At 42.5% G+C, this 270,233-nt stretch overlaps 2 protein-coding genes across 2 annotated transcripts; both read left to right on the top strand.

Moving 5' to 3' along the window:
* The first annotated feature begins 113,588 nt into the window (after positions 1-113,588).
* MUC2 (mucin 2, oligomeric mucus/gel-forming) lies at positions 113,589-172,266 on the top strand. The gene is made up of 48 exons (XM_039536606.1): positions 113,589-113,667; positions 116,529-116,793; positions 120,583-120,697; positions 121,345-121,435; positions 122,061-122,170; positions 122,541-122,757; positions 123,190-123,315; positions 124,149-124,266; positions 124,591-124,729; positions 126,406-126,516; positions 127,658-127,727; positions 131,212-131,349; positions 132,088-132,252; positions 133,377-133,471; positions 134,451-134,577; positions 135,433-135,688; positions 136,908-136,960; positions 137,229-137,329; positions 137,840-137,991; positions 138,568-138,706; positions 139,248-139,355; positions 139,617-139,796; positions 142,235-142,474; positions 144,545-144,701; positions 145,860-145,988; positions 146,670-146,820; positions 148,053-148,096; positions 148,764-148,946; positions 151,256-152,308; positions 153,423-155,375; positions 156,005-156,117; positions 157,735-157,903; positions 159,022-159,269; positions 161,614-161,797; positions 161,959-162,160; positions 162,814-162,992; positions 163,719-163,788; positions 164,084-164,184; positions 164,322-164,353; positions 164,861-165,041; positions 165,237-165,341; positions 165,971-166,011; positions 166,640-166,759; positions 167,253-167,351; positions 168,000-168,128; positions 169,040-169,079; positions 170,168-170,297; positions 171,788-172,266. Exons 1-48 carry the CDS (start codon positions 113,598-113,600, stop codon positions 172,035-172,037), a joined length of 9,249 nt encoding a protein of 3,082 aa, XP_039392540.1. The 5' UTR covers positions 113,589-113,597; the 3' UTR covers positions 172,038-172,266.
* A 10,438-nt stretch (positions 172,267-182,704) lies between these two features.
* On the top strand, positions 182,705-252,566 carry LOC120403968 (mucin-5B-like). Its single transcript, XM_039535990.1, has 48 exons — positions 182,705-182,786; positions 184,436-184,691; positions 186,786-186,900; positions 188,323-188,410; positions 191,700-191,842; positions 192,322-192,550; positions 193,112-193,237; positions 194,255-194,372; positions 197,646-197,784; positions 198,379-198,480; positions 199,941-200,010; positions 200,287-200,424; positions 202,316-202,480; positions 206,106-206,200; positions 213,410-213,536; positions 217,720-217,969; positions 219,217-219,269; positions 221,383-221,483; positions 221,921-222,072; positions 227,633-227,771; positions 229,606-229,716; positions 230,429-230,608; positions 231,335-231,571; positions 232,313-232,469; positions 232,653-232,781; positions 233,465-233,549; positions 233,768-233,805; positions 234,613-234,783; positions 235,702-235,767; positions 236,014-236,115; positions 236,521-236,780; positions 237,217-237,394; positions 238,265-238,515; positions 239,778-239,961; positions 240,579-240,783; positions 241,841-242,019; positions 242,984-243,053; positions 243,245-243,357; positions 243,838-243,869; positions 244,366-244,543; positions 246,035-246,139; positions 246,763-246,803; positions 247,684-247,806; positions 249,413-249,508; positions 250,445-250,573; positions 250,749-250,788; positions 251,506-251,629; positions 252,242-252,566. Exons 1-48 carry the CDS (start codon positions 182,705-182,707, stop codon positions 252,414-252,416), a joined length of 6,447 nt encoding a protein of 2,148 aa, XP_039391924.1. The 3' UTR covers positions 252,417-252,566.
* The last annotated feature ends 17,667 nt before the right edge of the window (positions 252,567-270,233 follow it).

Below are 270,233 nucleotides of genomic sequence, written 5' to 3'. Positions count from 1 at the left end.
ATCCTCTTTGTACAGCCCATCACATGCCTGGGTTTCTGTCACTCTGCCCTTCCTAGCTTTTCCTCCTAGCTAAATGAGTACACCTTCAGTGGCTCCTCATATTGTTCCCAACCCCATCTCTGTTGCTGAGCAGACTGGTGGGCACAAGCAGTGCAAGCATTATTTTTAGTGGAATATTGTTGCTCAGATTGTCTCCACATCTCCCCTCCATTCCTTACATTCGTGCACCAGTCACGTTGAGTGATATTTTGTTAACATTTAAAAAAGAGAGAGTAGGTATCCTGGCCTTGAAATCTGTTTAAGCTGTTTTTCATGTTGCTGTTCATTCACAAATGCACACACCTGCTGGCATCTTCAATGAAGGCTCTTGTCTTTTGGCTGAGCACAGGGTTACACTCCCTGATAAAGTATGGAGTATGTGTAGGTCCACTTGAGATGCATCCACACTGATATGCTTACTATGGGTAGTTCAGGAGCACAGATAACCTACATTTTGTGCTTTAAGCATAATATCAGAAGTTCTGTTTCACTTTCCTCTGAACCATGGGATATAGGTGCCAGGATAATCAGGGTATATCTCTCTAAATGAAGTATCTGCCATTACAGGGTCCTTAGGCATTGGTGCACCTCAGTCCCTCCTGTTCTCTGCCTGTGGCATACAATAGTTTAGTCGCCTGAGGGTCATAATACCTTGATCTAATTCTGGTTCTTGGGCTTGGTGTTGAGGTGGCTGGATATATAGGAGGTCAGACTAGCAGATCTGATAGGGCCTTCTGACCTTAAATTCTGTGACAAAGTTGTGCCTTCCTAAACCTTGGAGACACTGTTCCCTATCCTTCACTAGCAGGTACCTATGGTTACTCATTTTCAGTGTGTCTGGACCCAAGCAAATCTGGGCAGATTTATAGTATTGATGCAAAACCAAGTGTTTTCTGGTGATTTGGTTTTTTACATTTATTTTTTCATGAATAAGAAAGACATAAACTAAAATAAAAGTCAATAGGAAGAAAATTTTAAAATACGTCAGTAAGAAAATAAATATTTAAGTGAGGGGGTGAAATTCCTGAAGCCTGATCTTATAGAGATACTGCTAGAAGTGGTTGGAAATCGTTTTAGCAAAAAATTTTACCTTTTAATTGAAAAACTGATTTGTTTATTTCAGCAACTGAAAACCAAAACATTTCTGGCCAAAAATCTAAAATTTTCAGCTGAAAATTTTCTGGGTGCGGGTTTCCAACAAAAAAATCAAACTTTCTGCAGAAATTTCCTTTAAGTCAAAAATCTGATTTTCCGTAGAATTTTTTTTGGATAGAAAGTTGTTGATCAGTCGCTAATACTGATGACTAGCAACTCACATGGCTTCAGTTAGAGTTATGAGTACTCAGCACATTTAAAAATCTGACCCGTGATTCTTTAGTGACAAAATCTGAATGATGTTTTTCCTTTATGGGTGTCTTTAAATTCTGACTATCATTGACTGTTCTTAATGTTAGACATTGTATGCCAACATAATAAATATTAAACTGCATATAAGATCTCTCTTTTCTGAGCTATCTAGCTGTTTCATAAATCTTCCTTTAAATATTCCAGAATTTTTTGAACTTTTATTCCAGTATGTTTATCTTTTAATCCTTCCTGTAGTCCTAAAAGCTTGTAATTTAATCAGTTCTCCCCTGCCTTTTTTTTTTAAAGTTTAAATGAGAGAATATAAATTTAGGCCATGATTTTCAAAAAGTAATTCATAATGTTGAGTGTTTCTATTTTTGGGTCCTAAACTTGAGATACATTAAAGGGACCTGATTTCAAAAAGTGAGTGCTCAGTACTCTCTGAAAAAGTTGGGTCTTTTTAAGGGGTGTCAAATTGAACACCCAAAATCACAAGTCACTCTTGAAATATTGGCCATAGTGGTAAAATATTAAGTCCTCAGAACAACTTGAACTACAAAAAAAAAAAAGTTAATTAAGCCAATACTACATTTCTATTACAATGCTTCATGCTAGCATATAATACACTAAATATTATAAAGAATTAGTTCCTAAATTCTTATTAATGCAACAAAATCTAGAAAGTTCATTTTCTCTTCTTTTAGAATTTAATCACTCAATCACTCAATTACATTCTCTATTAACTTATCTACTGAATTATTGATATTTTCCAAATATGAGTCTTCCTTCTCCTTGACTGAGTTAATGACAACACCTAGTATCATTGTTGTCAAATAGGTATTTCTTCTTTCAGTGATTGCACATGTCCATTCCACCCAGTGCACAATTGTCAGAGACTTTTCCATCAGTGTTCCTAAGAATGGCACATATGCCCTCTGTTGCCTCATGCTGCTGCACCATGGTATGAAGAACGGAGTCGCCCATAATGGTAAATTTCTTTTTACCACCCATGACAGTTGTTGGAGCATATGTTCTTGCTAGTGCAAGATTTGCCTTCTATTTGTATATGGTTTGCACCCATTTTAGTAGTTTTTAGTGTTGGTTAGTTATAAATTTTCTTTTTAAGAGTTTTCAGACACTTTAATTCTCATTCCTGGGTACTGACATTGGTGCTGGGGAATGCCTCAGTCACCAGAGTTTAAACTGTATCACTTCTGCAAGAAGCCAGGGCCACTGAGTGACCCACACTGCCTGAAGTGTCTTGCGGATACTTATGTCAGGGATCAGTGTCAAATTTGCAGAAACTTTTAAGTCTAGAACCAAGAAAGACAGGCAAGGAGGGGTCTGGTTGACTCTGCTTTGCTAGGAGGTGATAAGGCTGTTGGATTTCTGCATCGCTATTTTTATCCACCTCAAAGCCTCTCAACTTCCTGGAGTTCACAATACTCTGGCAAACTGGTAAAGCAGATCATTCATGAGTCACTATGAGTGAGGCTTAGGCTTCTGCTGATGGTGGCAGCCCTGCACCCAACTTTGGAGCCTCTCCGCTTGGAGTGGGCAGCATGTGAATCTGTGTCCATTACAAGTGCTTCTCCTGCTTTGACTGAGCCTTCAGGCCAATCACCCTCGCTGATACTGAGGAAGAGGCACCAGAAAGTATCTAAAGACTCAGCATCTGAGAGATCGAGATCCTCAGCACTGAAGCCCAGTAAGGACAAGGGCAGTGGGGTGCACTTGAAGAAGATGACCTCTTTGAGGCAGTCATCAGTCCAAGGGGGTCCATTGATTCCAGTACCAACCACGGTCCCATTGAGACTGGCCCCTGAAGTGGCATCTACTTCAACAGTACAGCCCTTGATGTCTCAACAGCAAGGATTATTCCGGAACTGTCTACGAAGGCTTTTACAGTGGCACGGGAACTGCTAAATCTCTTTGTGCCAGTTTCCTTGGTGGCCCAGGAGTCTTCGCACCCTGTACCAGCACCTATTTTGCTTGTGCCAACCCATAGTCTGGTTCTCGGGGCACCTCCAGCCTCTCAAGTACCTCTCCAAGTGGTGACATCTAGAGGAAAGTAGGCCGTGATCTCCCACCCCCCCCACCCCAGTGAGGTGAAGTGGATTCCTTGTTGGACTCAGAGGTTTGCTCTTACATCTCATGGCCACATCACATACAGCAATATCCCTTGCTGGGCACCTTTTGACCCAACATATGGCCAGTTTGGACACTGCAGGCTAGGCAGCTTGGGCCAAAGCATTGGTCATTACGATTTGTAGATGTTCCTGGCTTCAGTCATCTGGTCTCCCTCAAGAAGTCCAACAGACCATACAGGACCTGCCCTTTGAGGGTCCATCACTTTTTTCTGTGCACACCGATAAGAAGCAGCAAATCTTAAACACTTGAGGGTAATGCTCAAATGTTGGGCATCTTTTTCTGAAGAGGAAGCAGTTTTGTCCTCAGCAGCCTCACCAGTATCCTACTTTCATGCCTTGCATCCAGGATCTAATCAGAAAAAAGGCAGAAGTTACAGGAGAAGACCACTCCCTCCTTCTTCTGCTGCAGCTACTAGTTTACCCAGGCAGCCTGAGAGTTCCAAGCAAGCATTCTGCTGTGTTGATTGAGGACAACCTACCAGTTTCCAGAGTGCCAGCCACTCCTACCCTGCTTGTTGCCAACTGACTATCTCAGGGGTCGGCAACCACTGGCGTGCCATGGTAAGCACCCTGGTGGGCCGGGCCAGTTTGTTTACCTGCCGTGTTGGCAGGTTTGGCGGACTGCGGCTCCCACTGGCCGCGGTTCGCCGTTCCAGGCCAATGGGGGTGGCGGGAAGCTGCGGCCAGCATATCCCTCGCCTGCGCCACTTCCCACCACTGTGCTTACCCTGGTGAGCCGTGTGCCAGAGGTTGCCGACCCCTGGACTATCTCTTTATCCAAGTGCTTGGTTGTACATCACTACTCAGGAATGTTCTGTAGGAGGTAAGTCTGTCCTCCAAGTGGAAGCCATAGAGGAAGTTTCTGTTTCTCAGAGTGAAGGGATTTTACTCTCACTACTTCCTAATCTTGAAAGCAAGAGCGGGGTCTCAGGCCTATTTGAGACCTAAGAAAGGTCAACAAATTCCTGAAGGAAATAAATTTCCAGATGGTCACTCTGGCTTCTATTATCCCATCCATGGACCTTGAGGTTTGGTATGCTCCCCTCAACATAGAAGATGTGCATTTCCATGTGGCAATACATCAGAGCCACAGGAAATTCTTCAGGTTCGTGGTCAACAAATCCCACTGCAGTTTATATTATTACTATTTGGACTGTCTGCAGGCCCTCATATATTCCAGATCTGGCTATTACTGGGCAAAGAGAGTACTCAGCTCCTCATGAATGACCTGCTTCACTAGTCTGCCAGAGTACTGTGAACTCTGGGAAGATGAGAGGCTTTGAGGTGGATAGAAATAGCTATACAGAAATCCCACAGCCTCATCACCTCCTGGCATAGAAGAGTCAACCAGGTCCCTCCTTGCCTGTTCACATAGGACACGGCTGCTGTATTGTCTGTTAGTACTAGCAGATCTTACTCCTTGATAAGGGGAAGGAAGGCCAGACAAGATAGATGGATGTCCCCCATTTTTCTGTCATTTATATGTAGAGTCAAATCATGGGCAAACCAGAAACCTTGAGTCTGCAGGGATCCAAGGTAAGCTCCCCAACGAGGATAGAAACATCTGTAACTAAGGGGAAAGCTGGTTGAGGAGGAGCAAACGGAACTCTCCCACAAGCATTTGAAGGGTCTTTCTGCCAATCTAGAGAGGTCAAGACTTGTGTGGACATCCAAACTTGTTTAAGGGATTATGGATCAGTGAGTACCCCAATGCTAACCACCATTGTAGTTTCCTGAGATGGAGCCTGGCATGCTGAACTGTGTAAGTGCATGAGGCCACATGTCCTAGAAGCAGAGGCAGTTTTGAACTGTCCTGGTAGGATGGGCCTTCAGGTCCAAAGCAGTGTTAGTATTGTCTGGAATCTTAGCTGTAGAATCAGGGACCTAGTGTCCACAGAGTTCAAGACCACCTATACTTTATCCTTTTTACAGGTGACAGGATTGACTTCTCTCTGTTGATGAGCAACCCTAGTGCATCGACGGTAGATTGGATGACCATCACACTGGAGAGTACCTGAGCCTTGAACTCGCATCTCATCAACCAGTCATCAGATAAGGAAACACATGAACGCCTATCTTTCTCATGAAGACTGTCACCACTGCCATGGCAGCCCCACATAGATATGTTTGCAACAAAAGTAAACAGGAAATGTCATTGGCTTTGTTCTTGAGCAGGTCACAGCTCAAGGTCTTTCATGGACAATTTCCCATTGCCCTGGACAGACAAACTCCTGTACACATTTCCTTCAGTTCCACTCCTACCTGGATGTTGTTCAAAATCAAACAGCACCAGGCTCAAGTCATACTTGTTGCCCCACAGTGTGACCTCGACAACATTAGTTTTTGACTTTGCTGACCTTTTGGACAAAGATCCTCTGATACTTCCACCAGATTCAGACCTGATCTCTCAGGACAATGGGCATCTCCTTAACCCCACCATACAGACCCTACACATGACACCTTGGATGCTCCGTGGCTGGCTCCCCTGGGGAAAATTTGCTCAAAGGAGGTTCAAGATGTGCTTTTAAATGTTAGAAAGCCTTCTATTAGGTATACTTACCTGGCAAAATGGAAGAAATTCTCCATCTGATCCCAGCAGAAAGGTGTTTCCCCACTCCCAGCTTCCATCCATCAGGTATTGGACTAGCTCGTATACCTGAAACAACAAGATCTTGCTATTAGTTCCATCAAAATCCATCTTGCACTTATCTTGGCTTTCCACTCACCAACTGATAACTGCTCCCTTTTTTCCAAGCCTATGGCAATAAGATTTCAAAAGGGTTTGGATAGGTTATTTTCCCAAGTAGAACTCATATTCTCCCTTGGGACTTAATCCTAGTGTTAACAAAGTTAATGGGTTCCACCTATGAACCAAGGCTATCTCCTCCTTACTTCATCTTTCCATGAAGGTAGCCTTTTTGTCTGCAATCACCTCAACCAGGAGAGTGGGTGAGTTATGAGCTCTGGTTTCAGAACCTCCTTATGTTATCTTTTATAAGGACAAGATTTACCTCTGCCCTCATCCAAAGTTCCTCACTAAAGTGATGTCCAACTTCCACTTTAATTGGGCAATTTATTTACCAATTTTCTACCTGAAGCTTCATAATCATAAAGATGAAGAAAAAGCTCACACCTTGGACATTAGAAGAGCTTTAGCATTTTACTTGGACCACACTAAGTTGTTTAGGTCATTGTCATAGCTATTTGTGGCAATTGCAAACAGACTTCTCTCAAAGGATTTCCTTGTGGATCTCCTCTCATATTCATTTGTGCTACAAGCTGGTTAATGTGACAACCCCAGGAAAAGTGTTGGTGCATTCAACTAGATCATATGCAGCCTCTGCAACCTTTCGGGCCCAATTGCATATAATGGACATTTGCAAAGCGGCAAGCTGGTCATCAGTGCATACTTTTGCCTCGCATTGTGCCACTTCTCAACAATCTAGACATGGTGCCAGGTTTGAACATGTGGTCCTTCAATATCTGTTTAGGTAGACTGTGATCCCACCTCCAGACCGAACTGCTTGTGAATCACCTTAAGTGGAATGGACATGTGCAATCACTCAAAGAAAAGAATGGTTATTAACCTGTACAGTAACTTCAAGCTGTGTTACACATGTTCATTCCACAACCCACCCTCTTTCCCCCTGTCTATCAGAGTCTATCTGGTAAGAAGGAACTGAGGGGGAGGAGTCTGGATGGCTCTGCCCTTTATACCATCTGCACTAGCTCAAAGCAGCAGAGGTGCATGTGCCACCCTGACAGGTACTGCTGAGGAAAAAATCTTTGACAGTTGCGCACTAGGGTGCACACACTTGAAGTGGAATGAACATGTGCAACACATCTCAGAACAACAGTTAAGGAATGGGTTAGTAACCCTTTCTTCTTACCGTTTATCATAAAACCTTCTTTATCAAGAAAGGATGATGAAGCCAGGTTGATTTCAATGAGAGCTCCACAAGTGGAGCATTTGCAGGGCTGGACATTCAACAATAAATTTAGTGCTGATGTAAAAGTATCAGACTGACAACTCTCGGAAACAAAGTCCTTCATTTATCCACAGGAGAGGTATAACATGGTGATCCATGTTGTTACTGGCCATACACTGGTCAACCAATGTGTCTTAACTCTGACTTGCCAGGGCCACCTTAGGCAAGATTATTTCAGTCCCTGAAGATGTAAGTGAAGGCATCAAACCCGTTCACTTGAAACTGGAATAAGACTACTATTTCATTTCATACAGGGCACCAAACAGCCATCAGACATTAACAGCTCTGTCTCTGTGGACTTGGCTGGATTCAAACCAGTGATCTAGAGATAAAAAGTTTCATATCCCATTACCATTCCCCTAAACCTGCTGTCTTCCTTTGTAGTTAAATTTTTACAATTTTTTTATATTGCATTCATACTCACACTGTGAGAAAATGATTGTAAAGTACATATGCTGGTAAATACTAATAAAAATATTTCCATTAAAGGATTGCTATTTTTAGCTTCTCAGATTTATTGCAGTGTTCTTAGCTGCCAATCATTCTATTAGAGAAAATGCAGTAAGTTCAGCTATCTTAGAAAAGATTGCCATTAAATCAGTCTTAGTACTTATGACTCAAAAATCTGCGTCATATTGTATGAAGACATCTAAATGTCATAATGCTCTAGATAAAAATTAACTAAAAGGAGTACCCAGGAACATATTTAATTTATGGGGACAGATCAAGATTGAACATCAACAATGAAACATTTATTGGTGGTTAGAGGAAGTTCACAGGGTTTCATTGGTTTTGGTTACAGAGCTCTGTGAAAAGTTAACATATCTGGTTGTATATGTGGAAATTGCCATTCTCACTGTAATAATCTGTCCAGTTTTTGTCCAACTCCATTGATTAATATTTGGATTTTTCTGTTTTTGCATGGCATCATTATGATTTTTTGGCTGTCACCATAGCTTTTAGGAATCAGAACAGGTCATATGAGCCAAGATAATTCAATGCTAATACACTTTTTAGTCAAAAGCTCTCAATATTGAGTTGTATTTCAGTTTCCAGAAAACACATTGCTTGAGTGTTTTGCAATGACAGAGAAACTTAGGGAAACCTCTGAGGCTGTCTATATGGAGACAGTTAAAACAGTTTAATTTGGTGACAGTCTATTATTGTACAATATGTTTTAGGTAGGATTTTCATTAAGGTATGTCTAGTCTTAGGGAACACTTGCTTTCTAAGCATTCTCTAAGAAGCTGTTCCATTTCAAGTGTTACATGTATTTCTCCGATCATGTTCTGGCTAGTGGGGCTGGGGAAGTTTGGATACAGATATAGATTTTGTGGCTGAGGGCCTATCTCCATTGTGGGCCAAACCAAAACCCAGCATTTGTTCATTCCTTCCTCTCCTTTATCTTTGGAAAAATTCACATTAAGATCCAAATTTTATAGCTTTGGACCAATTCTAGTTTTGAAGACTCTCCAGGCCAGTGATACTCAGACTGCAGTGGTTCAGGAGCCAAATTAGTGATCAACATTACCCAAAAGAGCCACAGTAGTGTGAATTCATATCTATCTATCTATCTATCTATCTATCTGATTCTTGCAGCAAATAAATTAATAACTTAGTGCAAGTTGATAATTTAATTGGTTAATAACATAGTAAAACATCCTGATTGGTTAAGAACTTAGATTGGTTAATATCTAAATAACAGTATTTTAATATCAGATGCTGCAAAGAGCTTCAGAAGATTCATTAAAGAGTCACTTGCAGCTCGTGAGCCTGAGTCTGAGTATCACTGCTGTTAGGGTTACTTTGTTCATTCCTGAATTTATTGATATCAGCTGCAACATGACAAGAACCAGCAGTTGGGTTGATATTTTGAAGAGTCAAAACACTTTTATGTATAACTCAGTTTAAGACATAGATTTTACTGTACTTCCACATTTGATTGGCAAGCAGAAACTTGTGTTTTCTAGACCAGTGGTTCTCGACCAGGGGTCTGAGGCCCCCTGGGGGGCTGTGAGCAGGTTTCAGGGGGTCTGCCAAGCAGGGCTGACATTAGACTCACTGAAGCCCAGAGCAGAAAGCCGAAGTCCTGCTGCCCCAAGCTCTGCTACCCAGGGCTGAAGCAGAAATCTCGGCAACTTAGCTTTGCAGGGCCCGCTGTGGCGTGGGGCCCCAGGCAGTTGCCCTGCTTGCTACCCTCTAATGCCATGGCTTTTATACAGGGGTGCTGGAAAAATGTGTTTAGTGGAGGTGCTGAGAGCCATTGAATCAATCTGTAAACCCTGTATATGATGGAAACCACTTCAAGACAGGGGATGCGACTGCACCCCTAGTTCTGGCACCTATGCTTTTGTATGCAGAAAAGTAGCTGTTGTGGCACAGGTGGGCCATGGAGTTTTTACAGCATGTTAGGGGGGGCCTCAGAAAGAAAAATTTTGAGACCCCTCTGTTCTAGATGATCTTAAGTGGCTGGCCTTCAGACAAATCTTTCAACGAATTGATGCCCATGCTTAATCATTTATGCTAGATAATTAAAACCTTCCATATCTCAAGCATATTAAGCCTGAATGAGGCTTTTGAGAACCAGTATGGATGGTGATGTAAGGATTTTAATGCCAGAGTCTATACTAGTTGCAGTTTCTAGTCATTTGGAGTTATCTTTATTTTTCATGACTGAGATGCTTATTACATTTGCCATAGTCATTCCAGGTTCTACCTGCTGTCAAGTAGACTACGAATCTTCATTGTGATGTTTGCCATTTCAGGCAGAGGTTTAATATCTACAGCATTTTGTAGCTAGTATGACAAACTATTCTACTTTGTGGCAGGTAGATTAGAGGAATGTGGGTTGTTACGATAACATCTTGATTTCTTTAGTACAGACTGTTTCAAAGAAATATTTTTAATTTTCTCTTCATGTACTTGAACTGAATACACACTTGAGAAAAAGTGGCTTAGATACCATTTTTTAAAGAAAATTAAAATTTTTGGCAGTTCCTATGTTCCTATTTCATGGTCCATATTGGAGTGGTCCCAAGGTCCATCTCATTCAATATACTGTCTCCAGCAGTGGCCAAAACCAGATTCCTCAGAGGAAGGTGCAAGAACCCCACAGTAGACAGATGTGATATAATCTGCCCCCCCCGCCCCCAAATCTCAATCTCATCCCTAAAAATTGGAGATTACTTTAAATGCTGAACCATGGGTATTTTTATCCTTTCGAAAGCTCCTTGTTTCCATTAACTGTTATAACTTTGGATAGTCTTGTTATTTATGTTAACATCTGATCCCTCTTTGAATTTTACTAAATTCTTATTGTGACAACTAAAATGATGCTGAACGATTCTCCAACACAAAATTCTCCAGTGTTAATAAGAACAGAATTTGACCCCTGTGTGGATAAGACTTTCAAATTGTATATGAGAATTTTGGCCTCAGCACAAACTTAAAACTCAGGAATAAGTTCTTTTTTTGCAAACATTTTGCATAGGGATATTTAGTATAATGCCAAGATCCAGAGAAAGTTCTCAAGAGACAATCTTAATCTGCATACACATTGTACATTTCATATCCAGTTTCTGGAATTAGGCTCTGTCCCTGACTTCTGTTCTCACACTAACACCTTAAGTGAGGAATAAAAAGAAAGAAAGTGTTCAGTCAGAGTCCAGTGATTTGGATGAATGCTCTGGAGAAGAGCCAACAACCTCAGCAACACCAATGCTTGGTGGGGATTGAAAAAAGGAGTGAAATCTAGACAAAAGACTAGGTTAAAATAGAGTTAAACTTGTAACTATGTCTTCTATCTACCTTATATAAAAACAACCTAAGAAGAACACTATTTCAAAATAAACTAAAACATCAATAAGTCTAGCATTATTCAACAAATATAGAAAGAACAATTTTAACGTTGCCGCCTTGCTTCTCACCAGCATTGTCTGTGTAACTTAGCTAGGTAGTTGCATGCTTCATTGCTTAAGTAAGGCCGAGTTCATTGCACACCCCAGGGGCTCCTGTTGGTTGGCTGGCAAGAATGCAGGCAGGTAGGTAAGCTGGCCAGTTGGTCAACTTGCCTAGTATCAACAAAAACATTTCCATGGAATGTGTCAATTTTGATGAATTAGCATTTTCCAAAGGAAAAAAGTTCTAGCCAGGGAGCCTGGCGCACAGAGGGGCATGAGGATATGAGGCACTTGAACTATAGTGCCCATGAAGGCACTATGAAGGCATTTATAAATCAAATTTTGGGTTTTAAACCAAAAGTGGTGGGCTGGAAACTTTCAGGGTTTTGGTTTTTTTTGCCTCTTCATTTAACAGTCATCGTTTAATGCAGGGAAACAAAAACTTTCCTGATCAGCTTAATTTGAGTTTTTCTATGGTCATGTAAAATTTATCCTGACAAGTCAAACATATGTGTCTTCATTACATTTCTCCATCGTTCCTTCAATTATGCTGTGCTTGGTTGCTCTCATACCTGCGCACCTCAAAAATGTACACTGACTGACTTGAATTTATATAAGAAAATCTATTACATAAGAGGGGACGATTCTTGAATCTCTTGATTCTAGGAGTTAAGAGCTGGGGGTCTAAGCAATACACCAAAAATCATGAGACTCAGAATAAAATAATGAGACTTGGCAACACCTGGATGGTTGGTGGGTGGTCGGTTGGGTCAAGTGGATAAAAGCCTGGCTACTGGACAAAGGACATTCAGGATGCACCAGGCTCAGCACTGCAGGCATCCAGGAGCCCTGCTTCAAAAGAGGCTGGATCTGATGAGGAGCAAGAGTCTTTGTGAAGTTGAAGCTGGTTGGTGCCCAATTAACCCCCCCTCCCCTACTTTCAGCTAAGCCTTTGGCTCATGTTCAACCATAATCCAGATAAGAATTAACAGGAACTTCGAACTTATAAAACAAGTGAAAACAACTCAGACATACTCACCAAAATAGATAAAAACAGACATTATTTATGACTCAAAGAATTGTTTCCTGTCATTTGAATAAAGTGAAGGATATAAGTAATAATCATGGTGGCTTAACTGTGTTTCTTTTCAATAACTATCTAAAATCCTGCAGTGTTTAAAGAGGATGTTATAGTTGGATGTTTTGGGCTTCCTTAGACATTTATTTTATGGTAGAGACTGGAAATACTTAAATCAAGACCTAAAATAAATGTGCGCAAAAAGGAGAAATTTACATATGGTAACTCAAATATCAATTTTTTAAGAAAGTGGCACGTGAACTAATATCATTTGGGAAATATAGATAAGAGTGTTTCTTATCTTTCAAGTAAGTAAAGGAAAATGTAGTAGAGGGTTAGTGTTATCAAGTTTAACTTCTATGCTATTTTGTTTGTATGCTATGAATGAGTTTTGCCAAGGCTTGGTAAATATACATTGCACATCCTGTTGCTCCACTGGAAAAACTGTGCTTGTTTCTGAAAGGTCATGTCTTAAATCAGCTTTGGAGATCTGTGTACCCTGAAGGCACAGGAAGAGCGTAATCTTAGTGTGCTCCCAAAAGCAAGGACTGCAGTTGTGCCTGTACTTTATGAGAGCTTCACTGGATATGACTCTTTGCATACAACCTATAAACACCCTGTACACCTACATAAGGACCATGCATAACCTGACCTAAACTGAGTACATCAAAGTTTCAGGCTCTAAGAGTCTAATAATGGCCCAATTTCATTTACATAGACTCATAGAATCATAGACTTTAAGGTCAGAAGGGACCATTATGATCATCTAGTCTGACCTCCTGCACAATGCAGGCCACAGAATCTGGGTATGAAATTTGTATGGCAGGCCTTGAATGCTCACAAAATTGGGGGCTGGGGTGCAGGAGGGGGTGAGGGCTCTGACTGGGGGTGCGGGCTCTGGGGTGGGCCAGAAATGAGGAGTTCAGGGTGGAGGAGGGGGCACCAGGCTGGGGCAGGAGGGTGGGGTATGGAGGGGGTGAGGGCTCCAGCTGGGGGTGCGGGCTCTGGGGTGGCTTGGGAGGAGGGGTTGGAGGTGCAGGAGAGTGTTCTGGGCTGGGACCAAGGGGTTTGGAGGGCGGGAGGGGATCAGGGCTGGGGTGGGGGGTTGGGGTGCAGGTGGGGGTCAGGGGTGCAGGCTCCGGGTGGTGCTTACCTCAAGCAGCTCCTACAAACAGTGGCATGTCCCCCCTATAGCTCCTATGCAGAGGTGTGGCCAGGCGGCTCTGTGCACTGCCCTGTCCGCAGGCACCACCCCTGCAGCTCCCATTGGCTGTGGTTCCTGGCCAATGGGAGCTGCGGGGGTGGGGGCAGTGTGCAGGGGCCTTTGGCTGCCTCATGCATTAGATGGTGGACATGCCACTGCTTCTAGGAGCTGCGCAGAGTGGGGCAAGCCCCTGACCCTGCTCCCAGGCAGAAGCTTGAGGGCCAGATTAAAATGTCTGGAGGGCTGGATGCAGCCCCCGGGCCATAGTTTGCCCACCTTTGCTCTAGACAGTTACCACAAACAGTACCAGTTTATGTAATCCCCAGAGCACTACCTATCTTAGGCCTGGTCCACACTAAAAAGGGGGTTCGAATTAGGGTACGCAAATTCAGCTACGGGAATAGCGTAGCTGAATTTGAAGTACCCTAATTCGAACTACTCACCCGTCCAGACGCGGTGGGGTCGAACTCCGCGGCTCCCCCGTCGACTCCACCACCGCCGTTTGCAGTGGTGGAGTACCGGAGTCGACCGCGGCGCTTCCGGAGTTCGAACTGTCTAGATCAGACGCGATAGTTCGAACTCCGTGAAGTCGAACTCACCGCGTCGACCCGTGCAGTGAGTATGGACCTGCCCTTATTTTTACTATCTCCCCCTCCCCTGCCCAACTTTCGTTCTCAGTTGGTCAAGTTATGTAGCTCGGTATTTAGTACTGTTAAGCTTTCCTCAAATTGCAGTCTCTCCAACATTTTGATGATGATGTTTATCCTTTCTCTATACTCTCTAATTCCTTGACAGCATTTATAGTATGTGAGGTAGAAGGGGGCAGAATGTACTCTTTTTTTCTAAATGCTATTTCACCAGTCATATAAAGAGAGACTATTAGGTAATAGTTTGCTTTCAGTGTTCCTACAAATAACCTATCAAGTGTTAATAATATATTTAAAACATTATCAGAATGGTATCCAGTAATGTATCCATGCCTTCCTTACTGTTTATCAGGAAGTATTAATTCCATGACATTGTTAGTATACAAAAATATAGATATGCTTTATTGATTTAATAATATGTTTTAGAAATATTAAAAATGAAATTTAAAAATGGTAAAATCAAGGCAATTTGCAGTTATGCCTGACAAATTCTAGCCAGCTGAACTAGAATTTCGTTAAGCTTAACTTCTCTTAGGCCTGGTCCACACTAGGACTTTAATTCGAATTTAGCAGCGTTAATTCGAATTAACCGTGCACCCGTCCACACCAGGAAGCCATTTAATTCGACCTACAGGGCTCTTTAGTTCGAATTCGGTACTCCACCCCGACGAGGGGAGTAGCGCTAAATTCGACATGGCTATGTCGAATTAGGCTAGGTGTGGATGCAAATCAAACTTACTAGCTCTGGGAGCTATCCCACACTGCACCACTCTGTTGACGCTCTGGACAGCAGTCCGAGCTCAGATGTTCTGATCAGCCATACAGGAAAAGCCCCGGGAAAATTTGAATTCCTTTTCCTGTCTGGCCAGTTTGAATCTCATTTCCTGTGTGGATGTCGTGGCGAGCTCAGCAGCACTGGCAGCGATGCAGAGCTCTCCAGCAGAGGAGTCCATGCAATCTCAGAGTAGAAAGAGGGCCCCAGCATGGACTGACCGGGAAGTCTTGGATCTGATCGCTGTGTGGGGCGATGAGTCTGTGCTTTCGGAGCTGCGCTCCAAAAAACCGAATGCAAAGACCTACGAGAAGGTCTCCAAAGCCATGGCACTCAGAGGATACAGCCGGGATGCAACGCAGTGCCGCGTGAAAATCAAGGAGCTGAGACAAGGCTACCAAAAAATCAAAGCGGCAAACGGACGCTCCGGAGCCCAGCCCCAGACATGCCGCTTCTACGAGGCACTGCATGCCATTCTCGGTGGGTCTGCCACCACTGCCCCACCAGTGACCGTGGACTCTGAGGATGGGATAGTGTCGACGGGCAGTTCCTCGGCGATGTTCGCCAATGGGGAAGATGAGGAAGGGTTTGTGGAGGACGAGGCAGGCGACAGCGCTTACAATACTGCTTTCCCCGACAGCCAGGATCTCTTCATCACCCTCACAGAGATCCCCTACCAACCCTCCCCGGCCGTTAACCCAGACTCCGAATCAGGGGAAGGATCAGTCGGTAAGTGCTATAAACATGTAAACATTTATTTTTTAACAAAACAGGAATAAAAACTATATAAAAAGAAGGTCAATGCATATAGGGATCGAACAGTAATCCTCCTGGGAAAGTTCTACAAAGCTCTCTGACAGGTACTCAAAAAGCCTCCACAGGAGGTTCCTGGGGAGAGGTGCCTTGTTGGGTGCTCCGTGGAAGCACACTCTTCCGCGCCAGGCCATCAGGAGGTATAATGGGAGCATCGCCTCGACCAGCATGGCAGCATAGGGCCCTGATCTGTGCAGGGATTCACGCAGCATTCGCTCTCTGTTTCTCCTGGAGACCCGCGTCAGGGTGATCTCGCTCGGCGACTGCTGCATCTAATTAGGGGAATTACTTTAATGTTACTATTGTGAATGCTTGACTTTTCCTTTGCATAACAATGACCGTCGTTTAACAGCCACGTGTTGTAGGCTGCAGAGGAAAAGCATACAGGGATCTTTCCCGGGGACAGCCGCGAGGGACTGGAACAGGGTCAGACTTTATGCTTTCCAGATTGCCTGCAGCAGGAGGGCACTGCTATCCATTAACTGTTAAGCAGCCTAAAGTTTACGGCTTACGAGGCCTGGCTGCTACACGGATTCTGCTGTCCTGCCCCGCTTGTCCGATCTCCAGTGCAAGACCCCAGGCAATGAAAGCGAATGCCGAAAATTCGAACTTGTCCTGAGAGCACATGAGATTAGGTGCCCTGTATGGTCTTGTTCTCAGAAACTGAGTAGACTGTGTTCAGTGTTCGCAAACATGTATCTTTGGAAGGAAATCACTTCCTTTTTCCCATCACACAGCTGCGGCTGTTTCCCGAACTGCCCCGGCATCCCCCTCACAGAGGCTGGCGCAGATTAGGCGGCGAAAGAAAAAGACTCGGGACGAGATGTTCGCTGAACTGATGGCCTGCTCCAGAGCCGAGGCGGCCCAGCAGAGCCAGTGGAGGGAGACCCTCTCTCAGCAGCAGCGCTCACACAGCGAACGGGAGGACAGGTGGCGGCAGGAAGACCAGCAGGCGACTCAAACGCTGCTTGGCCTAATGAGGGAGCAAACGGACACGCTCTGGCGCCTTGTGGATGTTCTGCAGGACCGCAGGCAGGAGCAGAGAGCCCCCCTGAACTGTATCTGCAACCGCCCTCCCCCGCCACAAAGTCCTGTCCCCCCCTCACCCAAAATCACAAGAAGGAGGGGCGCTAGGGGCCGTGAAAATTGTCACTCCACCCCAGCAGAGTGCTCATGTACCAAACAGCTCTCATTCCCTAAAGTATGAGAATTGCTTGCCTTCCTGGCTCACCCGATCCCAAATCCCAGTTTCATCCCCCAACTGTGTAGTTGAGTATTAAAAACAGTTTGCTGTTCATTACTGTTTCCGTCATGTTTCTTTGCAGAAGACTTTGTGTGAAGGGGGGGGAGGGGTTTCTTAATTGCATAGGACAGCCACCATTAACAGGGTACAGACATGGGGGCAGGATCAACAGCAGGTCACACACAGAGTGCAGTCACTAGGCACCCGGGTCACTCTGCGAGGTGTCTGCTGCCCCAGGTCAGTCTGGGAGGTGTATGTTGCCCCAGGGTCCGAGCGCCTGGCATCCACAAATGGCAAGGCAGGCTGCCCTTACCATGCCCTTCCACCCTAGCCATGAACCTCTCCGATGCCCTGAGCCCCAGCCAGAGCCATCATCCCCCCACACCTACTCACCCTTCCCACACACCCCTCACCCCTTCCTGCAAACCCACCCCTTCCTGCACACCCTCCGGTAACCGTCCTCCCCCCCCAAGGACTGCTGTAGGAGCAGGAGCATGTCAGTCCTCGAGTGTAGAAGCGGTCTGTACATCACTGCACACCATACCCACCACAGTCTGCGTCCCTGTTGGAACCCTTGAACGAGAATTCGTTAGTAAAGAAAACTTTGTTAATTAAACATGTACCAATAACTTTATTTTTAAACGTCTGCTGGAAGGGGGGGAACCTGTTGAACGGGGTATGTAACCTCTGAAAAAAGTCAATAGTAACTGAAACAGGGGCAGGTTCAGCTTCTCTGTAAAGAGACTGGACAGTCATAGGTTACCCTGCTCTCTGAGGAACCTAGCTTTCAAAGCCTCCCGGATGCACAGCGCTTCCCGCTGGGCTCTTCTAATGGCACGGGTGTCTGGCTGAGCGTAATCAGCAGCCAGGCGATTTGCCTCAACCTCCCATCCTGCCATAAAGGTCTCCCCCTTGCTCTCACAGAGATTGTGGAGCACACAGCAAGCTGCAATAACAATGGGGATATTGGTTTCGCTGAGATCCGAGCGAGTGAGTAAGCTCCTCCATCTCCCCTTGAGACGTCCGAAAGCACACTCCACGACCATTCTGCACTTGCTCAGCCGGTAGTTGAAGAGCTCCTTGTCACTGTCCAGGGCGCCTGTATAGGGCTTCATGAGCCAGGGCATTAGCGGGTAGGCTGGGTCCCCGAGGATCACTGTAGGCATCTCCACATCCCCAACAGTTATTTTGTGGTCCGGGAAGAAACTACCTTCCTGCAGGCGTCTAAACAGACCAGAGTTCCTGAACACACGCGTGTCATGAACCTTGCCCGGCCACCCAACGTAGATGTTGGTAAAACGTCCCCTATGGTCCACCAGTGCTTGCAGCACCATTGAAAAGTAGCCCTTTCGGTTAATATACTGGCTGGCCTGGTGGGCCGGTCCCAGGATAGGGATGTGAGTGCCATCTATAGCCCCACCGCAGTTTGGGAATCCCATCGCAGCGAAGCCATCTATGACGACCTGGACGTTTCCCAGGATCACCACCTTCGAGAGCAGTAGGTCAACAATTGCGTGGGCTACTTGCATCACAGCAACCCCCACGGTAGATTTGCCCATGCCAAAGTGGTTCGCTACTGACCGGTAGCTGTCTGGCGTTGCAAGTTTCCAGAGGGCTATGGCCACTCGCTTCTGCACACTCAGGGCTGCTCGCATCCGGGTGTCCTGGCGCTTCAGGGCAGGGGACAGCAAGTCACACAGTTCAAGGAAAGTGCCCTTACGCATCCTGAAGTTTCGCAGCCACTGTGATTCATCCCAGACCTGCAGCACTATGCGGTCCCACCAGTCCGTGCTTGTTTCCCGGGCCCAGAATCGCCGTCCCATAGCATGAACGTGACCCATTGCCACCATAATCTCCACGGCGTGGCATACTGTGCTTTGTGAGAGGTCTGTGCCACTCTCACACTTCACGTCCTCACCGCGCTGCCGGAGCCTCCTCACCCGATTTCTCAGCAGCTGACTGTGGAAGAAGTGTTCGATAAGGTGCGAGGAGTTGACAATGGCCATAAGTGCAGCGATGATCGCAGCGGGCTCCATGCTCGCAGTGCTGTGGCGTCCGCGCTGTCACTGACCAGAAAAGTGCGCGAACAGAGTTCCCGCCGGCGCTTTCAAGGAGAGAGGGCGGGAGTGACGGTTGAATGATGACAGTTACCCAAAACCACCCTCGACACATTTTTCCCCCAGAAGGCATTGGGGGCTCTACCCAGCATTCCAATGGGAAGCGGGGACTGCGGGAACTGTGGGTTAGCTGCCCAGAATGCACCGCTTCCAATGTCGACGCTTGCCCCGTTAGTGTAGACTCACAAAGTCGAATTAGTGTCCTTAGTGTGGATACACAAATTCGAATTCATCAGGTCGAATCCACAAATTCGACCTAAGTTAAATCAAACTACTCTTGTAGTGTAGACATACCCTTAGTCATCTGAGTTTTTCAGTCATATTAATAATCATATATGCACACTGGTCTGTACAGGACTTTTAAACTCTATCCTTTGTTTCACCAGAAGAAATAGTAGTTGTCACAGTAACTGGTTGGTAAATAGCATACAGGCTGATTCAGTTCCACCAAACTCAAAGAGCAGAGAGACAGTGCTGGTCTAAATTTTTAGTTTATATTAAGGAAAAACAACAAGAGAGGACCAAAGTAAACAGAAAAGTTCTCAGAGATTTAAATTTCAGTACACAGAAAAAATCATAACAGTTGCACAGCTATATACACAAGGACAAACAATTGTAAGTAAAAGGATGCAAGTTATATCTATCCTGCAATTCCTGAGGTAGGGGATACTTAGCCCTGGTCTACACTGGGGGGAAATCGACTTACCGTGGTGTCTTCACCGTGGTGAGTCAACTGCTGCCGCTTCCCTATCACCTCTGCTTGTGCCTCTCACGGCGCTGGAGTACAGGAGTCAACGGGAGAGGGCTCGGGGGTCAATTTATCGCATCTAGACTAGACGTGATAAATCAATCCCCACTGGATCAATTGCTGCCAGCCGATCTGGTGGGTAGTGTAGACATACCCTTAGTAGCAATGCAAGCCATTCAGGCAGAGCCGGCCTTATGGGCAGGTGACATGAGCAACTGGCCAAGGTGCTGTGGTCAGGAGGAGGGCACCATGGTCAAGAGGATGCAGAAGGCCTGTGCCCACCTGGGGGGTGGGAGGAGGGGATAAAGGGGGCTGTGGGGCAGGAGCCAGGCAGCATGACACCTGCAGCTCTGCTGCTGCTCCACCTGCTGCCACTTTGCCTGCTGGGTGGCCACCAACTGCTGGGTGAGCAGTACTTAAAGGGTGCCAAAGAAAGTTCACCCAGGGCGCCATTTTCCCTAAGGCCGGCCCTGGCTACCGGGGCTGAATTTGCTACCACTATAGTTCTCCTAGGTGCTGTTAGCCTAGGCAGTGAGGGGGGCTGTGCTGTCATCCAACCACCATGCCAGTCAGAAGCCTCTGTTCTTTAAGCTGCATTTGTGAAAGTGCCATCACTAATGTGTTCCCCCACCCACCTTCTTCAACTCTGTCACACTTTTATTATATCCATATGATCGTTTTTATAATCCTAACTTTCCTGAAGGAGGAACGACAGGGGATGAATCTCATTTTCAAGTCTCTTTTCTACCCTCCCCATAAGTCAAGCAGCTTTGAAGAGGAACTGCTGCTTCTTACCCTTACCCAAGTAAACTGATAAATATGGGAATGAAGGAAAAATTAAATGAAGCAATTAAAGGGGGAACAGAAGTGTGCACTTGAAAGTGGTTTCAGTGATTCTTAGCAGGTATTTTTCTAGCATTGAGAGGCGACATCCTATCTATGGTAAAATACACACACATAAAAGGGCAATGTAAACATTTGATTACCACTGACTTCTTGTTGCCAGCTCTTAATATTTGTGTAAATAACCTTTTTAGTTTCCTTTCATAGCAGTATAGGGCTTAGCTTATACTTAATGGATTCCCTATTCACATTACCTGTTTGCTTTTCATTCCACATCCAGTAATAATCAAACCCAGTATGATTATGAAGTTAACAGACCGGTTGTGTCTATGACCCGGTAAATGATAAAAAATTGTTAGGTTTACCTGACTCTAACATGGACATTAATTACAAACCGGAGCTTTGCACAGTGGGCTGGAAAGTATTATGCGGGCTGGCAGTGCATATTAGCAGAAACTTCAGGTGGTTCTTCTTCTGTGACCCAATGAAATGGTTTTGATTAAACCCCCCTTTCAGATATGCTCATGAAAACAACTTATTGAGGGTCTAGAGTTTCTTTTCCCTTTTTCCCACTTGCTGTATGCAGTAGAAATGTGTCAACTGTTTTCCTTGTACACAGTTCAGGGCAGGGGCGGCTCTAGGAATTGCACCGCCCCAAGCACGCCTGCGGATGCTCCACCGAAGCTGCGGGACCAGCGGACCCTCCGCAGGCATGCCTGCGGGAGGTCCACCGGAGCCGCCTGCCACCCTCCCGCGGCATGCCACCCCAAGCACGTGCTTGGCGCGCTGGGGTCTGGAGCCGGCCCTGGTTCAGGGTGATGGCTGGGTTTCCCCATCCCTCCCATCAGGAAGGAAATGGAGAGTGTAGTTTAAGTCCAATTACTGAAGAAACTTGTTTCTGTGAAATCTTGGACCTGTAGTCTATTTATTCCATGCTAACACAACACAGAGAAACCCAAAGTGAGGTGTTGGGGATACTGTGGTGCTAGTTTTCACTTTAGTTCCTATCTCAAGCAAAAAGGGGCACATCCTACTTGGGACTGGTTCAGGATTAAGTCTAGTGTAACTCAGCACTTTGTTTTGAGGTCATAATTGATGCCAAGGGTATAGCAGACAAAAAAGTTCCCTTTTCCTCCCTACTTAAAGCAGATCAAAAGCAAATGATAGAATGAGGAGTGTTGCTGTATGGGCCAAGGCAGCCACTAGAAAATAAATTGGACATCCAGAGCTGTTGTGCTGTTAGTGCTGATTGCTGTGTTTGTGTGTTGGTGAGAGAGAGAGAGAGAGACAAAGAAAGCAGAGGATGGAGGAAGGTTATCTGTAAATGGGAATTCTTGTAGAGATGTGCAGTTTTTCCCTCTCTTCTTCCTCTGTTTACTCTCTCCACCACTTCTATTTCCCGCATAGTACTTCTCCGCCATTTCTACCCTGTGTATGGGTTGCAGCAGCAGCATAATTAAACTGACCTGAGTCCCTTTCACTGAAGCATCTTTTCAGTGCAACCCAGATCACTTCAGAGATCAGTATTCAAGCCAATCAGAGCTTGCTGCAAGTATATATTGAATGCAGTGGTCATCATCATAGCTTGTTGTGCCAAAGCTGCAGCCAAGACCGGGTGTTGTCACTTGTCTCGAATAATTCCTTAAGAGTACAAGTTGCTGACAGATGGCACTGCATCAGGCAATGTTCAAGTGCTTGCCTATGCTCTCCACATTCATGTTTGGGGCCGAGCCTCAACTTCCACTTGGTAACATTGTCACCGGTCTTTAACTGATTTAGAGTACACCAGTATTTTCATTCAAAGTCAGTGCCCGGAGGGAGGTGTTCTGAAAAAACTAGGTGGCAGAGGAACCCAGTGCAGGAGCTAAGAGAAAGGAGTTTAGACCTTTCCCATACTCACAGTCAAGCAGAGGATAACAAGAGCTTAGCATGTCTCTTGACGGCTTGTTCTAAAAGTCTTAAAAGGTTTTGGCTGGGTTCCTGTTTTCAGGCCAGCAGACATGCTCCAGAGCACTATGGGAGTGACAAGTTCTCTCAGTTTCTCTAAGGCTGGCATTAGCAGAATGCCAAGAGTGACTGACACCAACAGAGGTCTCCACACCTGTGGTATCTGAGATTTTGGTCATGGTGAGTGTCACAGGCACAAAGCCAACACAGGGAGGTCTGAGGCCATTGTCCTCAGGTAATTATGATTAAAACCCAGGCACAAAATGGTGATGTCTTTGCCACTTCAGAGAGGCATATTTTTTTAAAAATTAATGTCTCGCTTTTAACAGGTATGAGAAACAGAATTGGATCTAGAGCCACCGCAGCACAAAAGGACAATAACTGTAACAATGAAAAAGTTCTATAGAGTTCAGAGTTTATGTGTGCTCTGAAATAAAAGAAATAAAATCCTGTACAACACTTAGTGCAGTTATTTTTATGTTGTGCAACAAATACTATTAAAAATAAATAAATGAAACCATCGTTAATTATTAAAATCACAAATTGGAAGCATTGCTGTAGCCTGAAGAAAGATGACCGTTATACCAAAAAACAAACTGTGTAGGGTTGTACAGGAGTAACAGGAAAGAAGGAGATGGCCAGGAAATGAAATGAAGATAAAAAATGGCAAAGGAGAGAAGCAGAATAATAGGAGGCAAAGATATTCTGAAAAGGGAGAAAGGTATTTAAGAAGGAATTAAGTACGCAATATGGAGTCTAGTTTTCTAACATGGTGGTGATGTTGAGACATTGTAAAGGACACCCACATCTTCCATTTGGATGGTTAAATCAGAACTTAAACTGTTTGGGTTTGTTAATTACCTGTTGGAAGCACTGATTTGAACTTGCAAATATCAGTAAGGATTAGAGATGGTCAGAAAGCCAATTTTTTTACTCTGAGAAGTTTCAAACAAAAAAAACCTTTGTTCACAATTTTTCAGTTGACATTTTTCCATTTTCAACAAGTTTCAAACCATTTTGATACAAACATTTACATTTTGAACTGACATTTAGAAATGAAACTTAAAATGTCATTTTGACTTTTTTTTCCAAAAAAGAACCAAAATTACATTTTAAGGCAAAATGGACCAAAAGTGCTTTCTTTATGCCAAAATGTTGATTTTCCTGCAAGAAAAATGATTTTTTGTTGGAATTGACATTTTCCCATAAAAATTGTTTCAATAAAATTTCCTGCCACCAAAATGTCAACAAACTCCAGGTGTGAAATATACCTGTTATGTACCCTAAAGTTCACATCAGCAAAGGATCTCAGCTTTCATTTAAAAAATAATAGCTGTTTCTAGCCATTCTGGTTGGTGAGAAAAACTTGAAAATGTGAAGTGAGTGCACCTTAAAAGTTCATAAAGTAGAAGGCAAATTTAAAAAACTCTGATTTTTTAAAAATCTTTTAATTTTTTTTAAATTTTGAAGCCTGACTCATGATTTTTGAATGTTTGAGGTCAGCAATACTATCACCCCCAACTTCCCGATGTCCCTGCAGAGATAAGAAGGATTTTCCTATGTAACCCTTCCTCCCAGCTCTGTAGGAACCATGTTGCAGCCTCTGGATGGCAGGGATTGCAGAGGCAGCTTCAGCTTCTGGTCTGCAGCAGTTTCCCGCTATAGCAGTCCTATGATTTCAGGGCTCCCTGTGCCTGCAGGTTTTGCAGCCACTCTGTGATCCAGAGCTGAATCTGTGTCTTTTTGGATGATAAGAGTTCTGACAGCCTGATATACTTTACAAGTTAGTTTTAACTGTGCAGCACGGCACATCCTGAAGGTTAAGACTAGAAGAAAGTCAGCCAGTTGTGCACAAGATGAGAGTACAGTGCTCAACTTAACAGCAACAGCATATAAAACACTACTAAATAAAACTGCTGTGCTAGCATGGTGGAACAGTGTTATTTCCCATTACAGCTGAAAGTGGCCAGGATAGTGCATTTTGGTTCTTGGGCATTTTCTGGTATGCAGCAGTGTATTCTACAACTGTTCATTTAAAACTGAAAGGTGATTAACTTTTTGAAAGAGTTCTTGGCATACCACTTCCAGCAAGCCCACATACTACAATTTGGGAACCCGGACTCTGAAATATAAAGCACATCCCACTCTTTAAGACCATCCATTTCAAATGGAGGCAAACTCATTACAGGAGAGAGGAAATTTTCAGCTATGAAACTCCTTTGGATCCAATGAGAACCAATGGATGCAAATAATCCTTTCATATTCCATTATTTTCATGGCACACTCTGTAACTCCCAAGCAGAATGTTTAGCATATTGAATGACTACAGTTATATTGTAGCAATCTTGTAAAAAACATTTGAGCAAAACCTCATTAAACTTACGTAAGCATTCTTTTTGTTTCCTTTCCCTTTATCCCCTACACCTACCAGTTCAGAGTATTTTGTGCAGGCAGGTGTTAGGAAAGTGCAGGAGATACTAATGGAGAATGACTCAGACATAGCATATGCTTCTTTCTGCAGCTTTTTTGTAACTAACTTTTTAAGGGTAAGCTAAACTGCCAGTTGTCCTTGACCGTAGAGGCAATAGAGTAACATTATTATTCTTTTGAGTAGAGCAAGGGATAGGCGCTTAGGGTTCTTGGGTCCTACTACTGATTCCATTGCTGATTTGCTGTATGACCATTTGCATTAATGAAAGACCAAATATGTTGCTGGGCATAAAGAAGGATGGACACATGTCAGTAGGTCTGCATACAGTACTCCACTCCCTTCAACAACAGTTCTGCAACTACCTAATTTATTACATCATGCAGACTGCAGAGGCCATAATGATTTATTGGGATGTAATGTGGGCTATATCATGGTTGAAATTCCTGTGTTATACAGGAGGTCAGACTAGATGATCGGATGGTGCTTTCTGGTCTTGAGATCCATGAGTAACTGGATAACCTATATCCCTTACTTCTCAACAAATCTATATTTAGAACACAAAGGAAGCATTTTCCACTGGGTTTTTTTTCTGATGGAAGAATTAAATCTTAGTTATTTCCTTGAAATCCAATCCAAAATCCATGGAAGTCTGAATGGGATGATTTCCACTTACTTCAATAGGCATTGGATCAGTGTCTCAGTGAGTAGTGATTTTCCACCATCTGTCATTACCAAACTTCATTTTTTACTAGGTACATATTTCCCTGCCTGAATTCATTTTTCAGATTTATAGGTTATTGTTGTTTTCAGAGTGAGAACAAGTAAAGAGACAGGGATAACATAATTATGCCATTATGCTTCTTGTCTACAATCTACTACAAACAAAATGCTTGCCAAATGAATTAACTGTCTAAGCTATAATGAAACAATGACACATTTCTAAGAACTCACATCACACATTTCTAAATGAATCTTATATCTTATTTACTTGTAAAGATATGTATTTTCAAATTAGCAAGGCTATTTAAACAAACACAACAGGCTAGACTATTAAGACTTTTTATAATTTTACATTTCTTAAATATAATAGGATCGCCTGTCTGTTTTTTTGAGTTTTTTGAATTCAGAGAACCATATTGGAGTAATCCTGATGTGCTGATATCTCTGCACATTATATTTTTCAGATTTTTCTGTTAATATTTTTCTTATAGAACAGGATACTCCCTTTTTGTTCGTATTTCATTTAAGATATGCTTATAGTGGAGCTGGAGGTGTAATTTTCAGGTTGAGTAGACATACTTGTGCTCACTGCGATCAAGTTAGTGCTCTAAAAATATCAGCATAGCTATGGTTGCACAGAGAGTGGGATGGACTAGCCTCCCCATGTACAATCCTGTCCTAAAACCTGGGTATATATTTAGATGACTAGCCCATCATGCTGCCTGTGCAGCTACAACTATGCTGCTATTTTTAGCATGCTACCTTGACCAGAGCTAGTGTGGATATGTCTACCTGAGCTGGAAATTATACCTTGTGCTCCACTGTAGACATATTCTTAGGTTGTATTTCTCTGAAGATCATAGAAAACTATATTATTGTAGCTGCAACTTTGGTTTAGTTAGCTGATTAACAAACCTGCTCAAGGAGGTTATTGCAGTTCAAGTCCATTTTAAAAGAAAATTCCAGATTCTGCTCTCACTTATAGCAGTGCAATTCTGGAGTAAAGCCAATAACATCACTGGAGTTACTCCACAGTTACTGTAGTGTAACTGACAGCAGAATTTGGCCTAGTAGCCTATTCTAGTTTCTCTTATGGTTTCATGAGATGAGTGTTGCTTCTTGGATGCTGATGTATATGGTAGCCTGAAATTTTCGTAGTTCTGGTAGTGTGAGCTGCTCCTGAGACTACAGTTGTTTCACTGCAACAAAATTAATAGGGCTAGTCACGCTCCTTTTGAAGTCCATGGTAAAACTCCCATTGACTTCAGTGGAAGCAGGACTGGATCCAAAGTCTGTAAAGCACTTGGAGATATATGTATGAAAGACAGGGTAAGTGCAAATACAAATTTAAAAAATGTAACTGAAAGGTCTACTGACATTAAAGTGAACTTCAGCCTTATGTTTTTTGATAGCATCATTATCCATCTTCTGCCCACTTCCTGACAAAGCAAGTCTACCTTGCCCTGCAGTTAAAATACCTTTAGGTCTAGACTGATCAGCAAGAGATGTTGAAGTCTGCTCAGGATTCTCTATGAGCTGGTGTATGTGTCTGTAGTGGCAAAGAAATGCCCCACCTCTTCCTTCCTATTCCTGCTCCCTCTGGGGAAATTTATGCTCCCAAGTTACTAGGAGGGTAGCAGGCCCTGCACTCTCCCCAAATATAGGGACTATTATGTCTGGTCCTTGCAGGACAGAAAGAAAGTGAGCGAAGGCTCCCTGTGCTCTCTTCTCCCTCCCATCCTCAATTGTGGTGCAGCAACACTAAGGTCAGATGATCTGGCCTTTATGGCGATTTCCATTGACTTCAATGGGCTTTGTCTCAGATTGTACTTCTAAGTAGTATATATTGACAATATGGTCACACTAAGGCCTGAATCAGAGGTCTGGAGGACCAACTGATTTAAAATATTGTTTGCCACAATTTTCACTTGTGGCAAACTATTTATCCACAGTGTGAGATGAGAAGCAATTATTTCTGCTCTTAGGTATTTATATTTTATTTAGTAGTACTGTCTTAGGCACCGATCCTGCAAAGGATGGTTGTCCATTTACTTCAGTGGGCTCAAGTTGGTCACAGAGGTTCACATGCACAGTTATTTGCAGGATCAGGGCTAATTCAGTCCCAGATAACACACAAAAACATCAGTTATTTGAAGTATACTGGAAACATTTAAAATGTTTCTGCTGGTTTTGGCAGTTCTTCTGGTATTTTGAGTCTTACTCATAGGGCATGGCACTCATACATAGGCTTGGAAAGATTAGATTTTTATCAGTAAATGTCAATAAATGTTGATTTCACTGCACACACACAAAAATATCTCCATCAATAATAATCAAAATTTACAGATAGTCAAAGTAGGAAAAGTGTTGCTTGAGAATTTTAGAGTCAAAATCCAGTGATTTACACCTTTGAATTAGGCTTGTTACAAATAGTATAGTGAATGAATGATTAAAACAGATATGCTTTGTTGATTTAAGGAAATTTACTTGATATATTTTGACATATGATGTTGACAATTTGTGTTTTAATTATTACAAAGCTTTAACGTTTTGAATCTCAATGTCTAATCTAAATAATTGTCTGAACCTCCCATAATGTCCCACATCTGTGAAAATGTAAATTGACAAAAGTGAAGTACTTAAATATGGATATTTTCTGTTGAAATTATTTAAAAAAACAAAAACAAAGCCTATTTGTTCTTTCAAGCCTATTTATACTGGTAAAATCCTGGCCACTGTAAATCTCTATATTTCATTAAAAACGTATGCTAAAAGGTTAATTAGGTTGCAAAGCCAACCACTAGAAAGTTAAAATATGCCAGATTTACAGTAGCCCGTGAAATCTTAATTCTGACTACTCGTGCGTCCAATGTGTGCACTGAATGATGCAGGAGTACTGTGGAAAAAATAGTATGTGATCATGTAATTAAAGACTATATTAAATGCATATGTACAAGGAGGTTGAATCAAAGTTGCACCTGCAAGTTTAAATTGGCATTTCCTAACTTTCAGGTGCTTGACTTTGCAATTTAAATAATGTTCTTATAACGTAGAAGTTTTGTATGTAATTTCCTAGTTGTTTTTTTAAAGAAAAGTGGTAAAAGCAAAATGTTATTATGTACACCTCCCATCATGTGGCATGATCAAAGTTTGAACCCAGAACCTTCACCATTGACTTCTACTACATGAGCTTCTGGACTAACTTCTTTAGCAAGCAGCAAGGGAAAGCAGTTGTCTCACAGGGTGAATGGGAAGCTGGGGTCATGCACTTGGCCCAATGTGCACTCTGCTCTCTGAGGGTTGGGGGATTTCTGGATTTATGAGGTGCCTCCATGGAGTGGGGGATGGATAAGACACTGGGGCTATGTATTAGGATGGGATGGGTTGAGGAAGGAAGCCCAGTCTGGCTGCACCTTCTACAGCTGCTCTGATAACTCCCAGGTATTCCTAGTGCAGTATTTGCTTCTACCGCTGTTGTTTTGGAGTTGTTATTCAGTTATGATGCCAAAAGAATGAGGAACTCAAGAAAGAGAAGGGACATAATATTTTTAACAGTTTATAACTCAGCTAAACCTGAACAGAACTTCACGGGATGAAGAAAAGGCACCTCTTTGATCAAAGGGTGTTCTCCCTGATGAATTTCCAATATCAGCTGTGAACAATGGAGGTGCTGGAGCATGTAAAAAAAGAGTCGCAATGACCTTTGATAATGGAAGGTGTTATGCAGCTCTCCTTATTTAAAAAAAATACAGCAATTATTAAAGACTTTCTCATTTTGATAATTTGTGAATTCTGCTTCTAAATAAGCCTCAAAAAGAGGAGTCACTAAGTATAAATCATTAATTGTTTTTAGTTGATTTTTCATTTCAATCTGTCCAGCAATAGTCAAAATTAGGAAAAAAGAAAGATTCCATAAACACACTAGGGTTCATTCATATAATGATGTGGAGGCACAATATTAACAAAACTTGGTTGGGGTATAAAAAGGTAGCATCTGCTTTGATATCAGTAAAGTCTTGTTTAATGGGAAAGAGTTCCTTTCTCTTCACTTGAGTTTTTGCACTGGCATCAAGTAATGGAAAGACATAAACCTTTTCTTTATAAAATATTTTTCATTTTATGGGCTATTCACAAATTTTTGTGTCTCTCTCTGAGATTCAAGATAGCAATAATGAATATATTGGTTGCTTTTTGAAGGAATCAATTTACTTGAATTTTTACTGACCTCAAAAAATGGTTGTTATGACACAGAAAGGATCATTTTCAATATTCATTTGTAATGGGTGTAGAATCTGGGATTCTAAGAATGTTAAGTCTCCAACGTCACTGTTATCAGGCACGTCATAAATTGTTTACTCTTGCTTGAGTTTCCAGGACCTAAATTTGGTAATCAATCAGCAGATACAGTACCTTTACACATTGTTAACACTCTGTGAGTCAGATTTTCACACTTATTTTCAAGAGCTTTGAGATTAATATCAGATTCTGAGGTCAGAATCTCCACACCGTCCACATGTTACTTTAAAATAATGACTTGAGAGCCAAATGTATCATATTTTGTATCATTTTCTCTCGAGATATTTTCAGTCCATGTCTACGTAGCTTTTCTTAATTCAGAGGGAGCATACTGAACCCTTCAAAGCATGGCAGGCAGATGTGGAAAACAGCTGGCTGGCATCTCTTGGTTTCAGAGCAGAGTTCAATTTCTCCGTTGTAGCTTTATTTTGGGTGTTTTCTTAAGTTACAGGGAGCTTCTCAAAGTAAATTGAGCGAAAAAGTTGCAAGAGGAAGTTCATAGAATCATAGAATATCAGGGTTGGAAGGGACCTCAGGAGGTCATCTAGTCCAACCCCCTGCTCAAAGCAGGACCAATCCCCAACTAAATAATCCCAGCCAGGGCTTTGTTAAGCCTGACCTTAAAAACCTCTAAGGAAGGAGATTCCACCACCTCCCTAAGTAACCCATTCCAGTGCTTCACCACCCTCCTAGTGAAATAGTTTTATTGTAAGTTGTATTTTAGCATGTTTAATTGGTGTTAAAGGAGCTCAGCTACATTGTATTGATTTTGGATCCAGACAAGCCTAGCGCTCCCTTTTTCCTTTTAATGTTATTTCCTGTTTAGTACAGGTGAAAAAAAAGTATGTCTTATCTTCAGTAAGCATAGTACCTGATATTTGCTGGGCTAAAAAATACTTGCATTAATTGTTTAAGGTCAGTAAATTAACTAGTAAACAATTTCTGTGGTTGAAAGTACACCACTACCTCGATATAACGCGACCCGATATAACACGAATTAAGATATAACGCGTTAAAGCAACGCTCCAGCGTGGGCGGGGCTGTGCACTCTGATGGATCAAAGCAAGTTCAATATAATGCGGTTTCACCTATAACGTGGTAAGATTTTTTTGGCTCCCGAGGACAGCATTATATCGGGGTAGGGGTGTAGCTTGTATAATGTCTGGAAACACAAAAACCTTGTTGTCTACATCAGCGCATTGGCAAACTTATTTTCATTGGCCACTTTCTGTCAAAATTCAGTAATAAATTATACCTTTTGTGACAAAGTTCCTCCTCTGCCTGGTCCTGGTCCCTGGGTTTTTCCTTCCACAGGGACCCCATCTATTTCTGTCACCTCCTTCCTAATGCTGTCATACCTTGAGTCTTCAGCTTGGTCCCGTCCAAAATTTTCTCTCCCAGGGCTAATATACCCGAGTGCTAGGGGGCCAGTCTTTGTTGCCTCTCCTGGTTCAGAGACATTAGGGAGGTGGTCAGGCTCGGGGACTTCCTCCTCCGGGGCAGCCTCCTTTCCAGCTACCCTGATCTGCCTGCCCACAAGGGCGATCCTCTGTCCCTGGGTCAGGATCCGGGTCCCCAAGGCCTTAGCTGCCCTTCTTTCCCTTTTCATCTTTCTACCCTGCCTGGGAGTAGAGAACAAATCTGGGCATATTTCAGAGAAGATTGGGGGTTGACAGTTTACTGTAGATGCCTCACTAACTTCAAAGTTTCCCCCTTTCTCCAATCCCCCTACTGGGAGTAAGTCTCCAAGTCCTAGGAAGTCCCTCCCTATGAGCCCTGGGTATGGGAGATTAGGGACTACACCTGCTGCTACTTCAGTAGTGTTCCCCTGGATGGTGGGGTAGTAACTAACTGTCCCATGGCTGCATGTCATCCCTGTGCACTTTGCCTGTAGCAGCTGACTACGCTTCACAAGCTTCCCTGAAAGAAGCATGATCGCAGTCCCTGAATCAACCAGTGCCATGGTCTCTGCCCCATTTAGTTTTACTTGTCTGGTGTACATATGTGGGGTTAGTGCAACCCCCACCAGGTGGATTAGGGAGCATGGGTCTGCCCAGTTCCCCAGGTTACGCTGCATCAGCTCCTTGGCATTGGGACACTGTGCAGCTATGTGTCCCCACTCCTGGCAGGCGTAACATCTGTATGGGGCCCTAGGCATTCCCCGGTCTCTTGGTTTGGGCAGTCTAATGACATTATCCTCTTTCCCCTCAGTGCTCTGACTCTTTGTGGCCTCCGGTGGGCTGTCATTCAGCCCCTCTCTTTTTCCACTTGGGCCCTCCTGGCAGCCCAGCTGCCTAAGCTCCAGGGCTTGGTGCTGCTAGTTTAACCCGGGGTGTCTTTTCCTTAACTGGTCGGGTCAGCTCCCTTGCCATCCTTCGCCTCTCTACCAGTGTGACAACCTCGTAGGTGGAGGGTTCATTCTGGTTTACCCAGGCGCGAAGGTCTGGCGTTATTCCTCTCATGTACCGGTTGATGACCAGAACCTCTAGTATCTCCTCCAGACTCCGGGACTCGGTTCATAACCACTTTTGTGCGAGATGGATGAGGTCATATAATTGGGACCGAGGGGTTTTGTTTTTCTAGTACCTCCATTCATGATACTGCTGGGCTTGAACTCTCTGCATCTAGGTCAGCTCTCCATCTACATAGCCAGCTTCAGCCTCCTCTGCCAATGCACTGCCAGCCATCTCTAGGGCCAGGGTCAGGATCTCAGGGCCCTCCCCACACAGCCTGCCAAGCCTCTGCCAGAGGCCTCTCCTCATGGCTGCTGCTCTCTCTCTGCCTCCATGTGTGCCTCTACATCATCCACTGATCTCATTTCTGCATGATCTGCACATCATCTTCTGCATTCTCTTATGGGCATGCCTCATTCTGCAGTCTTCTTTACCTGCTTTAGCACCTCCTGCTCCTTAGCATGATCTTGAGCAGCCTGGTCCAGCAGCTCTTGATTGGTCTCTTGTGCTCTCTGCTGCGCCTGCTGTTGCAGCTGCTGCCTGCAGCCAGCTCACATAGCCTCATCAAAAATAGCCACTAAAAAATCCAACCCTCTCAAAAAAAATTTCCCTTCTCCTTTTAAAATTTTTCCCCTCCTTTCTCTTTTTACTTCCCATCCTCCCACCTCTCCTATACTGTGCTGTGGGTCCCTTCCTCCTCTGCCTTGTTCCTCCCCTCCCTTGATTTCAGGCCCCATACTTGCTTGGCACTTTTGCCCAGTTTGCAGTTTGCTCCTCCCATATCTCTGGCACCCATGCCAGGCAACCTCAATGAGGAAGAACTCAACTCATCACCTCTGAAGGAGTACCCCTCCTGCAGGGGGATAGGCCCCTACCTTCCTCTGGGGGGGGGCCAGGGCCAGGGTCTCCCCAGGGTGGGACCTCAGGTCCACCCACCACCTCTTGGTCACAATAGGGAAGGGAGGGGGGAGGGGGGACCCCCCCCAGTGGATTGCAGGGCCACCACTACCCCCTTCTCACAGTCAACAGTGTCACAGCACTCTGGTCTACAACACCCACTCCCTCCCTCCCCCTCCACCCTCCTCTCCTCCTCCCCTCCCCTTTCCTCTCACCACAGGACCCTGACTCTCATGACTGGTTCTCCTTCCTCTTCACAGTCCTCCTCCTCCCTCACACCTCACTCTCACCTCCTCCACACCCCACAACCACACCTCTGACTCAGGTCCCTCCCCAGTGCCCTGTCCTCCCTCCCTTCTTCTATTGATTCTGGTGGCTCCTGGCCTAATATCAGCTGTAATTAATTGGGTTTAGTTCTTTCTGATTGTTTCAGCTTCTTCCTGATTGTAACCAGGGAAAGCCTCTGGCTTTAATCTGGGGCTATATCATCTATCTTCTTTCTATCTCTCTTCTGCTTCTTCTGTCCTCTCTTGTAACTCACTCATTGTTTCTGTATTTTTTTTTATTTAATATTATTTCCTATTTAGATATTACTGTTTCTTCTTATTCTTACTTAATAAATAAAAATAATTAAAAAAAAAAAAAAATTAAAATATTTTTTTTTTTTTTTTAGTAAGTCAGTACATCCTTCTTCCATCTATATTATTGATTATTCTCCCATATATTTCCCATTCTTCTTCCTCCTTTTTTTTCCAATTCTTCATAAATCAACAAATTCCTTAAAATCTTAAAATGGTGGGGGACGGGAAATCTTCTGGACCCCAATTTCTATATCTCTCTGCTTTCTGATTATGTAATGCTGAATGCTGTTGTGTGAAATGTTGCCTGCTGTATTGGCTAATTTTTTTTAAAATTTGTTTTGAATTGGATGTATATACTGTATATTGATTATATATACCGTGCATATATTTGATTAATGCATAAGCTCATTCACCAGTTTGCATGTTAGTTGCCACAGTGTTTTTTGACTCTTTGCTGCTTTTTTTTATTTTTTTTTTTTATTTCTCATAATGAGAAAGTAAATGATTCACACCATGGAGTTTTTATTAAAAATTTCTCTGATCTAATAATGTTTCTTAATGCGCTAATCTACCTATAGATTCTAGTTGTTTTTTTTTTTTTTTTGTTTTTTTTTTTATATTTTTATGATATTATGAACAGTGGGGAAACACACAGTCACAACCATAACAGTATACAAACACATTACAACATACATACACTAGCTACATGGATGGATTTCTGCTTTCTCTGCATCATCTGGTATCATCTCAAACACAGAGAGACAGTGAGACACTAGAATGACTACTAACTTTTAAAAAGAGAGCATGGATGGCAGCTCTCTCTGTTTCAAAAATCAAAATCAATTTACAGTAAAAGTTTGTTATACGGCATGTTGGGGGAGGGATGGCTAAACTAAGTCAAAATTCCTAACTAACTAGTTGGGAATTTGGGGATGTGAGGGGGGACATGTGGGGGTGGGGGGGAGGGGGGGGGGGGGGGGGGCTGGGTCCGGGTGGTGGGTGTGGCTGCTGGTGGCTCCCATGGCGGTCCTCTGTTCCTAGGAGGAGGCATGATGAGGCAGCAGCTCTGCTGCCTGCGCCGCCGCAGGCGCCCCCCGCAGTTCCCAGGGCCCACCCCCCCCCCCCCAGCCAGTGGCTGCAGAGCAGCGGCTCATGGGGGGGGGGGGGGGGGAGCGAGTCAGAGTCCCCATGCCTGTCCAGAGCCAGACAGCAGGAACATGGGAACATGTTAGGGAGCTACCGAGGTACCACCGACCTCACATCCCACCCCCAACCCCCTCCCCCATGTCCTTCTCCCCTTTCTCTTTCTCCCTTCTCTTCCCAAACTCGCTCCCAGCAGAGCACCCCCCCCCCCCCCCCCTCCCCCAAAAACTTTATAGAGGAGATAGAGCTGTAAAGTGCCAGATAACACAGCTTTTACTGTATTATGCAGTTCCTAGATAGGAGACATTATTTATGAAACTGATGGGAATGGATAATACACTTAATACTACCCAGTTCCTATACACCACAGTTTTCATAGTGCCCCACTCTGACAAAGACTCTGTACCAGGTATACACACCCGCCCTATCTGACAGCACTTCTGCTAATCGTTCTGTGGTCGTAGCTGCCTTTGACACCAATGTGCTTTGGGAGATACTGAGTTCCTTATCTGCCCCCCATGCTCTCTGCTTCGATAGATGCACAATCTTCTGGTTTCCTAACCCATGTAGGGGGTCAAAGAGAAAATTAAAACAGGTCAGATGCATTGTACTTTACATAAGCTTTGCAGAAAAATAGAGCCAGTCCTGGGTTGTGGTCAGAAGAAACATCTCCCCTCCAACAAGTAACTCAGCTCAGGGGAAAGTAATCAAACTGGTGCTATCATAACAATTTTGGTCCAATATTGTCTCCTCTGAACCATTATAATGTTACTCAGCTACTTGCTCTGTGTCAAACCAGCACAAAAATGACAGGGAGATCTGATATTGCCAACCAAGGACGTAATTTGAACTTATTTTTCTGCCATTTACTCAGCACAGTCAGTCCATAGAATTTAACAGAGCAGTGACCCATTTTACCACATCTACCATTTTGCCTATCTAATGCACTCTAATAGTATTTGGCCACCGCTAAGTTTACACTTGGGGGCTTCATGTCTGCTGGAAAGGTTCTTCTATGTCTTTTCCTCACCAACCTATCATATGCTGTATCTTAGTGGCATTTCTGAAAATGCTATCCTTAGCACTCCAGACTGGAAATAGTAACATAGATAGACTGACCACATAATTGTAGGCAATTAACAGCTCATTTTCGCTAGTCACATATTCCCAGAATCTGAGGTCAATAATACTAATACAGCCATTAATTTAAAAAAAAAAACCACCTCGCAGTAATTGAAATGGCAAATGTTCTCTTGCCTTGCTATAGGCAAAATTTTCCCATTTAGCTCCTCCTCAGTGTGGGACCGGAAATCCGTTTTATCCCACAGAGAATCCGTGTGCCTTGGCAGATTTGCTGTTTAAACTTGATTGCCCAAATAGAACTCCCCATTGTAATCCTTGAGCAAATTTGGCTGCTTCTGCTTGCACTCTGCTGTCCCCTTAATTGCTTCATTTATAAAGCTTCGTAGGCAGGGGTGACATTTGTATGGTTTTATTTGGACTGTGTTTGAGCTATTACTGAGTACATAATGACTGACGCATTTGACTACACAGTCACTGCAATACCCATATCTTATTTGTAGTTGTACAAAGTGGTTTGGATATGTTGAGTTTGAAAGGCACAACATTCTTCATTGAGCCATTTACCAATCACTTATTTAGTAAATGAGATTTATATGTCCCTACTTCTGATTTAGCAAATAATAGGCAAAAACTTGATCTCAGTTATCTTACTGGTGTATGTTAGGAGAAACTCCATTGTTCACTTTCTGGATTTACACTGGTATATCACAGCAAAATTTGTCCAGCTGTGAGTAAATCTTCATAAATTTGGATATGCAAGCAAAAATTGCCTTCAGCAGCAGAGATAGTTGTTTAATTGCTGAATTATGTAATAATGTTTTGGATACAAGTTTCCTAGAACTAACTTTTCATTAGGTGCTTGGGTGTTTAGTAATATTATAATTAAATCTCCTATGATGCAGGATATGCGATCACATTACCAGATCACTGCATTTACATAGGGAATATTCATACGCCCATTATAAATCAGATGTACAAAAGGAAATAGTTGGTTGGGAAAATAGTAAATAATTTTTCCATCTTGTTTTAATGATTATTTTTTAAAAGTAATTTTTGTCTAAATTGTGTATTTATCTTAAAGCCTGTAGGTATTTTAGCTCTCTAGGATTATCTTCTATTCTTGCTACTTCTACCAACGCTTTCTTGCTACACCATTTCTTTAACTTCTTCTGTTTCAAAAAGCAATATCCAAAGCAATTAACAACTTTGGATTTATAGCTAAAGTCTACTCTCAGATTTGCACCCACGGTTCCTACGGACTTCAGTGGGAATTGCAGCTGTATGTCTGAAAAAGAATAGGTGGCTTGGCTTTCCCAAGTGGAAATGAAGACACCTGGGAAGTGATTCTAGAAGCAGTGAGTGGTGGAATCCAGTACAGCCAATATTTATGTCTCCAGGAGAATCTCACAGCTGGCTGCTTTCAAAATAGATTATGGAGAAAGATGGTGTTGGTGTTGATGATAAAGGATGCAAATTGGGGGAAAAAACCCCAACTTTAAAGGAACAGATATTTTTCAAGTAAATGGTAGGAAAACTTACCCTTTCTCCCATCCATTTTCTCCTCTACCTCCACTACGGGCTATTTTCCACTTAAGAAGGGTATTCCCAAAAATAGTAAAGAAATATTCTTTTTAAAAACTAATATTTAAAAGATAAATTTAAAAGAATGTAAGACTTAAGAAACCAAAGAAGTCAAGCCCCCCGCCCCATGCCCCAAGTAAACAAACCCTTGGACAAGAATTAAACAATAGAAAATCAAAAAGGAATCTAAACTATGAGGAAATAATTCTATTGTTTAATATCTAGCAATATCAAAGACAGTAGTAGAAAGTTTTACTCATGATCAATATAAAACTGAATTTCACAAAAATTCGTATTGCTGATTTTTTTTAGCATTATTGATCTATTCAGATCAGTCAAAATGAGTTGCCAGTGATCTGAATAGCTCACCTTCAATGTCTGACTTACTATTTTCTTTAGTGGTAAGTTGCTTGGAGTGAACAGTTTAGATATTTACAGGGGAAGGTTGAAGTCACCAATAACATTTTAAATAATTGGTCACAGAATGGCTAAAATCCTTCCCTTCATATTCCTTGGGGAAAAAATAAAACAAATAGTAGAGAGGTGTTCTTATATCTCAGACTGCTTATAAAAGAGTGTCTTGGTACTCTGAGCTCTCTTAACATTGGTAGCTATTCAATAAAGCTGCCCACTCTCTGATGTCATCTGTAGGGGAGGGGCCAATGGTAGAGGCCTGCTCATGGTAGTAGTTGGTCCAGTGATGAGGAGAGGAGGCTATAAATTCCACTTACTCCCCAGTGTCACTTCCTGTGGTTGGGAAGGCAGAGCCTTCTTGGTTCAGCAGCTGCTGTACTCTGAGAATGGCTTTAAACCCCCTGCTCTCTTAATTCAGTTCTGGAGGGAATGTGACCAGTAATGGGGTGGCTGCTGTATGCTGGGGAGGTTATAAGCCACCCAATCCTAAATGTGATTTTAGCTGCTGTGGGGCCAGTAGAGAGGGCCCACTCATTACACAGGATGCATCAAACAGAGCAAAAAGTACTATTCACATTGCAGTTAAAATGATGTTATAGACAAGTTATAATAATGTTAAGAGACCTTACTAGAGTCTAAAATGTCTTCAATGTCTTAAATGTTTCATTCTGCAGACAACCAAGAAGGCTACTACAGAACATTGGCGCTTCACAGAAATCCAGTTTGAAAATGGCCATATTATTTATCAAAGTCAGTTGTACACTTAAATAAAGAGTTTCTAATTCAAAACATATCTGTTTCCCTTACTTGGACTGGTAGCCAAGCTGTAATGGTGAATTTGTTAGCTTCTTGGCCACTACTTGACTAGGAGGACATTCGTGTAAAACTATTTTAGATCAAACGAACACTACATCAAACTGTGTTTGGCAATCCAAGGGTGCAATACATAGTTGATCCACTAGCATAACAGGTGATTGTGTGTATGTATTACAAACCAGCTTATGTAATGTTATAGACCACATAGTGCAATTTATAAATCAGATAGCACTTGTATGTTGGAATCCTGTAGGTTACTTAGTTTCTATACAGAAGTTGTCTCTAAGTTATATGGAAACTCTATGTTACACAGTATAAGTTCTGTATAGTGGCACTCTAGGCAATATATAGTTTCTGTGCTCTGATTTTCAAAACATCTGAGCAAACTTTTTCATACCATCTGGCTAGGTCCCAAATCCACTTCTTAAGTCTTTTGTGGGTTTGTAATTGTTTGGAAAATTGAGGCTTTTGCTAAGGGAATGTAAGCTGCATTAAGAATGTCAATAGTGACATTGTTTGGGTTTTACATTAAGGATATGCTGATAGTTTCTTGCGTGTGTCATTCCTTTTCATCATTTCAGGATCTCCTTAAGAACAAAAACGTGTTTATCTCTGATTTCAAATAGTGGTTTAACCTTTTTTTCCATGGGTTGTTTATTTTCACTGGTTAAACTGATAAAAGCGCCTCCCTTCCTTTTTTTACTTGGGCCCACCTTGATAGGATTGCTTTCCTTTCCTTGACCCTGCTAGCCTTTCAGATTGTAAATATTATTATATGTAAAGAAACAAGAAACAAAGAATAACATAGGAAATAAGTTGTTTCTCACAAGTTTTATGGACCAAATTCTCATCTGTGTGGAAAGTCTGAGTGAACAAGCTTTGTGTAGGGGGTTTCTGTGGGAATAGGGGATGGAATTCTCCCTACCAAGTGGTGAAGCAGATGAAAAAAATATACAGTTCATTTCTCAAAGTTGTAGATGTGGGTGGAAAGAATTGTGTGATGTAAGGGTGTAAAAGGGCCATTATATGTGGGTGATTTCGCAGCCCTGCACCATGAAAAGACAGATTGCTGATTGAATTAAGACTTTCGTTGTAGGCCTGCTTGTGCCTGTAAAGTATAAATGGAAGGAAATATTACCTTAAACGTGCAAAGTTCTCCTCATCCTTATTTAGGAACCCTGAAATATAGTATATAATGCCTTTTGAAATGTTGAATTTGGGCCAGCTGGTGAGAACCACACCAGTTTACACTAGTTAAGAATCTGTCCATTTATCTGTACATGAGCTTCAACTATTGTGCTTCATGTGACTTTGATTTTAAATTGCACCTTTAAATAGTAAAAACTGTGATTAATATTTTTAGCATTCTTAAAGTTTTGCTGTCCATTAGGTTCAGTTATCTATATTAGTGCTGCAATTAGTCATCTACAGGGGGTAATGCAATTTTAGATTTGGGTTTTGGTAAGTAGTGACAATATTATAGAAGAGCTTGTCATAAGAAATAATTTTGGATTGAATGATCATGAGTTGATTCAGTTTAAATTAAATGGAAGGGTAATAAAGAACATCAGCATGAAGGTAAAATGGCTGATGGAAATGAGTATATAGAAATGGAAATTACCACATCCAAAGAAGAAGCAAAACTCTAAGGAGATTAATGTGTTCAAATGGGGAGGCTCAGATAATTTCCATCCCAGAATACTGAAAGAATTGGCACATGAAATTTCAAGTCCAGTAGCAAGTTTTTAATAAATCTATCAATTTGGGGGATAGTACCGTATGACTGGAGAATAGTTAACATTGTACTTATATTTAAGAAAGGGAAAAAATTATCTGGGCAACTACAGACTCATTAGTCAGACCTCAGTAGTATGCAAGTCTTTAGAACAAATTTTAAAGGAAAGAATAATTAAATACACCTCTACCCCGCTATAACGCAACCCGATATAACACGGGTTTGCGTATAGCGCGGTAGCAGTGGGGCTCCGGCGGCACTTTAAAGGATCCGGGGCTCCAGCTGCTGCAGGGTTCCCCGGGCCCTTTAAATCCCACTGGAGCCCTGCCGCTGCTATCCCGGGGCTGCAGCAGCGGGGCTCACTGGTGATTTGAAGGGCCTGGGGCTCCCTGCAGTGGCTGTTTAAATCACCGCTGGAGCCCTGCCGCCCCTAACCCAATATAACAGGGTTTCAGCTATAACACGGTAGGGATTTTTGGCTCCCCACAACCGTGTTATAGTGGGGTAGAGGTGTACTTGGAGATAAATGAAAAATGGGATGAAACATAAGTTACCAAAGGCAAATTGTGCTAGTCTAAATATCTTCTTTGAAAAGTAACTGATTTCTTAGGTCAGGGAAATGTGATCTAATATATCAGGACTTCAGTAAGGCACTTGATATAGTACCATATAGGAAATTAGTAGTTAATCTGGAGAAGATAAGAATTGTAAGGTTGGTAAGGGGAGAAGACAACAAGTTTGTGCTGAAAGGAGAATTTTCAGGCTGGAGGGAGGTTATTAGTGGAGTTCCTCAAGGATTAGTGTTTGGAACAGCCTTATTTAACATTTTCATTAATGACCTTGGCATAAAAAGTAAGAATGTGCTAATGAAATGTGTTGATGACATCAAGTTGAGAAGCATCATCAACACAGCGGAGGATTGGAATATTATACAAGAAGAATTGGATGACCTAGAAAACTGGAATAACAAAAATGGGATGAAATTTGATAGTATAAAGTGCAAGGTCATGCATTTAGGGACTAATACAAATTTCTACTATAAACTGACGGCTCAACAATTGAAAATGACCAAGGAAGAGAGAGATCTGGGTGTATTAGTTGATCACAGGATAACTATGAACCACCAATATGATGTGGCTGTGAAAAAGGCAAATGTGATCCCAGGATGTATGAGGTGAGCTATGCCAGTAGGAAAATATTAATATCATTGTGCAAGGCACTGGTAAGATCTCACTGTGTACAATTCTGGTCGCTTATTTTAAAGAGAGATGAATTCAAACTGGCTCATTCCAAGGGTAACTGGGTGGGGTTTAGAGGCCTGTGACATGCAGGAAGTCAGGGTAGATGATCTAGTGTTCCTTTTTGGCCTTAAACTCTAGGAGTCTAAAGTTTCCATGCAGCGCAATCTGGGGAATAAGTAAAAGAAGACAAGGGAGATCAGGGAAGGATGACCTTATTTGCTGATTCCTATAATTATTCCCATAAAATGAACAGAATTAACAGTTCATGATGTCAAGTGATCTGTTTTTCTTGGGCAGGGAATAATGCCCCATCAGGGGTGGTTCCCGGCACCAGCGCAGCAAGCGCGTGCCTGGGGCGGCAAGCTGCGGGAGGGCAGGGGGGGTGGACTTTCGGTCGTAGTCAGGGTGGGAGTCAGGGAGCCTTCGGCGGCGTTTCTGTGGGAGGTCCGCCGGTCCTGCGGCTTCGGCGGCAATTCAGCGGTGGGTACACCGAAGGCGCGGGACCAGCAGATCACCCACAGAACCGTCGCCGAAGGCTCCCTGACTGCTGTGCTTGGGGCAAACAAAACACATAGAGCCGCCCCTGTGTCTCATTATGTTCATTAATAAGAAATAGGACCTTGTACCTGGCATCTGCAACTGCCAGATTATATGCACTGGCATCATGTGACCTCTCAAAACATTTCATAAATATTCTCTGCCCACTGAATGATAATAGTGAAACTGAGGAGCTTCATCACATCTTTACCTATCAGTGGTGGAAGCTGACAATGCGGTTACAGAATATGCCCCACACCTCGGTATATCTGTAAAGGCATGGAGAGTTTACTTCTTAGAATCTTGTGTGAACCACCCCAAGCCAAGATAATGGAGAAATTGCAGTATTTCAATCTACTGTCTCCTCAATAAGTGTGACAATCTCAGCATAAACTTCTTACTAAACCAGTCCCATTAACTTTTAACATTATTACTGCTTCACACTTCTACTGTAGACAATGCAATCCTGCTTAAGCAACATGCTCTGATTGTTTTCACCCACACCTGCCAAATAGGTCCAGGTGCACACACAAAAAGACATTTTCAATCCTGTCTTCCTTGCAGTCCTTTGAAAATATATCCCAAAAAAGAAATCTCCAACACACGTGGATTTAAATCATTAGGCATCAAAAACAACAGTACTGGATCACATTCAATTTGAGTATCGGTTTTACCAACTCTGAGAAAGTCATCCCCTGATTGGTTGTGGGGGTTGCCCACTGCACTATAACCCTTCAACATATTTAGTTTGAATACTTTGGAGGACCAACATAAGTTTAGTATGCCAGTTAATGTAGCTGCTAGATGTCTAGCAGCACAAGAGAAAAGGTCCTGTATCCTTGCTCTATATGCTATCTTGCTCACTTGGAAACATTCTGCTGACTTGGAGCCTGACTAGAAACAAGATCCAATTTGTTCATGTCTTAATATGTCTGTTTCTCATCTGCACTGATCTCAGTGTAACATTCTGGGTTGATATTTCTGATCTCTTAAAAGGTCTATATTTGAGGACTGACCTATGTAATTGAACCCACAGCACAGATCTTTGTGGCCCTTCTGTCACAGGCAGATTTTCTTGAGTGGAGTGAGGACAGGAATCTAATTGAGGGAGTTGTCTGTGATACTATGACCTCACTATTTTAATTAAATAGTCCCGGTTTCCAGCCTGTGACTTCTGCCTCTGGAGAGTCAGGCCTTTTAACAAAGTAAGTGTGGGGCATCGAGATTTAATGTTTTTATCAGCACAGCTGCATCAATTTTCATTTTCAGAACCAGCTTTTTCTTTTATACTCAAGTGGCTCCCATTTTTTTGAGATACTTATTCTCTTTGGCTGGAACATAGCTACTCTATATTTAACTGCTTAAGTTCTGCCTAACGAACCAGGTAGATGAGGCAAATTACACCTGCAATATCAGTTTTTGTCTCATAGAGCTACTAGGTCACCACTAAAGTACCAACATTCTAATGGAATATTATCGCCCATCAGAAACAGCACTTACTTCTACCATTAGTTCTCAGAGAACACCGCTTCATTCTACCACTGCACAGAGAAGTGGTCACATAGTGGGGCTAGCAAAGCTTAGTGCTGGACACTTAAGGAGCCATATTTGGAAGGGAGAAAGTGAATGGGATATATCTTTTATTGCACCGTCTGTTGGTGGAAGGAATACTACAACTCTCATTCTAAGAAACTCTGCTTCCCATAAACCAGCCTTGCCTAGGGACGGCACAATAGAGTAACTTTCAACAGCATACTGTCCGCTGGTGCTTGCAACAGGCTCATTGGTTGTGGCCACAAAACTGTGAACAATGCCTGGAGAGAAGGTTGGTTAATAAGTTACAAAGCCTTCAAGCTAGTTTATTGTGAGTGACCTGGATCGTGGTGCATTGCTTTACAATGCAGTAGTTCGCAATGTCTTATTCTGAGTACTCTCTTTGAAGTACTTTGGAATATATATAGAAACAAATAAGCCAAGGGGAAACCAGCAGCTCATGTACAGTACCATAGAGAAGTGAATGTCAAAGTCTCAAAGGTCACAGATTTGATTTCTTTTTTACTGAATTCCGGAATTTGTGCAGCACACCTGGCTGACAGTAAGGCTGATTATAGCCTCCCCAGAGCATGGTATGGACACTTATCACACGCCTAATGGGAACAGGCTTTGATTGATAGTGTGGCCTTGTCCAGGTTCAGGCGGTGGATGCTGTCATTTGGAGAGAGTGATATAACTTGTCTACAGAAGGAGGCAGAGCCTTTCCTTTCCCCTTTCCTTCTACAATGGTTCTCTACAAGAGTCCCTTTCCCATAGCACATGATTTCATTAAAGTGGGAGAGTTTGTTTTTATTGCTTTTTCTTTTCTATCCACTGTCTGTATTTGCAGAGCACCAAAATTTCTTGGACAGACACGTGAACATTGGGAGAATATGGCTACTTACCATTTATTCCAATCTGTATGTCATCAAAGTACGGCACAGAAGTTGTCGGATGCTCACAACTTCCCAGTGAGCTAGGTAAGCAAGCATCATTATTCCTATTTTGTAGATGGGGAAACTGAGTCAGTGAGCAGTTAAGTGACTTCCCCAAGGTCACAGACAGGGTCAGTATTACAGCTAGAATTAGAACTCAGTACACAAAATCCTGTTGTCTCACATAAATGGTAGTTGTATTAAAGTACTTCATCTTTTTAATGGGAAACTGCTACCTTATAGTCAGCATCACCTGAAAATCCCCATTTAATGTTAGAATTGGGCAGTATAGTCCCCCAAATCAACCATTTCCCCAAGATGTTTGCATCTTCGTGCAGAATGTTATACTGGTGTGACATCATGTTGTGACATGATGTAAAGATATGAGATGACAATTGCCAAAATAAATTGTGTAGTCTTCTATTGTCCTGCCAGCAATACTATTATCCCCATGAATTCAAATATCAGAATACAGTTCCTCTAAATCAACAGATTAATCTAAAACACTTGACACTTATTTTCAACCTGAGATGTATTTCTACTCTGCCGCTTTATGGAAGTGTGAAATAAAATCTCTTCTGTCTTTTGGGATGTGTATTATCTTCTCTTGACTCTGTGCAGATTAATCCAAAGAATAACCAAGGTATCTTAAAAATTTTAAATGTAAATATCAAAGTAGATTCCCAGGTGATTTTAGGCAAATCATTTAACTTCCTAGAACTTCAGTTTGACATCTTCAAATCTTTATCTTTTGCACAGTGCTTTGAGCTCCTTGGATGAAAGCTGCTTTATAAGTGCAAGGTACAGTTGTTCTAAACATTTTAAAGTCTTTCCCTACTGCTCCGAAAATCCATAAATAAAGTGGCTAGTCTTTGTATGTGACTTTAAAGGAAGATCTCTCCTGCTCTTTACTGATGAATGTTCAGAGGAATTCAAAAGTTACAGATATATTGGCCAGTTTTTGATAATTATCAATAAAAAATTAACAAAATCATTAACTTCAACTACCCAAACCTCTGTTGGGAAAATAATACAGCAGGGAACAGATTATCCAACAAGTTCTTGTAATGCATTGGAGACAACTTCTTATTGCAGAAGGTGGAGAAAGCAACTAGGGGAGAGGCTGCTCTAGATTTGATTCTGACCAATAGAGAGAAACTGGTTGAGAATTTGAAGGTAGAAGGCAGATTGGGTGAAAGTGATCATGAAACTATAAGAGTTCATGAGTCTTAGGAATAGCAGGAGGGAAAACAGCAGAATAAATACAATGGACTTCAAGAAGGCAGACTTTAGCAAACTCAGAGAATTGGTATGTAAGAGCTGGTCTTCACTATGGAGAGATTGATGCTGCTGCAATCGATGAAGCAGAGATCAATTTAGCAAGGTCTAGTGAAGACCCGCTAAATGGACGGCAGAATGCTCTCAGGTCGACCCCAGTACTCCAGCTCCCTGAGAAGATTAAGGTAAGTCAATGGGAGAGCGTCTCCCGTAGTGAAGACACCATGGTAAGTCGAACTAAGCAGCGTTGATTCCAGCTACGTTATTCATGTAGCTGGAGTAGTTTAACTTAAGTCAACTTATCCCTGTAGTGAAGACAAGCCCCAAGATACCATGGGAAACAAATCTAAGGAAAAAAAAGATTTCAGAAGAGTTGGCAGTTTTTTAAAGAGATGTTATTAAGGGCACAAGAGAAAACTATCCCAATGCACAGGAAAGATAGTAAGTATGGTAAGAGACCATCCTGGCTTAATCAGATCTTCAACAACCTGTAACTCAAAAGAGTCATGACACAGATCAGGGGTTCTCAAACGTCATTACATCGCAACCCACTTCTGGCAACTAAAATTACTTCATGACTCCAGGAGGGGGGACCGAAGCCTGAGCCTGCCCAAGCCCCAGTGCCCTGGGTTGGGGGACCAAAGCCTGAGTCCCACCACTCCAGGCAATGGGGCCAAAGCTGAAGCTCAAGGGCTTCAGCCCCAGGCCAGGGGCCTGCAGTGTGAGTCCTGCCATCCAGGGCTGAAGCCCTCGAGCTTTGGCTTTGGCCCTGGGTAGTGGGGCTTGGGCTTCAGCAAGTCTAAGCCAGCCCTGGTAACCCCATTCAAAGGGGGGTCGCAATCCACTTTGGGGTCCTGACCCACAGTTTGAGAACCGCTGGCGTAGAGAGTACACTTATAAAACTTGCAGATAACCAGGCTGTGAAGGGTTACAAGCACTTTGGAGGACAGGATTAGAAATGGTCTGAAATAAATAGCATGAAATTCAATAAGGACAAATGCAAGTACACTTAGAAGGAATAATCAATTGCACATATATCAAATGGGAAATTACTGCCTAGGAAAGAGTGCTGCAGAAAAGGGTTTGGGGGCTATAGCTGGATCACAAACTAATATGAGTCTACAATGTACTACTGTTGCAAAAAAAAAGGCAACATTATTTTGTGATATACTAGCAGGAGTGTTATAAGTAAGGCACAAGAAGTAATGCTTCCACTCTATTCAGCACTGATAAAACCTCAGTTGGAGTATTGTGTCCAGTCCTGGGCACCACACTTCGGGAAGGATGTGCACAAATTGGTGAAAGTCCAGAGGAGAGCAATAGACATGATTAAAGGTAGAACGTGTGACCTATAAGGAAAGATTGAAAAAAAACTGATTTATTTAGTCTGGAGAAGAGAAGACTGAGAGGGGACATAATAACAGCGTTCATGTATGTAAAAGGTTGTTATAAAAAGGAGGGTGATAAATTGTTCTTCTTATCCACTGAGGACAGGATAAGAAGTAATTGGCTTAAGTTGCAGCAAGGGAGATTTAGGTTAGTTGGAGTCTCCATCATTGGAGATTTTAACGAACATATTAGACAAACATCTGGTAGGGGAGGTCTAGCTAATACTTAGTTCTGCCTCAGTGCATGAGGCTGGACTGGATGAGCTGTCATGGACCTTTTCAGTCCTACATGTCTATGATTTCTGTAAAGACCAAAGCGTACCAGATTCCAGTTAGCCTTTCTCCATTATTATAGCTACATTCAGTGAAGATGCTCTTATTGCGTGTCCTTAGAGTTGAACTCCAGGAAGGGAGTGGAAGAGCATTCTCTGTTGAGGGCTTTTTTCTCTGAAATTCACTATGGCTTTTTTTCCATTACAGCCCAAATCTGGCCACTTTAAGACACATGTAAAGACATATCTATCTAGTTAAGCTTTTAATTTTTCCAGTGATTTACTGATGGTGAGTGAAGGTAAAGTAAAGTTGCCTGTTTTTTCTGGACAAGATTTATTGGCTATTGTTCAATCTCTCTCTCTCTTTCCCTGTATTATGATGCAGTCTTTAAATTACATAATCACAGGACTCCTGCCTCATTCAGTGAAGGCTAGTTTTTCAATGTTTATTTTTATCTTCCTCAGTCAGTATGTGGCCCCAAACTTTATTTAATGCACACCACTCAAACCCTGCATTAAATACAAAGTTATTAATTTCCTCATGGGCATTTTATGGTCCTCTTTCTCCAATATCTGCCTACTTCACAAATATTAATGAACGCGTCTTTACAATACCCTTTTGAGATCAGGTGGTACCATCCTCATTTTACAGGGATCTCAGGCTTAGAGATATTAAAACCAAACTTGTCCAGAATGTCCACTAATTTTGAGTGCTCAACTTGAGACGCCTAGAGTGTGATATTTTCAGAATACATAGCATTCCTATAGCATTTTATTTGCTCAGCACTTCTGCAAATCTGGGCCCAATGTGTCTAATTGGGCTCCCAGAAAATGAGGAACTCACAGTGAGTAGCTAACTGAAATTTTTTGAGTGACTTGCCCAGGATCATGCAGGAATTCTGTAGCAGAAACAGGAATAGAATCCAGTTCTTCAGGGCAGCATCCAACTTTCGTAATCATGTGGCCATCCTTTCTCTTCTGCAATTCTCTGTCTCTTTCACTACACACCTAAATTCTTCAATAAATGAGGTGAAAGTCCTGCACAAAACTGTCTCATTCACTACATAAGCCTGATTCTTTCCCTGATCACTATTCATCCTTTGCACTGAATGAGATAGGGTCCTGCAAAAAAAAAAAGAAAAAGAAAAAAGTGCATAATGATGTAATTAATGACTATTTCATAAAGCATACACACAAGTGATGGGGGCAAATTAAGGTTGCACAGACAATTGTGATTCTGGCATTTCCTAATTTTTGAGTGCTCGATTCTGCAAATATAAATTCTCCTTATTGTAAGATTTTGTGTACCAAACTAAAAACCAGATGGTTCTGATAGCGAGGGTGGTAGAACTTGGTGATGGAAGGGTTTATAGACGCTGGGGATATAATGCTTTCAGCACAGACCTCCAAGACTGTTAGGCTGGTTTCCATAATTTTTGAGCCTACAGGCCGGCAGGTAATCTCCTTTTCCTAGCACACAGGGTGCAGTGCAGAGATGGCTTCAGATCAGCTGACTTAGGGACTAAATTTGAAGTAGTGCGTCTCCTTTAAAAATGACCTATTTGCAAAGCCAGCCAACCTTGTATTTGCTGTTACTTGTCTTCACTACCCCTGTAGATTTGGAGGCCAGCTAGCACTTATTAAGATGGATAATGTCCTTTTCACTACACCCCAGGGCAGTAGGAGACAGAGAGGAATGAAAAGTATATTATAGCTCCAAGAGACTTAAACTAAATAAAAGATTTATTGTATTACTCAGATTGTCTTTCCACATAGAAAATTTCAAGGCAAGAGGCAGAGAGGAATGAAAACTCTTAGGTTCACCCAGCAATTCTCAAGACATCATCCTTCTAGTGGGAGGAGCTTGTGGGGCCCTGAACTAGGTATGGAGTTAGGTGTCCCAATTCCATAGATGTCCTGGATCCGTGGGGTTCCCCAGGGCCATGTAGGAGAGAGCTGTCATTCATGGAGTGTCTCCTTTCAATGGTCTCAGCTATTATGGTATCCCTTCTGCTGGCAGTGAGGCTCTGGTGGGACCCATGCTGGCACTGGCTGAGTCCCACCCCAGCCATTGGTTAAAGCAGGTCAAATGTGGGAAGAGAGTTCCTCACCCACCACCATAGCTGCTATCTGAGCCGAGGCTCTCCTGAGCAGTTCAACCCCCATTATTGTGTGTGTGGACTGGGTCTGAGCCTGAGCCTCCGGCCAGCCCAAGGACATGGGGAAATGCTGCCTCTGATTTTAGCAGAGATGGTAACCCTTGTTTGCAGTTGCTCAGTAGGTTCAATACACCTCCAGGAAAAACTCTAGATGCTGCAGGAAATGGTGTTTCTGTGGTTCAGTAGGTGGCACTATTTCTCTGACTTGATATTGAACTGGTGATGCAACATGGTACAGAGTAAGGCTGTTAGCCCCTGTCTCCTGGCCAGTCATACTTCTTCTGTAAAAATTAATCATGTACTTTAAATTGAGTAAGATTTCTCTCCTGAATGTTTGTGTATGGTTGCTGTGCATATTTAAATAGCAGCTACACTTCATCTCAGTGAGGTAGCTGCATTTCAGTCATGGGTGACGTTCTCATTATATATGATAAGAATTATTCTCAGCAGGCAAGTGTATTTTGTGGGATTTTTGATATGTTAAGAATGCTTATTTTAAAGGTCCTATTACTTTTCCTAGTGTTTTTAATTATAAATAATGGATGCCTATAAGGTTAATGGAGGACTTCAGGATGTTTAAATGAAAGATGCTATGTAATTGTATTTATTAAAGTCTATGCAAAAGAGAGAATGTTTGTATTAGTAGAAGAAGGTTCTAGGAGCTAGTGTAAAACTAACTTGTGGCGTCTCTTGCATGGCTTATCTCAGTTCAATGGCCCCATCCAGTGGTGCGATATCTTAGCCATTAGTGGCAAAGAAAACCATTTGAGTTGGGTGCAAACAGCTTTGAAAGTGCTTTACCTTAGCTATGTTAATACAGGCTGCTTTTCAGCTGCAGCACTGGAGCTAACATTGTTTCTATGTTGTATACAGGGCCGGCTCTAGGTTTTTTGCCGCCCCAAGCAAAAAGAAAATGTGGCTGCCCCCCGCCCCAGCCCTGGGCTCCCCCCTGCACCCCCCTGCTGCCCCAGCCCTGGGCTCTCCCCCCCCACACCCCCTGCCACCCCAGCGCTGAGCTTCCCCCTTTCCCCCCACCAGTGCCCCCCCACACACATCCTGCTGCCCCAGCCCTGGGCTCCCCTCCCCACCTGCACCTTCCTTCCGCAGCAGCCCTGGGTCACTGGTAACTTGCTCCCAGGGTGGGTCATTCAGCAGGAATTTTGGATGTGCACAAAACACAGACAGGATTGGTTCCCATATGGTTACAGAGCTGCAGTAAAGTGGAACAATTTTCAGCTTGTGTGATTGGAGGATATCTGGATGCATATTATGAGACTGTTCTCCATAAATGAGGAAAAGTCAAGGTGCCTTTATTATTCTTTTGTTCCACTCTTTCTTTCTATGGGGAATTTGCCAATGCAATATCACTGTCTTCCTTTAACAAACAAACAAACAAAAAAAAGGCAATGGCTGTTGAAAATAGCAATTCCAGTACTAATAACTACTGGGAAGCATTTCTTGCTCAATTTTATCCTACTTTTTCTACAGCAAGTTACAGTGGATCAGTATATTTGATTTGGGAGAAACGAAGTAACAGCTGCCCAAACTGAGCTTGAGCACTCCTGAGTTTTGAGGTGTTCAAATCTGGAAGGCAGGTGCTGGGTGTGTGTGTGTGTGGGCTGTGGGCTCCGCAGGGGAGCACGGCAGCATGTATGCAGCAGCATGTCTGGAGCTGCACGGACACGCTGGTCTGAGTGGCACGGTAAGGGGGCTGAGGGGTTGGAGAAGGGGTAGGGGGTTCCGGAGGGGGCAGTCAAGGAACAGGGAGCAGGGGAGGTTGGATGGGGCAGAGGTTCAGGGGGGCAGTCAGGGGCAGGGAGAAGGGGGTTAGATGGATCAGAGGTTCGGGGGGGCAGTCAGGGGACAGGCAGCGGTTGGATAGACATGAGAGTCTCAGGGGTTCATCAGGGGACAGGTGGGGGTGGGGTCCTGGGGGGAAGTTGGTGGGGTCTCAGGAGGGGGTAGTTGGGGACAAGGAGAAGGGAGGCTTAGATAGGGGGTGGGGTCCTGGAGGGCAGTTAGGGGCAGGGGTCCCAGGAGGGGGTGATCAGGGAGGGAAGTTGGATGGGTTGGGGTTTCTGTGGGGGGCAGTCGGAGGAAGTGGATGGTGGCAGGGTGGGGCTTCCCTCCTCCTGGAGTGTCCTGTTTTTTGAATGTTAAAATATGGTCTCCCTACCATTCACAGTGCAACTCTCCACTCACAGCACACTGCTGCATGAGCTCCCCCTCCTTCCTTTCCAGCTGGTAGTGGCCAAGGGAATGCTGGGAAATGTAGTTCTTTCCCTGCTCCAGGGCTGGCTCTATAAGCAAGGAGCTAACCAAGGAACTACAGCTCCCAGAGCCCCCTGTTGGTTCTCAGCTCCCATGCCGCCCCTGCAAATTGGCTGCCCCAAGCAGGTGCTTGCTTTGCTGGTGCTTAGAGCCACCCCTGGTTGTATAGCTAGGAAAACAGAGAAGCACATGCTGTATTGTTAAACATCAAAACTGCATGTAAAATTTGGTACAAATGCACATATGTGTGTTTGTGTGTGGAGGATTAAGGGGTTGATTTGACCCTTCTCTTCTGCGTAGGATTCTGTGTTGGTGTTATTTTTCTGCCACCTTTCAGACAATTTGGCAATCCGAAGGGTTTGTACCTCTTTACTGAGTGGGTTTGAACAGCTTTAGTACTAGACATGTGCTAAGTAGTGATTTTATGTTCATTCCGCCTAATTTAATGGGCACAGTTCCAATAAGTTTTTTGATTCATGTGTTGGAATAGGGAGGTCTAATTTCATTATGAATGAGACAGCTAAAAATGTACTGGCTTTGTTAGAACTACTACACATGAATGTATGGTATGTTAGCTACAATTTATAGCACAGGGTTTGTATTTAAAAAGTGCTGAGGAACTCTTCATGAACAATTCAAACACTAATGTGCTAGTCCCTTGGCAAATGTAAACATTAATCCAATATAAGTGAATATTTGACTTGTCCATTCTGTGTCCTCGTTATTACAATATAAGATAATACATAGCCATTCTAAAGCCTCAGTAAAGAATGTCAATATTTAAGCACAGTGGAGGTGATCTTTGCTGGAAGTTAAATGAGACAGTACAGACACTGGTCTAGAGGGCTAAAACAAAATATTAAGTACTAATAGCTGAGCTAGAAATGAGGCTGCTTCTAGTTCAAACACTGTGAACTATCAAATGGTTTATATGCTTCTTATAAACTGGTCATAAGAGCATAGGAACATAAAAGCATAGGAGCCATACTGGCTCACACCAGTGGTACATCCATCCCAACAGCTTTTCTTCTGACAGTGGCCAGTGCCAGATGCTTCAAAAGGAATGAATAGAACAGGGCAATTTTGAGTGATCCATCCCCTATCATCCAGTCCCAGCTTCTGGTTATTGGAGATTTAGGGATACCCAGAGCATTGGGTTGCACCTCTGACCATCTTGGTTAATAGCCATTGATGGACCTCCATGAACGTATCTAATTCTTTTTGGAACCCAGTTATACTTTTGGCTTTTACAACATCCCCTGTCAATGAGTTCCACAGGTTGACTCTGCGTTGTGCAAAGAATTACTTCCCTTTGTTGTTTTAAACCTGCTGCCTCTTAATTTCATTGGCTGGCACCTAGTTCTTGTGTGATGTGAAGGGGTAAATAATACTTCCCTATTCACTTTCTCCACCTCATTCATGATTTTATAGACCTCTATCATATCCCTCCTTATTTGTCTCTTTTCTAAGCTGAACAACCCACCTCTCTTTATCTTTCCTTGTATGTAATCTGTTCCATACCCCTAATCATTTTGTTGCCCTTCCCTGTACCTTTTCCAGTTCTAATATGTGTTTTCTGAGATGGGATGACCAGAACTGAATGCAGTATTCAAAGTGTGGGCATACCATGGATTTATATTGTGGCATCATTATCTTTTCTTTATTATTATCTATTGCTTTCCTAATGGTTCCTAACATTCCTTTAGCTATGCTGATTGCCCCTACATGTTGAGTGGATATTTTCAGAGAACTATCCATGATGAATCCAAGATCTCTTTCTTGAGTGGTATCAGCTAATTTAGATCCCATCATTTTATATGTATAGTTGGGATTATTTTTTCCAATGTGCATTACTTTGCACTTATTATCATTGAATTTCATCTGCTATTTTGTCACCTAGACACATTATTTTGTGAGATCCCTTTGTAACTGTTTGCACTCAGCTTTGGACATAACTATCTTGAGTAATTTTGTATCATCTGCAAACTTTGCCACCACACTATTCACTCCCCTTTTCAGGTCATTTATGAATTTTTGGAACAGCTTATGTCTCAGTACAGATCTCTGTGGGGCTCAGCTGTTTACCCCAATTCATTATGAAAGCTGTCCATTTATTCCTATGTTTTGTTTCCTACTTTTAACCAGCTACTGATCCATGAGAGGATCTTTCGTCTTATCCCATGGCTGTGTAGTTTGCTTATGAGCCTCTGGTGAAGGACCTTGTCAAAGGCTTTCTGAAAGTCCAGGTATACTATATCCACTGGATCACTCATGTCAACATGTCAACATGTTTGTTGACACCCTCAAAGAATTCTAAGAGATTGGTGAGGCATGATTTCCCTTCACAAAAGCCTTGTTGACTCTTCCTTAACATATCATGTTGATCTATTTGTCTGATAATTCTGTTCCATACTGTAGTTTCATCCAGCTTGCCTGGTACTGAATTTAGGATGTATTCATGTAGTAGTTATTCTCATTGCACAAGACATTTCTAAAGTTTCCTTTGTTCTTTACAATGACAGAAACAGGAAATGTCATACCAATGATTTTGCAACACTGCAAAAATGTGTCCTCACACTATATGCCAACATCATGACTTAGTATCATCATATTGTAATGCATACTGGAAAGCCTGAAATAACTTAGTTTATTTAGTAGGTTTGGACTGCAAATCTACTTGTGCCAAAGCTATATCCTGTTTCCTTAGTACCTGTGTCCTATATTCCAGGCTGCAATTCAGATCAATGAGAAGTTTTGTCATCGCTTGTATTATAATCCTGAGTGCCCCCAAATGCTTCTGCTATTTGTGGCTTCCTGCCAGGGGGACACAGCAACAGTAGCTAGCATGCACTTCATGTTCTGTAGGCTGTACAGCTCTGACTCAACCATTTTGAAATCAACAGTCTTCCCCCAGCAGTTATCACTGACACACTCTTGTCTTATCAGACTTGGTTAATGTTAGCAGGTGACCTCAACACAGCCTCGATCCTGAACTTTTCCAAACGTGTGTGCTCTGCAAGGTCCATCCCTTTCCTGGAACATTCAGAGGAATAATAAAATCCATTTGTCCCTTTAAAAAGACAAAACCCACTAACTTGCCGCATTAACTGGAGTTAACTAATACTTTAATTCAAATACAAGATTGTTGGTTTAGCTTAATAGCAAGACAAGTTTATTAACAAAAGTAGATAGGATTTTAAGTGAATTCAAGTATAAGAGATAAAGTTAGAAATAGTTACAAACATATAAAAGTGAAAATGCATATCTAAAGGTCTAAAACTTAATCTAGCAAGGCTCTGTTCAAGATGGCTTTTCTCATGCACAGTCTTCCAGTACAATGGTGGGTGACCAACACCTCCCCTCTCCCCATCAGGAGTTCCTTCAGAAGCCCCAAAGTGCAGGTTCCTTTTTCTTCTTGGGGTTTTCTGCTCCTTTCTTTTATAGTTCACTTCACCTTTGAAATGGATTCTTCTGAAGGTTACCCTTCAAAGTAAAGTTTGTTCAAGCTGTGAGGGAGGCAACATGGAGTCTGATGGAGAAGGAAGGTCCATGATCTTTCTTCCCCCACTTGTTAGCTTAAATGTAAATTCTTCTCTTTCCTGCCCTCTCTTCCCCCTACTGTCTTGATGGTCCTGATTAGAATTTATATTTAAATTGAGGTAAACCCACATTCCTTTGCTTAGGACAGACCTGTTTACCAAATCCCCCCCGACGTGCCTGGTTAAAACTTATTTTAATCATAATTTCTGCATGTTTCTATAACTCTTCATACACATGGCATACATACATCACACTAGGATAGAAATGATCAATGACTAATTAGTTTTTAAATGATGCCTCAGAAGGTATATTTTGTACAAAGATTATTAAACTAGTGTGTAGGGTCTGAATACCTGGGTGCTCAGGGTCACACTGTGTATAACTCATTTTATTACGCAGTCATTTCTGCTACAAGTGTGAGTCCAAAGATACATTACTACTACACCTATCTTTCTAAAATTTGCTCTGTGGAGAGCTGAATTCAGGCATTTCCCATATACAACAGGGACTGTTGTTTCCCCATTTATTTGCTTGCTCTGTTTAATGGATCTATTCATGGTGATCTGGTTTTCCTATACAAAATGTTTAATGTTATTAATTAGTAGAAAAAGGTGCCCTTTTCCATATTTGGTTATGGAAGAACAAAGAAGAGTGAAACTGGGTTCAAGTATATATGAGATCCACTCATCTGTCACCAGGGGCAGTGACATGAATACCTGATGTGGGCAGAATTATAGTAGTCTATCAGGGGGAAGTTGTTGATATGGTCTCTTCAACACCATCTCTTGGTTAAGCACTGCAGGCAGGCTGGCTTTGGCGGCTTGCCTGCAGGAGGTCCGCCGGTCCTGTGGCTTCAGCGTATCTGCTGCCAAATTGCCGCCGAATCTGCAGGACTGGCGGACCTCCTGCAGGCGCGCCGCCGAAGGCTGCCTGACTGCTGCCCTCGCAGGGACCGGCAGGGCACCCCCCGCGGCTTGCCGCCCCAGGCATGCACTTGGAGCACTGGTGCCTGGAGCCGCCGCTGCTTATGGAGACTTGCAGGCAAAACAGATTTTTACAGCTGGTTCAGTATTATTTCTATTCTTTTGTGTAATTTAGTTCTTTGTTCTGTAAGCTACTATAGGCCTCTATTTTTAGAGATTTAAAAATATAAATCTGAATTGTTAGTAAAAATCTACTGTGGCTAATATTCAGCAATCGTGTCTGCCTTTGGGAAGATGAGGCTGTTTCATTCTTTTTCAAGCTAGGGTAATGTAGTTGCTTATTATACTCACTGGACAGAGATCTTTTGTTTCCAGAGCTGAAGGTAGCAAGTTTCTGTCCCTTTGCAATGGGCTGCTGACCATGCTGTCTGTGTTTGGGTGCAGTTGTGGATTATCCTAAGGCAGATCTTTCCATCACCATTGGAAAGCTAGTGTCTCTTATACATGCAGTTTAAATGTAGAGAGAGAAGAAGTTTAGAAGGTAAATGAATGGATTGTTTGCACGGGGCTATTAACAGTCACATTCTCTTTTTCATATAGATTTGCTATCCAAATCTTAGGTCAGTTTACTTGAATCACGGGTTGTATATGTATTTTGTTTAAAATATCAGCATGGTGTTAAAAAAACACTACCACTTCCTAATTTTTACTTGAACGTGAATGTTTTTGATTTGGCACTCTGCTTAAGCAAGAGAGGGGTCAATGAAAAATCCATTAGAAAAAGTAGAGTAAAAAAGAGTGGAGATCCTTTGAAGTGAAAAACAAACACAGAAAGACTATGGAAAAAGGAGCAGAGAGGTGGAGACAGAAAATTTCCAATTAAAAAAATGTATATACGTACCATGTGTAGGTATATCCATACTATATATGTACATGCTTGAAACAGCCTTGCTTGGGGGATTCTTCTAATACTAATTTTCCATTTAGCTAGAAAACCAAGCTTTTAAAAAAATTGGGGAGGCACAAGGTTTACGTTATATGAAAAAGGAATATATAGAAATGTGTGTAGTGAGGCAGAGTGCTTTCACTCCAGAACACAGTGGGTTAATCCATCTTGCTGGGCTCAGCTAACCCAGCCCTGGCCCCATCCCAGGAAGTATGGGGGTCGAGCAGGAAGTGTAAGAGCAGTGTCCTGCAGCTCAGTTGGGGCCAGACCAGGGAAGGAACCAGACGTCCTTCCCTGGGAACCAAAACACCAACAGAGCCCTCGACTGGCTGGGGCAGCCGATCACTCCCCTGAGCCAGCTTGGAGAGAAGGCCATCTGCTGTCCCGGGAGATGGAGAGACTGACAGAGGAAGCAGAGAATGAGCTGCTCAATGCGGAGACGAGGTACCAGGCCCCAGCAGCTGTGCAGCAGGCCCACCAGGCACTGATAGGAAGTAGCCCAGGGAAGCGAGACATTGACTTGGCTGTGTTGCTGGGACACAAGGCAGTGACCCCCCCCACTTATCTTGTGGCAGGATCACCCATTGCTTCTAGGGCCCTGGGCTGGGACCCGGTGGATCAGGGTCAGTGCAGGTTCCCCTACCCCCAGCCCTGCACTTGGGGCTGAATGAGCCCTAACCCCTAGGCAAGGAGGCCAGAGCCACAGACTGCTTACAGGCTTAGCCCCGTCCAGGAGGCCTGAGCTACCACTTGTCCATTGATCTCCTGAAAACCAGGACACCTGATCGACCCACCTGGCATGAGCACTTATTCCCCACTGCCACCAAAGGGGTTGCCCTGACCCTGAGACCCCAGGAAGCTTACAAAATGGTGGAGAATGTGGGCAACAACCCGCCCCTGAGGTAAGAGGACGGATGAAATGTGAACCCGAGTCACTTGCTGGAGAGAGACAGGGAGTTTTTCCCTCCCACCCTGATGGAGAAAGAGAAGTCGATAAAGTGGCTTGCTGAGAGCCATCAACAGCAACAGGCTGCCCAGCAACAGAAGCTCCTCCAGCAGCTGAGAAACAAACAACTGCAGCTGATTCGAGAACTGGGGAGCCAGCATGAGGAGCAGCAGCAGCACTGCCTGTAACAGATCACTGCCGTGCTGCAGCCGCCACGACACCAGGCCCCAGAGCAGAGGGTCCCTGATATGCCCATGCCCTGATATGCCCAAAATAGGGCTCAATGATGACCTGGAGGCCTTTCTGGTCACATTAAAACAGGTCTCCTTGGCAGCACCATCCTCCTAGCACCATATTTGACAGGCTCAGTGCAAGCTACAGCCCAAGACTACACTCAAGTGAAAAGGGCAATGCTTGACACTCTGGACATTACACAATGGCAGTGGTTCCAGGGAGCGATGTACCCCCTTGGGGGCAGACTGTGAATGGTTGTACAGCAGCTGAAGGATGCCTATTGATGGTGGCTCCAACCCAAGCGGCACACTGGGGTCGAGGTTGCTGAACGGGTAATTCTGGAACAATGTATTCACATCCTACTGACACAAGGAAGGGCATGGGTCCTCCACCATCAGCTGGGGCCCCTGAGAGAGGCAATCACCTTGATGGAGAACTTTATGGCTGCCAAAAGCCCAGTTGGCAAACTGCAACCAAAAGAGGAACAACGGGCAGGGCCATGGCCAGGACCAAGTGAGAGACCCAGAGAAGAAGTGGAGAGTGATCCCGTGTACTGGCAGCAGTTGCCCAGAGCATCAAGGGGGCCACAGAGCCCACTGATCTAATGATGGAAACCCGGGTCCCTGCAAACCCGACCTTCTTGACAAGTCCTAGAGACTGCCCCAAGCGGCCTGAAATCAGCCTGTGTTTCACCTGTGGCCATTATGGCCACCTCTGCTGAAAGTGCCTCACGATGAACTGTGACTTCAGACAAGTCTGGACAAGGAAGGCTCAGGCTTGGAAACAACCCTCTGGTAAGCTGATGATCCCTGTGGAAATTGATGGGGTAAGATTGCTGCTTTCATGGACAGACACTCATGCTGAGGCCGCATCCCCAACTCAAATCCGCAGAAAGAAGTCATCTGTGTACATTGAATCCATGGAGATGTGAAGCCATATCCCAGTGTGCATGTCGCTGTGGCTATGAATGATGAGACCCGAATTATGATGGTAGGCTTGGTCTCAAAGTTCGCCTACCTGGTCATCCTTGACTGTGATTGGACAGGATTTGTGAAGGTTCTACTCACCATAATTCCTGAGCCAGACAACCTGGAACCTGCATTTAAGGGGGAACTCCTCGAGGAAATGAGGGAAACATCTGGTAATACCAGCACTGATGTCAAGGAAACCCGGGACAGCAAGCTCAACCACCTGGACAAGGAGGCAGACCCTGTTCACCAACACAAGGAGGATCTTCCAAACTTGGGAGCTGATTTTGGCCGAGACCAGTGAGAAGACCCTACGCAAGTGGGAGGGTCACGGAGCCCTGACTAGTGATGCAATACCCCCGGGTTAAGCTAAAGAGGGACCACCTATACCAAGTGACTGCGACTCATAGACATAAGAGGCCCAAATTCAGTTTGTAGTCCCCCAGTGCCACAGGTGAGCTGTCATGAGGTTTGCCCATGACATCCCCACTGCCGGACATTTGGATCATGTGAAAATGGCCTGAATTTTGGTGCACTTTTTTCTGGCCAGGAATCCATTGGGAAGTAACAGACTTTTGCAGCTCTTGCCCAGAATGCCAGCTCATCATTCCATGGAGAGCACCAAAGGCATCAAGTCCCACTACCTATTGTGGGGGTACCCTTCTAGAGGATTGCCGTGGACCACATGGGACCCCTTGAGGAGACCATCACCATTTTCAGGTACATTTTGGTGATCATGGACTACACTATCAGCTTCCCTGGATAAATCCCCCTCTGGAACATCACAGCCTGGACTATTGCAGCCAAGATATTAAAGGTCTTTGCTCAAGTAGGCCTCTCCTGAGAAATCGTGACAGACCTGGGGACAAACTTTAATTTGAGGCTGCTCAAAGAAGTCTGTGATCTGCTGGGCATTAAGATGATGCAGAAGGCTGTATATCACTCTCATATTGACAGCTTAGTCTAACATTTCAATAGAACCCTCAAGGTCATGCTCTGGAGGTTTTCCCCAAGGGAGTTCTGCTATTGGGACCAGCTCATCCTCCTTTTTTCTATATGCAATTCAGGAAGTTCTCCAATCATCAACCAAGTGCTCCATTTAAGCTGTTTTATGGGAGGCTGCCATGGGGACTCCTGGACCTGGTGTGTGAGAGCCGAGAGCAGGCACCTTCCCTGTGGCAAGGTCTCCTGCAGTACATCCTCCAACTGTGGGACCATCTGGAGAAGGTGGGTGCCTTACTATGTGACAACCTCTACAATGTTCAGAAGTCACAGGAGCCTGCTTATAACCACAGGGCCTGGGAAAGGGTCTTTGAGCCCAGGGTTAGGGTTCTCCTGTTGCTCCCCTCTGAGGAATCAAAACTGTTTGCCCAAAGGCAGAGGTCCTATGAAGTGATCTGCTGGGTGGGGCACAGTAACTATGAGATCTGGTAGCTGGACAAGAGAAAGAAATGACAAATTTATCACATGAACCTCTTAAAACCCTTGCAGGATCTGGATGGGGTCTGATGATTATTCTGCATAGCCCCAAACCGGAATTTGGTCCACAGGTCTCAGTCCCGACAGACACTGAGGAATCCCAAATCAGAGACACTCTGATTCCTGAACAAAAGAAGCAAGTCAGTAGTCTGCTGAAAGCCTTCCCCAAGACCTTCAGGGCCCAGTCAGGACAAACCACCCTCATGCAGCACACAATCCTGACAGTGTCGGGAAACATAGTCCATGAGAACACTTGGCCTCTACTGCAGCGAATGCAAGAGACAATGGAGAAGGAGGTCCAAGCCATGATAGAGCTTGGGGTAACTGAGGAGTCCCAGAGGGAATGGCACAGCCCCATCATTCTGGTTCTGAAACCTGATGGGACCCTCAGGTTCTGTATAGACTTTAGGAGGACGGGCACCATATCAAAGTTAAAGCAGCAAAAAGTCCTGTGGCACCTTATAGACTAACAGACATTTTGGAGCATGAGCTTTCGTGAGTGAATAGCCACTTTGTCGGATGCATGTAGTGGAAATTTCCAGGGGCAGGTATATATATGCAAGCAAGAAGCAGGCTAGAGATAACGAGGTTAGTTCAATCAGGGAGGATGAGGCCCTCTTCTAGAACTTGGACACAAATCAGATATTAGGAATGGCAATATACAAAAACCTGTAGGAGAACACTTCAACCTCCCTGGCCACACAATAGCAGATATTAAGGTGGCCATCCTGCAGCAAAAAAACTTCAGGACCAGACTTCAGAGAGAAACTGCTGAGCTTCAGTTCATCTGCGAATTTGACACCATCAGCTCAGGATTAAACAAAGACTGTGAATGGCTTGCCAACTACAGAACCAGTTTCTCCTCCCTTGGTTTTCACACCTCAACTGCTAGAAGAGGGCCTCATCCTCCCTGATTGAACTAACCTCATTATCTCTAGCCTGCTTCTTGCTTGCATATATATACCTGCCCCTGGAAATTTCCACTACATGCATCCGACATACATCACCCACGAAAACTCATGCTCCAAAACGTCTGTTAGTCTATAAGGTGCCACAGGACTTTTTGCTGCTTTTACAGATCCAGACTAACACGGCTACCCCTCTGATACTTGATATCAAAGTTAGATGCGTACTCGATGCCCTGAGCTGACGAATTGTTCAGTTGGTTTGGTGATGCTCACTACATTACCACCCTAGACCTCACAAAAGGGTACTGGCAGATTCTGCTGGATGCAGCCTCCAAGGAGAAGATGGTCTTTGTCACTCCATTGGGACTATACCAATTTACAGGATACCATTCAGGCTCTATGGGGTTCCAGTCACCTTTTAGCACTTTGATGGACCACATCCTACCCTCATGGCACTTTTGCTGCCACCTACTTGGATGGTGTGGTCATGTATAGTGGTAACGGAGGAAACCACCTCAACCAAGTGGCAGCTATTCTCCAAGCCCTATGTGCCACCTTGCCCACTGTGAATTCCACCAAATGCAAACTAGGCTGGGAAGAGACCACCTATCTAAAATACACCCTGGAGTGCAGCCAAGTCCATCCCCTTGTTGGTAAAGTCCAGGCCCCTCAGACCTATCCATTGCCATCAACCAAGAAGGCAACAGTTCCTTGGGTTAGCGGGCTATTACTCCTGCTGTCCCCAACTTCTCATCGATTGCAGCCCCCTTTACCGTACTGCTGAAGAAGGACAGTCCCCAAACAAATTTGCTGGTAAGAAGACTGTGACTGAGTCTTCCAGGCACTTAAAGACTACTTGTGCAAGAACTTGGGCTGTTCAACTGCGACTTCTCTTGTGAGTTCATCCTTCAAACTGACACCTCAGAAGTGGGGCTGGGAGTGGTTCTCTCCCAAAAAGTTGAGGGAGAGGAGCTCCCCGTGATTTACATAAGTTGAAAGTTGTTTCCCCACAAGTGGAATTACTCTGTAATAAAAAAGGAGGCCCTCACTGTCAAGTGGGCCATAGAAGCCTTGTGGTATTATCTGCTGGGAGCTCCCTTTATGCCAGTGACCAACCGCTTCCCATTGATGTAGCTGCATATTGCAAAAGAGATCAACCCATGATTAATGAGGTGGTATTTGACCCTCCAGCCATACGCCTTCTCAGTTGGACATGAAACTGGAAATGCACACTCAAGGCATATTTTTTTCTCCAGGTTGGGGAAGATGAATCTGCCACCTCCAGTCGGAGATGGGCATGAGGGGGTGCATGTGCCGCACTCCGAGACAGAGGGGGTTAACTCACCTTGCTTGACTTAGCTAAGCTCACTCTGTCCCCATTGCAGGAAGTACGTGGGAGGGGGCAGGAAATGTAAGAGCAGGGCCTGTAACTCAGCTGGGGACAGAACAGGGAAGGAGTCAGATGTCCTTCCCAGGGAGCTGAAGCACCAGCAGAGCCCTTGACTGTCTGGGGCAGATGATGACTCCCCTGAGCCAGCCTGTGGAGAAGGCCAGCCATTGCCCTGGGAGATGGAGAGATCCAGAGAGGAAGCAGAGAGTGAGTCGCTCAACATGGAGACAAGCAGCCAGGCCCCAGCAGTCACGGGGCAGCCCCACCAGCCTCCCATAGGAAGTAGCCCAGGGAATTGAAACATTGACTTGGCTGTGTTGCCGGGAGAAAAACCAGTGACCCCACGCTTCCCTGCTGACCCTGTGATGGGATCACCCATTGCTTCTAGGACCTTGGGCTGGAACCCGGTGTAGCAGGGTGGGCCCTGGTCTCCCTCCCCCCAGCCCTGCATTTGGGGCTGGATGAGCTAGGGTTGCCAGGCATCTGGTTTTCAAAGGACCTTGGTGACTCCAGTCAGCACTGCTGACCGGGCCGTTGAAAGTTGGGTCGGCAGCACAGCAGGGCTAAAGTAGGCTCCCTGCCTGCCCTGCCTCCATGTGCTCCTGGAAGTGGCCAGCATGTCTGACTCCTAGGCACAGGGGGGACCAGGGAAGCTTAGCTTGCTGCCTCTGCCTTGAGTGCCTTCTTCCCCTCAAAAAATTCCTAGAGCATGCTTTTTAGAAAAAACATCTAATTTTGATTTTAAAATTGACTGTGATGGAGAATCCTTAATATTTCTATCTTGTGCCTCAGACTCCCAGGACTGGTAAGACTGTGTATTGTCTTTTTTTGTTTTTTAACTATAGCTGTCTATTTGAATACAACAAATAACATCTGAGACAGAGGGTTTGGTTTCCAGCCTTTTATAAAAGAAGTTTTCAGAATTCATAAGGAGAGGACATAAGTGTTGCTACTTACATAGATTTTCCTTCTAGTCTTTTGTTTATTACCTTTCCCTAAACAGAAACCATGGTGCCATCTGCTGTCAGAGGAGGTAACCTTTGCTGGAAGTAAGTGGCCTCATAATAAGACTTATAATTAATGTATGATCTGCAGTTGAGTTACAAATGCTTTTAGTCAGGTTTACTACACTGAGATGATTAATTTTGTGTGCAATCCATGGATCATGAAGAATTAAGTTAATAAGGCACACAGGAGGATACATGTCCTGCCAAATACCTACTGGTCATGCTTTAATAAAGACCTTTAATTAAATTGTAATGAGGGTCATATTAATTATTAACATCTTGTTAATCAATAAGACTAATGTTTGTACAATGTGTCCTATGGAAATAGCTGAATACATTTAATCTGTTGCTATTCCTGTCTCTGGCACAGGGTGTCTCTTTCATCCCATTTGGAGGCCTGAGTTTCCTACAAGTTTTAATCTCCACTGTGAAGGCTCGGTTTTGGAGCCATCATCATTTTAGCCAAGATTGACACTCACCTCAGTGCCTGCCTCTTCTTAATTGACTGGCGGGTTTCTGTTGAGTGATGTAACATATTCCACCATAAGGTGTGAACATAATTCAACCTCCAGTCACTGGAGAATGGGAGACTAGAACAGGGTATCAGATCTGTGATTGGTGATATAGTTTTTTTCGCTGGTTTTAGAAATACTTGTTGCTCTGATTCAGTTTGACCAACCACAATGCACTTGAAGGGACTGGCTAATAAGTCATTGTGTGTTTCACTCTTTAATAGTTTGCTCCCACTGTAGCTGCAGGGGTAATACAGAGTTCAGTTCAGACTGACAGAGAAATGAAGTTCATGTTTCATTCCTTATGCCAAGTGATGACCATTATTATTAGTTTCAGGGAGACTCCTCTTGATGTAGACGTCACTAACTAATGTATGAGAGTCACACAGATTCCTAAATGGGGTGTATTTTCCGGCCAGGAATGGATTTTGGCAGCACCTTTGAATGGTATGTGGACAACAGTTCCTAGCACAATGTGAATTTTGAAGCAACATGGTTCAAAATTAATTTTGGGAAATCTCAGTGCTACTCCGATGTTGCAGTTTCATACTTTTCCTAGGTCCCATGTGAGAGCTTACTTCTGCAATCTAATGATAGGAACATCTCTTTAATTGCTCAGAAAGTCTTTGACTTGCCTCTTCATTCTGGGCTTGATTTTTCATTTTATAATCCTATTCCTCCTCCTTCTCCTCAAATACTGACCAACATCACAATAGCAATCCTAAAACTACAGGAAGGCAGGCAACCTCCAAAACAACTGTAGTGCTTAAGTTGCCATCTGAGAACATTTGAAATGTTGTTAATATATAGTATTGCACTCAGAGACACCCAGCTGAAATGTAAGGGAAAATGCCAGAAGGAAATATTTATAAGAACTAAATTTAAAATGTTCAGCAGCATCTAATATTTCATTTGACTTAGTAAACTATCTATTCCCTTTTAGTATTGGATTTGTCAAAATACATTTTCCCTGTAAAATCCCACTTGGGCTCTGGGCTTTGTTAATTTCTAAGCATAAGATAAATGATTCTGTGTTTCCTCTTTTCAGAAAATGGATGATCCTGAGGAGCCAGATTGAGAATATATTTCCTGTTTACATTTTGCTGATTTTACATATTTTATGTAGGTCACACAGGGCTGAGTGATGAAAACACTGGTCCTTTGGAAGCTATGGAAATATTTTTCTATAAATGGCAACACAGGGCCACTAAAGTGGGCTAAATGTTACATCTTTCTCCTCAAAACTAGCAACATTTCTGGTGTCATCATTAATTATCAACCTCTCCAAATTTAGTGGAGTGCTTAGCTTGTCGGTGAAGTGTTATAAGCCTTTCCTCCTAGTTAAGCAAATAGTTAATTTTGTTCTAAGACATTAAAAAGTGATTTGTGCCTGACGTCAGATGCAAAGTACCTGTAAGTGAATATAGTTTCCTTTCATAATAAGCAGGAAACAGACAAATCTATATGGCAGGGTCTTTGTTTTTGTTGCTTTACAGGTCAGTGAATGGTATAACTACACTAGCCACTGGAGTCAATAGATAAAGGTCTCTGTTGTGTGCCAGGAAATAGAGTGTTCTCATACCAGCACTTTTGTGTCACACATTTATTTCAAAGGGGCAATGGTACCTGAAAAGGCTTTGAAGATGAGAGATGTCAACTTGTAGTTTTGATAATTAAAGGCTAGAATATGGCCACAAGGGTGCAGGGAATGGGGGGAAAGGAGGCAAAAACCATCGTCATCACATGCAGCCAATGTTGTCAACTCTCACAATTTAATCAATAGTAATGTGATTTTGACCCCTGCTGGAGATAATTGGGCCAAGACTTAAGAAACTTCAGCCCACACACAATTTTCAGCCTTGCTCTGATTGGCTACTTTCCTTATTTCCCTGCCTGCTAGGGAAGAGATAACATTCTCACTGGAGGGAAAAGGAAATGAGAAAGAGGCCAGCAGCTTGAGGCTGCTCCATTCCCGAACTCCTTCTGCAAAAAATGAGTCAGTCTGCTCTCTGCTCCCCCTTCCCCCTCTGCATCCCTAAAACATAAGGACTGGGAATGGGAGTGGACTGAAGCTTGAGATATCTCTCCCCCCACAACTGAGGCCTGGAAAGGGGGAGAATGGGGATCCTGATGCAAATACTCCCAGACCTGGGAAGGGGTGAAGCTGCAGGAGGAGCAGAGGTGCACTGAGGGGCAAGGGACGATCTAGGGATGGGGGATCTGAGCTGAATTGTGGCTGGGGGGACATACACAATTAGAGTTTTGGGGTTTAGGGAGAATCTGGATGCTCCACACCATCAGGCTACATTTTATACAAATCGTTGTCATTTGATCTTGCCGTGAGAGCTCCTGCAGTGTGGGACAAAATCACCTTACTTTCTATATTTGGGAGAGCTGGCAATATTGTAATTGTTGCACACACATGGGGGGCGGGGAACAGGGGGACTTAAAAAATCCAAAGACAGACTAGAAACAACATACAATGTGAAAAAAAAACCCAAACCCAAACACCCCCAAACAAAACCCTAATGATTTTAGGGTCAATCTCATGATTTTTTGTAGTCTGACTTTTGATTTTTTAACTTTTGTGGATGGCAATACTGTGCACTTGTGCAAGGGGATGCTGCAATCTTGAATCTGGGTTTTCCTCTCATAGTGAACCCGCTGGCTCATTAGTGATACTCTCTCCTCCTAAAGAAAAGGATTGTGTCACAGGCCATTGTGAGGGATAGGGGGACCCAGTCCAATATCTGGCCTGTAAAAAGCAGTGGTTCTCAAACTTCATTGCACTGCGACCCCCTTCTGTCCCCCAAGCCAACAGAAATTACCACATGACACAGGAGGGGGGACTGAAGCCTGAGCCCTCCCAAGTCCTACTGCCTGGGTAGGGTGGACAAAGCTGAAGCATGAGCCCAACTGCCCTGGGTGTGGAGGCAAAGCTGAAGTCTAAGGGCTTGAGACCTGGGCAGTAGAGCTCAGGCTTCTGCTTCAACCCCAGGCCCCAGCAAGTCTAACGCCAGCTCTGGTGACCCCATTAAAACAGGGTCATGACCCACTTTGAGGTCCCAACCCACCGTTTGAGAACCACTGTGGTAGAGGACTCTGTGATTTTGAGTGAACAGTAAGAGGAAAATGACATTGAGGGGGCACTAGGATCAATCACAGGTAGAGCGCATGTGAGCAGCAGGTTGTGGAAAGCAACCTGGAAGATGGCTGCATGTGGAAACCAAGGAGTAGCCTGCAAGCAGGAGGCAACTACTAGGGCCAGAAGATGGAAGTACCACGGAGGGGCTCCTTATGGGACTGCAGACCACAGGATTGAACTCTGGCTGATGGGACACTTGAAACAAGGGTGGGAGTGTGGCACACCAGAAACTAGACCTGAGGAGTATGGTGAGTTACCATTGTGTCACCTTACTGAACTGGCCCTGGGAAATGATTTAGGAAGTACTATATTGCTTTGCTCTTGCAGGTTTTCTCAAGCTTCAGGGCCTAAACTGTTGTCTTACTTCCTTATTTAAACTCTTGAAAATAAGAATGGTTGGCTTGGATTTTATGTAGAGAAGGTTAAAAAAAAGTACAACAATTTTCTGTTGGAAAATGCAGAGTTGTCAAAAGTGAAAAAAATTGCAGAAACATGTCGCTTTTGACAATTTTTGATGTAAGATAGTTAAAATGGTGCATTTCAAATTTATCATTGTGTTTCAATAATGTCATCAGTTTTTCAACTTCTTTCATGTTGATAATGTCAAGATGTTTAATTTAGACTTTATATTATAATATGTTAATGTTATGTTATATTTATATTGATTTAATATTTTATATTAAATGTATTTTGACATTATTGAAACAAAATGCTTTTACCTTATTGAAATGAAACATTTTGACATTGTGGAAAGAAAATGTTTCAGTGGTTCTGAATGGAATTTCTATTCCATGGGAAACTTAGAAATTTCAGTTTTTCATTCCAATTCAGAATGAAAACAAATTTCAAAATGTTGGAACTTCCTGCAGAATGGAAATTTCATTTTCCAACCAGCTCTAATTTTTTGTCAGATTCCATTGTTCCAGCGCCAGCTTCATTTTCTCTCACAGCCAGCAGGGCTGCTGGTACCCAGTGGAGTTTCTCCTTCAGTGATTCTGCCTTGCTACTGGAGGGTGCTGTGGTACCAGCATTGAGAGCAGGAAGACTGTTTCTTTTTCCTCCTCTGCTCTCCACTCCTGTAGGTAATCAGCCAGCCTGGTACTGCTGAGGAAGGAGGAGAAGGCAGCTGGACGCCTCAAGACCTTGCTGGCAGAGAGCTGAAAGGGTCAAACTGAGTAGACTGGGGCATAAGGGTGAAGAGGCTGGAGGCATGAGGGATCCCCTGGAGCTCCCGTTACCTTGTTTTTCCCTACCAGCCACTTCCTACTTGACCCCTGTGAATCTCATGGAAATTTGCAGGTCATTTTCCAGTTTCTGTCTGGGTCACGCTGTCCAATCTGGACACACTTTCTGATAATGGAATAAGCTCTTCCATCTCACTGGAGTGTGTCAGGATAAGTATAGGCTATAATAACTGTATACACCTTAATATTCTCATCTCTCAATCACTGAATATTGTCTTGAGCAAATGGGAAAATGGGGCCTTAACTAATTTGTTGCGATAAAAGCTAAGCTACCTGGTGGTACAAAGTGCTATTGAGACTTCTTTGTGCCTAGGGTATTTGCAACATTTATTTCCTGCCAGCGCCAGTAAAGACACTTCATCTATTCAATACAAGTTTGTGAGTGGCTGGAATGTAGCACCTAGAGCTTGGAACATTTAGAGTTCTTGCCTTTGAGCTTGTAGTATGCATAGCACGCCACCAAATACCTACAAGTAACTGGTGTACCACAACTCTCAGGGTACATCTACAGTTAGAGCTTGGGGTGTAATTCACAGCTTGGGGAGACATACGCTAGCTCTGACTGAGTTGGCGTGCTAAAAATAGAGCGCAGCCTTGGCAGCAGGAGGGGCTAGCTCCCCCAAGTATGTGCCTAGCATCTTGGATGGGCACACAATTGGGATGGCTAGCGCTTTATGCTCTGGCTTTAGCAAGCTGACTTGATCAGAGCTAGTGCAGTTGTGTGTCCTTGAGCTGAGAATTATACCCCCAGCTCAAAGTGTAGACACTCCCTCATGGACATCCTGCACTGGAGTCCATTATGACCTGACTGGTGAATGGTGTGACTCATAGCTGTGAGTTTATGGTACTGCAGTTGTATAGGTGAACCACCCCATGGAGCTGAGCAGAATATTTATTTAGAAGTTTAGCTACAGACTTCTTCTATCAGGCTGTAGAGGGGTTTGGCTGAGGCTCATCCCTCTCCGGGGCAGCAGGGGACCGCACTGCCTCCGTACTTACTTCCAGTTGTTGATGGGGAATTAGCCTAGCCGTGGGAGTCTCTCGCTGTGGTAGCAGTAGAGGCAAACACAGACAGTTATTCACCCCTGTCCTGTGGTCGACGGGCAGTAGTGAGTCCAGGGCTCAGGTCCTCAGGCAGGGGCTGAGCAAACAGCTATATAATTAGAGGGCCCCAGTCCTGGGTTTTGGAGAGGGGGGCAACACAGAGTCAATGGCTCAGGCCCTTGGACAGGGGCTGAGCAAATGCAGGTAAACAACCAGCCCAGCTTTTGGCTCAGAAGGGCCTGGGAGAGAGGGTAACTGCCACCCACAAATTGGGTAGCAGGGGGGCCGCAGACCCACCCACTTCACTGCATCCCAGCCTGGGGCCCTAGCAGTGGCAGAAGGCCTGCTGCTGAGCCAGTGGGGATCCTGGCTGCAACACACTAACATAGGCTCTGGCAGTGCTACAGCCAGACTAGGGTCGACTGCCCCCAGGCTACTTCCTAACTGCCCCTCTAGAGGTACCTGGGTCTGGATGGTGTCCTCTAGGGGAGGGGGTCAAACATCATGGGCTCCGCTGGGTAACTGGTGAGGGGTAGGTTTGGCAGCTTCTCTGGGCTGTGGTCAGCATCAGGCATTGGTCAGGCGGGTCAGTCTTCGGGTCCGCTGCCAGTTGCTGGGGTCTCCCAACCAGGAGGTAGGCTGCAGGCATCTGGCCTCCCTGGCGGCTGCTCCTCCAGTGAGCTTTGGGGTTGGGATTTTATACTTCCTGTCCTGTGTCTTGACCTCTGGGTGACAGGGGCAGGACTCGCTGGCTCCACCCACTTTGGTGTCCGGAGGGGCTTGTCCCTCTTCAGGGTGGCAGAGGACCACACCGCCTCTCTACACACATCCTCCTCAAGTCTGGCTGTCGCTCATCAGGGCCAGACTCTTTCATACCTCCCAGGTGGGACAGAAAGTCTGCATTTACGTGGTCCTTACATGCCCTATGGCGAACAGTAAAAGCATATGGTGCCAGGTACCAGCTCATTTTTCTCGCATTATTATTTTTCATTGTGGTCAGCCACTGGAGCGAGGCGTGGTTGGTGACCAATGTGAACAGGCCCCTGAGGAGGTAGTAATGCAGGGCATCACAAGCCCATTTCACCGCAAGGGCCTCCTTCTCTACCACGGCATAGTTCTTCTCCTGCAGAAACAATTTCCGGCTAATATGCAAGACCAGGTGTTCTTCTCCATCAATCTCCTGGGACAGGACGGCCCCAAGTCCTACCTCCGAGGCATCCATCTGGAGGATGAACTCCCAGTGAAAGTTTGGGCTATATAGGACAGGTTCACATCAGAGACTCTCTTTGAGTGTCTGAAAGGTGTCTTCACACTCCGGGGTCCAAACCACACACTGGGGCTGTCCTTGGTCAAAAGCCTGGTCAAGGGGGCTGCGATGGACATGAATCAGAGAATAAAATGCAGATAGTAGCCAGCAAGTCCCAGGAACTGGAGCACTTGGTGCTTCGTGGTGGGCGGTGGGCAGGCCGCCAGGTCCTGAACCTTTCCCATGAGGGGCTTCACTTGTCTTCTCCTGATGGTGTACCTGAGATATGTGATCTCTTGCCATCCAAGGTGGCATTTTTTTGGATTGGCTATCAACCTGGCTGCCTGCAGGGACCTCAGGACCGCAGCTACCTGCTCTAGGTGGTCCTCCCAATGGTGGCTTTAAATAACCACATCATCTAGGTATCCTGCAGTGTAGTCTTGGTGGGGTTGGAGGATGCGGTCCTTCAGCCATTGAGACGTTGCTGGTGCCCCATGGAAACTGAAGGGCATTCGAGTAAATTGATACAGGCCCGTGGGGGTGGCAAATGCGGTCTTTTCCTTGGAGGCAAGGTCGAGGGCAATTTGCCAGTACCCTTTGCTCAGATCAAGAGTGTGAGGAAGCAGGCCTCCCGTAAATGGCCCAGTACTTCATCTGCACAGGGCATTGGGTATGCACCAAATTTTGAAGTTGTGTTTCTATGTCTAAAGTCAATACAGAAGCACTATGTTCCATTGGGGTTGGGTACTGCGCCATTCACTCTGCAATGGTTCAGTGACTCCCAGGTCCAGCATAGCCTGTACTTCCTCCTCGATGACTTGCTGTATGTGGTGCGGCAAGAGCCTTGTCGGTCCCCAGATCACCACCCCAGGCTTCGTCTGAATGGTATGATGAACTAGGGTCATGTAGCCTGGTTGGACTGTTAAAGTTCATGGGAATGCCTGCAGGAGGCACTGGGTCTGCGTACGTTGCTCCTCGGTAAGTGTCTCCCTGAGCTGGGGTCCAGCAGGGTCTTGTGTCAGGGGTGCACGGGAGCCCAGCTCTGGCTCCAGCAGGCAGGATTAATTACTAGGCCCTCTCGCTCCTGCCAGAGCTTCAGGAGGTTGGCATGGTATCGTTGAGTTTTCTTGCGCTAGTTGAGCTGGTTGATCTCATAGGTGATGGGCTCGACTTTTTGGACCACCTCATAGGGCCCTTGCCAATGGGCCAGTAGCTTTGAGTCGCTTGAGGGCAGGAGGAGCAGGACCTGATCACTGAGTTTGAAGTTTCAGATCTGCGTGTCCCAGTTATAGGCTTGGGCCTGAACTTCCTTCAAGTTTTCCTGAGCTAGGGCTCCTGCCCAAGTGAGGTGTTCCTGAAGCTGGAGGACGTACTTCAGGAGGTCTTGGGTTGGTGATGGGGCTTGCTCCCATGTCTCATGCATTAGGTCCAGCAGTCCCCACAGGCAACATCCATACAATAGCTCAGGGGTGACCAACCTGTTGCTCCGGAGCCACATGCGGCTCTTCAGAAGTTAATATGCAGCTCCTTGTATAGATACTGACTCCGAGGCTGAAGCTACAGGTGCCAACTTTCCAATGTGCCGGAGGGTGATCACTGCTCAGTCCCTGGCTCTGCCACAGGCCCTGCCACCACTCCACCCCTCCCTGCCCCTCCACTGAGCCTGCCATGCCCTCGCTTCTTCCCCTCCCCCCCAGAGCCTCCTGCATGCCACGAAACAGCTTATCGGGAAGTGTAGGGAGGGAGGGGGAGGTGCTGATCGGCAGGGCTGCCGGTGGGTGGGGAGCTAATGGGGAGGGGATGCTGATGTATTAGTGTGGCTCTTTGGCAATGTATATTGGTAAATTTTGGCTCCTTCTCAGGCTCAGGTTGGCCACCCCTGCAATAGCTCAAAGGGGGGGAATTTGGTGAAGGATTGGGGTACCTGACGGATGGCCAGAAGCAAGGACGGGAGTAGCTGATCCCACCGGTGTAGGTTGTCTAGGAGAAACTTGCGCAGCATGTCCTTCAGGGTACGGTTAAACCGTTCAACCAAGCCATCGGTTTGCGGATCGTAGATGGAGGTGCACAGCTGCTTATTAATCCCCAGGAGGCTGCACACCTGCCGCAGCAGCCAGGAGGTGAAGTTGGTGCCCTGGTCGGTGAGGATTTCCCAGGGCAGGCCCACACAGGTGAAGACCTTCACAAGTTCGTCAGCGAATGTTTGGGCAGTGATGCTCCGTAGCAGTACTGTTTCAGGGAAATGGGTGGCATAGTCCATGTTGACCAGCACATACTGAAATCCAGCAATGCTTTTCGGAAGGGGGCCCACTAAGTCCATGGCCACTCACTCAAACAGCATTTCTACAATGGGCATGGGAATCAACAGGGCTTTGGGTGTCCATGGGGGAACAGCTAGCTAACATTCTGGACAGGAACTACAATACTTCCTCACCTCCTGATGCACACTGGGCCAGAAGAACCATGTCAGAATTTGGAAGAGAGTCTTTTTATGGACCAAGTGCCTTGCAGCTGGGATGTTGTGGGCGAGTTTCATTACAGCTGGTCAGTGACATTGAAGCACGAGAAGTTGGGTCTGGAGCTCTCCAGAGTGGGGGGTCCCGTTCCAGCTGATAGAGACAGTCACAGCACAACTCTAAATGGGGGCCACCGCTTTGCCTGGGACTGATCGATCAGGGTCCCATCAACAGCCGCCAGTTGCTCATATGCTCGACTGTGGGTGGGGTCCTCCTTTTGGTCCTGGCAAAAGTCAGTGCTAAGCATGGGTTTGACGTCAGGCCACAGTGTGTGTGTGTGGGGGGGTCCTTGGGCTCGCCTACCTGTCGTTGGGGTCTGGTTCCTCCCTCTCCTTAGAGCGGGTCTCGGGCAGCCCCCTTCCAGCGCTAGGGTGACCCCAGGCCTTTCTCAGCATTTGAGTGAAGGATCTCTGGGAACTCAGGCCAATCGCATCCCAGGATCACTGGCTAGGCTAGTCGAGGAGCGCGGCCAACCATCAGCTGCATGACCCCATCCATGGTTAGCTGGACTCGGGCACTGGGGTAGGGCCATAAATCACAGTGGGTGGATACATTGCAGCCGAATCATTCCCAGGTGTGGGTCAGCTGGGAGGCCCAAGCTTTGGTGGATTAGCATCTAGCCACAGCCTGAATCAACTAGGGCCAGGGTCGGGCAATCCCTGACAACTACTGGCACTGTAATCTTGGTGGGGTGCAGCTGTCGGGCGCAGGTTTCTCCCACGCAAACATGACTGAAGCTGCAGTCCATCTCAGTGTAGTCACGTTGCAGATGTCCGTATTTCCTGCAGGAGAAACAGGGTCTGAGCTGCGGACACCCAGGCCGGGCGGATGTTCCCGGAGGGGGGATTCAGTTGGTCCCCTGACCCCTGGCTCAGGAGTCCCTGGGGCTTGTTGAACTGACACCTCTGGACATCTGGAAGGGTTTTGCAGTTTGGCCCAGGTGCTCCCCTTCTTCTCTAGTTTAGGGTGCTTGGGCCCTGGTGGGTGGGCTCAACTCGCTGGTCCCTCCAGCACTTCAGCCGTGAGGAAATCCTCTATTAGAGTGACGGTGGCGGCCAGCATTACAAGCTGATGGTGGAAGACCCAGGTCCATCCTTGCGGTGGGAGGTTGTGGATGAATTGTTCCATAAAAACTTGCTCAGTGAGTTCATCTGGGGTTCACCTCTCAGGCTGTAGCCACTGCTTGCACGCCTCCCTTAGCTCCTGGGCCACCAACCGAGGTTGGGTGCCCATATGGTAGATCAGAATCCAGAACAGCTGCTGGAAGGTTTCTGGGCTGATGTCCAAGGCATCTAGGATTGCCACCTTTACGCAGGTGTAGTCCCATGCCTCCTCTGTGGATAGCCCATGGTACACGGTTTGGATGGTCCTGGTCAGATACAGGGCCAGGAGGGTGGCCCATTGGTCTCAGCACCACCCCGTGACTAATGCCACCCTCTCAAAGGTCATGAGGAAGGCCTTGGGGTCATCATTGGAGCCCATCTTGGCAGCTGGACCAGTGGGGCTATGCTAGTTGGCCCAGCGGCGTCTCCTGGCTGGGGTTCCACAGGATGGGGGAGCAGAGTCGCCAGCTGCTGCAGGCATTGTTGCTGGTGGTCCCTGTTTTGGCGTCCCAGCTCCAAAATCAGCTGTGGCTGCTGTGCCCCTAACTGCTTGACCAGCTGCTGCTGTTGCAGCTGGGCTGCCTGCTACTGCTGCTGGCTCTCAGCCAGGAACTTAATGAGCTTGTCCTTATCCATGGTCGTCCTGGGCATATTCCTCCTCAGAACCCTTCTCACAGGGATTGGGGGACTGTTTCCCTCATTCTCCACCAAGTGTAGAGGGGTTTGACCATGGCTTGTCCCTCTCCAGGGCAGCAGGGGACCACACCACCTCGATACTTCCTTCTAGTTGTTTACAGGGAATTAGCCTAGCCATAGGAGTCTCTCGCCATGGCAGCAATAGGGACAAACACAGACAGTTATTCGTGCCCGGCCCGTGGTCGACGGGCAATAGTGAATCCAGAGCTAAGGTCCTCAGACAAGGGCTGTGAAAACAGTTATATAATTAGTAGGTCCTGGCCCTGGGTCGGGGCGGGGAATACAGAGTCAATGGCTCAGGCCCTCGGACAGGGGCTGAGCAAATGCAGTTAAACAGAGAGGCCTACGAGAGAGGCCTGCAGATCCACCCACTCCACTGCATCCCAGCCCAGGGCCCTAGCAGAGGCAGAAGGCCTGCTGCTGAGTCAGTGGGGATCCTGGTCGCAACACACTAACATAGGGTCTGACAGTGCTACAGCCAGACTAGGGTCGGCTGCCCCCGGGCTACTTCCTAACTCCCCCTCTAGAGGTACAGTGTCCTCTGGGGAGTCAAGCACCATGGGATCCTCAGGGTAACTGGTGAGGGGTAGGTTTGGCAGGTTTGGCAGCTCCACTGGGTAACTGGTGAGGGGCAGGTTTGACAGTCCTCCGGGCTCTGGTCAACATCACGTGTTGGTTGGGCAGGCCTGTCTTTGGGTCCACCACCGGTTCCCAGGGTCTCCCAACCGGGAGCTAGGCCGAAGGCGTTTGGCCTCTCCAGCGGCTGCTCCTCCAGTGAGCTCTGGGGTTCGGCTTTTATTCTTCCTGTCCTGCACCTTGAACTCTGGGGGGCAGGCGCAGGACTCACTGGCTCCTCCCACTTTGGTGTCCAGAGGGGCTTGTCACTCTCTGAGGTGGCAGGGGATCACACTGCCTCGCTACACAAGCAAACCATTTTTGTTGATACCTTGAGCAGATGCTTAAACATGTTTCACTGTAATGCAATTAAATATAAAAGGGGCACAAGAGGGTGAACTATATTGTCCTACAGTAACCTTCAGAAATAATAAAAAATAAACTAACCCAGGGATGAACATGGCTACAACACTTGCATACAAAAAACAGACTTTGTCAATTTCTATAGCAACCCCACACTGTTTTATAAGTACAATAAAATTCTTTCAAGTGTTTGCATTTGCACTTCTTGGATTGGTGGAAACATTTGATATTCAACCTCATGCAATTCTATACACGAGATTACAACTGTAGGACAATATAGTTCACCCTTTTGTGCCTCTTTTCTATTTAATTGCATTACAGTGAAACCTGCTTAAGTATCTGCTTACAGTATCAACAAAAGTGGTTTGCCTGAAAGATCAATTGTTTGCCTGATTGTTTGTCTGTAGATAAAAGCTGAATTAAATTATTTTGGAAACTTTGGAGCTATTTGAAATTAGATGCTTATGGTTCTTACTGAAGGTTTTTCTGTAGGCATTAAATATTTATTGCTTTATGTTTCTTCCATATTTGTAAAGGTGTAAAGAAAAATATCTTCCCTCATAGATTCCTGGTGCCCTATGTTTCTGATAAGGAGTTATTTGCAAGAGCTCCTCAGACCCAGCCAAACTCTTAATTTTTTTTTCTTATCACATTTGACCTAGGTGTTTTATTATGATCTTTGTCAGCTGTAAATCCTCTTCTTTGCCTTTGGCCACAGCACTGAAACTGGAGGACTGGGGATAAGAGTGTGTGTTTTGGGGTGATTGGTAAATGAAGCATCTAACATATTGTGGAGCAGGTCACTGAAGTGCTGGTAATTGGGAATCAATGCCTGAGATATAATGGTTATCTTTGAAAAGTGCAAAACTCATTCTTGCTAGAATAGGACAATTTCTTGTAACAGATCAAGAATTCACAGATTATATCGATAATCTGTAGAAATGTCTCTGTACTCTTCAGTGGCATCAGCCACTACAAATATGATTAAAAATAAGAGCTATAGAATGAAAATATGTTCTCAACTCTAAGTGTAGTGTCTCTTCTGCAACATTGGATTATAAATTCTTCAAATCAGGAACTGTCATACACTACAAGTTTATACAGTGTTTAGCACAATGGGGCCCAAACTTTGTGGGCCTCTAGAAAAGGTGGGATTTTCAAAAGTTCTTGGTGTTGACCAAGCAGGTCCAGCTAACTTGCATCCAAGAGTTTGAAGTGAGTTGACCGAGGAGTTTGCAGGCCATTTATTTTGAAATTTTGGAATATTGGGAAGCTTCTAGAAGACTGTAAGAACGCTTGTGCTGTGCCAATTTTAACAAAAGGGTAAATGTGGTGAGCTGGGTAATTACTGGGCTGTCCTCCTGATATCAATCCCAGGCAAAATAATGGAACAGCTGACATGGACCTGATCAGTAAAGAATCAAAGTAGGGTGATATCAATAATGCCAATAAACATGGGTTTATGAAAAATAGATCCTATTAAACTAACTTGATATTTTTTGATGAGATTCCAAGTTTAGTTAATAAAGATAATAGTGTTGATATAATATATTTAGATTTTTGTCTTGGTATCGCATAATATTCTGATTTAAAAACTGTAGCAATACAGAATTAGCATGGGACACATTAAACTAGCTAATTGACAGGTCACAAAATGTAACTGTGAATTGGAATCATCACTGAGTGGGAGTGTTTCAAATGGCGTTCTGCAGAGATCGGTTGTATGTCCTACGCTATTTAACATTTTTATCAATGACCTGAAAGAAAACATGAAATCATTACTGAAAAAGTTTGTTGGGGGAATGGTCAATAATAAGGAGGACAGATCACTTATACAGAGAGACCTGGATCGCTTAGTAAGCTAGGTACAAGAAATGTTTTAATATGGCCAAATGTAAAGTAATTACATGTAGGGAAAACTTAGCGTATGGGAGACTAGATCCTGGAAAGCAATGACACTGCCTGTCACTGTGGATCATCAGCTGAACATGAGCTCTAGGTGCTATGCGAACCTTGGATATATAAACAGGAATATCAAATAGGGTATGGGGGTTACATTAACTCTGTATTTGGCACTGGTGCAACCCCTATGATACTGCAGTCATATGTCCAGTTCTGGTGTCCACAATTTGAGAAAGATGCTGATAAACTTGGACAGGGTTCAGGAAAGAGTCCTAAGAATGATTAAAGGATTGGAAACCATGTCTTACAGTGAGACACTCAAGGAGCTCATTCTATTTAGCTTATTAAAGAGAAGGTTAAGGGTTGACTTGATCACAGTTCATAAGTGCCTACACAGGGAGTAAGATTTTGATAATGAGCTCTTCAATCTAGCAGATGAAGGTATAACAAAATCTGATTGCTGGACATGGAGGCTAGACAAATTCAAACTGAAATAAGGTGCAAATGTTTAACAATGAGGATAATAACCATAGCAACAACTTACCCAGTCTTTTGGTGGATTCTCCATCACTGACCATTTTTAAATCAAGACTGGATATTTTTCTGAAAGATATGCTTTGATTTAAACAGGGATTAATTCAGGGAAGTTCTATAGCCTGTGTAGTGCAGGTGGTCAGACTGGATGATCACAGTGGTCCCTTCTGGCTTTATAACCTTGGAGCTTTGTTCCCATTGAAGTTAATGGAAAACCTCCCATGGACTTCCATGGGGATCAAATTAGACTAGTGCTAAACACTTTTGAAATATTGCACATTAAATTTTAATAATTGATAATAATTAATAATAAATAAATGTTATAATACATGTAAAATAGAAATTTAGAGATTACAGAAGTATTTAATAAAACACTAAGAAATATATTGTAGGGATCAAGCCTGCACTTGTAGGAAGAGAAAGGACCTAATTTGTTTTTCCATTTCTAATTTACATGCTTCTATGATTTATTATTATCTCACTGTACCATTTTCATTGTCATTTCATTTTAACTCTATCACAATAAAACATATTGTACAATGGGATGTGGAGCAGCTCAGAACAAAAGCACCATTGTCAGACCTCTGTGACTGGTCTTGATGGATATATGAAGGACAAGGAGTTGCCATGTAACCATGCATGAAAAAGGGTCTATTTCAGATTGAAGTTAAAAATGAGTTACCTTGCATGATGCTCCCTTACATTCATAGAGCTGCAATAAGGAAATGGCTTGCAAACCGGAGCTTAGTTAGTCTACAACAGGAACTCACTATAAATCAAAAAAGCTTAAGGGAAATTAGGTGCAGAACACACCTTTGCCACCTTATAAACATAGCTAGCTTTTATCAGTTCGTGTCAAGCAGCTGTCGTCAACTCCTTCAATGCACGCTGAAACATTTATTGTTTGTTCCTTTAAGAAACTAGGTGGTGACTGGTGCATGATAGATTTCCTTACCCCGCCTGTTATTATTTCAGGTTATAAAACCTTTTTAATAAGACTCCTGTACTTAACTCTATCATAGAAAGACATGCCATTTTCCAGATCTGAGTAGTCTTGGAGACATTTTAAAATATTGAAGCTATTCAGATCCAAGAGTAAACTAATATCACATCTGAGTGATGCGTCAAAAATGTGGATATTTACATGGACCATTTGAGATTTCATGAAATTACAGTTTCTCTGACAATATTCCTTATCAAAGAACTTTCATTCCTTTCTGTGTCCAATCCCAAAACAAGCCATACCTCCGTTGTCTTAGGACACCAGATTTCAAAATTGCTTTCAAGTTCAAGAAGAGGGTCCCCACCACTGTCCTGCCATTTTGTCAAGATCTTTTGAGTGAGGGCTCAGTGTATGGAAATTGTGAACCTGTGATCTAATTATATAATATTTGCTATTGCTTCTAGCTTTCTAAAAAAATCTGTTTAGGTTTAAATTTTGTCATGTTTATTATTCTTAGCTTAAAGGTGAAAATTTTAAGTAAATTTGGTAAATTTCCTTTTTGATTATGTTTGAGAGTATTTAAATAAAAGGGGATACTTATAAGCTGGCATCCCCAGGGGAAGGCAGAGTTAAGGTTGTGGTATGTGGGCTGTGTAGTAGGATAGTTGTAGTAGTGGTAAGTTGTGTGCCTATGAATGGAGGAACTGAAGGTATATACTGCTAGATGGTGCAACTTTTTATTTCTTTGCTTTTGTGGATTTGTATTAGGTATGTTGTGTGTATATTACCCTTAATTGGAGAGAGATCACTTGATCATTGCCTGTTAGGTTCACTCCCTCTGGGGCACCTGGCATTGGCCACTGTCGGTAGACAGATACTGGGCTAGATGGACCTTTGGTCTGACCCAGTATGGCCTTTCTTATGTTCTTATGTTAATTGTTTCACAACAAAAATTTTGTGTATTAATATAGAAATTTTGTTCAGAAATAATGAAGTTAAAATCAGGAATGGAAATCATGAGCTCTGTATGTACAGTATAAAAACAACAAGGAGTCTGGTGGCACCTTGAAGACTAACATTTATTTGGGCATAAGCTTTTGTTGGTAAAAAACCCACTTCTTCAGATGCATGGAGTGTAAGTTACAGATGTAGGCATTGTTATACTGACACATGAAGAGAAAGGAGTTACCTCACAAATGGAGAACCAGTGTTGACAGAGCCAATTCAATCAGGGTGGATGTAGTCCACTCCCAATAATTGATGAGGAGGTGTCAATACCAGGAAAGGAAAAGTTGCTTTTGTAGTGAGCCAGCTACTCCCAGTCCCTATTCAAGCCCAAATTAATGGTGTTAAATTTGAAAATGACTTTTAGTTCTGCAGTTTCTCTTTGAAGTCTATTTTTGAAAGTTTTTTGTTCAAGTATGGCTACTTTTAAATCTGTTATAGAATGTCCAGGGAGACTGAACTGTTCTCCTACTGGGTTTTGTATATTACCATTCCTGATATCTGATTTGTGTCAATTTATTCTTTTACATAGAGACTGTTCAGTTTGGCCAGTGTACATGGCAGAGAGGCATTGCTGTCACATGATGGCATATATCAGATTAGTAGATGTGCAGGTGAATGAGCCCCTGATGATGTGGCTCCTGTGTTTGGATCCTCTGGTGTCCCTAGAGTAGATATGGGGATAGAGTAGACAATGGGGTTTGTTACAGGCATTACTTCCTGGGTTAGTGGTTCTGTGGTGTGGTATTTGCTTCAGGTTGGAGGGCTGTCTGTAAAGGGGGATTGACCTGCCTCCTAAGGTCTGTGAGAGCGAGGGATTGTTTTCCAGAATAGGTTGTAGCTTGTTGATGATGTGCTGGGGAGGTTTTAGCTGGGGGCTGTATGTGATGGCCAGTGGTGTTCTGTTATTTTCCTTGTTGTGACTGTCCTGTAGTAGGTGACTTCTGGGTACCTGTCTCGCTCTGTCAATCTGTATCCTCACTTCCTCAGGTGGGTATTGGAATTTTTAAGAATGCTTGATAAAGATGTTGTAGGTGTTTTTCTCTGTCTGAAGGATTGGAGCAAATTCAGTTGTATCTTAGGTCTTGGCTGTAGACAATGGATCATGTGATGTGTCCTGGATGGAAACTGGAGGCATGTAGGTAAGTATAGCGGTCAGTAGGTTTCCAGTATAGGGTGGTGTTTATGTGACCCTCACTTATTTGCACTGTAGTATCCAGGAAGTGGATCTCTTGTGTGAACTGGTCCAGGCTGAGGTTGATGGTGGGGTGGAAATTGTTGAAATCCAGGTGGAATTCTTCAAGGGCCTTCCAGGAAAATAACAGAACACCACTGGCCATCATGTACAGCCCCCAGCTAAAACCTCTCCAAACCTTGAATAAGGACTGGGTGTGGCTGGCTCACTGCAAAAGCAATTTTACCTCTCCTGGTATTGACACCTCCTCATCAATTATTGGGAGTGGACTACATCCACCCTGATTGAATTGACCCTGTCAACACTGGTTCTCCACTTGTAAGGTAACTCCCTTTTCTTCATGTGTCAATATAATAATGCCTTCATCTGTAATTTTCACTCTGTGCATCCGAAGAAGTGGGTTTTTTACCCACAAAATCTTATGCCCAAATAAATGTATTAATCTTTAAGGTGCCACCAGACTCCTCATTGTTTTTGTGGATACAAACTAACATGGCTACCCCCTGATACTATACAGTATGTGAGTATGTGAGTCTCCACTATTTTTTAACGCTGTTCTGAAAATGATTGTCGTGTTATGTAGGTGCACACATCTACATATATTTGGAGGACTGCATTCTGAAACACAAGATATGATGGAAGCTGTATGTTTGAAGCTCTCATAAATCCACAGAACAGGTAGTGTACAAGCAGTGGCAGTTCAAGCTTCTCCTCACCTCACCATTGAATCTCAGTCCTGACATAGTGGAACCAATTCTGGGATTGAAAGGGCAACCTCAGTTTCCACATCCATTTAATCCTAGACATCTCTACTGAAACTAACACAAGGGTCTCAATTAATGCTAGCTGTGATTATGATTTTACTGAAATAGACATTTGTCTACTAAGAATTGTACTGAAAACTCCCTGTAGATGTCACATAGACCACTAAAACGTCAACATACACTAATGAATTTTGGTCACTGCCATGATCTGGGTTTGATCTGAACGGGTAATCTAGATATAAAAAGTCTCCAGATCACATTAACAGTCCTTTAGAAATCTAGCCCTTCCAGTATAAATGCGTTATAAACTGTTTAATCCACATAGTCCTTATTTGCAACCTTCTCAGCCATCTCTCCTTTTAACCTTTCCTCTTGTCATGCCAAACTTTTATGTACAATCATTAGAAAGACTGACAGATTTACTGAGCTTCTTTCTATGCTTGGTGTATGTGGGTTGATACTTGTTTTCCTGTCTTTTAGATGGCATAACAGTAGGAGGCTTAGCTGCTTTGATATCCTTTTTTTCCTCCACTGCACTCTCTACTCCAACCCTAGTTGCTGTATTCTAATTTTTTATGCCCTGTAGAATACAATGAACGCTAGGGGCTTGTCTACACTATCACATGAATAGCGTAGCTGAAGTACTTAGATCTACTTACCGTGGTGTCTTCACTGCGGTAAGTCGACAGCTGATGCTCTCCTGGTGACTCCACTTGTGCTCCTCGTTCTGGTGGAGTACTGGAGTTGACGGGAGAGCGTTCAGTGGTCGATTCATCGTGTCTATATGAGATGCGATAAATCAAACCCCGCTGGATTGATTGTTGCCTGCCAATCTGGCGGATAATGTAGACAAGCCCTAGGTTATACAATCCAGAGTATATGAAATTTGAACATAATGTACAGTCTGTAGTGCATACATACATAAAAGCAGGTACAGTGGTTGTCAATTTTAAAAATAAAAATGTACCAATAATTAGCACACTATGCCAGGTTTCAGAGTGGTAGCTGTGTTAGTCTGTATCAGCAAAAAGAACAGGAGTACTTGTGGCACCTTAGAGACTAACAAATTTATTTGGGCATAAGCTTTCGTGGGCTAAAACCCACTTCATCAGATGCATGTAGTGGAAAATACAGTAGGAAGATATATATATACATAGAGAACATGAAAAAATGGGTATTGCCATACCAACTGTAATGAGAGCAATTAATTAAGGTGAGCTATTAAGTGAGCCATTATCAGCAGGAGAAAAAAACTTTTGTAGTGATAATCAGGTGGCCCATTTCCAACAGTTGACAAGTAGGTGTGAGTAACAGTAGGGGGAAAAATTAGCATGGGGAAACAGTTTTTACTTTGTATAATGACCCATCCACTCCCATCCACTGTATTTTCCACTGCATGCATCTGATGAAGTGGATTTTAGCCCATGAAAGCTTATCCTCAAATAAATTTGTTAGTCTCTAAGGTGCCACAACTACTCCTTGTTCTTTTTACCACACTATGATATCGCATTCACCACAGTTCTACAGTTTACTGGACAGTACTGTGTTGTCCTGGACAACACAACATATTAACTAATTATACCTGTTGTTTTTCTTAGTGGCAATCACAGTATACTTACTGAATGTGTTTTTTAACTCTCTTCACAATAGAGATCACACTATGAATGTCACCTGTAATTTTGGTCACCTCAAAACAAGAAAGAGATCCATGAAATGGAGGAAATTAAGAGAAGAGAAAAATAATTAAGGTGCTGGAGAGATTAATTAAAAATGTTAAAGAGGTACATCTATGTATCTTAGATAGATGACAACTAAGGCAGATTTGACAATCAGATTATTTCTGGGGTCCAGGAGTAATGGAATGAAATTGCAGAAAGGAAAATTCTGGCTGTATATGTGAATATTCTGTGGAAGAGTCACCTAATGGAAGCTCCATCACTTGAGTCACTTAGAAATAGACTGGGAAAAGTAGAAAATACACTTTAGGAAGAAATCCTGCAATTGCAGAGGGAATAGACAAATGTCTTCTAACTCTGATTTGTTTGAATGCAAACAATTTCTTTGAATCACATTTATTTGTTTATATTCATCACAATCAGTATTCGGATCTCCCTGGGAACAGTTGCATAACTAGTAGCATATTATTTTTTCTTGACGCATTCCAGTGGTCACATTTATTTGCTTTTTCCAATGTGTTGAAATAACTTTTACAACATGAAAACAACATATTGCTAGTTCTATAAAGATACTGTGTACATAGATAGATGAGTTCATAGGAAGGTATGTTTAAAGTAGCAAGGAAATAGAGGTGAAAAGGCAAATCTTTCTCATCAGGAAATGAATTATATAAGGGAAATCATCTGAGTACCTACTAATTACGTAAAGTCCACTCACTATGAAACTGATATGAAGAGATACGGCCACAGTTGTTAAGCTTTCAAATTAATTTACTTAGATAGTGGTCTTATACAAGGCTGGATTAACTCTCAAGTGTGGATGCTAAACATGGGGTGCCTTTCCCTTCTCTCATATAATTGCTAGAAGTGGGACTGGTGATTTTGCCAGCTGGCAGCATTTTCTGCAGAGCAGGAAGAAGGACTGTATTAAATCTAGACACAGACCTGGATCCATTTTTTAGGGATGATGCCATGTCCTGAATTGGGAAATTGGGGATGGAAGGGGTGACAACCTTGTGGGGGAGGCAAGAGGTCAGACGAGAGAGAGAACCAACATGAAGGGGAGTGCGAGGAAAGGAGTGAGACAGACAATATGGTGTAGAAGTGGGAAGAAATGGGAGGGAAGGAGAAATTTAACAAGGAACACTGTGACAATGTGTCCTGGAACACCCAGATTGTCCCCAAAGTTTGTGGTTTGTCTCCATTTTTATATGAACCCTTGAAGACTCGTCACTTGAAAATGTTCCATCAGTCAGCTGAGCTTCTGAAATTAACAGCGGGTTAGGAGTGTATGTGCCTGAAGGACCACCACTCCACCAGGCCTGTCACAGGTAGCAGCCTGCTTTCCCCCCACTGGCCTTCTAGCAGAGCTGATTAAAAAAATCCCATAAAAATTGATGTTTTTGCTAAATCTTTTGCTGAAAAATGAAAATTCCCATGGAAAGAAGACACTTTTTGTGAAAAATTTCAGTTAATCAAACTGCAGTTTTCCTTAAAAAAAACAATTTTGGACAGAAAATATTTGACCACCCTTCTACTGAGTTGACATCTGCTGCATAAGTCCTCAAGCCAAACCCCTTACACAGATACACGGTGCCATGGGGAGGAAGAACATGGGAGAGGGCTGCTTGGCTGCTGAGAGAGAGGAGTGGTCATCCTGTTACTTACATTCCTCCCATGCGTGCTTACCTGATGTCCACACTACATTATTTCAACCTCCCATCCATGGAGCTGACATTCACACTGGCAATGTGACCTTTGTTCATTCTGGCTAATTTAGGACAGTATTGCAACAAAGGGAGTTCTTGAATATTATTTAATATACCATTGACCCATCAAACATTGAATATCATGGTGTACTGTTTAGAAGTCTCTAAAGCAACACTCTTGACTGTGGACACACAGGGAGAAATATTCAGCACAGTCACCATGAATTTCTTGAAGAACTCTTATTCCCATAAAATGAAGTTCTGCATGTGCAAAATACCATGCATCATTGTCAGAACTTCCTTTTTGGAAAATCTTGACCAGAGACCAAAAATCAGGTCACTTAATAAATTATCTTAAAGTCCAGGATCTTGACTGTTGTAAATTGGTGTAGCTCCATTAATTACAGTGAAATTTACGCCAGTTGACGATTTGGCCCCAAATTTCCCTTGGGATGAGCAGATAATTGGTACTCAGACAAATCAGCTTACCAGAAAATGTCTGTCAGAGATCAGAAAAGGTTTTATCTGCAGCACCATGGACAGAGTGTGAAAAAGGGAAAACTACCAAAATAAATAGGAGAAAAACAAACACACATAAAATGGAGTAGTGAGAAAGAAGCACATGTTTCATGACTATATTGTGGGCTCTGTTTTAACTGGATTACCAGTGGCAAATATCTGGCTATGTTTATCTACAACAGAGGTGTTATTATTGACTCTGTTTCTGCATCAGCTATGCTTAGTTTACGAATGGATGTTCTTTCTATCTCAGCCATGCAAATTCAGGTTGGACGCTGAGAATCATGCTTCTTTTCCCCAATTTATGCATCATCATGAGTAATAATGATTTAGACTTTCACCCAAACCTGTACAACCCTATTTTCTTTAGTAGGGTTGCACAAGTATAACTGAGCAGGACCTACTGGACAATTCTATTGATGATTCAGATGACAGAATTCAATCTGCAGTCATTCAGAGTTAGCTGTGTTGGTTGTACATGGCTAATGGAAGTAAAAAAGCAGTAATACCTTAGGCCTGGTCTACACTGGGGGGGGGTCGAACTAAGGTACGCGACTTCATCTATGCGAATAGCGTAGCTGAAGTCGAACTACCTTAGTTCGAACTACTTACCCGCCCAGACGCCGCGGGATCGAAGTCCGCGGCTCCAAGGTCGACTCCGCCACCGCTGTTTGCGGTGGTGGAGTTCCGGAGTCGACGGGAGCGCGTTCGGAGTTCGAACTATCGCGTCTAGATTAGACGCGATAGTTCGAACTCTGAGAAGTCGAACGCTACCCGTCGACCCGGCCGGTAAGTATAGACATACCCTTAGTTTGGCTACACTAGCACTAGAACAAACCTGTTGAGTAAGATCGTTATTAGAATCACCTTTCAGTGCAGAACTATATTTTAAGTCGTTCACCGTGACCTCATTAGCACTTACGGTCATGTTGCATAGTGAAACAAGTCAAGTCCAGAACAGGATTTCCCAAAGCTGAGCACAGCTGACTTCTCAATTTTCAATATGTTAATAGCAGGGTTTCATTCTTGTGGCTATGTTACTAATTATTAATCACATTTTTAGATGTTTGATGTGGGATAATATGCCTCTGTCCCTAAACTTAGTTAGGTATCCTAACAACTCATGTTGGATAGGAGGCTTAAATTTCCTTGAGAAAACAAAACTTTCTCAGGGTATGTCTACACTACAAAATTAGGTCAAATTTATAGAAGTCAATTTTTTAGGAAGCTATTTTATACAGTCAATTGTATGGGTCCCCATTAAGAGCATTAAGTCGGCAGAGTGCTTTCACAGTACCGTGGCTAGCGTCGACTTTCAGAGCGTTGCACTGTGGGTAGCTATCTCACAGCTCCTGCAGTCTTTGCTGCCCACTGGAATTCTGAATTAAGCTCCCAATGCCTGATGGGGCAAAAACATTGTCATGGATGGTTTTGGGTACATGTTGTCAGTCACCCCTCCCTCTGTGAAAACAACGGCAGACAATAATTTCATGTCTTTTTTCTGTGCGGACACCATACTGCTTTCAGCAGACGGTGCAGTAGGACTGCTAACCATCATCATCATCAAACGACTGCTTCCGCTGCAACTGTGCTCTCCTGCTCTCCTGATGCCATGAATCCACTTCGCAGGTCCTCTCATCCAGGGCCAGCTCCAGTCACCAGCTCAACAAGGAAGTGCTTGGGGCGGCCAAGGGGAAGAGGCGGCATGCTGGGTTCTTTGGTGGCAATTCGGTAGTGGGTCCCTCTGTCCCTCTCAGAGGGAAGGACCTGCCACCGAATTGCCGCTGAAGAAGAAAGCGGAGCAGTGGAGCGGCCACCAATTGCGATCACGGCTTTTTTTTTTCCACCGCTTGGGGTGGCAAAAACACTGGAGCCAGCCCTGCTCTCGTCATTCTGAATAAATATCTATTCTCATGGCATCCACTGCAACTCTGCTCTCCTGCTCTCCTGGTGCCATGAATCCACCTCGCAGATCCTCTATATGACCATCGTCATCCACTGCTTCCGCTACAACTCTGCTCTCCTGCTCTTGTCTCGCCATACCACGGCAAGCATGCAGCCCGCTCAGCTCAGCTAACGGACACCGCTGCTGTTGTGTCCTGGTGCTGCTGGCAGCAGATGGTGCAATAGGTCTGCAAAACTGGTCTTCCAACCACCGCTTCCGCTGCCACTCTACTCTCCTGCTCTTGTCTCGATCAATAGCGAATTTCTCCATGTTGGCTGTCATGGGCTCCTGCTTCCACTGAAACTCTGTTCTCCTGCTCTCATGAATCCACCTTGTGGGTCCTCTCGTCATTCACTATAAATATCTATTCTCGTGGCCTCTCTCTATATCTATTCTCATGGCATCTGTCGTTAGCCACAGCTTTCGCTGCAACTCTGCTCTCCTGCTGTCCTGCAGACGCCATACCACGGCAAGCATGGAGCCCGCTCAGATCACTATGGCAGTTATGAGCATTGTAAACACCTTGTGCTGTATCCTGCAGTATGTTCAGAACCAGAACCTGCAAAAGCAGGTGAGGAGGCGATGGCAGCGTGGTGACGAGAGTGATGAGGACATGGACACAGACTTCTCTCAAAGCATGGGCCCTGGCAATTTGGACATCCTGATGACAATGGGGCAGGGTCATGCCATGGAATGCCGATTCTGGGCCCAGGAAACAAGCACCGACTGGTGGGACCGCATAGTGTTGCAGGTCTGGGATGATTCCCAGTGGCTGTGAAACTTTTGCATGTGTAAGGGCACCTTCGTGGAACTTTGTGACTTGCTTTCCCCTGCCCTGAAGTGCAAGAATACCAAGATGAGAGCAGTCCTCACAGTTCACAAGTGAGGGGCAATAGCCCTCTGGAAGCTTGCAACGCCAGACAGCTACTGGTCAGTCGGGAATCAATTCGTAGTGGGCAAATCTACTGTGGGGGCTGCTGTAATCCAAGTAGCCAACACAATCACTGAGCTGCTGCTATCAAGGGTAGTGACTCTGGGGGTACGTCTACACTATGGGATTATTCCGAATTTACATAAACCGGTTTAGCAAAACAGATTGTATAAAATCGAGTGCGTGCGGCCACACTAAACACATTAAATCAGTGGTGTGCGTCCACGGTCCGAGGCTAGCGTCGATTTCTGGAGTGTTGCACTGTGGGTAGCTATTCCGTAGCTATCTCATAGTTCCCGCAGCCTCCCCCACCCCTTGGAATTTCCGGGTTGAGATCCCAGTGCCTGATGGGGCAAAAATCATTGTCGCGGGTGGTTCTGGGTAAATGTCGTCAGTGACTCCTTCCTCTGGGAAAGCAACGGCAGACAAGCATTGCGCACCTTTTTTCCCTGGATTGCCCTGGCAGACGCCATAGCATGGCAATCATTGAGCCTGTTTTGCCTTTTGTGACTGTCACCGTATGTGTACTAGATGCCGCTGACAGAGGCGATTCAGCAGCGCTACACAGCAGCATGCATTTGCTTTTGCATGACAGCAGAGATGGTTATCAGCCATACTGTACCATCTACCATGCCATAAACTGGCAATAAGATGATCATGGTTACCAGTCCTTTTGCACTGCACCATCTGCTACTGTCATAAGTGCCCCTGGCTGAGATCAGCCGGGAGCGCAAAAGCCAAAATTGGGAATGACTCCCTGAGTCAATCCCTCCTTTTTGGTATCTAAAAATAGAATCAGTCCTGCCTAGAATATGGGGCAAGTGTACTAGAGAACCAGTGTATCATAGAACCAGAGAGCACAGCTGATCTGTGTCAGATCCTGCAGAAATTATGAGCTGTATGCTATTCACAGGGGGTCCTCCTGCAACAACCCCACCTGTTGATCCCGTTCTCCCCCAGCCTTCCTGGGCTACCGTGGCAGTGTCCCCCCACTTGTGTGATGAAGTAATAAAGAATGCAGGAATAAGACACAGTGACTTGTTAGTGAGAAATGAGTGGAAGGCAGCCTCCAGCTGCTATGATAGTCCAGACAGGACATTAAGTAGTGTGGGGGAGAGGAGCCCAGCATCCCGCTGCTAGTCCAGGGACAATTGAAACTTTTCTTTACACATGAAGGGTGGGGGCTGATGGAGCTCAGCCCCCTGTTGCTATGAAGACAGTTACTAGCCATACTCCACCATCTACCAGAAAAAATCAGGAGTTTTTTACACAGGCGCCCATGGTCGACCTCACTGGATGCTAGTCGGCATAGTTACCAGTCCTTTTGCACTGCCCCATGTGCCAAAAGGCTGATGATGACGATGGATATCGGCCATATTGCACCATCAGCCACCCATGGTGGGGGGGGGGAGTGAGGATGTTGGTGTTGACTGCTGCAGCATCGCGTCTATCTGCAGCATTCAGTAAAGATAGGGTGACATGTAAAAGAGTCAAGAGAGGATTGTTTTCCCTTTCACTTCTGGGGCTGGGTGGGGGTGGGCGTAAATTGCCCTGAACCACCGCGGACACTGTGTTTGACCCTAGAAGCATTTGGAGCTCAGCCAGGAATGCAAATGCTTTTCGGAGACTGCAGGAACTGTGGGATTGCTTGAGTCCTCCAGTCCCTGCTCCTTCCCTCCATGAGCGTCCATTTGATTCTTTGGCTTTCCGTTACGCTTGTCACGCAGCAGTGCACTGAGTCCCTGCTATGGCGTCTGTGCGGAGAATTTTTAAAAATGATTTTGAATTTCGTCTTCTGTAATGGAGCGCTGATAGAACACATTTGCCTGCCCTTACAGCGATCACATCAGCATGGTCCATGCTGGCGCTCTTTTTTTATTTTTATTTTTAACTGCATCGCCACACGTGCTGATCGGAGCTCCACGCTGGGCAAACAGGAAATATTCAAAAGTTCGTGGGGCTTTTCCTGTCTACCTGGCCACTGCATCCGAGTTCAGATTGCTGTCCAGAGCGGTCAGTGGTGCACTGTGGGATACCACCCGGAGGCCAATACCGTCGATCTGCAGCCACACTAACCCGAATCCGATATGGTAATTCCGATACTAGCGCTACTCCTCTCGTTAGGGAGGAGTACAGAAACTGGTTTAAAGAGCCTTTTATATCGATATAAAGGGCCTCTTAGTGTGGACGGGTGTGGCGTTAAATTGGTTTTACGCTCCTTAAACCGGTTTAAACGCGTAGTGTAGACCAGGCCTGGGAAATGTGCATGTCATAATGGATGGCTTTGCTGCAATGGGATTCCCTAACTGTGAAGGGGAGATAGACAGAACACATTTCCCTATCTTGGGACTGGACCACCTTGGCAGCCAGTACATAAACCATAAGGGGTACTTTTCAATGGTGCTGCAAGCACTGGTGGATCACAATGGATGTTTCACCAACATCAGTGTGAGATGGCTGGGAAAGGTACATGACACTTGCATCTTCAGGAACTCTGGTCTGTTTGAACAGCTGCAGGAAGGGACTTACTTTTCAGACCAGAAAATAACCGCTGGGGATGTTGAAATGCCTATAGTTATCCTTGGGGACCCAGCCTACCCCTTAATGCCATGGCTCATGAAGCCGTACACAGGCACCCTGGACAGTAGTCAGGAGCTGTTCAACTATACGCTGAGCAAGTGCAGAATGGTGGTAGAATGTGCATTTGGACATTTAAAAGCGCGCTGGCACAGTTTACTGACTTGGTTAGATCTCAGTGAAACCAATATTCCCATTGTTATTACTGCTTGCTGTGCGCTCCACAATCTCTATGAGAGTAAGGGGGAGACATTTATGGCGGGTGGGAGGTTGAGGCAAATCGCCTGGCCGCTGATTACGCGCATCCAGACACCAGGGCTATTAGAAGAGCACAGCAGGGCACACTGCACATCAGAGAAGCTTTGAAAACCAGTTTCATGACTGGCCAGGCTTCGGTGTGAAAGTTCTGTTTGTTTCTCCTTGATGAAAACCCACCCCCTTGGTTCACTCTATTTCCCTGTAACCCAACAGACCTCCGCACATTGATCACCACTTTCAGAGGCAAAAAAGTCATTGTTGTTTCAAATTCATGCATTTGTTAATTAATTTATCACACAAATAGGAGGATAATTGCCAAGATAGCCCGGTTGGGGGGGGAGGAGAGAATGCCAAGGCCACACTGCACTTCATAACTTATTGAATGCTAGCCTTCTGTTGCTTGGGCAGTCCTCTGGGGTGGAGTGGTTGGGTGCCCGGAGCTCCCCTCCCTCCCCCGTGTTCTTGGGCTTCTGGGTGAGAAGGCAATGGAACTTGGGGAGGAAGGTGATCGATTACACAGGGGCTGCAGCAGCGGTCTGTGCTCTTGCTGCCTTTCCTGCAGCTCAACCATACGCTGAAGCATATCAGTTTGATCCTCCAGTAGCCTTAGCAGTGCATCCTGCCTCCTCTCATCAAGCTGCCACCACCTATCATCTTGCTTCCGCCACCTGTCCTCTCGTGTGTCCCTCCTGTCCTCGTGTTCATTTTCTGCTTTCCTGGACTCTGATGTTATCTACCTCCTCGCATTTTGCTGAGCTCTTTCAGTGCAGGAGGACTGCATGAGCTCAGAAAACATTTAATTGTGATGTATCAGAGGGGTAGCCGTGTTAGTCTGGATCTGTAAAAGCAACAAAGAATCCTGTGGCACCTTATAGACTAACAGACGTTTTGCAGCATGAGCTTTCATGGGTGAATACCCACTTCTTCGGATGCAAGACATTCACCCACGAAAGCTCATGCTGCAAAACGTCTGTTAGTCTATAAGGTGCCACAGGATTCTTTGTTGCTTTTACAGATCCAGACTAACACGGCTACCCCTCTGATACTTCACAATTAAATGTTTTCTGAGCTCATGCAGTCCTCCTGCACTGAAAGAGCTCAGCAAAATGCGAGGAGGCAGATAACATCAGAGTCCAGGAAAGCACAAAATGAACACGAGGACAGGAGGGACACACGAGAGGACACACGCTGCAAAACGTCTGTTAGTCTATAAGGTGCCACAGGATTCTTTGTTGCATTTAATTGTGAGTGCATTTATTTTGCCTTCTTATCTGTGCTAGCCTCTGGGACGGAGATGATAGGGGAAGCATTTGCAGCTGTGGGAGGAAAAAAAGGGAGAGTAGCATTTAAAAAGACACATTTTAGAGAACAATGGGTAGACTCTTTCATGGTGAACCAAGTTGTTAACATTACATAGCACATGTGCTTTTGGCACAGGGTTGCATTTTGCCTCTTACATCGAGGGCCTACCGGTTTAGTGTGAGAGATCACACATGTAGGGCTGAGCAACAGAATTCGGCTTGCAGGCAGCCATGGTAAGCCACAGTCTTTTGGCTTCTTTAACCTTCATAACATGTAGGAATGAATGTCCCTTTAATAAAATTCACCTATTTCAACCAGGTGACCATGAATGATATCACTCACCTGAGGATAATACAGAAAGATAAAGAACGGATGTTGCTTGAATGCATTCCAGTAGCTATACTGGCCGCAAATGCATCCCAAGTCTTCAGGGCAAATTAATCATTAAACACGCTTGCTTTTAAACCATGTATTATATTTACAAAGGTACACTCACCAGAGGTGCCTTCTCTGCCTTCAAGGTCCAGGAGCCTGCCTTGGGTGGGTTGGGAGGGTATTGTCTCCAGGGTGATAAACAGTTCCTGGCTGTCGGGGAGAATGGTTTCTCTACTTGCCTGCTGTGCGCTACCCTCCTCCTCCTCCTCATCCTCATCCCCCATATCCTCATCCCTGTTGTGTGAGACTCCCCCTTGCAGGAGTCTACAAATAGGGGTGGGGTAGTGGTGGGGACACCCCCTAGAATTGCATGCAGCTCATCATAGAAGCGGCATGTTTGGGGGGTCTGACCCAGAGTGGCTGTTTGCCTCTTTGTTTTTATGGTAGGCTTGCCTGAGCTCCTTAAGTTTCATGCGGCACTGCTGCGGGTCCCTGTTATAGCCTCTGTCCTTCATGCCATTGGAGATTTTTTCAAATATTTTGGCATTTCGTCTTTTGGAACGGAGTTCTGATAGCACGGATTCGTCTCCCCATACAGCGATCAGATCCAGTACCTCCCTTTTGGTCCATGCTGGAGCTCTTTTGTGATTCTGGGACTCCATGGTCACCTCTACTGATGAGCTCTGCACGGTCACTTGTGCTGATCAGTTTGCCATGCTGGCCAAACAGGAAATGAAATTCAAAAGTTCGTGGGGCTTTTCCTTTCTTCCTGGCCAGTGCATCTGAGTTGAGAGTGCTATACAGAGTGGTCACAATGGAGCACTCTGGGATAGCTCCCAGAGGCACTACTGTCAAATTGCATCCAACCTACCCCAAATTCGACCCGGCGATGTCGATTTCAGCGCTAATCCCTTCATCGTGGAGGAGTACAGAAATTGATTTTAAGAGCCCTTTAAGTCAATAAAAATGGCTTCGTTGTGTGGACAGGTGCAGGGTTAAATTGATCTAATGCTGCTAAATTCGACCTAAACTCGTAGTGTAGACCAGGGCTCAGACACATTCAATCTCTCTCACAGGGGGGCCATCAGGGCATGAATAAATATCTTAACACTCCGTACCAGAACTCTTCACCTGTAATTACTGAACCCAAATGTCACTGTGACTAGTGTTTTAAGAGTAGACCTGCAAACTAAGCACTGGTAAAACTGGACTGAGGCAGGGAGAATGGGCTGTCTATTCAGGAAATACATCTGCAGCCAGCATAGGTCATTGTAATTATGTTAATAGATTCTTGCTGGAGTGTAATGAAAGAACAATGTGACAGATTGGGAAATACGTCTATGTCGGTTTATGAATTCCTTTCTGTTTTGCACTGCAGAGCTACAATTCATTTGCAAACTTAACACCATTAATTTGGTGTTGAATAGTGACTGGGAGTGGCTGTCATAGAGTCATGTGTGCCCGAAGAGTTAAACTATAAACCAAGTGCCCATGGAGATGGATCTATGGGGAGAATGCACAAGCAGTTGGGGGTTCTTGGAGGTGCAGCACTGTTTTCAGGAACTAGGGCCATGAGACAGCTGAGTCCCACAAAGCAATTTTCCCTCTCTTGGTATTGACATCTCCTCATCAATTACTGGGAGTGGACCATATCCACCGCTACTGGATTGGCCTTGTCAACACTGGTTCTCCACTTGTAAGGTAACATCCTTCTCTTCATGTGCCAGTATATTTATGCCTGTATCTGTAATTTTCACTCCATGCATCTGAAGAAGTGGGTTTATTACCCATGAAAGCTTATGCCCAAATAAATCTGTTAGTCTTTAAGGTGCCACCGGACTCCTCGTTGTATTTATGATTGTAACTTTCAGTGTGGATTAGAACATCCATTTTGTTAGCAGAAACTGACTGTCTGGGAATCTGAAAAGGGGCTATCAAGGGGCAATCAACATTCAGTAGGCCTATCCTTGTAGCCAAATAGTTCATTTTATCATCTTTCAACAGATGATCATTGATAGAGGGATCGTTCCTCCTGGGATTTCCCATGGAGTTGTCCCTTGGGGTCTTCCCACTTTTACCTTACCAAGGGACCTCTTTTATATTATTGTTCTAACAACACCTAACACCTTATGCATACACTTAAGGTGTTAGGTATGGTCAGACTAACACCTGGTGGGAAGATGGGGTTGGTACTGGTAGAGCCATTGCATTTTAATGGCAGAGGTTGGAGCACAGAAAATTACCAGCAGGAGAAAAGAAACAGAAAATGTGTCAGATGCTGCTTTTAAAAGTGACATGCTCTCTAAACCAGAGAGTCTATTACCAGAAACAGAAGATACAGCTGGGGAAGTAGAGACAGGTGGAGCGTTGCCTTCATTTAATGACACTGACCAAACCAAAAGATTCTCTCAAGAGTGATGTCTCTCATGGGCAGCTTGTGTTCAGGCATTTGTTGTTTTGCTTCGATGTGTAACTCTCCTGGGCTGTTCAGGAATTAAGACGTTTCTTTGCAAAGCCTGTGTACTCTATTTTACTTGTCATGTGTGCCCGAAGAGTTAAACTATAAACCAAGTGCCCATGGAGATGGATCTATGGGGAGAATGCACAAGCAGTTGGGGGTTCTTGGAGGTGCAGCACTGTTTTCAGGAACTAGGGCCATGAGACAGCTGAGTCCCACAAATCAAGGAAGGGAATGAGATAGGAAGTCTGCCCCAGCAGTATGTCTTGGAGGCCAGACCTAGAAACAGTTCCTGGACTCTGCCTAGGTGAAGCTGGCTTGGATACACATGGGATCCAGAGTTGGGTCTGATTATCACAGTCTGGTGATCAACCATTAGAGGAGCTCAGCCAAAGGAGCAGAGACTCATACTAAGGTAGCTTTTTGGCAGGAGACAAAAGAGGAGGAAGTTGGCTTTTGAGTAGAGGGCAGAAGGCCAAATTGCTATACGTACTATGGAAGGAATTACCTTTGACCATATTTCCGTAACTTAATCTAAAATCTAATTAGCAATTGGGATAAATGAATCTTGACATGATGAGACAATAATTTGTTTGTTTAAAGTATTTTTATCTCTTTTTTTAAAAAAATCTTATTTTGCAAGGGAATTTGGTTATAGGTTTGGAATGTCTACATGCTTAAAAAATTTCTGTCAAAATTGTTTTTCACTATCATAGTTCTGCAGAGTGCTCTGACTTTCGATCAAAAGTTGCATAAAAGTTCAAATTGTTTATGGAACATTTTTATGAACAATTGTATTTTGTTATCAGCAACACTTTCCACTGTGGACCGGGAATGGAGAAAGCCATTTTCCAAACACCTCCACTTCAGTTTTGCCGCTGAAGAAAAAACATCCAGATTACCTAAAAATGGGAATTTAAGGGAAGAGTTCTGAAAGCTGGGGCACTCCACTCTTGTCTCAGTCCAAGACCAAGGAAGAAAGGGTCCTTTTCCAGTGAGGGCTGAGTTGCACATGGTACACTCACCAGAGGAGTGAATAAGAGACCAAGCATGAGAAAGAAATAGAGGGAGGGCCCATAGTTAACAGTCATCCTGAAACTGACTTTCACCATGAACATGTCATTCCAGTGACATAGAAAGGCTGCATTTTATTGGGAAGTGCTGCTTCACTTAGTTTTTGAAGAGCTCATGCTTTGAATGGGTATGATACAAAGCCCACTGAAATCAATGAGAACACTCACAGTGATTTCAATGAGCTTTGAATAAGGTCTTGCATGCTTGGTTGCATTTAACAAGCCTGCACATACATATCCGTGGCCGCTGCTTTTGCTGCTAACTAATTATTATTTTTCACAGCTATTATTTACTTAGTCTTATTTATATTCTAGGTGGTTTCAGATGTATATTCCATTTCATGAGATGAGCTTGGTGAACAGATGGATTTGGGGGAACAGGAGTAGGTAGGCATTGTGTTATTTCTGCACCTGAGGAAAATATTTTTTCAATTGCATCCCTGAAATGTTGGTCTTTGCTCTAATACAGTCCACTTGGTCAAAGATTTTATTAATTTTGTACAGGGTAGACAATTTGGAAGCTAGGTCTTCTGTCTTTATTTTCATTACTTTGTATTTTACTCTTCTCCATTTCTGTCCTTGTGTCTTGGTTGAATCTGAGGGAAATACTTGCTTTTAGGCAAATAATCTAGTCCTGTTTGAATTGCCCTGAAGAGATAATAGTTATTTACCATGCATAATATATACAGGATACACCTTCCTAGTAAGTTAGATAAACCCCTTGAGCATATTAAGTAAACCAGTACAAGAGACTAATCTTTTGTCAATATTAAATTCACTCCAGGATACTCTGTTTTATATTTTTTGTAAATTTACTTTGTGCATTGGGTGTCACCTAAGCATACAGTATTGCACAAATGAAAGTATACAGTGTGTGACCGAAGTATACAGCTTTGCTGAAACAAATTGATACCGGCCTTTTAAAGTAATTCCAGTACATCCGTAATAAGTGAGAAGGCATGCTGCTATTGTATAAATCCCTTCCCTGTACATAGGCAAATAACCTTTTGCTATAGTTAAAAACTGGTTCTTTATCTCTTGTTTATATTTGCTATATTCCATATAGTTTTTCTCTGACAATTTTAAGCGGCTTGCATGTAAGGGACCAGGAAATTCATGGGTTATTGTTACCTTGAAAATGATATTTGTCTGGAAAATTTTGACATAGGTTATCAGTAATGTCTAACATTACTAAAAGTGAAAGAAGTTAACAAAAAATGTTCCCCATTATGTTTGCCAGCCAGGTAGGGCCTGATCCAACAGCCATTGAAGTGAATGGGGGTCTTTTCCACTAATTTCAATAGCTTTGAGTAAGTTGTCTTGACAGTTTGTCCCTTGCTGAAAAGATTCTTGTAAAAATTTAAAAAATCAAAATTAAAATATCAGTATATATGATTGAAAAGATGCTGTATCACATTCTGGAATTTGTTGAAACTAGACAATTAAAAAACTATTCAAGTTAGTATCCTTTTACTGCCTGTATTTCAGAGGAAGATTGGCTGAAAAGACACATGTCTATGAATTCACAAATCTGAATTTCCACAAATGTATTGAATGGTGAAATCTTTCCATAAAGATTTAGAAAATTTATGGACAGTAACTTTAGTCGGCTTCCAGGCATTTTTCAGATTACTAATAAATGTCATATAGCACTGCGAGAACATTAGGTAATCTGTTGAGTTACTGTTATTTTATGTATGGGGTTGTACGAAGTAGAACCCATGGTTGAACATGAGACAGCGATTTAACATCTGAGGACTGTGTAAAAGCTCATTTGGTTGCTAGGAGCCACCCTGAAATTTTTGTTCAAATGCCAACATTTGAGTGAGGACTGGTGGAAGGAATAGTTGAGGTGGATTTTACTGGCTGAAGGTGAGTGGATAGACCCTAAAGACACCAAAGACTAGTCTTTTCATGGACTGCATCCAGGCTAGTGGGAATGTGGTTTTGAGACCATATTTGGAGTACATAGGACCCAACAGCTACTGAAAAGGAAATTTGAAATGGGATCAGATAAAACTTTCCTGTGCTTGAGATGGTAAAGAGGGCACATATATCTGAACAGTAACTGAGTTCATTCATGGATTTGCTTGTAATTAATAAAGTAAGAATTTGTTAAAAAAAAGTCCGGAGTAGAGTTATGGTAATTGGATTTTCCTGCAAGCCTTTGAAGAACACCTAATGCATTTATCAGAAACATCCCTGGGTACAGGGTCTTTGGAATAAGACAGCAGAGTGAGGAGTGACACAAGAGAAAATTTCCAAGTCTGAAGGTTGGCAATGGCAGCAGTTACCCAAGCCCAGGGAGTAGGAAACATGGAGTCATGACAAGCACCTTCTTCAAGAACTGATTGTCTTTCTCATTCAATCTTTCCTTTTCCATGTTGTCCAACCTTCAATCACTTGTAATCCTGTATCAGAGCCTGGCCATTTAGCCTAATTTTGTGTGACTGAATGGAATACTTTTTAATGGAGAAAGTGGATACAGTGTAGAAGAAGCCCCTCCCCTTGCCATCTGAACACAAAGTTGTTGGATGAGTGTGAATATCTGGAGTTTAAATGGCTAAGTCATAGAAAATTATCTAAACCCTTGACGCTGGAAGGTACTTGATGCAGGTGGAAACCCATTGAAATGAGTGGGGTTCTGGGCAAGTCAAGAAGTCAGGACCCTGATTCAGGAATGAATTAAAAAAAAATAGCACATAAAGACAGTGCTTAAATTTAAGTATGAACATCTAGGAACAAATAATGGGGGCTCTTCTCTGGGAAGCAGCCACTCTGCTAAACTTGGAGTTCACAGTTGATAGTCAGCTGAACCTGAACTCCCAGTGTGACAGTGTGGTCAAAATGGCTAGTATGAGCCTGTGATTTATAAACAAGGGGAATATTGACCAGAAGTAGGAAGGTTATATCTGGCTGTGTATTCAGCACGGCTCTGACCACTACCAGAATACTGTGTCCATTCTAGTGTCCAAAGTTCAAATTCAAGAAGAATATTGAAAATTGGAGAGGGTTCAGAGAATGATTAAAGGATTGGAAACCATGCCTTTTAGTGGAAGGATTAAGATTAATCTATTTATTTTATCAAAGAGAAGAATAAGGGGTGACTTGTTCACAGTCTATAAATACCTATATGGGGAACAAAAATTTGATAACAGAGCTCTTCAATCTAGCTGACAAAGGTATAACAAGATCCAATGGCTGGAAGTGGAAGTTAGACAAATTCAGATTAGAAATAAGGCACAATTTTTTATCAGTGGGGGCAATTAATCGCTGGAATAATTTACCCAGGTTCTGGTATATTCTCTATCATTGGAAATTTTTAAATCAAGAATGAATGTTTTTCTAAAATTATATGCTTTAGTTCAAACAGGAATTAATTCAGGATAATCCTATGGTTTATGTATGTTATTCAGGAGATCAGCCAAGATTATCAGAATGGTCCCTTGTGACTTTATGATTTATGAATCTATAAAAATATGTGCTTAAATGCTTCCCTATTCAGGGCAATACTTAAGCATGTGCTTAAAATTAAGCACATATTTAAGTGGTGTCCCAAAAAGGGATGTTTTCCAGAACTGGGGTCTCAATGGGGCTAAATCCAAGGAAAGCTAATTTGCTGCCAAAATATTATAATCAATGAGCTTTTATATTACATGGCTGTACTCAGCTGTACTGGATGAAGTCTTAGTTATACAGACAGCCCTTACAGATTTATGAAAAAATACCATTCCCCTGCAATTTTTCTGCCAGTATTTATCAGTATGTTGGCAGCAAGGGTAACTAATGCTTGTGTTAAGCGGAGGATAATTATTATATGCACTTTACTTCTTTCTGCCTGTTCTCTCCACTCCTGTCCAGTTCTACCACTACTTAGTTTGCATATCTACTCTGAAACACAGGTTTAGGCTAAGCAAACACAGGTGAATAGTTCCAGCATTGCATATTAAGAGCTCTATTCACGCCCTGAGGAACCACTCTGTGAGAGGTATTGATTCTGTCTGGGAAAGTTTTGTTTCCTCAAATAAATTGAAGACTCTTGTCCAAAATGAGCTTTTAGCACATACAACTGAGTTTGAGGCAGAAGTAATTACACTCCTACTTCAGTAAATTCTCTCTCTAGCCATTCTTCTGTGAAGAATTTATGACTCTTTCTTCTTGCATATGGATAACATTTCTATTTAACTGATGCAGAACAACAATATTTAGGGTATCAAGTCCTGCATATCTCAGCTATCAACAGAATTACACAAACTCCTTGCGAGAGATCATGAAACCTTGATTGTTATGCATTCACATTTTGGAGAAGAGCATTCCATTTTTCTCTTCCTGCCCCTGAACAGTACTATCTGGATTTACAGTACATAGAGTAGGTTCTTTATCTTTTCAGCCATTGTGTACAGAACCGGATCTATAATTTACAGTACTCACAAAACAGGGTGGGAAGAAAGACGTCAAAGATAGAATTATGCCTATATTGTATCTGAGTCTTCCAGCTGCCGCACACATTTTCCAGGACAGTATTGGCTTATCATTAATCCTTCAATCATCAGAATAATCACAGATAAACACTGAACGAAAACATAACTGTAGCTTTTCTTGTTTTAATAAGCTTTCTATAAAAATAATAGTATGCATATTTGATAAAACATTGGAGAACAAGCATTAGAAAACATACTATAGAAAAGCATCTGGTCCTGACAGGGGAAGGCGAGAATGGATTAAATACCCTAATAAGTCTTTTCCATCTGTCAGTTCTATGGTTTTAATTACGACAGGTATAATGGTATGTCTATCAAAATGCAATATATCCTACTGAAGTATTTGCTCTCAGTTTCCTGTAATCACAGAATTCTCCAGATACTGGAATAGTATTACATACTCTATCAGCTGTAAGATGTAGACAACATGGAAATGGATAAGAGAGAGAGAAGATGAGGAGCTACATTAATATATAGGAGCTGAAAATCTGGCCCTAAAGGCTTAAGGATATCACTGCTAACCATTAATTTTCAGGCATTTGCTAGTTTATTTCATAACCTCAAATTGCAATGGTTTCAGGCCTGAATACAGTCTGGGAGTGGATGGGTTGTTACAAAAACTAATTTCCCCATACTAATTTCCCTCTACTGTTACTCACACCTTCTTGTCAACTGTTTGAAATGGGCCACCCTCATTACCACTACAAAAGTGATTTTTTCTCCCTTGGTATTCTACTGTTGAGAATAGCCCATTTCCACTTTAATTGAATTGTCTTGTTAACACTGACCCTCCACTTTCTAAGGCAACTCCCATCTTTTCATGTACTGTGTAAATATACCTGCCTACCGTATTTTTCATTCCATGCATATGATGAAATGAGTTTTAGCTTGCAAAAGCTTATGCCCAAATACATTTGTTAGTCTCTAAGATGCCACAAGTACTCCTCGATGTTTCTCTAATTTTAATGTAACTTTTGATAGCATAAAGATAAAAATAATAAAATGGAAAATTAAAACACAACTTTCTAGTCTTCCCTAATTTTACCTTTTCCTTCTTCTTCTTAAATGTGTTTTGCACATTAATTTATTTACATTATCGTAGGTCCATAATGATATAGAGAACCCATTGCTTTCAGTGCTATAAAGACACATACTAAAAACATTGTTACCTCTTTGGGAAAAGGAATATCTAAATTCACAATGTAAAGAAGTGAGGAAAATAATTTTTATAACCCTAAATTACAGATAGGGATCTGAGGCACAGAGACACAAAGTGATTTGTCTCAGATGACAGAGGAAGTCTGTTCAGTGCCAGATTCCACCTAATAGGTATATTTGGATTAATATTAAGAAAAAGAAAAACATTTAAATAATAAAACTAGATTCAAATCTATCATGTGTGACAGGGTCAGGCCAGATGGCTACAGGAGAGTGATAGAAGGCAGATATATTAGCCCCAGGTTAAGCAGGTCCCTTTTCCTGGGTAAGGTAACGGAGCAGTTCCAGAACAATCAGGAACTTGTTGGAACACATTAAGGCAGATGGGCTAATTAGGACACCTGGAACCAATTAAGAAGCTGCTACAATCAGTTAAGACAGGCAGGCTAATCAGGGCACCTGGTTTAAAAAGGACCTCACTTCAGTCAGTGAGGGGCATGTGTGAGGAGCTGGGAGTAAGATGTACAAGAAGTTGAGAGTGAGTAGGCTTATTGCTGGAGGACTGCAAAGTACAAGCATTACCAGACATCAGGAGGAAGGTCCTGTGGTGAGGATAAAGAAGGTGTTGGGAGGAGGCCAAGGGGAAGAGGCCAGGGAGATGTAGCTGTCACACAGCTGTTACAGGAGACACTATAGACAGCTGCAATCCACAGGGCCTGGGCTGGAACCCAGAGTAGAGGGCGAGCCCAGGTTCCCCCCCATCACGTCAACTCCCTATTTGATATAAGAGAAGTTGATCTGGACTGTGGGTCCCACCAGGAGGAAGGTCTCTGGCCTGTTCCTTGACCCATTAGGTGGATCAGCAGAGCCTGGGGGGATTGTTCTTCTCCTTTTCCCAATGCTGGCCGGTGATGAGGTTAGCCAAGTGAACAGCAGGTTTGTGCCACTAACAAAAGGAGCCAAACTGAGGACTGTCATGAATCTCTGAGGCGAGCAAATCCGCCAGAAAGCACAGAACCCACCAAGGCAGAGGAGGAAATTTATCACACACGATACCATTATAGCTATCCACAGTGCTTCAGCTGGACAGGTAGAGATAAGAAAATCGTAAAATTGAAAGAAAATAGTTGCATATAATAAATTTTCTCTGCCTAAGTCAAGCACTAGTTACCCTTTTCTGGAAATGTACTGATAATCAATTTCCTAGAAAAATTGCAGTGGAATGGTAAGGTTCAGGAACTCTGCAAGGGATGTTTCTATAACTAAGACTTTGTTCAGAATAGCTGAGTTCTAACACATATGGTGTAAAAACTCAGGTGAAATCTGATTATATTATCTTGGCAGTAAATGGATTGTCTCTGGCACTAGGACCACACTCGAGTCTCCAATTCAGGAAAGCATCCCTATTCAGGACATTTTAAATACATGATCCTTATGCAGGGGAACTCTTTGTCCTGCTCAGATCTCAGTGGCTTCAGTGGGAGTACATCTGCATGGAATCCCTTCCAGGATCAAGGCTTAGGCTTGGAAATAATTTTCTACAAACCACCTGCATGAAGTTTCTTTCAACATCAGGGCTTTAGATAATTTTCTACAAGCCAGACTTCTCACTTTTAGTCATTCAGACCCCACATATTGAAACGACATATTCACTAATCCCATAAGTTTCTGTTCAGATGGCAACAAGAGGGGCTTCTTCTACACTGTATCCATCTTCTCCATTAAAAATTATTGAGCTGACAACACAAAATGAGGTTAAATGGCCAGATTCTGATACAGGATTATCAAAAGGAACTAAAGACTCCTAGGCTGGACAACCATGGAAAGGGAGAGATTGAATGAGAAAAACAAAAACTTTCTTGAAGATGCTATAACAAATTTATTTGTAATCTGAAAATTTTCCATGAGCCAACTAATGTTACTATCTACTAATTTTATAATTCTTTGTGATGAAGTGTTCTTTTCAGTGCAGGATATTGTGGAAATTCAAATGTGTAAATCAATGGATGCATGTATCTTTTCAGCACACAGGTAGTAAAAAGGATACTAAATTGAACAGATTTTTAATTGTCTAGTTTCAACAAATTCCAGAATCAGATACAGCATATTTTCAGTACTATATACTGATATTTTTATTTTTATATTTTTTAATTTTTACAAGCAAGGAACAAACTCTCAGGACACCTTATCCAAAGCATGTTAAAATCTGTGTAGAAGACTCCCATTCACTTCAATGGGTTTTGGATCAGGCCCTAATTCACTGACAACTGTAAAGGGGAACAATGAAACTGAGAACGTACAACATTTTGTCAAACACACAAAACGAACAGACTAACTATATACAGGGCTTGTTTTCTTTTTTGCTAATTTCTTTCAGTTTTAGTCATTTTAGGAGTTACTTGTAAATATTTTAGGCAGAAATTTTTCAGGCAAATGTCATTTTCAAGTTGATAATGACCCTTTAATTTCTAGGTTCCTTATATGAAAGCCACTTGCAATCATCAACCATATGGAATATAGTAATCATGAGCAAGAGGTAAATAAACTGGTTTTTAAACATACAAGAGGCTATTTACTGAGGTATGGGAAGGGGTTTTATACAACAACGGTGTGTACCCTCATTTATTACAGATGTATTGAAGTTATTTTTAAAAGGCCAAGGTCTATTATTGCAGTACTGTATACTTAGGTGACACGCACTGCATACGTGCATTTGTGGAACACTGTTTACTTATGTGACAAGCAATGCACAAAGTAAATTATAAGAAACTATTAACCAGTATATCCTGGAATTAAATGTAATATTGACAAAAGATTAATCTAGATGATGTATTATGTATGTTCCTGGGAAATGGGTGTTATCTTCAGCATGGGGCAAAAATGGAGACGAGTGAAATATAAACCACCGAAAATATAAACAAATCTAAGCAAAGAATACCAGTGAAAAGTGGTAAGTAGTTAGCAGGAAAAGCAGCAGTTGTAAAAGTATACGTTCGGGCTTGGTAAATGCAGCCAAGTACACAAGACCTTATTCAAAGCTCATTGAGTCTTTCTTTCCATTGATTTCAATGGCCTTTGCAGTATGCCCATTCAAAGCATGCACATTTCATCAGTCATGTGGCGCAGCACTGCCCAGTAAAATGCAGCCTGTCTATATATCCCTGGAGTAACACGTTCACGGTGAAAGTCAATTTCAGGATGGCTGTTAATTAGGGGCCCTTCCTCCACCGTTTTCTATTGCTTGGCCTCTTGATGGCTCCTTTTCTTCTCTAGTGAGTGCCTGCTTTTGCCTTGTGGAACTCCGCATCTGTAAATTGGGGATAATAATACTTCCCTACCTCACAGAGATGTTATAGAGAAACCTACATTCAAGGTTTTGCACTGCTCAGATCTAACAATAATGGGGTCGCATAAGTACCTTACATAGGCACTTATTTTCTGTCTTCCTGAGTTCCTTCTCTGTCATTTAGGTTCATAATAATTCTGTTTTCCCACCCTTTTATACTGTGAGTGTAGATAGTCCTTTCTCTGAAAAACTTACAATGTTTTTACTATGTGCCTCTACAGCACTGAATGCAACTGGGCATTGATGCTATTTTGGGCCTCTAATAAGGTAAATAAATTAATCTGCAAAATTGACATTCAATAAAAAATAGGAAAAAAGAAAAATTAGGGAAGCATGTTGCTTTATTTTATTTTTATTTTTGTGTTATGAAAAATGTACATTAAAAATAAAGGTTATGAATTAAACTAGCCAGTTCCTGGATATTAAATGTTAGCAATGCTATCTCTAATCCTTTAGGGCCAGATTCTCAGCTGGTGTCAATCAGTGTCACGTCTCATCTTTTCTCTCCTTTTTCCTATCCATTTCCAACTGCCTATGTCTTGCAGCTGATAAGGTTTGTAGTATTACCCCAATGGAGAATTGTGTGATTCCAGGAAACTGAGGGTAGGTACATCAGTGGGATATAATATACCTTGAATATACACACTTTTATACATTTGGGCCCAGGTCCTCAAAGACATTTAGGCGCCAACGCCTATGGAATATCTTTGAGGATCTGGTCCTTAGGCATTTAAACTATGGAATCACAGAAATGAGGGGTAGAAAATATATTTATTAAGTTAACTGATTTTTTCCTCCTTTCCTTTACCATGGCAGGACTCTTCTCTATGGTAGTGCATGTTCTCCAATGCTTTGTCCAATAGTCACACTGCTACTTTTATAGAATGCTTATGAAAACAAAAAAAACTAAAGTTCTGCTTTGGTTCAGTGTTTATCTGTGATGTATTTTCAGATGATTGAAAGTTTAATGATAAGCTATTGTTGTCCTGGAGAATGTGTAGCAGCTGGAAGACTCACAAAAATATATCTAGCTTGTATCTATTTGATGTTGTCTGTCCCTTCACTCTGTGTGGTGAGCGCTGCAAATTATGGATTTAGTTATGTACACAATGGCTGAAAACATGAAAAGCTTACTGTAAGTACTGTAAATCCAGTACAGGTTCAGGGCTAGGAAGAGAAAAATGGAATGCTTGTCTCCAGAATGTCAATCTATATCCCATCCAAGGTTTCTGTGGTCTCTTGCAAAGACTTTGAATAATTATGTAAATTGCTCAGATGAGCATGATTTAATTATCTAAATATCCATCTTTGACCCTAAACCTGTGAAATGGTGTCAGCTAATTAGAAATGCTATCCACATTCAACAAGTTAGGCTGTAAAATAAGCGTCTCCAGAAAAGTATGAAAGAATCATAATCTTTCAATAGAAGAATGGCTATAGTGAGAATTTTCTGAAGTAGGAGTGTGGACCAAAGTGTACTCTAATGGCCAGGGAGTAGACATGATTGCTGGAGTGTTATCCAAAAGTCATCTGTGTACGACTGCAAAACTGAGGGATGTGCATAGAGAGTAACACTTCTATCTGTCACTTGAGCTGGAGCACTACCATCTAGTTTTTTGGTGACAAGGTATCATTGGGGTTAGAGGTAGAAAGATGAAAGAAAACATTAATATCTCAGAACTTAGAATTATAGACAAGCAGAACACCTTCTGGTTCTGCTGGATACTTCCTCACTTCCCCATCTCAAACATCTTTGATACTGAAAATAGCATCAAAAGTGAAACCCAGCTTGAAAATAAGTGCTTATATGTGCAGACTCTGTTTGCACTTTCCCCAACTCCATACCGAACCATATCACTAAAGTAACTTCTTCAAAGAAGTACGAACTCCTTCTCACCTCTCCAATCCCAAACACACATGATAATATCCTTCCTTCCAATAGTTCACAGAGGATAGAAGATCGGGAAAACCAGATCTAATGGTTCAAAGTATGAATTGGGGCAAAACCAGATCTACTGGGTCAAAATATGAGAAGGCGGAAGAGTGTCTTCAGGCAATGTAGTGACCTATCCTGAAGGATTCACTCTATGTGGTCTCTGTATGCTCAAGCTTCTATGTGATTTAGGTGTGGGAATGGCTGGCTGGCGAATGGGCAGAGGCAAAGGAGAACTGATTTCCACAGAATCATCCTCCTGGAAACCCACAGTTATTGTCCCAAGTACATTGATATTGATGCAGTCATTGGAGCTTTTCACCTGTATAGCACTGAATTCACTTTTAAAAAGTAGTAGTAAGATCCCCCGAGAATGGGTTGGGTGGGGCCTGAGAGTTGGTGTATTTACATGACAGATTTCTGATTGAACTCATTATTTGCTAAACCCACCCATCTACCCATCATCATCATCATGGCAAATCCCGAAGGGTGCAGATTGAGCACCACCAAGATCAAACTCTGGCAAGGAGCTTAAGATGATCTGGCAGTATATTCAGTTTATGTCCATCACTGGGAATCTTGTCACTCCTGTTAACAGTAATTAAAATCCATTTAAAATTTGAAACCTAAACAATGTTGCATCCGAAGAAGTGGGTATTCACCCACGAAAGCTCATGCTGCAAAACGTCTGTTAGTCTATAAGGTGCCACAGGATTCTTTGTTGCTAAACAATGTAATTTCATTACTATGATATAGTCAAAAGCCAAACTGAAGTTTCTCAAAGTACTAAAGATCTATTATGGAACATGTAATGATTTATTTAAAAAACAGCTCAGATCACCCTTCTGCAACCACCTAATAGTATTTTCAGTATCACTAATCTATTGTGAGCTGAGTTGTGGAGGGGAAAGAGAAGGTGCGAAGAGATTGGATGTGATTTTTCTCTTTGACATCAGGGGACAGATCCCTCATCACTCTTGGTTCCCTTCTATTAGGGTGTGACAACACTGCACGCTTTTTTTGGTGGTGAGTAGTGTACATACTGGTAAAGCCCAAGCCCAAGTATAAAATATGTTTTATGCTTAGGTTGCTGAGGAACCAAACAACATGTCTCTGTTAAGGTTATTAAAGTCCTCCAAGAGCCCCAAATGTTTCTTTTCTTAGAGAGTTCATATTTAATGTTGTCTCTGCTGTGAACTTGAGTGAAGGTTTCTTGAACACAGGACAAACACAGGACACTGTTGCCATTTTTGAAGATTTATTATATCTGATGCCAGTCAGGGGAAAGACTAGAAATGGAACACTTATTCTAAGGATCTATATCCTCTTTACTTGAATATTCTATTCCAAAACTGACTCTTGACTTTTTTGGGGGGTATTTATTCCTTCTCTTTTGAGACACTTTTTAAAAGACAGTCTGGTTTCCCCAGCTGTTTTGAAAAGTTTAAAAGTTCTGTTAGAGCAACTAGAAGGGGGCAAAGAATGATCTGCTGAAAGGATTAGAGGTTTATGTAGAAAAACTGCAAGGAGAAACTCTTGCTTGGGACTATAAAGGGAATGGACTAGGAGGAGCCTGTGAGTGCTGAGAAGCAGTAGTGTTAAAGACATACTGAAATGAGAGGGTCTTTTCCCTGCTAAGGAAGGGTGCAGGGAAACTTTTTGTGATGAGGAACAGTAGAGAGAGAGAGAGAGAGAGAGAGAGAGAGAGAGAGAGGAAAATGCATGTAGAAGGCAGTTATTTCCATAGCAATGCTATGAACTAACCTCAGGTTTTGTAACTCACACAAGAATCCCCCTTTTTTTCCTCTCCTGTGTCTGTACTGAGCAGAGCCAGCATGATAGCCTTTTTCAGGCTGCAGTCTTTTGAGACAGCTGGCCTGGGGAATAAGAGGGAGTGACAGGTTACCAGTGTGGAAGTAGGGAAAGAATATGAACAAGGATTTGAAGGGGATCTTAATGCATGTCAGTCAATTAGCAAGAGTCAGGCCACACTGTAACCCTAGTGATGTGAGACTTGCAGAAGCGAGGATGGTGTGAGGCGAGAGGGAAAGAAACTGTGTAAAAAGTTATTACGACCTTGCAACTGATAACCAAATATGCAGACTGGTGTCTTCTAGGAGTGAGAAAAATAAGATAGCAGGATGGCTTATGTATAAACAAAATGCAGCTGTTGCTCATTATTGTCTGTATTATTGCTTGTTATTGTCTGTAACAAAGGTATAAATGCTTGCTGTAATTGTTTACCTGTTGAGAGACCTGTCCGGGACTGGGGCGACCCTGTGTCCTAGGGCACTCTCTCCCTCCATTGTAATTACTGGAGAAATAATAAAGTATTTGATTTTGCTGCACCCAAAGAAAAAGCGAGAACTGAGTTTTTCTCCGACATCAGTAAAGCAGCACATAAGCAATTTATTTATGACAAAAAATAAATGATGCAGGTGGCATTCTGTGTGAAAACCTGCATTGCCTAGGTTTAATGCTGATGGGTGCGGATTGCAACTTCTCCCTTCTTTAATTAAAGCCTGAAATAGTGGTGCTTGCGTTGTGAGACTCTCCATAAACTTTTGGTGGACTTTGTAGCACTGCAGAGATGTTTTGTGGACCCTGTCTTTGGTATGGAGTACTTGAAGGTGCCTGAGATCACCCCCAGAGATTTTAAATACTTTTCAATACAATATACTTTATGGGCTAGATCTTCAGTAGGTGTATTTCAGTGATTTATACCATCTGAGGATATAGCGCTGTATGAGTCCCAGAACAGAAATCTCAAGAGTTAATTGCACTGTAATTTTGCAACAGATAACATATAATAATAACATTTAGCCCATAAGTAGGGCCCTACCAAATTCAAAGCCATGAAAGACACGTCACGGACTTTGAAATCTGGTCTCCCCCTGTGAAATCTGGTCTTTTGTGTGCTTTTACCCTATATTATACAGATTTCATGGGAGAGACCAACATATCTCAAATTGGGGGCCTGAACAGAAAGGGAGCTGCAGGGGGCTTGGTATTGTCACCCTTACTTCTGCGCTGCCTTCAGAGCCGGGTGGCCAGAGAGTGGTGGCTGTTGGCCCGGCACCCAGCTCTGAAGGCAGTGCCCCACCATCAGCAGCGCAGAAGTAAGGGTGGCAATACCGTACCATGCCATTCTTACTTCTGTGCTGCTGCCTTCAGAGCTGGGTGGCCAGAGAGTGGCAGTTACTGACTGAGGACTCAGCTCTGCAGGCAGCAGCCCAGAAGTAAGGGTGACAATACCATACCACTCCATGCCATCCTTCCTTCTGTGCTGCTGCTGATGGTAGCTCTGTCATCAGAGCGTGGCTCCCGGCCAGCAGCCGCTGCTCTCCAGCTGCCCAGCTCTGAAGGCAGTGCCACCGCCAGTAGTAGTGTAGAAGTAAGGGTAGCAGCAGTTCTGCAACTCCCTGTATAATCACCTTGCAACTCCCCCCAGAACTCCTTTTTGGGTCAGGACCCCTACAATTACAACACTATACACTTCAGATTTAAATAACTGGAATCATGAAATGTGCAATTTTTAAAACCCTATGAATGTAAAATTGACCAAAATGGACTGTGAATTTGGTGTGCCCTACCCACAAGTGCCAATATCATCTTCAAGGTGCTTTACAAACATTATTTAATCTGTACATAAATACTTCTGAGCAATAATGCAAAATTAAAAACTCTTGGTTTCAAAGAAGACACTTGAGGATATCCCAGGTTAAGCTTCATTTAAGGGATTCCCTTGTTGTTTGACTGTCCCCAAAATGTTTACTCTCTGTTGCCAAGGGCTTTTGTGGGTTAAGCTTAGATGAGCTAAAAATATAGAAAGACAATAAAATTCCAGTTGCATGATAACTGAATCAATATTGTCCTGCATCCTGTATGCCGGATTCCCAATTTTGCTATGAAAAAAACGATGTCTGTTTACTTTCTTATCTCAGTAAACGTTGCACCCATTTTGTGTTCCTCCTACTCCTCCTTCTCACTTTACATGTCCTCCCCTGCGATGGCATTAATTGTACCAAAGGGCCTTATATAAAGAGAGGTTTTCTGAAGAGGTTTGCAGTGCAGCCAGCTTAGCCACCATGGGGCTAAGACTTGCCGGCCTTTTTGCACTCTGGCTGGCTCTTTCCTGTGCGAACGAAATTAAAAAAGGTAAGATCTAGAAATGGGATGGTGAGGAATTTCCCACTGGAAAAGGGTGGAAAGATTTAACTAGTGCAGTTAAGAAAAAGCTAAACACCCGATGAAATAATGAAAGGGAATATTATGATATCAAATATCCTCCCTTCATTTTTGACATTCAAATGCTGAGACCAAATGTATGAGCTGAAATAGATGTGGATTCTTTTGGAGGAAGATTCTATAGTTTTCTTTCTGAGCTTTGTGGCTGGCTGAATCCATTATATTGATCTCTAGCTTTATGTATGTGATGAAGTAACGATTGCCTAGCATGAAGGTTTGCAGGAGTTTGGCAGGTACCAAGCAATAGCAACAGGGAAAAGGGATGAGTGTCATAAGGAAACCTCTGCATTTGGCTATTCAGAAATAGCAGTATATGCTTTCTTGTCCAAAAGATGTATATATTGTTAACACTTGGACTAGATCATTTTTTAACCTATTACTTCAGCAATCCTAGTCCATAATTTTTTAATCTACCTTTCTAAAATAATGAGTCTCCAATTTAATTAGCTTGAGGTGTTAGGATGAATATGTATTATTGAAAAATAGCAAATATTTTGGTACAACTGGGTGATGCATTCCTGTGCAGGTGATCAGGGGGTTGGATCCTGGGATTGGTCCCTTCTTGAATATACTATGGCTAGGAGAGCCCCTGATAGTAATTGGGAGGAAGGGAACACACTGGATTGCTTTCCAGTCCCACTCTCTAGTGGATGCAAGAATCAGCAGTGATGGGCTTTGGAAGGATGGATGTGAACCCTTCCTTAAATGAAGAGGGCGATGCTGCAACACAGGGATTTGTTTGGATGGAGTAGAAAGTAGAGAAATTAGGAGATTTACAGGATCCCTGAACTTCTCCCAAAGCAAACAATATCTATATGTAGCCCACACACCTCCTGGGTGTGGTGTTCTGTACCATCTAGTGGCACTGAGACCACTTAAAGAGAGAGAGATTGAGCCTACACTACTACCTTAGCTAATAGCCAGTTGACTTTAGTTCATGTGGTAGAGGTTCCTGCAATAAACTCCAAAGGCCCCAGGTTCGATCCTGCCTGACAACAACCGGGTTCTGTCAGTGTTACATATAGATCTCTGGAGAAAGTGAGCATCAAAGTAGACCCATGAACTATAAATATGATGTTCTGCTGTCTGTATTACATACAGTATGTCTTGATGCCTTCAAATATGAATTGTTCAAGGGGACCTATGGTTTTGTTCAATCAATTTAAAAATTGAGAGTGAATCTAGTATTTATGAGTGTGAGGCATGCTAATGCTTGCTTGGCTGCTTCCCTTATCACACATAGCTCTGACAATGAACCTCAAACCTAATCTACAACAATCCCTGCAATTCCAGTTTTGAGAATGTAAATTGTGCTAAATTTGTGTCAGTTACTGTTGTGGACAAATGGTGGTGGAATGAGTTTGAGACCTCCAAACATTTGGTTGCTATTGCTTTCTTCTTACCTTCCTGACATAGTTTAGTTGTTGTCTTATCTTGAGTTCTTATGAATATCGAGGGTACTGAGAGTACTCCAAGTCACTATTTCGAACGGCAATAATGAATTCACACTTGGAATTTGGATTACATAAGGGATTAATTCCTATAAAGAAAGTATCTTGCAAAAAATTGGAAAAGTGACAAAATTATTTAGAATAAATTAATACACTTGCCATCCTGGCCTGAGCCTACATTAATGGTATGGGAGTGTCATATGACAGGAGTGTTAAAGCTCCTCAGTACAGCTGGGAAAATAACAGATTTATTTTATTCACTCGTGGTTCTGAAAAATAAATAAATAACGAAATTGCTTTGGGTCAGACCAAATGTCAAATTCTGAAAAAATTCCGTGAATCAAAAAAGTCAGCCAAAATTTCTTTTAAGTTGAATAGAGCATTCGGTTTCATTTTTGGACATTTTAACAATAACAAATAAGGGAAATTAAGGTGTTAGATTCATAAAAAGGCCAAAGAGGCGCCTCCTTTAGCCCAGTGGTTAGGGCACTTGCCTGGCCTGTGCCCTAACCGCGAGGCCATCAGCTACTCTGGGAGGTGTGTCTCTCAGTTTCTCCTGTTAAAGCTATTCCATTTTGTATAAAATACTTGACTAGTCATTGGGCCAGAGAGAGAGTGTATGACAATGACTCTATAGTCTGGTTATGGCAGACTCTAGCAATGTGGGATACCCAAGTTCAAGTCCCTGCACTACATTAGGCAGAGGGGGGAGATTGAACCCAGGTTTCCTACATCTCAGGGGAGTGCCCTAACCACTATTGGTTCTAAGGTATAAAGGAGCGGCCACCATTTCTTCTTCTGTGAATGGAGCCCAAGTCCCTTTGTGAATAGAACCCTCCTAAATTATTTGAGACAAACCTATCTGGCAACTTTGTTCAAATTCAGAAATAGTTTCGGGCTTACTGAAACTGCATTTTTCAGTGAATAAACTATGTGTAACCAATTGTGCCCATTTCTACTTCTCAGTTTCAACAGGCAAGTGCTCTTATCCATCACACATGCAGTCAGAACTTGAAGAGGTATCCGGGCCCCAGCTGCATGTAAAAATGCATGACTCTCAGCCAGAGAGATGCACATATCATCTGTTTATTATGCAAACACTGGGGATTTGGTTTTTTGTCAAATTGTTGAGTATATATTTTATAAATGGCTTGTTCTGTATGCATAGCAGATTATCTTCTTGTGTAAGCCTAGTAGTATGCCATAGCTGAATCATTTAAGTATCATTCCTTAGCTGTCTTGCTGTGTAATGTTGCTTATTATCAATGGGTGCTAGCTACTTTATTTCACTTTCTTCATCCCTTCTCCATAACTTAACAGGCAGAACCCAAAACCATGGCCACTACGTCTGCAGTACCTGGGGGAACAATCATTTCAAAACTTTTGATGGAGACTTCTACCAGTTCCCTGGACTCTGTGATTACAACTTTGCTTCTGACTGCCGAGAGTCTTACCAGGAGTTCTCAATCCACATCCAGCGTGCTGTGAATGAAAATGGACACCCTGACATCCAATATGTCCTGATCACCATAAAGGATGTTGTAATCTACCTCACCCAAAATGCGGTTGTCGTGGATAAGCAAATGTGAGTTCTTCTAGTATTATAATTCTTCAAAGAAATGTCCAGTAAGATGCTTCCATAGACAAACAGAACTGTACAATATGTAGCATTAAGATATCTATTGTGAGCCTTTCACCAGGCAAAAGAAATTTTGGGGAAGGAACACAATATTTTGAATAGACCCACTGAAGCGAATGAGACACTTGCTAGGTAAGGTACTGGAGTAAGGGTGCCAGAACCTGGATCAGGTTTAACAGATTTTAACATGATCAAATAAATATAGATTCATAGACTCATAGACTTTTAAGGTCAGAAGGGACCATTATGATCATTTAGTCTGACCCCCTGCACAATGCAGGCCACAGAATCTCACCCACCCACTCCTGTAGCAAACCCTTAGCCTATGTCTGAGTTATTGAAGTCCTCAAATTGTAGTTTGAAGACCTCAAGCTGCAGAGTGACCCGTGCCCCATGCTGCAGAGGAAGGCAAAAAACCTCCAGGGCCTCTGCCAATCTGCCCTGGAGGAAAATTCCTTCCCGACCCCTTCTGTTGTCATTGCTGCCTCTAACTAGAGCCCAGGTTTTATGAAAAACTGTCAAACTCACTCCAGTGAATACCTACTAAGGAATAGAAAATAACCTTCTATTTTCCAGGCACCTAACCAGAATATATCCAGAAATATCATGAAGTCTTTTGACATATATTACTGCCAAAAATGAGAGATTGCTTAGTTGTGCACCAAAGTGTTAAAAAGAAATTCACAAGCAGCTTTTTAGGGGTCCTTTAAAGATTGCTTTCCCATGCACTGAACCTATTCTTCTCCTAAGTATTGTTCATAAAACAATAAAACCCTAATAAAAGAAGACTTGTGGAACAGGTTTATACTGTGTATAGGATTCAATGTTCTATAGACTTTCATACTCTTTAAACCATACCTATGGCACATGTCCCAGTGGCATATAAAATATCACTACATGCCAATGCAATGAAAGCTATAGAATTTTAAAAAGTGACTGGGGAAGACCCCATCCATTGACTACCAACACAAAATTAATACTGGATATTATGGTAATCAGATAGCTCTTCAGATGGTGATTTGGTGAGATCTTTTTTTCAAAATTTATCATAATATTGAATGACTTGATGACTATGCTCTGCCTAGGGGAGATGGGCTGGGTCTGAGTTCAACTCTCGGACTTAGTCCTTCACTGCTGGTAATACTTCTGCAGCTTGGAAGGGGTCCTGAGATATCAATCAGCAGAGTGCTGGAAAGAGTGAGTCTCTAAGGGCTGGTCTACACCACACAGTTAGGTCGACATAAGGCAGCTTATGTCAACCTAATTATGTCAGTGTCTGCACTAGAGCGAGAAGCCCTGGCGGCTTCGGACCCTGTTCTTAGCTGAGAGCCACAGCAAGATAGGGTGACCAGACAGCAAGTATGAAAAATCAGGACAGGGGGTGGGGAATAATAGGAGCCTATATAAGAAAAAGACCCAAAAATTGGGACTGCCCCTATAAAATTGGGGCATTTGGTCACCCTACAGCAAGAAGCCCTAGCACCCGTTCAAATTTCAAATTGACAAGGCTGCCTGGCTCCCGGCAGAGAGTGGTGGAGGGTGCCAAGAAGCTGGGGCAACTGGTCCCCGCTCCCTGAGGGCAGGAAGCCCTAGGCATCTTCCCCCAGCTCCCAGTGAGGAAGTGGGAGTTAAGAGGAGGCAGTTCACCAAGAACCTGGGAGCTTGTGGGGCAGCCAGGGTCCCAGCAGGGTGCTCCCAGCAGAGCTGAGAGGGCTCTCCTGGTAGAGCACTCCTGGTAAGGACATGCACTACTGACACAAGGAGGGTAGTGTGGTCATGTACCACCGCAGTAATTACTAGTTTATATTACATTTCTAGTGTCAACATATCCTAAGACTTTCTAGTTCTTCTGTGGATTGCCACAGAATTTTGGGCTCCAGAGAGCAGATAAAGATTTTTGAAATGCATCTCAATGGCATAGCTGATACACACAGGCAAGCCAAACACCATCCCATAGCAGATACTCATAGCCATCCTAGTAAGTGCGGGTCCCCATTGCAAACTCCAGTATCAGCATATAGTTGCATGTTCCACCCAGACAATCTTCAGAATTGGATTTTTACTACTTTACAGGTGCCCTGTATAAGATAAGAAAAGAAACAATTATAAAATCAAAGAATGAAAGAGAGAAAATATACAAAGTTGGACATCAGAATAGACGAAAGAACAGTTATTTATGTCAAGGCTTGGTGCTACAGTGTTGGTTCCATAAATGCTACAAAACTCCTCTGTTCTGATTCCCTAGCTTAGAGTCAGCATTAGAAAAGCTCCATCCCAGAAGACTCCATGCTCTCAAGTAGCTGCCTAACATTTTTAAAAAATGTTCATGCTCCAATGTTCATGATGTGACTCGTAGTTTGTGGTAGGAATGTTAGTTTGTGAGTTTCTATTTGGTGTCTAGACCCTAGCTAAGGTGACTGCATGCATTAGAAATGTGCAAGATGAGTAGTTAGAAAAGTTCTGGCATCAAGAAATTAAGACTTAAAATACCACCGTGAAGGTATTTTAAGGCTAGGAAAGAAATTGTGAGAGGGGATGTATGCCTGGGCACACACCATTAAACTAGCAATAGCATTTGCTCTGAGACCTGTGTAGAGAAGGAAATAGCTATTCATTGATTTGGCTGGATTCCAGTGTAACTAATTCTGTTTGGTCAAGTATTGAGCTGTTTAGGTTTTATTGTAAGAAGCTGTTTGCGGGAATGCTTTTATCACCCAACCAAGTTCTGCATTGTGGCTTGTGTACACAATGAACATAAGGGTGTATATTAAGTGGATCAGCTTCTTATCAGTCAACAGCATTTTTGTTCAATCCTGTTTGAGATACCTGGGTCAAATTAATGACCTCTGCTGATTCTATTAATGATTCATCTCTTATAATTAGATTATTGAATTTTGATGCTTTTAACAAGCTCTTTTCTCCCCACATTTTTCTTCTACTTATGTTGACCATCAGGTCCCATGTCTGCATTGTCCTCATCCCAAATCATTAGGCCATTCTCTCAAAAAATAAAGGTTATTTAAAGGGGATATCCAGTCTCCTAAAACAGTATATGATTTTTGGAAAATGAAAGACACTATTCAGTTTCTTGTGCCCATTTGCCATGTGAACCTCAATCATGGGTAAGCAGTGAATATTCACTCTCCCAGATTCAGGTCCTTTGTTTTTTGCTTTTACTGACTGAATCACATTTCTTTGCTGGCATTTTGCCTTCTTTCCTACCTGAGATAGAGAATCTATCCCTTTAAGGAGCCTGTGGCTCTAAGATTGCCTTGCCTTGTCAAGGTAAATTCCAGACGGCACCAACATGTCAAGTCTAAAATTTTACATGTGCTGGCCACAGGAGATAAGTGTTATCTAATGAAGTCTGTGTAAGCATCAGGCAGAGAAGTCTGCAAAACTGCCTTGAAATAGGAAGAATCTGAACTGGATTTCTGTGACCAACTGGAATGAATGCCGATTAAAGCAATTTAAACCAGGTCAAACAAAATATGACTTACCTCAGCAAGTATCTGAGAGGAAGGGGATTTAATTCCCTGCTAAACAGAGTCTGTCCTGTACAACAGAGAACAGCTGTGTGGGACTCAGAGATGGAGGCCAGAAAAGTGTAATCTGCAGAGCCTGGTTCTTCCATGCACTCTGATGTTCCTCTTGCAACACCTAAGACATTCAGTTTACTCCTTTCTGTTTTCTACATTAGATCTAATACAAAATCTCTGACTATCTTCTTCTCAGTGTAACAACACCATACTATAGTTCCGGTTTGCTGATTGAGAACAGTGAAATCTACACTAAAGTCTATGCAAGAGCGGGCCTGGTTCTAATGTGGAACCGTGAAGATTCACTGATGGTATGTCTGACAATGAACTTTACTTTTGCTACTATTCGGTTTTAACAAATTAGCATAAGCTGAACAGAGTCATTGTGTTAAGCAGCCTCTTCCAGCTGGGAATGGAGATAGTTTATTCCCAGATTAGAAGGTTCCTTTGTCCATCATGTGACTGGAGTTGGGCATAGAAATGAACTTTCCTTCACTCTCAAGAGAAGATGAGACGGGAATGAGAAACAGCTAATATTTTGGTTAAAAAATTCTAACAAATTCTGATCTGCAATCCATTTGATTGTCTCTTGGAGGATTGCTGTGCTCTGTTATTCAGCTTCCCCAGCAAGGAATAAATTCACCCCTTAAGGGAAAAAGTTTGTTATATAAAGCACCCTTTCTTCCTAAGCTTTGACATAATGTTGACAAGAGGCACTGTCCTGGTATAGTAACTTCTCACATTCTTCCATTATATGTTTTTATTTTCCCATGGTGATTGTTTGCATTGGACTGTGTTACTATTATGTTAGATGTACTAAAACCTAATTTACAATGGAGAGGCATTCGCTATCTCTCCTCTATTAACTTCCCCTGCTAGTGAATTTATTCTTGTTGGGAATGTTTTTTTTTTTAGTGCTACAGCTGATTTTCTTTCTGGTTTTGTTTTCATTATTTAGCTGGAGCTGGATCCCAAGTTTAACAACAATACTTGTGGTCTTTGTGGGGATTACAATGGACAGCAGCTCTACAATGAATTTATCTCTAATGGTAAGTGGTCTAACAGTATATATAGATACCACGTAAGGCAGGCATCTAGATATTGTATCAGAGAGGGCAAAGGTAGGATTTATAGTACAGAAACTTAAATTCCATCAGAGATTTTCCAGCGATTGCTAAGAGATACAGATAAATTATTAATGGTGTACTATATTCCAAGTGAATCAGCTGATTCTGTGGAGTCTGTGTTGGTGTAGGCCAGTGGTTCTCAAACTTTTATACAAGTGACCCCTTTCACATAGCAAGCCTCTGAGTGCGACCCTCCCCTTATAAATTAAAAACACTTTTTAATATATTTAACACCATTATAAATGCTGGAGGCAAAGCGGGGTTTGGGGTGGAGGATGACAGCTCGCAATCCCCCATATAATAACTTCGCGACCCCCTGAGGGGTCCCAACTCCCATTTGAGAACTCCTGGTGTAGACTTTCTCACTTGTCGGAATACTAGTGAGCTTTTCATGTCCATCTGAAATTGATTTTCTTAAAAGTATTAAAATAGTCAGTACAGTGCCTGATATATAATAAAGTTTGCTTGATCACTAAAGTGCCAGGAATCAGATGTGTATTGTTAAGTTTGCTGTGTTTATCAAGACTTTTTTACATCTTCCTCGCAGGCATGACCTTCAATCCGATCATGTTTGGAAATATGCAGAAGATTAACAAACCCAACACAGTATGTGAGGACCCTGATGAAACACAGACTGTCACAACCTGTAATCAGCATGTGAGTAATCATAGTGGTCAACTTTACTTAGCTGGCAGGTGGAGACATTCCTGGAACGTGGGGAGACCACTGAGTGTGAAGATGGTTAAGAGCCTGGAACTTTCCAAGGCACATACCATGTCCCTAACTAACTCCAATGGCATTAACATTGTTATGCCTTCTAAAAGGAGGGGTAGAACCGATGAAAGATCTTAGTTGCACATGTGTTGTTTCTGACACAGAATTATCTAGAGATAACCTAAGACTTGGAGTCATCCCTCTTTTGCAACCATTAGTGATGTCCAGAAGCCAAGCACAAAGGAACCTCTCTAGAAACTTGGGTGCCAGGGATGCCTTTTAAACTTTTCTTTTTTTCCCCTCTCCTCCTTAGCGTGATGAGTGTCTGAGTCTGCTGACTTCTTCAGTATTTGCTGACTGTGAGTCCCGTCTGAATCTGGAGATGTATGTTCAAGCCTGTATGCAGGATAAGTGTGCCTGCCAGGGAGCTGAGGATTCCTTCTGCCTCTGTAACACCATCTCTGAGTACTCTCGCCAGTGCTCCCATGCTGGTGGCCGGCCTGGAAACTGGAGGACAGAAAAGTTTTGCCGTAAGCATCTTCTCAAACTTGGCAGAGTAATCAATTCATCCTGGGTGAAATATTTAAAACTGCTCATCTTGTGTATATCCTCTTTCCTCCTCCCTTGCCTTTGTTATTAAGGACATTTATTGGAAGTAGAAATTATGTTCCAACTGAAAGCCATATGGTTTGATCCTGCTTCCTGTGAAAGTAATGGGATTTTTTGCCATTAATTACAGTGGAAGCATGATTAGGATCACTGTCTTCTGTTCAAGAAGCAAGAAAAGAATGTAGAGAAGAAAAAAAGCAATCTAGAAATTAAACACATTAAATACATTTGGCCAAATTGCAGCCAATTGAGTCAATTCCACTGATTTCGTTGGAGCCAATATATGCTCTTTGGTTTCTGTGGAACGCAGAGTTTATATACAAGTCACTGATCTTTTTCTTTCATTATTTTAGTTAAGACGTGCCCTGGAAACATGATCTACCAGGAAAGCAGCTCGCCATGCATAAGCACTTGTTCCCATTTGGAGATCAGCAGCCTTTGTGAGGAACACTTCATGGATGGCTGCTTCTGCCCTGAAGGTAGGTGTCTCAGTTCTATATGAGGCAATAGGTTTGGATTCAAGTCTCTTCATATACTCCAGAATGTATCTGAAAAAGGCTGTATTATCTATACTTTACCTTCACTAAAAAAAACCCACAAGGAGTTCAGGATTTAAATATTCAGTATAAAGCAAGTTACATTTTAGAAATGAATACATTTTACCAGTGGAGTAAATTTGTCCTTGAAAATTAATAAAATTCTAGCATGTTTACAAAAGTAATGCATTAGCTTGGCTTTATTTAACTCACACTAACCCAGTTAGGCCCTTTATTTCTGTCTGTGGCTAGGCACGTGGTGTATGAGACTGTTACCACCTCTGAACTGAGAGTTGGTCCCTTGGGTTAAGCAGTAGACATGCATGTTTTTAGATGTAGAGTTTTAGACCCTGTAGGTAACCCTGAGAAGGGACATAATTACATATATATTATCTACATGGAGATATTATTAATATGTGACAATGAGCTCAAATGTAATATTCAAGACCCTGTTGCCAACCATGGAAAATAACTTCACAGTGATAGCACAACAACAATAGTTTAGGTGAATTTTAAATCCAGCCATTTAGAATGTACAGATTTAAGTTGAGATTTTCAGAGTGACACAGGGGATTTAGCCACACAACTTCCATTAAAAATATTAAATTAAACATTAAAAACAATGGAAGGTCTGTGGCCTAATCCCCTTTTGATATCCTCAGTTACCATTAATTTTGGGTCTGGCTGAGAGTGTGCCTTTTCCAAGAGTTTCTCCTAGGTTGGTTGGTGCTGGTATTTTGACATGAACTATGAGAGGCTATGGTTGTGTTTTGTAGGAACTGTGTATGATGACATCAGTGGGAAAGGCTGTGTGTCTGTTAACCAATGTCACTGCAAACAGCAGGGATCCCTGTATTCACCTGGGCAAAATATCACCAATGAATGTGAAGAATGGTAAGGGTTACAATTCACTCGAAACCGCTCTCAGAATGACCATGCATGGATCTGTCAGCAGAGTTGCTACCTATTTGTATATGTCCTGCTGCAAAAGTCATGGTACCTTTCCATGTGTCGCAATATCAAGATGCTACAGTGAGCCAATTTTATGGCATCTTGAGTCTGTAATATGTGGAAGAGGAGAGTTTTAAATAAATTTTCAAAGCACCTAGGAGTACTTTGTCCTGACCCAATAGTGCTCTGAATACAGATTTTTTCAGTGCTTTCAGTCCCTCTGACACCTAACCCCATTTTTGAGTCCTTATTTATTTGTGTTTATAGCACCTGTGATTCAGGCAGGTGGGTGTGCAAGCATTTACCCTGTCCAGGCTCATGCTTAGTAGAAGGAGGCGCTCACATCACCACCTTTGATGGGAAGAAATACACCTTCCATGGAGACTGCTACTATGTGCTGTCCAAGGTATCATGTATTAAAGTTCTCTTCTCTCAGATAGCAAAAATAGATGTATCTGCCTTCCGATTTAGAGGCTGTAGATCACTGTTTCATTATACTTTTTGAGGCTGGGATGGAGGACGCTGTAGAGTCTATACTAGAGAATTCAAAGTGAGTCATGCTCCCCAGTGTCCACTGATCTGGTAGTGAAGGTTTGTGCTCACCTGCTACACTCTGACAGCCTTAGTCATTTCCAATTTCATGACTATTATGGAACAGGTTTATGGTACGCAACCCAGTCTCACTTGTAAGAGTCCAGAGGAGCACACTGGTGCTAGTGAACAGATGGCTGGACCTGCAACTTGAAGGACTCAGCTCTGCCAAATAGATCTGAAATGAGGGTTGGAAGTGTCCTACCTAATCTGTAATACACCTATGCTTGTGTTCGGGTGATATCAAGTCAATCGGGGATGGGAGAGAGCACAGCGAATTATGTCATCCCTTTGTCCCTGAAGTACCTGGTCCCCATTGCTCCTGAGAACAAGGATTTGACTTAGCAACACTTGAATACTTGCCACTGGGGCTTTGAAAGGAAGTCCTAGTTCTGGTGGTAGTGCTAGAAAGAAATTTCTCAAAAGCAAAGCTCTACAGTGTTTGTTAGTTTAACAGATGATTTCAGTCCTCTGTGATAGAAATCAACTCAGGGTAGGGCTGCCTCTGTGTCATAGACTCACTGTTCCAGAGTGCTCCTGTGTGGCATGAAACAGCATTTCAGCAACTCCACCTAGCTCTCTTCCTTGGGATGTTAGTGGTCTGGTCTGGTGGTGACTTGGCCTTCCAGACAGGTCACACTATAGTTCCATCCCTTCTGAAGTATGAATGTCCCAAACAATGTCTGACAAAATAATAGCAAATATAATGCCTTTCACCTCACCTGGGCTCTTCTTCAGTCTCAGTTTATTTCCAGAGCAGAAGGTCTCAGGGCTTCTTGCTGGAATCCTCCAGTAAAACCCTAAAAACAGACAAAACACAAACTAAGCAACTTCTGCCCATCTCAGACTTTAGTCTATCTTAGGCTTCCCCGAGTTCTCCGCTCTCCTGCGGAACTGTTATCCACATGGTGGTCTCCTTGGAGTCCTGCTCCTTTTTCAAGGCTCAACCAAGGAGTTAATTGTATGCTTGTGGCCTTTGCCTGGTTCTCTTTCTGCCTGGATCCCATCTGGCCCTTCCCACAGAGATGGAAGTCCAGACTACCTCTCTCCTCCTTCCAGCTACACTGAACTCCTTCCTTTTACCCTGGCCCTAGACCAAATGGTGCCCCAGGTGAGGAGCGTCTTTGGCGCCCCCCTTCCATTTGTTAAACTATTGAATACCTTATTTTTGTATTGCATTTGTAGCCCATTTCATGACTTTGATACATGATTTACATGCATGATTTATCCATGTCATATAAGATAATAAATTTGAATGCTAGGATCTGTACAACAAAAACAGCACCCCAAGCCTGGAACCCCAGGCTCTCACCCAGGTAGTCTGCCCCTAAATCCAGCCCTGTTCATCCCTGAGCCTGACACATACTCCAGGTGTAATAATGTGGGGGTAATAGAGCGCTCAGGCTCCAATTAACCCCTTCTCAGCCAGTGTGGGGTTTATACAACCCACCATACTGTACTAATTTATGTTTTTTTCCACTTTGATTGCAGGGAGGTATAAATGACACTCATGCCCTCCTGGCAGAGCTGTCTCCCTGTGGCTCCACAGACAAACAGACCTGTTTGAAGACTGTTGTGCTATTAATAGACCACAAAAAAAATGTAAGTGATATGGGGGGGGGGTGCTGGATGTGTGGATTCTCTCAATGTACTCCCCAATTTCTTTTTCCTTACTTACTTTTGATAATCTTTCTCTGAGGATCCTGAGTAAGGATGGTTGAATACAGAAAAAATAAAAAAACAGTCAAAATGTTTATACAAATCCCAGATCAGATTGGCACTGCCCAGTCTGAACAAGTTCAGAGTTAAAAGTTTTTGCTTGACTTTCTTCCTTCTTTCTTTCTTTATCCTCTTTCTGCTTCTGCCCAGTGCTGGAAGCATTGTGAGTCTGCTCTCATGGGATTTCCAGTCTGACTGCAAATAAGAAGTCCTTGATATTTTATTTTATTGAGATTTAAGTCCAGTTTTGCAGAGCTAAGATGTTCTGGTTAGGATTCAAACTCTTGAATCAAGCCAAGCTTCTCAACTGTCTGAATTTCACTCAGGATTAATAGTGACGGAGGACATTAGAAATTCTCACTCTTATTCAATCTGCCCACTTGTTTAATCTATTTTTTTTCTGTTCTGTCTTTCTAATTTATCTCTAATGTTCCCATCACCATAGTATCTCGACCTCTGTGAGTTTTTTCTCCTCCTTTCCTGCCATATAGTTCTGGTCTTCTTGGCTCTTGACAGTAACATTTGTGAAACTAGTTATGTTCCCAAAAGTACATACTAAAATGTGTAGTAAGAATTTCCTGAAGCACTTCCTTATCATTCTATCAATGCTGTACAATTATGTAAAAAAATAACACATGGCAAGGTGTGGGCTTATAGCAAATCCCCACACATGACTGGTGTCAAGTGCCAAATGTTTTCAGCCACCTGGCAAAGTTGGTATCCAGAATAAATGACTGTTTTGAAGCATTTTTTCTCTAGTAGAAACTGTTTTAGTACACATTAAAATGTTTGTCTAACAAGCCCAAACGTTTGTACAAGTACTGGATGCTAGGGCAGACAGAATCTTCATTAGCTAATTAGATTGCTCCTTTTTTAAACTGTGACTAGAATGTTGAGTTCATCTGCACAAAGTAGCGTGATTCCTTCTTGTCTCCCAAGTTTTAACATTAATGTTCGTGGTGTGCTTCCCTCTGCGTACATGAAGTTGCAGTAATTTAAACATGTTCTCTTTGCTTGCACACAGATCTTGGTTTTCAGATCAGATGGCACTGTGCTGCTGAATGAACTTGAAGTGCACTTGCCCCATGTGACAGGTAAGGAATGTGACCACCTCTCCAATGCACATCTGATGTTAAGGGAAAAACAAGCTCTTTACGTGTTACAGCCTTTGATGAAAGAAAGGCAGAGAGGCATTTCCTGAATGTTTGTGCTGGAATGAACTGGATTGCAATGTAAAGAGCTTGAGAGGAAGGGGATTTGAGAAAATACATGGCGGAATTTGTGACCTAACCACCAGAGGGTGGCTCTGTGTACAGAGGCTAATCAGGAAGGATGGCTTTGTGGTTAAGGCAGTGGCCTGTGCCCCAGTGCTGCACAGGCTTCCCGTATGATGTTGGGCAAATAGCTTAATCTGCATATGCCTCACATCAATAGATAGAAATGAACTTCACTGCCAGCATATATTCTGTCTGGAATGAGGAATGTCTTATTTAACTCCAGGGTAATTTTTAACCCATATATTCTGGTGAGGAGAGAGAAAAAGGTTTTTTATTTATATCTATCACTTAAATTCCAACAAATGGATCTTTTTCTTCTTGTTGCCTTTTCCCCTTTAAGTACTCCTTTCAAGGCTGGTGGTCTTGGGTACTGACCTTAGGTCTCTCTGTGTCTGAACTGACATGGGCAGAAAGCTCAATGGAGGCATCAGCTTACATCTGGGGTATGGAGCTTTAAAGGGGAAGTTACTTTATATTAGTGTCAAACAATGCCCTGCGCTGAAGCACAGAGCAGTGCTGGTGGTGCCTAGAAAGAGTCACATTTAGCCTTCTTCTGCTAGAAAGAAGTTTGCAGTGATGCAGAACCCGTGAGGGTTATTGTGGGAGATCAGTAAACAGAGGATCCTGAAGTAACCTCCCTCAAAATTTGTAAATCCTTTTAGCACTGCTTATTGTGAATGTTTATGCTGCAGAGTCACCAGCTCCATGATCAGTACCACTTCTCAGTCAATGCCACTTCTACCAAAAACTATTCAGTTGCATAGATAGAGGGGAGGGGGGACAGACAGACATGGAAGGAGAAGTTTGTAATTTGCCTGGTAGAAAGGATCCAGATCAAAGTACTCTACAGAATGAGCCATATAATCTACAGGCCACATATTAAATAGCCTCACCTTAGCATATGACTCCTTCTGGGCAACATCACAGAGACACCAGTGGGCATGGCTCTTCCAGTTTATTTATTTTGTAGGGCTGTTCTGTTGATTTTTCTACTCAGGCTTGATAATGCTGTATTGCCTATATATAATACCTCCAAGTGTGTCAGAGCTCAGCTGTTTTTGAGTGTTTTATGAACAGCTGGCACATACTGAGAGCTGGTTTAACATTCACCCAGTTCAGTTCCTGGGAACAAATATCCACAGCCCCAATCAGTAACAGCTATGGTTCTCAAACCTTTTCATATGGTGACACTCTTTTCCATAGTGGGACCCCTCTTCCATTTAGCAATATGGGAAGGGCAGGGTAGTTACGACCCCTGACATCTATTTGTGACTCAGGTTGAGAATCCCAGTTCTGGGGAATATAGGTGACTGGAAAACCCTATGCCAAAAATATATATGGGTAGCTTCAAAAACAACTCTGCTTTTTGTTCTTTGGATGTGACTCAACTCAAGCATCAATTAAGTTCAGCACTTGTATATTAGAAGCAAGGCATGTTTAATAGGGAGTTCAGTTTTGAGATGCTTCTTTTATTAAAGAGCTACTTCTTTTTAATATTTACAATTGAGTAGTGCTTTCCTTTGATATAATATGACATACCATCCATTCTTACAATGATTTATGGATGTAGGATAAAAGGGGGAAAGCAAATCTCAGTCTCCCTACTTAAGGGCATACATTGATCACTGGGTGGTGAGGTCCAGAAGAAATGTCCCCTGCAGTGTAGATTTAACATCTTCCTCTGAGCTATCCACAACTGGCTAATATCAGAGAGAGGACACTGAACTAGATGGACCATTGGTCTATTCTGGAATGGCAATTCCTCTCTCTATTTGGGGGATGTCCAGGGTCTTACCATTAGTTGCTCCAGATATTTTGTGTTAGATTGAACTGGTTTTAAAACAGGAATCTGATTGGAATATATCATCATTACAGTGGCAGGAACTTATGAGTCACCATCATTCTCCTCTCAGAAGGATAGTGGGAATTGCCCCTTTGAATCACTGTCACTGCTGTCCCTTTCATTGTACCCAGCATTCACTGTGACACCTGAGATACAAAACTCTTATGTAAATAGACCATCCCATGGAGGAAGTGGGTAGAACAAGATGATCTTCAAATAGAAACAGGAACAAATGGTAGTTACGCGGTGGCGTAGGGAGGGAGAGGCTTACTTATTGTTATAAGTTACTTATAGTGATTTTTCAAAAAAGCTTTTAATACAGAAGCATATAACTCAGCACTGTGAACTGTCATGCCATAAAGTGGAGATTTGTTTGATTCCTGATCCCACACAGTCATTATAAGTAGCTGGGTTGTTAATATAGCAGGGGCTGGCACTATAGCTAAGTGGTCAGTGTTCTCCAGAGCAAAATAAGAGAGGTTTGTGTCACCGGTCCTGAGTTAACTGTGCCTCTCATGCCCTCTCCCTCTCTGGGAGGGCACCCCACATATGTCTCAGGCATCTAGCCTTCACCTTTCCTGGGGCAGGATCCCCCATGACCATCTCCCTTCAGATGGGGGCTTAGGCTATACTGCAATGCACTGTGATCACTTCAGCAGATCTGACTTCAGTCCAGCACCTGCTGTTCTCTCAGTGACAGTGAGGATAGAGTTAACAGTGACCAGCCAGCCCTCATAAAGCCAAGTACTAGTTATTCAGAACAAAGGCATTTCAGAAAAAAACATATCTTTAAAACTCTGAACAGTTTCTGTGCATGTCTGGCTCAGCAAACAATCAGCGTCTTCCACATGGAATCTCAGGTAGGGTTTAAAGTACTTTGGGCCCTCTCACAAAGCCTGTCTCTGGACACAGACCCATGTGAGTTCTTGGATCGAATGTGAGAGACTATCTCCCAGGTCAGGGCTGTCAATTTGTACAGTTTCAAGTCCTCTGCCTGTTAAGACTTTTTGAACTAGGTCAAACTAGTAGATGTTATTGCCCAGAGGGGTCAAAACTTTACAAGATTTGTTACCTGCATGGTTTCAATATTGGGGATTTGCATTAATTATTATCCAGTGTCTTTAGTTCCTGTGGGAAGCATCCTTTAGCTCACCCATTGAACCAGGAATACAATCACTAACTAGCGCATAATGATACATGTAACATTTATAAAGTTGATACAATAGTCTTTGAATATTCCATGTTTTCATAGCATTGGATCTGTCAGAATCTAATCTTTGGTCCTGTGTCTGTTGCAGTTTTCAGGGCAGATGATGACTCGGGCTGCTCATGTAAAGTGTTGCTTTCAGCAGGCTAGTGTTTTCCTGTCTGTGACATTTCTGGATAATAACAGAAAGAGGTGATACAAAGAAATAAAAAATCAGGGAAACATGACTTTTCTTTCCTTTTGTTTTCCAGCCAGCTTCTCAATTTTCCAGCCAACTTCATACCATATCATTGTGCATACCTATTTTGGTCTCAAGCTACAAATCCAATTGGTTCCAATCATGCAGCTGTTTGTGACTGTGGATCAATCTGCCCAAGGAAAACTGCAAGGTAAGTGCACAATTATGTCTACTGCTAAAGGAGAAATGATGCAGCAAAAATATTTGCAACTGAAGTGCTGTGTGTTCTTAACATTGATGGTGAGATGTGTCTGTGACTGGCATAACACGAAATTACTAGCTAATGAATTATTCCATACTAATTAAGATACTAAGGAAACTGTGTGCCTGTAAGATACTAATATAGACTTAACAAATGAACACTTTTTTCATATTTAGTGATACATATTTTTTAAGAGACAGAAATGCTTAGCTAGTTGAATATAGGAAGAATGAGAGCAGAATCCAAAATTTCATGAGAGAATGGCCCCACAGCTCACACATTTTATAGATGAATTATTGATATTACACATTAAATAAACCCGTCATCCCCATGTCAATGCAGGATTGATCGCTGGAATATATGCCCCACTGCTTTGTTCAGTTTAGTTTTAAATCACTTAAATGGCCAGTCTTGGGAAACTAATCCATAAAAGGATGATAGGGAGAATCCCCCAAAACTCCAAATACCAGTTGAGGATCACCTGCCCCAGAGCTTGGATTTTTAAAGTGAGACCCCCGCAAATGCCTACTTTTGTGATTGCAATTTTAATACTGAGTTGGAGGAGCCCTCTGTTTGACAATCTGACTGCTAGTCATGTGGCAAATCATCCTTTTCCTCTTTTGTTGCTCTTTTAGAAGAAGAATGAATAATAATTATTTTTAAACACCACATTTTTTTTCTCAACAGGTCTTTGTGGGAATTTCAATGGCATAGAATGTGATGATTTTAAAACAGCTGGTGGGCTGGTAGAAGCTACAGGATCTGCCTTTGCTAACACTTGGAAAGCACAAGCCACCTGTAAAGACCAAGTGGATAATTTGGAAGACCCTTGTGCTCTCAGCGTTGAAAGCGGTAAGAATACTACATTTTCATAGAGCCTCTTTCCTCCAAATTCTATACCTCATACACAGTCTGTCAAATAGCAGTCTCAAAATAATAATCTTTATTTAGAAGGCTGATAAATTAATAATGTGTGTGCTTGTCTGATGTACTGTGGGCTTGCACATATTAGCTAACAGGTGCTTCCCTTTGGGAGTAATTCATTGTCCTGTGGTTAAGGCATGCAACTGTGCTATGGAAGACCCGAGTTCAAGTCCTTAATCTGCCTGGTTCAGATGATAATAAATACACAATAAGGATATTATTTCAAAATGCCATTAGTCATCTATGGGACCCTGGAGAATTTACTTAGTAATGTGTCAGATTCTTAATCTGAGGGTCCAGTGTTCAGCTTTCTGTTCAGGCAGTAGGTTTTGATCCAATGGCAGGAAGTTGAAGCTAGACAAATTCATACTGGAAATAAGCATATTTTTTAACAGTGAGAGTAATTAACCATTGGAACAGTTTATCAAGGTTCCTGGTAGATTCTCTATCACTGATGATTTTAAAAGCAATATTGGATGCTTTTCTAAAAGATCTGCTCTAGGAATTATTTTGGGGATGTTTTATGGTATGTGTTATTCAGGAGGTCAGATTAGATTATCATAATGGCCCCTTCTGGCCTTTGAATCTGTGACTCTATAAAAGAGATGGAAAGTTCAGAGGGAAATTGCAGGGTCAACCCTGTGTCGAAAGACACAGAAGAAAAGTCATTAATATATTACAATATATGCCTGGAGTAGTGGTGCACCTTCCTTAGCATTATTGCTTCTTTTTATGTTTAGCTTGGATTTGTGATCCTCTGATCATGAGTTCTCAGACAATTGGAAGCTAGAGGAAGAAAATTCTGTGTAGGCAGACTGCATTAATAGGATATGATTTCCACTATGTGTTTGCCAGTAGGTATTTGAATCAGCGACTGTGGGCCAAATTTATAGCGATTCTGTGCAATCTCTCCACTCCCAGAAAAGTTTAGGGTTCTCATTTTTATCATTTTGTTGCTTGGGTCAGATTATTTTGCATACTGTAATGTGATAATATGGCGCAAGAGGGTATGATGCAAGGAAAATAATGCGTTCTCTCTCCTTTTGTTACAGAAAATTATGCTGAATATTGGTGTTCCTTACTGAAAAAATCAAAATCTCCTTTTGCCAGATGTCACTCAGTCATTGATCCTGTGGAATATTATAAGGTGTGGATTTTATACTATACTGACACCTTCTGGCACTGGTCTAATACGTGTTTTACCATATATATATTTTCAAGGGATTATTTTAACTTGGCCATAAACGTTGGTTCAGATGCTATAGTGTCCAATGGCATTGTGTGCATCCCTGATCTCCTACAACAGGCTTTCTCATAGAATGCTAATTTAGAAGATGGAAATCATTGTGCTTTTTTGGGGGTGGGGCTTGTGAGTGGTGAATGGGGAATATAGAGTCTCATTTTCATATGAGAATTCAAGAGAGGCAGGAATACTGAGCCTTGTCAGTCACATGTTAAGCCAGCCCTTAACCATTAATGTAATCTATTTTGTGGCTTAATAAACAGTAAATTGAGTTTATTTGATCCAGAGATAAACAACAACCCATTTATGTGTCATTTTATTCCTGGTCTGTTTCCCTCTGCTTTGAGTTCTGTTGAGGAGGGATAAACAAACCAATCTGGGGAGAACAGAAAGAACCCCCTAACTTTTACTCATTTCTATAATTCAGTCTGAGTTGAACCTTTGTGAAGATCTTAACCCATTCAGCTAATTTTTTTTTACTTTTATTATGTTTCATTTTTGTGGGCTTGTACATTTCCGGGTTGTGACTGATCAGGAATTAAAAGTATCAAAGTTTCCTTTAAAAAGGCTGCTGTTAGGAAGCTGGCTAAACTTTGGACTTTCAAAAGGTTTGGCTGTTCAGATAAGGTTTGGCGAACTATCCACATTTTTCATGCTTGATCAAACGCACCCTGAGCCTTTTTGGGTTTGGCCCTTACTAATGGGTAGCTCTCTGCTCATCTACTGTGCTCTCTGATTATGGGAGTGAATGAAAGCCACATGGGAAAGAAGGTCCTGGGTGTTCTACAGTTACTGTACTGGAGCCCCAGTTTTCAGTCTTCATTTTATAGTTCTAATCCTCCTCCTGCAAGCTTGTTAACAATTTGCTTCTTATTTGTCTCAGAGATGTAAATATGACACCTGCAACTGTAAGAACAGTGAAGAATGCTTGTGTGGGGCCCTGTCCTCTTACGCAAGAGCCTGTGCCTTCAAAGGAATCATGCTGGGGGGCTGGAGACAAACTGTCTGCAGTAAGTGATGACACTGTAATCCCTTTGAAATCAGTCATCGGAATGGACAGATTGCACCTGACTACAGTTACATTAACCTCAGTGTTAAGAGTTTAGAAGTGCCTTGGAGATGCCTGATACAATTTAAGGAGACAGTGTCAATAATTTTGAATAGTTAAAGCTGTATTCTTTACATGTCCTTCGTTTATAGGACAACTTCATAAACTGGGGAGTAATTATTTTCCCTTTCGTCATCTCCTCTACCACTTCACAAACACTGATCTGTCTCCTTTTTGTCCAGTGGACTATAAACCATCATGGCTCTTCCATTTTATTTATTTTCTTCGTTGTGTACCAGCATTATCAATGGTATCATCAACACTGGGAACTGGGCTTTGTTGAGTTGTGATTCTATTGGAGGATTATAGGGATATGAAGCAACAGAGAAAAAGATATTATTATTATTAGAAAGCAGATTCCAATAGCAAAAGATCAGTTAATTAAAGGGAAAAGAAAAAGAAACAATGCTACATATATATTTAATGAATCTTTTCATTACTTCCTCTACATACTCAACTCCCATTTATAATAAAAGAAATTATGCATGTTCATTAAAGGAAGAACATACCCTTTAGAATAGGAATAGTATTACCTCCTAGATGGTAATTTAAAAGGTAGGACAAAGTTAAGGCAAAACTATTTATTAATTACGATAATTTATTCCACAATACAATGAGAGGGAGTCCGTTTATTTTTACTATTACATACTGCCTGGGCAGAGTGATCAGAAAGAAAGATTTAAAATTTTATAATGCCTGGTCAGGGTTTTTTTTATTTGCCGGTATAGCAACCATTGGTCTTTCCCCCCCTCTCCAGACAAAGAAGTGTCCTCTTGCCCAGCATCCCAGGTCTTCCGTTACAATCTGACCACATGTCAACATACCTGTCGCTCCATTGCTGATGGCGAAAAGCACTGCTTGGAGGGCTTTGTTCCCATTGATGGCTGTGGCTGCCCTGATAACACCTATATGAATGAGAAGAGTAACTGTGTGCCCATCTCCGAGTGTACATGCTACTATAAAGGGTCATACCTGAAACCTGGGGATGTCATCATGAAACAAGAAGAACGCTGGTAGGTTATTTTATGGCTTGTCACTTGTGGATCATGAAGGTGAAATCCCCGATTTCTTGTCTTTGCTTATTAAATATACCATATATAGATATTGATGGTGATACAAGTAGATAAAAGGTATATATTACCCGCCACCACCCTAACAGAACAAAATGTCATACTGCTGTGAGTTAACTTATTAATATGTATGGCATATCTCTTTATTTATAAGGTGTGTGGTGGCCTCTTGTGGTAACCGTGGACCTGATCCTGCACCACTAAAGTCAATGGGAGTTTTGCTAGGCAATGGGGAAAAGAAGCTACATGAGCAATTAGCGGGTTTCTCACTGAAAACATATTATTCCATTTCATTTTGCATTGTAACACGTACTAATTGATACCTATTTAATCAAGATTGTGGAGTTCCAAAACCAGCTTGCAGGCTCCCAGAAGCAATAGTCTTTTGCATGAACTCCAGTGACTCATGCTGTGAATGGTAAAATATTCGCCTTTCAAAGAGGAGAGAACTAGAAGATAAGAGTACAAGCCAATGAGGTTATTGCATTTGACTGGAGTTGGCATAAAATGGTGATATGTATTTATATGTACACCTCTACCCCAATATGAATTTGGATATAATAATAAAAAAGCAGTGTTCGGGGGGCTAGCGCTCCAGCAGATCAAAGCAAGTTTGATATAACATGATTTAACCTAAAACGCAGTAAGATTTTTTGGCTCCCGAGAACAGCATTATATTGGGGTAGAGGTGTATTTATTGGACGCTAAGGACATGCTCTGAAAGGGTATGACCATGTATTCCCTTGATTGCTAAAAAGGACAATTTTGAGGATTTGCAGGATAATTTGTGGCCATTCTTTGAAAATCATGAATTTACCATCTGTTTATAATGTAACATTCAAAAATTCTGCAGAATTTTTCCCCAAGCTCACTATGAAATCTCTGTTGAAATCATGTGGGACTTCCTTCCCAAGGTGCATATTTCACAAAGGCCACTACTAAATATTATTCCACTAATAAATCAATTGGGTTCATTATTACTTTAACACCTAAGAACATACCACAGCAACAGGGAATTTTTGACAGTCCAAAAGAATAATTGTCTGGCAGAAATAATAATCTCATTTGTTCATTTATGCCTCTGCAAATTGTTCTCAGATGTTTATCAATTGAAAATATTAGGCTTACATCCTATGAATTTCTATCTTCTCATCCTTTATAGTGTTTGCCGAAATGGAATTCTCCATTGCACTCAAGTGAAGATAATAGATGACAGTAAGTGAAATGCTTTACAGAGAAACATCTCAGTTTCTCATTTGAATTCTCCGCTTGTTTCTTTTTCCCTTCTGTGAAACAGTCACCACCTTTCACTTTGCTTTTGGCTGAGGATTTTACCTTGTATTAGAAAGGATATTTTCATTTATTATTTTTAAGGGGTACATGCTGCTGTTTCTGTCTCAATATCTATTAACGCCCCATTTATTTTCTGTTCCCTTGATCTTCAAAGTTCACCCATCTAACATGGTATCTTTTTTTTTTACAGAGTGTCCGTCCCCCAAGATTCACTTTGATTGCAGCAGTGTCAAGTCTTGGTCTTCACAAACCCCTCTGCAGCTAAGCTGCCATATGCTGGATACTGACTATGTAAGTTTTCATTTTACCTCTGACTATGGCATGGCTCTTTCTTTCCCTTAATCCCTAAATGAAACAGTGCAAATCTGACCAACATGATCTTTTAGTCTTTTCTCTCTTCTTTCCTTTTATTTCCATCCTTTCTTTTCTTTCATCATTTTTGTTCTAGTCCTCCACTACTTTTTGCCATCCTTTCTTTTTTCACTGATTAGTCTTCTCTTTTCTCAGTAGGAAAACCATGGGTTAGATGGATAGACATTTTGTTTACAATACAGCACTGTAGTTTTCTGTGGAGAACAAAAGTAAGATAATCTGAACTTAACATCTCTGTAAAATATGAAGGAAATTCTCAGGCACTCAGATACTGGAGAGATGAGACCGATAGAATTAAATATATTAAAATGGCTGAGTTATAAACCAGGGAATGAAGCACATGGGATGAATGTTTGTAGAAGAAGTGGGATAACAGAGAAGTCGTGTTTTCTTATAAAATAATATAATGTTTTCTCTTATTTTCTTTAGTTCCAGACAGAGTGTGTCTCAGGGTGCATATGTCCTCATGGACTGATTGATGATGGCAGAGGGGGCTGTGTCAAGGAGAAGGACTGTCCATGTATTCATAACAAGCAGTTTTATGCTCCTGGACACACCGTAGAAGTGGACTGCAACAAATGGTAAGATGCTGAAAGTTCTCCTCTTTCCTTTTGATGTATGTTTCTCGTAATAAATGAATGGTAATTAAATGGTTTAAATACCACTGTGATGAGCAGGATATAGGTATACAAGCCTTGATTCTCAGCTCCACTCTGGCTTCTTTGTGACCTCGGATGACTCCCTTTGTGTAAATTTAGGTAATTCTACAAACATTAAGGTCATTATCTCTGTTTATCTCAGGCAAAATGGACAAGTTTTTAGGGTGATCACTTAACTGAGTTCAGAATCCATCTCTCTACCAGGGGCATCTCTGATTAGGTGATGGTGTAATTTTTGGGTAGTGTTGATGCAGGAACAAAAATGGGAGCTGTGCAGAGCTAACAACCATGCTATAAATTCATCAGTGGGACAATTCCATGTGGAGACTGTTGATGAGATGGTGATTTATAATACTCTGTACCATAATATTATCCATGTGATGGATTCCATGTTGTGTCAGCCAGCTATGTGATTTATCCTGCAGCTTCCAAAGCAGCATACATCAGCATTAGTCTTGACTTTTCAGATTTCATCCAACTCTTTTATTCTTCCCCTAGTACCTGCCAAAAAGGAAAATGGACCTGCACCGATAATGTGTGCTTTGGGACTTGTACTATATATGGAAGTGGCCATTATATCAGCTTTGATGGAAAACACTATGACTTTGATGGACACTGTGAATATGTGGCTGCCCAGGTAATGTCCAATGGGAGCCGTGAGCAGACAGATCTAAAATGAATGAAAAGTTCTACAACAACATAGCTATCAGTTTGGTTCTTGGACCACCTGTCTTAGACCCTTGTTCTTTAAGATCACTGTTTCTGTGGCAACTGCAGCTTCTGCCAAGTTAAATTCCATATTTTCAACAAATCCCAGCTGTGCAAGGAAATTAATGGCACTTGAGTGAACATTTCTTCTGCTAATGTTGTTGCAGATTGTACACAACTGGGCTAGCTCAACAATGAAAGTTGTCAGCTCATTAACACTACTCCAAAACAAATGGCTGATTCTGAAATTGGAAAACAAATATCCATATCTTTTGGGACATAAACTATTGTTCAATTGAATTGTCCCTTTCTTTCCCAGTATTTGGTAAACATAGAGTTAAATGGCACGTGTGTGTGTGTGTGTGTGTAATGGAATTTGAAGAATAATTTTAAATTATTTTAGATTGAAATCAAAATGAATAATATGGTTCCTTTCATTGACTTATGTTTCTTTATTCCACTCTCAACAGGATTATTGTGGCGAGGATCCCAGTGGTTCGTTTAGTATCATCACAGTGAATGTACCATGTGGAACCACTGGAGTCACCTGTTCAAAGGCTATTAAAATATTTCTAGGGGTGAGTGGTGGCCCTGGATGGATTCAGCCCTAGAATGCAGCTGATCAAAACTGCCCTTTGCTTGTAGTCATGTTCCTTGAAATTGAAAGTTGGCATAGCTCCATTAAAGTAAATGGAACTATGTGATTTCCACTTGCTAAGGATTTAGGCAGTGGTTTGGCAGTCTTAGCTTCACAATGAAGTCCATCAGCATCATCATTCCAATAGCTTGCCTTACTATGAAGCCAGTGCTGTTATATCCCTTCTCTTTCTGTCCTTCAGAGAACCGAACTGAAGTTTGAGGACAAGCAATATGTAGAAATTCAGCGAGATGTTGGCCACCATATACAGTATCGGAATCATACAGTGGGGCTCTATCTTGTTATTGAAGCCAGCAATGGTGTGATGCTCATCTGGGATAAGAAGACTACTATTTTCATAAGTCTGGTTCCTCATTATAAGGTGAGCAGCTCCAAGCCTTTTTTCTAAAATATTATGAAATCTGCTGATATGATTATGAATAGTTGAATGCAAGTAAATATGGATGGTGCTTTATTGTTACTCTTAATAGTGTCCCTAAATCTTGTGTATGTTGATGATTCATATATATCTTGCATTACCAATGATGGTGGGTGCCATTGTATGTTGTTTCTTATGGTATGATCCAGTGCAACAATACCAGTGGGTGTATTGTGTACTATTGCAATATGGATGAGCAGTTCCTATGGTTTTCCAGTAGGTGTAAACATTAACGCTCTAATACAAATCCTGCTGAAGTTCATTAAAATATTCTTGTTGACTTGGATCAGACCCCAAAAGAATAAACTCTTGGGACCCCAGACATCATTTTTGACTCATTATAGACCAAAACTTTGCTCTATATTGTAAAGTAAGTGAAAAACAGAACAGGGGCCCTATTTTCCAGACGATCTATAAACATATTGTGAGCTATATTGCTAGGCTTAATCTCTCAAGCAGTGGTAGAGGCCAACTTTTATTTGGAGGCATTTCACCATTAAATCACAATTTATTTATTATATATAATAATATAGTGTATGTCTGTATTTTGTATATGTATGACCCTTAATACCAAAGAAATGGCTAAAACATTGTAATTCCCAAATAGAAGACAAAACAAAAGTTTACAAGATTGCCACAGACTAACCCCAGCTCTCAAATAATAATGCAACATATTTTACCTTGGGGAAATGCAGTTGTGGTTCAAGTAGTGCAAAGTGTGGCAACATCTCACAGCCTGTGTGTAAGGGACCTGTCTGAAAAGAAACTAAAAGTTCTTCATTGATGAAATGCTTCCAACTCGGACATCTTCCCTTATAAAACATTTGATTTGTTTAGCAGGAGACTCAACCAGCCCTTTGAGTGTTGGGGGCTGTGCACACATTTTAGGACCCCATACTTGTGCCCATTTATGACACTGCTTAGTTTGTTTTCCTAAGCAGTAAATGTTTTCATGACACTTTGCTGGAAACCTTGTAGTAGCTTGAGTAGGGTTTAAAAAAAATGGAGGGAGGAGAAAAAGTGAGGCAAAAGATTCCTAGTTTTTATTGCAGCCACATCCTTAACTAGAAGGATGCCAGCCAATCAAAACCCACTGAAGCCACTGTACTGGCTTTTAAGTTTTATTCAAGGATGCTTCATTTTTTCCTTATTCCATCTTACTCTTTGCAAGTGATGGAAATCTGCCTTAAAGATGATTAGCCAACTCTTCAAAGTTAACATTTAGTAGACTTAGGGCTAAAATTTCAATGCATTGTGTACTGGAAAATTTAGTCATGTGACTCCTATTTATATAATAGGACTCATGCAGCTAAGTTGCTGCATTCCACAATGCACTGTAAAGAGATGGCTTGTTGTCAGGTGAGAAGTGTAGCCGCTGTTTGAATCCTAATAAGTTGAATGGGAGGCTGCAAAGAAATATAGATATAGTTCAGAGGTAGGCAAACTATGGCCCGCAGGCCACCTGCAGCCCACGGGACTGTCCTGCCCGGCCCTTGAGCTCCTGGCTGGGGAGGCTAGCCTCTGGCCCCTCCCCCACTGACCCCAATCCCCCACAGTCACGCCACCATGCGGGCAGCACTCTGGGCTGCAGGGCTGCGCGCTCCTGCCATGCAGCACGGCAGCGTGTCTGGCTCTGGCTGGGCAGCGTGGCTGCCAGACATGCTGCTCTGAGTGGCATGGTAAGGGAGCCGGGGCCGGGGGGTTGGATAAGAGGCAGGGAGGTCCCACGGGGGGCACAGGGACAGGGGGGGGGGGGTGGAAGGGCAGGGGGGGGGGGGGGGGGGGGGGGGGGGGGGGGAGGGTTTGATAAAGTGTGGAGTCCCGGGGCCTGTCGGGGTGGGGAACAGGGGGGTTTGGTTAGGGGGTGGAGTACCGAGGGTGGTTAGGGGCGGAGGATCCCAGGGGGGCAGTTAGGGGACAAGGATCAGGCGGGGTTGGATGGGTTGGGAGTTCTGAGGGAGGCAGTCAGGGGGTGGGAAGTGGGAGGAGTCAGATAGGAGTCGGGGACCAGTCTGTTTGGGGAGGCACAGCCTTCCCTACCCGACCCTCCATACAGTTTTGCAACCTCAGTCTGGCCCTCGGGCCAAAAAATTTGTCCACCCTGATATAGTTACTAGATACTGTATGTAGCAAGAAAGTAATACACAGGTTCCTTGCCTGGGCTACCTGGTAGCTTGCTAACCAGGGAGATAAACACATAAAAATAAGTTTAATTTATACACATGATTTTAAAGTAAAGATGAAAACAAGTAAGTTATAGGGAGAAATCGTTCCCTCACTTTGTGTCTTTGTTTTGGTTCTAACTCTACTGGTGCTCACTTACTGGGTAAACTAAAAAAATGATGACATGTTCTGAAATCAAACATCTTTTGCTTTTTCAGGGTAAAATCTGTGGTTTGTGTGGCAACTTTGATGACACGTCCAATAATGACTTCACAACAAGGAACGGGCTGCTGGTGACCAATCCTCTGGAGTTTGGTAATTCTTGGAAACTGTCTAACTCCTGCCCTGATGTGGTGGATGAGATCCTGCCCTGCAATCTGAAACCTCACCGCAAGTCCTGGGCAGAGAATCAGTGCCGCATCATCCGGAGCGATGTCTTTAAAGATTGTCACACCAAGGTTAGTAGAGAGGCTGGTGGCTACTACCTACAGGTGAACCTCTGTGCAAGGACACAGAGGAAGGCTGAATTTGCACATCTGAGTGAGGGAATAGTTAATCATAGTAGCCTCAGAAGTTAGAAACTGGAAAAGACATTTGAGATAATCAAGTCCATCCCCCTGATAAGAACAGGTACTACACTTGAAAGTTAGATGTTCAAGCACCCGCTATTCCTTTGGATACTCAAACCAGGGATTTGGTATGTTTTCATAGATTGGACTGAAGCATCCATTTGTTCTAATTTGGGAGAAATTCCCTGCCATGGTATTGTTTGTGAGCCACACAGAAGTAATACTCTGTTTACATATAGAATGGAGGTTCCTTTCTAGCGTGCAGACTGGGATCCCTATCCAATACATCACTGGGTTTTTATGGATCCTCCCCATCTCCAATCGCAGATAATGGTTCTGACTATGGACAGACTTTAGATGTTTCCATCTGTTGCATTGCATTCTCCTTGTTTTAAGTGATAATTGGTATCAATCAGCTCATAGTTTAAGCATGCTTATATCACCCTATCTCATATTAAAATGCAACCCAATCATAATAAGAAAACACAGTGTTCTAGGCTCAAGGTATACATAGTGTTATGTAATTTATCTAAGCCGTGTCCCTCAATTGAAGTGTAATAATAATTTAATAATAATAACAGTTTGCACATATCAGAGTGCTTCACACACATTATAAGTATAAGAAGAATCACAAAGAGTTGTGATTCCTGCTGTTCTGGGGGCATAAAACCCAGGCTGGGTTCTCCCTCTGATCAGCCAAAGTGGAAAAAAAAGCATTTGCTAATGTATGACAGGAATCACCAACACTAGGCAGGTATAGAACTGTCTCTGCTTCCTCTCTGCAACCAGATGGTACGTCTGGCAGATGTACATTACTTGGCTGATTAACTAACTGAAGAGAAAATTTCATTGACTTCAATCAAATTTTCTTTTAGATCAGCAGTAGTATTAGCAGCCATAAAGTAGAGTAGATTGGAGAAGGTGATAGAGTTAGCAGATTAATTCACTTTAAAGAAGAAGAAGAGAACCTGAATGAGGTTCTTATGGCACCCTGAAGAGTGTCCAAGCTAGGTGCTTGTAAAAGGAGGAAAATTTAAGTGCAGGGATTTTTTTTTGAAGGCTAAAGTATACTATCCTAATAGTAGATAGATTCAGAAGGGAGGGTTAACAAAATTGTTTTCAGAATGTGGTTATGGTTAGAAGAGAAGTTGTAAAAATGACCTTTAATAAGGGGTCTATACTATACTCTACCGGGGTCGTCGGCGCGCGCGATCGAGAGTCGGAGTTCATATCTCATCTCATCGCGATATATCTAACTCTACTCTGAACTCCTCTCTCAGTCGACTCACCACCACCACACCGGCGGCGGGCGGCGGAGCGGGGGAGAGCGAAACGAACGATCAGCGCGCAAGATGGGTGAGGTGAAACTTGAAGGTAGTTTTTTTCAGCTATGCTATTTGCATAGCTGAAGTCGCGTACCTTAGTTCGACGACCCCCCCCAATGTAGACCAGGCCTAATTGTCTTATTTTTATTCTCCCTCAGCAACTTCCATGTCCAAATAGTTCAGTTTGCCAGTGGAACCACATTTTTTCTAATCACCAGCTTTGTAAATTCAATGAAGTGTTTGTTTCTACTTTGTGCATCATATTTATTGATAAAGAGTCTGGCTTCAGAACTCAGCTGACAATTGTGTTGATAATGCAGGATGCAGAATAGAATAAAATTTTGCTTTGACATTGGTACAGTGGTCCTGTGCTGAGAGTAACATTTTTTTTGTCATTAAGCTAAAATGATGCACATCAGAAGATATGGTCAATGCACAAGACACTTCTTTTAGTTACCTTTTTTCCCATAAACACATTTGAAGAAATTAAGAAAAATTAATGGAAATTAACCTAGTTCAGATGTGCTACATGACAGACAGTAAGCAACTTCTGGTCTAAAGGATTTCCATCTGAGATTCCAGATTGGAAACAGAGCTCTGGTATTAACAGCTGCCCCATGTGTTTCCCCAACAGGTGGACCCTGCTCCATTCTATGAAAATTGTGTTCATGATGCCTGCTCCTGTGACAGTGGTGGAGACTGTGAGTGCTTCTGTTCTGCAGTTGCTGCTTATGCCCATGAGTGCAATAAGACTGGAGTTTGTGTCTTCTGGAGAACTCCTAATATATGCCGTGAGTAACTTTTAAATATTTCCCACTGTGTACAACTGGACCTATCAGAATGATATCACAAAGTTTTTAATCATTGCAGCAATCATTGACACAGGGTTGTATCCTATGGCACATAGTAGAAAGGATTCACCATCACAGTATAAGCAGATGCCCATTATTGTATTAATGAGTTCAGTGTATTTAAATTGTCACTATGGGTTGACCCTTAAATGACATTTCAAATGATCCTTCCTATTGTGTGTGCCTACTGGTGTACTGACATTCCCAGCATATTTATCTAATCAGCAAAATCTCCCTAGAATTGTTATTTTTTTTTACATTTTGTATATAGCACAGTAGCCTGTGATTAGTCCCACTAGGCCAAACTGTGTTTAAGTTATACTCATAAAACCCCATTGACTTCATTTTAGGCTGTTGTATGTGCCTCTTGCATATAGCTACTGACACCAAAAGTCAAGTTGGGATGGTGATCATACTAAATTAGTTACGGGAAACACTTCCACCGATCCAACCAGTAGGAGCAGTAACTAAGCTTTTCACAGTGGGGACTTCTTCTTACACACAGTACATCACTTCCCATCTCAGAAATCTTGCAAATTTTATTCTGTAGCCATGTGGCAATTCACACTGGTTCATAGACCATATGGTTTGAGGAATTTGGTTTTGAATGTGTTAAGCTTTCCCCCATTCACATCTTGTTATGCACTCATGAACAAGGTTCAGGTTTGAAGAATTTGTGCATGTCCATGTGGGTTTACTGGAGGAACACCATGTGACTACTCCATATGATATATTTGGGTGAAACTGGTTTCAGCCTATACGCACTATTAGCCCTAAGGGTTTGCAGATGTCCAGAGAAGTTAAAAAAAATAAAAATCACAGCACTCCAACAGATAGCTTGAATTCAAAATTGGTTCTGAGTAGTTGTGTGATTTCAATCAAACATTTGTTTTCTGCAACAGTGGTGTTAAATATGAAATCTGAGTTTCATGTATTCTGTATTCAGGTTCAGTAGGAAGAAAAAACCCAGGTCCCATGTGTCAAGGGAAATATTGCTGCCAGTGCACTGTGTAGGGTCATTTGGCTGGCATGGTCAGAGGTGGGAATGGCATTCTGTTCTGTCAGCTGTTTTTTTGATCAGCTTCTGTTTTCTATCAGCAATATTTTGTGATTACTACAACCAGCGTAATGAGTGCGAATGGCACTATGAGCCTTGTGGCCGTCATATTGTGACCTGCAGGATCATTAACAATGTCATCTCCAACTTCCCATTGCCATATCTGGAAGGTAAGAAACTCCTGATTATTTTTGTATTGCATATCATGAAGATTTGGTTAAAATGTTACTTGATGGAATTGGAGCTATTAGCTAATGAGATGTATTGATTGCCTGGCCATTCCTAAATCTATAATCTTGCACAAGTATTTGGTGTGGTGTAATATACTGTTTATTGACATCAATGGGGATGATACATGTTAAGCACATGCCTGAGTATTTTCCTGAATTGTGGTATAAGATTGATCCACCATCCCCATTGACCAATACCATTTTAAGAGTACCTCAGGGGGGAGAAAAGATTCTTACAGTGGTAAAGAAAAACTAGAATTTTATTGCTTAATTATTTCTTTTAAACTTTTTATTTATTTTTTTCTATGTCAGCTACACATTGCTGTAACTGAGATACTGTAGCATTTCTGCATCCTTGCAAAAAGAAATAACTGATATGTCAGCCATTGTCGTGCTGGTAAATATTGGCTTCTTAATGGATGGATCAATGGGAAATATTCAGAATTTACAATGAATAAGTCACCACTTTTGGAAGTGCTCATTATCCAGGGCCTCATCTAGAATCAGAAGGAGTTTTCATACTTCAGTGAGCCTTAGAACAGGCCTCCAGTGAGAATGTAATCATTAAGTTAACAGTTTATGTTTATTAATATTACAAAATGGACCATTTGTGGTCAACAGGTTGCTACCCCAGATGCTCTGGAGATAAATCCATTTTTGATGAAGACTCCAACACATGTGTATCCGAAGACCAATGTGGCTGTTATATTAGAAATGGCACTCGTTATCACGTTGGCGAAGAAGTACCCACAGACAAAGTTTGTCAGAAATGGTATGTGGAAATTCCAAAAGGGATGGAGCAATGCATATTGAGACCTTGATTCAGGAAATTACTGAAGCACATGCTTACATCCCATCGACCTCAATGGGACTTCAGCACACGCTTAACTGCTGTTGTGAACAGACCATGCTGTCGTGTTTTCCTGAATGAAGGCTGTAATATTACGGATTACCTGCAAGAACCTCGGTATGAATTGGCCCTTCTCCATATAAATGCTGATTTACCACAGATGAAGATCTTGCCTTACAAAAATAGTGGGTGGGGGGAACACCACAATACAGTCGGATTTCAAAGGAACGCCATCTATTTCTACTCACATTTCTCTTTGTGCATTTTTTTTACCTGCAATTGTTAGAAGTAATTCCACAGATTGCTATAACTGGGAAAGACTTGAGAAATAAAAGTACCTATATTTTTTCAACTTACATTGTGAATTTAACAGGACATTATGTATAGTCATTTTCAATTATTCACTAAAGTCAGTTGCACCTATTGTTCATGTATGTTTTACATGCAACAGCAGAGGAGAGATTTTTTTTTTAATAGAAACATGTGGCTGTAAAACTGCAAAAATTGACAGGAAAACTCAAGAGCAGATGTAGTACCTGAAACTATTTTTAACTCATGTTTTGAAATTGATTATATTTCATGTTAATGATGGTCCATTAATCTTTTGATAATGGCATTAAATATTACTTTAAATATGTCGTATCTGGAAATTACACGTAGAGCAGCCCTTACGCTGTTCTAAGTTTTGCCAGATAGAACCAGCTAGGGGGTCACTGAAGCACAGATGTCTCTGGCCATGTTCCCTCACACCCTCAGCCCTCCTCAGTATACCCCTGATCAGTAATTTGTTGAGATATAAGGATGCTGTGCAGCAGAGATGGAGCAAAATGATTTAAGAGAGCAGTGGCTGTTAGTCATATTATATTTTCCCTGCTCTTGATAGAGGGTAATTAATTATCTCAAGGAGAAGTGTTTGAAGGAAGGAAAGCTGGTAGTTATGGCGGGAGAAAATAGCAATTGTCAGTATTGGAGAAAACAACTGCCAAAGAAATATCCAGTCTCATGAGGTGAAGTTTGAGTGATAAAATAGTTTTTAAGTTTTTAGACTCCTAGCCCCTGCTATAAATTAATTGCAGGGATTCGTGGGAAATTACTGCAGGGGCTGCTGTTGGTTTGCAAAAATATTCATTTTGACTGAATTTTGTCTCTTTTAGTATCTGCGTCTCAACAGGAAATATTGTGTGCAGAACTGACCCAGGTAAATTGCATTTTATTCTTTTTGCAAACTGGAAATGGAAAGAAAAGGAATGCCATGTATCTCTTCCATCTGTCTCCACAGGAGATTTAGTAATGATTTTGAATGATTCTTTGCAGCTCTAACCAGGATTGCACAAAAGTAAAATTGGGTAACACTTTGTAACCTCATAGTCATCACTCACACATCCAAGGATATGACAAGAAAATGAATTAGGCTGATTTAAGATCAAAGTGTAACAACTGCCCCTTTCTTTCGGTGTTGTTAAAACAATGCCCCTTCCCCAATATCCTAACTATTAATTTTCAGCTGAAGCCACTTAACCCTCAAGAATATGTGGTATTTTATAACAAGTTCATTATTATGTTAGATCTGCTACTGTGTTAGAAAGTATTTTAGTAACCCTGTTTCTAAATGAAATTTCTATTCTTGCTAATTAGTTTATGTATCTCACCTACATAGGGCTTTATTAGATATGCCTTAGCTTCCTCCTAAATACAAATATAAATTAATGAGGTTTGTATGGTTTAGGTACAGCTATATCTCTTAAGTTGCACCTCTCAAACACTCAAACACTGATATTTACCTTAAGCACTTTCATAAATGTCTTGCCATGTTGTACTTGATCATTTTATAGAAGAATAACTCACAATGAATCTCTTTCTTGCAGCCTGCTCATCAACCACTACACCCCCTTCTACCACACCCACAACCACTACCACCATCACCACAACCACGCCAACAACCACTACACCCCCTACTACCACACCCACAACCACCACCACCACCATCACCACAACCACGCCAACAACCACTACAACTACCACTGTGTCAACTTCAATGACTACACCAGGTAAGAATTTAACAATAACTATATGCTATAGACAGAATTGCCTTAACAGCAGAGATTAGGATTACCACCCCTCCAGGATTGTCCTGGAGTCTCCAGGAATTAAAGATTAATCTGTAATTAAAGATTGTCACATGATGAAACCTCTAGGAATACGGCCAGCCAAAAGTGGCAACTCTAGCAGAGATTGAGTTAATATGTTCTACTTTCTTTAGCCTTCCAGAATATGTCACAAAATTCTATGGAATATGGCATTATCTGAATAAACTCACTCTCTCCCACATGTAAGGCTTGGGCAGGAGGCATGATAACTGCTTCCCTGATATGCATAATATTTATCATATTTGCAAGTATTCCTCGATATCTGCAGTCCTAGAGGGGATTTTCTGTCCTATGGTGTGAATTCCACTGAATAGTACTGATGTTTCTGTAAAAAAGACAAGCAGCAAAAGTGGAATTTTAAAAATCTAGAATGTAGAACATGCAGAGTGGGCTGAGTTGATATTGCTTATTGAGAGGAGTGAAAGGATTGCTATTGTGCCTAACCAAAGCAGGGATGGAGGAGGTTAGTGGGGGCAAGGTGCGGCAAGGATCCTTGTGCTCTTATTTACACTGTGTGGTGCTGCAGTATTGTGGAGAACAAGGAGCTGCCTTCCTCCCTAGATTGTGGTTAGCCCTTCAAAAGGGCACAAAGAGGTATAGGGGTGATGGCACTGAGATCTGCAGTCCCTCGTACATCTGGGCTAAAGAGAACGATGTCACAAAGACAAGAGGTTTCTAATGCTGTCACTGACACTGGGCATGTCCCAAAGTGGGGACTATATGGTTCTGCTGTTCTGCATCCCTCGCACAGTTTAATGGAGCAAGGCTGCACATAAGGAGGAGGTGCTGCACTATTTTGATGGGTTTTATGTCCTCCAGTCTGCCATGTTCTCCTCCAGATGCCCAGTGGCTTTCCAGTTGAATCAGCCAAAATGCATCTGTGAAATCCAGCCAGGTTGCACCCTCACCCTTCTGCAACAATTGCTCTGGCTTTAGTGGTCAGGATAGAATCCTTTGTGTTGTAACGAGGGATGTTCTCTACAGCAGTGGTTCTCAAAGCTGGTCCGCCGCTTGTTCAGGGAAAGCCCCTGGTGGGCCGGGCTGGTTAGTTTACCTGCCACGTCCACAGGTTTGGCCGGTCGTGGCTCCCACTGGCCACGGTTCGCCACTCCAGGCCAATGGGGGCTGCAAGAAGCCGCAGCCAGCACATCCCTCGGCCCTTGCCGCTTCCCACAGCCCCCATTGGCCTGGAGCGGTGAACCGCGGCCAGTGGGAGCCACGATTGGCCGAACCTGTGGACGCAGCAGGTAAACAAACCGGCCCGGCCTGCCAGGGGCTTTCCCTGAACAAGCGGCGGACCGGCTTTGAGAATGGCTGCTCTACAGTCTATATTTTATACAACTTACCAAAATTTGGATTCTCTCAGATAGTTTATTATCACAGGAGGCAATATGTGTGTCAGGTGGCATATGTTTTTACTACTTTTAAATATGTTTTTATAAATTATTTGGATATTTACATCTATTTTCTCGCCCCATCCAGTATCATATCCGTCAGTAACAACCACAAGTTCCATTATAAGAAGTATTGATTCCACACAAGCATGAATGTGTATTTGTTTAACTCTCTGCAGCAGGACTTACTGACTATATTTTCAGTATATGCATGGCACAGCGATTGCATACAGAGGCTCGGGCTTGCAATATCTCATTATCATGGATACCTCTCTATTCTGCTAACATACTACCTCAGCATAGTGTCCCTTTACCTGATGAACCACTGTTGGCCTACTTTGGGCGATGAAACACTGCTTTATGGCTACTTTGTTCTGGGTCTTTATACTATATCAGTTAATTCATTGTAGCAATAACAGAATTTAGATGCGAGTTGCTGGAAAAGCAACTAACAGCAGGGTGTGAGATAAAGTAGGAAGTGCCTACTTGATCTTGTTCCCTCTTCCATTCTACTCTTACATGTAACTGTTCATGCTACATTGTTTTCTGTGCATAAGAAACACCAATACTGCACACTCCCAGCCTGATTCTGCTCTTGCACTATTTTTATGCTAGTTCATTATTGACTTGCAGTGCAGCACTTGTGATTTAAACTGTTGTAGATGAGATCATAATCCTGCTCTCATGTCAGATCTTTGTGTTTGCACTAATGATTTGGTTTGGACCAATGTACATCCAATGAGTCATCCTCAGCACTGCTTACTTCACTACTATGTCATGCATGTTTCTAAATTCTGTGCTCCATTATTGTTGTAGGTTGTTGTTGGTCCGACTGGATTGATGTGAGTTACCCAAAATATGGCATACACGGTGGTGATTATGAAACCTATGAGAAAATCAGAGAATGGAACGCCTCAGCGATATGTGAGAATCCACTAAATATTTCATGCAGAGCACAGCTATTGCCTGGCGTCCCCATTAAAGATTTAGGACAAAAAGTGACATGTAATGTTTCCACTGGGCTTATCTGTAATAATAAAGACCAAGTACCAGGGGGCATGATTCCGATGCCTATGTGCCTCAATTATGAGATCAAGGTTTACTGCTGCGGGCAACCATGCATCACCACTACCCCAACTACAACCACGACAACTACAACCACTACAATCAGCACCACGGAGCCTCCAACCACCACAACGACAACCACTGAGCCTCCAACCACGACAACTACAACCACTGAGCCTCCAACCACCACAACGACAACCACTACAATCAGCACCACTGAGCCTCCAACCACCACAACTACAACTACTGAGCCTCCAACCACCACAACGACAACCACTGAGCCTCCAACCACCACAACTACAACCACTGAGCCTCCAACCACCACAACGACAACCACTACAATCAGCACCACTGAGCCTCCAACCACCACAACTACAACCACCGAGCCTCCAACCACCACAACGACAACCACGGAGCCTCCAACCACGACAACGACAACCACGGAGCCTCCAACTATGACAACTACAACCACTGAGCCTCCAACCACCACCACAACAACCACTACAACCAGCACCACAGAACCTACAACCACCACAACGACAACCACTACAACTACAACCACGGAGCCTCCAACCACCACAACTACAACCACTGAGCCTCCAACCACCACAACGACAACCACTACAACCAGCACCACTGAGCCTCCAACCACCACAACGATAACCACTGAGCCTCCAACCACGACAACTACAACCACTGAGCCTCCAACCACCACAACGACAACCACCACACCAACAACCACTACAACTAGCACTGTGCCACCATCGACTACTACAACAGGAACCACAACCAATATTCCAACAAGTAAGTATTGAGCAATAACTGTCTATACTTAATAATAACAATATTATTACTCTCAGATAGTTTATTATCACAGGAGGCAATATGTGTGTCAGGTGGCATGTGTTTTTACTACTTTTAAATATGTTTTTATAAATTATTTGGATATTTACATCTATTTTCTTGCCCCATCCAGTATCATTTCCCTCAGTAACAACTACAAGTTCCAGTATAAGAAGTATTGATTCCATAAAAGCATGAATGAATATTTGCTTGACTCTCAGCAGCAGGCCTTACTGATTATATTTTAAATATATGCATGGCACAGCGATTGCATACAGAGGCTCGGGCTTGCAATATCTCGTTATCATGGATACCTCTCTATTCTGCTAACATACTACCTCAGCATAAGCAGCAAAGAATCCTGTGGCACCTTATAGACTAACAGACGTTTTGCAGCATGAGTTTTCGTGGGTGAATACCTACATCCGAAGAAGTGGGTTTTCACCCATGAAAGCTCATGCTGCAAAACGTCTGTTAGCCTATAAGGTGCCACAGGATTCTTTGCTGCTTTTACAGATCCAGACTAGCACGGCTATCCCTCTGATACCTCAGCATAGTGTCCCTTTACCTGATGAACCACTGTTGGCCTACTTTTGGGGATGAAACACTGCTTTATGGCAACTTAATTCGGGTTCTTTATGCTATATTAGTTAATTCACTGTAGCAATAACAGAACTTAGATGCAAGTGGCTGGAAAAGCAACTAACAGGAAGATGTGAGATAGAGTAGCGAGGTCGTACATGGTCTTGCTCCCTCTTATCTACTCTTATATGAAACTGTTCATGCTGCATTTTTTTCAGTGCATAAGAAACACCAATTCTGCACACTCCCAGCCTGATTCTGATCTTGCACTAGTTTATTATTGACTTGCAGTTTATTATTGACTTGCAGTGGAGCACTTGTGATTTAAACTGTTGTAGTTGAGATCATAATCCTGCTCTCATGCCAAATCTTTGTAGGTTGCAGTAATTATTTGTTTTGGACCAATGTACATCTAGTGCATCGCTCTCAGCACTGCTTACATCACTACAATGTCATCCATGTTTCTAAATTCTGTGCTCCATTATTGTTGTAGATTGTTGTTGGTCCGACTGGATTGATGTAAGTTACCCAAAACCTGGCATACACGGTGGTGATAATGAAACCTATGCCAAAATCAGAGAATGGAACGCCTCAGCGATATGTGAGCATCCACTAAATATTTCATGCAGAGCTCAGAAATTCCCTGACTACTCTATTGAAGTTTTAGGACAAAAAGTGAAATGTGATGTTTCCACTGGGCTTATCTGTTATAATAAAGACCAAGTACCAGGGGGCATGAATCTGATCCCTGTGTGCCTCAATTATGAGATCAAGGTTTACTGCTGCGGGCAACCGTGCATCACCACTACCCCAACTACAACCACGACAACTACAACCACTGAGCCTCCAACCACCACAACTACAACCACTGAGCCTCCAACGACCACAACGACAACCACTACAATCAGCACCACGGAGCCTCCAACCACCACAACGACAACCACTGAGCCTCCAACCACGACAACTACAACCACTGAGCCTCCAACCACCACAACGACAACCACTACAATCAGCACCACTGAGCCTCCAACCACCACAACTACAACTACTGAGCCTCCAACCACCACAACGACAACCACTACAATCAGCACCACTGAGCCTCCAACCACCACAACTACAACTACTGAGCCTCCAACCACCACAACTACAACTACTGAGCCTCCAACCACCACAACGACAACCACTACAATCAGCACCACGGAGCCTCCAACCACCACAACTACAACTACTGAGCCTCCAACCACCACAACTACAACTACTGAGCCTCCAACCACCACAACGACAACCACTGAGCCTCCAACCACCACAACGACAACCACCGAGCCTCCAACCACCACAACGACAACCACGACAACTACAACCACGGAGCCTCCAACCACGACAACGACAACCACGGAGCCTCCAACCACGACAACTACAACCACAGAGCCTCCAACTACGACAACTACAACCACTGAGCCTCCAACCACCACCACAACAACTACTACAACCAGCACCACTGAGCCTCCAACCACCACAACTACAACCACGGAGCCTCCAACCACCACAACTACAACCACTGAGCCTCCAACCACAACAACGACAACCACTGAGCCTCCAACCACCACAACGACAACCACTGAGCCTCCAACCACGACAACTACAACCACTGAGCCTCCAACCACCACAACGACAACCACTACAATCAGCACCACTGAGCCTCCAACCACCACAACGACAACCACCGAGCCTCCAACCACCACAACGACAACCACCGAGCCTCCAACCACCACAACGACAACCACGACAACGACAACCACGGAGCCTCCAACCACGACAACGACAACCACGGAGCCTCCAACCACGACAACGACAACCACAGAGCCTCCAACCACGACAACTACAACCACTGAGCCTCCAACCACCACCACAACAACTACTACAACCAGCACCACTGAGCCTCCAACCACCACAACTACAACCACGGAGCCTCCAACCACCACAACTACAACCACTGAGCCTCCAACCACCACAACAACAACCACTACAACTAGCACCACTGAGCCTCCAACCACCACAACTACAACCACTGAGCCTCCAACCACCACAACTACAACCACTGAGCCTCCAACCACCACCACAACAACTATTACAACCAGCACCACTGAGCCTCCAACCACCACAACTACAACCACGGAGCCTCCAACCACCACAACTACAACCACGGAGCCTCCAACGACAACAACTACAACCACTGAGCCTCCAACCACCACAACGACAACCACGACAACTACAACCACTGAGTCTCCAACCACAACAACTACAACCACTGAGCCTCCAACCACCACAACTACAACCACTGAGCCTCCAACCACCACAACGACAACCACCACACCAACAACCACTACAACTAGCACTGTGCCACCATCGACTACTACAACAGGAACCACAACCAATATTCCAACAAGTAAGAATTGAGCAATAACTGTCTATACTTAATAATAACAATAATGTTTTTTAAGTGTTGATGTGATTCTCATTAACCGAAGGTAACCACTAGTAAAAATTCAGATATTGCAAGGTGGATATGGAAGCTATAGACAGAACTGTCCTAGCAGCAGAGATTTATTTAATGTGGTCATCTGTGTTTAGCCTTCTAGGATTTCTAACAAAAATCATATGAAATATAGCACTAACTACAAAAAAACTTCCACCTTTTCTGAAAAGTATACATTGAAGCTTAGATATCCTTTCTCCTATTAATTTAAATGAAACTGATATTTTAAAAACATGTATTGCCCTTTGATTTTGAACAAGGGTTTTTTTTTATTTGAGATTTAAGAGTAAAATAATAGTTGTGAATTTATGTGAAACTGAGGTGAATTTAAAGATCCTGGGATGTAGTAATGTTATATAATATAATATACAATCTATATTTATGTCACCTAGCATAGTTTGGATTCAGAGTACCTTATGTCAAAGTGATCATTATCAGAAGAGGCAATATGATAGTGTCAGCATATGTAGTTAACATAGTAATGTTTTTACAAATGACTGACATATTTACATCTGATTTCCCTATCACTACCACCACAGAAACAACTACCCCACAGACGCCTACCACCACCATCACATCGACAACTACCTCAGAGATACCTACAACCCCATTCAAACTCCCATGTATTTCACCTAATAAGACTGTCATTCCAGTAAGTAAATTTCACATTTTTATTATATGTCTGTGAAAGGAGACCATATTGTACCACTATATGTGCAATTTAGAGGATGCTATCTTGTGATATTTTAATTCATTCATTGACATAGTGATCCTCTGTTATGCTGGGTATATAGAGATTTTTTCATCTATTTCATATTAATTTCTTGCCTATCGTCATGGCACTCAGTGACCCTTTCTCTCATTATGGTATCTTAGACACTCATGGCATTCTTTGAATTTAAGCTCTCAAGTGGCATTTCTTCAACGGATTATATCACAGTGCAGAGCTGTGAAGGAGCTTTGGTGAAAGAGTGACAACAAGGTATCTGACCAGGAGCAAATTCCACCTTCCATCCCTTCCTCTTTATCTTTCTAGTGTTTGTCAGAATGATTATGCCAAAGTATTAACTCATCTACCAACCCAAATCAGTCATGAACTGTATCCGATTAGATTTAATGGGCCATATCCTGAATAGCACAGAGAATGTGTTGAAAACCTGGACCTTCCACTGAAGTCAATAGCTGAGCCCCTTTCTGGATTGGCCCAATACCTTCTCAAATCTGTAGCACATGGCTGGTCTCTCCTAATCAGTTGAAAATGTCTGAGTCTAAAACAGTGGTACTCGGCCTTATGGAGACAAAGATCCTCTTCATCACCAAATGCAGTTACAGGGAGACAAAAATAACCATGCTTTGACATACTGACAATGTAACATCAACCTGTATTGTCACGATGCATGGATGTGAACATCTTGGGACATTGCAGCAGAATTACTTTTTGTCTCACTGTGATTCTGTTTTACATGATCAGATCTCCCCTCCATTTTGGCTCTTTGTTCTGGGAAGGGGCATGTTACTCCAATCTTTTTCTGTTTCTAATTCCATCTGGAAAGAAACTTGAGGCACTTCTTGTAGGGCCAAAGAGGGGTCTTGGCAACGCCAGTCCATTTTCTTCTTTGCCACTGTGCTCTGCCTTGCATACATCAGGTTGCATGGGGACCACTCCTCTGATCAGAATGCCTCTGAAGCCAGGGTTAGCAAGAGGAACTCAAATCAAACAAATTTAGGTAGTGCCTCGTGAAGAGCTCTGAAAGGGTGTATTTGCCTCTAGCAGCACAAGGTTGGAATCACTGCACTAATGACTTATTCAAGTGTATAAAGTTTTTACAGGCACAGCATATTCACCTGCACCTTTACTTTTTGCTTGTGAAATGCGACATACAAAATACATTTGGATCCATCTATTGGCTGACTGATGATACTGTTTCCAAAAAGACTACTAGTAATCAATAACTCGGGTGCAGCTGCTGTTTTACACTGCGACCCAGGGAAGGGAAATCAGAATAAAACCTTGGTGACTGGCATTGTGCTCATAATAAATCTTTTACAGTTAATAATTAACAATGCAGCAATCTCATTTTACAGATCTTGATGATGGTACTGAATGTGGTGCTTTATTGTCACTTTCAATATTTGTTTGGGATAAAAATGTTGGCAATATAAAGCTGTGTAAAATATCCACAAATCCATTTTTTCCTTTATTAGTCTGATTGCTTCATTATAGATCTCACCGTTCCCCCTTTACCCCTAACTTCTGTCTTAAATCCAGCCAGGTGAAAGCTACTGGCCATGTAACTGCACTGAGTTAATATGCGTTAACAATGACACATGGACGCTGGTTACGACTGAATGTGAACGTCCTCCTAAGCCCACTTGTATCAATGGGCTGGCTCCTGTGCTCGTGCAGGGTGAATGCTGTTGGCACTGGGAGTGTGACTGTGAGTATATAGCTGGAGGGATATTTTTATCTCTGATGGACCAATAATAATTTTAAGAACTATAATATTTGTAGTGGAGACAAGTGCTGTGCAAGTTTAGCCCCTCGTGTTCCTAGCAATGCAATTCAGTCTTAACTGTAGTACCACTTGCTAGCTTAGTCCTGGGTTTCCCCCCAGTTCTGTCACAGCACTTGCTTTTAACAATGGTTCATGAAATGCTATATTCCTTAATCTTTCATTTTATCTTTTTAGTCTATTAAATTATTTGAATTATTCAATTACAAATTAATGTGTGAACCCTTGATATAAATTAAGGTTAACAGTGAAAACATGTATTCATATTTTGTTCTTCAAATTGTTTGGCTCTGGGAATTTTTTCTTTGATATAATCTACACAGACCTGATTCTGTCACTTAGTTACTCATGTCGACTGGTAGCTCACTACGCAAGTAGTCCCATGTAAATAATTCGGTGTAAGGTACTAATGGCAGGAGAAAAGTGGTGGAATGTGGCCCTATATGATTACATTAAAGATGAGTCCAAGTTGCTAAAGTTTGGATCTTGAGCCAGCTGCTTGAAATTATCTTGAACTCTTTGATCCAGGAAGTGGGCTGGAGCTCTCACAGGCACAGGCCTACCCGTGAGATTAATGGCACTTACTGATTTCAACTTGATAGGAAATAGCAGAACAGCCTTTTTCAGAGAATGTTTGACATCCTGTCTGAAATCTGGAGATCCAGAAAATGGAGAATGGAAAGGAAGGAAGGAAGGAAGGAAGGAAGGAAGGAAGGAAGGAAGGAAGAAAGAAAGAAAGAAAGAAAGAAAGAAAGAAAGAAAGAAAGAAAGAAAGAAAGAAAGAAAGAAAGAAAGAAAGAAAGAAAGAAAAAGTTCAGCTTCTTTAAATATGAAAAAAGTTTCAGTTTGGGTCCAACTGAGGTCTTAGATTAATTCTCTTTACCTTATCTATAGTTAACTTCATTCGGGTTCTCTCATTCCTATTTGACTCCAGTGCTAGTAGGGTAAATTGGTCTTCCACTTACTAAAGACTTTATTCATAGTCCAGCTCTGCTTCTATATGTTACCATACACAGCTAAACTAACTCTGAATCTCTTGGTAGGCTATTGCACTGGCTGGGGAGACCCACATTATGAGACGTTTGATGGACAGTACTATAGCTACCAAGGGAATTGTACGTATGTCCTGGTGGAAGAGATTAACAAAAAGATTGACAACTTTGGGGTCTACATTGACAACTATCACTGCATTGCACAAGACAGAGTGTCCTGTCCACGCACACTCATCGTGAAACACGAGACCCAGGAAGTGCACATAAAGACTATCACAATGATTCCTCTCAAAGTACAGGTATTGCAAAGTGACTAATAAACCAAATGTACATGCTCAGCTACACTTGCCCTCACTTAATCAGATTCACATCTTTATATGCTAGGGGCACTTAAACCTGATAACTTTGGTGGCAGCAATGTTAGGAAAATGGGATAATTGTTCTGTGGGTTGCTTTGAAGGAGTTTTATAGGGACACTACTTCATCTGCATATAGAAAGAGATCATCCCCCTCATCCCATTTCTAAACTCAGATCTTTACAATCCTCTGATCCTTCATAACATGGATTATAGGAAGAATTCATTTTAGCTGACAACATAACATGGAATACTGTATTATGACTTTTAAGGATTTTAATGTAGATAACAGCCCAAAGGAATAAATGTTATACTATATTAAAGGGTTTCCAATGAGCAAGGATCATCCCATTGTCTTTGTAAAGCAGGATTGAGGGAGGGCATTTGATCATTTTGGGGTTTGAACAAGAGGGCACATTTGAATTAGAGATGGGAATCAAAGTGGTAGACCAAAATGTTTCTAAAAGACACCCTCAACAGGCCATAGTGATAGTAGTCATTCCTCAAGATGGGTTAAGATGCTTCCATTTTTTATTTTTCAAGTGAAGGGCTGTCATCAGTTTTATGTCATCGTTTAGCCCTCATGTTCCAAGGATTAGGCTGTGGCATGTAATATAATCTGTTTTCTTCAAAATGTGTTGGAAGTACTTACTTTTAGGATTCTTCACCTCCTTATTTTCCATCAGCAGCTCTCTGCTGACTTTTGGACTATTAAGGTGGGGAATTGTAGAGGCGCAACTACAGGTAAAGTGTTGCAAGACTACAACATAGGTTAAATTCCCCATTGCCTTCTGAGACTGAGCAAAATTTATCAGTCCTAGATGAACTTAAAGGGGATGCACGAGGCCAGTGGTTCTCACACTTATTTGATCCGGCCCAGCTTCTTTGTGTCTGTAGTCATTTATGCACCCGCCCCACAAGTACATGTACTGCCACCCTGCTCTGAAAGTACAGAGGACAGCAGCAGCTGCTGGCCAGGCACCCAGCTTGGAAGGCAACACTGCACCAGCACAGATATCATGGTGGCAATGTGAAAAGTGATTTTTGTCAATATCACTTTTCACAGCAGACTTAGGCCTGGTCTACAATGGGGGGGGGGAGGGGGTCGAACTAAGGTACGCAACTTCAGCTACGCGAATAGCGTAGCTGAAGTCGAACTACCTTAGTTCGAACTACTTACCCGTCCTCACGGCGCACGATCGACGTCCGCAGCTCCCCCGTCGACTCCGCCACTGCTGTTCGTGGTGGTGGAGTTCCGGAGTCGACGGGAGCACGTTCGGAGTTCGATATATTGCATCTAGATGAGACGTGATATATCAAACTCCGAGAAGTCGATTGCTACCCATCGATCTGGGCGGATAGTATGGACGTACCCATAGAAGTAAAGGGTGTAGCAGTGCAGAAGTAAGGGAGGCAATGTGAAAGGTGATATTTGTTATCACTTTTCACTGCAGACTTAGTGCCCCATTGCCAGCCTTACTTCTGAGCTGCTGCTGTCACCCAGGGGGCTGACAGGCACAGCCCTGCTGCCCCAGGGCTGAGAGCCTGAGCCACACTGCTTCCATGTAAGGGATGGGGGGGAGAGACTGAGCATGGGCTCCTTCCCAATGAGGGATTGGTAGGCGGGGAGCCTGAGCCTGGGCAGTCAGGCTTTGGCTGTCCCCTTTATCCCCACCTCCCAGGTGTGCATGGCCCTTCTGCACAAGCCCCAGCAACCCAGGTTTGACAGCCAAAGCTTTTAAAAAACAAACCACAGACCTCCCTTGACATATTCCTGTATCTCCCTTGGGAGGCCCACCCCATAGTTTGAGAACCCCTGCACTAGGCCCACCACCTGTTCTGAACTAGTAAATACGATTTTTTTTCTCCCCACATTTCATTCAATTCCATTTTCGTACAAATGTAGATCAAAGGCTTCCCTTTCTTTGCAGCATTTTGGGGAGAGAAAGAAAATTTCAGCTCAGGTGCAGTGAAAATTTAGCATGCATCTCCTATTACATTTAACAGGAGCTGCATTCTAAATTCTATCCTCATTTCTCCAAAATTCTGCAAATGTATCCCCAGGCTGATGCACCCCTTCATTGCATCTTAGAGAAAGAGTTCAACATTTCAGTCACATACGCAAAAACATACAGCTCATTAGAAATAGAAAGCAAGGAAGCTTTGAGACATAAACACATTACTTTCATTTACATTGTATCTCCAATGTAAGTTAATGATTGATAGATCATTTTTATGAACATCATACAATATGTATGTCTTTTCTCCGTTTTCCTTTAAACAATAGGTGACGGTAAACAGTCAGGAAGTGGCTACACCTTATGAAAAATACGGCGTGAGAGTCTTTAAGTCAGGCATAAATCATGTAGTGGAAATTTCTAGACTTGGGGTAAATGTAACCTATAATGGATTGGCTTTCTCAATTAGATTGCCCTACCAGAAGTTTGGCAACAACACCCAAGGACAGTGCGGTGAGGATCTATTTTTCTACTTTTAGAATGAAATACTAAAAGTTAAATGTAAGCTCTCGCAGTAAGAGAGATGTGCTGCTGGTTCTCTGTGATGGATGGAAATACAATGATTATTTGATAGTGAAGATTTGTGTGTGAATTCTTCCTCTTGTCAATTGTAGGCACTTGTACCAACAACACAGCAGATGACTGCATGTTACCCAATGGAAAGATCATAGATAACTGTGAAACAATGGCAGATCATTGGGTGATTAATGACCCGGAAAAGCCACACTGCTATCCATCCCCAATTCCTACAAAGGTACCTCCTGTCACTCCACCATCCTGCAAACCATCCGATCTCTGCAAGCTCATTAAAGAAGGGTAAATATACTAGACGTGTGTACAGACCTCTAATTTTGGAATTCAGTGGCAATCTGAAATGCAAATTTTTGGTGTTGCTTCATCGTCTCTTGCAGCTGCTTCTGCTCCTTTTCTCTCTTCCATTCCTTCTTTTCCATTCTCTCTAGCTTCCCTCCTAATCTGTTTTAATCTTTGCAACTTGCTCACTGCCTTTCAGCCCTCTTTAATGATTCTTTAGCCCTCTCATACTCTTCTGGGCTCCCTTGGCCTTCTCCAGACTTTTCCACTTTGCTCCTCTTCCATGCTCTCTCAGCAGTAGATGTAGGTCCCCTGAAGATCCCAAAGGGATCTCGTGCTTGAGTTTCAGGAAGTGGCTTCAAAAAGAGGAAATGTCCAACCAAGTCTTATCCACAACTCTAATTCATGGCTACGCTCAATTATATTCCTCCAGCTACTAGGTGGGAAGCAGTATTTTGGAGAGAGAGTAGTGGGTTGATAGTCTAAAGGTTAAGGTCTAAGTGTGTTGGAAGGCTGCACTCCAGCAAAATGTTTATCTATCATTGATGAGTCCTGTTCAAATCTTCCTGTATAGCATCATGCTAAAATATGGCATACAGGATATTAAAGTGAACACAGATCATTCAGTAACTGATGATACATGTTTCTGCTTCTAGCCCGTTCAAAGCATGCCATCCCTTTGTCAAACCTGACCACTACTATGCAGCCTGCGTTTTTGACAGCTGCGCTCTTCCCAACTCTAAATTGGAGTGTGCAACTTTGCAAAACTACGCTGCTCTCTGCGCTGATCAGGGGGTCTGTGTTGATTGGAGAGGCCATACTCGTGATATCTGCCGTAAGTAGAGACATTTTTCTGCCATTTAACTTGAATGATTAGTTGTAGGGTCTATTTCAATTCCCCTTCTGTTAATGGGTTACTTGGCTCTCCAAGTCGCTAATGACTGTAATAAACCCCAAAAGCTTTATTGAAATAATTTTACAGGCCAGATTTCAAAGGTGGGGGAAATAGATGAGCCTGTAAAAATGCATGTGTGCTCATTGTGTGTGAAATGCTCTACATCTGTTTGAGCAAATGCCTATGTGCCCAGTATGTGGATTTTGCAGGCACAATGGGTAAATCTATATATTTAATGGGAGACAAACTTTTTTTTGCTGGTGCAGTATGGGGGCATTCCCATCTTCAAAAATGTGACTCTAAGAAACCCTAGCAAACAAACGTATTTGTATTCAGAAGGTCAAATCCTGTCCTTACCCTGGCACAACAGGATGAGATGTTGCTTTGCATATGTTACTTAGTGTAAAATCACCTACCACCCAGAGACCCTGCAATACCTGTCTACTTGCAGGAGGGGTCATGGATGGATTTTTCCCTCTTAAGTCTGAGTTTCTTGGTTTTTATGGTTCTCAGTCAAACCTTCAATGTTATTGAATGAGTCTGACATATTTTTAAATCTATTTGTTTCCAACGTTCGTTTGAAGATTACAAAAGGTGTACACTTGCTGGGCCTGCTTATGATGGTCTTGCTGAAATATTTCTTTCTCTGTATTTCTTCCATTCAAGCGCTTAAGTGCCCATCACACAAAGTATACAAAGCATGTGGTCCTATTGAAGAGGTGACCTGCAAGTCAAGGTAAATAGTTACTTTCCTGCCAGTCAGGTCCTATGCAACTACCCAGTGATAGATAATCCACAGAGAAGTGAGGAATATCCAGTTTAACAATCTTGATCTGCCCTGGTATCCTCTCATACAGCTGAATCAAACACTGTATAGTAAAATAAGCTAAAATTAGCATCAGGATGATTTAAAATCTGTAAATTTCACATATGCAGTTTCTTTTGCCCATACATTTCTGGATAAAATATATTTGGCCAACCTTCCACTGTGTATCATTGATGATAATGGTGATCTTTTTTGTCTTGTGCAGCCAAGTTGCACAAAACCAAACCAGTCATGTGGAAGGCTGCTTCTGTCCTGCTGGAACAATGCTTTATGGTGATGGTGTGGATGTCTGTGTAAAAACCTGCGGTAGGTTGTGTTACCATATTTAAATGGATGTGCATTTCCTTTTTGTTGTTGCCAGGTCATGTACACAATATAGTTCTGAATCTGGCTACCTGTCATCATATCAGTGGTAATGGAGATTTATTTTGCTCTATTTGCAGGGTGTGTTGGACCAGATGATAAACCAAGAAAGGTATGTTACACATTTGCTTTTCCATTGCAAGTAGGGTGACCAGACAGCAAGTGTGAAAAATAGGGATAGAAGGTGGGGGGTAATAGGAGCCTATATAAGAAAAAGGCCCAAATATCAGGACTGTCCCTATAAAATTGGGACATCTGTTCACCCTAATTGCAAGTATTTTGTGTCTCCTCCATATCAGTCTTGTTTTGTATAGACTCCCAGGTTTTCATCCATGCACTTATTTGGTAGGTGAGTGGAATTTTGAAAATCCTTGATTTATATTTATCTCAGCTTGAGTTATACATTAGTGGGAGATATTGTCTTTAGACAGCTCTGATAATCAGTTTCCAGACTACAAAATAGTTAATTTTATAATTCCACTCTGCTCCATCCTCACACATACATGTCCACATGCTTACACTGAAACACCCAGCACAGCCCATTGAAAACAACATATTTATGTTTTTTCTATTAACTAACTATTCATTTAGTTGCTTTCTTCTCTTTCTTTAATGGCAGTTTGGGGAAATTTTTGAGTTTGACTGTAAGAGATGCATTTGCCTGGAGGGTGGAAATGGCATTAGCTGTGAGCCCCTCAAATGTCCAGAGCAAGAGGATAAACCAAGCTGCAGTGATGAAGGCTTTTACGAGGTCACTGAAGTCAGTCCTGACAACATCTGCTGCAGCATAACTTCCTGCAGTAAGTTCCTCTTTTGCTTCATTGCCCCTCAAACTTTCTTTTGCAATAACAGTTGCATTATTCATTTGTGTTAATTTAATTGAGATTAGTCTGTGAAGCCCCGGCCAGCTAAATGCTTGGACTGAGCCTGGCCAAGTGGCATATTTTTCTCTGTAGCTGTTATTTTACATTTCTCTTGGCTTTTTCCCTTTGCAGGATGCAACGCAAGCTTTTGCACAACCACACCTCCTAAATGTAAAATTGGTTACGAACTTGTTTCCGATATTGCCACTGGCAAGTGCTGTCCTACGTATAAGTGCGGTAAGTCGCTTTTAAATATATGAGAACAATCATTATTGCACTTTACATGCTTGAGCATTAAGGTTGGTAGCCAACACTGTATGCTTCTCTTTTGGAGGAGGTGACAAAACCAGGCTTAGATTCTAGGTTGCCACCGTGGGCGAGCCCAAGTAGTAGCTGAGAAAATGGTGGTGCAAGGTGCATGAGAGAGAGCTCACCCTGGTCAGGTCAAATATTTCTGGTTATACGCCTATGTAAGAATAGTGAGATTGTTGACTGGGACTTCAGTCCTCCCATAAGAAATTGTCCCTATGAACTTTAGCGATAGGAAAGGCAGATGATCATTCGTGGATCATTCCAACTAAACATATCAGGAAACGTTTTGCAACCATCCAGTGGACATCCTGGGATGTAAAACCTGGGATATAGATATTCAGACCAGACAGCCTTTCTCTTTTGTGGGTGCAAATTGTACCTTACAATATTTGTGTCCATGTATTGCACAATTTGCACTGCAAAGAGGGAATCTGGGTGACACTTTTGAACGTTTGTGTTGTGATTATTTGTGGAGGAAATTTGCATGACTGGGATAATAAAATCTGGCACTTTCCTTGCATGTATAACCATACAACTTCTGCCTTATTTCACAGTTCCCAAGAAGGTCTGTGTGCTTCAGAATGCTGAGTACCTGGTAAGTTTCCATTTCTTCATGAGAAGGACTCTTGGATGAAACATTTGAGTCCCAAGAGCATCCTTTAATTGAAGTGCTTTGAGGCAGTTTGCATTTGGTACAATTCATTTTTAGAGATCCCCCTCTCCCCCGCCCCCGTCCCCAAACTGCAGTCAGGGATTTATCTGTTACACAGAGCCTAACGCTTTCCAGAGAAAGTTGCTGCATGTAGGAGAGAATGAAGCACTGGTTCTAAGCAGCACGGATGTAAAGATTTGTTTTTAATACACAATGTACATAGCCTTAAAAAATCAATGTACATTTAACAGCAGCACTTTGCTGCACTATGCTAAAGATTCGCTGTCACAAATAAAAAGGGATGAGTAAGGATCACATTCTGTACTGACTTACACCCCTATAATTCTGTTGGCTCCAGTAATTATTTTATTTATTAATACAGACAGGTATTAAGTTACCCACTTTGTATGCACCATAATGCATGAGAGGAATATTTGTCCTCTGTGTCTATGATATGTTTCCCTAGTGGATGTTTATAGGGGGAAGTACTGGATATTAGAGATATGTCTCGCCTACACATCACACCTTGCTGATACCAGAACTCTTGCTTTTTTTTAAAAAAAAAATCTAGCCTGGTTCCCCAGTCTTTGCTGATAAGTGCCATGATTGTTTCTGCACTGAGAAATCGAACAGTAGTGGTCTGAATGCTATTTCATGCAAGCACATTCCATGCAATGAAAGATGCCAGCCAGTAAGTAACAAACTTAAAAAAAAAATTTCATGTACATTTTCTTGAAAAATAACCATGATTGAGAGAGGTATATTCTAAGCAAAGGAATTCCTAGGTCCTAATTCCAGCTCTGACATTGGCTCACCTTGGGCACTCAGTTTTCTGCATCTTAAAGATAGCAATAATAATACTTATGAGCATCACAGTCGTGTTGTGAGGATTAGCTAATCATGTTTTTAAAAATGCTTTGACGATAAAGTGACATCTAAACACAGTGTAGTTATTATAATGCCTTTGTTGCTTCCTTTTATTTTCTACTTTCATTATCCCTTTTCTCTTCACCTGTGATCTCTGTCTGTTACAAAACACAACAGATCTAGATTATCCTTAAAACCATAATCAGTGCTGCTATTTAGCTGGATTTGTACAGAGAGCCTTAATCTGGTGCTCAGACTATTACATTTTTGTTTGTTTCTCAATGACACTTTTAACCTAGTGCTTTTTTAATTCCTAGGGATATGAACTTAAAGATGTGAAAGGGGAATGCTGTCCAAAATGCGTGCAGACCAAGTGTGTTGTAAATAAGGTTGACAGCACCGTCCTCGTCCTGAGTGTAAGTGTGCTGCTGTTCTTAGGGGTCTACCAAACGTGTAGCATTCCTATTGTATTCTTCAAAGTGTTAACTGGGAGGAAAGACACGGCAATTATTGATGGGGGACAGGAAAAGTTCAGTGGTTAAGTTCAGATGTGCATTTAAAAGTTCAGCTGCTCATCTGAAAGAAAGTCATCTGAAATTTTCTGATCTGGAGGATAGGTTGGAGATCTTATCAGATCAGGCTTTCTCAGGAATACTATGAGAAGAGCCTTTCTTGCAGTTTTTTGACCAAGAAGTGAAAAGGTGCCAGAAAAGTGAAAAGCTTGAACATGATTCAACTGTGTTGCCCTTTTTGAGTAAAGGGCTATTCCTATTTAATATCTGCCAGTTTACTCATCATCCCTAATCAAAATCTCACCCACTTATTTTACCTTAGCTCCAGAATACCCTAAGTCCCACACAGGGATTTTTTCTTTCCCAAGGAAAATTCCTTATGGAGCTCGAAGATCCCCTCCACCCATGGGACCCCACAATACAGTCACTACCCTGCTAACCATGGCAGTTATTTGTCTAGTATTTTTATGCTGAGAAATTAGAAGAATCTTTTTCAGAGGCTAGGAAGATTTCTGTTTAAGCCCATTATGAATCCTTCCTTTTTGTACACAGCCTAATACAAGGGAAAACGATCCAAAAGACAACTGCACCGTTTACAGCTGTGTGTCGCTCAAAGGTCAGCTCATCTCCTCCACCTCAAAGATTACCTGCCCATCGTTCAATGAGGACAATTGTAAAGCTGTAAGTAAATTTGGGACATTCACCCTCATCCCTTATGACAACACATTTTAGTTTGATCCAGCCACCTGACTATCAAAAGACACGATTGGGCTGAGGAGCTGCTATAATTGTTAGTATCGGGGCTCAAATTCAGCTGGCGCAATCTGGCGCGGAACTCTGGTAAATATTTTCAAACCTGTGGGGCGTGCCCTGTGGCTGAAGCCAAAAGCCCCAGCACCTCCTGCAGGGCTGAAGCCCCAAGCCCCAAATGGGGAGGGGCGTGGAGGGGCTCCAGGAAACAGTAGGTAAGAATTTAAGCCCAGGGGGGTTATGATTTTTTTGTTGCACTAATTTATCTGAAGCACGCTTCCATCCAAAAAAGGGACATATGGTGTATATACTACATCTTTATTGATGGGTTCTGAGGTTTATAATAGGTAATTAGTGTCTCATGGCTTAGAAATTGACCAGTAGTGGGCTATAACATCCTATCACACTGTAGTCTGCAGGATCCTCTTTGTATGAGACTGCATATTTTCATGAGTGCCCTGTAGGCACAGTGGTTGCAAGAAATAAGGGTTACCCCACACTTATTTCCTATTGAAAATCTTAGGAAATACTGTGGTATGTCAGATTAAACAGCATGGAATTCGTGGTAAACAGTAATTTGTAAGTGGTGACCATTATATGTCACAAGCCTTTCCTTCAGAGAATTACATATTGCAACAGATTCCATTGTGAATTCATAGATATTAAAGCCAGAAAAGACCATCATGATAATCTAATCTGACCATCTGCATAGTACAGGCCACACAATTTCAACCAGTAATTCCTGCCATGGACCAAATTATTTTTTCCCACTGTGCATGCAGACAATTTCAAAATACAGATAATTTTGATAATGCAGATATTTTTTTCTGATTTGTTTTCAGGGCACTGTTACACTGCTGCCTGATGGTTGCTGTAAAATATGTGAGTATAATTACCCAGTGTTCATATAATCACTACAAAACAAAATGGGGACCGACTTTTCCTATCTAAAAGCTATTGCTAATACATATTAATTTAAATAGATGCAAGTACATTCATGCTAGTTATCTTGTGGAGCACATAAAGTGTGCTCAGAAAAGAGTCAGACACTGACTCTGCCTCAAGCAGCTTTCAGTCTAAGCTGAGAAAAGTAAATTATTACTTTATTACTGTAGGCTGGCAGAAAAAGCCTTGGCTGAGTATGTGGTCACATAGCAGATTTTGTTGTTATTAATAAATCGGTGCTTCCATAGAGGGGCTTTGCAGCAAAAGTGCCTTTTGAGACAGGAAAAGCAGGGGAAGGAAAGGGCGTAACTCAATGGCATCGGAAGACATTCCTAATGTGGCTCATCTACTGTATTTAAATGTTTGGGGAGTTTTCTGCACTTTCCCTTCTGAATTGTTGAGTTCATTGCCTAATGCAGTGAAGTAGGCCATAGAAGTATCTAGATAAGAATTATAAGAGTTTTCTTTTTGGCCTTGGGTTTGAAACTCTGCCCTGTAAGCTGGTATGTTACAATTCCCTCCAGCAGTTTATTTGACACATCTCTCATAACTGGCTACTGCATGTGGCTTGGCAAAACATGCACTTCAGCACTGATTTGGACACTAGTAACACTGATAGCACCAAACAATAATAATTCTGAAATCATTGTTTTGATTTAATCAGCCTTCACTTTTCCCTCCACAGACATCCAAACACTGTCACATAATTTGATTTTGTATAAACCTAAATAATATATGATAAACGAGCCATTCTCTCTCTTCCTCGCTTGTTTCACCATTTCCTTTGCCATTCAGCAGCTCCAATAAGGGACATGTTCAATAGACAGTCTGTCCTCCAGGCAATCAATAGAGAGCTAAAGTTTAAGGGGTAAAGCTAAGTGCTAAGGTGTTTGGCCTTTCTGGCTACTTTGGGTTTTAAATGCAATTATTTCAAATCATCAATGACTCACAGCCTGTGATGAAGCAGCATGGTGTTTTCGGAGCCATTTGATTGAAGGGCATTACCACTCTCTTTTCTCCTACAGGCATCCCTCAAGATAGCCCATCACCATGTTCTGTCACCCAAATCGCGGACTATATCACCCATAACGGCTGCCGTTCTGTGGATAAAGTCTACCTGACTCAATGTGAAGGATCATGCAAAACCCTCTCATTGTAAGTAAAGTGACTCAGACAAGGAGACTGTTTCTATAAAAGGGACAATACATAGCCAGGCTGAAGAATGGTAGAAGACCTAGAACTGGCTCAACTTCCAGTCTCATGAGTACTGAAATTTGTAACTGGTTTGGTGAAGCTAGGTGAAGGGTTGATTCACCATAGTAATGAAGTCCAAAGCCAAGGGACACATGGGGCTGCATCTTTGCTTCCAGAGAGTTGTGTTGATTCCTTATTGCCTACAAAGTGAGAGCCAGCTAGGGTGACTAGCTGTCCCTATTTTATAGGGACAGTCCCGATATTTGGGGCATTTTCTTCTATGGATGCATATTACCCCCAACCCCGTCCCGATTTTTCACACTTGCTGTCTGGTGACCCTAGCCAGCTCACTTGTCATTTGTGTTAGAGCAACTTGGATATGTGGCATTGAGTTCGTTCCCATTGCAGGAAATATCCTAATGGTAGCCATGTCTGAACTTCAATAGCAGAGAAACTACTTTCCAATTATGAGCATATAATAGGAGGAGGGAAAAGAGAGAGACACTTTATTTAAATACACTTTGTAAAAAGTCAGAGGGAGACACTTGTTGAGTAAAGAACTGAAAAAATGTGTGCTCAGGGGCTGTACATGACTCCTGAGATAATGGAGTCAGTATCATTGCTCTGGAATGAGAGAACTTTGAAGAAACCAGAGGTACAGCTGCTAAAACCTAGCAAGAAACCTAAAATACAACTGCTGAACACCATTTGACAAATTAAGTCGATAACCTTAATTTCTCACTGGAATGATCCTTTGCAGCTTATCACTGAATACAATTGGCAACCCTTATCTGGAGGAAAACCCGTTTTTAGTCAATGTGGAAAATGAATTACAAATTCCTCATGGGAATTATTTATTTGTACTGCTGCAGTACTGACAGGCCCCAGTTAGGATCCTGATGGGGATCCTAACTGTATATAAACATAAAAAAGATGGCCCCTGACACAAAGAGTTTACAGTCTAAGTTAGGCTGATCCTTACAGGATGCTTAGGGCAGGTTTCACTGGAAGGATGATGCAGGGAGGCTTATATTGCAGCTGGCTACACTACATCTGATCTGCTGCGAACAGAAAGTATCTAACTTAAATGGTTTTGGGCAAGGATTTCAAAGGGGCCTAAGGAAATTGGGCACCCAACTCCCAGTGACTTTCAATAGGAGTTGGGTGCCTAATTCCCTTAAGCCCCTTTGAAAGTTTGCCCCTGATGGCTTGGTTTTTGAAACAGCAGACTACATTATGCTTGAACTTGGGTGCCTAGCATTCCACCAGCTGAGGTAAAGGAGCAGTTCCCCTAACTCACACCATCAGAGGGCCTCTTTTACATATTATTCCCAATTCCTTACAGCAGCTTATTCACCAGAATTCCTCATCGTACTTCGTTTCACTCTCTCTCTTTCTCTCTGGCACTTATGGCAAAGTGTAATGGTATCTTTTCCCACACCAACAAACAGATACTCTGCTGAGGCCAACTCCATGCAGCACAAGTGTTCCTGCTGCAGGGACGCAGCGACTAGCGAGAAGCAAGTTCTACTGCAATGCCCCAACGGGAAATCTGTGGTGCACAAGTACCTGCATGTGGACCGTTGTGAATGTCTTGACACTGAGTGCACAGAACACAGCTCCACAGAAAAGCCAAAGGAAAGTGGAGAAGAGAGTCCCATCGAACGTGTCAAGCGGGCCATTCAGAAAATATTGAAATGAAGGGGAGAAAAGTAATGGCGCACAGAAAAAAAGTACAAGGAGGGTCTATGCACCAGTCTAATCTTCCAAGAGTGATTCAATGCTTTGCCTTTTCTCACTTCCTCCTCTTCTGTGCCCTCTCTGACTATTTGTAATTGTGCTCTATTTATTTGTATACAAAAGAGACAGTCTCTTTTGTTTAGTTTTAAGTTAGTTTCTTTTGCTTTAAATGATTAAAAATTCATTTCAGACATGAAAACTCTTTGTGTTTATTCACCAGCACTCTTGAGCCTTCAGACCTTTAAAGGGAAGGGAGATCTGTCCCAGGCCTAAGTAGTAAAGTGCCAGATTTTCTAAGTCAGTTGAATAACTATTTTGGCTCTCTAAGTGCTAGATTCTATAGAGGTCTAGATTCTGGGTCCCAACAGGCGAGACTCTTTTGAATCAGCATTATGATGCTGCGTCTGCTAAAACAAAACATGGGAAAGATCAGGTTTAATTTACTAGAAAACAGCCATTTTGAGAAGATTGGGGGTTATTTTAAGACATATTCTCTGTAGCCCATTATCAGCGCCTCTCTGTTTTCAACTTTGTTCTCTGTGCATTAGAAATGCCTGAAGAGCTGTTTCCTGTTAATGATGATCCAGTAGACCACTCATCATCAAATAAAAATAGCTGCACTTACTCACAGAAATTGAAAATTGAGGGCCATGTAGTTACATTGTGTGTGAAAAGTGCATATAGCAGAAATCTGTGGCAATATTTGCACTCTCATTGGTAAGTGGAAATTGTAGTCTACCAACTTAGCAATTTGGAATAAATCTGTATGTGCATACCAGCCACCGGCATAGTTTAAATACATGCATCCATGCCAAATAAGTCAGAAGAGTTAATGACACAGAAGTCAGCCTCTGTAGTTACAGTATACTGTATGCTAAAAGTTAGCTTACTTCCTATTATGTATCATCCATTCCATCAATCTTTTGGCCTGCTAAATGCATGTCATCTAAGTAGGCATTCATCCCAAGGATACACAGTATAATAAGTGAGACACAAGACAGACGCTTTATATCATCAGAAGAGTTTAAGTGACAGATTCTACTCTATGGCAGGCCACTGGCACCTGTCAACCATTGAGAGTTAAAATAATCATCTCTTGGGTCTCATACCATGACATCCAAAGTATTATGTGGAGTAAAAATGCATGTCCACCATTCCTGCCCACATTGCTTTCTCTTACCATTCTTCACCAGATCAGACATTTTCTGGGATAGCTATTATAAAAAGAGGCACCTCAAGTTATGTCAAGACATAGAGCTGGTGATCTCTTTCCACTGTTTTAGGCATAAAAATGATTTAAATAATTTATGCAATGAAAGGTTTTGCATCTAGACTGACAATAAGTATGTTAAACTTTGTTGCATTCCTGATATGATTTCATGTGGCCAAGATATCATTATCCACTTCATATCTACTTAGGCACCCAATATATGTGGGTAAACCCCCCCTGCTTTACCTTGTTATACATTTAGGACCAGACGTTTAAATGGAACATTGATGGGCTAAAAAAGACCAACTGCAGTGGGTATCAGGAGTCATGAGATTAACCCTGGTATGATAGAAATGTCAACATGCCAACAGTGTTAACTGGCCACTTCACTTTGAATGGACCCTTGAAATATTTGTTAACTACTTATTCTAAACAATCTGTCCCAGTTTGCATCTAGCTGTGACATTCTGAGTACTTTCCCCAGACCTGAGGAAGAATTCTGTGTAGCCAGAAAGCTTTTCTCTCTCAGGAACAGAAGTTGGTCCAATAAAAGATATTACCTCAACCACCTTGTCTGCCTAATATCCTGGGACCAACAGAGCTACAACAACACTGCATACAACAAGCCTCCTGTAAGGACCAATCCAACTCCCACTGAAGTCGGCAGCAGTCTTTGCATTGATTTAATCGGGGGTGAGGGGTTAGAAAAAGTCAGTAATGCCTGTTTGTGCAACATCAGAAGTGGCTATCATATCCCAGCTATGTTTGTGTAACATCTGCCTAACCTACTCATCATGAACTAACACAATACACAACCTGGTTTGGCTTAATTCTCAACTAAGTACATCCAAGAGATTTCCACTTGAATACCTTCAATATTACCAACAAACTATAAGAGATCATTTTCAAGACAGATGAAAAATCCTGAAATCCTTCATCAGTTCCTTATTCTGGCAAATTCTTTTAGCCTTAAAAGTGTGAGTAAATACAAAAGTAATGACCCCAGAATATGGTCTAAAGCATTGAGACATTGCGCAAGTCAGTAACACACTAGTTTACTTGACTGAATTTATTGATGAGTATAAAATGAAGGATATTGCCATTATTCCGCCAGTGTTCTTCGTGTAATCATAAGTAGGTTTGTAAGGTTTCAGACTTTCCTTTTTATATAACTGGCAGTAAAGGGACTCCATGAAAGTGAAGAAAATGCCTACTAAGGGCTGGCCAGTGTACTGCTTGGTTGGCCGTAAGGGAGATCTAGGTTTGATGTCTCAAGACAAGCACAGAGACAGAGCTATGCAGAGGCAATATGCCCAGTGCCTTTTGGCATTCCACAGTGACTTCTCTGGCCCCATTAGTGAGAGACATTGATCGATCCCAAAGTAAGTCCTGCTTATCCATCCCTGGCTATGTGGAAGCCTACAGGATGGCATGTAGAAAGAGAAGGAAATGAGTAACAGGACTCATATGTACATTGAGCTGTGGGCTTAAATGCTTGTCTACACTGGAGAAGCAGAATCCATGGATCAGGTGCTTACCTCCCTCTAACAGGGTGGAAAAATGAGTTGTCATTTAAAAATATATATATATTCCACATCACCATGTTTGAATTTAACACATTCTCAGTTTATATTCGAGCTGTAAGCATCTTTTCTCGTTGCCATCCTTTCATATTTGCATCGATTCTTCCTCTCACCTAACCGCCCCCTCCTGCAAATATGTCTAAATAGCAAAGTTGTGTCACACACTTTAATGGCAGCCTGTAAAAATGCTTTTGATAACAAGGCAGGTATTGGCATCATCATTACAGGGAATTCTGGTACCAAGAATGCAATGTTATTTAAGGGACGGAAAGCAAGCTGCCCATATAGACTTCATTGTATACAAAGCAGTTTATCCCTTGCTCATATGGAATTTAAGTTTTGACTCTAATGAGTCCTGATATTCATCCATATACCTCTGCACCCCACAGAAGGCTCTGCAAAACATGGGGCAATAGGAGATGTAGCTCCACACAGTTTGTTGGTCTTTGCAGTCCTCCATTCTTGCTTACCAGATCCTTCCAGAACCCTGACCGGAGCCAGGAAATGAAGAACCGTTTCCTGCCAGCAGACCTGTGTGTCAGACCATTATTAAAGATACATGCACGCAGTGGTTCTGAAACTTATTTTTGATTATGCCCGCCTTCTTTGTGTCTGTAGTCATTTACCCCCTCCACTCCACCCCCACACTTCTGCCATACAAGTACAAATACCTCTGCCCACCTCCAAAGGCAGATCAGGGAGTGGTGGCTGGCTGGGCACCCAGCTATGAAGGCAGCACCACTACCAGCAGCAGCGAAGTAAGGTTGGTATGGTATGGCATTGACACCTTTACTTCTCCACTGCTGCTGGTATTCTTCTCTAGGGGAAGTGGGAATGATTAATGGGATTCCTTATCTTTGGAATAAGAAGGACTCTTGGTTAATGATGGGTTCCTCTTTGGCGGGAAGAGCTCAAGAACAGAAGAACATGGCCATATTAGATCAAACCAATGGTCCATCTAGCCCAGTATCCTGTCTTCTGACAGTGGTCAATGCCAGAGGGAGTGAACAGAACAGATAATCATCAAGTGAATTCCTTATTTGTGGTTATTTATTCACCTATCTGCAGTGTTTAAAACTACACATCTGATTTATAACGTTGCTTTAGCCTAGTGTACTTTGTTCCCGAGTTCAGTACCTTGCATTGATGGATCCTCTAGGCCAAATCCTACAGTCTTCTCCAGACAAAACTCCCACTTAAACCAATGACAATGTTGGCTGTGTTAGAACTATATGATGTAGCCCATTGTGCTCAGCTTCAGCGCTCAGGATGGCACAGAGCACCATAAATATAAGAAGAAAAGCTCTGTGGAGCTCGAAAACTTGTCTCTTTTACCAACAGCAGTTGGTTCAATAAAATATATTACCTCACCTGCCAAGTTTCTCTCATATCCTGGGACCAACAGGGCTACAACAATAACATGGCACCATAAATACAGGCAATCAGGATCAGGGCCTGCCTTTGCATGGTTAACCAGGCATTAGCACGGCAGCAGTTTTCAGTCAAGATGAATAGGTCGCTATTGATGGAGATGTTGTTTCAGGCTGTATGCCAACTCAGGTGTCAGTTGCAGACAGGCCATGCTACTAAGCTTCTTCGCATCCATGAGGGCTAGAAACATTTGTGCAAAATAAAAAAAAAGTCTGATTTCAGCACATGACTGGCACAGGCCTGTAGGGCTCATCTCTTCATTCGGCCTTGTTGCGTACGCTGTCTTTCTTATAAAGGAAGTTTAAATAGAACCTTCTAGCTAAAAAATGCTCAACAGGCACCAGCCTCCTCATGAAACTGATTCCTGTGCGAGGAGTTTAGGGAGATGCTACTAGAGTTGGGAAGTTTTCAACTGAAACGTCTTTCAGGAAAAAAAATACTGATTTGGGTCAACCAACACATTTTGCGAATTCATATCAATTTTGGTTAAAAAAAAAAACCCAAACCCTAAAAATGTTGAAAAAGTCAAAATGTTTCATTTTGACATGAAATGTTTCAACTTTTCCTTTCAAAATTTCCTTTAATTTTATAAAATATCAAACACTCAAAATCTAAATGAAAAGTTTTTGTTTTGGGGCAAACAAAATGTTTTGTTTGATCCAAAAAAAAATTTTTTTTGTGCTTCACCAAAAATTCTGAAAAAAAAAATTAGTTTTGGGTTGACCCGAAAGGAAAAATTTGTAATGTTTTTTTTCGGAACTGCCAGTGAACTGAAAATCCATTATTCACACAGCTCTGCCTACAGCCTATTGAGATCTGTCAGTGTTTTTGTGCAAATGCCAGCACTAGCCAGCAATGTAATTGTTACTATATGTAGACATTATTAAAAAAGTTCTTAAAAAAATACTGTGTGAATTTGCTCCTTACGGAAGTGAGGACCTGATGCCATTGACAGGAGCCTTCCAGTTAAGGGCTAACAAAATTTCCCAATTCTTATCGCTGATTCAGCAAACCCTATGGCAAAATCTAAGTGGGTAGAATTTTAAATTTCTGATGTTCCAAGGCGAAAAACCAAGAACCTCAACCTTTTTTTTAAATTTAAAAACATAAAATAAAATCTTCCTTCTTCATACATCACAAAGAAACAAACAAGGACACAACACCACTTTTTTCCCACTTTGTAGGTCACCTTAAGGGAAATGGTTTTATACCATGGATAGTGACTATGATCAGACCCAAATCGAGTGGGCCAAATTAATCTTTGGTGTAAATTCCCTGAATTCATTGGACTTATACCAGCGATTAATTCTACCCAATTTGTACTTGTGACCTACTGGTAAACTAGAATGCGACTAGCTATAAAAAAAATAATGTAACAACCACTTACCCTAAAGACATTGCCAGTTCAATTTGGCTAAATTTATGTTTATGGTTTACATTCATAGGAATGAGACCAAAAGCAAATCTCACTCTATCTTGGCTAACCTTACATTGTTATTAAAGTAAACTTCATTATCCAATAGAGGACTGGATAAACTCAGTGTTTTATGGTGATATTTACATTAAAAAAGCCACACTTTCTCTAATCCGAGATTAACTGGGATGCCAGCAGGTTTCCAGTGAGAATCCTATCAGCATGCAAACTATTTCCGTACTGGCACAAGTTACAAGCTACTTTATTGCTTAAATCTTGCTTTGCTGCAGCACTTATAGGACCACCCTTCCGCACAACTGAATGATATGAGTGCAAGTGCTGACCTTAAATACTGTGGTCCAAAGCAATTGGAGATGGATGGTAGTAATTCCCTCAGTTATTCAATAAGTATCAGCATGTGTGTGTCATTAACAAGAGACTAGAAATGGGTATGGGATGTGATTTATTCATTACTCCAGTTTTATGCCAGCGAATCTCCAGTAAGGCATGGGTGAATTTGGCCCATAAAAGCATTTCCTCTGTATATGATAAAAAGTGGAGTTAATATTTACCTACTGTATTAACTGAAAACAATTCCCCTTCAATGGCAAATGATCCATGAAATATGCTGTAAAAAGGCCAAGATAATTGTACCTTTGCCAGGACATCTGTGGAAAGCAAGAATCTTAGATCAACTGCTTCTTAGGCCAAGGAGCCCAATAAAAGGAAAAGTTATTAATTCTAATATTGTTACAGAGGCAAAAGTTATATGTTGAAAGCCTGCTGTTGCATTGGTTCAGTGCTGTGGGTTCAGCATACCCACAGGCTCCTTGTTGGTATGAAACGGCTTACGAAAAGCTACTTCAATTCCTTATTTCCATTCAAAATATCCCTATCATATTAGCATCCCTGAAATCGCTGCCCAGTGTGTGGATGCTTCTAGTGATTATTGAGAGTGTGGCAGAGCATCTTTCTGGAGAGGAGCTGGAAATGGAACGTCCTGATCAGTTACTAGCAGCAAATGTTGCTCCCATAAAATAGACAGAGAGGACCCGAGCACAGGTAAAAAATGGACAAGACAGAGATAAAGGTCAAGAAGAGGGAGAAGGGTCTCCTTTTTTGTTTGGGCAGGAAAAGCCTTCCAAATTGCTTCTGTTGTGTTCCCAGGAAAGGATGCTAACTAACTTAAGCCAATTTTTTTTGCTGAATGCAGCAAAGGCAGGTGGCAATGCTCACAACATTCTGATTCTCTACCCAGCCCTGTTCCCTAGAAGCAGTGTAGGGGTTCCTTTAACTTGTGCCAGCTGGCAATATTCCTCCAAGGGAACATTTACCAGATGGCAATTGCTGGAGCAAGTCACACACTATCCACTCCTTCTGCCATCTCCGACATGCCCCCAGAACACCCCATGCATGGGGGCTTCAGGGAGAAAGCTGCAGTAATCAGCTCTGCTAGCTCTAACCATGCTGGGGGCTCCTCCACATTAGGGGTATCCTCAGCAAGGCACTCGCAGGAGGTTGCGGCTGCCTTTGCATTGCCTGAGTGATATAAAAGAAAAGGCACAGGGCTGAGAATCTGGCCCCTTGAGCCTTCTTCTTTCCCTCACCTCACTGCAGCATGCCTGAGCAGCAGCCATGGAAGCAATACCTGCCAGAGCACCATGTCAGGATTTTGCCACTGGGTCTTACTGGGGAGGATTCAGCAGAGTTCAGCATCCCCTCCTCACCCTCGGCCAAACACACCTTTTTTATATAGCTCCTCCCATAAAATACCAGTTTGTGTGAGCCACTGATTCTTGAACATTCTCTCCTTGGTTTAACCACCCCTCCCTAAAATCATCACCGCTAGTAGCAGCATGGCCTTCACGCATATGGGGATACTCAATTCTGGCTCACTCATTGTTTGACCAAAGCCTGAACCTGATTATTACAATAGTACCCTATCGAACAAAGGGAAATTAGGATCATCTGAATATCTGTTATTGCATATTCTCTTACTCTGATTTATATGTCAGGAATTCTGTGGTTTGACATCCTAAGTGTACAGGTGGGCCTGGAGTAGAAGAAGAGCTGTGATTAAAAGGAAAAGAGGCAGAAACCCAGCCGTTCCATCTTGGTGCCATAAAGTCTAATGTCAGCTTTGTGCAGCAGCCAAAATGGCAGAGGTTCAAGAACTGACTTTACCTCCCAAAGGGCCCTGGTTTAATTGTGTCTGACAGACAATGGATTTAATGGGGCACAGGCAGTGGGAAAGGGATAATGTGAACCCATGTGTCATGTCCTGCACAATGTGCTCACCTGCTTGTGCGGGATTTCCTTAAAAGCAACAGCAGCAGCAAATCTTCATCTGGCAGAGACTTGCACCTGCACTTCTGTGAGTTACTCACTGAATGCCCATAAACCTCTCAGGGAAACTGCAGTAAGAAATCAAAGAGCCAGAGCTAGGAGGCTTAACTTTGTATATGCCAGAAAGTCTGGTAAAGCAGCATTAAATGAGGGTGAGGTCAAAATTAGTTTTAAACCAGCTTTGTGCTCCCCCAATTCTATGGTCATTCTGGCTCAAGTCTAGGCCAAAAAAGACATTCTAGCAGCTAGTTGTAAAGGAACCCATGTCATGTAGCGCCTTCTCAGCAGCTGGGATTGGCTGGGTGGGAGGGCAGCTAGCACAGGTGCTATTATGGTGGTTGAGGATATCCTCCAGTGAGCAGGGAAGCCAGCTTTTAGGGCAGTTTTGTACCCGAAGAGTAGGGTAAATCAGCCCTAACATCAAGAAATCAAGCCCAAGAGTTAGTCACAGGAAATAACCTTGCACAATGAATAAGTGTGATAAGAAAGTTGCAATCCATTTATGGAAAATTAGCAAAGGGAGAAAGTGGAAAGACTGTCAAAGTATAAATGATTAATTATTCATCTAGCTATAGGTATAATGTATGTTGATAGAATGAATGGTATAGATAGAATGATATAGATACAATGAATGGTATATATAGAATGAATGTTGGAAAAAAATCCAATTTAAAACCATTGTACCCTCTTTTATGTTTGGGATGAGAATCTCGGATGATGAGCTCCCACAAAGTATTTGCTGCAGATTCGACAGCATGGGGCACAGGTCACTTGCTGGTTTCAACTAGAGCAAATGGTAGATTCTCTGTAACTTTAAATCATTGTTTGAGGACTGCAGTAACTCAGCCAGAGGTTATGAGTCTATTACAGGATTGTGTGGGTGAGGTTCTGTGGCCTGAGATGTGCAGGAGAGAAGACTGGATGATCACAGCGGTCCCTTCTGGCCTTAAAGCCTATGAGACTCCTTAGTTAAGCAGGATGTATAATGGAATTTTCAGTTGGCTGGCATTTTGATAAATAATAAAAAAAAAATTGGGTCAAACTAAAACCAAGTGTTTCAAATTTTTTGGCAAATCAGAAGTTGAAAAACTTAGTTTTAGGTTGAATGAAACATTTTGTTCAATCTGTAGCATTTCGTTTCAATTGGGAGGTGTAAATGATTTTTAATTTTTGAAATAAAATTAAAGAAAATTTCAAAATGAAAAGTCATTTCAAATCAAAATATTTTGCTTCAAAAGTGTTGAAATTTAATGTTTCATTTTTTTCAAAAATTTTTTAGTTTTTTTGACTGAAACAATTCAACACTCAGTCATTAAATATTTTAGGGTCATCAAACATGCATTTATTTTGTTGAAAAAAGTTTCTGTCAAAGAAATTCTCCCATATTTGCTCTTTAGCACCTGGGCACTTCCATTTGTACATAAATCAAGTGTCACACACAGTCCTGAGTTCATTGAGAATAAAGTGACTCAGACCCTAGTGATGCTGGAACAGCAGGGAAAACTGTTGCAAGAGAAATCACTGTCCATAGATGTTCACAAACATACAGGGTTCAAGAATGACTGTCCCCTTGGCTTAATGGTTTTGGGCCAGATTCTGATGCTCTTACTCACATTGAAAAGCACCTTACTCCATGAGTGGTCCCATTGATTCCAGCAAGCTACTCTTCAACCTAAGTAATGGGCCGTGATTTGAGGTGACTGGCAATGCAGATATATTTTGTGTCTCCATCCCTCTAAGTTACCCCTTGCACAAGTGCATAGACCAGCTCATGGTTGAGCCCTAATGGTATTCCAGTGGGCCTGTGTGAATTGGACTTTTGAAATCTTAGCGCCTCACAATGAAAACCAACTCCAATGAACCAATGAATCCCAGCTTTATGAGGTTGAAGATTAAATCACTCTCCTTTCCCTGCAAAGCAAGGTTGAGCCACATTTATATGGCAGGGGTAAGAAGTTTGCATTCTCTGCACTAACATTGCACCTGTTCTGTGGAAAGTCGACTTCAGTGTCCAGTGCAGTTAACCTGGCCCCTTTCATGAGCCATTTTGATTTCACTTTTTAAAATCCACCACTCAGCTGTCAATATTTTTTTCTTTAAATAAGCCATTCCTTCATGCCTGAGCCTACGGTAGTTTTTCCTCTATTGCTCAGAAGTAGCCATCCAGCCAGCAGAGGGAGCATGTAATAATAACCAACAAACTAATCCTCAGGAAGAGCAATTCCACTGGTGTCTGAACAAAGGGACTGAATCAGGGCCAGAGTGCTTGTGTCCAATAAGTCACAATAAAAAGGAAAATGTTTGCTACAAAGGAAAAGACAAAACTGGAAGGGAAGAAAGAAACACCACTTTAAAGTATTTAAAAGGGGAATGGAAAAAGCTGCAGCAAATCCCCTCATGCCCCATCCACCCCCAAAATTAAGTACCACAAAAACACATGGCTGTCTTTTCAGAAGGAAATGTGAGTGCTCAGTCTTTTAAGCTTGAATCAGCAAGGGAATAATCAGTGAAGCTCCACCTTTCAGGGACCCTGCCATCAATGTTTTGTTCTCACGCCAAATTCCTGGACTATAAAACTGTGCCGATAAGCCAAGAAAAAGGCATTTCCCTGGAAGGATTTTCAAGTTACCTCTTCGTAGGAGTGATGGGGAAACAAAAGGGAGGGCCACTATGGATATTCTGCCTAATTTGGAGTTATTGCAAGGGCAAAACACCAGTGCAGATAGGTAAGAAAAATCTAACTCTGAAGTTGTTTGCCTAGATATTTACCTCCATTAAGTAACAAATACAAATGTCAAATTAAAATATACTTGGTTAGACTGAGATATGTTCACACTGTAAATAGCTTAGCACTGTGTATGTACACTGCAAATGAACCTCATTTAAGTAATTCATTGTTTTTCTTTGCGTTAAAAAGCAATTCATCAGCCATTCCACTGTTCCAAGATTAGTTGTTTAAAGAACAGATTTGCTGGACACATTTTGTAATATAGAAAATGGTGACATCCTTTTTAATTGTTTGACTTTTATATAGTCTCTAGGAGAAATTTTTCTGCATGATGTCCCCTAGAGCTAATTGCCTGGTACCCACACTGTAGTAGTACTATTTTTTTCCTTAGTGCACTGTTACCTTCTGATTCCTGGTTCTGAATGTCTCATAGCTTTCTTAGTTAATTTATTACACCAAACAGTTGATAGTGAATTCATGCGATGGCTGCTGCAGGTTTAGTATTTCTAGCAACTCCACATCAACAAATGAGTAAAACCTACCTATTTTCCCCCGCCTCCTATGCAGAAAGGTGCTATTTTATTCTACTCTATTCAAGTGTTACAAACACCTATTACCAAATGCAATCTGGAAAGACATATTGGCACCTTAGTTTGTTTTATTGGTGCATCTTATTTAAATAAAATATATTTTCAACGCACCCCTGCTGATTCCCAGTTATGAATATTTCATAACATTTCAGAGTTCACAGAGTACGTTAAGCACTGATTTTGATGTGGTCTGTGATGTATATTGCTAGGTTAATATTACTGAAGGCCATCACGTCAACAAATCAGAAAAACTTTCCCATTTTCTCCTTCCATTCTGCCAGGTAGGCAAAATGAGAGGCTTAAAGCATATTGCAGCAAAGTGTAATTCCTGTTAAAGGAGAATTACACTGATTTTGCTTAGCTTCGCAGTCTGAGGTTGTTTCTGAGATGTAGTTTTGTACACAGTCAAAGAAAGTTTTGATGTGTAACTTTAGCATATGCAATTGAAAACTCAAGAGGTTCAGTCCTGAGTGGCAGATGAAGCAAAGATTTCTCTAAGCATCACAAATTGGCTGTGTAGGGGCCAAGGTTCTGGCCCAAAGTTTTTGAGATAGGACTGAGATGTACTAGAAGTTGAAGGTCCATTTAAAGTACAGCAAAAGTTCATTTCTGGCATCCCTCTCAAAGAAGGGAAATGTCTGCTGAGTCAATATTAGACACACTTCTGAATATGAGTAACCTGAGAAATGAAGAGTAGTTTAGAAAACTTTTTAATTACAACTGGCATTTCTGAGTCTACTGCTGGAGGCAGCCATCTTGCTGAAAAGTGATGTCATTTGTGACACTTGTTGGATGTTAGCCCGATAGACGAGACTGCAAACCAGTTTCCAACCTGCTTTAATACTGTTTAAAGGGAGATTTACAGAGGCACCAAGAGCACTTAGGTACCTAACTCCAGCTGAAAGCCAATGAGAGTTGGATGCCAAAGTGCCATGGATGTCTGAAAATCTCCCCCTTAAATCTTGAAAGTGCCACTTCAGTGGCAGATGTTAGGCACTGTATAAATAAAACCTTGCAATACACACTGATAACATTACCCACCTATCTCTTTCTACAGTCCAGCGCCCTGCAGTCACCAGGAGTGAATGTTCCACCTGGGGCAGTTTCCACTTTCAGACATTTGACCATGTTAAATTCGATTTCCCTGGAATCTGCCACTATGTTTTCGCCTCGCACTGCAATGACAGCTACCAGGACTTCAACATCCAGGTCAGACGCAGCGAGAAGAATGGATTTCCAGTCTGCTTCACTGCTACCATTGATGGAGTGCTTCTAGAGGTGAAAGAGTCAGGCATCACAGTGAATGGACATGAGTAAGTAAACATTTATTGTTCTCCCTGGACTAAGTTGTTTGTTCTAAGTACATGCTTGTATATTAGCAATGCATTAATAGCCCTTCTAGACTTGGCAGAATCATCAAAGGAAGGAATAAGACATTCAAAATACCCACATTACGCAATGCAACTGTATACCAGGTGAGAGAGTTTTCAACCTGCACTCAGCTGGTAGACCAGATTGTGCCACAAAGGATGAGGATTGACAGAGCTTGTACTGTAGTTTGTATCCAAGTTAGTGCAACTAAAGCCCTTCTGCCACTGAAAACTCTTAGAAAGTTATACAGGGACTGGTTTCAGAGTAGCAGCCGTGTTAGCCTGTATCCGCAAAAAGAACAGGAGTACTTGTGGCACCTTAGAGACATTTATTTGAGCATAAGCTTTCGTGGGCTACAGTCCACTTCTTCAGATGCATAGAATGGAACATATATTGAGGAGATAAGAAAGCTTATCTCCATGAAAGCTTATGCTCAAATAAATTTGTTAGTCTCTAAGGTGCCACAAGTACTCCTGTTCTTTATACAGGGACTGATCCTTTGATGTGCTGAACAATTTCTGTGAGAGCATCTCAGCTGCCACTGACACTAATAGGAGATGAGACACTCAGCACCTGGCAAGTGTTCCATTAGAGTTCATAGATGGTAAAGACAAAAGGGACCCTTATGGTAATCTATTTTGATTTTCTACATAACACATACACATTTCCAGCCAATGATTCCTGCATTGTGGGACTAGGGTGACCAAATGTCCCAATTTTATAGTGACAGTCCCGATATTTGGGCCTTTGTCTTATATAGGTGCCTAATACCCCCCACCCCCATCCCAATTTTTCATACTTACTTAGAGACCCACAATTAGGTGGTGATCAAAGTAAGAATTGAAAGAATCTTCCGCAACTAAAAGGTCAGTCCAGAAACTGTCTTCTCCTATTTCAAATTATACAAATATACTGAAACACTGAAAAAGTATACATGTGGAATTTCACCTTGAATGGTAACCTGAAATGAACTGGTTGCACTCTTTGGAGCATGGAGTAAGTATGATCCATGCATGAACCACTGCTAAATGCACTGACAGCCACATGTAGAATTAGCTGAATTTTTTGGAGTGATTTTTCAAGGGCAACCCCCTGTAAAGTGTGTTGCCATATTCCAGCCCAGAGATGTCAAGAGCATGGGCAAAAGCTAAACGTGGCAGAAACACTCACACCCTCCCTGGCCAAGCAAAGATGGAAAAAGTACTATTGGCCATTGTTTCTGTCCAGACATCTGTCCAGAAGTAATGGAACATAGGAAAGAGTTATTAGATTGCAAATCTTAGTGACAAAAGGCAGGTGCATCACGTCAATCAAAGGAGAAAAAATCTGCAATTTCTTTCAGTTATTTCTCCAACCAAACCACCTACTCTTCCTGTATTGCTAAATGGAATAGGGCCCCAGCATGGTCCTGGTAGGTAAGAGAGGATCACACTATGGAAAATGTTGAGGAACCCCTGCTTTGACTTACATAGGCTGAGCATTAGCTGGCTATCCAAACTCCGTTCTCAGCCAGGCACAGGCAAAGTGAGAGACTATCATCTGGCTCAGATGCAAAAGCAATATAGATGGCACTGCAGGCCAAAGCATCTCCCATACCCCTTAAAAATAGTGGAGAGAGAACAGGAACCTGTGGTACCTCACACGGCGGAGCCCCCAGGGCAGACAAGCAGCCCCCCTCTCCCCCGTACTATGATCTGGCTCCTCTTACTGTCTTGATGGATCTGATATAAATCAACATAGCTACACTGAAGTCAATGGAGTCAATCGGTTTACACCAGCTGAAGATGTGGCCCAGTATCAAGAGGCTAATGGGCAAAATACATTGCCTTGTGGATTAGGATTGGTGAAAGGGCATATTGGACAAGATAAAAGAATGCATTGTGCATAAATGGAGACCAACCCTAACTTTTACATGAACATACTTATACCTTTCATTGCTTCAATTTGACTTTTGTTAATTTTTCAGTAGCACTGATGAGAGAATTTGATTTGGGCTCTATTTTATAGTTTGTTGTTTTTTCTGCTCTGTTTTTTAGGATTCCCCTCCCCTTCAGCTTGAAGAGCATTTTGATTGAAGACACCTGTACTTACTTCCAAGTCACATCCACGCTTGGCCTGACTCTCAAGTGGAACTGGGCTGACACTCTCTTAGTATGAAGATCCAGTTAGTTGGTTCTTTTAGTGAATTTTAGTGTTGCTGAAAGGTGCTGGGTTGACAGCCCTAGAGACTGTGGTTCTCTAATTATACACTTAATGGGTGCTTCAGAGATTTTTATTCCCTGCCTCACAATTCAGAGAGTTAAAGAAGGGAATAGAGAAGATAGAAAAAGATTGAAAAGTTGCTCATGTGGCTAGAAGGCCAGCTTGGTATCCATATGGGAAAAGGTTCTACAGTCACATGGTAGTTCAAATTCCGATTTAGTCTATTTGCCCCAGCCAGCAAGATGTAGAAGTGCTATGAAGTTTGCCTTTCAATCCAGTGATGAAGAGGATAAGCCAATAGAAGTCACTATCAAGTGGCCAGGAGCTTAGTCTCACCAGGTTTCCGCTGTTCCATGAACACTTAGCATCCTGTCTAGAGTGGGGCTGTAGTGCCTGATATGGGGAGGGAAGAAGAAGTTGTCCTATCACAGGATACTTATTGATCTAGCTGTGTAATATATTGCAATTAGCTGTTTATCTGGTAGGAATAGCAATTGTTAACTGTTTTTCCCTTTGACTTTGGCCTGTCTCCTATGAAGTTCTATTACAGGTTTATTACTAAACAGTAATGTTGCAAATTTGCCAAACATATATTTACATCTTGTAATCCAGTCACTTGTATGTGCAAGTTTATATATATATGTTGTAATCTGATTTCTCCCACCCCATCCTTCTGTTGGGGGGGATCACCTACCCTCCTTCGTTCGATGTAGCTGAGTTTATCTAAACAGTTTCTAATTGGAGGAGCTTGGGTAAAGTACTCCCAATTATTTTCCTGGCTTCTTGATCTTCATTTAATAGGTGTTTCATGAGCATTTATTCTCAGGATTTGTCCATCTTTTTTCCTAATTAAGCTGTAAGTATATATGGTCCAGTCTGTGGTCCTTATTCAGCTGTTTACTCTCCACTGAAATCAATGGGAATATCCCTGAAGAAAACTCAGGTCCAAACACTACTCAGCCACCTTGGTATAAATCTGTAGTAACTATAGATAGTCCAGATTTATACCATGTGACTGAGAGCAGAATGTGCCCCTTCTAGTAAGGACCTCAGGATTTGGGCCACAGCGTGGATAATGAGAAAGGACTTGTTAAGACCAAATGTATATAATGAAGAAAGCAACATTTTATATTTAACTGAATTGTCATACCGTAAAGGTATCGAAGCAAATGATGTACATTAAATAATGCTCCAAAGAAATGAATAGATAAACACTAAAGGAATGTGGCTTAGCTGTTTGTTTAGAGAGTTTCCTTTTGTTCTGACATACCATTCAATGTTTTCACATGATAGAAGAAATTTGACACCTTAGTGCTTTTCCATATTGAACCACTTAAAACTCTGGTCTTCCTGTTTGTTTTTATTTTGTAGCTGGACTTGGAAGATACATACAAGGGGAAAACATGTGGTTTGTGTGGGAACTATGATGGCAATGAGAAGAATGATTTGCATTTGAATGGTAGGAACTGGATATTATATGTTCCCTGGAGTTTTATGAAGTATGACTAAAAACCATTTTCCTCTGGTTTGCTGAAAGGTACCCTGATATACACATTTTGACAAACCTAGGGTGAATTTTGAGAAACCTAAAGCTGATTCATGATTCTCAGGGGGTTGCAAACCTGAAAAGATTCACACAAGCCCCATTCAACCAAAGTTAATTGCAGACCTCTCATATTGTACCGCTACCATATTTAGGGTTGCTAACTTTCTAATCGCACAAAACTGAACACTCTAGCCCCACCCCTTCCCACCCCACAGCCCCACTCACTACATTCCCCCACTCTTGGTGGCTCACTCTCCCCCACCCTCACTCACTTTCACTGGGCTGGGGCAGGGTTTGGGGTGTGGGAGGGGGTGAGGAATCTAACTAGGGGTGTGGGCTCTGGGGTGGGGCTGGGGATGAGGGGTTTGGGGAGCAGGAGGGGGTTCCAGGCTGGGGGATGGGGCCGAGGGATTCAGAATGTGGGAAGGGGCTGTGGGTTGAAGCAGGGGGTTGGGGTGCAGGAGGTGGTATGGGCTCTGGGCTAGGGCAGGGTTTTGGGGTGCAGGAGGGGGCTCTGGGTTTTGGGGCCTCAGGGTGGTGGCAGGGGTTTGGGGCTCGGGCTTACCTCTGGAGGCTCCCAGTCAGCAGCGAGCGGGACTAAGGCAGGCTCCCTGACTGTCCTGGCTTCGCGCTGCACCCTGGAAGTGGCCAACAGCAGGTCTGGCTCCTAGGTAGGGGGTCCAGGAGGTTCCGTACACTGCTCTCGCCTGCAGGCACCGCCCACCCCCCAGCTCCTCTTGGTCGTGGTTCCTGGCCAATGGGAGTGTGGAGCCAGTGCTCGGGGCGGGGGCAGCACGCGGAGCCCCGTGGCCCCCCCACCTAGGAGACGGACCTGCTGGCTGCTTCCAGAGTGCAGCGTGGTGCCAGGACAGGAAGGAACTAGTCTGCCTTAGACCCGCAGCACTGCCAACCGGACTTTTAATGGCTCAGTCGGTGGTGCTGACTGGAGCCGCCAGGGTCCCTTTTTGACCGGATGTTCTGGTTGAAAACTGGACGCCTGGCAACCCTAAATATTTCCCTTTGATAGTAATAGATTCTAAGGTAGTTGCACTTTCATAGTAGGGGTGAGTAGATGTTCCCTTCATGACAGGTGTTCACATTTTCATCTTCTTACAGTTAGGAATCAGTGTGATTTTTCATTTGTATATTGTTAAAAACCATCAACAGTGATCCATATTTTTCAGTAACTTCAGTGAGCTCAGGATAATGTTTACAAAAACCATAGTGCAAGCTACTGGCAGCTTCAAATATTCCACTGCGCTGGAAAGAGGCCAATGCAACCCTCAACTCTGGTCCCCAGGCTCCCTCTGCTTCTGAAAATGGAGGGAAGCCTGCACCCCTGGATCAGTGCTGAAGGGGAGCAGCAGGGGGAATGTCCCCCTGCATTTGGCTCCCCTCCTGGATGTTCCTCAGGTTTGGGCTTTGCAGGTGGCGTTCCCAGGAGGATTCTTTTGCCTGCCAATATCTGTGCAGGAAGCAAACAGAGTCTTTATCAACTTAAACTTCATGCCCTGTGGTAGTTCTAGGGGCACACAGTGACTGGGAAAGCCCCTTGCAGCGATGGCTTCTGCAGAAGCCAGGCTATCTGAGGCCTGCAGCTACTCATGGGACTGAACAGCACTGAAGAGGCAAGGGTACGGTTGCCAACCCTCCCGGTTTCTCCGGGAGTCTCCTGGAATCGGGCTCTGACTCCCAGAGGCTACCAAAGCCAAACCAGGAGATTTTAGGCTGGTAAAAGTCCAGCTGCACAGCAGGGTTAAGGCAGACTTTGCCTGGTCTGGCTCTGCGCTACTCCTGGAAGCGGCCGGCACATCCCTGCAGCCCCTGAAGGAGGGGGGTAGCGGGCTACGCACCCTACCCCCGCCCCGAGCACTGACTCCGAAGCTCACATTGATTGGGAACTGTGGCCAATGGGAGCTGCAGAGGCGGGGTGCCCACAGGCAGGGGAAGTGGGTGGAGCCCCCTGGGGCTCCCCCCAGGGGCTGCAGGGTCATGCCAGCCATTTCCGGGAGTGGCTCAGGGCCAGGCCAGGCAGAGAGCCTGCCTTAGTCCTGCTGCACCGCCGACTGGGAGCTGCCTAAGTTAAGCACCAAGTAAGAGGAGGGTGGGGGAGCGTGAGAGACGGAGAGAGGGGGGATGGAGTGAGCGGGGTGAGGTCTCAGGTAAGGGGCAGGTCAAGGGGCAGGGCAAGGGTGTTTGGGTTTATGTGATTAGACAGTTGGCTACCCTAGGCAATGCCCCTCTCTGTGGTAACACTGTGCCTTCATTGGATCCCGAGGGATCTGCATGTTCCCAATCTCTTTCCATGGGAAGGGAACATTCCCTTCCCCCTGACTGGTGGAATTCAACTGAAACTCTGAGCTGAAACCGAGTGTTATCTAGACACAAAGCCAAAGTGGTTGAGCAAAATACCTCCAAAAACAACATAACTTTAAAATCCATTCTGGATCCACACTGCATGTTGACAATATTGGCAGTGCTCACAGCCTGGATCAGCCAAAATCTTGTGCTGCTGATAGCTCCTGGATACATGAGAAATATAAGGATTTCAACTGCACTCACCCCCTGCAAAGGGGAGAAATGAAAGGAACACTATGTGTACCCTTTACCATTCTTACATAACCCTACCAGGCTAATGTAGGGAACTTCAGGATTCTGGGTAACAATTTCAACAGCACCTAAATTCTATTTTCAGAAGTGACTTAGGAGCCTAAAGACAAAATGTTCAAAATGGCTTAAGTGATTGAGGAACCTAAATGACATTACTTTCCAATGGGACTCAGTCATTTAGGACCATTTTGAAAATTTCACCATAAGTTTCACTGAAAGTCAATGGGACTTAGGCTCCTAAGCCACTTAGATACTTTTAATAGATTTGCCATCTAGCTCAAATAGGCACTTAAACAGTTGAAACCCCTTAAGACTGATGACCTCTAAGTGAAAGGTCAGAGTTCACTTTTTAAAAAAAGACTCATCAATTCCTAATAAAAGTGTTCCTTATTTCAGAATTCTAACTCAATAGGAATGATGTAAGTCTGTCAGTCACTATATTTCAGGTGTCTGGGTTATATTAAATAATTTGGGTGAAGAACATGTTGCCCTAGAGCACAATAATTAAATGCGTCTTCACAATACAGAAGCAGAGCTGAAGATTTGATTCTGCATTTGATTGGTATTCAGGATGAACTTTGGAATTTTCCAGGCTATAAACTACTCCCGAGGCAGTTTGGAAACCTTCACAAAGTAGAGGAGCCTACAGAAAAGTGCCCTGATGTAGCTGAAGATGAAGATGTCAGAAACCATAAAGGTCGCTCTCATCAACAAAAAAATAAATGTAGTAAATATGTAAGTGTGTGCAGCTGGTGGCACAATAAGTATAAACCTCCCTGAAATACAATAAAGTACAATTCCAGAGGTTATTATATAAACAATGTTCAAAGAATTAAAATTCTTCAGGAATCCAACCATGAATCAGAGCCCAAAATGAACCTGTAGTTGTAAGACTGTGCTATTATAGTATTACAGGGGTTTACAGTGGAAAAATGCACATGAATGAATTACAGCCTCCAGTCCAAGAAGAACAGCAAATGAGTACATCAAATGTCTGGCAGGCTTTTTCTGTGGGCTTAGTGATCATGGGAGATATCCTCAGCTGGTGTAAATCAGCATAGCTCAGGAGAGTTCACTGAAGCTAGATGATCTGATGGTCCCTTCTGGCCTTAAACTCTCGGACTCTGTAAATCAGTGAAGCTTTGCCAATTTATATTGGCTGAGGATCAGGCCCCAAGATAAGATGTGGATTATTCCTTTTTCTTTCATTACAGAAATCAAAATGCAAGAAACTCCTAGCCCAACTTGGGAACTGTTCCAGAGTGGTTGCTTTTGATGACTATGTAGCCACCTGCACTGGAGACATGTGCATCTGTGCAAAGAATTTTTCTTCTGATTCTGCTTTGGTTTCCAGCTGCATATGCAGTACCCTTAGTCAGTATTCCCGGGACTGTGTCCTGAGTGGGGGAATCCCTGGTAAATGGAGAACCAAAGATCTTTGCTGTAAGTAACTATAGAATTTGAATTCTGTAACCAATTCAATTGACATCTAAGAATAATTTATATATCCTTAACAGTATTTATCAGAGAGATAACTGCAGTGTTCCTTTTAATGTGTTTTTTAAGAGCTTCTGAAATTACGTGCTTTCATAAAACTCTCTCTTTCAAATGATTATTCCAAGAACTGAATAAGTTAAATAAAGGTTAGTAATGCAGGTATTTAGGGCAAGCTTCTGAGAGTGTGTGATGATCATCTGCCTGACAGAGCATGTTACAACAGTGACTACTTCAGTTTGAGAGTGACTGAAAAGTGAACTATTAGTGTAAGTAGTGTTATAGTTGATAATGCCTGCCAATTTAAAAACTGCAAGACGTGTTGGCTTATAAAACCAAAGTAACTATAAACATAACTGGTTCTGAAAGTGGACAAAATTACACTAATGCTCTGGATAGAACATTTTATAACCAAGATTGTTAGTTTCCTTTGGAAAATGATAAACTGCATTTAGAGCATTGATTTACCCTCTACATTACCCTCTACAACTGCTTCATTTGGGTTTGCAGTCCAGGAATGTCCAAACAACCTGGAATATATGGAATGTGGAAACCCCTGTGCAGACACATGCGCCAATCCAGAGAGGAGCAAGATCTGTAAAGCCCCATGTACTGATGGTTGCTTCTGCCCTGCTGGTAAAGTAGTATCCTTCTTATAACAGGCCACGCTCATCAAGGGACTAATGGGGAGACCTCTTGTTGTTCAGTGAAAGGCATTCTTCATCTTCATTAAAATGTGAACATACTTAAATAAAACTGTAGACAGTATTTTACATTCCTTTGTCTGGAAAACTGGCAAGTAGACAGATAATAGTTTGTGTCTTACAAGTTTGCGTGGATTGTCCCAGGCAGTCATGGAATATCCAGTATTGACCCACGACTAGAGATGAATGAACAGTTTCTTATAGCTGAAGAATGGATTAATGTAAAGACTGGTTTGAATTACTTCTCTTTCTCTTGGCTGAAGCCAAACCTCTAATGGGTATCATGACAATGGAAAGGAAGACAGGAGGGTCACTGGTGTAGGATCAGAGAAAAAGGCACAGGTCTGGTTGGTGAAGGATCAGGGAAGGAGAAGCTGTCTCGATAGGGAGAATATATTCAGAGAAATGTTGAGTGACCCTGAATGGGTGGTCAGGCGCCTCCATAGTTTTAGTTAAGTTTTCGATATGTGTCCAAATCACTGGGAACGTGCTCTTGCTGAAGTCAAATACAAAAAATGTGTGTGCAGATGCAGGCTTGCACATAGATAAATGAAGGCTGGGTTGTGGCCCTGAAGTTCCTTTCTGATTTCTGAACCAGTATGAGAAATGGATGGAGACTGTATCATAATCTTGCATTTGCCACACATGATGTCACTTTTCAGCAAGGTGACAATACACAGCCCGATGGGATCAGAAATGCACATTGCAATTAAAACCATTTGCATTTTAGCCATGGGGAGAAATGTCTCCTATCAGCTAACAGATGAACATTCAGAATGCTGCTGACAATGAGCAAAAAGACGTGATTTTCCTTTATAACTTACAGTTCACCCCAAGCCAGACATGCAGAAATGTCCAAGTATGATGTACTGTGTTTTCTTATTTTCTGAATTTTCTTCAGTGTCCTTCCTACCTTAAGAAATATTAATTAGCCAGTGTTTCTGAACAGGGACTATTCTCGATGACATGAATGGCAACAAATGCATCCCCACTAACAGCTGTCCATGCATGTTTCAAGGCAAAGTCTATGCAACCGGAGAGTCCTACTCCACTCCTTCTCAAAACTGGTATTGTTACAAGCCTAATTATATTAATGTAGCAGATGCATTTATTAGAAAGCATTGATGAGTTAAATGTCATTGTCATCCCGGTCCTAGTATTTGTCTTTACTAAAGATAGTATTGACACAAAACTTAGGATCTGATCACCACCACACTCTAGGGAAGTTCATAGTGAGATCTGAACATCATGTAGTTATGACCTTAGTTGGGAGTCCTTTGCAGATACAGAACCTGAGACTTCGGAAGCTGAAAGCATGAGCCTCTCCTGTCTGAGATAAAGGATCAGGTCCGTTAGCTTGGAGGCGTTAACTGACTCAAACTTCTATGTGGTCTAGTCACTATGAGGGGACAGTTACACTGTGTTAGTGTGGGTTGCATTCACAATTAGTTCCTATAGAAATAATGGTCTGCTTCAAAGCCCTGGATCTAAAACCCTCTGAACGTTGAGAACGTGTGGATCTGGGTCCAAACTTTGCAGCATGAGCTCATCTCTAGACTTCACTGAGAAGGTTTTCACTGAAGAGACCTGTCATGTATGCTGTTTGACGGTTTTCATTTTACTTCTTTATTCCTCATTCTAGTGTCCATTGAGAAGCTCAGCAAATATGCTTGTTTTTCCTGTGGGCCTTGTCTTTTCCTGTTTGCAAAATTTCCCTAGTTCCTCATGAAGTCCAAGCAATATGCCCATGTTTTGCTGTTTTCCTTATGTGTGCATAGCTCTAAGAATGAAGATTGCCTGTTACCTTGAGTTCTCCATACCAGCTGAAGAGCTACATCTGCAGCACAAAGTAGTGTAGGTCCTGCATACAGACTCATTTATGTTCTCTGCAACACTGGGGAAAGAAAGCTATTGCTTTAGAATCTGTAAGATATTTCTCAACTAATTATAACATCCTGGGTTTTGAAATAGTGTCCCTTTCAAGTGCCTGAGTCAAAGCCTATTGAATTAAAGGAATCATAGCAATGTTGGGCTGGAAGGGACCTCAAGGGATCATCTAGTCCATCCTTGTGCACAGAGGCAGCATCATGTATATCTAGATCATCCCTGGCAAGTGTTTGTCTAACCTGTTCTTAAAAGCCTCCAATGGTAGCACTTCCACAACCTCCCTGGGAAACCTATTCTGCTATTTAACTATCTTTATAGTGACAACGTTTCCCCTAATATCTAACCTACGTCTCCCTTGCTGCATATTAAGCCGATTACTTCTTATCCTAACTTCAGTGGACATAGAGAACAATTGATCACTGGCCTCTTTATAGCAGCCCTTAACATATTTGAAGATTGTTATCAGGTCCCCCTTCACACTTCTTTTCTCAAGAGTAAATATGTCTTCAATGTGTCCACATCTTTCTTAAAATGTGGTGCCCAGAACTGGACAGAATACTCCAGAGGAGGCCCCACCAGTGCCAAGTAGAGCAAAACAATTACCTCCCATTTCTTACATATGACACCCCAGAATGACATTAACCTTTTCCACAACTGCATTACATTGTTGGCTCATATTCAATTTGCGATCCACTATAGCCCTCAAACCTTTTTCTGCAGTACTACCGCCTACCCACTTATTCTCCATTTTGTATTTGTGCATTTGATTTTTTAATCCTAAATGTAGTACTTGTTATTGAATTCCAGCTCAGTACTATCTGCAAACTGTGCTCTCTATGCTATTATCCAAATCATTTATGAAGATATTGAATAAAACCAGATAGAGGACAGATCCCTGCAGATATTTCCTTCCACCTTGACTGGGAACCATTGATAACTACTCTCTGAGTACAGTTTTCCAACCAGTTGTGCACCCACCTTATGCAGTAGGTTCATCTAGTTATATTTCCCTAGTTTGCTTATGAGATAGTCATGAGAGACTGTGTCAAAATCAAGATGTATCATGTCTACTGCTTCCTCCCTATGCACTAGCCTAATAACACTGTCAAAGAAGGAAATTAGGTTAGTTTGGCATGATTTGTTCTTGACAAATCCATGTGGGCTATTACTTATTCATCCTATTATTCTTCAGGTGCTCACAAATTGATTGTTTAATCATTTGTTCCAGTATCTTTCCAGGTATAGAAGTTAGGCTGACTAGTCTGTAACTTCACAGGTCATCTTTGTTCCCCCTTGTGAAAGATAGGTACTATGTTTGCCCTTGTCTTGTCCTCTCGGACCTCACTCATCCTCCAAATAGCTCTTGAAGATAACAGTTAATGATTCCAGGATCGCTTCAGCTAGATCTTTAAGTACCCAAGGGTGAATTTCTTTCCATTAACTTCAGTAAGCTTTTATTATTTCAAGGCCTGATGATGCAAAGCCTTATACATTTGGGAGGAGCATTGCATTGAATAGGTAGCTGAGTAACAAACTAACTAGAGCTGGTCCAAAACTATGCATTGAAATGTCTTTCCGACTGAACATGCCATTGTGGATAGAAATGGATACATTGTTTAAAAAATCAAGTATCAGAGGGGTAGCCGTGTTAGTCTGGATCTGTAAAAGCAGCAAAGAGTCCTGTGGCACCTTATAGACTAACAGACATATTGGAGCATGAGCTTTCGTGCGTGAATACGAAGTGCACCGACGAAGTGGGTATTCACCCACGAAAGCTCATGCTCCAATATGTCTGTTAGTTTATAAGGTGCCACAGGACTCTTTGCTGTTTAAAAAAATGTGTCAATTGTCTCTGACATTCCAGGGGAACAATAATATTTCTAAATTTAAAAAATGTTGTTTCTGAAATTTTTTGGGGGGGAATTCCAAAGCTTTGTTTCAGGGAATTCTGATATTTTATTCAAACTGTTTCATAACAACATGAACAGGAAACAATTTGATCTAGAAAGGAAGATAATCAATCAATCAGTATTAAGTAGCAGCTGCAATTGATTATTTTAAAAATGAAATGAAATAAAGTAACAGGCTATTTCAACTATCATATTCTGTCACATTATGATGTGTGGGTTTTACACTAGTGCATGTTATGAAGAAATGTAAAAATAAAAAAGTTATAAAATAAAATAAAATTCTAAACAAAATGAAAATTTTCCAATTTGGAATTTCTGTTTGGCAGAAAAATTTGAAAATATTTGTTTTTGTTCTGATTCAGAATGACACAAATTTCAAAATGTTGAAATTTCCCATGAAATGGAAATTCTAAGTTTCAGCCAGCTCTACTAACATCAGGAAGAAGATGTGACTGATTTATACAGACATCTCAAGTTTTCAACACAGATGATATCTCCTCACATGTATTCCGATTATAACTGTTCTTCTTTTTTTTTTAATAGTACCTGTGCTGGTGGCCAGTGGGTTTGTGTATCTCTGCCTCTTTCTGGAAATTGCAACGTGGAGGGAGGGTTCCACATTACTACGTTTGATAACAAAGAGTTCATTTTTCATGGCAATTGTCATTATGTCTTAGCTAAGGTATGAAAAATAGCTTCTTTAATTTCTCATCGTTTTAGGATCAAAAGTTAAGCTATGTTAAAGCTTTATCGCCTCATTTGCTCAGATGGCTCCCAATCTAACAAAGCACTTGAACATGTGCTTAACTTTTAAGCACGAGTGGTCCTATTTGCTACCTCATAAGTCTGGATCTCATCTGCTCAGTGCTTATCACTGGGTCCTTTCTGCATCAACACATTTTAAATAAGTTTAAAAAAATTATTTACTTTTCTAGTGGACCTATTAGCATAGATTTCATCACTTTGTCCTGGTGGAAAATTGTCTGGCAAACGAAGGTGGATGAGCTGGCCCCTTCTTATCCAAAGACCCACCTCCAAGTAGCCCTTTGGAAAATAGACTAGCAGCAGATGCTGAAGGAATGGACCATAAGGGAAAGGTTAACGGGCATGGTTTTGCCAGTGGGAGTGAAAGGCAACATTTTTCTATTGTAGTTAGCATGCCTGGGTCCTTTCTTATTTCCCTGTAAATGTTTTAGAGATCTATTTTCCCCACTGCTTGCTTCTTATTAGATGATAGAAAATGGTTTACATACCTGTTTTTCTGGCTTATTTTCAGGACAATGGCAGCAGCTTTGTGGTTGTTGGCGAGATCATTCAGTGTGGGATATCAAGCACTATGACTTGCTTGAAGAATGTATTAGTCACATTAAGAGCCCTTGTAAGTCACTGGTAACTACTTAGGTTAAAAAGAAACGTAAGGACCAGGAAAGATCATCTGGCCCTCCATGCCTGCACTTTTTGATTAAATGTTTGTAATATTCCTTTCAAGATCAGAGCTCTGTGCTAGGCTCTGTATAAACACATAAGAAGAGGCAGTCCTTGCCCCAAATATTTTACCATCTAAACAGACTGATGAAGGGTGGGAGAGGGGATGTATTATTGTCCCCATTTGACAGATAACAGTGGAACACAGAGACTGAGTTATTCAAAGCCACACAGCAAGTCTGTGGCAGAGTCAGGAACCAGACATAGATCTCAGGAGCCTCTGTTGGGTGCCTTGATCAAAGACCATTGTTTCTCTAACCCGTGTGCTTTTCTATCATCCACAAACTCTCCTACTCCAGGAACAAACCATTGGGGAATTATTGAATTCATTTGTACTTTTTGCTTCAAATATCTTTCCTGGGAATGTCCTCCAACCTAAGTCAGGCAACTCTTATATACATATATGGGGTGCGGGTAAGAAGGAGCCACCAAAAATGGATCTAAAGTATCACCACCCTTGCAGCATGCCTTCTTGACGGTTTTGAAGGGAAAAGGGAAAAGGGCTTGAATTTGGTTTTATGGGTCTCCTCTGGTAATGTAAATCAGCATAGCTCCATTGAAATTCATGGTGTTACACCACTTTACACCAGTTAAGGATCTGGTCCATATGTTTACCAGCTTAGTTCTACATAAATCCTCTGTTTTCGCTCAAGTTACTAATTTTTGAGATTCTGCCTCTTGCATTTTTCACAGTAGTAAGAGGTTCAAAAAGAATTTCTATCAGTCTTCTTGGTCCTTTTCATAATTTTGAGAATTTCTACTTCAAAAACATCTCCTCTTTTCCAAGAAATAAATAGAAGCCCAGATCTCTTATACCTTTCTTATCATTAAGATTCATGAGACTTAATAGTACCTTTGTTACCTTATGCTGTATCCTCTCTAATCTCCTTTGTGGAGTAGAATCACCAAAACAGCACATCGTTTTCCAGATGGAAGGCCTGATCCTGCTCCCCCTGTAGCCTATGGCAAAATTCCAATTTACTGCTCTGGGAATAGAATCAGGCCTGATGTCCACACAGTGCTCTGAAGATATAAATTTCCTCTAAGTAAATTTCCTCTATTGTCCTCAAAAAGTTAAGTTATGCTGTCAAGAATATTGCTTAGGGGATGGGTTCTCTTTTTTTCCAGTACAGCTCTCAGAATTTTTCAGTGTTGCTGCACAGATCCCTGGACACCACCACTCACCAGATAATATCAAACTGTGTTATGGGGTGGAGGGGTCTTGATTGATTAAAGACTCTCCCTTCTGTAAGCAAGTTTCCAAGGCTGATGCACGTCAGAATGTGACACCAATTCCATCCCTTTCTTTGATATTTGATTGTCATTGTGGCATATCTCATTTTCCATTTGCAGAATATTCGACTCTGTTCCTGTGGAAATGTCTATATCAATAATTTCATTGCAGTGCTGCCAATAACTAGAGGTAAGTGTTCCTTCTTCAGTGTTCACATCTGCCCCAGGTTATCCCACACCTGCCTGCAGCAGGGTTCTTGCACCTTCCTCTGAAGCATCTGTTTCTGGCCACTGTCAGAGACAAGGTACTGGACTAGATGGACCACAATCTGATGCAATATTACAATCGCTACATTCCTGTTCATTGAGCAAGCAAATGGAGGTGCACATTTGGTGTCGTCCACTTTCACATATATGCAGGTTTGTGCATATTTTCTTGGTAAAGATATATTTATATATATTTTAGATGGCATCACTATCTTCAGACCGTCTACATTCTACATCAATATCTTGACCTCATTTGGAGTACAGATTCAAGTGCAAATAAAACCGATTATGCAGCTCTTCATAACAGTGGATGACTCTTACCAAAATCATACATCTGGTACAGTATATTACGCTCTTGATGTCTACCCATGTTATAATGGTACATCCATCACACTTCCTGTCCAAATTACTTGCTTCCATTTTGACCTTAGTGAACTGAGAGTCTTATTCAAATACTTTGCATCCCTTGTGTGATGGGTTCAGTCACAGAGACGCCCTTGGGTCTGTCACCTGACATGCTGAAACTACATCTGAGCCCATTTTCCCTGACAGCTTGGGACTCAAGAACCCTGCCTTGTTGAGCCAGATACGCTACTCCACAGCAATACAGATCCAGGGTCTGAACCATGCCCCAAAGCTGCAGACTTAACTGAAAACAGCTTAAGAAGTGCTCCTGTCTTCAGCACTCAAACACCCAGCTCCCAATGGGATCCAAACCCCAAATAAATCTGTTTTACTCTGTATAAAGCTTATACAGGGTAAATTCATAAATTGTCTGCCCTCTGTAACACTGATAGAGATATATGCACAGCTGTTTGCTCCCCCAGGTATTAATCACCTATTCTGGTTTAATTAATAAACAAAAGTGATTTTATTCAGTATAAAAAGTACGGTTTAAGTGGTTTCAAGAAATAACAGGCAGAATAAAGTAAGTTACCAAGTAAAATAAAACAAAACACACGTGTCTAAGCCTAATGCATTAAGAAACTGAATACAGGTAAATCTCACCCTCAGAGATGTTCTAATAAGCTTCTTTCACAGACTAGACTCCTTCTCAGTCTGGGCCCAATCCTTCCCCCGGTACAGTTCTTGTTAGTTCCAGCTCAGGTGGTAACTAGGGGATTTCTCATGACTGCCACCTCCTTTGTTCTGTTCCTCCTTCTTTTATAACTTTGGCACAAGGTGGGAATCCTTTGTCTCTCTCTGGGTTCCCACCCTTCCTTCTAAATGTAAAAGCACCAGGTTTAAGATGGATTCCAATACTAGGTGACATGATCACACATCACTGTAAGACTTCATTCTCCATTCTTTCAGGGTTGGTCTGCATGTACCCAGGAAGGTTTGCGAGTAAACAGAACCATTTACAACCAGTTGTCCTGGTTAATGGGCTCCATCAAGATTCCAACCCACCATTAATGGCCCACACTTTGCAAAATTACAATAGGACCTCAGAGTAATACTTCATATTTCTAGTTTCAGATACAAGAATGATACATTCATACAAATAGGATGAATATATTCAGTAGATTATAAGCTTTGTAATGATACCTTACAAGAGACCTTTTGCATAAAGCATGTTCCAGTTACATCATATTCACACTCATAAGCATATTTCCATAAACATATGGAGTGCAATGTCACACCTGGAACAAAAACTTAAATAACTTTGAATAAGACCCTAGGTAGGATCGATTAAATCCTTCCACTCTGCTGAGGTAGATAAATTGAATTTCATATTATGTGGTATGTGAGAATCTTTTGAATTATTAGACTATAAAGGAAGACTGGTTAAGATATTGGGCCAGGACTCAAGGGCTGTGGATTAGATTCCTACCTTTTCCACAGACTTTCTGTTACACCCTGGGCAAGTCACTTAACCTCTCAGTGCCTCTATTTCCTGCCTGTAAAATGGCATAATATTCTGTTTCTCCAACTTTTTTTTGCCATTTCTTTAGTTTGTAAACTCTTTGAGGCAGAGACAGTCTCTCACTATGTGTATGTACAACACCAGCTCTGTTGGGGCCCCTTGATGCTACTGTAGTATAGATAATAAAAATTATACCTTAAAATACTAGTCTACTGTGTGTGGATATTAAATATACCAAGCAAGACAAGTCTTCATGTCCTACTTCCTGGATGGAAACCTAGAGCATCAGAGAGCTGAGCTCATCCCTCTAAATCTCAAAACACTATTTATACCATTTGATTGTGATGTATCCCCCACCCAGGTCTTTGTGGCAATTTCAACAACATCCAGATTGATGACTTTCGGACAATTAGTGGAGTTGTGGAGGATTCAGCTTCAGCCTTTGGTAACTCATGGAAGACTAGGGGCAGCTGTCCTGATGTTGAAGATAACTTTGAGGACCCTTGTGCAAACAGTGTGGACAAAGGTACTTATCCTCACTGATGTTCCAGAGCTAAATGTCTTTTATATTTCAGGTAGCCTATAATGCTTTAGAAATCTTTTAACCAGGGAGTTTATGGTCGCAAGAGCTGTCTGTCTTCCAATGCTATTAGAAGAGAGAACAAAATGGTTTTGTCTGGAGGTGGATTTAACCTTAAAAAGGTTGTTCTTCCATGTTTAAAAGGTGATAGTTTTGTTTTTTAAAACAGAACATACATAGTAATGCAGAAGGATGTGGCACTTTCCATTTGATTTGATCACTGAATAATTTGAAAACCCAAAGAAGATGTATTAGAATAAAGGACTTTAAAGACTACAAATAAATTGTTATTAACATTATGCTCCATATCTACTGCTGATATAAATTGGCATAACATCACTGAAATCAGTGGAACTACACCATACTGCACTAGCTGAGGATCTGGCCTGATAAGCCTGACCCTGCATTCCATAGAATCACAGAATCATAGAAGTGTAGGACTGGAAGGGAACTTGATAAGTCATCTAGTCCAGTCCCCTGCACTGAGGCAGTTCTAAGTATTATCTAGACCATCCCTGAGAGGAGTTTATCTAACTTGTTCTTTAAAACTTCCACTGATGGAGATTCCACAATCTCCCTAGATAATTTGTTTCAGGCTTAACTACCCTTACAGTTAGGAAGCTTTCCCTAGTGTCTAATCTAAATTTCCCTTGCTGCAATTTAAGCCTCTTACTTCTCGTGCTGTCCTCAGTGGGTAAGGAAAACAATTTATCACTCTTCTATTTATAACAACTCTTTAAGAGTTTGAAGGCTTTTATCATATCTCCCTGCAGTCTCCTCTTTCCAGACCAAACAAATGCATTTGTTTCAGTCTTTCCTCATAGCTCATGTTTTCTAGACCTTTAATCATTTCTGTTGCTCTCCTCTGGACTTTCCAATATGTCCACATCTTTCCTGAAATGTGGTGCCCAGAACTGGACACAATACTCCAGTTGAGGCCTTATCGGTGCTGAGTAGAGCAGAAGATTTATTTCTCGTGTCTTGCTTACAACACTCCTGTTAATATATCCTAGAATGATGTTTGCTTTTTTTGCAACAGTATTACATTGTTGACTCATATTTAGTTTGTGATCCACTGTAACACACAGATCCTTTTCTGCAGTACTTCTTCCTAGGTGGTCATTTCCCATTTTGTATTTGTGAAATTGATTATTTGTTCCTAAGTGTAGAACTTTTAATTTGTTCTTACTGACTTTCATCCTATTTAGTTAGACCATTTCTCCAGTTTGCCAATATCATTTTGAGAGCTAATCGTGTCCTCCGAAGCATTTGTAACCCGTTCCAGCTTGGTATCATCTGCAAACTTTATAAGTGTACTCTACATGGCATTAACCATATAATTTACGAAGATATTGAACAGAACCTGACACAGAACAGATCCAGGCAGGACCCTAGATGATATGACCTTCCAACTTGACTGAAAACCATTGAAAACTACTCGCTGAGTATGGTTTTCCAACCAGTTATGCACCCACCTTATATAATAGGTTCATCTAGGCTATATTTCCCTAGTTTCCCTAGATGGTCATATGAGACAGTATCAAAAGCCTTACTAAAGTTGAGATATATCGCATCCAGTGCTTCCCCACATCCAAAAGGCTTGTTACCCTGTCAAAGAGGGATGTCAGGTTGTTTTGACATGATTTTTTCTTGACAAATCCATGTTGACGGTTATTTATCACCTTATTATCTTCCTGATGCTTACAAACAGATTGCTTGAATATTTGCTCCATTATCTTTCTGGATGCGGAAATTCAGCTTACTGGTCGATAATACCCTGGGTTGTCCTTATTCCCCTTTTTATAAGTAGGCACTATATTTGCCCCTTTCCAATCCTCTGGGGTCTCTCCTGTCCTCCATGAGTTCTCAAAGATGATCACTAATGGCTCAGAGATCTGTTCAATCAGTTCCTTAAGTATTCTGGGATGTATTTTGTTAGACCCTGCCAACTTGAAGACATTTAATTTGTCTAAGTAATTTTTAACTTGTTCTTTCCCTATTTTAGCCCCAGATTCTACCCCATTTACACTGACATTTACTATGTTAGTTATCCAAACACTGGTAGCCTTTTTGGTAAAAAATGAAACAAAAGAGACATTTGACTCTTTGACCATTGCTGCATTTTCTGTTATTGTCTTTCCCTCCTCATTAAGTAATGGGCCTACCCTTCATTGGTCTTCCTCTTGCTTCTAATGTACTTGCACAATGTTTTCTTGTTACCCTTTATGTCCGTAGCTAGTTTAATCTCATTTTGTGCCTTGGCCTTTCTAATTTTATCCCTACATACTTGTGTGTGTGTTTTTTTTAATATTCATTCTTCATAATTTGACCTAGTTTCTACTTTTTGTATCACTCTTTTTGGAGTTTCAGGTCATTGAAGATCTCCTGGTTAAGCCAGAGTGGTCTTCAACCATACTTTCTATCTTTCCTACTCATTGGGATAGTTTGCTTTTGTGCTCTTAATAATGTCTACTTAAAAAAACTGCCAATTCTCCTGAACTCTTTTTTCCCTTAGACTTGCTCCCCATCAAATCTTACCTGCCAGTTCTCTGAGTTAAAGTTTGCCTTCTTGAAGTCCATTGTCTTTATTCAGCTATTTTCCCTCCTACTATTCCTTAGAATCATGATCGCTAACATTTTATGATCATTTTCACCCAATCTGCCTTCCACCTTCAAATTCTCAATTGGTGCCTCCCCATTTGTCAGAATCAAGTGTAGAACAACCTCTCCCCTAGTTGCTTTCTCCACCTTTTTTAATAAAAATTGTCTCCAATGCATTTCAAGAACCTGTTGGATAATCTGTGCCCTGCTGTATTATTTTCCCAACAGATGTGTAGGTATTTGAAATCCCCCATCACCACCAAGTCCTGTGCTTTCAATTATTTTATTAGTTGTTTAAAAAAAAAATCCTCATCCACCTCTTCTTCTTGGTTAGGTGGTCTATAGTTGGCTCCTGCCATAACGTCACCCTTGGTTTTTACTCCTTTTTTCCTTACCTTGAGACTTTCAACAGGGTTGCCTCTCATTTCTATCTCAACCTCAGTGCAGGTGTATACATCTTTGGTATACTAGGCAACACATTCTCCCTTTTCCCCTGCCTGTCCTTTCTGAACAAGCTGTACCTATCTGCAGCCAAAACTCCCAGTTTGGCTTCAGTGCAACATCTGCCCTGGTAACTGCCACTGTGTGTTAGGAAATCTACAGTTTGCTGGTGATCACATGGCTAGTTCGATCATGTCTTTGGAAGCGATTGGAAAAAAACGCTTAAAATGAGAAAAATGCATTCTAACATCTGTCCTGCAAACCTAAACCACAGGACTGATATTAGTAGCAAATGGAAATGTTCAGACCGGGGAATAGCTAACTGTCTGTCCACTATATCTATCAGTCTAATCACACTCATCACTATGGTTTCTGATTGTCTACTATTTCCTTCCACTCTTACCTGAATGTCTTAAAATATCTTCAAGATGAAAAACATTTTAGAGATTTGTAAAGCCCATTGAGAAAGAGGGAGATTATAAATTTGCATATGTGACTTTGGGCAGTTTATCCTTATTTTCCCTTTCAGAAAAATTTGGGCAGCACTGGTGTGAACTTCTGTCTAACACAAGTGGTGTGTTTGCTTCCTGTCATTCCGTTGTAGATCCCGCATCATATGTCAAGGTAAGGAATTGTTTTAGTCTAGTCCAAAACTTGACCTGCCATAAATGTATTCTGATCAGGCGGGGATTACATGCTGTATTCTACTTGCTCTTTAAAATTAAATGCACCGATGCCAATGAGGAAGTAACAAAACAAGAGTTTAAGAATGTTCTGCCTGGGTTTTTGGTTCTTTTCTATTGTGGACACAGCTGCTTTTCAACTGCCAATTTCTGCACCCACAAGGCATCAGATGCATTAGAACTTACTAAGAAATCACATGACAATTCCCAAGTGTCTATGGGTCTTGTAGGTGTGTGCTGTTGGGGTCGCCCCTCTCTGAGGTGGCTGGGAGCCATGCTGCCTCACTACACAAGTCCGGTGAGTCGGCGAATTAGCTTGGTGTGGCAGGAAACAGTCAATGGCTCAGGCCATCCGGCAGAGGCTGAGCAAATAGTTCAGTAACACGCCCAGGTCAGGGCGGGACAGCAAACAAACACTTCAGGGCTCAGACTCTCAGGCAGGGGCTGAGCAGAGAGTTCAGTAATAAGCCCAGGCTCTAGGTCAGGGCAGGGCAGCAAACAAGCAGTTCAAGAGCAAAGCCCAGGCTTCTGGTCCTGAGCGTCAGGGCAAGGGGGAGACTGCCACCCGTGAATGGGGTGGCAGGGGGGACGCAGGCCCACCCACTCCACTGCGTCCCAGTCCGGGGCCCTGACAGTGGCAGGCGACCTGCTGCTGTGTCAGTGGGGATCCTGGCCACAACACACTGACATCAGCTCTGGGTGTGCCACAGGCAGACTAGAGTCGGCTGCCCCCGGGCTACTTCCGACCTCCCCCTCTAGCAGTACCTGTATCTGGTCAGCATCCTCTATGGCATCGAGCACCATGGGCTCCTCGGCGTACTCCACAAGTGGTAAGCTGGGCAGCTCCTCTGGGTCCCTTCTCACCGGTAGGCTTACTGGCTTCTCCGGCGTCTGGTCGGCGTCCGGCCTTAATGGGTATGGCCAGTCCTCGGGTCGGTCACAGGCGGCAGGAGTCTCCCCAGCGGGAGCTAGGGCACCAGCGTCTGGCCTCTTTGGCGGCCAGGCAGCTTCTGAGCCCTGGGGTTGGGCTTTTATACTTCCTGTCCTGTGCCTTGACCTCTGGGGGCGGGCGCAGGCTCCAGTGGCTCCCCACACTTTGGCATCCGGAGGGGCTCGTCCCTCTCTGGGGCAGCTGGGAGCCAGGCCGTCTCACTACAGGTCTATTCATAAGGCTGCTTTGCTGTGTAAAGCCAGGAATCCAGCCTTTTCCGTGAACCTGAGACATAGTCTGTTCACTTCCAATATTAGCTAATGAAGCCTCCTTTAAGCTATCCACACAAGCTTTTCCAAAGCAAATTCAGTAGATTCATTTTTATTTGAAAGACTTTGGCCATTAGGCACCAACACACTTTCCTCAGAAGAGAGACTGTTTACTATCAACAATGTCCCATTAAGAGTCAAAAGAAGCAATTCCTTTTCACCCTCCCTAGGCACAGCTATTAAGGTCTCACAAACTTCAAAGATTTCACCCAGAAATTCCTTTCCTTCTGCAATATCATGAACTGCAACAGATTCTTTCTGAACTTTCATTGTGTCCAGAACAGACTGTGGCACAACAGACAAATAACCAAACTCCTTCTGAGTTTCACTTACATCCAGAATCACCTCGGGCACATTAGGAGGATTTTTACCCAACTCCCTTTCAGGCATTGGCAGGTTTACAGTGGTGCCTGTGGCTCCATGGAGCCAGGCCCATGCTCAGAAGGGGCACCGGCCTGCTCCACTTGCACTGCACCCCGAGACCCTGCTGGCTCCCCCTACCCACCACTTGCAGTTGTGGTGGGGCTGTGGGCAGGGGGGCTCTGGGCAGAGGTGGTATTGTGCAGGGTGCTGTGCATTTGTGGGGGAGATCTGGGGGAGCACTGGGCATAGTGGGTCTAGGGGGACTCTGGCCATAGGGAGTTGGGGAATTGTTGGGCGAAGGTGTGGGAGGTGTGGTGTGGCATGGGCCCGCCCCCGAGGGGAAGGGGCATGCTGGCAGCACAGGGTCAAGCGGGCCACTGTGCATCTGGCAACTACCGGTTTGTAAATAGCGCCCTCGCACTGGGCTGGGTGGAGCGGGGCCGCCCCTGCCATGCCATGCCCCATTGATTCTGGCTGGCCCCTTGCTCTGGGGACTGATCTTCCTGCGCCATGCTCCATTGCCTCCATGGTGGCCCACAAATATGTTTGATGCCGGGCTCACAAAAGGTTAATCTGGCCCTGCTTTCAGGTAAGCTGGTAGACTTCATAGTCAAAGGGTTAGAAGTGTTTTCTCCCCTGCAGCTCTCTTTGCTCAACAACTACAAGCTTAGGAACCATTTCTTCCTTATCACAAGTTTCCACACTGTCCGTGGGCAACATAGTCAAATCACCTTTATGCGTTCCTTATGTCCTGGCTATGAGATCAACCTGATCAGACAAGGTTGTCATATCTTTACCCAGCAACACACTAGCAACAGGCAAAATAGAAGCATCAGAATTGCTTGGTCTCTGGGAGCTATTTATGACATTAGCTGGATGAACCTGGTTACAATGTCATTATTCCTAGCAGACACAAATTTAGGATCTCTTCCTTTCTGGGCTTTAGTTGTATCCAGAATCAACTCTGAGTCAACAGATAAATTGTCAACCATCATAGGCTGACAGGCTTCTTCTGTCTGCTTTACAGGCAAAAAAGAGCTGGAGAAACATTCTCCTTTAACAGACAAACAGCTCAGGATATCATTTCCCTTGTACCAGCACTTATGGCTGTTCACAGACAAATGCTCGGATAGTGGGACAGCTTCCTTAACAGGCAAGTTGCCACTTCCAACAAACAAACTTCTGCTTTCCACAGACAGTGGCTCATACTGATCTACTTTAAGCAAATCACTTTTACATTGCCTAGGCTCACTTTTACAAGCTTTACTAGCCAACAATCCATTACTCCCCAAGAATGTACCCTTTCCTTCCTCAGTTAGGGCTTTAACCTGACCATTAACTTTAATCTGCTCTAGAGAAACATTTTCCTGACCAAAGAGTATTCTTTGTGCTTTATCTAATTCCAGATTCACTTCTCAGATACTAGACAGACATTCAGAAACATCATTTACAGACAAACTGCTCTTTTTAACAGATAAACAGCTCTCTTTTTCAGACAAACATTCGAGGAAACGCTCCAGAGGCAAGTCCTTGCCCCTAATTGACACAGGTTTAGGATTATTTCTTTCCTCTGACTGGTTTATGTCAACCTGACTGAACAAAGCTTTAATATCATCGCCAATCAAAAGATCCTTAGGCAATAACTTCCTTACACCAGCTATAACTTCCTGTTTAACACCATTCCACTCAAGGTGGATTTTGGCTAAAGGCACATTTACATTTACTCATAGAGGATTACACTATTAACACTCTTATCTGGGTAAGTAATCTTCCTTTTTGACAAGATCTGCTTTAACAAGAGTGATATTAGAAGCTGTAATTTGCCCTAAACAGCTTTTACCATTGATTTTTACATTCTCTGCACATGTTATGGTGTTACCTTTATCTGAGCTCACAGCAGGGCCGCCCAGAGGGGGGGGCAAGAGGGGCAATTTGCCCCAGGCCCCGCGTCCCGCAGGGGCCCCCACGAGTGTTTTCCGGGGCCCCTGGAGTGTTTCCCGTCTTCCCGCGGACGAGTGGACCTGCCGCAGGCATGACTGCGGAGGGGGCACTCGTCCCGCGGCTCGGCTGGACCTCCCGCAGGCATGACTGCGGAGGGGGCGCTCGTCCCGCGGCTCGGCTGGACCTCCCGCAGGCATGACTGCGGCAGGTCAACCGGAGCCGCGGGACCACGGCACCCGCTCGTCCCGGGCTCCGGTCGACCTGCCGCAGGCATGCCTGCGGGAGCTCAACCGGAGCCAAATGCCGCCCCCCAGGGAAAGGGCCGCCCCACGCGCCTGCTTGGCGCGCTGGGGTCTAGAGCCGCCCCTGAGCGGGGGCCCCCCGCCGCCGAAGACCCCGGGCCCCCGGAATTCTCTGGGCGGCCCTGGCTCACAGTAAAAGCATTTACATAAAAGGTGGCAGTGTTGGGGTATATTTGGTTACACACAGACAACTGCTTAGACTCGTACAATATACCGACATTGTTATAAACTGGATAGATTCTATCCCCATCTTTGTTGTTATGAGGAGATGGCTTTTCAGGATGATACAGCTTCTGCTGTTCTTCCATTGGTTTTTTTTATTTGGATCTTAAGTCTGGCAACCCTCTCCTCAGCAGCCAGCCATTCCATGTGCCTTGCATGGGCTTTTTCTTTCTTTCTTTTTCTTTCTTTCTTTCTTTCTTTCTTTCTTTCTTTCTTTCTTTCTTTCTTTCTTTCTTTCTTTCTTTCTTTCTTTCTTTCAGCAGCTTCTCTTTTCATATCAGCTATTTTTTGTTCATGTTCAAACTGCTGCTGGTTTCTCAATGCAAGCATTTTTGCTGGGTCTACTTCCTTATCACTGGCAATTAACAGATTTTTCAGTTCCTGCTCTGGGGCTTTTTCTTAAAAGACAACTCCCTCTGTGAGCACAATTCTTCCAGGTTTTTTCTGTCGGGCTCTTGATCATGGGTCACTCACTCACTGATTTTTAACCTTTAAACTCTCCAATATCAAAATTAATTTTTGAAAAGTGTGTGGTTCTGATCCAAGAACCCAATTAACCTGTGGTAATATGTATCCTAGCACTACTACGCCACTGTGACCGGGGTCCCAGTGGGGGCCAGCTGTGGTCACTCAATTAGGGTGAACTACAAAGAATGGGGCAGACAAACCCCAAAGCTGGTGGATAATTCAATAGTTAGATTTACCAAGCCAGCATTAAACAGCTTCTGTTATACCTCACTGGTTACTCAGAAGTTCAAACACCACAGTTCCCTTAAAGTGATCCAGCCTCAGGCCTCCATTTGGGTACCCTCGTCAAATATGATGATTTCTGAAAATGTTATTTCATCATATAAAAGAAAAGGTTCTACTAATCCCAAATGATTGGAGACATTATCTCCCAGGTTATTGAATATTCCAGATCTAACCCAAATACATGCTTATGCCAATTCTTATTAACTAAGCTAAAATGTATTTAAAAAGAAAAGAGGGTGAGAGTACGGTTAAAAGATCAATATACATACAGACATGGGTTCAATTCATTAAGGTTCAGATTCATAGCAGAGATGGTGAGCTTTGTAGTTGCAAAGAGTTCTTTCAGAAATAGTCCATAGGTTATAGTCCAATGTCATTGCAGGGTGTTCCAGTTTAGAACTGGGAGCTCAGTCCTTGTGGCCTAAGCTTCCCCTGTATGAAGCCTCAAGCAGATCTGAGAGGACAGAATCAGGACCCAATGATTTTTTATACAGTTTTCTAGCCTCCTCTTGACCATACAGTCCTTGGTAAACAATAGGCTTTTGATGTAACCTTCTGTTTCCTAAACACCACTAGTAATTAGTTACACAAATTAACATAGGACAATTTATCCAGTTGGCAGACTATCATCATTCATCCAAGATTCATCTAAATGTTAATATTCCCTTTTGATCTCTGAATTAATAGTTATAGGGACATACAGGAACAGTCTGTTTACCTGGCTAGCATTTAAGATACACATAATCAGTATTGCTTCTAACTTCTAACAATATAGGTTTGCATTTCAAAGTTCTAGCCTATTTACGTGAATGGCCCTAATTACCATCCACATACCTTTCTAACATGACTTTAAAGTTGGCCTTGGGGTCATTCAACCTGCAAGCTGTTTAACCTTTTCTGACCATGAGTTATATTTTGTATAAGATGCATTGAAATTATATAACAATGGTAGAAATGATGGTTTGCATGATTATATTTTAATTAGACAACATCACAGACCCATTTTCATCAAAAAGATTCCAATGAAAAAAATGCTGATGAGCTCTGATGCATAGCCCATTGTAGTCAATGGGGCTGCTCATATGTCTAAAGTGAAGCATAGGCCTCAGTGTTTTGCTGGACTGGGGCTTTAGTAACCAGCAAGGCATTTAAACTAACTAGTTTGATATCTTGCCACAAATGGTGCTAGCTCATTTTCATTGTGAAATGATAAGACTTGTAGGTATTAAAGTCTAAAGAAAAGAAACTGAATAGATGGAGGTAAGACACTAGCTTTCTGCGCACATTGTTTATACCAAGAAGGTAATTTAACACGTTACTTAAGAAATCTTCCAAGAAAGAGTTCAGTGCTTCTGAAACATCTTGGCTTCACACTTCATTTAAAATTCAGATCTAAAAAAAAGAATATACTCAACATCAGCGGCTTTTATATCATACTCTTTGTGGTGAAGACATTAGCCACTCCCTATTAAAATTGCAACAAACTGTCCTTAGAAAGCCCTGATTTCACACCTCTGTAATTATGATATGGAAAAACTGACTTGGCCTGAAAATGGCCATTTTTATTCTGAAGGTACAGATGGTTCTGAAAAATTTGAAAAAAAACAACCCTCTAGCGTTTTTTTTTTATACAAGTCACTTAGAAATCACCTGGGATTTTAACTTTGACTTATCCAATGTGCCTTTGGGTCCAACTAAAAAATGGCTTGTAAGTTACCTTTCAAATGTTCCAAATTATTAAATCTCATTGAAAACTCATGGGCCAGCTATGTTTAAAATAGGTTGCAATTAATTAATTATTGTTTTGGATAATTTTGCTGCTCCTGTTGATTTCAATGAGAGTTATTGGCCCAATTCTCCCACTGATGTCAAATGGGAGCTTTTCCCATTAATATAAGCAGGAGCAGGCATGGCCACTGTCTGTGTATGTTGCCTTCTACTGACTGGTTGCCGCTTAGAAAGAACATAAGGGTACTTCTGTAGGTGATAGCTACCAGAGCTCTTGTTTTAGCTCGGTGGTAGAGGCTGTGTTTTTTAAGAGGGAGGATCAGGGTTTCAGTCTCAGCTAACCAAATGTGTGTTATGAGGAGGAAATAATCTGGGTACCTTAAAAGTTGCAAACACTGTCCCATAATAAAGTTGAATTTGTTCACTTTGTAATCCAAAAAAGGAACATTCTTTGGCTTTCAAATATTGAGGATTAAGTCTCACTGGCAACGAGTTTATGATCATATAAATATTTAAGATGGCTCCTTGTTTCTGCTGCTCGGGCTCTCATCATAATATCAGTTTCCTTGTGTATTGCCTAGAACTGTGTTTATGACACTTGTAATGCTGAGAAGAGTGAAGCGGCCCTGTGTAGCGTGCTCTCTACATACTCCAGAGATTGTGCTGCAAGAGGAGTACACCTGAAAGGCTGGAGGCTTGGGGTCTGTGGTATGTGTAACATATTAATATGTGTATATGCACAGGAGAACACTTTTTTGGAGCTCTTACGCTGTTGAAACAACTATGTTCTGTGCTCACATGCCAAGGTGATAGGTATCTTAGAAATAGGATAGAACAGGGGTTGGCAACCTTTCAGAAGTGGTGTTCTGAGTTTTCATTTATTCACTCTAATTTAAGGTTTTGCATGCCAGTAATACATGTTAACATTTTTAGAAGGTCTCTTTCTAGAAGTCCATAATATATAACTAAACTATTGTTGTATGTAAAGTAAATAAGGTTTTAAAAATGTTTAAGAAGCTTCATTTAAAATTAAATTAAAATGCTGAGCCCCCCCCAGACCGGTGGCCAGGACCTGGGCAGTGTAAGTGCCACTGAAAATCAGCTTGCGTGCCGCCTTTGGCACACGTGCCATAGGTTGCCTACCCCTGGGATAGAAGCATACTCTGGGCCATATCCTCAGCTTGTTGTAAATTGATGTTGCTCCACTGAAGTCAAGATAGCTACGCTGATTGAAACCAGGTGAGGGTCTGACCTCGTGTGTTCTTTCTATGGGAATAATGGATGAATTTATCATTCATGAACATGAGGGATTAATATCCTTAGCTAAATCAAGGCATAGCATGGGCAGGAATTAGGCAAACTCTGAATACAAAGGGACTTCCAATATATTTTAGTCTCGGCTGCCATAAGATCCATTTCTGGTCAGTTTCTGACGGACAACATCTACCTTTACACCAGTCCTTACCTATATACAAACTTGCATCATTTTAATTAAACTGATTTGTTTTATGTTACATTAAAGTAACAGTTTCTTGCAAAAAGTGTATTTGCACATATCATCTGAGGAGCATAACCTACTTCATAAATATTAATTAATTCAGCCCACAAACTCTCCTGTAATTTAAGTACTAATATCCCCATTGTATAGATAGGTAGTCTGTGGCACCAAGCGATTAAATGACTTTCAAAAGGCCACATAGCGAGTCAGTAGCATCGACAGGAATAATATAGGAGTCCTCGTTTTTAGTGTTCTGATCTTACTACTAGATAGCTGTGTCTCTTATAGACCGTTTCAATGGTCTTTGGAGGGTATATATGGATAAATGCATTTATGCTTTTAAATGGGTATATATTACATCACAAACTTCTTTTTGCTAAATGGGGTTACTCCTTTGGGGCTTGATCAATTCACTGTTGAAGTTAATGGGAGACCTTCCACTGACCCCACTGGGTACTGGATCAGGATCGACACTCGGGGACTAAGTTTTCTCCATTACCTTAATTTTTATTTCTGCATTGCCATTCTTCCACTGATGATCAGAGGATTCACTTGATTAACTCTTGCTATCATAAGTGTGGTTTGTTTGCAATAATTCCCAAGTGATTGGTCTGAGAATAGCTGCTCATTGACAGCATTTTTTGAAAATCTCTCATTTTTCCTAAGAATGATTTCATGACTGGAAACCCATCTGAATATAAAATCATAAGATAATGGTATATATGCAATTTAGATTCCCCTTGGATCTACTACAGTTTGTCTATCTATTGGTTAATTACATGCCTTTGAGGCTACTTGAATTTTCCAGATGTGGTAAACAATGTAATTAGAGTAGTGACTTGTAGAAAGAATTTAAAATTACGGTACAAGCAATTTAACAAACTTTTGGTACAGTAATTCAAAAGGAACACAGTGTATTCTACATCTGATTGGCGTATAAATATACAGCTGTATGTATTATATACAGTGTCCGTCTATTGAAAGCTTTCCTGACAGGTGAAGAATTGCAGAACAAGATGCACTTCAGTGTGTGCCAAAAGTTAGAAACTACATTATGAAAAGCAGGAGAGGGCTGTAGCATTGGTTTAAGAAACAAAACTCCATTCACTCATGATGAAGTTGGTAATATCAGCTTCAAACAATACCCAATTTACCCTCTAACGCTGGGAAAAAAATACTGATTGTTCAACTTTCACAATACTTCTTTGCCTTCAGACTTGTTTAAAGAAGAATAAGTACCCTTTTGGGAACATACCAGTGCTAAGAATAAAGTCTGTTGTGCAGCATTATTCATGAGAGAATGAGTAAATAGGCCAGATTGTGCTCCATTTCACTGGTGTTTTACACTGCTTTGATTTCCAAGGCTCTTTCAGATACTGCAGAGATATTAAAAAAGGACAGGACTGCAGCCAGATGCAAGGCAGTTCAAACCTCAAAGGTTACACATCTTTAACAGTGAATAGTATAATCAAACATCATCTTCTCGGAAAACCTCACAGTAGAGCTCTAATCCCTGAATTAGATACTTATGCAGCAAAGACAGGAGGATGGAGCAGCATTTGTCCCTCCGATGGCTCCAAATTTTGGCCCAACTGACCTGCACTGCCTAACACCACCACGTCCCACTCCCTTTTAGAGGCCTCTGGACTGACCAATAACCGCAGAGGACACTGCACTGCCCTACCTTATGGTTAAATCCACCTTTCTGGCTCTTCCCTATAATCTGGCACGAGCAAAAATGGCAGGAGCCACTTACCTCTCAGTGTAAGCCAAGGTTATTTTACCACATACTTGGTGTAGAGATTGGAAGATGCCACTCCTCAGTAGCCCATGCAGTTTGATCAGTCTTCCACTTGCTCAGAAGGATAACTGAGCCCTGTTAGACTTGATACTTCGCCTTTCAGTCCATGCAGAGAAGCCAAAAGACTTTGCTTCTCTTTTTCCCAAAGGATGCTACAAGAGTCATTCTGTCTTTCCATTCTTCTCCAGAAAGCTTCTAGAACCTACATGTAGTTTCCTTGGCAACAGTATGTCATCAGCAGAGAGTTCTCTGGCCGCTGCCCATTCAACTTCACATGTACAATAATAGTGTTAATTTTTTTTTCAAATTACTCCTAATTAGAGAGTCTCATATCTTTGGTAGATCTTACTGTACTAAGTTGATGGATCATTGTGGGCCAGGGACTGTATGTAATTTCATGGGAGAGGGTGACCACAGCTCCTCCAGCAGCAAAGAACAGTGTGTGTGTGGTGGGGGGAATTAGGTAAGTTCTCTCAGGTTATAACACCTCCAGAGGGGTGCCACCACCTGGAGAGGCTTGCATATACTGGTTCAAACTGGATGCTTTAGATACCAACAGACAAAGAAAGGACATTTGGGTAAAATAGTGTGAGTTTAAACTGACTCAGGCCCTGCTTTCTGATCCAGCAAACAGATAGGACCTTCTATCCAAGGGAGGCCCCAGTCTTTCCTGGGAAGAACTGGAAGGACTTGACCTATTCATGAGGGTTCTTGTTCTGAGCAAAAGAAGTTATGAACTTGTAGCCACAGAGAAGCCCCTGTGTGGGGTTTGAAGGACTGACTCCTACCAGAGCCCTTGTTGGGGTTGGGCAGGGGAGGGTGATCTCTGGAAAGCTTCATTAGCATGTGTGTAGGTTCTTTTATTATTTTTCATTTGTTTTCTTTAATGCTTTCGCTTTAAGAATAAATGTTTTTGCTCAGAAAGAGCAGTGTGGTAACGTAACGTTGGGCAATTATGCTGTTTCTAACATCTAGAGAAAAAGTAAAGCAGGTCTGCTTAGGCAGTCTGACCTGCCGGGGAACAACACAGGTAACTGCAACCTGGAAAAACCTTGGTCAGCATAGGTGCTGGAACTACAGGTGGTGGGGGTGCTGCTTGAAGTGGTTTCCATTATATACAGGGTTTACAGTTTGGTTCAATGGCTCTCAGCACCCCCACTATACAAATTGTTCCAGCACCTCTGCCTGTTGGGAGGGAGAGAAATGTGCGGTTTTGCCCAAGAGAGATGATAGCTAAGGAGCCTGGAGCCTAGAGTGCATGACCTTGCTGGACCACAGAGAGGAAATCCAGCTGCAATTGCCCTGAACTGTGACATTCATTAGTAATGCAGAACACAGGTTTATTTTTAAACATAAGGACATATTAGAGGTATGCAGTATTTGCACCCTGACGTGATAGCATTGAATATATTTCAGTGTTTTGGCTAATTAATTCTAAATACCTTAGGTAAGGCGAGTTCCAACACTTTCCTTTGGAGAGAGTCTTCATCGTTAGGAGGAAAAGTATATGTAGTTATCCAAGAGCAGAGGTGATAATTTAACACTGCAGGTCCCAAGCCCATTTTAGTCCTTATTTTATTTGTCTTGTAAAGATGTCTCTAAGGACTGTCCTGAAACGATGGTATTCAGCTACGATGTGAAGTTCTGTAACCACTCCTGCCGCTCCCTGAGCGAGCCTGATCTGCTGTGTAATATCCAGAGCACTCCTGTAGAGGGCTGTGGTTGTCCCAAGGAGACCTACCTAAATGCTGATGAATGTGTGTCTCCAGAAGACTGTCCATGTTACTACAAAGACAAGACAATTCAAGCTGGGAAATCATTCCAAGAGGACAAACTCATGTGGTAAGTTGTTTCAGATGAACTGAAGAATGTATGGTAGATGCATTGTCATGTTAAACGTACGCTGCAGTCCACGAGAGTAATAATCTCTGAATGAATTCATATCATACCAAGGAATGATGAGATTTTCTATTTGACAATACTGGGTCAGGTTCCACCATGGTCCAATGGACAAACCCCAAAGTGGTTGAGTCCAAGTGCTCTAAGAGTGAACAAAAGGCTTCTATAACATGGGAGGTGAGAGCCACACATAATTGGTAAGAGCAAGAGGAGAGATTAGCTCCTGCAATGGGAAAGGGTTGAGTGCATGAAAAGGGAGAAGAAATGGAGAGTTGATCCGAAGTCAGGAGGAGGGAGGTCAGAGGGGCTAGCAGAGTAGAAGTAACATTAGCAGGGAGGTAGGAGGGCAGTAGAGAATGGGGAAGGAATAATGAGCTGCAGAAAAAGAAAAAAGAATGGTGGGGTGGAAGCAAATGTGGGACACAATGGTAGATTTGTGACTGGCCTGGCCTCAGGAGTCCCCCTCATGCAGTATTAGGACTGACTGAAATTTCACTTTTTTTTTGTAATTTTGGTAAAAAATGGCTTTTTGCCACTATTACAACTTTTTGTGGGAAAAAAATTATTTTCACTGAAAATTTCTTCTTTTTGAAATGAAAAATGAGAAAGGAAATCAGAACATTTTTACAGTTTTCAAAAACAGAATGCTTTGGAGCCAAAAATGACCTTTGAGAATAAAAATTTTCCAGCATTGAATAATCAAGAAATTGACAAACACTAAAACAATAAAAGGATTTAAATTTTCCATGACAAATAACTGGCATTTTCAACTAGCTCTACATATTACACCGAATAACAGAATCGCTAATTATAATAATGTGCACTTATATAGCCCCTTTCACTGGAGGATCTCAAAGTATTTTATAAACACTAATTAATTTGGCATCCCAAGACGCCTCTTAAGTAGGTAAGTACCATGGAGAAACAGATACAGAAAGCTGAAGTGAACTGCCTAAAGATATAAAACAAGTCTGTTGCAAGTGAGAGAACAGAACCTAAGAGTTTTATGCCCTTTTCCTCCTCCTGTCTCTGAGGTGACAATTCCATCTTGGTTTATGGGTGATTACATGAACCGCTCACTGTGGTGTGACTGATATTCACCTGAGAGGCAGAGCTTTTAGATTATGTATGCTTTCTTGTATAAATGTGAGAAGAGCTGATGAGTTTCTCATTTTATGAAATATCTTTAGCAAATGTATTCGAGGAAGATTAGACTGCATTGGAGAAGCCATAATGAAAAAAGGTGAGATTTTGCTAAATTCTACCATTGAGCTGTAATTTAGAATTTAAAGTGGTTTTCAATGTATTTGTCATGTTTTTTTTAAACAGACAGCTGTGTTGTATGCATGTCTTGCTTCTCCTTGAAATGTGTTAATTATAGAGATGAGTATTAGCCTGTTGACAACAACTTCCTTTATAAAAATGTCATCATACTTGCTGAACTCTTAAAAAATAGATCTCTCTCTCTCTCTCTCTCTCTCTCTCTCTCTCTCTCAAAGTTCATGAGATGAGAAAAGGGTACTTTTCACTTCTAGATGCTTCAGGTCATCTTAATAAGTATACAATTATACTTGTATAATTGTACAAGTATAATGTACAAGATGGTTCATTTGGACTCTCTGTTCTTTTGAACACATCATCTCAAATGTATACAAATCTAGAATTTGTGAGGTGCCTATCACCTCTGTATTTCTTCTTTTCCAAAAAGGGCATTCATTCCAATATCATAAATAATTCCTATCTCTGACAGGGTAGCAGAATGTGTCTGGATGTGTTCAAATGAATATGTAAGAATGAGTTATTTCACAAGCAATTCTATATCATGCCTTTTATAAAGGCCTTTTAATACTGATTGGTTACTGGTCTCTCCGAAAATCTCTCAGGGAGGAACTTGATCTTTTGCATCCTAAAGGTGTGGAAGCAGAATTTTTGTCAGCAATGACTGTCAATGTGAAGTGCTGGCTCTGCTTTCAAAGGTTAGGCTATTTAGTCATCTGATATACATATTTCTGCTTGTTCCCTGGATCCCTAATAAACTGACAAAAATCAATCATACAAGGTACAAGTGGTATCAGTAGCTTCATACTGGCTCTGCTCCTGACAGAGTTGATTCTCTGGTTTAAGCCAGCACCTGACTCAAAGGATTCCTATGTCCAGGGCCGGGTACTCCATCCTTCAGCGAAGAGAAGCTAAAGCCAGTGGAAACTGACAAGTGTGAAAGGATGGGGGATCCATGCTTCCCTGTTCCCCTGAATCTATTCAAACCATAATGTGGAAGCAAGGTTCATTAGATCAAGAAGAAGTGGGGAGCAGCTGGTGTCTGCAGCATGGTCCTGTCTAAGCCTGGCATCTCCCCTTCTATTCCAAAGTGGGAAGGCACAGATGTGGGGATAACCAATGGCAAGAGGGTGGAGGATTCTAAATGGGAGGTCTCTCAACACTACCAATGTGGGATTGAGAGTTACAGCATGGCTGCTGCACAGGATTTCCAGGCTGTATCTGACACACATCCCAGTATAAAGCTAGAAACCCTTTTCCCATGAGAGGAAAGGGACAGGAGTTTCCAGTACACCATCTGATTTGAATTTTTGTTTTTAACAAATAACTAAACAGAAAACTTAACAATTTTTTTGTTTTCCAAAACCTTCAAATTCAATTCACTTCAAATTTTCAGTAAAATTATCAGTTTTTAAAAACCAAAAACTGAAAATTTTTTACCAAAACCCAAACATTTTACTAAACAATGTTTTGTTTCTGGTTTTTCCTCAAAATGAAAAAAAAACAACCAAAATAAAATTTTTCTGTGAACATTTTTGTTTATATTGGAAAATTGTTTTCACAAAAAAAAATTAAATCTGAGCAAGTACAGCTGAGACCTCTGGACACCAGGGCCGCCTGAGGGGTGGGAAGTGGGGCAATTTGCCCCAGGCCTCGGGCCCGACAGGGGCCCCCATGAGAATATAATATTCTATAGTATTGCAACTTTTTTATGGAAGGGGCCTCCAAAATTGCTTTGCCCCAGGTCCCCTGAATCCTCTGGGCGGCCCTGCTGGAGATTGATCTTCATAAGGAAAATCAGTGGAGCATTAGTCTCACATTTTATAGGAAAAGATAAATATTTACTCTATGTAAAGTTGATCAATGGGGAAAATGTCTGAAAAGACAAAAAAAGTCTGTCAGTTTCACTTTTTGAATTCAGCCAACAGCTCAAAATTGTATAAAAGAAATTCTCCCAATCCTAGATTAAATGCTCAGCCATGTATTCTGGGAAATGTCTAGGTTGGCACAAATTGTTTGGTGGCATCCATTCCAGTTTTTCCAACTGACCCTTCTGTAATGGTTTTTCCCTCTTGTAGATTGTCCTGCTCCTATGTTTTACTTCGACTGCAGCTCTGCCGGCCCAGGAGCAATTGGATCTGAGTGTCAGAAAAGTTGTAAGACACAGGACATGCAGTGTGTAAGAGGCTAAATTCATATCAATAAGAACATGCATAGCTTATTTAGTATTTTGCATAAATGATTGTGCTTAACAAATGCTAACATTGCACTGCTCACAAACCACCTTTTTCATTGATAACAGTAGAGAAGCTATAGCTACCCACTTTGTCACCATGCCTGCCGTTGTTATATTAATGGATATGCAGCAATCTGATTTGATGATTTTTAAAATCTTATTTCCCACTGGTCTAGAATAAATTAATGTACAGAAAACCATAGATCTGTAAAACAGTTGGATTCCAAGTGAATATCATGGACCTGATTCTTAGAAGGCTCCTAGCTCAGCTTCTGATTTGGCAGCTGCAATTTAGCAACCAGAACTAATTGTCTCCACTTTTTCTTTCTCCTTCCTGGACGATTAATACATCACTTTGCATTGTATTTGTATGTTCACAGTATGTCACAGAATGTGTCTCTGGCTGCATGTGCCCCAATGGGCTTGTATCTGATGGTAAAGGGGGCTGCATTGCTGAGGACCAGTGCCCATGTGTCCATGGAGGAAATTTCTATAACCCTGGGGAAAATATCACAGTCCGCTGTAACACATGGTATGATATTCCACAAAGTCTTATAACTTGTTTCTTCATAAGGTAATAACTCGTAAAATGCAGGCCAGTAAAAAAATGAGAGTTAATGCCCAGAAGCAGGATGTATTTTGAGATCTGTGCAGGATCTTCCCATCCATTATGGAGGCTTCATTTCAGTACCCCACACTTCCACTTGGAATAAAAGGGGAAAGGTGTTATCCTTTCCTGTCTGCACCACATTGCACCAATTCATATGCATATATGGTGACACCAGGTATCATCTCCCCCTTAAATTACCTTTGACCACTTCTGTGAACTGGTCATGCACATAATCTGCCTGGAGCATGAAACATGAAAATCCCTGTCTGGTTCAGAGCAAGACTGTGGTATCTCATTACACAGGTATACAGGGGTGAGGCTGCTGGTGGCTTCCGTCCTTACCAACCCCTCTACACAGGGACCAGCCACTTCAAAAAATTAAAGGAACTAGTCAGAAAAGTGGACTGGACTGAAGAACTCAAAGATCTGAATGTGGAGGAGGCTTGAAATTACTTTAAGTCAAAGTTGCAGCCTGCATCCCAAGCAAGGGGAAAAAATTCATAGGGAAGGGTTGCAGACCAAGCTGGATGAGCAAGCATCTCAAACAGAGAAAGCAGAACATCTACAAGGAATGGAAGCTGGGCAGGATCTGTAAGGAAAGCTATCTCTTGGAGGTCAGAAAGCCTAGAGAAAAAGTGACAATTGCCAAAAGCCAAGCAGAGCTGGACCTTACAAAGGAGATTAAAACTAATAATACAAGGTTCTATAGCAGAGGTGGGCAAACTATGGCCCGGGGGCCGCATCCGGGACATTTTAATCCGGCCCTCGAGCTCCCTCCTGGGAATGGGGTCTGGGGCTTGTCCTGCTCTGTTGCTTCAGCTGGGGAACAGGGTGGGGGCTTGCCACACTACGTGTGGCTCCCAGAAGCAGTGGCATGTCCCCCCTCTGGCTCTGATGCATAGGGACAGCCAGGAGGCTCTGCATGCTGCCCCTGCCCCAAGAACCACCCTCACAGCTCCCATTGGCTGGGAACCACAGCCAATGGGAGCTGCAGGGGCGGCGCCTGCAGACCGGGCAGCGCGCAGAGCCACCTAGCCACAGCTCTGCATAGCAGCTGGAGAGGGGAACATGCCGCTGCTTCTGATAGCTGCTTGAGGTAAGCGCCACCCAGAGCCTGCATCCCTGACCCCCTCCTGCACCTCAACCTCCTGCCTGAGCCCTGAGCCCCCTCCAAACCCCTTGGTCCCAGCCTGGAGCACCCTCCTGCACCCCAAACCTGTCATCCCCAGCCCCACCCCAGAGCCCGCACCCCCAGCCAGAGGCCCTACACCCCTACTCCCTGCCCCAGCCCGGAGCCCCTTCCTCATTTCTTGCCCCACCCCAGAGCCTGCACCCCCAGCTGGGGCCCTCACCCCCTCCCCCACTTCAACCCCCAATTTTGTGAGCATTCATGGCCCGCCATACAATTTCCATACCCAGATGTGGCCCTCGGGCCAAAGTTTGCCCACCTCTGCTAAACATTGAAGAGGGGGTGGAGATTAAAGATAATCTAGGCATGGCCCAACACCTAAACAAATACTTTGCCTCAGTTTTTAATAAGGGTAATGATGATCTTAGGGGTAGTGGCCGGGTGCCTAATGGAAATAGAAATTAGCACATCTGAGGTGGACATTAAACTCAAACAGTTTAATGGGACTAAATGGTGTGGGGAAGATAATCTCCATCCAAAAATATTACAGGAACTGGCACATGAAATTGCAAGCCCAGTAACAAGGATTTTTAATTAATCTGTAAACTCATGGTGCATACCCTATGACTGGAGAATTGCTAATATAGTGCCTATTTTTAAAAAAAGAAGGGGAGAAGTGATCAAGGAAACTATGGGCCTGTTAGTTTGACCTCAGTTGTATTCAAGGTCTTGGAACAAATTTTGAAAGGGAAAGTAGTTAGGACATTGGTAATTGGGATAAAAAAATAACATGGTTTTACAAAAGGTAGATTATGCCAGGCCAACCTGATCTCCTTCTTTGAGAAGATAAATGATTTTTTTTTTACAAAGGACAGGGGCAGCTCCAGGCACCAGCACAGCAAGGTTTCTGTGGGAGGTCCCGCTGCTTCGGCAGCAATTTGGCGGCGGGTACGCCGAAGGCACAGGACCAGCAGATCACCCACAGAACCACCGCCGAATCCACGGGACTGGCGGACCTCCTGCAGAAACGCCGCCAAAGGCTGCCTGACTGCCGTGCTGGGGGCAGCAAAAAACATAGAGCCGCCCCTGACAAAGGACATGCAGTAGATGTAATCTACCTGGATGTCAGTAAGGAATTTGTTATAGTTCCCCATGGGAAATTATAAAATTTGAGAAGATGGGAAATTAATATGAGAATTGAAAGGTGGGTAAGGAACTGGTTAAAGGGGAGACTAAAATGGGTCATACTGAATGGTGGACTCTTGGGCTGGAGGGAGGTTACTAATGAAGTTCCTCAGGGATTGGTATTGGGACCTGTCTTATTTAACATTTTTATTAATGTTTTTGGCCCAAAAAGTGGGAGTGTATTAATAAAATTTGTGAATGACGCAAAGCTGGGAGGTATTGCCAATCTAGAGGAAGAATGGGCTATCATACAAAAAGAACTGGAGAACCTTGAAAACTGGAGTAATAGAAACAGAATAAAATTTAATAGTGCAAAGTGCAAGGTCATGCACTCAGGACTGACAAGAAGAATTTTTGCTATAAGCTGAGGACTTATCAGTTGGAAGTGACAGGGGAAGAGAAAGACCTGGGTGTATTGGTTGATCACAGGCTGACTAGGAACCGGCAATGTGATGTGGCCATGAAAAAGGCTGATGCAGTCCTAGGATCCATCAGGCGCAGTATTTCCAGTAGAGAAGGGAAGTGTTAGTACTGTTATATGAGGCACTGGTGAGACTCATCTGGAATACTATTTGCAATCCTGGTCTCTCATGTTTAAGAAAGATGAATTCAAGCTGGAACAGCTGCAGAGAAGGTCTACTAGCATGATCAAAGAAATGGAAACCCTACCTTATGAGAGGAGACTCAAAGAGCTTGGCTTGTTTAGCCTAACAAAAAGAAGGCTATGGGGAGATATGATTGCTCTCTGTAAATACATCAGAGAGAGAAATACCAGGGAGGGGGAGACGCTGTTTAAGTTAAGCACCAACATTGACATGAGAACAAATGGATATAAATTGGCCATCACAAGTTTAGGCTTGAAATTAGATGAAGGTTTCTAACCATCAGAGGAGTGCAGCTCTGGAATAATCTTCCAAGGAGAGCAGTGGGGACAAAAACACTAACTGGCTTCAAGACTGAACTTGATAAGTTTATGGAGAGGAGGGTATGATGAGACTGCCTACAATGGCATGTAGCCGATCTGTGACTGCTAGTGGCAAATATATCTGACAGCCAGTGATGGGACACTAGATGGGGAAGGCTCTGAGTTACTACAGAGAATTCTTTCTCAGGTATATGACTGGTGGGTCTTGCCCACATGGTCAGGGTCTAACTGATCACCATATATGGTGTCAGGAAGGAATTTTCTTCTGGGTCAGATTGGCATAGACCCTGGGAGTTTTTCACCTTCCTCTGCAGAATGAGACGGGGGGATCACTTGTAGGTTTAAACTAGTGTAAATGGTGGATTCTCTGTAACCTGAAGTTTTTAAATCATGATTTGAGGACTTAAGTAACTCAGACAGAGGTTAAGGGTCTATTACAGCAGTGGGTGGGCAAGGATCTGTGTCCTGCAACGTGCAGGAGGTCAGACTAGATGATCATGATAGTCCCTTCTGGCCTAAAAGTCTATGAGTCTATAATTGATTCCTTGTGTTCACCTGCATGCATGGACTGCTCTCTTCTGGAGTCCATGTGGGCTGTAAGCATCCCAAAATGAGTGGGGAAGAGCCAGGCCAGGCTCACATATACCTAATTAAGGGTTTTGTGGCTCCCTCTGTACCCCAAGGGTTTCAGCACTGACCTCAGTTCAAGCCCATATCTCCTGGGCACAGCTGGGACTTACATGAGGAGTGACATTCCAGCAGAGAGGAGTTGGAGGAAATCTTCTAGAATCCTACATTACAGGTCATTGTCTCCTGTACATGCAGCTCTCGAGAAATAGTTGAATTTCTCCAGCTCCTGCTATAATTTATGCAGTGCCTGCAGTTTATGGCTGAGCACATTGGACTGATATCCACTTCAACAAGGAGGAGACTTCCAGAAAGATCATGTAGATCTGTCAGGAAGAGTAAATGTGTGGCTATCTAGGTGACAATGGCATATCCATCTCCTCACAAGCATTTCAGTGGGACACAAAGACTAAGGAAGAGCCAAAAGCCATAAGACTGTTTGGCCTGTGGGCAGGAGATCACCATTTTGTATGAGCATTAAGTATTAATGTGCACTGCCAAACCACCATTATTAATTATTTGTGTTACAGAGGCACCTAGATGCCCCGTCAAGATCAATGCCTATTGTGCAAGGTGCTCTGTACACACACAGGAAAAAACTATAGTCCCTGCCTTGAAGAGCTCACAGGCTAAGTACTCTGCTCTTGGTCACACTGATCTGAATCTGGTGTAATTTCAGTGAAGTCAACGGAATTATATGGGATACACACCTGTGTAACTAAGAGCTGACTTTTTCCCATGATGCTTCATTAATGTTGAAATGGCTTTCTCCAAAGTGATCTTCCCCCAAATCCCCATTATCAGGTCTCAGGCCTTTATGTGGGTGACACTGGGAAAATTCATTAGTTGTTTTAATGCAATTTAAACAGCCAAATTAATCAAAATGTAAAAATCACACATATGTCTCAATGACATGATCCACAGTATTGAACCCAGGCCTACAAGAGCAGCTATATTCCAACCTTCCACCTAGCAGCAGCTTAGTTAGGATCAATGAAGCCTAGCTTTAATATGTGGCTCTACCCCTGATGTCCAACTAGTGCACTCTCAGGGTTGATTGGTTCTGCTGAAGCGAGCAGCAGGAAGCTGTTTGAACAACCGGGCTCACCCTGCTACACTGTATGCATCCTACTCTCTGAGCCTGATATCCTAGTGTCCTGACCCGGCTTGATTCCTCCCATCTGACTTATGGTTCATGACCTCCAGTTTGTCTCCTGCCTCTGATCTCCCTGGTATCCTGACCCAGGTTCCCAACTTCATTTCTGATCTCCAGTTTGTCTTTTGCTTCTGACCTCCTGCTATCCTGATCCTGCTGACTTTTGATTCCTGTCTTGTGACTCTGGATTCTGGCTCTAACTACTAGACCTGGCTGCCTGCAGCCCAACTTTGACGCTCAATATTCAGCATTCATGTTCTTTTTGTGATTGTTAAGCCAATTTTAAAGCAAGGCCTCAAAGTAGCTTACACAGTCCAACCCTGCTAGTATGAGGGGCCACTGTATTCTGTGATCCACTAAAAGGAATTAAATTAAATTTTCAATAATTCTGTACCTACCCAGAGTTATATAAAACCACCTTCGATGTAAAGATCGTAATGTTTTGCCTTCCATCTCCTAGCACATGTAACAACAGACAGTGGAACTGCACAGAGAACCCTTGCCAGGGAACATGCACTGTGTACGGAAATGGACATTACTTGAGCTTCGATGGAGAAAAGTTTGATTTCATGGGAGATTGTGATTATATCCTAGCTCAGGTAACAAAGTGACATTATCTATCTGAGAGCTGTTGCTGTTCACAGGCTCAAGTTTCAGTGCTGCTTGAGTAACTAGATGGTAATAGGCACCGAGGGACAGATCCTGCCCCTCTACCTCTGCATGGGTATAGGAGATCCCAAACTACTTCAGACCTGGTGATGTTCCACACACAAGGGCAGGGCAATCAGGATATCAACACCCACACAAGGGGCACTTATTTCCTTGGTGTCTCCCTCTAAGTTATCACACAGAGAGATTTTAGGGGTGGAGCAAGACTGATGAATCCTGTGCCATGTAGATGCACTAGTCATTGCCCCTGGTAGAATTGGGACACTAAGACTATAAACTCTACTTTAGTCTCTGGGTTGAAGTAGGAGCAACAGTGCAGGAGGCATCTGCTCAAGGGAAAGCTGAAGCACAGGAGGCTGAGCACAAGACACAGGATTTTGAGCTGAGTGAATAATGCATAGATATCTCTAAGAGAAGGTTCTGACTGGCAGTTGAGTACCATGGCTCACTGTCCCTGGTCTCTCTGCTAAGACTGCCAAGCTAACTGAAAAAGTAAACCTGAGAGGAGATAATAATGAAATTGGGGGTACTCTCTGTCCTATGATATTGGGGGGAAAGGTGTGGAGGCTGACTCAGGGCCAAGTTCAGAGTTGAGTGTAAGTAGCACAATCGGTGTCATCAGCCCACACCATTGTATTACTTTTCCTGATAAATACCTTTCTTCCTTCCACCAATTTACCCTAATTTAGACTCCCATAACTCAGCTAGACGTCAGGACCCAGTTCAGAGGTGATGTGAAGGGGCTGCAATGTATCCTTGGAGAAATGATGGAGATCCTAAGGGCCAGATTTTGATATGGGCCATATCTAAACTAGAAAAATACTAGATGAAAGCTTAGGGTTGACCACAACCATCAAGCATGTGTTTCAAGGTGTAAAACCCTGTCTGTATTGGTGTTAGCGAACCTTTTAAAACATGACCTGTTTTCCTAGTCTAGGCATGGCCATACTCCCTGTGTTAGACCATTGGCTTCTATGTGACCACTCAGCAATAAAGAGATCTGGCCTTAAAGTAGTGTAATCTGTATGTTTAACCAGTTTAGATTTCTTTACACTTCCTTTTGAATTTGGCCCTCCCAACCCACATCCAAATAATGCCAGCCTGATTCCAGTGTGCTCTGTATTTTGGGTGTGCGCTTTTATATGGTTAACATAACTGAGGGACAGATTTAACCTTGGTGTAACACCACTGACTTCAATAACGCACTGCTTTGTAGAGTATGCTAATTCTGAGTCCACTTGAAAAACCAAATGCTTCTACAGCACAGGCAGTCCCTAAACTGACAATACCTTTTTGTGAATAAAACATATGAAGGTTAAACCTGCATGTTAGTGACCTTAGATGCAGTTAAACTCTTTTTGCAGGGAGGTAGAAATCAAGGCCTTTGTTATTTCAGTGTTTTGAAATGTAGAGGTTTCAGTTCTGCTTATAGTGAAGAGCCTGTGTAGAGTGAAAAATGCATTACAGAATGGTTTTACTGTATATATTTGGACATATCAGGTGGGGTGTTATAAAAGTGTTCAGCATTAACTTAGTTCTTCACCCTGTTAAATTTTCCCTTGACTTCAACGTGGGAAGAGATAGGCCAATGCTGAGCACTTCTGAAAATCCCACCTGTAACTTTTTTTGAACAACAAAAAAAAAAGACAGGAAATGTGGAGTCAAATGTTAGAAATATAGTTCATTTACAACTCCCTCATGGATATTTCTAAGACATGCCCTAGTCAGATAAGAAGATCAGATGTTTTTCTTTATTTGTATAAGGACTTTTGCCCCAATAACCCCAATGACGGCACCTTCCGAATTGTAACTCAAAACAATGCGTGTGGGAAATCACTCTCCATCTGTTCCTTGAAGATCACATTGATTTTGGAGGTGAGTCCAGCCTTAACTCTGGATTATGTGGGAGGAGCTGATAGAATGGGATATCTGACTTAATTTTGTGAGTAATTAATTTATTATAGTCTAATACTGTGCAGCTAATGTTAGAGACGTCCCTAATGATGCCCTATGGCCAAAAAGCAGGTGAGGTTTGGAAGGGATGGGCATGCGGAGTAGATCAGTGGTGCAGGGGGACTGGGCATTTAAGCTGGAGATGGGAGGGAAGCAGGGAAGGCAGCAACAAATGAATGTGTGAAGGGATTGTGGACATTTAAGGGATGGGAAGAGGAAGAGACAGGTGGGCATAATAAAGAGAATTCTAGCACATCTGAGTGTGTGCTTCAGGGAGCTGCTAAGGCAGAACTCAAGATGACAACTGAATTTCCAGCAGAAGTGGATTTCTGTGACCAAGAAAAGGCTTTTTGAGGAAGCTACCCTGAAAGATTCTGTGGCCATGGAGTCATGGGACCAAATTATGCCCTGTTGACTTCAGTGATGCTGCATGGGTATAAATTGTCCCAGTGGGACCTTGGCCAAGATGCAGAGGTTCAACGGTAGAAGAAATAAGATGGGGTGTGATGCAGGGATCTGAATGAGACTCCTGCACAGAATGGGATAAAAGTTTGTCTGTCTGTAATGCTATGTTTCCTAGTCAGTTGTGACTCCATTCTTGTTTCCTTTGGCGCAATTTAATTCCTTATTCTAGAACATTGAAATCAGACTCCTGGAAGGAAAAATTCAGGAGATAACCACTGAGCCAGATGCTGTAAAGAATTACAAGTTGGATCTCAGGGGGGTTTATATTGTGATTGAAACTTCCCAGGGAATGACCTTCATGTGGGACCAAAAGACCACAGTAATTGTTCTAGTGGCGCCCTCTTTCCAGGTGGGTACAAGTGCAGCAACTGAGGGACTGATTTTCAAACTGTGCCTCCATTTCTGTGAGGGCCAATTATGTGCCAATGATTAATGGCACAAATTTTCTTTCAGTAATGAATTGTCAGGGTTGGGTTTTTTTTAGTTTTGGAGGTGGAGGGGGGTTCATCTAAAAATTATGCCTGCAAAAATGGAGCCCCTGTTTAAAAATCCTGGCATGAAAACAAATTCATTCTAATGGGTAAAAGGGCACTAATTTATTGCCATAGTTAAATTACACCACTACCTCGATATAATGTGACCCGATATAACATGAATTCGGATATAACGCAGTAAAGTAGTGCTCGGGGGTGGGGCAGGGCTGCGCACTCTGGTGGGTCAAAGCAAGTTCATTATAATGCGGTTTCACCTATAACGCGGTAAGATTTTTTGGCTCCCGAGGACAGCGTTATATCGAGGTAGAAGTGTATTTCATGATTACATCAGTATGAAATATTCAAATTATTGAAGCTAGATGTAAAGCCAGGACAGAGTACAGGACTATACAGGCCTTTAATGGCTACATATTGTTACTTTAACCTCAGTTCTTTCCAAGAAGTGTTCTGCAGGTTGGTGTGTTTTTGGGAATGTTTGGAATTTGTAAATATTTTACTAGGCTTTTACTAGCAGTTTGTTAGTTCATTTTCTGTGCACAAGCAGACCTCATTTTGTTTTAAAATCTGTATACATTCTTCAGGGCAAAGTCTGTGGCCTTTGTGGTGATTTTGATGGCCGTTCGAAGAATGACTTTACCACCAGAGGGCAGTCAGTGGAGATGAGAGTGCAGGAGTTTGGGAACAGCTGGAAAGTCACCAGCAGCTGCTCAAACATAAACATGACTGACCTGTGTGCTGATCAGCCTTTCAAATCCGTACTGGGACAAAAGCACTGCAGCATTATCAAGAGCAATGTCTTTGGGGCCTGCCACAGTAAGGTGATTTTTCTCATTATCCCAATACTCTTGACACTTCAGAGGCATATTTGGTCATCTCTATGCAGCAGATTTACATACACAAATCTTATTACTATTGTAGAGAGCTACATAAATACACAAGAGTAGAAGAGCTACACAGACCACTTTTTCACTGTTACACCAGTGAAATCCCATTGTATCCTTCTCAAGGAAATATAGAGTGAAATTTGTTTTAAGTGACCAAAGACCCAAAAGATAATGCTTGGCTAGAAGAGGGTAATATCTAAGAACTGGCTGGAAACCTTTGGGATAATATAGCATACGGTTGCCAAAGAGAAGGGAAATCCTGGCCCCGTTGAATTCAGTGGAGCCAGGATTTTATCACTTTGAAGTGATACCTGCCTATTACAAAGGTCTCACAATAGATAGCTGTTCTAAACAGCTCTAGTCCTATGTTACAGAGCATATGTTCTAAAGGTACCTTCAGTGCAGGTTTAATCATTTTATACATTTGAATCACAAAATTTATAAGGTCCAGCTCTACCAAAACAATCCAGGCAAATGAAAACAAGGCAGCTTAAAATGCTAGTCAAATAGCCCGATCCCTTTAATATATAAATAGCACCTTCCCTCATAGGCTCATCCAAATGCTGCCAAAGAAACTGACACTGAATGGTAGACTTTTAGAGCCCTTTGTCTCCTCTGAAGACAAAGTACTGAGAAGGAATATGTGTTATAACAGAGTTTTTGTTGTTTTGTTAGATCAACCCGATGCCATATTATGAGTCTTGTGTGTCTGACTTCTGTGGCTGTGACAGCGTGGGAGACTGCGAGTGCTTCTGTACCTCAGTAGCTGCTTATTCAAGGAGCTGTAATAGAGTTGGTGTGTGTATTGACTGGAGGAGACCTAGCGTTTGTCGTAAGTACTCGCAGATGGAAATGCACATTAAGAAATACTGTCCATACAGCGAGTTATAGTCAAGATAAGAAGGATAAAATCCTAACTGCTGTGCAGGTGCATGACTAACGAGCCCTCTTGCTTTAAAGAATTAGAACATGGACCTTATCCGTTATCTGAGATTTGGCATTTTTTTTCTTCCAGCTGTGTTCTGCGATTATTACAATCCACCTGACAAACACGAATGGTTCTATAGGCCTTGTGGAGCCCCCTGTCTAAGGACCTGCAGGAATCCACAGGGAAAATGTGGTAACCTGCTGTATAGTTTAGAAGGTAAATTCTTGTTTGCTTTTGATGGGCCTTAAGCATGTGTTTAAGTGCTTTACTGTAGGGGCCTAAACTAGTCCAATCTTGTTTTGAATGTCTTAAGCAATGGGGTCACTTTGTCTTTCCTTGGAAGACTAATCAAACTGCCCCAGAGCACCACTGGCCAAATTCTTTCCTGACAGGGGCTGTTCTAGGGATTTTGCCGCCCCAAGCACTGCAGGCAGGCTGCCTCCGGCAGTTTGCCTGTGGAGGGTCCACTGGTCCAGCGGCTTCGGCGGACCTGCCGCAGGCGTGCCCCCCGAGCGCCTCCCAAGGTTTGCCGCCCCAAGCATGCGCTTGGCGTGCTGGGGCCTGGAGCTACCCCTGTTTCCTGACTTACTCCCCATGTGTCTGTATTGACATCAAGGGGTGTAAGTCAGGGAAAACTTAGCCTAATGCCTTCAAAGTCTTACAGAGATAGAGGGTCACTAATACTGTGTTTATAAGAGAATTATTGGTCATCTATAGTCAACTAATAGTTGCTGGTTATAGGGAGAGAAAAAGAGGGGACAGGAGATCTAGTCATGAAGAATTCCAGCTCTGTCTGTGAAGACAAATACATATCTTTTACAGCTATTTCAGTGTATGTGTTTGCATTTGGGTTTTTACTACTCAGACAAAAGACTCCATGCTCTTTGTTCACTTTCCAGGCTGTTACCCAGAATGCAGCACTGAGAAGCCATATTACGATGAGGAACAAAGGGAGTGTGTCTCGCTTCTCAACTGCATGTCATGGTAGGTCAATGGGTAAGAGGTTTGGATAGAGATCGCCTATTAGCCAGGCATTATGTGGGCTCTGCTAGCAGGGAATCTCTGCAGTTCAGGCTCTCATCAGCTTCTTAACAGAAGGTGGTTCTCTTTTTAATTGGATACAGTTGTGAATTTATTTTGCTACTCTGTAAGGATTTAGGGCAATAAAGCACTAATCATGTTTGTTTGTTGTTTGTCCACAGCAACCCTAAAGAAAAACTGTGCACAGAGGACTCCAAGGGTAACCTTCTCATTGGCTTATTGATTAATAATTGTTTTCTGTTAGCATGGAGAAACCCCAGAAGAGATGGGGCCTGTACATAACACATTGTGAGAGGCCACCTCTGCCCTGAAGAACCTGCTATCTAGATAGACAAGACAGACAAAGAGTGGGTGGGGAAACAGCGGTAAAGTGGCTTGCCTGTGGTCACACAGCAGGTCAGCGGTAGAGCTGGAAGTAGAACCCAGCTCTCTGTAATGCCAGTCTCATGCTCTATTCATTGGACCACACAGCTTCCCCTTTATTACCTTCAGCACACATTCCATGGAGATCTGAGAGGCTTTTCATGTATTTAAACTTGTTGATAGTAGTTACTTGCCCTGTTAGCTGGTGGGTGGTGGTGTCCAATAGCTTCCTGGAAAGCCACTGAGCCACAGAGGGTCTTGCCAACGCATATGGACATCCCAACTATACCCACTTTCTTCAGGTAATGCCTGTTATGCGCAGGACTGGCTTAAAATAGCAGTTCTATGCTACTAATGACTCTGTGATCCAGTATTTCCCTTTACACAAGGGAGCTACTCAAGCCAGCTTTCTGGCTACCAGTGGTGCAAAAGTGAGATCTATTTTTTAAAAATGAAATTTAGAGTCTAAAGCACATCTTTGCATCAAAAGATGGAGTGAATGCTGCAGCCATGAGCACCTTTAACTTTATAGTTGATGGTCTGTGGTGGATTATGGCAAATCTGGGTTATTTTGTCTTTGTTTATATCGGTTTGTGGTATGATGTTATCTGCTGTCATTGCATTTACCTTCTCACTGCCTCAGACTGCCTCTGCTGCTACCAGGAAAAGACCTACACCTTAAATGAAAGTATATATAGTAAAACAGATGGAGTCAGCTGCTGGAAGGCTGTCTGTGGCCCTAATGGGAATATCATTAGAACATTTATTCCTTGTGGAACATCTCCTACAATGGTGCCTGCTATAGAGGAGTCAGGTACTAGAGTTTGTTTATATAAGTTTTGGTGTATTTTAGTTGATATCAAAGTTTGCAATTGTGCCAAAATTCCTAGTCCTTGAAAAATACCATATGTATAATACAGTGTACCTGTAAGAGCTGTGTATAATTCAAGACTGTACAAGTCTCAGAGAGATGGAGCCACATTCTCTAGTCTGGCTGAGCTGAAGGACCAGACAGTTGGAGGCAAAGATGATTTTATGCCATTTTTTGCAGATTCGCAGTACATCTTTTATAGCAGCACCAGGGCTGCTCTAATTTGCACCCAGCTGCCAACAGTACCAACTTTTTATTCTAAACCTTTTTCCTGGCCCCATCTCATTCCTCACTGCACTATTCTTGCTACACTTGCCCTGCAGCCAGAAGTCAGCCAATCCGCATGGATCATCATTGCAAAGAAAAGCACCTCCAGCCAGCTGTTTGTTTCTGGAAGGCCCCATATTTAAGACAAACTAAAAAATACTCCCATTACAAAGGAAACATGGCGGGAAGGGAGTGAACGATCAATGCAGTTGCACCCAGGGCTTTTAAAGACCTGAAATTGAAACCAGGAATCAACCAAAAACAAATAAATGAAAAGAAGGAGAAATTACAAAGCATTAATATAGGAAAGAAAGCAAAATAAAAGAGTAAAATTACCCAATGTACTGCTTCTTGCACAAAGACCAAAGATATAAATTTGGACAAGGGAAAAGAGAGTGTAGCTGCTCTACTCAACTGGGTGGGAGAACCAATGACAAGGGACAGAGCAAAGTGCTCAGTAGCTTCTTTACTGCAGAGATAGCAGTAAAAGGACATGTAATGGAATAACAGCTTAAAAAAGAGAGAAGTCAAAAGCAAAATGAAGTCGGCTGGTTAAACACCACCTGAATAACCTGCATGTCTCCAAATCAACAGGGCCCAAACCCAAGGGAAGCACAGATGAAGAATCGGAAATCACTTCCCCAAAGTCACGGAGGTCAGGTGAGGTCCTGGAGGATTGAAAAGGGCAAAGAGTGTTTGTTTAAGAGAGAGAAAAGAGGGATCTAGGAAAATGAAGACCAGTGAATTTGACTTTTCTTCTTTCTATAGTCTTCGTTTTTTCCCACGTGCTGCAGTTACACAGAATGTATAGATGACCGGGGGGAGGGGAGGAGGAGGGGGATTAAATTTAGCATCTTCTGGTCCATGATGCAGGATTAGAATGTCACCTGCTTTTAATTATTGTAGGAGTAGGGAACATTATAGAAGCACCTTCTACTACATCAACACCAGCAGTAACAAGGGCATCCCCATGCTACTGCAATGTAAATGGACAGCTGATATCTCAGGGTGAGTAGCAGTCTAATTTAATCTTTCTTTCATCTGTGTCACTTTTGTATAAAGGTAGAAATGTTTGGCTGTTCAGTAAAATACCTGCTCTTGAGCAAGCACACATTCCCGAATGAGAGGCTCTCCCAGTCTCTGCCACTGGGATGAGGCCAGCTATGGTGGATTCAGCGAACTGTAGACTCACCATCACAACTGGTTATGGCCATGAGATGTACTGTAGATAGTCATCCCAAGCCAGTAAAACGTACTGCTCAGCTTGTAGCTAATGTGGGAGAAGAAAGGAATTTTCCTGTTCAGAGTGCTACCGTGCCACAGGGAGACTGATAATTCATGACAACATTACTGCAAAAGTATGTCAAACACATGGGCAATTCAATTCTAGTAATTTACTTTCTGGTCTCACAGGGAATATTATATCTCAGACAACTGATGGTTTGGGTCGGTGTTTTTACTCCATATGTAATGCCTCATGTCAGAGTGAATTAATCCAGGGAGAATGTGCCACCACTCCAAGACCAAGCACAGCTCCTGAGCAGCCCAGCAACCACTGTGATCCAGCTTTACAGAATGGACGTTGTGAAAACACTCCTGCAAGTGCAGCAAATGCACCTGCTCCCAAAGTAACTCCTACGAGAGACTGTCCATATCTCAGTCCTCCTAGAAAGGTGAGTGAACAAAAATTATATATTAAGCTATGGATGGCACACACAACATGATCCGTGAGACTGCTCTGCCTTGCACCTGGAAACAGAGCATCTGGGCAATGCAAAGGTGGATCATATTTGTGCCCTCCCTGCAGCTCTAAACTAAACTAGGAAACTACTCCTTCAAACTGGTCTTTAAAGATCAGAAGTGGTCATGATTTCAACACTGGGTCTTAAACAAAATATTGTATAGCGTGGAAATAGGTATGAAGTCTTCATTGATTATTACATATAGTATGTTTTAAGAGCCTCAGAGTTAAAGAATTAATGAATATTAAATTCTGCATGCTAGATTTTTAATTGAGTGGCCTGTTCCCTACACGTACTAAAGCTCTGAAAATGACACTAATTTCTCATGCATATCCCTCCCTTCCTCTTTCTTTTAAAATGTCAACAGTTTAATGAATCATGGGACTTTGGAAACTGTCAAATTGCCACTTGCTTGGGAGGTGGAAACGATATTAAGCTGTCCAATGTGAATTGCCCTCCTCAACTATTAAACCTCTGTGTCAATGGTTTCCCACTCACAAAACGTTATGATGAAACTGGCTGCTGTGAAGTGTTTGAGTGTCAGTGTAAGTAATATTGCAGTGAGATTCTGACTTTCATAACGTGTTTGAACTGAGTCTCAAGTGATGTACATCCATGTGCTCAAATTGTGCTCTGCATTATACTCAGTTCAAGCGGGTTGCTCCATACAAAAATGTATATATCACTGTGGCGGAAACAAACTAGTTTGAGTATGTAAACCAGTCATTTTTATTGTGTAGCTTTCTAAAATTAATATTAGGAAGGAATTGTAAGGGAATAAATACAATAAGTAGGGGAGATGGGAAGCCGAAGGGAGCAAGGATGTACCAGAATGGGATCAGATGAAGAGAGGATAGGACTGTATATAATAGGTGTGGGATATACAGATGTGGAAATGTCTGCAGGTGAGCAGGGTTTGCCAAGATGCAATATTGGGTATGGAGACTAAAAGGGAAGGGGTATGGGAGTGAGGCTGGTGAGTGAAGGGAATAGCAATGGGCTATATGGCACAGTAGGGGAGTGAGAATAGAAAGTAGAATGGATGGGAAAGGACCATATGTGAGTGAGTATGGAAAGAAGAGGATAAGGAGAGGAAGCATTTGTATTCGATCAGGGATGTGTAGGAAACTGAAACATGTTATATCCTATTATACGACTTTGCTTGTGGCCCTCTCTTAGGGGACACTTCATCTTTGTTATGGCATGGGGAACCTGGTAGAACCAGACCACTAAAATGAGTAAACCAGTGGAGATGAAATGTCACAAAGAAAAAGTCATACTATGAGACTGGCCAAAGAAACATTGTGTGACAAGATGCAACTCTATCAGATGTCACAGAGTTCAAATGTCACTGACAAAACATACATTCGGAAAGCCCAAAGTAACCAAACTTTAACTCTGTCTCTGCTTTCTAGGTGTATGCAGTGGGTGGGGAAATGAACATTATGTGACTTTCGATGGAACATATTATAATTTCCAGGGGAATTGCACCTATCTCCTGGTGAAGCCAATCCAGCCTGACTCTCAGAGCTTCTGGATTCACATGGACAACTACTACTGTGGTACAACTGATGGAGCAATTTGCTCAAAGTCCCTTGTCATTTTTTATAAGAATTCCATGGTGATTCTGACACAAGCAGTAGAACATAGGAAAGAAACCAACTTGGTAATGTATTTTACAGTATCGGTCTGGGTATTATTATTATGCTACTGCCTAGTGAGCCCAATCAGGATCAAGGATACAGCTGATCAAAATTGGGGAGGGGGGGTGTAGTGGGGAAATTCACAAACAGTTCTGTGAAATATTTGCTCTCCTTGTTAGTTTGGGGAAATGTCAATGAAAATGTGCAGATTATAACATTTTGACTGTAGAGAAGGGCTATGAAATGGGAGATGTGTGTGTGGGAAATTCATGGAAATTTAATCCCCTTTTATTATCTGTTCCTCTCTGGCTGCTCAGTGGCCCCTGTCAAACCTGTTTGGTGCTGTCTCTCCAGTTCCCAGTGATAAGCACTTACATCACAAAAACAATTGCCACAATCGGTACTAACTAGCATTGTGGGATCTTGTTCTCCTACCGCAAAATACAAATAAGTCCCATTAAAGATTTGGTGGGGTTACCCAGTTTCTTACAGCAGGGACATTTATGGTAGCAGATTGGGAGTTTCAACAGAAAAGCCAATTGAAAAGGTCTGGAAGCTACATTATTCTTTTACACCTAGAGGTGGTCCCTCTAGGTTAGGGCTAAAGCATGTTAGCATAGCAACATAGGGAATTTTGCACTGCAGGCCCTTACCTGCTCTGTGGTTTGCTGGAGGGTCTCACACTGAAGGGCTGGCTATCCAGCCTATTTCAAGAGCCTGATATTACTCCATATATTAGTGAATATTTGTGTCTGGTGTATATATTTGTTCCTCAATAATAAATAATGCCATTTTGGGCTTTGTTGTTACCAAGTCTCATCCAAAGACCCTGATGTCAATGGGATTATTTCCAGTGACACTTCAGCTTTGGATCAGGCCCATGATTTACCGGTACTCTCTTGCCTGAATGCAATAGCTCCTTGATGATATAAGCCATATACTGTAAATCAGTTGTGGGTTTTTTGATATTATCTATTCAATTTTTGATTGTAAGGAAATGACCATAAATGAAACAGTGAGTGAGTCAGAAAAACAGTCTGATGAAAATTGATCACACTTCTTGCAAATCACCACCATGTCTTTTTTTGCTGTTAATATTTTCCCAGAAGTCAATAACAAAAATATGAATGCTTGAAAGACAACAAACAACCAACAGTCTAGCCCTGGAGGGATTGCAGAATTCTCTGAGGGCAGAATTTACCCCATGCTTTCCAGAAATATAAAATTTATACACTAAGCAACATAATAAGGATGTTCATGGAGGGCTTTTGACTTGCCCCTTTAGGTTTTGTTTAACAATAAGAAGGTTGTGCCAAATGTTTCCAAGAATGGTATCATCATAACCAGTTCTGGCCTCTACGTCGTGGTTGAAATACCTGAACAAAAACTCTATGTCTCCTATGGACGACTTATGTTTTACATAAAACTCCCTTTCAGCACCTTTTATAACAATACCCTGGGGCAATGTGGTAAGTGTTACATTCACTTTTAATTAACAGATATACCAACTGTTCCTCCCTTATTTGTATCAAAGTTCTGTTACCTCAGGATAAGATTATTTAGCACTGCAGTTTAACGTGTTGCTTTCTATTCAGTGGGGTCAGGGTGGTAAGACAGTCTCAAGTCATCTCCTTTTACCCTTTCCCATTTGGTGGTGGTGGTGGTGGTGGTGTATGTGTGGGTGTGTGTGTGTGAGAGAGAGAGAGAGAGAGAGAGAGAGTTCCTTCACTCTTTACCCCATCGCCTGATCATATCTGCTCAAGAATTTTCATAAAGTCCATTTTAGGAGACCTTGGGGAGCCCTGTGTTAGGCAGAACTGTCTCAATCACTTAAGCCGCCTGGAAGAATTCATTAGCTGACACTTTAACTGTACTTGTCACAGGTAAATGCCAAGCTAGCTATATTAGCCTTCTCCTCCTCCAGACACTTTCTTCCTATGAACTCAAGCAAGGCCCTGTGCCTGACATCCTTCCAACAGGAGTTAAAACTTTCCCTGTTCCTTTTGTGTGGACACCCCTGTCCTCTCTTATAGAAGTGCTCTGTGTTCTTTAACCATTACACAACTTGCCTTTATATTGCTGTCAGGTACATGCACCAACCAAAAGTCTGATGATGCTATGAAGAGGAATGGTGAGATTGCAGATTCCTTCAGAGAGATGGCTTTAGACTGGAGAGTGCCAGATTCTACCAACAGACATTGTGAATTAAGTACCCTGGTGCCAGCTCAGACAGAGACCTCATTATCCAAAGTGGGAGCTTGTGCTCCCAGTGCTCTTTGTAAACTCATCTGGTAAGACACATTCCTGGGTGTGTTATGTACATAATCAGTTCTACAAGAAGACAGCTCTGTACTTCACAAGGTGACTGGGTGAATTGTCTTTAAAATATAAAGTAAATTAAAGAATGGTAAATTTAGCCAGGCATCGAGGTCACAGATTTTAAACAGTGGCTAGTGGTTTGGGACTCTGATTTTCAGAGACTGGATACTCCAGAGTTGATTTCTGAGGAGGGGATTTAAGGTGTCTAAAGTTTGGCGTCCGATATAAGTAGTCATCATTGGAAAACTTAGGCCAACATTTTTGGGTATTTTGATTATTTGCCTGCAAACTGTGAATTAAAATGGGCACTATCAAGTATGTTCAAATAGTTAATTTTTTTAAATAATTTTGTTATTAAAAATAAAATTACCAAAATGAAACTGCACAGCTATGGAAAAATATTTGTACCTAGAATTACAGCACTACGGCTGCAAAGGAGCCTTACTGTCATGTTTCAATCTATTATCAGATAGCTCAGTGGGAGTATCTCTGTGCTGCAGCTGGGAGTGAGCCACCTCACCCATATAGAGAGACTCGTGCTCACTTTGCTTGAGCTACTGTGCTTAAAATAGCAATGTGGCCACTGTGGCTGCGATGGTGACTCAGGCTAGCCACCCGAGCTCAGACCAAGGGGGTCAGGTGGGCTTGAGAGCCTGAGCTCCCACCCAAGCTGCAGTATCCACACTGCAATTTTTAGCATGCTACCTCAAACAGAGTTTGTGCAGGTTGGTCTACCTGGGCTGGGAGGCTCGCTGCCAGCCCAGTGTAGACATACCCTGGGAATACAAGGTGCTAAAAATAATGTTGAGACAGAAGTCATCATCAATTGAGATGAAAATCTGATATGTTTCCATTGATAGTTATGCTGGATATTTGGTATCGAGGGAACATTTCCCATCAGAATGATTTAAAGTCGGGTCGTCAGCTTGATAGTTTCTCATGATGGATGCTTGTTTTTTATTAGAATTCTTGTTATGAAATTACCAACACTCACTATGAAAAACAAGTCCCTTGTCTTTCTTTAATAAGGAATTTGACAGGCTGTCACAGTGCTGTTCCCCCTCGACCTTACTATGAGGCTTGTGTTGTGGATGGCTGCTCAGCATTACGCCAGAAGACTGAATGTCAAAGCCTTCAGACCTATGCGGCCTTGTGTGGATTCCATGGGATCTGTGTTGACTGGAGGAGCAAAACTAACGGGCAGTGTGGTGAGTTGGGGAAGACTTTGCTGGAATGGAAGCTATTTTATTCTGTTCCTCTTTCTGTTTAAATGTGTATATTCCCATTCTAGAAGATACACAGGGCTTACATCTTCTTTCACATGCACTGGAGCAAATCAGAACTAGCGCCATTGAAATCAGTGGAGTTATGCCAGTGCAGAACTAACATAAATGAGGGGGGAATGTGGGCCTATAGCATCTTCTGAATGGTTCAGCACCAGGCTAGGTTTAAAAATGTTTGTCCCCCCTGAAAATTTAAATTTTTTATCAAAAAACTGAAAACTGCCCAAATCAATTTATTTTTTGGTTTTCAGATTTTTGGCTTTCTGACAAAAAAAATACCACATATAGGTCTGCATCCTCATACATTCTCGAATCAGTTAGAGGCGCATCTCTGGAGTCCTAGACAATCCACCGCATTAAAAAAGCCTGCAGGCCAGATTCTTCTTTGTTACACTAGCGTAAATAAAAAGCAATCCCACTGACTTAAGTGGAGTTACTCTGAACTTATGCCAGTGTAACAGAGAAGAGTTTGGCTTAATAATTCAGCCTCATCATTCATAACATTCTAGTTTAGGCACTGTCATACTGCTTTTATTCAAGGGTTTATCATGGGCGGGGGAAAAGATCAGAACTTGGCTATAGTTCAATGTTTCATTAATGGTTTTTAGCATGTTAAAATATTAACTACAATTTCATCACTAGATGGCAATATTGCTTAATCCATTTGGTTTCCCTCTGCTTGTTTTGCCTCTTTTTGTCAGAACCATTTATTCTACATTACTAGAATAATTAGCCTACGCAACTGCAAACACAGCAGAACCCCTCAGTGGAAACAACCTCCTTTGTGTTTTCATCTGGGTGGGATATTTTATCTAACACATTATAATTTGTATCCACGAGTGTTAGACAGAGCTGGCACTCTAGTCTGCATATTATAAATGTTCCACAGAAGCCAGATGTTCTCAGGACCAGATCTACAAGCCATGCGGGGGAACAGAAAGAAGCACATGCTTCAGCAGGTGGGTCATTTACTAAGCACCAAGGGAAAGGCCGATATTTTCAAAAAAGCTGAAGGGAGTCAGAATTCCAATGGGATTTGGGTGCTTAACTCCCCTAGGCCAAATTTCTACTCAAAATTCTGTGTTACATCAGCCCTAAAAAGCGGATGAAAATAGCTCAGTGTCACTCATCTTTCCCTATGTGCATGCAGGAAAACCACCATCCCCTTGCAAGATAAGGATCCAGCGCTTGTTGAAGGGTGCCACTGCCCCGATGGAAAGATCCTGCTGAATAATCTTGATGGCATTTGTGTTTCTGTCTGCGGTAAGAAAATATAAAAGGTGGGAAAAGATGAAACACCAGCTTAAAACTACCACGTTAGGGGGTCCATAATGCAATTCACCAGCCTGGTCTTTTGCACCCAGGGGCTGAGTGTACTATGGAAACAGTATGCTTAGCTCTGGGGAAAAGTAAAGAAAGTGTCTAATGTAGCCTTTGAGTGGCCTTTTCTGGCCAGCTCAGAAATGATTCTGGTAAGTTCTGAAGGGGGATGGTCCCCCCTATTTTTATGCAGAAGAATGACCCTTTGAGTCAGGAAGTAATAAACAGGAAATCTTCAAGATCTTTTGGATGGCTGACCTGTGCTTTTCAGCCATGGCTCATTCTTTTCAGGTCCCCTTTTCAAAGCCTCCCAGATCCTGGTTTTGATGTATGTCTCTCTTTCTCTCTGCTTCTGCCACTCTCTGCAGCTCTATTATATTCTTGAACTGACCTTTATAATTATACAATTGTTCTATTTTGTAGGCTGTATTGGACCTGATGGATTAGTGAAACAGGTAAGGAATAGGATCTATGAAGAAGTGTTCCTTGAATAACTGTTTTACACAATAGCCAGATGCCTTCACCTATTGTAAATATGATTGCAAGAATTTTTCATTCTTTTAATGCTGAAGTCAATGCCAATGTGCAGTAGAGATAGTGTGGGGAAACAATGGGCCTTCTGACTGTTGACTATGCTTCATAACACCAATCCTCGTCTGAGATACTGATGCAAAATTGGCGGCCAATGAAAATCACTGTTTTTGGGAGATCCTTCAGGTTTCTCTCCCAACATACACACCTGCAGAGAAAGTGAAGAGGCTACAGCATGTTTTATTATGCAGATCTTTTAAGCTCCCTTTGGAATTAAGAGTCTCTAGGGTTTCATATAAAGAGCCCAACACCAGACCTTAGAATAAGAGACTCTGGCTTGTAGCAGCCCCTCATTTCTCATTAATTTATTACTTCTAGGTTCCGCTCATTGATTGAACTGTCCCTTTTTTATTTGCACAGCCTGGAGAGACATGGGAACATGATTGTCAGTACTGCACCTGCAATGAGGCAACCTTGAATATCTCTTGTTCACCCCACTCTTGTGTTAAGTCTCTGCCAGTCAACTGCACTAAAGAAGGATTTGTTCCTAAAACACGACCACGTTCAGAAGATCCCTGCTGTCCAGAGACAGTGTGTGGTAAGAGATCGGTGACATTGACTTGTCTACAGAAAGGATTGTCATTTTTGGAATGCTAGCTCTGTGACAGTTCGGACCCCTCTTCCGGGATGCCCCCTGATGTGCTGGGGTCCCACTGAGCCTGCCTGTCCCACCAGCCTGGGTCTCACCCTCACACACACTCTGTGCTGCTGTGTCAGGCTCTCCAGCCCCCTTCTAGCACACACACAGGTAGGGACACGCCCAGCTGTAGAATCACAGAGTCTGCAATCAGAGTCTGTTTTGGAATAAACAAAAAACAAGTTTATTACCTACACAAGGTAAATTTTAAGTGACTATAAGAGATACCAAACAAAACAAAGCAGATTACTGAGCAAATAAAACAAAACTAAGCTTAATACACTAAGGAATACTGGATACAAATAATAATTTCTCACCCTATATGTTGTTTCAAGCAGGTTGCAGAGGTTCAGAGTAAACTGCACTGCTTGCAGCTTAAATCTCCAGGGATTCCTTTTACAGGCTGATCTGTCTCACCTGGACTCACCCCCTGACCCCAGCTTAGTTCCTTTATTTCTTCAGGTGTTTTCAGCAGTCTTCCTTCTTGGGTAGGGAGGCAGTGGAGAAGAGCCCCAATTAACTCACTCCCCAGCCTTAAGTATGATTTACATATGGAAGAAACATATTTACATTTTGTTTCCCAGTCTGACCCCACCCCCTCTTTTAATGGAAAAACACTGGAAGCCCAAGATGGGGGAGAGGGTGTTATACCAGGTGACATGATCACATGATCCTGCAGTGTCAAAGCAGCAACCCAGGAAGCTTCTCAGGAAGGTGGGAGATTAGTATCTTCAAAGTCTTATTGTTCTTCCTAATGGCCCATCCAGGCTGATTGCCTACTGTCTGGTGGGCATTCCCCAGGTACACACACAGTTGTAATTGTTACATAATCAATATTACTAACTTCAGGTACAGAAATGACACATGCACACAAATTGGATAATTACATTCAGTAAATTACAACCTTTCCAATTATACATCACATGACCCATCTTGCTTAAAACATATCTTAATTATGCCATAATCATATCATAACAATATTTCTATGAAGAATATGGGGGCGTAACATCACAAGCTCCAAAGAGGCCAATGAAACTGGGCCTCTGGGGTCATTGGCTTGCAAAGCTCCAAGTAACTTAGTCCCCTCTCAGACTTCCATGGGCAGCTAGGTATACACCAAGGTCTCGGCATGCTTGACCTCTGTGATCTGGGGCTCCAGCAGCTCCCAGAAGGGAGCTTGCAATGTGCATCCTCCCTTTTCAGCAGTCAGCCCTGACTGAGCTGGGCTGCTCCCTTTTATCCTGAAGCTCCAGTTGGAGCATGCCCAGCAGTGGTGAGGGAGTGTGGCTTCCTCTGCCCACAATATGGGTTAACCCCTTCTTGTCCAGTGCGGGGCTGATACAACCCATCACAGAGGCTTTGACTCAATTTGTCTACATCTTCTATTTACAGAATGTGATGTAAAGTCCTGTTCTCTTATCAAAAGACAATGCGATTTAGGCTTCCAGCCAGTGGTAGCTATTTCTGAGGATGGCTGTTGTCCTATTTTTTCCTGTAGTAAGTATATTTCCTTACTATATGCTGGCTTTCATTACTTTGAAGGGGACTTCATCTAGGAGTTTAGTCCCAAAATGTACTCCATCCACTAGTTTTTAGTCATAGAACTGTAATACACAACTACAATATCATGAGTGTGACTAGGTGACCAGATGTCCCAATTTTATAGGGACAGTCCTGATTTTTGGGTCTTTTTCTTATATAGGCTCCTATTACCCCCACTCCAGTCCCAATTTTTCACACTTGCTGTATGGTCACCCTAAGTGTGACCCAAACCCCCATTTGGTCTTTGGTCAATGCTGATGATGCTGTCACAAACAATAAAGTAAAGATGTGAATCTCAGCTAATTTCAAGTGTGATTAGAAACACGGGGGGAAAAACAGTGTTTGCCAGATGGGAAATACTGGTAGGTGAAACTTTCCCCTCATGCACTAAACATGGGCAAGGGGATGGAAATTAGCAACACATCCCAGTCATTCTGCACTTCTTATGTTGGGTATTAGGGTTACTAGATTTGTATAGTTGTTTCCTACAACTTGTTTAACAGACAATTAAGAAATGTGAAACTAATACACGTTGACATCATTCTTAGAGCATCCTTTTTGTTCCATCTTTCTTATAGTACCAAAAAGTGTATGTGTTTCTGAAGGAGTTGAATATAAGGTAGGACTTGCTACTTCTTTCAGTGGGCTGGCATGTCATGACTTCAAGATACTACTAGTGTGTAATTATCAAAATTCACCTAAAGATTTCATTTCAATGAACATAAAGCCCCAGACTAAAATGATCCATCGTTTCTTATTGCAGCCTAGTGAGTAGTGGACTGGAATTCAGAAGGACTGGGTTCTAATCCTGGCTCGCTTACTGGCCTGCTGGGTGATCTTGGGCAAGTCCCTTCATGATTCTGTGCTTCACTTTCCTTTGTTCCAGAGTTTGTGCAGCATATAGCACAACAGGTCCCTGGTCCATGACTGGGATTCCAAGATGCTACAGTAATACATATAATAAATCATAATAATCGGGATAATAATATGGATCTCCTTTGTAAAGTACATGGAGAGCTACTGATGGAAAAGTGCTACATAAGAGTTAGGTGTTACGTGTTACTGGAGAAATTACCTAATAGCGATTGCTAGGGTAACAGTTTCTATCATAAAAGAGATATTCCCCTGTATTTCAGGACTAAGATGTCAGAAATGTAGCCGAAGGCAATAACTGAATACAAAATTTCAAGTATCAGTGGAAGTTTTAGGACTAGCTAATTGGTCAAACTGTAGAAGGAAATGGAATAGGGAAGTTGTCAGATGTTGAAGTAATACCTCCATTTAGCATATTTAATTCTGTTGGAATGTTATTCTAGTACAATGTTAATTTTGTGATATTGATGGTATGTTAATTAGAGATTGGAAGGTGTTTGAGTCAAAAACTTGTGCCAAAAATAAAAGGCAAATATAGTAATTTATTAGTATTTTACAGAGAAATGCACATGTTTTAGAGGCTAATGAACTCTCCCTCTCCCCTCTCCTTTCCTCCTTATTTTAAGCCAGGGAGAGTGGTGCCTAAAAATTCTTGTGAAGATTGTTTGTGCACTGAAAAGCAGGACCCTGCTACGCAAACCAACCAAATTCAGTGCACTCCAGTAAAATGCTCAACTGATTGCCGGCAGGTAAGTAACTTCTACACTGTAGTTCTCTCTGCTAAACTAAAACTAGGTTTGTGTTCAGGTGAAGAGCAATGGTTGGTGGGGGATGTGCCATCTCAGCAATCAAAAAAATAAAACATAATAGGTAATTAACCTGCTTAAAGAGAGGAAGATGCAGCAAGCTGCTAGTTATAAAATTACTTCTTTAGAGCTGTTGCTGTTTGTCTCTGGCAAATTTAAGGGGCCTGTCCCACAAAGGCATGATGGGAAAAATGTTTTCTATAAAATGGCAACTCCACCCACAAACTAGTTAATGGGGAAGATAAAATCATTGAAAGGTGGTGTTTGCATTGTTGCCTTGGTGATGTCTATCACCACTATATGGTAAAAATGTTAGAAAAACTATTCTGATTTGGCTCAAATACAAATGTCCCAATGAAACTAAATGCTCTAAAATTAAATGGATTAGTTGTTTGTAAGCAATATAAATACTGTATGTTAAGACTTTTAAAAGTCCTTGAGCCAGATCCACTAGTGAGGTCTGGTAGGAGAGTTTGTTTTGGTGGTACAAAAGGGTTTTCAACTCCACTTAACAGCACAGAATGGAACATACAGAAAGAAGATATAGTCTCTAAAGTGCCACAAGTACTCCTGTTCTTTTTGCAGATACAGACTAACACGGCTGCTACTCTGAAACTTAACAGCACAGGGAATGTATTTAAAAGATGCCAAATTTGTCAAAAAGTGGATGGTGCTGGTTGTTGACAATGGGCTAATTCCATGACAGTTGAGTTTGCTGATTCCATGGATTCTGAGGCCGCTCTTCCTGGTTGAGTTCTTATGGTGCACTGTTAAATCTTAAACCTCTCTGGTAGAACCACCGTGGAGGGAAGTGGTGCAAACAACAGCTACCATCCGCAGGGATGATTTGCTCCTTCAGTGGACAAGTTCTCCTGGCACTGGGAGGTGTAGCTTGTATCTCTCTGAAATAGCTTTGCTGAACCTAGCTCCCTGTATTTAAAATCTTGACTATATAACTTGAAAGCAAGCACAGAAAAGCTTGATCTTCCGCCTCGCCCCTGCTCACATAAGGCCAAGCATACTGCAACATTCTAGCTCCTCACTGGATGATGCAGATGGAGCCACACATATGCATAGGACTAAAGTCCACACAGGGGGAATAGGTGAAAGTAGTTCCTCCAGTCTTCTCAGCACATCTGAAATAGCGACCATACCCTGTGGAAAAATGTACCAGACAAAGTGCTGTCTTTGGATCTTGCAAGTAACACGTGGTGAGTTAGTTAGTTTGGCCTGATTTGAATATCAGCTCAGATAAGGATAGGAAATAGCAGATTACCCAGGATGATACCCCTGACAAAAGGGTTGCTAATTAGGAAAGTATTAAAAGCTGATATGATGACTAAGTGGGTCTCAGTATCAGGTTTGAAATACCTAGACTCCATCAAACAATGGGGTTCAAAAGTCCTTCTAAAAAACCAGAAGTATAATCAAGGGCTGTTGGGTTTTTCCCCCATTGCACGAAGGAGGGCAATGTGGATTTTGTCTGAATGCTCTTCACAGGTAAACCACTGGTGATGTGTCTAAATGATGGTGCATTTGTTCCCCCCAGGGTTTCCGCTACATCAGAGAAGAAGGCAGGTGTTGTGGCCAGTGTGTGCAGGTGGCCTGTGTGGCGAAGCTTCCATTTGGCATTGTGACCATTGAGGTGTGTGTGTTCCCATGCTCTGGGTCATCGTTTTAGAAATTCAGCTTCCTGTCAACTTCAATGGAGAGTTCTGCATAAAAACGGAGTCCCGCTATGTGTTGAAGCATTAGGAAGTTAATGCCTTTATGAAATATAGCATTTCTGAAGTGAATCTACCTAGGTATTTATATGCCCCCTCCCCACCATCACTGTATCTGAGCATCTCAGTCATTACTGAGTTATTCATGCAGTACCTCTGTGAGGTAAGGAAGTGTTATCCCCATTTTACAGATGGACAGCTGGGACAGAGACTGACAGACCTGACCAAGGCCACACAAAGTCTCCTGAGTCTTAGACTAGTGTCTTTCTCTCTGCTGCATTACAAAGTGTATCTGTTTAGAAGAGGCGAAAGTCTTGACCAGCCTGTGATCTGACTAGTGGCTTATATGGTAGCTCCCACATCCAGCATCTCCTTTATCTTATTTTTTGTATTCCCTGGTCACTGATATTGTATACTATGTTCACCAACTCCAAAAAGTTAATATTGTCCAAAGGTAACTATATTTCGTTATTAATCTTTTGACCTCTGTTATAAAGGCTGACTTCCTATTTCACGCTCTTCCCCACCCCCACCTGCTGAAAAAAGAAAATAGGAGAAAATCTAGAAGAAAAAAAGGATTTTCCTCCATGTTATCTTCTCCCATAAATAGTAACACCACACACATCAGTGCATAACTGTGGGCCTGGTATGTCTCTTAATATCCCTGCTGTTGTGAGCTTTTGATTATTTCAGCTCAGCTAACAATTACAGATGGGATTGTCAAAGCAGCCTAAGAGAGTTAATGCAGGATGAGAGTTTGGGAGTTGCTAATACCTTTCAGTCCAGAAGAAAAATCCTGTCCCTATGTTGGATCATGTGTTGTCTCAGGATAACTTTATTTTTTCTGATTTATTCAGGTTGGGAAGACCTATAAAGTTCTGGAGGATAACTGTACTCTGTATAATTGCACTCAGTCATCAGGCCAGTTTGTCTTGACTAGCACAATAATATCCTGCCCAGTGTTTGATCCATCAAACTGCGTCCCAGTGAGTATTTTTTAGCTGGAATGGTATAAGTGAATGGTACAAGCAGCTTTGTGATAGTGGACCAGTGGATTGATTGGGCACTGTGTCTCATTATTAGAAAACTCTTATTGCTGCTGTTCAGTCTGCAACATGCTCATCTAAGATTAGAATCTGGTTCTGTTTGCTTTCAATATAGGGAACAGTTGCGACAACTTCAGATGGATGTTGTAAGACATGTGAGTATGGGTCAATCCAGCGATTCATTAATCAAACATTGTCAGGCTCTCCATTCATTATGGCCCTGATCCTGCAAGGTAATGAATACCCTCTACTCCCACCGAAGTCAGTGGGCTGTGAGGGCGGTTATCACTTCTCGGGAGTGCTTAGTTCTTCATTTTATTAGGTTCAAAACCAACCTAGTCCGCCAGTGGTGCCACTGGAAAAAATCTTCATGCTCTCCCTTTCTTGGTTTTATAAAGACGTGAGATATTTATAGTTTAGACTAAGTTCCTGATGAGGAATGATGTAACCTGTTAGAGAATGTGTCCTGGATTCTGACTTCTAGGAACTGCATAGAAAGCATGGTTCTTTTACTGTAGGACCTCTGCTAAACAGTGTTGGCTGCTGTAAAGCCATAAAAGTGACAAATAGCTAACAAATGTCGTTACAGAAATGGCTATATAAAAAATATACAGTTGTGTCTGCTTCGGGCCCTGATCCAACAAAGCCGTTAAGCGTGTGCTTTTAAGCCCATGTTTAAGACTATCCTTAATCAGCAAAATACTTATGCAAGTGTGTAAATGCTTTGCTCACCTGGGGCCTTTAAACTCTCCTTGGCTATTTGAACTCTAACTGTTCTTAATAAGACAGAAACAGGGCTTGGTTGCTTAGCGGATATCTCTCAGTGCTTTATCTCTAATCTGAGTAAGGCTAATAGGGTCCTTCCCTCCTAGGTATCCCATTGTCAAATGTCTGCAAACTGAAGCTGAAAAAAGAACACATCACTCACAAGAGCTGTAAATCAGCAGCTCCTGTCCTAGTGCCTTCATGTGAAGGGTCCTGTGGTACATACTCTGTGTAAGTAAGAAACTGCTTCTCCATGCTTATGTGATGTCTTGTCCTCACGTGTTCTTGCCTCTGCAGGATCACAGCTACTATCTCAATTAACCCTTTTCCTTGATCCTCTGAAAAGGAAGCTGGATGAGCAGAGCACCAGCCTTTTAGCCATGAGACGACATGTCATGCTTGCCTGTTTTGTCACTAGGATTGCCATGTGTAGGCTAGGTAAATAGGTCATGTTTAACAGGTTAACTAACGCATTTTTACTTACACATTTTTAAATGTTTGAGCTTTTTTACTTGCAGTTTGGGCTCTGCATTAGGCTGATTCTTCCTTTCTGTGTGGTCATTTTGGGCCTAGTCCATGGCCTCTTTAAGTCTATGGAAAGCCTCCCACTTACTTCAGGTGGGAGTTTTTCTATCAGCTTCAGAGGTCTTTGGATCAGCCCCACCAGGACTACTAATGTCCTGAGAATAGGCTGTTACTGATATTGTTTTTTCCCCTGCTGCTTACAAGCAGAAGAAACACTAAAGCTTTCCTTCCCCATTCACAGTTCTAGGGGAAGCTAATGGTAACAAAGAGCAGGAAAGCAATAGCTAATGGATTGATCTATTAGTTTTGTTCCCCCAGGTATGCCTTTGATGACAGTAAAATTAAACACAAATGCACTTGCTGCCATGAAACAAAGAGCCATGAGGTGAAGGTGGAACTGATTTGCTCTAAGAGGAAGAGAATCGAATACACGTATATTCATGTAGATGAGTGTGAATGTGTGGAGACAAAATGCCAAGAGGAAAAGCCATAAAGACAAAGTGCTGGAGAAACATCTATTTTTAATGCTTCACCTGTGAATAGTTTAGAACATAGCTGTGAGTGTCCACTGACCTTTTAATGAGGTTCCTTCCCTCTTTGCTTTTCCTTCCAGTAATCTGTGCAATTGTGGAAATGTACTAAAGGATGCTGCTCTAAATGTTTGTAGAATAAACTACGTTTCAAAGCTGTTATATTCTGCTGTGGCATTTATACTCTCAACTGATCTGTATGCTAGTGTCTTTCATTCCAAAGTACTTTATAAGTTATTTATAGGCAATTCCAGAGATATGTGGTGCTGTGCAAATACGAGACTTAGCCCCTGCCTGAAAGAACTATACATATGCATCCTACACTTGATTCCCCTCTGCAGTAAAACACAGCCACTTTTTCACAGCACTCGTTCAGTTGAAAAAGCAGCAATGAATACCATAACCAGCTGAAACTATAAGGAGGAATTCAGAGTGACAAGTTGTAATTTGTCTAGCACCATGGCTGGAATTCCTACTCTTATGAATAAGCATAAGGGGATCTCTTATTGCTATGAGTGGTCAGGATCTCTGCTGTACATCTCAGCCAAATCCCTGCAGCATCAAGAATCCCCTAGCATTCTCCCTGTGGTAATGCATTCATGCTAAGTGGCAGAGAAGACCAACACCTATCAAATCACCAACACGGCTTCATGTAGCACCCAGGTTGCTAGGGGATCTCCCGTGTCTGGGCTGCTTTGGTTAAGATGGCCCTAGTGGAATCTGTGGTATCATAAAGCCAACATAACCAGCATCATTCTCCTCCCTGCATCCAGTGTAGGTGACATTGCCAGGGAGAAATGGGTGTGGCTGAAGTTTCTCTGCACCCTGACAATCAGTGACTGACTCTTCCGGCCATTAGCAGCTAGTGTGATTTAGAGCAGCCAAACAACTTCCCTAATTTACATGCACAGACCAGCCTAGTCCAGAGTCAAGTCAGGGGTACACAAAATTACTTAAAACCACCTTTGCACTATCCGCTTGAGCTGTGCACCACTTGGCTGAGGATCTTGGTCAAAAAGACATGAAGCAAGGTGTCATTTTCTATTGCATCCTGCACATTACAATAATGGCTTTCCCAATGCAGTTCTTAAAACACACCTTTTGTGTAAATGCAGGTAAATGGTTATTTGTACACCATTCTGTTCGTGTCTGGCTTGTTGTATAGACTACTATCTATGGAACTAAGGTGACACTGGCAGACTGGCTTCATTGGTACCCAATGAGATACTGAAATCCAAACAATATTGTTCATTACATGCTATCATGCAGTGACTACTAGCTACATTATAAACAATCAACTACTATTCTAGCATCTTCCATGGGACAGAGGAATTAAGACAATGTGATGTTGACCATGGTCAAAAGCTGACCACTAGATGTCACCACTGTTACATATGTAAAGTATACAAGCAAGGCAGGTCAGTACACTTTTTAGGTGCATCCTGGAGTTTGCTGCTAGGCTAGTTTCCACACGCGATCTAGAGGTTGTGAATTACTAATCCCATCTATGGCCCAATCCTGCAATTTGATGCATGTAGGCTGGCAGCAGTGTCCACAGGGAGCCCCATCACATCACAGGATCAGGGTCTATCAAGAGAAGAGTGGAAATGTCAAGTCACTTACCCTCCAGTTTCTCTACAAAATACAAAACCGGAACCTACCCGTCTCTTCTCAGTAAAGATTCTAAAGCATTAAATTATACAATATAATCGTATTTATCTACTGTAAAAATGTATAACGTTTTTTAAAATGTGCTTCATAACCTTAATTAGGACCACAGATAATAGGTACAAATAATTGATGGTAAAAACAAATAGGTTAAGACTATGGAAAAGATTCCAAGGCCAGAAGGGAGCATTGTGATCATCTAGTCTGGCCCCCTGTGTAACATATAGCATAGAACTTCCTCAAAAGACCTTCTAGAAAAACATTGAATCATGATTTTAAAATTGCCAATGATGGAGAATCCACCATGAATCACCCTTACTATTAGAAATGTACTTATAATTTCCAGTCTGAATTTGTCTAGCTTCAACTTCCATACGTTGGATCGTATTATATCTTTCCCTGCTAGACTGAAGATCCAATTATCAAATACTTATGCCCCATGTAGGTTCTTATAGACTGCAATCAAGTCACCATTTAACTTTCTCTTTGTTAAATAGATTTAGCTCCTTTTGTCTATCATGATAAAGCACATTTTCTCATCATTAAATCATTCTCTTGGCTCTTCTCTGAACCCTCTCCAATTTATCAACATCCTTCTTGAATTGTAGACACCAGAACTGGACATAATATTCCAGCAGTGGTCATAGTTGTAGTTAAAGTTAAGAAGAACTATTTAGGATTCTTCTTCAGGAATAAGAATATACATTTTAAAATGGATAAATATGATTATAGCATTACTTCACTCCTCAGAATGCTTATTCAAAAGGGATGTGCCTATGTTTTTAATTGACTAATGATGAAGATATGAAGAAACAACTTTTAATTTCCTTCATTTTAAAGCATTGAGAGTGTGGAGTGCTAATTAGTCTTAACTGTAATTTAATGCTGTTTTTGTAAATGTTTTAGCTGGTTTCAGGGCAGTACCACATGGACAGACATACTAAACTGGTATTTATTGGCACCCTAGTTGTCAGTCTACCCAGGCAGGCCCAGGATTTGAGTGGGCATAGCACATGAATGACCTTCTCCCTCCACCCTACCCAGAATGGCTCATCCTGGAGTGAGGCAAGTCAGTGGGACAGTGTAAGGAAGCTTACACAACCACTTCAGTAGTCTTCACATTGTTCTTACTCAGTTACCTCTGCAATGGCAGGCGATGCTGATAATCCCTAATAATCATGAAGAGAAGGGCATTCAGCCCATGACAGTTTTGAAATGTAAGAAGGAGGAAAATTACATTCTAATTTTAAACTAGTAATGTATTTATTCTTCTCTGAGTCTGGCTACTAGCTGCAGTCAGCACATATCACTACAGCTGAGACAATTTTAAAAAAACAAACAAAAACGTTTAGAATAATAGAATATCAGGGTTGGAAGAGACCTCAGGAGGTCATCTAGTCCAATCCCCTGTTCAAAGCAGGACCAACACCAACTAAATCATCCCAGCCAAGGCTTTGTCAAGCTGGGCCTTAAAAACCTCTAAGGATGGAGATTCCACCACCTCCCTAGGTAACCCATTCCAGTGCTTCACCACCCTCCTAGTGAAATAGTGTTTCCTAATATCCAACCTAAACCTCCCACACTGCAACTTGAGACCATTGCTTCTTGTTCTGTCATCTGCCACCACTGAGAACAGCCTAGCTCCATCCTCTTTGGAACCCCCCTTCAGATAGTTGAAGGCTGCTATCAAATCCCCCCTCACTCTTCTCTTCTGCAGACTAAATAATCCCAGTTCCCTCAGCTTCTCCTCGTAAGTCATGTGCCCCAGCCCCCTAATCATTTTGTTGTCCTCTGCTGGACTCTCTCCAATGCGTCCACAATTAGATGCCTGCAAGTCACCAGGGCCTGATGAAATGCATCCTAGAATACTCAAGGAGCTAATAGAGGCAGTATCTGAGTCTCTAGCTATTACCTTTGGAAAATCATGGGAGACAGGAGAGATTCCAGAAGACTGGAAAAGGGCAAATATAGTGCCCATCTATAAAAAGGGAAATAAAAACAACCCAGGAAACTACAGACCAGTTAGTTTAACTTCTGTGCCAGGGAAGATAATGGAGCAAGTAATTAAAGAAATCATCTGCAAACACTTGGAAGGTGGTAAGGTGACAGGGAATAGCCAGCATGGATCTGTAAAGAACAAATCATGTGAAACCAATCTGATAGCTTTCTTTGACAGGATAACGAGTCTTGTGGATAAGGGAGAAGCAGTGGATGTGGTATACCTAGACTTTAGTAAGGCATTTGATATGGTCTCACATGATATTCTTATCAATAAACTAGCCAAATACAACTTAGATGGGGCTACTATAAAGTGGGTGCATAACTGTCTGGATAACCGTACTCAGAGAGTAGTTATTAATGGTTCCCAATCCTGCTGGAAAGGTATAACAAGTGGGGTTCCGCAGGGGTCCGTTTTGGGACCACCTCTGTTCAATATCTTCATCAACGACTTAGATATTGGCATAGAAAATATGCTTATTAAGTTTGCAGATGATACCAAACTGGGAGGGATTGAAACTGCTTTGGAGGATAGGGTCATAATTCAGAATGTTCTGGACAAATTGGAGAAATGGTCTGAGGTAAACCGGATGAAGTTTAATAAAGACAAATGCAAAGTGCTCCACTTGGGAAGGAACAATCAGTTTCACACAGACAGAATGAGAAGAGACTGTCTAGGAAGGAGTACAGCAGAAAGGTATCTAGGGGTTATAGTAGCATCTCTTAGTCTGATCTGAAGTCTAAAGCAAAAGTCTTGTGGCACCTTATAGACAGACAGGCGTTTTGCAGCATTTTTTGGGTGTGGGTGGATCCAGGTGAATACCCACTCCACTGTGAAGTGACTGCAACCAAGTATTCATCATGCTGCTCAACAAAGCATCTGTTATATAATATGCCACAAATTTTTGTTCTTTCTAGGGGTTATAGTGGACCACAAGCTAAATATGAGTCAATAGTGTGATGCTGTTGCAAAAAAAGCAAACATGATTCTGGAATGCATTAACAGGTGTGTTGTGAGCAAGACACAAGAAGTCATTCTTCCGCTTTACTCTGCGCTGGTTAGGCCTCACATGGACTATTGTGTCCAGTTCTCCGCACCGGATTTCAAGAAAGATGTGGAGAAATTGGAGAGGGTCCAGAGAAGAGCAACAAGAATGATTAAAGGTCTAGAGAACATGACCTATGAAGGAAGGCTGAAAGAATTGGGTTTGTTTAGTTTGGAAAAGAGAAGACTGAGAGGGGACATGATAGCAGTTTTCAGGTATCTAAAAGGGTTTCATAAGGAGGAGGGAGAAAACTTGTTCATCTTAGCCTCTAAGGATAGAACAAGAAGCAATGGGCTTAAACTCCAGCAAGGGAGGTTTAGGTTGGACATTAGGAAACAGTTCCTAACTGTCAGGGTGGTTAAACACTGGAATAAACTGCCTAGGGAGGTTGTGGAATTTCCATCTCTGGAGATATTTAAGAGTAGGTTAGATACATGTCTATCAGGGATGGTCTAGACAGTATTTGGTCCTGCCATGAGGGCAGGGGACTGGACTCGATGACCTCTCAAGATCCCTTCCAGCCCTAGAATCTATAAATCTATGAATCCTTTCTGTAGTGGGGGGACCAAAACTGGACACAATTCTCCAGGCATGGCCTCATGAGTGCCAAATAGAGGGGAATAAGCACTTCCCTCGATCTGCTGGCAATGCTTCTACGAATACAGCTCAATATGCCCTTGGCCTTCTTGGCAACAAGGGCACACTGCACACTCATATTCAGCTTCTCGTTAAATTAAAAAGTTTTAATTTAACTTTTGTGGTTGGATACAATTAAAAAGTGAAAGCCCCTAGTTTGAAAATATACCACTTAAGCGCTTTCTGCAGCAACGTGTTTTCTTTAAAATTATTTTAGTTTAGTGAATGTATTGCTTACAGAAGGGGCCAGCGCTGCAGACCAATGTCCTCCATTTAGCTACAGTACTGGCAGAGGCATTTCAGGGCCTCCTTTTTTTATTGTATCTAATTATACTCTCTCTGTTTCCCTCGGCCCTGGCTCTAGCAAACAGCCAGGTGAGTTGGTCTCACGCCAACAAAGCTCCCTCACACTGCTCTACCAATACTACTTTATTCCTGTTCTTTATGAACCATGCAAGGGTCGGGGGAAGAAGGTAGCTCCTTGTTTAGATTGACCACATGGGAGCCAATAAGTGTTAATGTGATATGGCTCACTGGGAGGACTTCAATACTGCAAGTTTCCACACACAGCTCCACCAATATCCCATTATTCCTACTGTGGATGAGCTACTTCTGGTATGGATGGGTTATTCAGTCCAGGGCCTCTCTGCTTACATTGCAAATAAGGACCGGGATGATTTGGCTGTCTACATGGAACTAGCCAGTAACTAAGTAAGATGACCGCTTGTCCCATGGCTGAGTGATACAAACAAAGATTAATCAAATGCAATGAACAGTAGAAGGAATTAAAACATGTGGGGTTAGATAGAGCAGTGGCTCTCAACCTTTCCAGACTATTGTACCTCTTTCAGAAGTCTGATTTGTCTTGTCTACGCCCAAGTTTCACCTCACTTAAAAAACTACTTGTTTACAAAGTCAGACATAAAAATACAAAAGTATCATATCACACTATTACTGAAAAATTGCTGACTTTCTCATTTTTACCATATCATTATAAAATAAATCAATTGGAAAATAAATATTGTACTTACATTTCGGTGTATTGTATATAGAGCAGTATAAACCAGACATGCCAAACCCATGGAAAAAATGCAGAAATTGGGCTTGTTTTTGGCTTAATTGGCTTGTGAGTTGCTTGTTTGCTAGTTTTTGGCTTGTTGCTTGTTTGGCTTGTAGCTTGTTGCAGCTTGTTTCTTCTTTTTTTTGATTGGCTCCCAGCAAGCAGGGGCAAGGGTGGGGAGAGAGTCAGGGGTGCACAGTGGGTCCACCACAGTCCCAGACTGCATGCCGGGAGGATCTAGTCATATAGAGTGCTGGGGTTTTTAGGGATTGGCTTGTTTTGGCCTTGTTTGAAATGGGATTAGCTCGATTTTTGGCTTATTGTGAAAGTTGGGGTGCTTATTTACCGCGTGAAAGTCGGCAACGGTGGTACAAACAAACCATTGCATGAAATTTAACTTTATATTGACTTTGCTGGTGCTTTTTAGGTAGCCTCTTATAAAACATAGGCAAATATTTAGATGAGTTGATGTACCCCCTGAAAACCTCTGCATATCCCCAGGGGTACGCATATCTCTGAGAACCACTGAGACAGAGGATGTCATTCTCTGAAGAAGTTGAGCTGTCCCTTGTCATAAGCACAAAATTCACTAATTTCTTTTCTTTTTTTCCTCTTTTTTAAAGAAATCATGTTACTGAAGCTGAAGAAACTCTCTACATTGTCTATTTGCCAGATCCTTAGCTGGTATAAATTGGTGTAAGACCATTAAGAGCAATAACAGTTGTAAGTGTGGCAGGTTATGCAGGATGGCCCACATTTTGACTCAATCATGCTGTTTGTCCTGCTACATAGCAAAGGCATTGCAAACACACCCCAAAGAGAGTCTCTTCCAAGTGCCTGAGGGAAAAAGCATGCTGAGCTGTTAGCCAGCAGACCTTAAGCTCCAATCTCATTTCTAGCGAATTTATGTGCCACTCAGTTCTTATAACTGATCAAGACCTCTTATCCCAACCCTAAAAGGCAGCCAGGTATTAGCTTCCTATTGCATAAACAATTTAATGAGTGTTTGCATAAAGTCTGTTCAGACAGAGTTGGGAATAGACTAGTTTCTAATGTCTGATCCACTCAGGCTTTCAGGGTTGAATGTGCCATCTATGTGCTTTGGTTACCCTCTCTCTAATCACTATACCACACCAATGGATAGAAACCAAGATTTCTGATCTTTGCTATTTTACTTCACCCTAGCAAAGAGTTGTGTAACCCATGAGCAGCACATGTACCAAGTCTCCTCCAGTGGCTGATCCAGGGAGAGATTCACTCAAGTGATCACAGCCTCTACTGAGGCTATAGAATCATAGAAGATTAGGGTTGGAAGAGACCTCAGAAGGTCATCTAGTCCAATCCCCTGCTCAGGGCCTGGGTTTAAATCCTGTTCTTGACCCATGTGGGGATTCTTATAGTTACATGTGATATAATTTGTTCTTCCAGCTTTCTTTTTCAAAAGTGGTTTATTTAATTAAACATCCTTTAAAACTAGTTAAAAACATTATATTCTGTAAAATGTGCAGGGCATGCAACACAATACACATGTTCCACATTTCATCACACATTAGATTCCTGGTTTCATACACTGGCAGGTATGAAGATGGAGAAGTAGAATCAATGGGAATTTACACCAGCTGAGGAACTGACCCATGTTCTCTCATTTCATTATATTCATTCATCAAAGTTTAAAATTAAAAAAAAAATCTCAACTGTAGCAACATGGGCTGAATGCGCCTGATAGCCAGGTTAAGAATGACATTTGGTACATTATTGATTTAAAACATTAGTTTGAAAAGCAAGAAGAAAAAATATAATATACAGAATACCCTTTGTGTAATAATAAGTTTGACCCTGGGAAAGGGTATGTGGTAATCTTTTGTTAACGAGGCTTCTCGGCAAATTTCACATTGTCAAGGATGGTGCTCCTGCTGGTATTGGTCAAATAACACACACTTTGCAACAAAAATCTAAAAAAGACATTTATTTCACCTGTCTCCCTTTGGTGAGGAATCCTGCATTAAATTGTGTTTTTGTCATGAGCAGGGCAAATAGGTTTTGTTGCCAGACAGAGAGACATGCATGGGAACTCTGTAAATCAATCATTCCCCCTAGGAGAGCTTAACAAGGGCATTAGTGAAAAACTCTCACCACCCCTGCATTGTGTTGGGGGGAAAACAACCACTAATGTCACAAGGCATGCTCTTAAAACTCTTTTACAAACAATGAGACATTTTTATAATGACATTTTTATTTAAAGATATATTTTCTCATTTATCTTTGGCATGCAAGGTGGTTTTTAGCTGGGTAAAATGAGTTTAGTTTAGAGATGGCTAATTCCAGTCTGCAAGATACTGTCCTTCTGGACGTCTGGTGCACCTGCAAACCTCCGGGGTAGGCATAATATCTTGTTTAATCAATCCAGCTCCAACCTGCCATGTTGGACAACAGCCATATAATGCAACTTCTCATAAATGATAGTGTCTGGTAGCCTGACATTGAAGTGGACTTGTTGAGCTTTAGATGGCATATTTGGTTAAATGCTCAGTTGCACTGGAGCAAAACACTTTGTAGAAGGGCAGGGAAAATGTAGCTGGCTCCATGCTACCTTTCTGCTCCCTCAACTCAGGAGCAGGCGATGCAATGAATGTCTCCCTGCCTTTTGAACCGATCTGGTAGTACAAAAGCACATTAGCATAGACCCTGGATCTGAAGAAGAAAGGTTAAGACAACTGGTCGTAGTTTGTCAGAAGAAAAGAAGACCCAGGGAAGAGGTTATGATTGCTACTTACAAAAGCATAAGGGGCAACAGCCAGGGGAAAGGCCTAGATTCACAAAGGTAATTAGGTAATGCAATGCTCAGCATCCCAATGCCTAACTTTCAAGTGCCTAGAAAATCATAGGAACACACTGCAATTCACGAAGTCTGAGTTAGGTGCCCAGGCTCCCTATACAATGAATGGAGGGAGAGAGGCACATTAGACTGCAATTCACAAAAGCCAGCAAGCTAGGCAGGGAGTCGCCTAAGCTAGCCAATGGGAGATGCTGACAAGAGGAGTGTGTGCTAAGACCTTCCCCTCTCACAGAGATAGGCACTGACTTCTGGGCTGCAGGGAGGTGCCTATCTCTGCTAGAGATTCTTAGCAATGAGTCCTGTGTGGAGTTAGAAGCCTAAGGCATTTTTTGCAAGAGGCTGGGGAGTGGGAAGAATGAGAGTGGGAATTTTGCAGGGAAAAGGAGTGAGGGGAGCAGGGCCAGGGAGAAAAGGTGCAGGTGTAGCGTGAACCTGGGGTGAAGAGGTTGGGAGGTGAGAGAGGGTCGGAGCAAGCAGCCAATCAGCACAGGGCAGAGGAAGTTTGGTCAAAACTGTAGGAAGTTCTTAGGATGTCTGATGGTCCCTGCTTTGGCTGCTTCTGCAGTTGCTCCTACCAGCTGGAGACTCTGGCTGACTCCTTCCTGCTATTTTCCCCCCAAGGACACATGCGGGCGGAGGGGAAAGGAGGCAGCTCCTGGGTTCTAGTGTCCCCAGAGGAAGAAGTATTTTCTCCCGCATAGGTCTGGGTGTTGGGAGGAGAGGAGGTATGACGCTGGCTGGGCCCCATTTGTCACTCTCGTAATGCTAGTTCACTCACAGTGGCTGGGGAGGAACAGGGTGAGGGGAGTATGAAGTGAGATCAGGGAAAGGGACTGCAAATAGCTCCTTACAAGATCCCCATGTCCTCCTGAAGGTAGGACCTCTGTGGGGGACATAGCTACTGCATGGCCACTTCTCAGCTCCTTCACACACATCCCCACCCCCTACATATACACAGTGAGGGCTGCTCTGTTTTACATTCACAAACTGACCCACTTTGTCCCATCCAATGAATGGCTAGTCTCTGTGAGTGAAATGTATCTGTGGTGTAATGCCATGGAAGTCAGTGGAGTTATCCCGGGGGCTGATTTTATGTACATCCATTACCTCATGACCCTCAGCATCTGGAAGCATCAGAAGTCACCAAAGGAACCAAAGTCACACCACCTTTCAGTCAAGCTAGTAGGAGCTATGCTAAGCTAGTTTCATCCAGAAGTCATTCTTTGTATATCTTAAAAGCGATCCCACTGACTGGACAGCCTTGAGGCGACACTCCAGGAAGTGCTGCCCTTTGGCTAACCCATATAAGTAAAATAAATATTTGCCTAAGAATACATCATGCTGCCCAGCATCATGTAGTCATGTCCCGAAGACATCAGAATACTTACGCACACTGCACAGGGATTGCCATGGGAACCTTAATGACAACTTCCCCATCTTTTGTGGCCTTAAAATCTTAGCCCTTAGGCTGCATTAACATTGTTCCTTGTATTAATTTTTATTTTTTTTTATTTGGGGAGCGGTTCTATTGTCTTGTATGGCTTTCCATTGAGCAGGTCAGCCTGCTGAGGAATCAGCTCCTGGGACTTCTAGTATTAGCTAGAGTATGCTGTATTGATATAAATCTGTTCTGATATCTATAATCTTGAACTAAAAACAAAGGCTGTAGACTGTAAATATCCAGCAAATACAGAAGGAATTGTTTAAAAGAACACTGCACCCATTTTGGCTCAGCACAGTTTTAACACTGGCTTAACAATTAGAATGAGAAAGTTGCAATGTAAACATGAAATCTTTTGTTTGAATATTAAGCAGTAAAGTTATGTTAGTGGCATTAAACTAGTGCAGAAATTAGCCTGCAAGGCAGTAAGGATCATCATGCGGTTAAGGCACAGAACCAAGAGTTAGGAGATCTGGGATCTGTGTCCAACTTTCCCACAAATTTTCTATGAGATCTTAGGCAAGTCACTTAACTTATTTGAACTTCCCTTTTTCCATATGTAAAATGAGGATAAGTATAGCTAGCTATCCCGCCAGCCTGTCTGGTGGTTAATCCAGTAATGTTCATAAAGCACTTTGCATTTACATAGAATTTCCCATCTGAGGTTTTCAGGGTTGTTATTACCTCGAACAAATGTCTCAGGGCATCGCTTATTAAAGTTCAGTAACTTTTACAGAGATACTAAGATAAAAGTATCTGTTGATAAAATCTTTCTGATTTGTACTCCAAAAAAATCTGGTTATTCAGACTCTTTTGGACAACACTTGGGCTTAATTTATTCACACTCTTCGGACAACAGTTGGGTTTAATTCTGAACGGGAACCCTCTAGGTTTACTCACTATACATTCATTTTCCCATTCATTTTCACTGTTTCTCAACAATACTCCCTCCCTGGGAAAAACAATCAGCAGCCTGTGTGTCAGTGACACCAACTATATATGTATCAGGAGCAGGGCCGGCTCCAGACCCCAGCGCGCCAAGCGCGCGCTTGGGGCGGCATTTTGCCAGCAGGGCGGCAGGCGGCTCCGGCGGACCTTCTGCAGTCATGCCTGCGGGAGGTCCACCGGAGCCGCGGAACCAGCGGACCTCCCGCAGGCATGACTGCGGAAGGTCCGCCGGAGCCGCCTGCCGCCCTCCCAGCGCACCCTCCGCAGGCGCATCTGCAAGAGGTCCCCTGGAGCTGCGGGAGCGGCAGCGCGCCCCCTGCGGCATGCCGCCCTGCTTGGGGCGGTCAAATTCCTAGAGCCGCCCCTGATCAGGAGCAGGCTATGGTTTGATCACAGAAGCATGGAAAAGTCTCTGTCATGAATGCTTGTCTCTCTCATGAGTGTGGGTCTTTTCTGGTCTGCAGATCCAATCCATCAGACTTGTATTAGAAAATTCACAGATAGTCTCCTTAGCTTTGATATAAAGCCCACTGAACAAAATGGAGCCCTTCAGTTGACTTCAGTGGGTTTTGTATGAGGCTCTGGAAGAACTTGGAGGTTACAGCGATCACATATCAAAATTCATCTAATCTCACGACTCTGAGTAATTGACCCCTCCCTCCTGACTTTAAACAGGACTGGTGCTGGGAACCTTATTCTGTTCATTATTTGTGAAAGGCTATTATTTTGTCTTTTGTTTTTTGCATTGTAGTACAGAGCAATGATTTCATTCCGCACCATGACAAAAATGTGTGCCAGATTTTGACCTAAGGCACCTTTTCATCACCTTGGCAACTCCAAGTGGGCTTAAAACTACATTAAATGGGCAGTTAAGGATTTATCTGCCATCCCTCAGAGTTTTCCATTAGAGGGCCAAGGTATAGCTTTAGTTCCTGAAGGCTGCTAAGGGAATACTCTGGATTAACACACAGACAAACTGTTCTAGCCCTGACCCTTTCATGACCCTCGCTCCATCTTTTGTGCTGCATTGCCTCTCTCAGGTTATGCAAGAAGAGAGGATATTGCAGCTTCTTCCCACCACCCCAACCTCACCTCTCCACAAGCCCTGTCAATTTTATGAATGCCTCTGTCTGTTTGCTCATGATAAGGTTCCACGGCTTTTTCAGATCAATTCATCTCATTTTGGGGTATTAGCATGGGAAACATGCCAAATTGTCTTGGAGTGAGTGATGTAAATCCAGCTCTCTCTTTCTGACCACATCATGAAAATTTGCATGACCAGTTAGACTCTTCGCCAGGCCCTTCCTGAATAACTAGTTTTTATGGGGACCTTCAAAGATGTTTATAGTCACTGTCAAGTCACTCTTCCTTTAAGCTTTATGTGAAAAATTCCACCTCTGCTGATTGAGAACCAAAACGGCCTGTGTGCGCTGTCTGTATGCCTGCTTCCTCTGTAAAGTCCAAAAAAGATAACCAGACGTGGTTCCAGGCTATACACAGGACTAATCAGGTTAATTCTATGTCCTGTCTTATGCAAGTCAGCCTAGATGTAACTGGGTGTGCTGAGAAGAAGCTAACTCAACATCCAGTCACTCTAATACCCACCAGAATATATTAATCAGGATCTAATGGGAAGATGGGTAGTTGACAGAAGGTGTCAATTAGCTGAGAAAAACTACAGGTGACAGGCTAATTGAAGGGGAAGCAACCTCAGCAGGTGGAATTATATAAATTGACAGGAAGGAAGTGCTGGAGAGGAGAGAGCCCAAAGAAAGGCAGAGGAAGGACAAACAAACAGAGACAGACAGATAGACAGACAGACAGGCAGGCTGGCATTGTTCCTGTTCCTGTCCCTAAAATCAAGTGAAGAAGCTGGCTGTGGAATATAGATACCTGTAAATAACACTACAGATTGTGACCTGCAGAACAAATATAATAAAGCTGTGGTGTGGTTGTGGTCTGTGATTAAAACCTGAAAGAACTCTCATGGGGACACTAGCCTATCATAATGGTTCCTCTGGCCTTAAAATCTATGCCAGACTACTAATCTGATTGTCTCAGTTCAATAGTCAATGTTATCCATACTTTCTGAATTGGATAATTAGCTGTCCCAGTACGGACAGGCCGATCATATAAAGATCTCACTTGGAAATGGGAACTATGCCCATTAATTCCACCCTTCACCTGTTGTCTGAAATTCATACAATGAAGAATGGGAAGAAAAAAATGATAATTGCTCCCCTCCCTACAGCATGATGTTTTATTTTTTGACCAGCCCTGGAGTGGTTGCTAGTACTCCCTGCAATGTGTTTATCAACAAAGAATTAATTTAATACCCTTCAAATGCTGGTGTTTTTCACTTTGTTGTGAGAACTGAAGCCAGGGCACAATCCAGGAAGTTCCTCTTTCTTTGCTCTTCTGAAACATTACGGTAGCCTATAGAGGCCCCAACTGATATTAGTGCCCCATTGTGCATGCTATACATAGACATAGTAAGAGACAGAGAGAAAACAGTGGGAGAAAATATTTATTATAATCCCTATAATATAGATGAGGAACTGAGGCAGAATGATATTGAATTGTCCAGGGTCCCATAGGTATTTGCTGACAAACCTGGGAATTGAACCTAGCTCTCCTGGGTCCAGTGCCTTATTCACACAACCACCGTTCCTCTCTCTCAAGCTATTTATTTGCAATGCATTTATCTAATTTTTAAAGAAAATACCAAAAAGAATAGAAATCCTTCAGCAAATGGCTCCACCACTTTTGTAAACAGGATTTAAAGTTCCTGGAGATTTCTGATAAGTGTATCTGATTATTGCACTTTTAATAACTCTGCCCAGATCCTGCTTTGAGCAGTTGAAATACAGGTGGTTGGCCATGTCACAAAAGTCCACACAAATGGTAAGTTAAAAGAAAGGCAACACCTTTCCTCAGAGAATTATTCTCCATGACTGTTTCCACCTGTGAATGCCGCTGGCACATCACCTATTAGCAGCCATTTACTGATATACATCAATTCACTGTCATTGTGTCAAACAAAATTCATCTCAAGCCTAGACGTGGAAGTTTTGAAAGCATACAGACATACAGAAACAGATGAGCAGACTGCTGCTGTTCCTCCATCTGCTTCTTTCTTCCAGGCATCAGGATATTTTGATGATGGCATAGATTATCAAGGTTGAAAAGGAGACATACAGTTGGATGTCATCCTCATACTGGTGACAATGAAGTCATCTCAAAATTTTTCCAAGCCATCTAATATGTATGTTGAAGAGGATAAGTGAAAGTATTGATCCTTGCAGGACTTCACAAGTGAGATGTCTTGATAAAGAGGAGCAGATACTAATCCCATCATGACTTTCTAGCATCAGTCTGAAAGGAATGAATTAATTCATTGAAATGGTGCTCTGTTTACTTCTAGTAGGCCTTGTTTGCATAAATACCATTTGGTTAATGGTGCTGAAGGCTGTTGAGAGAACTAGCAGCGTAAGCATGGAGGTTTGTTTTCAATCCATACCAAAACAAGGTCATTTAAATCAGGGCTATCTCTGTGTTGTATCCATGTCTAAAGCCCAATTAAGAAGGAACCAGGATATTAACATGGGGGCTGGCATTTAGTTACCTCTAAAACCTTTTAATAACCATACCCAGAAAAGTGTAATCAGTGACACTGTCTCTGATTCTGTTGATTATATCAACAAAGTAAAGTAGGAGAATTCCAAGTCAATTAGTCAGCTTACTCTATGGAACAGTTTTTGCTAGTCATGACTTGGGGACTTCGACTGCTGCTGAAAAGAAGGTTCTTTTTGCTTCTTTCACTTGACTAGCATATGTCTGCAGGTAATAGGCCTTGAGCTCTTGCTGAACTAGAGTTAAGTGGGTGCTGCACTGTAACAGCGCAGGACTCATGCCTCCTGCTGGTTGTCCAGGGAATTAGCCTTTCCAGCTCCAGAGTGCCCTCTTCAAGCCAGAGTCTCGCTACTGCTGGGCTCCCGTGTCCCTCCAGGACCCCATTGCCCCTTTCCACTGGGGTGCTGCCCCCTGTCAGTAACCCTACAGTCTCTGGGTCTCCCCCCTTCCAGGGGAACCCCCACCCGCTATCCCCACCTCTCTCAGTATATGGCTACTGCCCAGTCCCCATCTAGCCCCCATTCACTGGGGCACACTGCAGTATATAAGCCACTCATCACAGGCAAGGGGGGTTTGGACCTGCTGCCTCTGCCTACCCTTGGGCTGCCTCCTGCAACCCCAGTACCTATTCGGCCTCATACTAGATCTGCAGCCTTGGGGGTTTCCAGGCCAGAGCTCCCCAGTTCCTCTGGCTTTCCCCCAGCCCTTCTCCTACTCAGATACACTCCCCAGCAGCCAGGCCCCTCCCTCTCAAAGGCTAGAGAGAGCGCATAGGTCTCTGGCTTCTGGCCCCAGCCCTCTTATAAGGGCCAGCTGGGCTCTCATTAAGCCAGCCTCGGCCTGATTGGGGCATGGCCCCCAGCTAAGGCTGACTTCCCCAATCAGCCTTGCTTTTCCTCCCCTGCCACAGCCCTCCCCACAGGCTTTTTTAAGCCTTTTAAGGCAGGAGCAGGTGACCAACCCGCTACATGCACCATAAAGGCCCTCCGGACCTTTTCATCAGGCCTCTGCCCTGTGGACCCAATCGGCCCCCCCCGCCCCTTCTCCGTAAGCCAGCTGCACGATCTGCAGCCGGTCCGCTTCCAAACCGCGCCAAGGAAACATCTATACACACTCGTGCTCCACACCCTTCTCTTCCTCACCCTCGTGTCCCGCCCTGACACAAAGTGGCGGGACCTCCTGCCACCTCTGGAGGGTGAGGAGCCCCAGTGGGCCAGCCTATACTCCACCCTGGTCCCGAGGCCTGCCGGGGATATCACCTGATGGCTCCTTCATGGGGGCCGTGAGCATGGGCGTGTATTTGGCATGGTTCACCCCTGTCCCAGACACCCGCCCCTTCTGCGGTGTGAGGGAGATCCTGGCGCACGTTTACTTAGAGTGCGCCAGGTTGCAGCCCCTATACCGGCTCCTCACGAACATACTGTTGTGTTTCTAGCTTCACTTTTCCCCTCACCTCCTTCTCTATGAACTCCCTATCCGTGGCCTCACAAAGTCACGGGACCTCCTGGTCAACCTCCTCCTAGCCCTGGCTAAAACGGCCATCTACAAAACCAGGGAGAGGAGGTTGGCCGATGGAGACTCCGGTGACTGTGGGGCTTGTTTCCGATCCTCTGTCCATTCACATATCTGGGCAGAGTTCCTGTGGGCAGCATCCACTGGCTCCCTTGATGCCTTCTCAGAACAGTGGTGCTGTCTGGGGTTCTCTGCTCGGTGTCCCCATCAGGCTTCCTTTTTTTGACCCTCTGACCACACTCCTGTCCCTGTTCTTTTATTAGTTGTCCCCCAAACTCAGTTGGGTTTTGAGGTCCTGTAGATCCTCCCCTTAGGCTGGGGGGGCGGATCCTTTAGCAGTGGGCGGGCTGGAACCCAATAGGTACATGCACCATAAGACTTCCATCTGTTTGATTTCCCCCTTCATCTATCATTGCTCATTGATGAACCAGAATGATCAGGAGCAGGGGAGAAGCCATGGAGTTACCATTCCAGCAGCTACTTGTACTATTCTAAAATATCATTGATATCTTCTTCTTGTAGCTGGACCCTTATCTTTCTATAGGGCCTTCTGGAGATTCACCTCTGTGCTTAAGCACTGGATTAATTGTCCCATCTACTCATATCTGGGTGAGGAGTCCTACCAGATTGTGAGCTTCATCTACAATTAGGTAATAGATTACACTCAGTATATTGACCACTGAGCTTCCATAGCAAGAGCCTGAGACTCTGAGTTTGTGATAGTGCATTTTGGGGTATTGTTTCAGCTGCTAAGGTTAGTGAGATAGTTAACAAATGTCTGGCATTGGATGTAGAATGCCATATCTTTTATTCCCTGGGAATGGGAAAGAGTTGGTCTTTGCAGAGCAGCTTTCACAATCACTATACTCAGAACCACTTTACAATAAGTTTGATATGGGTAGCATGAAGCTCTGAATATCAAGTAGGGTGACCAGATGTCCTGATTTTATAGGGACAGTTCTGATTTTGGGATCCTTTTCTTATATAGGCTCCTATTACTCC

Source organism: Mauremys reevesii, linkage group 4 (genome assembly GCF_016161935.1).
Source record: "Mauremys reevesii isolate NIE-2019 linkage group 4, ASM1616193v1, whole genome shotgun sequence".
In the NCBI taxonomy this organism is placed as follows: Eukaryota; Metazoa; Chordata; order Testudines; family Geoemydidae; genus Mauremys; species Mauremys reevesii.
This window is presented reverse-complemented; position numbering and strand designations above follow the sequence as displayed.

Bases quoted from the DNA above. Each gene is read 5' to 3' on its own strand.
- LOC120403968 (XM_039535990.1), top strand. From the start codon at position 182,705: ATGGGGAAACAAAAGGGAGGGCCACTATGGATATTCTGCCTAATTTGG. The intron at 217,970-219,216 runs GTAAGTTGTTTC...AAATATCTTTAG, and splicing joins CAAGAGGACAAACTCATGTG to CAAATGTATTCGAGGAAGAT. The intron at 234,784-235,701 runs GTACTAGAGTTT...CCAAATCAACAG, and splicing joins GCCTGCTATAGAGGAGTCAG to GGCCCAAACCCAAGGGAAGC.
- MUC2 (XM_039536606.1), top strand. From the start codon at position 113,598: ATGGGGCTAAGACTTGCCGGCCTTTTTGCACTCTGGCTGGCTCTTTCC. The intron at 155,376-156,004 runs GTAAGAATTGAG...CTACCACCACAG, and splicing joins CACAACCAATATTCCAACAA to AAACAACTACCCCACAGACG. The intron at 165,342-165,970 runs GTAAGTCGCTTT...CTTATTTCACAG, and splicing joins CTGTCCTACGTATAAGTGCG to TTCCCAAGAAGGTCTGTGTG.